The sequence below is a fragment of the Ranitomeya imitator genome, chromosome 1, assembly GCF_032444005.1.
Source record: "Ranitomeya imitator isolate aRanImi1 chromosome 1, aRanImi1.pri, whole genome shotgun sequence".
NCBI classification, from domain to species: domain Eukaryota; kingdom Metazoa; phylum Chordata; class Amphibia; order Anura; family Dendrobatidae; genus Ranitomeya; species Ranitomeya imitator.
In genome coordinates this window covers 435,938,333-436,226,690 of record NC_091282.1, presented here as the reverse complement: position 1 = coordinate 436,226,690, position 288,358 = coordinate 435,938,333, and the positions used below count along the sequence as shown (strand labels likewise).

The 288,358-nt window shown below is 42.9% G+C and overlaps 1 protein-coding gene and 1 pseudogene across 2 annotated transcripts; both read left to right on the top strand.

The window, feature by feature from the left end:
* Positions 1-69,832: 69,832 nt before the first annotated feature.
* PIP5K1B (phosphatidylinositol-4-phosphate 5-kinase type 1 beta) lies at positions 69,833-270,214 on the top strand. Of its 2 annotated transcripts, none has more exons than XM_069763733.1 (15): positions 69,833-70,248; positions 126,331-126,405; positions 126,950-127,018; positions 189,405-189,535; positions 193,948-194,065; positions 197,075-197,227; positions 198,148-198,447; positions 215,054-215,259; positions 217,865-217,948; positions 218,064-218,112; positions 219,698-219,782; positions 222,408-222,572; positions 225,238-225,382; positions 238,286-238,397; positions 269,514-270,214. In XM_069763733.1, exons 3-15 carry the CDS (start codon positions 126,950-126,952, stop codon positions 269,514-269,516), a joined length of 1,620 nt encoding a protein of 539 aa, XP_069619834.1. In that variant the 5' UTR covers positions 69,833-70,248; positions 126,331-126,405; the 3' UTR covers positions 269,517-270,214. The 2 variants fall into 2 exon arrangements, with proteins under 2 accessions (XP_069619834.1, XP_069619843.1); XM_069763742.1 differs by lacking the exon at positions 69,833-70,248 and adding an exon at positions 120,729-120,795.
* A 795-nt stretch (positions 270,215-271,009) lies between these two features.
* Positions 271,010-272,456, top strand: LOC138671061 (polymerase delta-interacting protein 3 pseudogene; annotated as a pseudogene).
* The last annotated feature ends 15,902 nt before the right edge of the window (positions 272,457-288,358 follow it).

Below are 288,358 nucleotides of genomic sequence, written 5' to 3'. Positions count from 1 at the left end.
ACAAATAGTGGGTAAAAATGGCACCAAAATTTGTCCCACAATTTCTACTGAACGTGGCAATACCCCATATGTGGCTATACAGTGTTACTTAGCCATACGGAGAGACTCGGGAGGAAGGAAGCGCTATTTGCCTATTCAAGTGAATGTGTCAGTGCACATATCAGTGTTTTTCCACGGATCGTGTGTCTGTGGGCAAAACAAGCTGACATCTCCATTTTTTTAATGTCAGCACAGGCCACAAAACATCCTGCACACATGGATATACATAACACACATGGATGTCATCTGTGTGACATGCATCGGCACCGGGGAAGAGACTATTACTCCCATCAGCCAACCCCTGCTGCTGCTAATAACAGTGACAGCAGGAGCAGCTGATGGGGGTAATCAGTCGCCGCTTGTGCTATAAATAAATAAATAAATGACAAAAATGTCATGGGTTCCTCTGTATTTTCTATAACCAGCCAGGCAAAACTCACAGCTGGGGGCTGAAACCCCCGGTGCTAGCAGGGATCTAACAGTGCTAGTGGGGATCTCACCGCAGCTCAGCCCGGCTGGGAACGTAACACAGTGACCGGAGGTAACCTCTATGACATCACCCCAGTCACTGCCACTACATTCCCAGCAGTTCATTCACCAGTGATATTCAGCCTGGACGGTCACATTTTGGCACTGTCCAGGTTGAAAACTAATTATACCCCAGACATGGATTACGGCGTCAGATACAATAACGGACAGTATGGTATATTGCGTTTTTATTTTATTTTTATTACAGGAGATCGAAGGCTTTGGTGGAATTAGGTGAGTTCGTAAGTATGGTTTAGTTGAGAATCTTAAAGGAGTCTGTGTCATTTTTTCAATTAAAGGACTTTATTTTGGCTGTGTCTTTAGTTACCATATAACTATTGGATTAGTAATGAATAGGTGTCTTATAGACGCCTCTCTATTACTAAACTGTTGGCATGATGTCACTTGACAATACAAAGGGGACATCAACCCCACAAATATGAACCCCACTTGCCACCGATACACGGTAGGGCAACTGGAAAGAGCCGGCAAAAGCACCAGAATTGGCACATCTAATAGATGTGCCTTTTCTGGGCAGTTGCGGGCTACTATTTTTAGGCTGGACCCTTACCAGCCTGAGAATATCAGCCCCCAGCTGTGAGCTTTAGCAAGGCTGGTTGTCAAAAATGGGGGGAACCCAACGCTGTTTTTTATTTATTTTTTATTTAAAGTTGATAACCAACTTTGCTGAAGCTGAGAGCTGAAGATTGCCACCCCCAGCTGTGAGTTTTGCCTTGCTGGTTATAGAAAATACAGGGGAATCGACACTGTTTTTTTCATTTACTTATTTATTTATAGCACAGGCAGTGGCTGATGAATACCCCCCTCAGTTGCTCCTGCTGTCATTGTTATTAGCAGCAGCAGGGAGTAATAGTCCCATCAGACGCTGCCTGCTGTCTTTTATCACATAAATGTAACAGTCATCATACTCCCCTGCACATGATGATCGCTGGCAGAGCAGAAGAGAACGATGAGAGCTGTGTTCAGCACCCAGTGCCGTGGAACAGCGTTTACTGTAACGCTTCTTCCCTGGCACCCGTCCTTATGGCACCAATGCTGCACACAGATGCCACACGTGTACCGCAAGTATTACACACACGAACACTGACATCTCCTATACCGGAGATATCAGGACTAGTGATGAGCGAGCACTAAAATGCTCGGGTGCTCATTGCTCGGGTCGAGCAGATTGGAATACTCGGGTACTCGGCCAGAATAATGAGCCAATTGCAAAGTCTATGGGAGGCTCGAGTAATGTTATCGCGATCCCCTCCAGGGGTCCTTTTAAGGTCTAAAAATGTCTGAAAATGATGGAAACACTGCTCAAAAGACACAGGGACATCACGGGGATCGCCCCTGGAAGCGTTCCTGACTCTTAGTTCACAGCTGTAAACATTTTTTTCCGAGATTCATGCCATTTTTCCCGGTGCAACAAAAAACACACTAAAACGAAACCAAAACGGATTTTGTGGGGAAATGTCTCAAGGTACATTCTTTGCAGGTTAATGACTTGCCTATGAGGCCAAATATTTAACCCCAGACTGAAAATTTCCTCCCCCACTTAGGCTTAGTTCAGACGCAGCGTTTTTGAAGCATTTTTCAACTTTAACATTGCTTTCAACCACTACAAATGCATTCACTGGGAAATGTCATTGTAACATTTAACAACCATAGCTGGCCATGTGGTGTGTGACACATAAGCAGACCCATCTTGTTTCATTTATGAAGGAGGGACTCTTAAAGTCACAGAGCCTATTTTTATTGGTGCATCAGGTGGCATTAATCTTCTTAAAGGGCCATTATTAAACAGTGGGTCTCCTAAGCTGTTGTAGCCTATGCTGTGAGTGGATGGGCTGCCAAGAATTACGACGCACCACAATACCCCTTTCATACGATGTCCAGGGGGAACTCCTGAAAAAGTGTTGCATTGAATTCAAGGCCTGCCCTGCTACCAATTCATATGCACCCCAATAAGCCTTTGAACTCACATACTGGATGGGCCCTTGAAAATCCACTTCACAATATGCATTTTGTACTCCATACTCCTTTGTTTTACACATTGGCAGCAAAGCCAGCCCTGCTGCATAGTCATATGCACCCATTACACCTTGGAACCCACATATTGAATGGGCCCATGAAAATCCATTTCACAATATTCATTTTGTACTTACGTACTCCTTTGTTTTACACATTGGCAGCAAGGCCAGCCCTGCTGCATAGTCATATGCACCCATTACACCTTGGAACCCACATATTGAATGGGCCCATGAAAATCCATTTCACAATATTCATTTTGTACTTACGTACTCCTTTGTTTTACACATTGGCAGCAAGGCCAGCCCTGCTGCATAGTCATATGCACCCATTACACCTTGGAACCCACATACTGGATGGGCCCATGAAAATCCACTCCTATTTTTTTATAGTATGATGGTTCCCTCTTTGCAGAATTACTTACAGGAGAATTTGGTAATTTTATTTGCCATGTTTTTAACACTAAGGTTCAGATACGGCTTTAAATAAGGCTAATACTTGCAATACGACACAATTTTATTTCAAACTACAAAATTCAAAGAATAGTGTGAGTGCGTACACTTTTGTATATGTTAACATACAAAGGTTAGTAAGTACATATAAGGATTAAATACATATAGTGATTACATATGTATGAAGATTAACTACATACAGTATACTTACAGTACATCATCCACAAGAGGCTTTTAAACATCATCCTTCTGGAATATCAGAGAAGCAAGACCAAGACAGAGAACCCCAGGGAGATTACCTACACTGCATGGGCATCCCCAATTATGCAGATATCAGCACACTGTACATGTACAGGTACCCAAGTTTTGGCATCTGTCTTTGTCATGTTTCTCTGGTCTTATATAGTGCTTTACACCATATAGTAACTCTAGTTTCACCCAGACCTTCAAGTGGCCAGATTTCAAGGTTGTATGAAACCGAGATATCATGGAGTCATCAGACGAGGGGCCATAAACCCCTAGAATATAAAAGCCACAAGGACTTAGATCAAACCACCACAGGCAGAGTTTCAGTAAACCTTAATGTTTTACAATGACAAACAGCGAACATATAGAGGCTTAGAACTGTTTGTGAAGTGAATAAACAAACATTTCTCAATATTGTGTCACTATGAGCATTGTCTGTCACATCTGTAAATGTTTTACAAGAAATGCAGCTATGTGATTGTCTGAATGCATTCAGTATACAGTATTTTAATCTGGATTCCAAATCGCCATTTGTATATTCGCCATTTGTACATTTTAGGCAGCCAAAGTTATCGCTCTCAAGGAGAGAAAATAATATAGTCAACAAAGAAATATTTGTAATGAACTACTGAGCCAAACTAACAGCACTGCTTTATCAAATTTATATGAAGTGTATTGTGTCCAATGTGAGCAACCAGGCAACACAAAAAGGAGCTTTTCAAGTGAGCTATTTAAGGTACACAAATGTTATAGACCTGAAACAGGGACAAGGGGGCATCCTCTGCGTTTGGAGGAAAAAAGGTTTAAGCATAATAACAGATGCGGATTCTTTACTGTAAGAGCAGTGAGACTATGGAACTCTCTGCCGTATGATGTTGCAATGAGTGATTCATTACTTTAATTTAAGAGGGGACTGGATACCTTTCTGGAAAAGTATAATGTTACAGGGTATATACACTAGATTCCTTCATAGGGCGTTGATCCAGGGAACTAGTCTGATTGCCGTTTGTGGAGTCAAGAAGGAATTTTTTTCCCCAATGTGGAGCTTACTCTTTGCCACATGGGTTTTTTTTGCCTTCCTCTGGATCAACATGTTAGGGCATGTTAGGTTAGGCTATGGGTTGAACTAGATGGACTTATAGTCTTCCTTCAACCTTAATAACTATGTAACTATGTAACAAAGATGTGGTTTCACTAATGGGGGTACCTTTTTTAAAAATATACTATTGCCATCACAGACCCCTTGCTCAAAAATCTGTGGCTTATAAAAGAACAGAACATGTTCACCCAGGTCATGTCGTCGGAGATAAGGAAGAGACATTGCAGGAAACAGAGTTAAGAAGTAGGCCCAATGTAGGGATGTGGGTTTCTGAGACTTGTAATGGAGGGCATGAGCTGACAAACAATTCCACAATGTGAGGTCCTGATTTTACTAAATAAAATAGTGCCATCACAGCCCACTTGCCCAAAATTCACCGTATAGAGCACATTCACCCTGGTGATCTAGTGGCAGGTAAAGGACACATTGCAGGAGACAGACTTAAGAAGTAGGCCCAATATAATGTAATGCCCAATTCCCCAATGTGGGGTCCTTTTTTTACTAAATAAAATAGTGCCATCACAGCCCCCTTGCCCTAAGTTCACCATACAGAGCACGTTCACCCTGGTGATCTAGTGGCAGGTAAAGGACACATTGCAGGAGACAGAGTTAAGAAGTAGGCCTAATGTAATGTAATGCTCAATTTCCCAATGTAGGGTCTTGTTTTTACTAAATAAAATAGTGCCATCACAGCCCCCTTCCCCAAAAGGCATCGGCCTATAACAGTACAGAACACGTTCACTCTGGTCATCTGGTGGTTCAGGATGATGAGGATGAGAATAAGGAGGAGGATAACAAAAAACAGACCAAATCTGGAAGCGTATACCGATGTGTGGTTTTGAATAGGAGCGTCAGAATACACCTCCCCAAAAGAGAGAATGTATTTGAGGTTATGTTTAGCTGTTTTCACTTGGTGGTGTACAGAAGTCTTTTCCAATCCAGCCCTTGTTCATTGTTATAAGAGTCAGCCTGTCAGCATTTTCAGTTGACAGGCGGATGTGCTTATCTGTTATAATTCCACCAGCGGCAGTAAAAACCCACTATGACAAAGCGCTAGCAGCAAGGCAGGCTAGGACCTCCAAGGAGTAGAGAGCCAGTTCATGCCACAGTCCTTGGTTGTACAACAAAGTCTGACGTCTGCTGCCAGCGTTCTTACATGGAAATTTTCTAAGTAATTCTGCTACAAGGGCCCTCTGCTACTGCAACATTTTAGTACAACTCTCTGCCTCTGGTGGAAGAGATTGAAAGTTCTCCTTGTAGCGTGGGTCTAGAAGAGTCACCAACCAGTAATGAGTGTCACCCAAAATTTTTATAATGCGAGGATCATGTGAAACGTAGCTCAACATAAAGACAGCCATGCGTGCCAGACTGCTAACAGGCAAGACTTCCATGTCCTTACCAACAGGACTACTGACCATGCTGTCCTCCTCCTCCTCATCTTCATCATCCTCCTCCCTGCCCTCAGGCCATCGCCGCTGAACAGACTGTATGACAGCTGTGTTTGTAGTACCGTCTATAGGGCATGAAAGTAGCTCCTGTTCTTCTTCTTCCTCCTCCTCCTCATTGACTACCAATCCCTCTGTATGGTTCCTTGCTCCATGTCCTCGTGCTCTGCCTGCAATGCATCCTCTTTAATTGTGAGTAGAGAGGTTTTCAGAATGCTGAGAAGCGGGATGGTGATGCTAATTATGGCATCATCGCCGCTCACCATCAAAGTTTTGGAGGATGGTACATATGTTGGACATCCATGTCCACTTCTGAGGTCTTATGTATGGAGTCTGAACTGAATATTGATGGCCTTGTTGATGTTGGTAGTCAACAACTGCCCTATTCTGCTCACAATTCCTTTCCAACATATGCAGCGTAGAGTTCCAGCGCGTGGGGACATCACACACCAGCCGATGAGCTGGAAGCTGCAAATCCTGATGAAGCTGTAGCTGACTTTCTAGAATGGGCAGACAGATGTGTACTTTCACTAGCAGATCCGGTAGCTGTGGGTAGCTTTTCAGAAAATGTTGAACCACAAGGTTAAGCACATGGGCCAAGCAAGGTGCATGTGTGAGCTCACCTTGCCTTAGAGCTGCCACCAGGTTACGGCCATTGTCACACATGACCATGCCTGGCTGTAGGTTCAGCGGTGTCATCCAAACATGACTGCTCTTTCAGCGCTGTCCACAACTCTTCTGCATTGTGCGGTTTGTCACCTATGCAGATTAGCTTCAGCACAGCCTGTTGCCACTGGGCTGAGGCAGTGCTGCAGAGCTTCCAGCTTCTGACTGATGTGTTGATTTCAGAGATGGAGGATGAAGAGGAGGAGGTGCAGGAGCTATAGACTGTGGAGGCAACCCTGATTGACGTAGGGCCAGCAATCTTTGGCGTGGGGAGGATATATTCCATCCCAAGGTCTGACTGGGTCTCGGCTTCCACTATGTTAACCCAGTGTGCCATCAGTGAGATGTACCATCCCTTCCCACAAGCACTTGTCCAGGTGTCCGTGGTTAGGTGGACTTTCCCTCTAACAGCATTGTTGAGGGCAAGGGTAATGTTGTGGGATACATGCTGGTGTAATGCCGATATGGCACACTGGGAGAAATAGTGGTGACTGGGGACCGAGTACCTTGGGACGGCCGCTGCCATCAGGTTGCGGAAAGCTTCTGTCTCAACAAGCCTAAAAAGCAGCATTTCTAGCGCAAGCAGAAGAGAAATATTAGAATTTAGAACTCTGACCTGTGGAGCATTGGCTGGGTATTTCCGATTGCGTTCCAAAGACAGGGTGATAGACAACTGAAGGCTGTGCTGGGACAAGGACATGGATGGGCTTGATGATGGTGCTGCTTGACTGTGGGCCACAACAGGTGCAGGACTAGAGGCATCTTCACATACACAGTGTACTGGGACAAAAGGAAAAAAAAAAAAAATGGAGAGAAACCAGCTCACCTACTAGGCATTTGTTGTGGGGGAAGCCCGGATGCCGTGCAGTTTTCACGTGAAACAATAGAACAAAATAGAAGAGAAAATCCAGCTTCCAAAAATATCCAATTTATTAAAGTTAAAATCCAAGGTCCAAAAACATGGTTCACAGGAGAGGAGATAGCAGAATGCTACGCGTTTCGAACACTAGGTTCTTTTTCAAAGCTGCCTACTATGCACCAGAATGAGGTTTAAATAGCAACTGTGACCAATCACAGTGAATTAATCCACACCTGATACATCAGTAATTATATACAATAAAAACGCAATAATATTGCAAAAGAGAAAAACAAAGAAAATATATAATACAGACATATAAAAAACATATAATATAACTAAACAGCATTGATCTCTCAGTAATGAAACATGATTTCCTTGCGAGCATTTAAACCCATGGGATAGCAAGTGTTAAGGCAAAACATCCAGTAGGCTTCACGCGTCATTAAGCGTCTTTTCAGATCTCCTCCTCTGGCTGTTATCAGAAGCTTTTCAATGCCGACAACCCGAAGGAATGCAGTATCTCTTTGATGACTGATAATAAAATGCTTAGAGGCGTGAGACATAGAGCGATTATTATTAGTAGAAACAACAATGTCAGTGATATGTTCAGAAATACGCGTCTTTAACATGCGAGTAGTGCAACCTATATAACTTAAATTACATTTAATGCATGTTATCATATAAACTACATTCTTACTATTGCAGTTAATAAATTGCTGAATTTTGTGTTCATGTCTGTTACTACTATCAGTAAAGGAATGCATAACAATGGAATGCGCACATGTGCGACATTTAGAAGCACCACAATGATAAAAGCCTTTATGATGTAACCATGTGTGGGAGACCTTGCTAGATTTAAATAGGCTGGGTGAAAGAATATCAGACAAAGTGGTAGCCTTTTTTGCAATCACCTGACAGCCTGAAGACAGAATTTTGGAGAGAATCTCATCCTCATAAAGAATAGGAATGTTTTTCAAAATAAGAGATTTGATGTTATTGTATTGAGGACTGTATTTAATGGAGCAGAAATTTTTTTGGTTTTGATGCAATTTACTCTTATTTTTAGATAACAGCATGTCACTGCGTTTTTTATGTTGTACTATATTTTTGGCTCTATCCAGAGACCAATTAGAGTAGCCTCTTTTTTCTAATTTTTTACAACACAAATCAGTCTCTTGCTTTAAAATGCTAGCATCACTACAATTTCTGGTTATTCTAGTCAGCTCACCCACTGGTATAGACTTTATTGTATGTCCAGGATGACTGCTGGACGCATGTAAAATACTATTACCAGATAAAGGTTTATGAAATGTGGAAGTGGCAATACCAGAGCCAACAGTACTATGCAGCATCAAGTCCAAAAAGGAAATCATGTGTGAATTATGGCTGCATGTAAAACAAAGATTAAATTCATTAGAATTGAGATAACTGAGAAACTCCGGTATGGTAGATTCATCGCCACTCCATATGAGGAGCAAATCATCGATATATCTACCATACCAGAATATGTCCATCAAAAATGGATTACGATCCGAATAAAGAAATAATTCCTCCCAATATGACATTACCAAATTAGCAACGGATGGTGAATGTTTGCCTCCCATAGAAACTCCTTTACATTGGAGAAAAAACTGCTGATCAAAGAAAAAATAATTGTGAGTCATTAAAAAAACAATAACCTGCAAGATATAATTGCACAAATCAATGGTGTAATTACTGTACTTATGCAAATGAAATTCAAGTGCTTGAATAACAATATTTTGTGGAATGCAGGTGTACAGAGAGATGACATCACAACTTATCCATTGAAATCCATCACACCATACAATATTAGAGAGCTGATGTAAAACATCTCTCGAATCTCTCAAGAATCCTGGAACTCTCGTAACCAATGGCTGTAAGAGAGAATCTACCCATTGACTAAGATGTTCTGTTAGAGAGCCCATCCCTGATAATATAGGGCGCATTGGTGGAGGTGTAACACCTTTATGTACCTTGGGTAAGCCATATATTGTAGGTATAATGGGGCAATCAACCTTTAGGTATTCAGCATGTGTTCTAGTAAGAACACCCAGAGCTGCACCATCATCAATCAAACTGAACAATTCCTTTTTGTAAGAAGATGTAGGATCTGAGAGTAATTTTCTATACGTGGTGCTGTCATTTAGGAGATCATTCATTTGTTCTTTGTAGACCAATGTGTCCATCACCACAATTAGGCCACCTTTGTCTGCCTTTTTTATAGTGATCTCGTCCATTTTTTTAATTTCATGGAGAGCTCTGCGCTGCTTCCAATTTAAATTACCTTTGTGAGTTTCTTGCTGGACATATGTATCCAAAGATCTTAAATCTCGTTCCATGACAGCCTGGAATCTGTCCATGCAGTCTACCCTCGAATGAATGGGGTAGAATGATGGATTTTTTGTTATGAATTGATCAGCTTGATTTACATCGCGATTCAAAGATACATTAGAACCATTCAATTCGTTCAAGTTCATCAAAAGACATTGTTCATTAAATGTGAGATCACAGAATTCATTTATAACAACAGAAGTGTCCGCAGTGACAGTTGATTCCTGTTTAAAAAAAATGTCTTTTAACTGTCAAATTGCGAATAAATCTATTAATGTCCATCAATGTATGAAATAAATCAAATCGTTGATCCGGTGCATATTTAAGTCCCAAAGACAACACTTGCAATTGTTCAACTGAAAGATCACAGCTGGAAATATTTAAAATATTAGAAAAATCACCTGAAAAAGATGTTACTTTCTGTTGCGGGTAGCCATGCGGAAGTTTCCTGCGGTGTTTACGGCCCCCGCGCCTCTTGCGTTTTTTGAATTAATTCTTCTTGGTCTACGGTAGTAAGTGTTGATGTTGTCCATACTTTGATTGATGTTTGCGTCACCACCAGTTTCAATAGACCCATTATCCATAGAATCCATGTCTGAGGAACTGAAAGAGACTCGGCGCTCAGATGTATCAGAGGAATTAGTACGTTTCAGGATAGGGCGAGGGCTTTTATATGCTTTCTGCCACCTGCCCCATTCATATACCTGATTATTTTGATAGTCACTTAAGTCACGTTGAAATTTATTTTTCTTGCGGCTCATAATTAAATCCTCTGATTTCAATAGAGACGTTTTAATATTTTTTAATTCCTCATTATATTTATTGATATCTTTCTTTTCAAGACTAGTTTTAATGTCATTAATTTCTGACTGAATGTTTTTCAGCTTAATGTCCTCATATTTCATAATTAATTGCATTAATTTAGTCGAGCAATTACTTAGGATTAGGGTTGAGCGAAACGGGTCGAACATTTTCAAAAGTCGCCGACTTTTGGCTAAGTCGGGGTTTCATGAAACCCGATCCGACCCCTGTGCGGGGTCGGCCATGCGGTACGCGACTTTCGCGCCAAAGTCGCGTTTCAATGACGCGAAAAGCGCCATTTCTCAGCCAATGAAGGTAAACGCAGAGTGTGGGCAGCGTGATGACATAGGTCCTGGTCCCCACCATCTTAGAGAAGGGCATTGCAGTGATTGGCTTGCTGTCTGCGACGTCACAGGGGCTATAAAGAGGCGTTCCCGCCGACCGCCATCTTACTGCTGCTGATCTGAGCTTAGGGAGAGGTTGCTGCCGCTTTGTCAGAAGCAGGGATAGCGTTAGGCAGGGTCCATTAACCACAAAACCGCTTGTGCTGCAGCGATTTGCACTGTCCAACACCACCCTCGGTGTGCAGGGACAGTGGAATTTTTTTTTTTTTTTTTTTTCCCCTCAGCGCTGTAGCTCATTGGGCTGCCCTAGAAGGCTCCCTGATAGCTGCATTGCTGTGTGTACGCCGCTGTGCAAACCAACTGCTTTTTTCAAAGCACAAATCCTCTTGTTCCTTCCTTTCTGCACAGCTATCTTTTTTGTTTGTCCACACTTTTTATTTCATTTGTGCATCAGTCCACTCCTTATTGCTGCCTGCCATACCTGGCTGAGATTACTGCAGGCAGGGAGATAGTAGCTGCCTGCCATACCTGGCTGAGATTACTGCAGGCAGGGAGATAGTAATTGTAGGACATTCCCTGTTTTTTTTTTTTTTTTTTTTTTGGTGGGAGATTAAGATTGGCAATTTGGCATTTCTGCTAGAGTGCCATCCCTGTGTGTGCCATCTCTCTCACATAGTGGGCCATAGAAAGCCTTTTCATTTTTCTGTATTTTTTTTGTGGGGTGTATAAATTCTCCCTGATAAAAATACAGTGGGAGATTAATATTGGCCTTTGGGCTTGTGTGCCAGTCCTGAGTGTGCCATCTCTCTCACAAATAGTGGGCCATAGAAAGCCTATTTTATTTTTTTTTGGGTTTTATAAATTCTCCCTGAAAAAAAGGGAGATTAATATTGGCCTCTGGGCTTCTGTGCCAGTCCTGAGCGTGCCATCTGTGCCAGTCCTGAGCGTCCCATCTCTCTCACAAATAGTGGGCCATAGAAAGCCTATTTAATTTTTTTTTTGGTTTTATAAATTTTCCCTGAAAAAAGGGAGATTAATATTGGCCTCTGGGCTTGTGTGCCAGTTGTGAGCGTGCCATCTGTGCCAGTCCTGAGCGTGCCATCTCTCTCACAAATAGTGGGCCATAGAAAGCCTATTTAATTTTTTTTTTGGTTTTATAAATTTTCCCTGAAAAAAGGGAGATTAATATTGGCCTCTGGGCTTGTGTGCCAGTTGTGAGCGTGCCATCTGTGCCAGTCCTGAGCGTGCCATCTCTCTCACAAATAGTGGGCCATAGAAAGCCTATTTAAATATTTTTTTGGTTTTATAAATTCTCCCAGAAAAAAAGGGAGATTAATATTGGCCTCTGGGCTTCTGTGCCAGTTGTGAGCGTGCCATCTGTGCCAGTCCTGAGCGTGCCATCTCTCTCACAAATAGTGGGCCATAGAAAGCCTATTTAAATATTTTTTTGGTTTTATAAATTCTCCCAGAAAAAAAGGGAGATTAATATTGGCCTCTGGGCTTCTGTGCCAGTCCTGAGCGTGCCATCTGTGCCAGTCCTGAGCGTCCCATCTCTCTCACAAATAGTGGGCCATAGAAAGCCTATTTTATTTTTTTTTTGGGTTTCAGAAATTCTCCCTGGAAAAAAAAAGGGAGATTAATATTGCCCTTTGGGCTTGTGTGCCAGTACTAAGCGTTCCATCTCTCTCTCTCTCTCAGTCAGTGGGCCATAGAACGCATATTTTTGGTTTTATTTGTTTTCTAAATTCTCCCTGAAAAAATCATTTTATTTTATTTGGTTTCTAAATTCTTCCTGATAAAATCATATTTTTTTTATTATTTTTATTTCTAAAGTCTCCCTGAAAAAAAAAAAAAAAAAAAACAACCAAAAAAACAGTGGGAGATTAATATTGGCCTTTCTGCTTGTGTGCCAGTCTTGACTCCTGGGTGTGCCATCTCTCTCTCTCTCTCTCTCTCTCTCTCTCTCTCTCTCTCTCTCTCCAATTGTGGTCCATAGAAAGCCTATATTTTTTTTCCTTGATTTGGGTTCTAAAATCTACCAGAGAAAATAACTACATCAATCATTGGTAGAAAAATATTGGCCTCTGGGTTTGTGTGCCACTCCTGACTCCTGTGTGCGTCATCTCTCAGTCAGTGGGCCATAGAACGCCTATTTTTGGTTTTATTTGTTTTCTAAATTCTCCCTGAAAAAATTATTTTATTTTATTTGGTTTCTAAATTCTTCCTGATAAAATCATATTTTTTTTATTATTTTTTTTTCTAAAGTCTCCCTGAAAAAAAAAAAAAAAAACAGTGGGAGATTAATATTGGCCTTTCTGCTTGTGTGCCAGTCTTGACTCCTGGGTGCGTCATCTCTCAGTCAGTGGGCCATAGAACGCCTATTTTTGGTTTTATTTGTTTTCTAAATTCTCCCTGAAAAAATCATTTTATTTTATTTGGTTTCTAAATTCTTCCTGATAAAATCATATTTTTTTTATTATTTTTTTTTCTAAAGTCTCCCTGAAAAAAAAAAAAAAAAAAACAACCAAAAAAAACAGTGGGAGATTAATATTGGCCTTTCTGCTTGTGTGCCAGTCTTGACTCCTGGGTGTGCCATCTCTCTCTCTCTCTCTCTCCAATTGTGGTCCATAGAAAGCCTACATTTTTTTTCCTTGATTTGGGTTCCAAAATCTACCAGAGAAAATAACTCCATCAATCATTGGTAGAAAAATATTGGCCTCTGGGCTTGTGTGCCACTCCTGATTCCTGTGTGCGTCATCTCTCACTCAGTGGCCCATAGAAAGCATATAGTTTGTTACATTTGTTTTCTAAATTCTCCCTGCAAAAATCTATTTTTTTTTTTTTGGGGGGTTTCTAAAGTGTTCCTGAAAAAAATAAAAATAAAAAAAAAATAATAGTGTGACATTAATATTAACATTTGTGCTTCAGTGACAGTCCTGCGTGTGGGGCATCTCTCTAATTTGCAGCCACCAAAAAAAGAGTGTGTAACATTGGGCCTGATTTTCGCTGTGGTCTCACCAACCTGTAAAGGGGTAGCTAAATCATACAGAAGTTATAGCTCACCGTGTAAGTTGTGTGACTGCAACAAATAACGTTAGTTTGGTTACGTTTTTAAAACAATGAGGAAGTCTAGTGGAAGAGGTCGTGGCCGGGGGCGTTCATTGTCAGCTGGTAATGAGGGTAGTGGTAGTGGTGGAGCATCAGGTGGTCGTGGGGGAAAAAATATTGCACCTAAGTCTGGAGCTGTGGAGCCAGGTTCGTCGTCCGGCTACACAAGGCCTCGAACGCTCCCTTTTCTGGGATTAGGAAAACCGCTTTTAAAGCCGGAGCAGCAAGAGCAAGTTTTGGCTTATCTTGCTGACTCAGCCTCTAGCTCTTTTGCCTCATCTCGTGAAACTGGTAAAAGTAAAAGCAGCGCGTCGTTAGTGGATGTTCACGGTCAGGGACAAGTCACTTCCTTGTCCTCTTCAGCAAAAACAACAACAGAGAAGAATGCAGCAGGCGACACAACGGGTTACTCCATGGAGCTCTTTACACATACCGTCCCTGGCTTAGAAAGTGAAGCAGTTAACAGTCCATGCCCATTACAAATTGAATCTGACATGGAGTGCACTGACGCACAGCCACAGCCAGACTACTATGCTGGTCCTTTGACTCAGACCACAACATTGCCCTCGCAGGGTGCTGATCAAGAATCAGACCCTGATGAGACTATGTTGCCCCATCACGAACGCTATACCACCGAACGACACGGTGACACAGACGAAGTTGCGCAGGAGGTACAAGAAGAGTTATTAGATGACCCAGTTCTTGACCCCGATTGGCAGCCATTGGGGGAACAGGGTGCAGGCGGCAGCAGTTCTGAAGCAGAGGAGGAGGAGGGGCCGCAGCAGGCATCAACATCGCCACAGGTTCCATCTGCCGGGCCCGTATCTTGCCCAAAACGCGTGGCAAAGCCAAAACCTGGTGGAGGACAGCGTGGCCATCCGGTTAAAGCTCAGTCTGCAATGCCTGAAAAGGTATCCGATGCTAGAAAGAGTGCAGTCTGGCATTTTTTTAAACAACATCCAATTGATCAGCGCAAAGTCATCTGTCAAAAATGTTCTACTTCCTTAAGCAGAGGTCAGAATCTGAAAAGTCTCAATACTAGTTGCATGCATAGACATTTAACCACCATGCATTTGAAAGCTTGGACTAACTACCAAACGTCCCTTAAGGTTGTTGCACCCTCGGCCAATGAAGCTAGTCATCAACGCAACATCCCTTCCGGCAGTGTAGGACCACCATTTAGCGCACCACCTGCTGTATCTGTGCAGGTATCTTTGCCAGGCCAAAGCAGTCAGGGTCAGGGAATCACCAGTTTCGTAGTAGGAAACACTGCATCTAGGGCACCGGCGGCAACAATACCATCTCCCACCGTCTCTCAGTCTGCCATGTCCACCGGCACCCCCGCTAGTTCCACGATCTCCAGCTCTCCAGTCCAGCTCACCCTACATGAGACTATGGTTAGAAAAAGGAAATACTTAGCCTCGCATCCGCGTACACAGGGTTTGAACGCCCACATAGCTAGACTAATCTCGTTAGAGATGATGCCCTACCGGTTAGTTGAAAGCGAAGCTTTCAAAGACCTGATGGACTACGCTGTACCACGCTACGAGCTACCCAGTCGACACTTTTTTTCCAGAAAAGCCATCCCAGCCCTCCACCAGCATGTTAAAGAGCGCATCGTCCATGCACTCAGGCAATCTGTGAGCACAAAGGTGCACCTGACAACAGATGCATGGACCAGTAGGCATGGCCAGGGACGTTACGTGTCCATCACGGCACACTGGGTAAATGTGGTGGATTCAGGGTCCACAGGGGACAGCAAGTTTGGGACAGTTCTGCCTAGCCCACGGTCTAGTAAACAGTTGTCTGTAGCCGTTCGCACCCCCTCCTCCTCCTCCTCCTCGTCCTCCTGCAGAAGCAAGAGCTCGTCCACAGACCGCAGTCGCACAAACACTCCATCCGCACCTGCCACTGTTGCACACCAGGTCTCCCATTATGGGGCAGCTACTGGCATACGTCAGCAGGCTGTATTGGCTATGAAGTGTTTGGGCGACAATAGACACACCGCGGAAGTTCTGTCCGAGTTCTTGCAGCAAGAAACGCAGTCGTGGCTGGGCACTGTAGATCTTGAGGCAGGCAAGGTAGTGAGTGATAACGGAAGGAATTTCATGGCTGCCATCTCCCTTTCCCAACTGAAACACATTCCTTGCCTGGCTCACACCTTAAACCTGGTGGTGCAGTGCTTCCTGAAAAGTTATCCGGGGTTATCCGACCTGCTCCTCAAAGTGCGTGGACTTTGCGCACATATCCGCCGTTCGCCTGTACACTCCAGCCGTATGCAGACCTATCAGCGTTCTTTGAACCTTCCCCAGCATCGCCTAATCATAGACGTTGCAACAAGGTGGAACTCAACACTGCACATGCTTCAGAGACTGTGCGAACAGAGGCGGGCTGTTATGTTTTTGTGGGAGGATACACATACACGGGCAGGCAGTAGGATGGCAGACATGGAGTTGTCAGGTGTGCAGTGGTCGAAGATTCAAGACATGTGTCAAGTCCTTCAGTGTTTTGAGGAATGCACACGGCTGGTTAGTGCAGACAACGCCATAATAAGCATGAGCATCCCCCTAATGCGTCTGCTGATGCAAAGTTTGACGCACATAAAGGATCAGGCGTCTGCACCAGAGGAAGAGGAAAGCCTTGATGACAGTCAGCGATTGTCTGGTCAGGGCAGTGTACATGACGAGGTACCGGGCGAAGAGGAGGTGGAGGATGAGGAGGATGATGGGGATGAGTATATTTTTAATGAGGAAGCTTTCCCGGGGGCACGGGAAATTGGTGGCGTGGCAAGGCCGGGTTCTGGTTTTTTGAGGGACACAAGTGACGTAGATTTGCCTGCAACTGCCCCTCAACCAAGCACAACCGCAGATTTGACAACGGGAACTTTGGCCCACATGGCGGATTATGCCTTGCGTATCCTCAAAAGGGACACACGCATTACAAAAATGATGAACGATGACGATTACTGGTTGGCCTGCCTCCTTGATCCTCGCTATAAAGGCAAATTGCAAAATATTATGCCACATGAGAACTTGGAACTAATATTAGCAACAAAACAATCAACTCTTGTTGACCGTTTGCTTCTGGCATTCCCTGCACACAGCGCCCGTGATCGTTCTCACACGAGCTCCAGGGGCCAGCAGACCAGAGGTGTTAGAGGGGCAGAAATCAGAAGTGGCGTTGGACAGAGGGGTTTTCTGACCAGGTTGTGGAGTGATTTTTCTATGACCGCAGACAGGACAGGTACTGCAGCATCAATTCAAAGTGACAGGAGACAACATTTGTCCAGTATGGTTACAAACTATTTTTCATCCCTTATCGACGTTCTCCCTCAACCGTCATTCCCATTTGATTACTGGGCATCCAAATTAGACACCTGGCCAGAATTGGCAGAATATGCATTGCAGGAGCTTGCTTGCCCGGCAGCTAGTGTCCTATCAGAAAGAGTATTCAGTGCTGCAGGTTCAATACTAACAGAAAAAAGGACTCGTCTGGCTACCCAAAATGTAGATGATCTAACCTTCATTAAAATGAACCACAACTGGATTTCAAAATCTTTTGCCCCACCCTGCCCGGCTGACACCTAGCTTTCCTATGAAAAGGTCTTGCCTGTGGACTATTCTGAATGACTTTTCCAATCTCGTAATTTTCTTCACCTGATTGTCCAGCATACGACATGTTTCCACCTCACGAAATGGCCAAACTCCCCACACGGGGCCGTGCTATCGCCACTTTGCGCTTGGACCCTTGAGAGTGCTGTTTGTCTGAAGAGGTGGGTGTGGCCGCTTTTGGTCGACGGCACTGCCACTGGGTCCCTCATAGTACAATAAAGTGTCTCTGGCGGTGGTGGTGCGCACCCAACGTCAGACACACCGTTGTAATATGAGGGGCCCTGTGCCTGTACCGCCGGCCACAAGACAGTTCCCCCCCCCAGCTCAAACAGTGCTCTACCACTAGCAAAATTATCTCTCACAGCTTCACCAATGTGTAGTCTAGCCGCTGACATCCTTCAATGCCTGGCACTGACAATACCATTGTTTTGACATTTTTGTTATGTTAGGCCTTCGAAGCCTGTCTGCGGTCCCTTCTTTCTACAACTACTACACTGACCAGGCCACTGCTGGCCGTGTTACCCTGGAACCAATTTAAAAGTGCCTACAGTCAGCCCAATTTTGTTATGTTAGGCCTTCGAAGACTGTCTGCCGTCACTCCTTCCACTAGACTTCCACTGACCATACACTGCTGCCCATGTACCCCTGGAACCAATTTAAAGTGCCTACAGCCAGCCCAATTTTGTTATGTTAGGCCTTCGAAGCCTGTCTGCGGTCACTCCTTCCACTAGACTTCCACTGACCAGACCACTGCTGCCCGTGTACCCCTGGAACCAATTTAAAAGTGCCTACAGCCATGTGTTATTATTTTAGGCCTTCGATGCCTGTCTGCGGTCACTCCTTCCACTAGGCCTCCACTGACCACACCACTGCTGCCCGTGTACCCCTGGAACCAATTTAAAATTGCCTACAGCCAGCCCAATTTTTTTATTTTAGGCCTTCGATGCCTGTCTGCGGTCCATTCTTTCAACTACTACTACACTGACCAGGTCACTGCTGCCCGTGTACCCCTGGAACCAATTTAAAATTGCCTACAGCCAGCCCAATTTTTTTATTTTAGGCCTTCGATGCCTGTCTGCGGTCCATTCTTTCAACTACTACTACACTGACCAGGTCACTGCTGCCCGTGTACCCCTGGAACCAATTTAAAATTGCCTACAGCCATGTGTTATTATTTTAGGCCTTCGATGCCTGTCTGCGGTCACTCCTTCCACTAGGCCTCCACTGACCACACCACTGCTGTCCGTGTACCCCTGGAACCAATTTAAAATTGCCTACAGCCATGTGTTATTATTTTAGGCCTTCGATGCCTGTCTGCGGTCACTCCTTCCACTAGGCCTCCACTGACCACACCACTGCTGTCCGTGTACCCCTGGAACCAATTTAAAATTGCCTACAGCCATGTGTTATTATTTTAGGCCTTCGATGCCTGTCTGCGGTCCATTCTTTCAACTACTACTACACTGACCAGGGCACTGCTGGCCGTGTACCCCTGGAACCAACATCAGAAAATATAAAAATAAGTATTTTGCTTATAAAAAAGAAAATACTGGTGAGATATCAAATGCAGACATTTTAACATTAAAAACAAACACACAACTCTAATCTGGTACAGTACTAAAAATGGCCACCAGCTACAATTACTTTCTCCTGCAAGTAGTTAACTGAAAGTTTTTTTAAATTGAAAACACACATATGGCATCCACCGAGTGTTGTCCTGTCGCGTCTTCTTTATATTATTGCCGAGAAGATGCAAAATAATGAAAATAATAAAATCATTAATTACCAAAATAATAGAGAAAGTCAACACCACATTGCAAATAAACATTCATTCCAAATAAAGAAGCAGGGCGCGTCCGAGGGTGAGTATATACCTAATAAGAATATAATCACCCTCGGACGCGCAATGCTTATTTCCAACAGCCTTCCTTCCTAAGAATCAGCCCTTCCGTCGTGTAGAGAGACGTTGTGTTACACTCCAAGGTGTTCCCCAGGTTGCCTTTCCTGAGCTTCGATCTTCCGGCTCTCGTTTAGTAGTTCTTGGAAACTACTCTGCATTAGGCCTTCAAATTGGGTATGGGGTGTAGAGAGATGGTGTGTTCCACTCCAAGGTGTTCCCCAGGTTGCCTTTCCTGAGCTTCGATCTTCCGGCTCTCGTTTAGTAGTTGTTGGAAACTACGCTGCATTAGGCCTTCAAATTGGGTATGGGGTGTAGCGAGAGGGTGTGTTACACTCCAAGGTGTTCCCCAGGTTGCCTTTCCTGAGCTTCGATCTTCCGGCTCTCGTTTAGTAGTTCTTGGAAACTACACTGCATTAGGCCTTCAAATTGGGTATGGGGTGTAGAGAGAGGGTGTGTTACACTCCAAGGTGTTCCCCAGGTTGCCTTTCCTGAGCTTCGATCTTCCGGCTCTCGTTTAGTAGTTGTTGGAAACTACGCTGCATTAGGCCTTCAAATTGGGTATGGGGTGTAGCGAGAGGGTGTGTTACACTCCAAGGTGTTCCCCAGGTTGCCTTTCCTGAGCTTCGATCTTCCGGCTCTCGTTTAGTAGTTCTTGGAAACTACACTGCATTAGGCCTTCAAATTGGGTATGGGGTGTAGAGAGAGGGTGTGTTACACTCTAAGGTGTTCCCCAGGTTTCCTTGCCATTGCTTCGGTCTTCCGACTCTCGTTTAGTAGTTGTAGAAAAGTACACTGCATTAGGCCATACAAAATGGGTATGGGGTGGAGAGAGATGGTGTGTTACACTCCAAGGTGTTCCCCAGGTTGCCTTTCCTGAGCTTCTATCTTCAGGCTCTCATTAAATTGTGGTTAAATGGAACAACTGCATTTGGCGTACTAGTTGGTTTGGGGCCTACTATCGGTGTCTGCCACTCCTTGCTGTTCTCCTCCACTGAACAAAGCTGTGCCGCCTGTTTACTACGGTTGCCAATTTTGAACTGCATTTCGACTACTTACTGATTTGGCCCTACTCTCTGTGTCAGCCTCTCATTCCAGTTGTCCTCCACTGCAATGCCCCCTGGTTATTCCTGTGTTACCAATTTTGAACTGCATTTAGCCCACTTTCTTCTTTGGGCCTATATCTGTGTTTCCACTTCATCGTGCCCATTGCCCAGCCAGTGATAGATGAGTCTGCTGGTACATTGACCCATAACGCAACATTCCCCGTGCACGCTACACAACAACATTGTGACCCTGCTGAAAGTCAGGTTGCTCTTCCCGCATACCATACCACCTTACACGGGGACAAAGAGGAAGGTGCAGATGAAAGTGCAGGTTCCTTCATCAGGTGGGGGGAGGAATACTAGTTGGCGACGTCACTGGCACAGGGCCTCTCATAGTACGCAAAAGTGTTGCTGCCGGTGGGAGGCGCCCCCGCCGTGCAAACACACCGCTGTACTTTGAGGGGCCCTGTGCCAGTGCCAATGCCAACGAGTGGGCCCCCCCTGCTTGCTCAGGTTCACAGCACTTGCAAAGTTGAAATACTTACCTCTCCCTGCTCCACTGCCGTGACGTGGTCCAGATTTCCTGGGCCCACTAATTACTTGAACCAGCCCTACCCCCCACAACTTTAGCCAAATGACCCCCAATTTCAAATGCCTTCCAATTATTATAAGGTAAATTACGCTTGACAAGCTTCATTAAGAAGAATGGATGGTTTTGACATTAAAATGGCCACTCTAGGTGTTTTCCTGGCCCCCACTCACTGCCGACTATGCTGCCCCATTGACTTGCATTGGGTTTCGTGTTTCGGTCGATCCCGACTTTACGTCATAATCGGCCGATTTCACTCGACCCGACTTTGGACATAGTCGGGTTTCGCAAAACCCGGCTCGACTCTAAAAAGGTCAAGGTCGCTCAACTCTACTTAGGATCATATTCCATTCATCCACAAACTGCTGTGAATATATGGTGGTGGGAATTTTTTTAATGCGCAATCCTCTTGGGATCATGTCTTTTTGCACATAATTGTCCAATGTAGTAAAATCCCACCACACTTTCATTTCATTTATCATGAGTTTTTCCAGTTTGTTAACGTCTGTGCTGAAGAGGTCTGACTCAGACCTATCAGTTGTGGAAGAAAGATCCATTGAAAACAGCTGAGCAGCCTTACGAGCTCTTTCTGGACTTTCATTCATTTTAAAATTATATATCAAAAAACCCACAAACAAAAAGAAAGAAAAAATTGAATGCCTTTAGAGCACAAACGTATTTAGACAAAGCTAGCACTTGTATATACAGGCTCTAGGTGTGCACGGTTTCAAAACTGGACTAACACAAAAGGAAAAAAAAAAAAAAAATGGAGAGAAACCAGCTCACCTACTAGGCATTTGTTGTGGGGGAAGCCCGGATGCCGTGCAGTTTTCACGTGAAACAATAGAACAAAATAGAAGAGAAAATCCAGCTTCCAAAAATATCCAATTTATTAAAGTTAAAATCCAAGGTCCAAAAACATGGTTCACAGGAGAGGAGATAGCAGAATGCTACGCGTTTCGAACACTAGGTTCTTTTTCAAAGCTGCCTACTATGCACCAGAATGAGGTTTAAATAGCAACTGTGACCAATCACAGTGAATTAATCCACACCTGATACATCAGTAATTATATACAATAAAAACGCAATAATATTGCAAAAGAGAAAAACAAAGAAAATATATAATACAGACATATAAAAAACATATAATATAACTAAACAGCATTGATCTCTCAGTAATGAAACATGATTTCCTTGCGAGCATTTAAACCCATGGGATAGCAAGTGTTAAGGCAAAACATCCAGTAGGCTTCACGCGTCATTAAGCGTCTTTTCAGATCTCCTCCTCTGGCTGTTATCAGAAGCTTTTCAATGCCGACAACCCGAAGGAATGCAGTATCTCTTTGATGACTGATAATAAAATGCTTAGAGGCGTGAGACATAGAGCGATTATTATTAGTAGAAACAACAATGTCAGTGATATGTTCAGAAATACGCGTCTTTAACATGCGAGTAGTGCAACCTATATAACTTAAATTACATTTAATGCATGTTATCATATAAACTACATTCTTACTATTGCAGTTAATAAATTGCTGAATTTTGTGTTCATGTCTGTTACTACTATCAGTAAAGGAATGCATAACAATGGAATGCGCACATGTGCGACATTTAGAAGCACCACAATGATAAAAGCCTTTATGATGTAACCATGTGTGGGAGACCTTGCTAGATTTAAATAGGCTGGGTGAAAGAATATCAGACAAAGTGGTAGCCTTTTTTGCAATCACCTGACAGCCTGAAGACAGAATTTTGGAGAGAATCTCATCCTCATAAAGAATAGGAATGTTTTTCAAAATAAGAGATTTGATGTTATTGTATTGAGGACTGTATTTAATGGAGCAGAAATTTTTTTGGTTTTGATGCAATTTACTCTTATTTTTAGATAACAGCATGTCACTGCGTTTTTTATGTTGTACTATATTTTTGGCTCTATCCAGAGACCAATTAGAGTAGCCTCTTTTTTCTAATTTTTTACAACACAAATCAGTCTCTTGCTTTAAAATGCTAGCATCACTACAATTTCTGGTTATTCTAGTCAGCTCACCCACTGGTATAGACTTTATTGTATGTCCAGGATGACTGCTGGACGCATGTAAAATACTATTACCAGATAAAGGTTTATGAAATGTGGAAGTGGCAATACCAGAGCCAACAGTACTATGCAGCATCAAGTCCAAAAAGGAAATCATGTGTGAATTATGGCTGCATGTAAAACAAAGATTAAATTCATTAGAATTGAGATAACTGAGAAACTCCGGTATGGTAGATTCATCGCCACTCCATATGAGGAGCAAATCATCGATATATCTACCATACCAGAATATGTCCATCAAAAATGGATTACGATCCGAATAAAGAAATAATTCCTCCCAATATGACATTACCAAATTAGCAACGGATGGTGAATGTTTGCCTCCCATAGAAACTCCTTTACATTGGAGAAAAAACTGCTGATCAAAGAAAAAATAATTGTGAGTCATTAAAAAAACAATAACCTGCAAGATATAATTGCACAAATCAATGGTGTAATTACTGTACTTATGCAAATGAAATTCAAGTGCTTGAATAACAATATTTTGTGGAATGCAGGTGTACAGAGAGATGACATCACAACTTATCCATTGAAATCCATCACACCATACAATATTAGAGAGCTGATGTAAAACATCTCTCGAATCTCTCAAGAATCCTGGAACTCTCGTAACCAATGGCTGTAAGAGAGAATCTACCCATTGACTAAGATGTTCTGTTAGAGAGCCCATCCCTGATAATATAGGGCGCATTGGTGGAGGTGTAACACCTTTATGTACCTTGGGTAAGCCATATATTGTAGGTATAATGGGGCAATCAACCTTTAGGTATTCAGCATGTGTTCTAGTAAGAACACCCAGAGCTGCACCATCATCAATCAAACTGAACAATTCCTTTTTGTAAGAAGATGTAGGATCTGAGAGTAATTTTCTATACGTGGTGCTGTCATTTAGGAGATCATTCATTTGTTCTTTGTAGACCAATGTGTCCATCACCACAATTAGGCCACCTTTGTCTGCCTTTTTTATAGTGATCTCGTCCATTTTTTTAATTTCATGGAGAGCTCTGCGCTGCTTCCAATTTAAATTACCTTTGTGAGTTTCTTGCTGGACATATGTATCCAAAGATCTTAAATCTCGTTCCATGACAGCCTGGAATCTGTCCATGCAGTCTACCCTCGAATGAATGGGGTAGAATGATGGATTTTTTGTTATGAATTGATCAGCTTGATTTACATCGCGATTCAAAGATACATTAGAACCATTCAATTCGTTCAAGTTCATCAAAAGACATTGTTCATTAAATGTGAGATCACAGAATTCATTTATAACAACAGAAGTGTCCGCAGTGACAGTTGATTCCTGTTTAAAAAAATGTCTTTTAACTGTCAAATTGCGAATAAATCTATTAATGTCCATCAATGTATGAAATAAATCAAATCGTTGATCCGGTGCATATTTAAGTCCCAAAGACAACACTTGCAATTGTTCAACTGAAAGATCACAGCTGGAAATATTTAAAATATTAGAAAAATCACCTGAAAAAGATGTTACTTTCTGTTGCGGGTAGCCATGCGGAAGTTTCCTGCGGTGTTTACGGCCCCCGCGCCTCTTGCGTTTTTTGAATTAATTCTTCTTGGTCTACGGTAGTAAGTGTTGATGTTGTCCATACTTTGATTGATGTTTGCGTCACCACCAGTTTCAATAGACCCATTATCCATAGAATCCATGTCTGAGGAACTGAAAGAGACTCGGCGCTCAGATGTATCAGAGGAATTAGTACGTTTCAGGATAGGGCGAGGGCTTTTATATGCTTTCTGCCACCTGCCCCATTCATATACCTGATTATTTTGATAGTCACTTAAGTCACGTTGAAATTTATTTTTCTTGCGGCTCATAATTAAATCCTCTGATTTCAATAGAGACGTTTTAATATTTTTTAATTCCTCATTATATTTATTGATATCTTTCTTTTCAAGACTAGTTTTAATGTCATTAATTTCTGACTGAATGTTTTTCAGCTTAATGTCCTCATATTTCATAATTAATTGCATTAATTTAGTCGAGCAATTACTTAGGATCATATTCCATTCATCCACAAACTGCTGTGAATATATGGTGGTGGGAATTTTTTTAATGCGCAATCCTCTTGGGATCATGTCTTTTTGCACATAATTGTCCAATGTAGTAAAATCCCACCACACTTTCATTTCATTTATCATGAGTTTTTCCAGTTTGTTAACGTCTGTGCTGAAGAGGTCTGACTCAGACCTATCAGTTGTGGAAGAAAGATCCATTGAAAACAGCTGAGCAGCCTTACGAGCTCTTTCTGGACTTTCATTCATTTTAAAATTATATATCAAAAAACCCACAAACAAAAAGAAAGAAAAAATTGAATGCCTTTAGAGCACAAACGTATTTAGACAAAGCTAGCACTTGTATATACAGGCTCTAGGTGTGCACGGTTTCAAAACTGGACTAACACAAAAGGAAAAAAAAAAAAAAAATGGAGAGAAACCAGCTCACCTACTAGGCATTTGTTGTGGGGGAAGCCCGGATGCCGTGCAGTTTTCACGTGAAACAATAGAACAAAATAGAAGAGAAAATCCAGCTTCCAAAAATATCCAATTTATTAAAGTTAAAATCCAAGGTCCAAAAACATGGTTCACAGGAGAGGAGATAGCAGAATGCTACGCGTTTCGAACACTTGTTTTTGGACCTTGGATTTTAACTTTAATAAATTGGATATTTTTGGAAGCTGGATTTTCTCTTCTATTTTGTTCTACAGTGTACTGGGGATTGGCTTCTCCGCAAAACAGTCAAAGAAGCAGTGGTGTGACCTGCAGGCAGTGGCCCTGGAGCCTGGGGTTCAGCCCACAAAGTCGGGTGCTTTGCTGCCATGTGCCTGATCATGCTGGTGGTGGTCAGGCTGGTTGCTTTGCTACCCCTGCTGATGCGCGCATGGCAGGTGCTGCAAATGGCCTGTTTGGGGTTATAGGCAGAGTCTTTAAATAATAACCAGACTCGAGAAGATCTAACAGTTGGAATGGCTGCTTCCCTCATGTTGGTGTTACGGGGAACGGATGCATGCTTTCTGTCTGTGGCCACCACACTGCTTCTTCCTGGCTGTTGTGGTGATATGCCTCCTTCCCCATGTGTGCTGCTGCCCTCGCTCTGCATGTCCTCCTGCCAGGTTGGGTCAGTCACTATGTCATCCACCACCTCGTCTTTCACATCCGCACCCTGCTCCTCCTCCTGACTTTCTGGCAAATGTGTCTCATCACCGACCACCTTTTCTGACACCTTCCCACTATCTGTACATGTGATCTCATCCATGCCCACTTTAAGTTGACCGGCCGAGAGTTCAGAATCTTGAAATGGAAAACTGAACAGCTCTTCAGAGTGTCCAAGTGTGGGATCAGTTGTCTCAGGGCTCTCGGCATGGTGGGAGGAAGGAGGATCAAGGTGAGGAATATCCGGGCCACACTCATGGCTACTCAGACTAGACCGTGCGGAAGACATGGTGGTGGTGGTGGCTAAGTGACTGGAAGCATTATCCTCTATCCAACCAACAACCGTTTCACACTGCTCTGGCTTCAATAGTGGTGTGCTGCGGTCCCCTACAAACTGGGACAGGAAGGTCGAGCGAGAAGATGTGGGTCTTTGTTGTTGCCCACTTTCACCTTGGCCACGGCCTCGTCCTCTGCATGCACCATCATCATCACGTCCACTTCCCCGTCCATTGCCCCTTGCCTAGCCCATTTTAAATGGACTACTGCACTATTTCAAATGCTCAACATAAATATATTTATTAGTAGCGAAATAATATCGGATCAGTATGCCTGCAAATCTACAATTTTTCAGACCCAAACACCAGGCAGGCCTCAGCTTGATATTACAGACTGTATTCAATTTTGGGTTTTTTTTTTTGTGAAGTAAATTTATGCAAAATAGTGCTGTATAGAATTAGAGTACCAGACAGCAAAAAAAGGGTTCACCGGCCTACAATGACCAAACTTGGAGCAAGCAGATATATGAGGGCTGTCATGGAAATACCACTCTGGCAAATATGTGGCCTTTTTTATATGCAAAATAGTGCTGTATAGAATTAGAGTCTCAGACAGCAAAAAAGTGGTCCACCGGCCTGCAATGACACAACGTGGAGCACGCAGATATATGAGGGCATCACGGAAATACCACACTGGCAAAAATGTACCCATCCGTTCTGAGATTACCTTGACGTTTGGTGGATGGGCTCACAACTTTTGGCCAAATCTTGTGCTAAGAATCTCGTGTGTTTTTTCATAAATTTCACAAGCCATTATGCTATTCACATTTCATGTATCGCACATTTCCTTGCTTTAGCACAGTAAATTTTGAGTGCAGCCATTGATCTATTTGCATTATAGGTAGTTGCAATGGTCTATAGCTGGTCATTATAGGTAGTTGCCACAGTCTATGGCTGGTCACTATAAGCAGTTGCCATGGTCTATTACTGGTCACTATAGGTAGTTGTCACGGCCAATGGCTGGTCATTGTATGTAGTTGCCACGGTCTATGGCTGGTTACTATAGGTAGTTGCTATGGTCAATGGCTAGTCACTATAAGTAGTCGCCACAGTCTACTGCTGGTCACTATAGCTAGTCACGATTGTCTGTGGCTGGTCATTATGGGTAGTTGCCAAAGTCTATGGCTGATCACTATAAATAGTGTCAGGTATGACAGACAGTCATACTGGATCTGGCTGTAGAAGGTCTTTGCAATAAGCTCAAGCACCTTCTTGATTTCTGCATCTCTGATAAGGAGCGATATCCTTCTCCCTCTAGAACCCACACACCTGTGCAGTAGGTTTAAATACATTCAATTGCTGCAACATGGTGCTGGTGTTAGCTCCTACTTATCTCTGTCTAGTTGGAAGTACTAACAGTCCGTTAGTTTCTTCTCAGAGGACTCTTGGATGATTAATGGCATGACATCTCGGTTGTCTTCTCAACCTCTCCAAAACTGAACTTCTGCTCCCGCCATCTACTAACCTCCCTAAATCCCTCCATAATAACACCCCGGCAGCAGGCGCGCTGTCTGGGTGTTATGTTTGACTCCAATCTCTCCTTCACATCCCATATGCAATCTCTTGCCCGCTCGTGCCGCTTACACCTAAAGAACATCTCTAGAATCCGTCCTTTTTTCACCATGGAAACAACAAAAACCCTCACTGTCGCCTTGATCCACTCCCGCCTGGACTACTGCAATGCTCTACTAATTAGCCTTCCCCTTACCCCCTTACTTGACTTTCCCCTCTCCAGTCTAGGCTTAATGCAGCAGCCAGGGTCGTCCATCTAGCTAATCGTTACTCGGATGCGTCCGCTCTTTGCCAGTCGTTACACTGGCTGCCTATTCATTACAGGATACAATTCAAAGTACTTGTTCTCACCCACAAAGCTCTCAACAGTGCGGCACCCCCATACATCTCCTCCCTCATTTCGGTCTATCGGCCTAACCAACCTCTGCGCTCTGCAAATAACTTTCGATTAACCTCTGCACTAATCCGTACCTCCCACTCCTGACTCCAAGACTTCTCCCCCTCTGCGCCAATCCTCTGGAATGCTCTACCCCAAGATATTAGGACCATCCACAATTTACATAGTTTTAAGCGCTCCCTAAAAACACATTTGGTAAGAGCGGCCTATCACGTTCCCTAATCAAAGTCATTTTATGTTTGTGTGTGTGTAGCCCATTCACTATCCCCATCTATCCCCCACCCCCTGAAGATGGCTGGACCATCATTGCAAATGCATCATTGTAAATACACACCTGTACTTTGTATCTCCCCCACCTCATTGTAGATTGTAAGCTCTCAGGAGCAGGTTCATCTTATTTTGCTTTAATTATTGTATTGCTAACGTTATTACTTATGACTGTTGTGTTTGAAACTGCTGTAAAGCGCTGCGGAATATGTTCACGCTATATAAATAAAGATTATTATTACTATTATTATTATTAAGTGTTCCCCTCGTTCATCTACCCTCTCTGTCTTTAGTTGAAGTGGTGACTGACTAATACACCCAATCCCCTCCGTCCCCAGGGTCTATTGCAAGGGTCAAGCAGGGATTAGGTTCCTGCTCGGCGATAGGTGAAGAACCTATATAGGGACGGTTGGGAAAGACAGGGTGATTTTAGATCTGCCTAGGGGTCTCCACTCCCAACTTTCCTAGTGTTTTGGATCCCCGCTCCATTTCCCCTCTGTTGTGCACGTACTTATCCTTCACCCAGCGTGACATTAACATTGACCCCTGACGAATACTGACGCCGAAACGCACTTCGGGGTGGGCGCATCCATGGGACACTCTGCACTACTTCAGGTAATCATGGAGCATTTACTTGTATGGCAATGTGTTTATACACTTAATTATGATTCAAATACTCAGTGATTATCAGGACTATTAACCTAATGCACTAGCACTTTATACATATATACTCTGATTTTTCCCTTTATTCTTATATTGCCATTTTTTGTATAGATCCATTTCAGCAGCATCATTAACTTTTAATTCCCTGCACTTTATCTATTGTTGCACATAGTCACATTTTTATTCCACAGCACATAATTTTATTTTTTTTGCATGGGCCAATTTTTATTATTATTTTTATTTTTGCTGTTACCTGTTACTAAATTGATATTTTCACATCTTATCATTATTTTCTACTCATTGCATGTTTAATTTGTCTCTTGTGATGTGTCCCACATTCTTCTGGTATTTCCTACTTCTGTTATATTGGTTCATTCCATAATAAAATTATTATTTATCTTAATTGCTGGACTTTTGTTTTCGTTTTTTTCTCCATTTTTAATATTAACACAAGTCGTAGACTTTTATAGAAGAAAAAAAAGCAGCTACAGAGGTCATCACTTGAGGTGACAACCTTCATTCTGAGGTTCAGCAGCAATGGCAGCGGCTGCGGACTCCTACTGTGGGGGATTCTGCGGGTAGGTCGGTCCAGCTTGAACCTAAAATTGCCCTCCCAGATAGGTTTTCAGGAGGTAGAGACAGTTTTTTTGTGTTTAAGAAGCTTGTAGACTGTATTTTAAGCTTCGTCCTTATTCCTCTGGGGATGAGGAGCAACGAGTGGGAATTGTGATTTCACTGTTGCAAGGGGATCCTCAATCCTGGGCTTTTTTTACCACAGGGTTCTATTTGTCTCCAGTCTGTAGAAGGGTTTTCAGGGCTTTAGCCCTTACCAATGATGATCCTGACCATTTTTCCTTGGCTGAATCCAGGTTACGGTGCCTTGAGTAAGGGAATCGTTCAGTGGAGACTTATAGCTCTGAATTCCACAGATGGGCAACCAATACCAAATGGAATGACCCGGCTCTTAGAAGCCAATTTTGTCAAGGTCTTACTGAAAGGTTAAAAGATGCTTTGGCAGCATATGAAACTCCTGAGTCATTGGAGGCTGCCATATCATTGGCTATACAGGTGTATAGACACCTGTGGGATCGATGGGTAAGGCTTCTTTCACATTTCCGTCTTTTGGAGACCGTCACAATGCGTCGTTCTGTGGAAAAAACGCATCCAGCAAAGTTGCCCATAGAATGCGTTTTTTTCACATAGACTTGTATTACCGACGCATTGTGATGTATGGACACACGCTCCATACGTCGTGCACTGGATGCGTCGGTATTTGGCGGGCCGTCGAACGTTTTTTCATACGTTGTGTCCTGCATTTTTTACTGCGCATTCCCGGCCGGAACTCCACCCCCTCCTCCCTGGGACATTACAACACGTCATTCACAAATTCACAAACTTCCGTCTGTACGTCGCGCCGACCAACCAGCGCCTGTTTGTTGTAGTTCTTCCCTGCTGGGCATTCGGGATAGTCCTCACAACTTCTGTTCTCGTTCTTTCTAGCTCTTTCTCTCTCCGTCCCCCAGGTTTGTTATGGCTAGGACGCACCTTTATGACAGGTAGGCCTGGAGTTATTCTGGGACCCTAGAGACGCCCCTCTCCCACGATTGCCTCTTATGTCCTTCTTAGGTGATGTATGGTAGACAGCCAACCTGTAATTAACTGTCCTGCCGCTGTTTGAAGTAATGCGTGGAGACTGTTACTTCCTCGGTGCTCCGGCCACTGGCTACGCGCCTCAGTAGGATGTTGCCGTTCTCGCGGCATGACTCCTACTGGCTCTCCTTTGTACTTGATCTCTTTTCTCACTGTCCACAATATCCTTCGCTTCGTGTCCTTTCTTTAGATACCGCCGCAAGGTAGTGCAGGCGCGGTTCCGTAACAATCTGTCCTTTCGGCTAGGGACCTGCCAGATTCCCAGTTCTGACAGGTCCTCCCTGGAGCTCTCCCAGGCTGCGTTCTGACTAACTTCCTATCCAACCCCTAGTTTTACCAGTGTGAGGAGTGACCTAATAAATAGAACCTTTGCTCCCCCTAGTGGCCGGAGTGTGAAGTGTAATGTGTGCTGTGATACCTGGTTAGATGAACTCCTTTAGTACAATCAGACATAACATCACCCTCCTTAGTGGCAGAGCAACATTACTGCAACGACCAGGTCTCTGGGGCGCTGCACTGTCCCCCGGTTAAATCCAGTACTCCCAGACTGGGAAAAGAAGAATAACAATACATGTTAATAGAAAACACACAAAATTCTTATATACTATGAACAAATGAATATAACAGTGCTTTCCGTGATGGAAGGTAAGGACGCTTGAATGTTGCAAAAGATTGGTCATGCACAGTCCATGACTCCCAGTTCAGTAGGTGCAACCATAGAACAGCGGGAACCCCGGGTAAACAAAGGGGCCCCTGTGAAAGTTTTGGAGTGATTCACTGTCCATCACACCATTGTCCATTTTTAAACCTATAACACAGATATTTACACAAGCATTTTCAACCAAATAGCAACTATCGTTAATATCTCAAAGGTCTATAGCGAAGTGGAGTCTGATTCTTGGTGCTACGTGTAGACCTCCGCAGCGCAGGGGTTGCTACTGGCCTGACAGGACCCGCTACGCTTGCTATCGCTAGTGTAGTGCACTGTCTTCTAGCTACACTTCTAGTGAGTCTGGGCAGCACTGGCATACTGGAGTCCTCAGTGCTGCCACTATTAGTGGTGGGCATGGCATATTCACCGATGACAGAGGGAGGGCCCGCTGGTTCGACCGTTGGCATCGCATCTTCTGTCGGTCTCGGTTGATGAAACGTTAAGACAGGTACCACAATGGCCTGATTTATTTGAGTCCAGGACTGGGGAAAATTGCCAAGAACAGTGTGTATCATCTTCTCCTCTTCCACGGGTGGAGAAGTCCTGGGATCTGTTTCCCCATCTTTCAGCTTATCAGGGCATATTTTCAGGTGGTGTCTGGATATGGCCGTTGAGGTCTCCCCTCCGTCTTTACTGATGGGACAGACCTTCGTATTGTCGAAATCGGAGGAGAGAATGGTATACTGTTCCGCCTCCCATTGATCATCAAGCTTGTGTAGTCTCCTCTTTCGTTTGAGTACCTGCTCACCAGGTGCCAATGGAGCCGCGGGAGCATACTGGTTGTAGTCCCTCTTTTGCTTCTGTCTGGCTTGAGCGAGACTACTTTCTACACATTCCTGTACTTTGCGGTACCTCTGCTGCCTCTCGGTATCCCAATCCGCATCTGGCGATATATCTTCGGGGGTCAGGACCCCCATGTCCAGATCGACGGGTAACTTGCTAGACCTTCCTCGCATCAGGTACGCTGGGGTGCAGTTGGTGGAATTCACCGGGATGTGGTTGTACATATCTACCAAGTCTGGTAACTTTGTAGGCCACAAGTTCCGCTCCTCTACAGGTAAGGTCTTCAGTAAGTCGATCACCACTTGGTTCATCTTCTCACACATCCCGTTGGTCTGTGGATGGTACGGCATGGTTCTGATATTCTTACACCCGTACAAATTGCAGAACTCCTGGAACACCTCCGCTTCAAATGCTGGCCCCTGATCAGTCAACACCTTCTCTGGGTACCCATGGGGTCGACAGAAGTACTGCTGGAAGGTTTTGGCAGCCGTCCTAGCCGTTAGATCTTTGACTGGTACGACTACCAGGAATCTGGAATAGTGGTCCACAATGGTGAGAGCGTAGATATACCCTGACCGGCTAGGTGTTAGCTTTACGTGATCCAGCGCGACCAACTCAAGCGGCCGTTTGGTGATGATGGGCTGCAAGAGAGCCCGTTGGCTGTCACGATCCTTCCAGCATAGGCTACAGGGGCCACACTCTCGACACCACTTCTTGATGGCTTTCTTCATGCCGATCCAGTAGAACCTCCCACGGAATAGCCTCTCCAGCTTCTTCCATCCGAAGTGTCCTGCCCCATCGTGGTACACTCCCAGGACCACTGGCACATCTTGTCTGGGGACCACAATCTGCCACACCAATTCGTGAGCGCGGGGGTCGATGCTCCTTCGGCATAGCTTGCCCTCGTGAATAAACAGTTTGCCCCTCTCCTTCCACAACTGCAATGCCTCCGGTGGATCATCCGGGCCGGGATGCAAACCTGCCTACGTCAGGAGCTCTTTCACCCGACAGACCGCAGGGTCACCATCCTGGTTCTCTGTCCACCCGTGGTGGGGCAGGGGATTCAACAGGGCGCCCTGTTTGTTTCTGCGCCTGTTCTCCACCTGATGGGAACACTGAGTTGCCTTGGGACGATGGAAAGCGGGCAGCTCCACTTCTTCAAATGCTTCTGGATCTTCCTCCGTTTCGGGTAGGTGAGGCATTCGGGACAATGCATCGGCATTCGCATTCTTGTGCCCCGCCCGGTACTTGATGGTGAAGTCGTAATTGGACAACCGGGCCATCCACCGCTGCTCCAAGGCGCCGAGTTTCGCTGTGTCCAAGTGCGTAAGTGGATTATTATCCAAGAAGATGGTGAATTTTGCTGAGGCCAGATAGTGCTTGAACCTCACTGTCACGGCCCAAACGACGGCGAGGAACTCCAGCTTAAAGGAACTGTAGTTGTCCGGGTTCCTTTCAGTGGGGCGAAGCTTCCTGCTGGCGTAAGCGATTGCTCGTTCCTTGCCCTTCTGGACCTGGGACAGCACAGCTCCCAGCCCCATGTTGCTGGCATCCGTATACAATATGTTATGAAGGCAATCCAGTAACACAGTGTGCCAGTAATCAGAACACATACAGTGATCTGACAATAACCCAAAAACAATAGAACGAGCTCTGAGACGTGGAATCTCTGTAGACCGCAATACCTGAACCTATCCTAAACACAACTAAAGGCAGCTGTGGATTGCGCCTGACACTACCTATGCAACTTGGCACAGCCTGAGGAACTGACTAGCCTGAAGATAGAAATACAAGCCTGACTTGCCTCAGAGAAATACCCCAAAGGAAAAGGCAGCCCCCCACATATAATGACTGTTAGCAAGATGAAAAGACAAAACGTAGGGATGAAATAGATTCAGCAAAGTGAGGCCCGATATACTAGATAGAGCGAGGATAGCAAAGAGAACTTTGCAGTCTACAAAAAACCCTAAAGCAAAAAACCACGCAAAGGGGGCAAAAAGACCCACCGTGCCGAACTAACGGCACGGCGGTACACCCTCTGCGTCTCAGAGCTTCCAGCAAAAACGAATAGACAAGCTGGACAGAAAAAACAGCAACAAAAGCAAAGAAGCACTTATCTAAGCAGAGCAGCAGGCCACAGGAAAGATCCAGAAGCTCAGATCCAACACTGGAACATTGACAAGGAGCAAGGAAGACAGAATCAGGTGGAGTTAAATAACAAGGCAGCCAACGAGCTCACCAGAACACCTGAGGGAGGAAGCCCAGAAGCTGCAGTACCACTTGTGACCACAGGAGTGAATTCAGCCACAGAATTCACAACAGTACCTCCCCCTTGAGGAGGGGTCACCGAACCCTCACCAGAGCCCCCAGGCCGACCAGGATGAGCCACATGAAAGGCACGAACAAGATCTGGAGCATGGACATCAGAGGCAAAAACCCAGGAATTATCTTCCTGAGCATAACCCTTCCATTTAACCAGATACTGGAGTTTCCGTCTAGAGACACGAGAATCCAAAATTTTCTCCACAATATACTCCAATTCCCCCTCCACCAAAACAGGGGCAGGGGCTCAACAGATGGAACCATAGGTGCCACGTATCTCCGCAACAACGACCTATGGAATACATTATGTATGGAAAAGGAGTCCGGGAGGGTCAGACGAAAGGACACAGGATTGAGAATCTCAGAAATCCTATACGGACCAATAAAACGAGGTTTAAATTTAGGAGAGGAAACCTTCATAGGAATATGACGAGAAGATAACCAAACCAGATCCCCAACACGAAGTCGGGGACCCACACGGCGTCTGCGATTAGCGAAAAGTTGAGCCTTCTCCTGGGACAAGGTCAAATTGTCCACTACCTGAGTCCAGATCTGCTGCAACCTGTCCACCACAGAATCCACACCAGGACAGTCAGAAGACTCAACCTGTCCTGAAGAGAAACGAGGATGGAACCCAGAATTGCAGAAAAATGGAGAGACCAAGGTAGCCGAGCTGGCCCGATTATAAAGGGCGAACTCAGCCAACGGCAAAAAGGACACCCAATCATCCTGGTCTGCAGAAACAAAACATCTCAGATATGTTTCCAAGGTCTGATTGGTTCGTTCGGTCTGACCATTAGTCTGAGGATGGAAAGCCGAGGAAAAAGATAGGTCAATGCCCATCCTACCACAAAAGGCTCGCCAGAACCTTGAAACAAACTGGGAACCTCTGTCAGAAACAATATTCTCAGGAATGCCATGCAAACGAACCACATGCTGGAAGAACAAAGGCACCAAATCAGAGGAGGAAGGCAATTTAACCAAGGGCACCAGATGGACCATTTTAGAAAAGCGATCACAGACCACCCAAATGACTGACATCTTTTGAGAAACGGGAAGGTCAGAAATGAAATCCATCGAAATATGTGTCCAAGGCCTCTTCGGGACCGGCAAGGGCAAAAGCAACCTACTGGCACGTGAACAGCAGGGCTTAGCCCTAGCACAAATCCCACAGGACTGCACAAAAGTACGTACATCCCGTGACAGAGATGGCCACCAGAAGGATCTAGCCACTAACTCTCTGGTACCAAAGATTCCTGGATGACCAGCCAACACCGAACAATGAAGTTCAGAGATAACTTTACTAGTCCACCTATCAGGGACGAACAGTTTCTCGGCCGGACAACGATCAGGTTTATTAGCCTGAAATTTTTGCAACACTCGCCGCAAATGAGGGGAGATGGCAGACACAATGACTCCTTCCTTGAGGATACTCGCCGGCTCAGATAAACCCGGAGAGTCGGGCACAAAACTCCTAGACAGAGCATCCGCCTTCACATTTTTAGAGCCCGGAAGGTACGAAATCACAAAATCGAAGCGAGCAAAAAATAACGACCAACGGGCCTGTCTAGGATTCAAGCGCTTGGCAGACTCGAGATAAGTAAGGTTCTTATGATCAGTCAATACCACCACGCGATGCTTAGCTCCTTCAAGCCAATGATGCCACTCCTCGAATGCCCACTTCATGGCCAGCAACTCTCGGTTGCCCACATCATAATTACGCTCAGCAGCAGAAAACTTCCTGGAAAAGAAAGCACATGGTTTCAACACTGAGCAACCAGAACCTCTCTGTGACAAAACCGCCCCTGCTCCAATCTCAGAAGCATCAACCTCGACCTGGAACGGAAGAGAAACATCTGGTTGACACAACACAGGGGCAGAACAAAAACGACGCTTCAACTCCTGAAAAGCTTCCACGGCAGCAGAAGACCAATTAACCAAATCAGCACCCTTCTTGGTCAAATCGGTCAATGGTTTGGTAATGCTAGAAAAATTACAGATGAAGCGACGATAAAAATTAGCAAAGCCCAGGAACTTTTGCAGACTTTTCAGAGATGTCGGCTGAGTCCAATCCTGGATGGCTTGGACCTTAACCGGATCCATCTCAATAGTAGAAGGGGAAAAGATGAACCCCAAAAATGAAACTTTCTGCACACCGAAGAGACACTTTGATCCCTTCACGAACAAAGAATTAGCACGCAGGACCTGGAAAACCATTCTGACCTGCTTCACATGAGACTCCCAATCATCTGAGAAGATCAAAATGTCATCCAAGTAAACAATCAGGAATTTATCCAGATACTCACGGAAGATGTCATGCATAAAAGACTGAAAAACAGATGGAGCATTGGCAAGTCCGAACGGCATCACTAGATACTCAAAATGACCCTCGGGCGTATTAAATGCCGTTTTCCATTCATCTCCTTGCCTGATTCTCACCAGATTATACGCACCACGAAGATCTATCTTAGTGAACCAACTAGCCCCCTTAATCCGAGCAAACAAGTCAGACAACAATGGCAAGGGATACTGAAACCTAACAGTGATCTTATTAAGAAGGCGGTAATCAATACACGGTCTCAGCGAACCATCCTTCTTGGCTACAAAAAAGAACCCTGCTCCCAGTGGTGATGACGATGGGCGAATATGTCCCTTCTCCAGGGATTCCTTCACATAACTGCGCATAGCGGTGTGTTCAGGCACGGATAAATTAAATAAACGACCTTTAGGGAATTTACTACCAGGAATCAAATTGATAGCACAATCACAATCCCTATGCGGAGGTAGGGCATCGGACTTGGGCTCTTCAAATACATCCTGATAATCAGACAAGAACTCTGGGACCTCAGAAGGAGTGGATGACGAAATAGACAAAAATGGAACATCACCATGTTAACCCTGACAACCCCAGCTGGATACCGACATAGAGTTCCAATCCAATACTGGATTATGGGTTTGTAGCCATGGCAACCCCAACACGACCACATCATGCAGATTATGTAGCACCAGAAAGCGAATAACTTCCTGATGTGCAGGAGCCATGCACATGGTCAGCTGGGCCCAGTACTGAGGTTTATTCTTGGCCAAAGGTGTAGCATCAATTCCTCTCAACGGAATAGGACACCGCAAAGGCTCCAAGAAAAACCCACAACGTTTAGCATAATCCAAATCCATCAGATTCAGGGCAGCGCCTGAATCCACAAACGCCATGACAGAATACGATGACAAAGAGCATATCAAGGTAATGGACAGAAGGAATTTGGACTGTACAGTACCAATGACGGCAGACCTATTGAACCGCTTAGTGCGCTTAGGACAATCAGAAATAGCATGAGTGGAATCACCACAGTAGAAACACAGCCCATTCATACGTCTGTGTTCTTGCTGTTCAACTCTGGTCATAGTCCTATCGCACTGCATAGGCTCAGGTTTAATCTCAGACAATACCGCCAGATGGTGCACAGATTTACGCTCGCGCAAGCGACGACCGATCTGAATGGCCAAAGACATAGACTCATTCAAACCAGCAGTCATAGGAAAACCCACCATGACATCCTTAAGAGCCTCAGAGAGACCCTTTCTGAACAAAGCTGCCAGCGCAGATTCATTCCACAGAGTGAGTACTGACCACTTCCTAAATTTCTGACAATATACTTCTATATCATCCTGACCCTGGCACAAAGCCAGCAAATTTCTCTCAGCCTGATCCACTGAACTAGGCTCATCGTACAGCAATCCGAGCGCCAGGAAAAACGCATCGACACCACTCAATGCAGGGTCTCCTGGCGCAAGAGAACATGCCCAGTCCTGAGGGTCGCCGCGCAAAAAAGAAATAATAATCAAAACCTGTTGAACTGAATTACCAGAAGAATGAGGTTTCAAGGCCAGAAATAGCTTACAATTATTTTTGAAGCTCAGAAACTTAGTTCTATCGCCAAAAAACAAATCAGGAATAGGAATTCTTGGTTCTAGCATAGATTTCTGATCAATTGTATCTTGAATCTTTTGTACATTTATAACGAGATTATCCATTGAAGAGCACAGAGCCTGAATATCCATGTCCACAGCTGTGTCCTGAAGCACCCTAATGTCTAGGGGAAAAAAAAAAAGACTGAACACAGAGCTGAGAAAAAAAAATGATGTCAGAACTTCTTTTTTCCCTCTATTGAGAATCATTAGTTTGGCTCCTTGTACTGTTATGAAGGCAATCCAGTAACACAGTGTGCCAGTAATCAGAACACATACAGTGATCTGACAATAACCCAAATACAATAGAACGAGCTCTGAGACGTGGAATCTCTGTAGACCGCAATACCTGAACCTATCCTAAACACAACTAAAGGCAGCTGTGGATTGCGCCTGACACTACCTATGCAACTCGGCACAGCCTGAGGAACTGACTAGCCTGAAGATAGAAATACAAGCCTGACTTGCCTCAGAGAAATACCCCAAAGGAAAAGGCAGCCCCCCACATATAATGACTGTTAGCAAGATGAAAAGACAAAACGTAGGGATGAAATAGATTCAGCAAAGTGAGGCCCGATATACTAGATAGAGCGAGGATAGCAAAGAGAACTTTGCAGTCTACAAAAAACCCTAAAGCAAAAAACCACGCAAAGGGGGCAAAAAGACCCACCGTGCCGAACTAACGGCACGGCGGTACACCCTCTGCGTCTCAGAGCTTCCAGCAAAAACGAATAGACAAGCTGGACAGAAAAAACAGCAACAAAAGCAAAGAAGCACTTATCTAAGCAGAGCAGCAGGCCACAGGAAAGATCCAGAAGCTCAGATCCAACACTGGAACATTGACAAGGAGCAAGGAAGACAGAATCAGGTGGAGTTAAATAACAAGGCAGCCAACGAGCTCACCAGAACACCTGAGGGAGGAAGCCCAGAAGCTGCAGTACCACTTGTGACCACAGGAGTGAATTCAGCCACAGAATTCACAACAACAATACAAACGATTGGTCGTATTCAGGGTAGGCTAGTACTTCTTCTCCCGTCAGTGCCGATTTCAAGCAAGTGAACGATCCTTCCAGTCCGTCGTTCCAATCCAACGGGGTATTCTTACCCTTGGGTTTCTTGGGCTGGCCCACCAACAGGTCTTGCAATGGCGCGGCCTTCTTGGTGAAGTCCTTGATAAACCTCTGGTAGTAGCCCACCAACCCGAGGAACTGCCGGACTTCATGAAGGTTACTGGGCTGCAGCCAGTCCTTGATCACCGTGACCTTGTCGGGGTCTGGGGCCACTCCTTCGGCACTCACCACATGGCCCAGGTACTGTACTTTGGGTTTGAGCAGATGGCATTTGGACGGTTTCACCTTTAAGCCAAAGTTGGACAGCACTTCAAATACCTCGGCCAGGTGCTTCAAATGGTCTTCATAGGTCTTAGAGAAGACAATGACATCGTCCAGATACAGCAGCACGGTCTCAAAGTTCTTGTGTCCCAAACAGCACTCCATCATCCTCTGGAACGCCCCTGGGGCGTTACACAATCCGAAGGGCATGTAGTTGAACTCGCAGAGACCCATCGTCGTTGTGAAGGCTGTCTTTTCCTTGTCCGCCTCTGCCACGGTAACCTGCCAGTACCCACTGGTGAGATCTAAGGTAGAGAAGTAATTAGCAGACTTTAACGCAGCCAAGGACTCCTCTATCCTAGGCAGGGGGTATGCGTCCTTATGTGTAATGCGGTTTAATTGCCTATAATCCACACACATCCTCATGGTGCCATCTTTCTTCCTAACGAGGACTAACGGAGCTGCCCAGGGGCTACAGCTGTCTCTCACTACCCCAGCCTCCTTCATCTCTCGCAACATGTCCTTGGCACACTGATAATGAGCTGGGGGTACAGGATGGTATCTTTTTTTTACGGGTGGGTGATCTCCTGTGGGGATGTGATGTTGAATCCCTTTTACCCGCCCGAAATCAAGGGGGTGTTTGATGAATACCCGCTCATACTCGTGAACCACCCTGTAGGCCCCCTGTATCTGGTGAGATGGAGTAGCATCAGTGCCCACATGTGTTGTGAATTCTGTGGTCAAGCTCCCTCCTGTGGTCATGAGTGGTACTTCGGCTGGTTCTGTCTATGAGCTTCCTCTGGTGGATGTGAGTGGGGCTGCGGCTTCTGAGTTTCCTTCCTCAGGTGACGAGGTTAAGTCGTTAGGTGCTGCTCTATTTAACTCCACCTAGTTCTTTGTTCCTGGCCTCCAGTCAATGTTCCAGTATTGGTCTTGCTTTCTCCTGGATCGTTTTTGTGGCCTGTCTGCCCTGCATAAGCTAAGTTTTGCTTGTGTTACTTTTGTTTGCTATATTTTCTGTCCAGCTTGCTATATTGGTTTTTCTTGCTTGCTGGAAGCTCTGAGACGCAGAGGGAGCACCTCCGTACCGTTAGTCGGTGCGGAGGGTCTTTTTGCCCCCTCTGCGTGGTTGTTTGTAGGTTTTTGTGCTGACCGCAAAGCTATCTTTCCTATCCTCGGTCTATTCAGTAAGTCGGGCCTCACTTTGCTAAAATCTATTTCATCTCTGTGTATGTATTTTCATCTTAACTCACAGTCATTATATGTGGGGGGCTGCCTTTTCCTTTGGGGAATTTCTCTGAGGCAAGGTAGGCTTATTTTTCTATCTTCAGGGCTATCTTCATGGGCAGCACGGTGGCGCAGTGGTTAGCACAGCAGCCTTTGCAGCGCTGGAGTCCTGGGTTCAAACCCCACCAAGGACAACATCTGCAAAGAGTTTGTATGTTCTCTCCGTGTTTGTGTGGGTTTCCTCCGGGTACTCCGGTTTCCTCCCACATTCCAAAGACATACTGATAGGGAATTTAGATTGTGAGCCCCATCGGGGACAGTGATGTTAATGTGTGCAAACTGTAAAGCGCTGCGGAATATGTTAGCGCTATATAAAAATAAAGATTATTATTATATAAAAATAAAGATTATTATTATATTATTAGCTAGTTTCTCAGGCTGTGCCGAGTTGCATAGGGAGCGTTAGGCGCAATCCACGGCTACCTCTAGTGTGGTATGATAGGATTAGGGATTGCGGTCAGCAGAGTTCCCACGTCTCAGAGCTCGTCCTATGTTAGTAACTATCAGGTCACTTTGTGTGCTCTTAACCACTAGGTCCATTGTGGTTCTGAATCACCTGTTCATAACAGTACTGGAGGCCCAAAGTACTAATGCTTCTCAATAGAGGGAAAAGAGAAGTTCTGAGACCATTTTTTTTTCTCTGTACTGTGTTTTGTCTTTCTTTTCCCCTAGACATTTGGGTGGTTCAGGACACAGGTGTAGTGATGGACATTAAAGATCTGTCTTCTTGTGTGGATCATCTCACTGCAAGAGTACAAAATATTCAAGACTTTGTGGTTCAGAATTCTATGTTAGAGCCAAGAATTCCTATTCCTGATTTGTTTTCTGGAGATAGAGCTAAGTTTCTGAGTTTTAAGAATAATTGTAAAACTGTGCACCATTTGGCGGTATTATCTGAGCATGGACCTGAGCCTATGCAGTGCGATAGGACTTTGACCAGAGCTGAACGGCAAGAACACAGACGTCAGAATGGGCTGTGTTTTTACTGTGGTGATTCCACTCATGCTATCTCCGATTGTCCTAAGCGCACTAAGCAGTTCGCTAGGTCTGCCACCATTGGTACGGTACAGTTGAAATTTCTTTTGTCCGTTACTTTGATCTGCTCTTTGTCATCCTATTCTGTCATGGCATTTGTGGATTCAGGCGCTGCCCTGAATTTGATGGACTTGGAGTATGCTAGGCGCTGTGGGTTTTTCTTGGAGCCCTTGCAGTATCCTATTCCATTGAGAGGAATTGATGCTACGCCTTTGGCCAAGAATAAGCCTCAGTACTGGACCCAGCTGACCATGTGCATGGCTCCTGCGCATCAGGAGGATATTCACTTTTTGGTGTTGCATAATCTGCATGATGTGGTCGTGTTGGGGTTGCCATGGCTACAAGTCCATAACCCAGTATTGGATTGGAAATCAATGTCTGTGTTCAGCTGGGGTTGTCAGGGGGTACATGGTGATGTTCCTTTTCTGTCTATTTCATCATCCACCCCTTCTGAGGTCCCAGAGTTCTTGTCGGATTACCGGGATGTATTTGATGAGCCCAAGTCCAGTGCCCTACCTCCGCATAGGGATTGTGATTGTGCTATCGATTTGATTCCTGGTAGTAAGTTTCCTAAGGGTCGACTGTTTAATTTGTCTGTGCCTGAGCACGCCGCTATGCGGAGTTATGTAAAGTAATCCTTGGAGAAGGGTCATATCGTCGCCATTGGGAGCAGGGTTCTTTTTTGTGGCCAAGAAGGATGGTTTGCTGAGACCTTGTATAGATTACCGCCTTCTAAATAAAATCACGGTCAAATTTCAGTACCCCTTGCCGCTGCTGTCTAATTTGTTTGCTCGGATTAAGGGGGCTAGTTGGTTCACCAAGATAGATCTTCGTGGTGCGTATAATCTTGTGCGTATTAAACAGGGCGATGAATGGAAAACAGCATTTAATACGCCCGAGGGCCAATTTGAGTATCTGGTTATGCCATTCGGGCTTTCTAATGCTCCATCAGTGTTTCAGTCCTTTATGCATGACATCTTCCGAGAGTACCTGGATAAATTCCTGATTGTATACTTGGATGATATTTTGGTCTTCTCGGATGATTGGGAGTCTCACGTGAAGCAGGTCAGAATGGTGTTGCAGGTTCTGCGTGCGAATTCTTTGTTTGTGAAGGGGTCAAAGTGTCTCTTTGGTGTTCAGAAGGTTTCATTTTTGGGGTTCATTTTTTCCCCTTCTACTATCGAGATGGACCCTGTTAAGGTTCAGGCCATTTATGATTGGACTCAGCCGACATCTCTGAAGAGTCTGCAAAAGTTCCTGGGCTTTGCTAATTTTTATCGTCGCTTCATCAATAATTTTTCTAGTATTGCTAAACCGTTGACTGAGTTAACCAAGAAGGGTGCTGATGTGGTCAATTGGTCTTCTGCTGCTGTGGAAGCTTTTCAAGAGTTGAAGCATCGTTTTTCTTCTGCCCCTGTGTTGTGCCAACCAGATGTTTCGCTCCCGTTCCAGGTCGAGGTTGATGCTTCTGAGATTGGAGCAGGGGCTGTTTTGTCGCAAAGAAGTTCTGATGGCTCGGTGATGAAACCATGCGCCTTCTTTTCCAGGAAGTTTTCGCCTGCTGAGCGTAATTATGATGTTGGCAATCGAGAGTTGCTGGCCATGAAGTGGGCATTCGAGGAGTGGCGTCATTGGCTTGAAGGAGCTAAGCATCGCGTGGTGGTCTTGACTGATCACAGGAACTTGACTTATCTCGAGTCTGCCAAACGGTTGAATCCTAGACAGGCTCGTTGGTCGCTGTTTTTCTCCCGTTTTGACTTTGTGGTTTCGTACCTTCCGGGCTCTAAAAATGTGAAGGTGGATGCCCTGTCTAGGAGTTTTGTGCCCGACTCTCCGGGTTTGTCTGAGCCGGCGGGTATTCTCAAAGAGGGGGTAATTTTGTCTGCCATCTCCCCTGATTTGCGGCGGGTGCTGCAAAAATTTCAGGCTAATAGACCTGACCGTTGCCCAGCGGAGAAACTGTTTGTCCCTGATAAATGGACGAGTAGAGTTATCTCTGAGGTTCATTGTTCGGTGTTGACTGGTCATCCTGGAATCTTTGGTACCAGAGATTTGGTGGCTAGATCCTTTTGGTGGCCGTCTCTGTCGCGGGATGTGCGTTCGTTTGTGCAGTCCTGTGGGATTTGTGCTCGGGCTAAGCCCTGCTGTTCTCGTGCCAGTAGGTTGCTTTTGCCCTTGCCAGTCCCGAAGAGGCCCTGGACACATATCTCTATGGATTTTATTTCGGATCTCCCCGTCTCTCAAAAAATGTCGGTCATTTGGGTTGTTTGTGATCGCTTCTCTAAGATGGTCCATTTGGTACCCTTGTCTAAATTGCCTTCCTCCTCTGATTTGGTGCCATTGTTCTTCCAGCATGTGGTTCGTTTACATGGCATTCCGGAGAACATCGTTTCTGACAGAGGTTCCCAGTTTGTTTCGAGGTTTTGGCGAGCCTTTTGTGCTAGGATGGGCATTGATTTGTCTTTTTCCTCGGCTTTCCATCCTCAGACAAATGGCCAGACTGAACGAACCAATCAGACCTTGGAAACATATCTGAGATGTTTTGTTTCTGCCGATCAGGATGATTGGGTGTCCTTTTTGCCTTTGGCTGAGTTCGCCCTTAATAATCGGGCCAGCTCGGCTACTTTGGTTTCGCCGTTTTTCTGCAATTCTGGTTCCCATCCTCGTTTCTCTTCAGGGCAGGTTGAGTCTTCTGACTGTCCTGGTGTGGATACTGTGGTGGATAGGTTGCAGCAGATTTGGACTCATGTGGTGGACAATTTGACATTGTCTCAGGAGAAGGCTCAACGTTTTGCTAACCGCAGGCGCTGTGTGGGTCCCCGACTTCGTGTTGGGGATTTGGTTTGGTTGTCATCTCGTTATATTCCTATGAAAGTTTCCTCTCCTAAGTTTAAGCCTCGTTTCATTAGTCCGTATAGGATTTCTGAGGTTCTTAATCCTGTGTCTTTTTGTTTGACCCTTCCAGCTTCTTTTTCCATCCATAACGTATTCCATAGGTCATTGTTGCGGAGATACGTGGCACCTGTGGTTCCATCCGTTGATCCTCCTGCCCCGGTTTTGGTTGAGGGGGAGTTGGAGTATATAGTGGAGAAGATTTTGGATTCTCGTATTTCGAGACGGAAACTCCAGTATCTGGTTAAGTGGAAGGGTTATGGTCAGGAAGATAATTCCTGGGTCTTTGCCTCTGATGTTCATGCTGCCGATCTGGTTCGTGCCTTTCATTTGGCTCATCCTGGTCGGCCTGGGGGCTCTGGTGAGGGTTCGGTGACCCCTCCTCAAGGGGGGGGTACTGTTGTGAATTCTGTGGTCAAGCTCCCTCCTGTGGTCATGAGTGGTACTTCGGCTGGTTCTGTCTATGAGCTTCCTCTGGTGGATGTGAGTGGGGCTGCGGCTTCTGAGTTTCCTTCCTCAGGTGACGAGGTTAAGTCGTTAGATGCTGCTCTATTTAACTCCACCTAGTTCTTTGTTCCTGGCCTCCAGTCAATGTTCCAGTACTGGTCATGCTTTCTCCTGGATCGTTCTTGTGGCCTGTTTGCCCTGCATAAGCTAAGTTTTGCTTGTGTTACTTTTGTTTGCTATATTTTCTGTCCAGCTTGCTATATTGGTTTTAATTGCTTGCTGGAAGCTCTGAGACGCAGAGGGAGCACCTCCGTACCGTTAGTCGGTGCGGAGGGTCTTTTTGCCCCCTCTGCGTGGTTGTTTGTAGGTTTTTGTGCTGACCGCAAAGCTATCTTTCCTATCCTCGGTCTATTCAGTAAGTCGGGCCTCACTTTGCTAAAATCTATTTCATCTCTGTGTATGTATTTTCATCTTAACTCACAGTCATTATATGTGGGGGGCTGCCTTTTCCTTTGGGGAATTTCTCTGAGGCAAGGTAGGCTTATCTTTCTATCTTCAGGGCTAGCTAGTTTCTCAGGCTGTGCCGAGTTGCATAGGGAGCGTTAAGCGCAATCCACGGCTACCTCTAGTGTGGTATGATAGGATTAGGGATTGCGGTCAGCAGAGTTCCCACGTCTCAGAGCTCGTCCTATGTTAGTAACTATCAGGTCACTTTGTGTGCTCTTAACCACTAGGTCCATTGTGGTTCTGAATCACCTGTTCATAACACACATGTAATTCTTGACACCAATCTTTTGATTGCTCTGCAGAGCCGTTGTCCTCCGCTAACTTGGATGGAGCCAAGGGCCCGGGTGCCTGTATCACAATATTATTAACAGTAAACAGCTTGGCAAGTGTGACATATTTGGTTAGGTGGACTTCCTCCTCCCCGCAGTTAAGAACACGTACCGGCACCCTCCCCTTGCGGACGTCAACCACCCCTCTGGCTGTCAGGAGGGTAGGCCTATTCTCCGAATACACAGGTTTTTCCAGGGCCTGATAGTCTTTACCCCCGAGGCCTATGGCTGCCCGACACAATATTAACATTTCACTCCTTTGGGGTATTGCAATGGGGTTCGAATCACTCACTGTGACCCGGCCAATTTCACCACCAGTCAGCTGATTTCTTTCTGCAAGGCACGTTGTTTACTGTAACCAGCTGTCTCTGCTACTTGCTGCAACAAGACAATAACTTCTGCAAGACAATTTTCTATGACATTAGTACCGATGGTCATCATGGGGTTACATTCGCATTGGTCAATATCAACAATGACAATTCCTTGGGCCTCAAATTCTACCCGCCCCACCTTAATAGTGACCTCTTTATACCGCACTTGCGGAAGCGGCTGGCCATTACTAGCTATTATGGTGAAATCATCATCGGGGGCACGGGTAATGTCGGTGTCCTCCCAATAACGTCTATAAAGAATGTAGGGCTTAGTTGTCACCTGGGAACTGGTGTCCAGCAAAGCGTTCATGGGGATACCGTCGATCACGATGGGGAGAACTGGACGCCCCCGATGTATTTGGCTCTCCAATTTTGCGGGCCTGGGCGTTCTACTCCTGGGGGTCGGCCCTTGGCCCCAAGGGTTGCTCGTTTAACTGACAGTACCTTGCAAGATGGCCCACCTGGTGGCAGCGGTGGCAGATAGGTCATCCATCCCGATGAAAACGATCGTCGTCTCTGCCTCTGGTCGATGGAACTCTCCTTGGTCGCTGCCAGGGGACATCTTCCGGTCTGGAAGCCAGCTGGATCTTCTCCTTGGGGGGCCTCCTGTAGGGACTGGATGGTCCGGGCTAGGGCAGCAACGCTCCTCGTCAGTTCCTGTACCTGTGGGGGTGATGGTCTTGATACCACCATCTTTAGAAAACCCACCTCGACTAATTCTGTATTGAGGTGGGATAGCCATCATCCGTATTCTCTTAAAAAAGGTATCCCCAAGGGCCAATACCTCCGCCTGAGGAGAAATTGCTCTGATGATGCAGATTTCAAGATTAAGGCAAGAGACCTAAGATCCAGGTTCCTGGATAGAGGTTACCCGGATCGGGTGCTGAGGGAGGCATATCACATAGAACCAAACGAGAAGAAGTGTATGCATAAAAAATTGGGATCACCACCACAATTCAAAATCAGTAAGATACAACTTTATTAAGGGAACATCATACAAAACACATAAAAACATGTAAAAACCCCATAATGTGACCTGGGGTAACGGGTCCATACAGATCACAGATAAATGCTATAGCACAACAAACAACATTGCACAGCTCATATGCATAAGTGCATAGATCACAGAGTCAATATACCCGACATATGGGCGTGATTTAATATATTGCACTACCGCACACCAAATCCAAGATCCTGGAATAAATCCAGGCACACGTAATTATGCCCCCTAAGAGAGGATCCAGAGGAGAGATAATAAATTCCCATTAAGCCATGATAAATAACATCTGAATCCCTAGACCATAATCTCCAGGTCCTATATATCTTACCCTCCCTAAGCAAGTTAGGCAGTAGTAGGGCTCCTAGCAGGATAGGATGAGTGGCATTATACCAGGCTGTGCAGTTGTCAAAGACCCACGCGTATCGACGCCACCAGCGTCTTCCTCAAGGTCAATATACAAAACATGGCGTGTTCCCTACCTTAAATAGCTATAACATTATTCAATACACCTACCAGGTGTGAGCAGCACTGTCAGTCATGGCGCGCTGATCTCGGCGTCTAGCAGTGTCCATTGCGCAGGTGCAACTGCGCAGTTGTAGCCAGCGCGTGCGCATAACAAGATTTTGAGTACCGCTGACTAGTTGTGAATACCACTAGAGTTTACAGTGGTACAGCGCACGCGCAGGGCGTGCAGGTGCGCCAATGCAGGCACAGCCCAGGAAATCATAGCCGCACACCTTTGCACTCACCTGCGCAACTGTGTTCGTCAATAACAAGCTCGGCGCCCATACATACTTTGCCATCAGAGACAATATATAATCTACAACCCCCTAGTGGACTCGTGCCCCATTAGCCCCCAAAACCAATAACAATAAATGACGCGCCGAAATATAGCACCAATGGGGTAAATGTAAGTACACTCTAATCAATGGAGATCTGAATATCACGAAGAATACGAGGGATCGACTGGATATACGCGACAAATATCATCATAGTCCAAAGTCTACGCAGACTAATTCTCGTTGATAATAGTATTTTACCTTTCTAAAGGCTGCAGCAAGCGCAAACTCCCCCTAAGTTCTTAATGGCTTGAATAGTACCGCAGATAATGAATGGCTGCGCCTAAATCTAAATAGCAGTTATTCTTACGAACTAAGACGATTACAAACTCACCCCTACTTATAATAGATAGAATAATTGCGCAAAAGATGAAAGCGCCTGGATATCAATGGCAGTTTGCCCTCCGGGCGGAAGCGGGCACAGGTTCAATACAACACAGCAATCACAGTGAAGACATATAAGACAATAGATAGCTATAACGAAGGTTGGTGGAATACCCTATGTGGACTAAAATCCATGAGAAATGACCATATTGATAAAATAAATCAATATGGACAGATAATATGTATGCGCATACATTTACTAAAAAACGGCTAACGGCTCAACATCAGACCTTCAAGCAGTATAGCCCTAATATGATGTCCACACCCCTGATCGGGCACTGTCACAACTTTTGGAAGTACGGGTCAGCCGGCAATAGCAATCCCCTATCCCATGGGGGATACTACAGTTAGGGCCAGAAATATTTGGACAGTGACACAATTTTCGCGAGTTGGGCTCTGCATGCCACCACATTGGATTTGAAATGAAACCTCTACAACAGATTTCAAGTGCAGATTGTAACGTTTAATTTGAAGGGCTGAACAAAAATATCTGATAGAAAATGTAGGAATTGTACACATTTCTTTACATACACTCCACATTTTAGGAGGTCAAAAGTAATTGGACAAATAAACATAACCCAAACAAAATATTTTTATTTTCAATATTTTGTTGCAAATCCTTTGGAGGCAATCACTGCCTTAAGTCTGGAACCCATGGACATCACCAAACGCTGGGTTTCCTCCTTCTTAATGCTTTGCCAGGCCTTTACAGCCGCAGCCTTCAGGTCTTGCTTGTTTGTGGGTCTTTCCGTCTTAAGTCTGGATTTGAGCAAGTGAAATGCATGCTCAATTGGGTTTAGATCTGGAGATTGACTTGGCCATTGCAGAATGTTCCACTTTTTGGCACTCATGAACTCCTGGGTAGCTTTGGCTGTATGCTTGGGGTCATTGTCCATCTGTACTATGAAGCGCCGTCCAATCAACTTTGCAGCATTTGGCTGAATCTGGGCTGAAAGTAAATCCCGGTACACTTCAGAATTCATCTGGCTACTCTTGTCTGCTCTTATGTCATCAATAAACACAAGTGACCCAGTGCCATTGAAAGCCATGCATGCCCATGCCATCACGTTGCCTCCACCATGTTTTACAGAGGATGTGGTGTGCCTTGGATCATGTGCCATTCCCTTTCTTCTCCAAACTTTTTTCTTCCCATCATTCTGGTACAGGTTGATCTTTGTCTCATCTGTCCATAGAATACTTTTCCAGAACTGAGCTGGCTTCTTGAGGTGTTTTTCTGCAAATTTAACTCTGGCCTGTCTATTTTTGGTATTGATGAATGGTTTGCATCTAGATGTGAACCCTTTGTATTTACTGTCATGGAGTTTTCTCTTTACTGTTGACTTAGAGACAGATACACCTACTTCACTGAGAGTGTTCTGGACTTCAGTTGATGTTGTGAACGGGTTCTTCTTCACCAAATTAAGTATGCGGCGATCATCCACCACTGTTGTCATCCGTGGACGCCCAGGCCTTTTTGAGTTCCCAAGCTCACCAGTCAATTCCTTTTTTCTCAGAATGTACCCAACTGTTGATTTTGCTACTCCAAGCATGTCTGCTATCTCTCTGATGGATTTTTTCTTTTTTTTCAGCCTCAGGATGTTCTGCTTCACCTCAATTGAGAGTTCCTTTGACCGCATGTTGTCTGCTCACAGCAACAGCTTCCAAATGCAAAACCACACACCTGGAATCCACCCCTGACCTTTTAACTACTTCATTGATTACAGGTTAACGAGGGAGACGCCTTCAGAGTTAATTGCAGCCCTTAGAGTCCATTGTCCAATTACTTTTGGTCCCTTGAAAAAGAGGACGCTATGCATTAGAGCTATTCCTAAACCCTTTCTCCGATTTGGATGTGGAAACTATCATATTGCAGCTGGGAGTGTGCACTTTCAGCACATATTATATATATAATTGTATTTCTGAACATGTTTTTGTAAACAGCTAAAATAACAAAACTTGTGTCACTGTCCAAATATTTCTGGCCCTAACTGTATAGTATTCGTTATATCCATAGTATGGCTCCCATACCCAATGTTAAACCTAAATACACTCCGTGCACAAGCAGTTAGAAAATAAAAAATATATATCAACAAAATAAGGAAATGACAACATACTCAGAGCGGTGGTCCCAATGAAATAACAAAACCAGAAATAACTGGTGAAATTCACATGCCCACTAGGGAATTAGCCCTGTCATATCAGCACAAAGGGCGTTAGGACCAAAAAAAAGACACACAAAGGAGTCCACATTATGTTATGTAGAATTTGAATATCTGTCTTGCGGGTCACCAGCGGATAGCTCATCTGAATTCCCTTCGTTGGAAAGACCAAATGTTCAAAATTCCCTTGAAGAAGATGGCAAAAAATGAGGGGATAAATAATCCTATCTTGTTAGTCTGAAACAGAAAAAAGAAGAAAAATCACATAAAATGTATACCCATATATGGGCTATGCTTATGCTAGACCCAGCCAATTCCAAACCCCTTCCAGGCCACAATGAACACATAGGTAAAGATCCTATAGTCTTTTGTAAAAGCCTGTATAAAGGAGTTCACCATTCAAGCCACCCGGTACTAGGCTCTTAAGCTCATAGATCCAGCGGGATTCTCTTCTCAATAGCTCGTCTGTTAGCCTACCCCCCCCTGATACTCGGGATAACCTTCTCTAGTCCCATGACCCGGAGAGTCCTAATGCTGCCAATATGGTGTTCTAGGAAGTGGGTAGCCACAGTAGTCAACTGTTTGCCTTTGTCTCTATCAGTTCTAGCTGTAGATATCCCCGAGATGTGCTGCTGCACCCTGCGGCGCAGCTCTTGAGTGGTTTGTCCGACATAAATTTTTTGACATCCACAAATTAGGGCATAGACTAAATTGTGTGTACGGCAGTTGAAGTAAGCTCTTGATTTCACCCGAAATGACACAGAGGGAACTGTAATACCCGTGTCTGCCAACATAAGTGGACATATAGAGCAGCCCCTACATGGGTAAGAGCCACGGATAACATTACCTGAGTGGGTTCTAGACGTAGGCCTCTTGAAGTGGCTCCTGGACAAATGATCCTTCAAGTTTCTCGCTCTTCTGGCCACGATTCTTGGTTTACCGGGGATAAGTGCCCTCAGCCTCGTATCACTCAACAGAATCTCCCAGTTCACATCCAGCAAGCGACGTACATCACCCCACTGATTGTTGTATCTTGTTATAAGACTCAGTTGATCCTTATTGGCTCTTGGTTGTACTTTAAGGACTTCTTCCCTTGATCTCTGCCTCGAATGTTCAAATGCTCTGGAGACAACCCTTCGTGGATATCCACGTTCATGGAAGTGATTAGTGAGCTGTCTTGATTCATTCTGGAAATCTGCTGCGGTACTGCAGTTTCTCCTGACCCGGAGGAACTGTCCCTTTGGGATACTGTTACGGAGGTGGTTAGGATGGAAACTGGAGTAATGTAAAACATTGTTTGTGGCGGTCTCCTTCCGGAACAGGGTGGTCTTAATCCGGTTATCCCTAACCATGATTTTCAAATTCAAGAAGTCCACCGAACTCCTGGAGTAGCAGGATGTCAAACGGATGTTACATTGGTTCGTGTTGAGTTCCTCGATGAATATTTCAAGTGCCTCCGCCGTACCTGTCCACAAAACAAAAATATCATCGATGAATCGGTACCACTTCAGTACATTTTGTTGGAAGTACCGATTCTTAGATACTTGGGTTTCCTCCCACCATCCCATAAAAAGATTTGCATATGGGGGCGCACACCTAGCCCCCATAGCAGTTCCGGTCACTTGTTTATAAATTACTCTATCAAAAGTGAAATAGCTCTTTTCCAGGACCATTCTGAGAAGATCCAGTATGAATGAGTCATGCCCTCTACTCCCCGTTGTAAATTTGTCCAAAAAATAGCCTATAGCTGAGATACCTAAATCATGCTTGATGTTGGTATATAGTGCTTCCACGTCCATTGTGGCAAGAATAACATCATCCGGTAGTATCAGGGGGTACAACTGCTGAATCAGAAATGAAGAGTCTCGTATGTATGAGTCCAATTGAAGTACGATGGGCTGTAAATAAAAATCAAGGTAAATGCAAGGCTTTTCAAAGAGCCCTCCGATCCCCGAGACTATAGGCCTTCCCGGTGGCTCCGTCACAGACTTATGCACCTTAGGTAGCATATAAAATGTGGGAACCACCGGGTGCTTGACTGTTAAAAAGTCAAGCTCTCTCTTGTTAATGATGTTATGGGCATGGGCATTGTTTAGAAGTTTATCAAGACTTGACTTAAAGACCAGGGTAGGGTCCGAGGGTAGGGCAACATAGTGCTGCGAATTGCCCAATTGCTTTTTGGCTTCATTACAATACATCTCCTTGGGCCACAGCACAATGTTGTCCCCCTTATCTGCCTCCCTGATCTCAAAGGACTCATTGGATTTCAACTCCTTAAGGGCCTGCCGTTCCTGCCAGGATAGGTTGCCATGGCCAATCCTATCAAGTTTCAGATTTTGAATATCCCTACTCATTTTTTCATAGAAGATCTGTACAGCAGGGAAAAGAGTGAACGATGGAGTAGCTTGCGATGGCAATCTGCCACTAAATCTGCGCTTACCTTGATAGTTCTCACTCTCTTCCAATAATTCCGTCAGGTCCCGCAGTAGTAGCCTATCTGTCTCCGTCACATCATCCAATACTGCAGGATTCTGGTATAGCAATCTAAAAGTCAGTTGTCTACAAAACAAATATAGGTCCTTCGTGAGTTCGAACTTATCAAGGGTACTCATCGGGGAAAAGGAGAGGCCACGGGACAATAAATTCTTTTCAGTGCTGGAAAGATTATGGGTGGACAAATTAATGATATTCAGCTCACCCATAGTAGATTCTGTTGTTACATCTCCTCCTAGCGTTTGCGATTGTTGTACCGGGTGACCCGCTTGAAGCTCGGTGACCAATCCCTGCATCGGCCGTTCCTTTTCCTTCGACCCGCCGTACTTTCTTCTCCCCCGTCTGTGCCACTTTCGCGGTCGCTGGTGTCGGTGGATAAAAAATCGCTTGATACAGCCTCCTGAGGCCCATTACCACCATCAACATCCTGGTTTTGCTGCCTTCTTTTGCCCATCCTTCTATTGCCCTGGTGTGACCATCTAAAGGCCCTGCCCTCCGCATAATCAACCTTATCCCTGTGGAATTTGTCCTTCTTACCCCTAATAATGTCCTTTTCAAATCTGTCTATAACTAGTTTAAGATGTTCTTTGAATGGTTTAACTTTAACCTCTTTATCAAATGAATCCAGTTTCGTCTCCTTGCTCCTAATCTCATCCTTCAAAATGGTCAATAATTGTTGATCATGATTGATCAGAAGATCAATCAATATAAATGAGCATTTGTGCAGTCCCTTTTTTCCAGGTATCTCTAAAATCTGGGTCAACCTCCCATGCCGGGAATATTTGTACCCGCAATCCTCTAGGAATGAGGTTCTGTTTCTTATACTCCTCTAATGTCTTAACGTTCCACCAAGTCTTGGTCAAATTGCGGTGCAAGTTGACTATTTCAGAAGTCAAAGCTTCAAAACCATCATCACCCGAAACACTTGTCCCATGCTGCTTCCCTGGCATTTAGATCCATAATAACCAAATAATGCACACCCAGATGTGCCACCACTCAAGAAAACCAGCAAAAGAAACCGGTTATACAATGCCAACCAAAAAACACACTTAATGAACGGGCACCATCTGCATATATAATACACTTTGTGGGATCACCACCTGCATACTCCATATAACATAGAACCAAACGAGAAGAAGTGTATGCATAAAAAATTGGGATCACCACCACAATTCAAAATCAGTAAGATACAACTTTATTAAGGCAACATTATACAAAACACATAAAAACATTTAAAAACCCCATAATGTGACCTGGGGTAATGGGTCCATACAGATCACAGATAAATGCTATAGCACAACAAACAACATTGCACAGCTCATATGCATAAGTGCATAGATCACAGAGTCAATATACCCGACATATGGGCGTGATTTAATATATTGCACTACCGCACACCAAATCCAAGATCCTGGAATAAATCCAGGCACACGTAATTATGCCCCCTAAGAGAGGATCCAGAGGAGAGATAATAAATTCCCATTAAGCCATGATAAATAACATCTGAATCCCTAGACCATAATCTCCAGGTCCTATATATCTTACCCTCCATAAGCAAGTTAGGCAGTAGTAGGGCTCCTAGCAGGATAGGATGAGTGGCATTATACCAGGCTGTGCAGTTGTCAAAGACCCACGCGTATCAACGCCACCAGCGTCTTCCTCAAGGTCAATATACAAAACATGGCGTGTTCCCTACCTTAAATAGCTATAACATTATTCAATACACCTACCAGGTGTGAGCAGCACTGTCAGTCATGGCGCGCTGATCTCGGCGTCTAGCAGTGTCCACTGCGCAGGTGCAACTGCGCTCAATGTCCTGGCAGTTGTAGCCAGCGCGTGCGCATAACAAGATTTTGAGTACCGCCGACTAGTTGTGAATATCACTAGAGTTTACAGTGGTACAGCGCACGCGCGGGGCGTGCAGGTGCGCCAATGCAGGCACAGCCCAGAAAATCATAGCCGCACAGCTTTGCACTCACCTGCGCAACTGTGTTCGTCAATAACAAGCTCGGCGCCCAAACATACTTTGCCATCAGAGAGAATATATAATCTACAACCCCCTAGTGGACTCGTGCCCCATTAGCCCCCAAAACCAATAACAATAAATGACGCGCCGAAATATAGCACCAATGGGGTGAATGTAAGTACACTCTAATCAATGGAGATCTGAATATCACGAAGAATACGAGGGATCGACTGGATATACGCGACAAATATCATCATAGTCCAAAGTCTACGCAGACTAATTCTCGTGGATAATAGTATTTTACCTTTCTAAAGGCACACAGGACCATGCATCAGTAAATTTAAATGAAAACGTGTGCTGCAGCAAGCGCAAACCCCCCCTAAGTTCTTAATGGCTTGAATAGTACCGCAGATAATGAATGGCTGCGCCTAAATCTAAATAGCAGTTATTCTTACGAACTAAGACGATTACAAACTCACCCCTACTTATAATAGATAGAATAATTGCGCAAAAGATGAAAGCGCCTGGATATCAATGGCAGTTTGCCCTCCGGGCGGAAGCGGGCACAGGTTCAATACAACACAGCAATCACAGTGAAGACATATAAGACAATAGATAGCTATAACGTAGGTTGGTGGAATACCCTATGTGGACTAAAATCCATGAGAAATGACCATATTGATAAAAGAAATCAATATGGACAGATAATATGTATGCGCATACATTTACTAAAAAACGGCTAACGGCTCAACATCAGACCTTCAAGCAGTATAGCCCTAATATGATGTCCACACATCATTGGTTTTTTGGGAGGCATATCACCACGCTAGAGGACAGGCTAGAAGCAATCTGCTTACACCACGGGAGTGGGGGAGAGAAGATCGTAAGACCATCAGAATGATCTGTGCCTTTGACAATGGGGCTCCATCGGTCAGGGCCATTCTTAAGAAGCATTGGGGCATACTTATGATGGATGATGACTTGAGGGATGCCGTGGGTACACAGCCACAAATTACATACAGGAAGTGTAAGACGCTAGGGGACCGGCTAGTTCATAGTCATCTAATTACACCTAAGGCTAGGGTCACATTGCGTTTTAGTGTGAGCACTAATGGACAGCGTTGCACGGCGAAATTAACGCCATTCAACGCGCCCGTTAGCGCTCCCATAGCCCGCAATGTAACCAGCGCATTGCTAGCGCGTGTCCTTTTCGGCACGCGCTAGCGATGTGCCGGTCTTTTGCAGCGCGCCTCGGACGCTGCTTGCAGCGTCCGCGGGGCGCCTGAGGTCCGTTCCCTGCTCTTGCAGATCGGGGATCTGCGAGAGCGGGGACGTTCACGCGACCCCGAAATGCGGCCCCTTAAAAACATTGCGTTAGTGCAATCCGCTAGCGCTAGCGCTAAACGGATTGCCCTAACGCAATGTGACCCTAGCCTTACCAAGGTGACCTGGCTACCAAATAGACCTAGTGGTTGTTATAGATGTGGTACATGTGTAGCGTGCGCATCTATACAGACTGGCAAGGAGTTCCATAACACTCACACGCAAAAGACATATACCATAAAAGAATTTATTCATTGCAAATCTAAAGGAGTCATATACAGAGCTGTCTGCACTTGTGGACTCACATATATTGGTAAAACCACTAGGGAACTCCAAAGAAGGGTGGGCGAGCATTTGGGGGATATCCGGAATCAAAGGGACACCCCCATTGCCAGACATGTTAACACCTGTCATGATGGCGATACTAAGGTCATGAGTTTCATGGGGATTGATAAAGTTGCCCCACCAATGAGGGGTGGCGATTTTGATAAGATCCTGCTACAGAAGGAAACAAGATGGATCTTTTTGCTAGACACCTGTCACCCTCATGGACTCAATGACCAGCTCAACTTCGGCTGTTTTCTCTAGATCTATTCTAGCATCCTATGTTTATTTCTGTATGTATTTTTGTACAACTCTGCCCCGATCTGTCTCTCTCACCGTTACCTGGGTATGAGTCTGCCAGTTTGTGTCCGGTATTTTATGTCTCTAAGCCAGCTATGATAAACAAAACAATTGCAATTTGGTGGTACGGGGTCACTACTCTGTACCATTTCCCCTCTGGATTTTTTTTTTTCCTGGTATCAGATTGGCTTTACGGATGGAACTTCCAGGAATGAGGGGGATTTGTGTTTTTAGTGGACAAATTTTACCGTCTTTTATGATGGTGGCGTTTCTGTGCTATCACTAAACTAGTGATAGCACTCTCCGCTTTTGGTACACCAGCATTTCCCCTTCCCCCCTAGGCTTTTTCTGTCCCTCCTACCAGGCCCTATACCCCTTTCCCTCTGCTGGTACTATTAGGATGCGCATTAGTCTGGACATTTCCAGCTATTATCTGCATCTGTGGGCATTATATCATGTGAGTGGACACATCCAACCACATACACTCATGTATATCATATGACATTTTTGGTAAAAAAGACGGTATACATGTATGGCATTTGACTATAATAGCCTTTTATGTATACAATATGGTATTTTTGGTAGGTGGTATACATGTATGATATCTATCTATGTAAGCCACGGATGCACTTTTGTGTATCTGTATTACTATTTGGGTATGCATAGGTGGGACGAGGTATACATCATGGGGTTCTCCGTTATGGGTCACGGTTTTCTGTATGTGGGGCACTGTGTACTGCATGCGGTAGTGCGGTGGTAGCGCACCGCAGGTGAGCGGTACTTTTTATTATGTGTACCCTTGTCATCAATCTGTGCCCCAGTGATGCGTTCCACATTTGGAACGCATCACGTTATCGGTGCACCGGAAGTGGCGCTTGCAATATGGCGCCGATACTTCCGGCTCCGCGGACCCTTGTCATCAATAGGCGCCTTATGGATGCGTTCCATCTCTGGAGCGCATCATACTATCGGCGCACCGGAAGTGGCACATCCAATATGGCGCCGGTACTTCCGGTTTGCGGATCTGAGCGGCCGATAGCCCGGCGGCATGGGGGGACTCCGGCGTGCGTTCCAGGAGTGGAGCGCAGCATGGATTCGACCGGATTCATGGTGATATTATAGGTTGGTAGGGGTGGACACTTATTATGTCATCTGCCTGGGGGAGTGCCCCCCCTGTTTATCAGGGGGGAGCGGGCGTCACACAGAGCTGACTCACTTCTTGTGGCAGACACCACACAGGACTGCCGATATCTGGAAGCTATATAGCCACTGCATATAGCTCCAATCTATGGACTGCTAACTTCGCTTATGGACTTGTAAGCTACATTTGGGCCTGTTGGCCATTGCAACTCCCCTGATGAATCTCCGGGATTGGAGAAGAAATGCGTAGGGAGGCGTTATACTATATCTTACACGGTGGAGGGGTGTCCATAGTGGGGCTGATTCGGGCCTGTCCTTGTAAGGACAGGAGTCATTGCTGGGGCACGACAGGGGATATAGGGCAGAGGTCCCCCGTTCCTACATTCTTACCCCACAACTACTAGATCCTCCCTGGGACCCTTTTGCATCGGTTTGGGTACCCTTCATCCATAATTGGTGAGACCATACCAGTTTTTTAATAGAGCACGGTTTTCGGCGTGAGCACTTTGTTTATATGTTGTATTGTTTTGTCCATTTTTTAATATCATCAGTAAAAGTTATGTTTTATCTTATTGGGTTATGCTCTTCTAGCTGCTTCCCTATTATCCACCCAAAGAGTTGTGCAACAGCTTGGTACTTCTAGCTGCAGCTGTTTCATAGTTGTCACCTGGGAACTGGTGTCCAGCAAAGCGTTCATGGGGATACCGTCGATCACGATGGGGAGAACTGGACGCCCCCGATGTATTTGGCTCTCCAATTTTGCGGGCCTGGGCGTTCTACTCCTGGGGGCCGGCCCTTGGCCCCAAGGGTTGCTCGTTTAACTGACAGTACCTTGCAAGATGGCCCACCTGGTGGCAGCGGTGGCAGATAGGTCATCCATCCCGATGAAAATAATCGTCGTCTCTGCCTCTGGTCGATGGAACTCTCCTTGGTCGCTGCCAGGGGACATCTTCCGATCTGGAAGCCAGCTGGATCTTCTCCTTGGGGGGCCTCCTGTAGGGACTGGATGGTCCGGGCTAGGGCAGCAACGCTCCTGGTCAGTTCCTGTACCTGCATTATAAGAGGAAGGGGGATCAGATATTGTCAGAGGCATGCTGGACCTTGTAGTCCTGTCCTGTCTGATGTCAAGGGCAGGCTGGACCTTATAGACCTGTCCTGTCTGATGTCAGGGGCATGCTGGACCTTGAAGTTCTGACCTGTCTGCAGTATAAGGGGGAGGACATCAGATGATGTCAGGGGGGCATGCTAGACCTCAGTATAAGTGGGCTGTGCATGTGAAAAAGCTAACATGAGACATGCAGCATCCTGACCAAGGCTTCACTTCTCTCACCCCATGATTTAATACACTTATTTGTGTATTAGATGGACACCTACTTCCCCACGGTCTCCAGGAACAGGTGCTGGCTAGTGGTGGGCTTAAATACATGGGCTGTGTCATTCTGCAACAAGCAGGGGCTGACTGGAGGCAGCAGTCTTCTCCCATCCTCAGCGCTGCCCTCTCTCTTCACGGACTCTTTCAGTTTGCAGTCTGCTTTCTGATTGGTAGGACAGCTGACAGAAGCTACTGCAACCAATCATTGACCCTTTGTCGCTCCCTTTTTCTGTAACTTGTGTAAAACCCCAGGTAACCGGTTGTTACAGAGATGTTGCCTTCCTTTCGGGGAGGGTGATATCATGCTTGGAGGCAGGGAGGATTCTCTTTACCAGATAAGCACACACATGCGACACATTTTGAATCCAGGCCAGGAGGGGTAGCTCATGACCCGGAATCAGGGGAGCTTCCCCAGCTTTAAGTGTCCTGGTCTGGAGGAGGAGTTAGTTAGTTGGTCCAGGGAGACCAAAGAAGTTAGTTGGTCCAAGGAGACCAAGGAGACCAAGGAGAAGGAAGTCTGAGAGAGCAGACAGCAGAGCCAGGCAGCCAGGACTGTGCTGCGGCTCCAGGGAAGAGGAGAACCAGAAAGGTTGTTGCATGCAGGGGAGCATTGAGGGATGGAGCACAAGAGTGGAACAGGGCTCAGAGGGGAACTGTGACAGGGCACCCTCTGAGCCGAAGTGCAGAAACTGGGTACCGGGAGCCAGAGGCTTTTGTGGAACTTTAAGACACATGGCAGAACCGAAGGGCACTAGACTACACGTTTACTTCCCGAACCAAACCTGAGGTACAGCAGTACTCTAAGAGCCTGCAGTGTTGTGAGTTCTGTTTTTGGGCTCCCTCTGGTGGTTACTGATGGTACTGGGTGACTTGTCTTTCCTGGGTCTCTGGGTTCCACCTGTTCCATCAGGATATGGGAGTTTCCTATTTAACCTGGCTTTGCTGGCATTTCCTCGCCGGTTATCAATGTATCCAGTGTGTCTTGTTACCTCTGCTCCCTGCTCCTAGAACCTTCTGGTCAAGCTAAGTTTGGATTTTCCTGTTTTGGTGTTTTGCTTTATTTGGTTTTTAGTCCAGCCTGCAGATATGTGATTCTTGCTGCTGGTTGCTCTAGTGGGCTGAAATTGCTCCTCATGTACCATGAGTTGGCACATGAGTTCAAGTAATTTCAGGATGGTTTTTTGAAGGGTTTTTCGCTGACCGCGCAGTTCACTTTTGTATCCTCTGCTATCTAGCTTTAGCGGGCCTCATTTTGCTGAAACTGTTTTCATACTGCGTATGTGCTTTCCTCTCATTTCACCGTCATTATATGTGGGGGGCTGCTATTTCTGTGGGGGATTTCTCTGGAGGCAAGAGAGGTCTGTGTTTCTTCTAATAGGGGAAGTTAGATCTTCGGCTGGAGCGAGACGTCTAGGATCATCGTAGGCACGTTCCCCGGCTACTTTTATTTGTGTGTTAGGTTCAGGGTCGCGGTCAGCTCAGGTTCCATCGCCCTAGAGCTTGTTTGTATCTGTGCTTGTCCTTTAGTGATCCCCTGCCATTGGGATCATGACAGTATAACCGGCCCACAAAGTGTTAATTGTATTGGCTGAAGTAGGAGGATAAGTAGTCTGAGGAAGTTTTTTTTTTTTTTTTTCTTTCTCTTTCCCTCAGAGTTTGCTGCCTAGCCTTATTGCAGCCTGGCTACTTCCTCCTCCTCTTAATCTTTGAATGGCTCTGATCCCAGCTGTTTATCATGGACGTCCAGAGTTTGGCTTCCAGCCTGAATAATCTTGCCACTAAGGTTCAAAATATACAGGATTTTGTTGTACATGCTCCTATGTCTGAACCTAGAATTCCTGTCCCAGAGTTTTTTTCTGGAGATAGATCTCGTTTTCTGAATTTTAGGAACAATTGCAAGTTGTTTCTTTCTTTGAAATCTCGCTCCTCTGGAGACCCTGCTCAGCAAGTCAAGATAATTATATCTTTCCTGCGGGGTGACCCTCAGGATTGGGCATTTGCATTGGCACCAGGGGACCCTGCGTTGCTTAATGCGGATGCGTTTTTTCTGGCATTGGGTTTGCTCTATGAGGAACCTAACCAAGAGATTCAGGCTGAAAAAGCTTTGTTGGCCCTCTCTCAGGGGCAAGATGAAGCAGAAATTTATTGTCAAAAATTTCGGAAGTGGTCGGTGCTTACTCAGTGGAATGAGTGCGCTCTGGCTGCAAAGTTCAGAGATGGCCTTTCTGAGGCCATTAAAGATGTTATGGTGGGGTTCCCTGCGCCTGCTGGTCTGAATGAGTCTATGACTATGGCTGTTCAGATTGATCGGCGTTTACGGGAGCGCAAACCTGTGCATCATTTGGCGGTGTCGTCTGAACCGTCACCTGAGATAATGCAATGTGATAGAATTCAGTCCAGAAGTGAACGGCAAAAGTATAGGCGGAAAAAAGGGTTGTGCTTTTATTGTGGTGATTCAGCTGATGTTATATCAGCATGCTCTAAACGCACAAAAAAGGTTGATAAGTCTGTTGCCATTAGTACTTTACAGTCTAAGTTCATTCTGTCTGTGACTCTGATTTGTTCATTATCATCCATTTCCGTCGATGCCTATGTGGGTTCAGGCGCTGCCCTGAGTCTTATGGATTGGTCATTTGCCAATCGCTGTGGGTTTAGTCTGGAGCCTCTGGAAGTCCCTATTCCTTTGAAGGAAATTGACTCTACACCTTTGGCTATGAATAAACCTCAGTACTGGACACAAGTGACCATGCGTATGACTCCCGTTCATCAGGAGGTGATTCGCTTCCTGGTACTGTATAATTTGCATGATGTTCTAGTACTTGGTCTGCCATGGTTACAAACTCATAATCCAGTCCTTGACTGGAAATCAATGTCTGTGTTAAGCTGCGGTTGTCAGGGGGTTCATGATGATGCACCTCCGATTTCTATCGCTTCATCTACTCCTTCTGAGATTCCTGTGTTTTTGTCTGACTATCGGGATGTTTTTGAGGAGCCTAAGCTCAGTTCGCTTCCTCCTCACAGGGATTGCGATTGTGCTATAAATTTAATTCCAGGCAGTAAATTTCCTAAAGGTCGTTTGTTCAATCTGTCAGTGCCAGAGCATACTGCTATGCGGGATTATGTTAAGGAGTCCTTGGAAAAGGGACATATCCGTCCATCTTTGTCCCCTTTGGGAGCAGGTTTTTTTTTCGTGGCCAAAAAAGATGGTTCCTTGAGGCCTTGTATAGATTATCGTCTTTTGAATAAGATTACCGTAAAATATCAGTATCCTTTGCCATTGTTGACTGATTTGTTTGCTCGCATTAAGGGGGCTAAATGGTTCACTAAGATTGATCTTCGGGGTGCGTATAATCTTATACGAATAAAGCAAGGTGATGAGTGGAAAACCGCATTTAATATGCCTGAGGGCCATTTTGAGTATTTGGTAATGCCTTTTGGACTTTCTAATGCTCCTTCAGTCTTCCAGTCCTTTATGCACGATATTTTCCGTGAATATCTGGATAAATTTATGATTGTGTATTTGGATGATATTTTGGTTTTTTCTGATGACTGGGAGTCTCATGTTCAGCAGGTCAGGAAGGTGTTTCAGGTCCTGCGGGCCAATTCCTTGTTTGTAAAAGGCTCAAAGTGTCTCTTTGGAGTCCAGAAGATTTCTTTCTTGGGGTATATTTTTTCCCCTTCTACTATTGAGATGGATCCCGTCAAGGTTCAGGCTATTTGTGACTGGACGCAGCCTACATCTCTTAAGAGTCTACAGAAGTTCTTGGGCTTTGCTAATTTCTATCGTCGTTTTATAACTAATTTTTCTAGTGTTGTTAAGCCTTTGACGGATTTGACTAAGAAGGGTGCTGATGTTGCTAATTGGTCTCCTGCGGCTGTGGAGGCCTTTCAGGAACTTAAGCGCCGGTTTTCTTCTGCTCCTGTGTTGCGTCAGCCAGATGTTTCGCTCCCTTTTCAGGTTGAGGTTGATGCTTCCGAGATTGGAGCGGGGGCGGTTTTGTCACAGAGAAGCTCCGATGGCTCAGTGATGAAGCCATGCGCGTTTTTTTCTAGAAAGTTTTCGCCGGCTGAGCGGAATTATGATGTTGGTAATCGGGAACTTTTGGCCATGAAGTGGGCATTTGAGGAGTGGCGTCATTGGCTAGAGGGTGCTAGACATCGTGTGGTGGTCTTGACTGATCACAAAAATTTGATTTACCTTGAGTCTGCCAGGCGTCTGAATCCTAGACAGGCTCGTTGGTCACTGTTTTTCTCTCGTTTCAATTTTGTGGTTTCATACCTGCCAGGTTCAAAGAATGTGAAGGCGGATGCTCTTTCTAGGAGTTTTGTGCCTGACTCCCTTGGAAATTCTGAGCCCTCTGGTATCCTTAGGGATGGGGTGATTTTGTCTGCTGTCTCCCCAGACTTGCGACGTGCTTTGCAGGAGTTTCAGGCGGGTAAACCTGATCGTTGTCCGCCTGAGAGACTGTTTGTTCCGGATAATTGGACCAGTAGAGTCATCTCCGAGGTCCATTCTTCTGCGTTGGCAGGTCATCCTGGAATATTTGGTACTAGAGACTTGGTGGCCAGGTCTTTTTGGTGGCCTTCCTTGTCGAGGGATGTGCGTTCTTTTGTGCAGTCTTGTGAGGTTTGTGCTCGGGCTAAGCCTTGTTGTTCTCGGGCCAGTGGATTGTTGTCACCTTTGGCTATCCCGAAGAGGCCTTGGACGCACATTTCCATGGACTTTATTTCGGATCTCCCTGTCTCTCAAAAAATGTCCGTCATCTGGGTTGTGTGTGATCGCTTTTCTAAAATGGTTCATCTGGTACCCTTGCCTAAGTTGCCTTCCTCCTCTGAGTTGGTCCCTCTGTTTTTTCAGAATGTGGTTCGTTTGCATGGGATTCCTGAGAACATCGTTTCTGACAGGGGATCCCAGTTTGTGTCTAGATTTTGGCGGACGTTCTGTGCTAAGATGGGCATTGATTTGTCCTTTTCGTCTGCATTCCATCCTCAGACGAATGGCCAGACTGAACGAACTAATCAGACCTTGGAAACTTATTTAAAGTGTTTTGTTTCTGCTGATCAGGATGACTGGGTTACCTTTTTGCCGCTGGCCAAGTTTGCCCTTAATAATCGGGCTAGTTCTGCTACCTTGGTTTCTCCTTTCTTTTGTAATTCGGGGTTTCATCCTCGTTTTTCCTCTGGTCAGGTGGAACCTTCTGATTGTCCTGGAGTGGACATGGTGGTGGATAGGTTGCATCGGATTTGGAGTCATGTGGTGGACAATTTGAAGTTGTCCCAGGAGAAGGCTCAGCAGTTTGCTAATCGCCGTCGCCGCGTGGGTCCTCGACTTCTTGTTGGTGACTTGGTGTGGTTGTCTTCTCGTTTTGTTCCTATGAAGGTCTCTTCTCCTAAGTTCAAGCCTCGGTTCATCGGTCCCTATAGGATCTTGGAAATTCTTAACCCTGTGTCGTTTCGTTTGGATCTCCCGGCATCGTTTGCTATTCATAATGTGTTCCATCGGTCGTTGTTGCGGAAGTATGAGGTACCTGTTGTTCCTTCGCTTGAGCCTCCTGCTCCAGTGCTGGTGGAGGGAGAATTGGAGTATGTTGTGGAGAAGATCTTGGATTCTCGTGTTTCCAGACAGAAACTCCAGTATTTGGTCAAGTGGAAGGGTTATGGTCAGGAGGATAATTCTTGGGTGGTTGCCTCGGATGTTCATGCTGATGATTTGGTTTGCGCTTTTCATAGGGCTCATCCTGGTCGCCCTGGTGGTTCTCGTGAGGGTTCGGTGACCCCTCCTCAAGGGGGGGGTACTGTTGTGAGTTCTGTTTTTGGGCTCCCTCTGGTGGTTACTGATGGTACTGGGTGACTTGTCTTTCCTGGGTCTCTGGGTTCCACCTGTTCCATCAGGATATGGGAGTTTCCTATTTAACCTGGCTTTGCTGGCATTTCCTCGCCGGTTATCAATGTATCCAGTGTGTCTTGTTACCTCTGCTCCCTGCTCCTAGAACCTTCTGGTCAAGCTAAGTATGGATTTTCCTGTTTTGGTGTTTTGCTTTATTTGGTTTTTAGTCCAGCCTGCAGATATGTGATTCTTGCTGCTGGTTGCTCTAGTGGGCTGAAATTGCTCCTCATGTGCCATGAGTTGGCACATGAGTTCAAGTAATTTCAGGATGGTTTTTTGAAGGGTTTTTCGCTGACCGCACAGTTCACTTTTGTATCCTCTGCTATCTAGCTTTAGCGGGCCTCATTTTGCTGAAACTGTTTTCATACTGCGTATGTGCTTTCCTCTCATTTCACCGTCATTATATGTGGGGGGCTGCTATTTCTGTGGGGGATTTCTCTGGAGGCAAGAGAGGTCTGTGTTTCTTCTAATAGGGGAAGTTAGATCTTCGGCTGGAGCGAGACATCTAGGATCATCGTAGGCACGTTCCCCGGCTACTTTTATTTGTGTGTTAGGTTCAGGGTCGCGGTCAGCTCAGGTTCCATCGCCCTAGAGCTTGTTTGTATCTGTGCTTGTCCTTTAGTGATCCCCTGCCATTGGGATCATGACACTGCAGGCAACTGTCCCAGGACAGGAGAGAGAGGATTCCTTGCCAGCAAGCTACAAGTAGCAGGGACCTCGTCATCTTAGCACAAGTAGGAAAGGCTTACGGACCTCACCTGGGAGAGGGATCACCCTTGCCTTCACACCGGCCGCACCACATCACCATCCATGCCTAGTACCCTGGATTGCGGAACACTACCACCAGTAAATCTGGTAAAGACTTTACCACTTGTGTCCTCCACTTATTCGTCGGCATACAACACCCTTGCCACACACCTTGGGAGCCCTGGAGACCCTGCTTCACCTGTGGGAAGCGTCACCATCCAGCCACCATACCATCACCCCAGAGGACCCCTTTAAGCGGCATTGGTCCCTACTGACCGAGAACCACAGGTGGTGTCACGAAAAAAGACTTTATTCACAATTCCCCTTAAAAGACCGTTCCCCTTTAATTGGGCGCCCAGGGCCACGAACCGTGTCGCAGCCACCGTGACATCCCCTTTAAGACTGTACCCGGTACCGAGTACCCCACCGCCCTGGTTGGGCGTTCCACTTGCAGCCTATCAAACTTTAGCTCCCTCGAAGTGCCTCACCCTCTGCAAGAAAAATGCCGGATTCATAGAAAGTCATCAGAAGAGTGAATAATAAGTATGAAAAAATTGCATTGCACTCCTAACTGGAGTCTGGAGGCCTGCGCCCTGTGCAATCACACAGGTTGCACATAGCTAAGGTCGGCCAAACATAACCCGGTCATTGACTGGCAGCAGTGTGATATTGTGTGCTGGAGCCCTGAGTGTCAGCAGAAATGTACATTTCTAGAGCACTACCCAATGGTTTACCTCATAAATTCAGAAGTTTTGCTGATGTATTTTCTGTGTCCAAATCTGAAAAGTTACCACCACAAAGAGATAATGATGTCCTATTGATCTGTTCCCAACACACATCTCCCCAAAGTGAAAATATATAATCTTTCTGGTCCAGAACATCAAGTCATTAAAGATTATACATATTGTTTGTTGTTTGCCACCTTTCCTTCATTTACCAAAGCCTAACTGAGTTATATTTATGTTTTTTTTTGGGATTATAAAACTAACAGATGAAAAGCAGCCCTTATAAAAATCCTGTGTCACAAACCACTCGCTGTGCGATCACAAATTTACACTAGAGGGCGCAAGACTCGGGCAAGAAAAAAAAATCCTGTCAGGCAGTGTGCATGAGGGAGAATACAATAAAGCTTAGTTTTACAGCTCACGTTCCAGGCACAGCACAGAGGACACATCAGTCATTGTTAATGTGCCACTCAGCTTTACCAAAACATACAGCGGTGCTGGAAAGTTTGCAAACTCTTCAGAATTTTTCATATTCCTGCAGGAAAGATATATATCTTGGTACTGTGTTAGCCAGTAGATAGAAAAATATTTAAAATTGAGAGTCCTCAGTGGTTGATACCTTTTAATGGCTGACTGAAAAGATGGTAACAAATTGCAAGCTTTCAAGACTACACAGGTCCCTTCAGAGAGACCCAAGTAGCCTGGAAAACTTGCAATTTGTTACCATCTTTTCAGTTAGCCATTAAAAGGTATCAACCACTGAGGACTCTCAATTCTAAATATTTTTCATATTCCTGCAGAAATTTAACCTAAAAAGTCCTAGAAATAGATAAAGAAAGCCAAATCAATCAAATCAGTCAAAAATATTACACTTAATAATAAAATAGTCCAATATCACATGTCTGTGAGTGTCAAAAGTATGTGAACCTCTGCTGTCTGTATCTTGTATGATCCCTCTTGTGCAGCAATAACTGCATCTAAAAGTTTCCAGTAATTATTAAGTAGTCCTGCACGTCGGACTGGAGGAATTTTAGTCAATTCCTCCATACAAAACAGCATCAATTCTTCTCACGTTGATGGGTTTTCTCCCAAGAATTGGTCCGTCCACATTTCTATGAGGTAAAGTGGTAAATTGCAATTACCGCCGTATGTTCCCACCTTATAATAATGTCAGCCCCCCCCCCCTTCCCGCAAATGAAATGGGATAAAGGGGGGTCTCATGGCTATACGGGCCGTTAAGTTTAACTTAATTCTGTTAATGGCTAATGGTCTTTTTATTTTCTCACAGAAGGGGCAGAAATGGTTAATCTTTTTATGGACAATGCTTGGAAAGCTGTGTTAACCAGTCTCAGCTAGTTTGTTTGGCGCCGTTTCTACGGGCTGCGATTGGTGCATTTTGTTTATGGCGGGCTTTTATGCTATATAAAGCTGCACTGTGGTATTTTCTCTTAGAACCAACGTTTTTTCTGTGAAGAGAAGAAAGTTTTCCCCACCCTCCCTCCCTCTGTTAATTCCTTTCTGTCGTAAGTTTTTATTTGAGGGAAAATCGCCCCTTTTCTTGGGTCGGATTGGTCGCTTGGTAAAGTTTAATGATTATTTATTGGATTATTTATTGAATGTTGGAATATTTATTTAATTTATGTTACCCAAAATAAAACTCACGGCCATTTTTCATCCATTGCAATTTGTTTCTGTGTTCTTTACTTATATTCATTTAATCGGTCCTGTAGGGCCATGCCTTTTAGCTCTGAACATGATGCCTTTTATCATTGCAGGAAGAACATCAAGAAATGAGGGTATAGTTAGGTGGATGCCATTTATTAGCTATCAATTATACGCCGAGTTTCAGTAACATCCAGTACTGTGGATGGGGCTCTAGGATTAACCCATGCAAGCACCCAGATTATGCGGCGTTCCCTCCACAGACATGTACAGGTCGTTCTTTTCCCATGCAGCAGTGCTTGCAGCTGTGAGTCACTGCTGGCGGATCGGCCTGTGGCCTTGTGAGCCGCACACAATGTATAATATGGGCTCTGTATGTCTGCAGTACACTGGCTTTCTGTATGAGAATGCAATGCAATAGAAGGAAGCAGTGAAGCAGGGAGGGGGCTTGGGCCAGTCAGGAGGAGCCTGCTGGAGTAGCAGTGCAATTCTGTATGTGTGTATGTGTGTATGTGTGTGAGCCATCAGACAGGCGGGGGCGGCTCAGTGTCACTGCGAATGTAGGCATATTATGTAGTGAACAACACATTGCATGCAGGAACTGCGCGTCTCCGAGACTGGCTCTTATTGCACACAGAAAACTGTCGCATTTTGGTTTTATGTGACAGAAGGGAGGACAGATCATGGATTTGATATGTTGACAGAATCCCAGCACTTAGCGGACCATATCATCAATAAGGTGAGCGCCAAGTTTGGCACATTATTGCCTGGTGATATGCTAATAGTGGGCTTCTTCTTCCCCTCTCCGCTCCTGTCATTTTCACTATGAACATACAATTTCACCTTTTAGAGCATTTGTAGTCGTGCTGGTTATCATTGCAACCTTCATCTCTACCAATCTGACACAATTTGTTTGCTACCTTATGTTGTATGTTGTTATACGTATGTTATGTGGTGTAAACCCTGTTTGCACCTTTTTCATATGTACAGCACCCTGGAATTAATAGCGCTTAGAATTAATATTAATGATAATAGATAGATAGAGAGAGAGAGAGAGATAGACTGTATGTGTGTGTATACATATACAATACTTTAGCTTTGGATAACTAATTCTCTGTGTGCCCTAACTTCATATGTAAGTTTATATTCCAGTGCGTTACTCATTTAGTCCTTAATCTAGAAAACGGCAGTTTACATTTCTTAGTGACATCACATTAGTAACATAGTAACATAGTTAGTAAGGCCGAAAAAAGACATTTGTCCATCCAGTTCAGCCTATATTCCATCATAATAAATACCCAGATCTACGTCCTTCTACAGAACCTAATAATTGTATGATACAATATTGTTCTGCTCCAGGAAGACATCCAGGCCTCTCTTGAACCCCTCGACTGAGTTCGCCATCGAAGATACATGGAAACATGTCACGTTTTACATTTGTGTACCCTTGACATATGAATGCTGAATTTCTCTTTCCTGTTTACCTTCTCATCTCATTCCTCATCCATCTCTTAAAACCCCCCACAGTGGTCTCCTCTTCTCCGTCACCCCCCTTTGCAGGTCCACCTCCTTTGCCTGCCTACCTTGGCACACAGTGTACTGTGCACAAGATGTTTGTCCTTGCGCTAACAATTACTGTATATTGTGCTTGGACTTTGACGTTTTCTGCTGTACGGAAGGTGTGATTTAGTAGATTGTGTGACTGAATCGACTTTTACTCTATGGGTGTGCAGACTTCCAGCAGGATCTAATATATATGCCACAATACTATGTGAGCAGCATCTAAATCTGCAGAAAATGTCTGGATGTCTTGTTTATTTCACACGACAGACACCGACTCTTAGCACATTGTAATGACGGATGTACTGTATAGTGAGACTTGCACTTGAAGCTGAATTGGAAATGTTTTGTCATAAAAATCTGGCCTTATAAGAGTGGAATTATAATGTAGCATCATATTTTCTATCAATGGCCTACAGTATGTGAAGAAATGACATTGATTTCTATAATAAACCTCAATGATGCACCTCAGTGGTTTGTGTGGGCCTCAAGGTTAGGAAGCACCCTTGTACTTCTGCATATCGCACCCATGTGGGTACACAATAGCTCCCTTACCTGCTTCCCAATAAGTTGATTTACCCATGCTTGCTCTGAAATAGTAAAATAAAGGCTAATAATACAGCACATTGTAGATACACAGAGTATTCACGTTATTTCAGATGCATATGTACCAGTTGCAGACTCAGACAGAGGAGGACCCCTGTGCAATATATGGGCTCTTTGCAGTCCAAAACTCATGATAATACATAATTCCAACTGCTCTAGAGGTACAAGCAGGGCCGGACTGGCCATCTGGCAATTCTGGCAAATGCCAGAAGGGCCTGTCTGGTCATGGGCTGCCTTGTCTGCTACGTTGTTAACAGAATTGGTATTCTTAAGATACGCATACTGTTAAGAATTGTGATGGAGCACAAAGTTGCTGACTCCGTCACTTACCCCAACAGGCCATGGAAATCATTAGAAATATTGGTCTTGTAGAAAATCTTCCTTTCCTCCATACAGGGTAATATTAGTAATATATCCCATCTGGTTCATGGGGACGGGGACAACATGGGCCTGTGTAATTTCAAATGCCAGGACGGAATTTCAGCCCCAGTCCATACCTGGGTACAAGTGGGCCCTCTTACTACTTGGGCTCCTGTCCAGCTGCACTTGTTGCACCAATGATATGTCCCCTCGTGATATGTACATTAAGAGTGCACACACTAAGATAATGTCTTTATTTCAAGGTTTGGAATTTTCTTCAATACATTTGCAATAAGTTTTTACAGACTTTGAGATATTTATGCTTGAAGGAGCACACATGTCACTTCACAGCAATACATACTAGCATAGAAGGAACAGCCCTTATTGTTTTTAACTTTCTAGGCCATTTTAGATTACGAAACCCAGAGTTTTACTGTAGAACATAAAGTATGTTGACTGATTTGCTGCCTTCTTCTGGCTGTCCTTCTGGGATAAAGGTTGCTAGCAAGGTTATTATGTCTGTTCACCTGACGCTGAACAGTGTAAGCCTTGAAACTAAAGGTAAGAAGATACATACATGAGTATAAGTGTAAAACCTTCCTTCATTATGCCAAACCTATAAATCCAATATGTTAATCTGTGCACTACGTATTTCAATTACGTAATGTAGAGTATATAGTGTTACCATAGTTCAAAATCCACATATTCATTGCTCACATATAACGTAGCATGCTCAGAGTGCAGTTGTAATTTTATGTGTATTCTAGTAGCAATGCAGTCACGCAACCTACCTGTACATCTATTTCATCTTGCTATCTACTATATAATTCTCTAAGGGTCACTTCCGTCTGTCTGTCTTTCTGTCTGTCTGTTACGGATATTCATTGGTCACGGCCTCTGTCTGTCATGGAAATCCAAGTCGCTGATTGGTCGTGGCAAAACGCCCACAACCATTGCCACGACCAATCAGCGATGGGCAGAGTCCGGCGGCAAAATGGCCGCTCCTTCCTCCCCGCAGTCAGTGCCCGCTCCATACTCCCCTCCAGTCAGCCCTCACACAGGGTTAATGGCAGCATTAATGGACCGTGTTATGCCACGGTGTAGCACAAACCACTAACGCAGCTATTAACCCTGTGTGACCAACTTTTTACTATTGATGATGCGTATGCAGCATCAATAGTAAAAAGATCTAATGTTACAAATATTAATAATAATGAAAAAAAAGGTTATTCTCACCCTCTGACGTGGCGCGCTGTCCTCGGCAGGGCAAGCGGCAGGTTCCGTTGCCAAGGATGCTATGCGAGAAGGACCTTCCATGACGTCACGGTCATGTGACCGCGACATCATCACAGGTCTTGCGCTCATACCAACCCTGGGACCGGAAGCTGCCGCGTGCACCGCACACAGGTGCCAGGACTACAAGGGACCTTCGGAAGGTGAGTATATGTTTATTTTTTATTTTAAGTCTTTTTTAACCACGCATATAATGCCCACATTGCTATATACTACGTGGGCTGTGTTACATACTGCATGGGCTGCGTTATATACTACATGGCTGCTATGTACTACATGGGCAGTGTTATATAGTATGTGGGCAGTGTTATATACTGAGTGAGCTGCGTTATATACTATATAGCTGCTATATACTACGTTGGCAGTGTTATATACTGTGTGGGCAATGTTATATACTGTGTGGGCTGCATTATATACTACATGGCTGCTATATACTACGTGGGCAGTGTTATATACTGTGTGGGCTGTGTTATATACTACATGGCTGCTATATACTACGCGGGCAGTGTTATATACTATGTGGGCAGTGTTATATACTTTTTGGGCTGCGTTATATACTGCATGGCTGCTATATACTACGTGGCGAGTGTTATATACTATGTGGACAATGTTATATACTGCGTTGGCTGTGTTATATACTGTTTGCGCTGTGTTATATACTGCACGGCCACTGTTATATACTGCGCGGCCTGTATTAAGGCATCGGGTATTCAAGAATATGTCGTGGCCCATGCTATATACTATGTGTCTGCTATATACATACATATTCTAGAATACCCGATACGTTAGAGTCGGGCCACCATCTAGTAGTACGGTATATATTTGAGGATAAGTGATTGCCTCCATATTGTCTGAGCACTCATACCATCTGTCTGAGGATGTTTTTGATTAGAGCTGAATCCTACCTGTATGTTAATTTGTAAGTTTAGTCTAAAAGAATAGTTTCACAACTACAAAGATTGCCTTGCTATTGGCCGATGGAGACTCACAATTCAGCCAAACTGTACTAAATATCTTTGTTTTTTTTAAGTAAAGTCTATATAGCAGTAATGTAGTTAACATTTTGTCTATATGATGTCCACATATACGGTTGTATTCGTTTGTTTCCATGCTACACCTCTTATGGTAAGGTCATACACAGGGTTTCCAAGTTGGAAAGTTGTATTTCTACAACAGACTTTTAGTTGAGCTTACTCTGTCTCTGGGTTCTACTTAGTCTCTCACCTTGCCAAATCAGATCTCATATTTTGCACTGATGAGGGGCAATACCCCGAAACACAATGTTTGCAATTGGGATTCTCATTTGGCTTTTATGCTAAGTCATGTTGCAAGGCTTGTTAAAAGGTCGATATTGACTTGTGAGATTTCTACTTCCATTAGATGGCACTTAAGTTCAAGTCCTCTTCCTCTTTGAAGAGACAATTTGCATATTTCTGTCTATGGGTGAAATTCACATGGAAGCTGCTTTTATTAGAGACACTTACTGATTCCGTTTCAATGGATGATTGCCACTATCATGTCAATGTCAACACACCTGTCCCATTGGCAGTAAAAGGAGTCTCTTTGTGGTCTCTTTTTGGTGCTCAATACTCACCCGTATTCGCATGCAAAAACAACTGACCATTCACATAGGATATTTACCTGCAGATCAGTTGCAGATCCAGCTGGAGAAAGCAAATCGACTCTCAGGACCTTGGTGAATCAGCCAGGTTAGTATTCAATGACAGCTAGACTGGAACCGTATACTATCTCCTAACTGTCGACATCTCCAGCTCCTCTTTTGATTGAATGGCTGGCGCAGCATCATTGTTAAGATATGATGCATGCTAGACATTGCGCCATGTTAGCTCTTCAAGAGGGGCCAAGAACACTGACAAGTAAGTGATGGTTAACAGGGTTGCCATCCATTGGCCATGGTATACTAACCAGGCTACTGGTCCAAAGTTCTGAGAGTTAATTCGTTCATCACAAGATCCAGAACATATTAGCGGTATCTACTGCTATTCTTATCTGAATGATCACCACAGAAATCCCAGCAATGCTCTCTAAAGTTAGCTGAATCTGCAACTGACCTGCAGAAAATTATCTATATCCAACTGTAAACGCGTATCATTTATAAAATGGGACAACACACATAAGATAGTTGTCGACCATCTTCCAACTCCCCTATGCACTTGAAACCTTTGCTGAGTGTTCTTCTCTACTAAATGAGGAGAGGAATAGAAGCCTCTGCCAGAAATGATGTGGCAGGTGCTTATCTTCCATGACAAAGGATTTGGAGAGTAAATTTCATTGATCAATCCTTTTCTCCCCTGACATCTGTCTGGAAGACTCAAGAGATCTACATACACACCACAGAATCAACTGGTTCCACAAAACTGAAGGGTTTGTCAAACTTTTATATAATGTGTACGGAGATCTTAATTGAGGTAAATTAAGATTATACCAGCATTCCCCTGAGATGGCTGCTTTCGGAAAAGGCTTCCAGGAGCTGGACATAGATGATCTCCAAGGAATCTGTCTTTAAAAAAAGGGATAGTCTTTTTGAGACAAATTCTTTAATTAGTACTCAACAGATTCATTACCTATCAATTAAACCCGGGAATTCCATTTATTAGGCCTCTACTGATAAATACCATACACCACATTAAATGGTCACTTGACAGGCAGGAAACATGCTAGCTTCAAAGCAGTAGGTAAAGTATAATGAATGAATTATTCTGTTACAAGAGGTATTTTCATCCTTTATTGCTGACAATTTTTTTTTAACAAATCCTGCTGCTTCTGAGTTTTTAGATCCTAATCAGTGTATGGAACTGATCACAATTTTTGCGCTTAAATTTGATGTATTTCTCAATAAAAGTGTAAAAATTTATTAAATTCTTATCATTGTAATTCAGTAATCATAGAAACATTTGACTAGAAGCTCTAAAAACACTGACGTGGTCTCAAAACTTTGAGCCCTAACTGTATATTGTGTTAGGAAGCTCTGCCCAGCAAAACCTGTATAGCAAGATCTGGTGACATTTCTTGGTAGACAAATAGTATGTGTAGATATACAATAAACTGCGATGACCTCCTGTCTGGATAATTTAAGCAGCAGTGGAATAACTGATGTGACATATGTGAAGTGTATAGTTGATATCTGCTGAACAATTTAAGCCTGATCTTAAAAGTCAAGATTGATGTTTTACACTAAAATGTGCAGTTTATGGCTACCTTATATTATTACAGATTAAAGTTTTCATATGTTTACCAAAAGCTTAGAATAAGCTTATAAGTTTTAGGAATAAGACAAAAAAACAATACCTTACTAATCCCCTTGCTATCTTGTGCCATGGTACCCCGCCGGTCCCGTATTCGAGCCTACAGCCTTTATGTTTCAGTTCTGACATGGGCCAATAACTGGCTACATCTGACACCACTGACATAAATAGCAAAGATGGTGATCGCCTGCAGTGGTGACCTGTGTGTGTCAATATGTTATCTCTAGAGAACAGAATACCAAGACCGGTGGGGTGACTCAGGAAGCAACGACACAGGAGCGGCTGAGGATCAGTAACGTGAATATTACTAGTTTTTGCTGAAAAATGTCAAGGGCATGACATTGAGATGTAGACAATCAATGCACAGTTTCATTACTGATAGCGTTTGAAGACAGCATGTCCCATCCCTCAATATAGCATACGTCTATGAATGGATAAATGGCATACTTAATTGTCGTATTTTCATTAATATTATATTGTGGATAATTTTATCACATAAAACATATCCCTATTTGGTATAAAGAACAATCCCTTTTAGGCTGGCAAGGCTGGCAAGGATTAAGGGGACTGTTTCCTTTGGACTAAAGGTACCTTCACACTCAGTGACGCTGCGGCGATACCGACAACGATGTCGATCGCTGCAGCGTCGCTGTTTGGTCGCTGGAGAGCTGTCACACAGACAGCTCTCCAGCGACCAACAATCCCGAGGTCCCCGGGTAACCAGGGTAAACATCGGGTTACTAAGCGCAGGGCCGCGCTTAGTAACCCGATGTTTACCCTGGTTACCAATGTAAAAGTAAAAAAAACAAACACTACATACTTACCTACCGCTGTCTGTCCCCGGCGCTCAGCTTCTCTGCACTCCTCCTGCACTGACTGTGAGCACAGCGGCCGGAAAGCGGTGACGTCACCGCTCTGCTTTCCGGCTGACCGACGCTCACAGCCAGTGCAGGAGGAGTGCAGAGAAGCTGAGCGCCGGGGACAGACAGCGGTAGGTAAGTATGTAGTGTTTGTTTTTTTTACTTTTACGCCGGTAACCAGGGTAAACATCGGGTTACTAAGCGCGGCCCTGCGCTTAGTAACCCGATGTTTACCCTGGTTACCAGTGAAGACATCGCTGGATCGGTGTCACACACGCTGATCCAGCGATGTCTGCAGGGAGTCCAGCGACGAAATAAAGTTCTGGACTTTCCTCAGCGACCAACGATCTCCCAGCAGGGGCCTGATCATTGGTCGCTATCACACAGAACGATTTCCTTAACGATATTGTAGCTACGTCCCAAAAAGCAACAATATCGTTATGTGTGAAGGTACCTTAAGGCTGCTTTCACACTTCCGTCTTCCAAATCAGCACAGGACCCGTCAAGACGTTGAAATGACGGATCTTGTGCAGATTGTGGAAAACGTGTGCACTGGGTACGTCTTTCTGACGGACCGGTCGAGGCTATGTGCATCCATGGTGTATATGTTTTCGCAGCGAAAACGCATACACAACACAAACCAGGTTAAAAAAAATAAAAAATCGCAGAATACTGCAATTTTTTATTTTTTTTATTATTTTTAACATTATATCTTGTTACTATTGCATAGGCAGTATCAATAGTAAAAAGAGAAAGAGAGCGAGGGAGAGAGAATTTCCCTGACGGGAAATTCTTCCACGCATGCTCTCTTTGAAAAGGCGGGAGCTGTCCCGGGATTCCTGCTTTTCACAGGTAGTGACGCATCCTGCGCCCATAGGCTACTATTGTAGCCAGTGACAGGCAGTGCAGGATGCGTCGCTGACCGATTTTCCGACGTGCAGAAAAAACGTTCCTCTGAACGTTTTCTCTGCCCGACGGACTGTTTTTTTATGCAGGATCCAGTGAAAGACGGATGAAACGGATGGCCATCCGTCACAATCTGTCACTAAGGGTACTTTCACACTAGCGTTTTTTGTAAATCCGTCACAATGCGTCGTTTTGCAGAAAAAACGCATCCTGCAAAAGTGCTTGCAGGATGCGTTTTTCCCCCATAGACTTCTATTGGCGACGCATTTGCGACGGATTTGCACACTTCGCATCCGTCTTGCGACAAATGCGTTGTGCTTTGGCGGACCGTCGGGAAAAAAAAACCCTACATGTAACGTTTTTTTCTCCCGACGGACCGCTTTTTCCGACCGCGCATGCGCGGCCGGAACTCCGCCCCCACCTCCCCGCACCTTACAATGGGGCAGCGGATGCGCCGGAAAAATGCATCCGCTGCACCCATTGTGCAAAGCGTTAAACGCTAGCGTCGGAATCTCTCCCCGACGCATTGCGACGGGGAGATTCCGACGCTAGTGTGAAAGAAGCCTAATACAAGTCTATGGGAAAATGCAGGATCCTGCAAATTTTTTTGCAGGATCCTGCATTCTCAAAAAATGATGGATTGTGACGGGAGCTGAAAGACAGAAGTGTGAAAGAGGCCTAAGACTAATTATGTTGATCCAGTAGACCATTACTCAAGCAAGAGATTTTTGGGTTCAGTCTAAATCCATTGTCTCCTTATCACATTCTATTAAATACAAGTCAGATTTTTTTGGCATCAAAGCAAACAATTGTTAGTGTCTCAGCCATTAAGTATAAACAGCTACTATTATTATCCATAGAAAGTGATTTACAGTATCTGATATTGTATTTATATTTGGTTGAATGCTACTCAGGGACGTAATCCTCTGACTTCAACTCCTCAGTTTCCCTGACTCCATGACTCCAACCCAACAGCATGGCCTCACTACTGAGCATGAACATAAAATGCAGCACAGATTAATCTCATCTAAAAGCCAAGATCCTTATAACAGGAACAGAACAGTCATTTATAGGACATTTCATAAGTTTTCCAAATTATTATGAAATACATTACAGCACATCCTGCACTGAACTACTGAACCCAATTTATTACCATATATACTTGTGCATAAGCCAAGTTTTTCAGCACTTTTTTATGCTGAAAATGCCCCCCTCGGCTTATACAGGACTCATTGTCCCTGAAAGACGTCGGGGGAGGGGGAACGGCAGAGCAGCAGGTCACAGAGGCAGGAGCTGGCGGCTGTGGTTGTAACTGTGCCCGCTGCTAAAGAGAAATGAATATTCATTGCGCTGGCTGCGAATATTAATTTCTCTTATAGCGTGCAGTTACAGCCGCAGCTGAATCGCCCCACGGGCTAGGGGTACTCGGTACCAGGTCCTGCGGTTCACAGGGGGATATCACAATGGCTGTGACCCGGTCCGTGGCCCTGGGCACCCATGTAAAAAGGGAAAGGTCTTTAAAGGGATAGAGTTTATGTTCGTGACGCCACCTGTGGTATTCGGTCAGGGTGACCAACGCTGCTTTAACCCCTTAGCGACCGCCGATACGCCTTTTAACGGCGGCCGCTAAGGGTACTTAAACCACAGCGCCGTTAATTAACGGCGCTGTGGAAAAAGTCCATAGCGCCCCCCAGAGGCCGATTTTCTCAGGGGTCTCGGCTGCCGAGGGTAGCCGAGACCCCAGAGAACATGATTCGGGGTTTTTTTAACCCTCCCCGCATTTGCGATCGCCGGTAATTAACCGTTTACCGGCGATCGCAAAAAAAAAAAAAAAAAAAAAAGCGATCTCTTTTTAATTTCTCTGTCCTCCGATGTGATCGCACATCGGAGGACAGAGAAAAGGGGTCCCAGGTGGCCCCCCAATACTCACCTAGCTCCCCCGATGCTCCTCGTGTCTCCCGGTGGGCGCAGCCATCTTCAAAATGGCGGGCCCATGCGCAGTGCGCCCGCCGGCCGGCACCGGGAGAATCTTTGGGGTCTCGGCTGCCGGGGGTAGCCGAGACCCCAAAGAGCATGATCGGGGTCGGTATTACCGACCCCTGTTTTGCGATCGCCGGTAATTAACTTTTTACCGGCGACCGCAAAAAAAAAAAAAAAAGTAAAGTGTAATTCTCTGTCCTCTGATGTGATCGACGCACATCAGAGGACAGAGAAATAGGGGGATTCGGGGACCCTAGCATACTCACCTAGGTCCCTGGATCCTCTTGCTGCTCCTCCTGGCCGCCGGCAGAAGAACATGGCGGACGCATGCCCAGTGCGCCCGCCATCTGTCTCCATCTGCCGGCCGGCAGGAGAACAGCAGTTGGGGCTAAAATTAGGGTTAGGGTTAGGGGTAGGGTTAGGGTTAGGGGTAGGGTTAGGGGTAGGGTTAGGGGTAGGGTTAGGGTTAGGGGTAGGGTTAGGGTTAGGGGTAGGGTTAGGGGTAGGGTTAGGGGTAGGGTTAGGGTTAGGGGTAGGGTTAGGGGTAGGGGTAGGGCTAGGGTTAGGGCTAGGGCTAGGGGTAGGGTTAGGGCTAGGGTTAGGGCTAGGGTTAGGGCTAGGGTTAGGGCTAGGGTTGGGGCTAAATTTAGGGTTGGGGCTAAATTTAGGGTTAGGGTTGGGGCTAAATTTAGGGTTAGGCTTCTTTCACACTTATGTCGGTACGGGGCCGTCGCAATGCGTCGGCCCGACATACCGACGCACGTTGTGAAAATTGTGCACAACGTGGGCAGCAGCTGTAGTTTTTCAACGCATCCGCTGCCCAATCTATGTCCTGGGGAGGAGGGGGCGGAGTTACGGCCACGCATGCGCGGTCAGAAATGGCGGATGCGACGTACAAAAAAACGTTTCATTGAACGTTTTTTTGTGCCGACGCTCCGCCAAAACACAACTGATCCAGTGCACGACGGACGCGACGTGTGGCCATCCGTCACGATCCGTCGGCAATACAAGTCTATGGGCAAAAAACGCATCCTGCGGGCACATTTGCAGGATCCGTTTCTTGTCCAAAACGACGGATTGCGACGGAATGCCAAACGACGCAAGTGTGAAAGTAGCCTTAGGGCTAGGGTTAGGGTTGGGGCTAAAGTTAGGGCTAGGGTTGGGGCTAAAGTTAGGGTTAGAGCTGGGATTAGGGTTAGGGTTTGGATTAGGGTTGGTATTAGGGTTAGGATTGGCATTAGGGTTACGCTTGGGATTAGGGTTAGGTTTGGGATTAGGGTTAAGGTTAGGGTTGTGATTAGGGGTGTATTGGGATTAGGGTTAGGTTTGAGGTTAGGGTTGAGATTAGGATTAGGGGTGTGTTGGATTTAGGGTTTTGATTAGGGTTATGGTTAGGGTTGACATTAGGGTTGTTTTGGGGTAAGGGTTGTGATTATGGTTAGGGTTAGTGATTAGGATTATGGATCAGGTTGGGATTAGGGTTAGGGGTGTGTTGGGGTTAGGGTTGGAGCTAGAATTGGGAGGTTTCCACTGTTTAGGTACATCAGGGGGTCTCCAAACACGACAGCCAATTTTGCGCTCAAAAAGTCAAATGGTGCTCCCTCCCTTCTGAGCTCTGCCGTGCGCCCAAACAGTGGGTTACCCCCACATATGGGGCATCAGCGTACTCGGGATAAATTGGACAACAACTTCTGGGGTCCAATTTCTCTTGTTACCCTTGTGAAAATAAAAACTTGGGGGCTACAAAATCTTTTTTGTGAAAAAAAAAATATTTTTTATTTTCACGACTCTGCATTCTAAACTTCTGTGAAGCAATTGGGCATTTAAAGTTCTCACCACACATCTAGATAAGTTCCTTGGGGGGTCTAGTTTCCAAAATGGGGTCACTTGTGGGGGGTTACTACAGTTTAGGTACATCAGGGGCTCTGCAATCGCAACATAATGCCCACAGACCATTCTATCAAAGTCTGCATTCCAAAAAGGCGCTCCTTCCCTTCCGAGCTCTGCCGTGCGCCCAAACAGTGGTTTACCCCCACATATGGGGCATCAGCGTACTCGGGATAAATTGGACAACAACTTCTGGGGTCCAATTTCTCTTGTTACCCTTGTGAAAATAAAAACTTGGGGGCTACAATATCTTTTTTGTGAAAAAAAAATATTTTTTATTTTCACGACTCTGCATTCGAAACTTCTGTGAAGCACTTGGGCATTCAAAGTTCTCACCACACATCTAGATAAGTTCCTTGGGGGGTCTAGTTTCCAAAATGGGGTCACTTGTGGAGGGTTTCTACTGGTTAGGTACATCAGGGGCTCTGCAAACGCAACATAATACCCGCAGACCATTCTATCAAAGTCTGCATTCCAAAACGGCGCTCCTTCCTTCCGAGCTCTGCCGTGCGCCCAAACAGTGGTTTACCCCCACATATGGGGTACCAGCATACTCAGGACAAATTGGACAACAACTTTTGGGGTCCAATTTCTCTTGTTACCCTAGTGAAAATAAAAACTTGGGGGCTAAAAAATCTTTTTTTTGGAAAAAAAAATATTTTTTATTTTCACGGCTCTGCATTATAAACTTCTGTGAAGCACTTGGGCATTCAAGGTTCTCACCACACATCTAGATAAGTTCCATGGGGGGTCTAGTTTCCAAAATGGGGTCACTTGTGGGGGATTTCTACTGTTTAGGCACATCAGGGGCTCTCCAAACGCGACATGGCGTCCGATCTCAATTCCAGCCAATTCTACATTGAAAAAGTAAAACGGCACTCTTTCTCTTCCAAGCTCTGCGGTGCGCCCAAACAGTGGTTTATCCCCACATATTGGGTATCGATGTACTCAGGAGAAATTGCACAACAACTTTAGTGGTCTAATTTCTCCTGTTACCCTTGTGAAAATAAAAATTTGTGGGCAAAAAGATCATTTTTGTAGAAAAAATGCAATTTTTTTTTTTCACGGCTCTACGTTATAAACTTCTGTGAAGCACATGGGGGTTCAAAGTGCTCGCCACACATCTAGATAAGTTCCTTAAGGGGTCTAGTTTCCAAAATGGTGTCACTTGTGGGGGGTTTCCACTGTTTAGGCACATCAGGGGCTCTCCAAACGCGACATGGCGTCCAATCTCAATTCCAGCCAATTCAACATTGAAAAAGTAAAACGGCACTCCTTCTCTTCTAAGCTCTGCGGTGCGCCCAAACAGTGGTTTACCCCCACATATTGGGTATCAGCGTACTCAGGAGAAATTGCACAACAACTTTTGTAGTCTAATTTCTCCTGTTACCCTTGTGAAAATAAAAATTTGTGGGCAAAAAGATCATTTTTGTAGAAAAAATGCGATTTTTTTTTTTCACGGCTCTACGTTATAAACTTCTGTGAAGCACATGGGGGTTCAAAGTGCTCGCCACACATCTAGATAAGTTCCTTAAGGGGTCTAGTTTCCAAAATGGTGTCACTTGTGGGGGGTTTCCACTGTTTAGGCACATCAGGGGCTCTCCAAACGCGACATGGCGTCCAATCTCAATTCCAGCCAATTCAACATTGAAAAAGTAAAACGGCGCTTCTTCACTTCCAAGCTCTGCGGTGCGCCCAAACAGTGGTTTACCCTCACATATGGGGTATCGACGTATTCAGGAGAAATCGCACAACAACTTTTGTGGTCTAATTTCTCCTGTTACCCTTGTGAAAATAAGAATTTGTGGGCGAAAAGATCATTTTTGTGTAAACAAAAGCGATTTTTTATTTTCACGGCTCTACGTTATAAACTTCTGTGAAGCACTTGGGGGTTCAAAGTGCTCACCACACATCTAGATAAGTTCCTTAAGGGGTCTAGTTTCCAAAATGGTGTCACTTGTGGGGAGTTTCCACTGTTTAGGCACATCAGGGGCTCTCTAAACGTGACATGGCGTCCGATCTCAATTCCAGCCAATTCTGCATTGAAAAAGTCAAACGGCGCTCCTTCACTTCTAAGTTCTGCGGTGCGCCCAAAAAGTTGTTTACCCCCACATATGGGGTATTGGCGTATTCAGGAGAAATTGCATAACAAAATTTATGGTTACATTTCTGTTTTTACACTTGTGGAAATAAAAAAAATGGTTCTGAATTAAGATGTTTGGAAAAAAAAGTTATATGTTCATTTTTTCCTTCCACATTGTTTCAGTTCCTGTGAAGCACGTAAAGGGTTAATAAACTTCTTGAATGTGGTTTTGAGAACCTTGAGGGGTGTAGTTTTTAGAATGGTGTCACACTTCATTATTTTCTATCATATAGACCCCTCAAAATGACTTCAAATGTGATGTGGTCCCTAAAAAAAAATGGTGTTGTAAAAATGAGAAATTGCTGGTCAACTTTTAACCCTTATAACTCCCTAACAAAAAAAAATTTTGTTTCCAAAATTATGCTGATGTAAAGTAGACATGTGGGAAATGTTATTTATTAACTATTTTTCGTGACATATCTCTCTGATTTAAGGGCATAAAAATACAAAGTTTGAAAATTGCAAAATTTTAAAAATTTTCGCAATATTTCTGTTTTTTTCATAAATAATCGCAAGTAATATCAAAGAAATGTTACCACTAACATGAAGTACAATATGTCACGAAAAAACAATCTCAGAATCAGCGGGATCCGTTGAAGCGTTCCAGAGTTACAACCTCGTAAAGTGACAGTGGTCAGAATTGTAAAAATTGGCCTGGTCATTAAGTACCAAATTGGCTCTGTCACTAAGGGGTTAAGGGTTCAGCTGGTGTGATGTTATGGCAGCTAGATGGTATACCTTCCCACAGGTGAAGTATGTCCCCAGGGCTTTCCGATGTGTGGATGATGTGAGGCACAGTGAAGAGCGAGGACACAAGGTTGCAGTCTGTTTACCTTTACTGAAGACTTCAGCATCCACAGTCCAGGGCACCAGATCACAGGGCAGGCAGAGTTCGGTCAGTTTGGAGGCAAGTTCAGAGTCCCCTTGTCCAGGTGGAAATCAGTAGCCTTCCGTTGTGCTGGAGTGGTGTAGTCCCTTACTGCCTATGGCTTCACATAAGGGTCTCACAGATGTGGTGTTTCACTCTCTCTGTCCCCCATATAGGATAGGACAAAACCCGTATGACTGGTGACTTGAGCCTGTTTATAGGGTCTCTTAGATAACCCGGCTCTGTATGTGTCACCGTGCCACCTGGGTGTAGGTGCGGACAGGTAACCTGCAGTTAGCTGTCCTGTCGGTCTCTGAAATAAGGCGTAGAGGTCCTTACTCCCTCTGTTTTCCGGCTACCAGGATGTTGCGCCTAAGAAGGAGACAGCTTGAGCGGGGCTGGTCCCCTTCTGGTATCCTCTCCTTTGCTTCGACTTCCTTCACGCTTGCTGCAATACAATTCTGCCTTTCAATGTCTCTTTCTGGGAGCTGAAGCTCTGAGGACATGCACAGCTCCTTTGACCCTCTGTCCTCCTCAGACTCTGGTCTGGAGCTAACAGAACTCCTGTTTGGAGCTCTGCCAGGAACTGACTATGTCCGGAACTGACTAACTTTCCCTACAGACTACCAGTTATATGCATATATATGGGGAGTGACCTAATAAATAGGAGCAGAAGCTCCCCCTGGTGGTCTGGAGTGTGAAATGTGTTACGTGTTTGCGGTACCTGGATGCAGTTATCCTTTCTTGCCTCCAAATATAGCATCACTCTCCCCGAGAGGAAAGCAATACCACTGCGATGACCCGGACCCTGGGGCGCCGCACAGCCACCGACTTCCAGCACAGCACACATCCTACATACTTTCCCTGTTCGCCCTCGCTGCATCTCATTCCAGCCAGCACCAGAAGCTCTTCTGACTGAGCAATCACGTGTCCCCCGCTTATAGAAGGATGGTTAGCCATGCATACAAGGATGGGAACGGGGAGCCATGCATACAAGGACAGGGATGGGGAGCCATGCAGACAAGGATGGGGATAAGGAGCCATGCATACAAGGATGGGAATAAGAAGCCATGCAGACAAGGATGGGAATAAGGAGCCATGCAGACAAGGATGGGAATAAGAAGCCATGCAGACAAGGATGGGAATAAGGAGCCATGCGGACAAGGATGGGGATAAGGAGCCATGCAGATAAGGATGGGGATAAGGAGCCATGCATACAAGGATGGGAATAAGAAGCCATGCATACAGGGATTGGGAGCCATGCGTACAAGGATGGGGATAAGGAGCCATGCATACAGGGACAGGAAGGCATGCATACAAGGATGGGGATAGGAAGCCATGCATACAGGGATGGGGAGCCATGCATACAATGACAGGGATGGGGAGCCATGCATACAAGGACGGGGATAAAGAGCCATGCATACCAGGATAGGGATGAGGAGACCATACACGCAAAAAGAAGGATGGGGGAACCATGCATACAAGTACAGGGATGGGAAGCCATGCATAACAGGATAGGGATGAGGGGACAATGCGTACCCGGCTTATACTCATCTTATACTCGAGTCAGTAAGTTTTCCCAGTTTTTCATGGCAAATTTTGGTGCCTCGGCTTATACTCAAGTATATATGGTATATATTTTCGGGAGTCGGTCCATTTTATACCAACTCCACCTCCACCAAAATGAACACCGACTCCATGACTCCCGACTCCATAGCCCTAGTTACAGGACCACTTTTGCACAAAAATGTTGTCATTTTTCAAAAAATCTCAATTGATGTATAGGCCACACATATCTGGAAACCCCAAACCCTGCTCATAACGGCAGACGTGTATATATATAATTAATTAAAAAAAGAGGTATAGACTTTAAAAAGGTGTAAATGAAAAGAAGAATTAAGCACAAATCAAAAACAGGTAAACAACATTTTTTGCTGCTGCGGATTTTTCTGCAGAAACCAACAACAGAAATATCCGAAGGGAGCTTTCAATATATTATTATTATTAGATTCATAAGCTAGTGATAGATTTCCTTGTTCCATGCCATTATTTATAATGACAGTTAGTAACACACCCAGAGCATTGTGTGATGTGTAACTTCAGTATCATATGTCTTTGTTGTCGGTCACTGCTTAGCATCCTAACTGCCCATGCCCATTTAATCTCTCCTTGTAGGACAGCGTTAAACACACATTACAAATATCATTTCTCAGCTCCCCTCCTGCCACAGCTGAGTGTCACAGGTCATGGGCACCTGCTTCTTTGCAGTTATTTTACTGCCTGTCATTTTGGAAAACTGCAATATTCTGATTTTGCTGATGTAGAGAAGCGTAATGCCTGCACGGACGTTAATTTCCCACTGCTTTATTTGCAGCTAGCGTTTCCTAGGTACATTACACCGCTGCTAAATATTATTCCATATATTTATTTGGATCTTTTATGCTTTAGGTAAAATGAATTGCTATTTTTTTCAAGGCACAATCTGTTCCAGCTCACGTAATATAGCTGCAGAAATTCCACAGTGAAGGCAACCATAAAAGCACTGTCAACTTGTATTTTGCTCAAGGCATTGAAAGTCTTGATATACTGCTCTGTCAGTGCACACGTGGCTTTAAACATCAGCATTTAACAGAGCTTGTGCTTAGTTTGGCTGCTTCTCCTAAAAGCCTTGCTCAAGAAAATTATACTGAATCAATATTACGTTTCACAGAGTTTTTATATTTTCTTACAAACTCTGAAAGCTATTGCCTCTTAGGGAAATTCTGCTTATGACCGTAGGTCTCTTCGTTTCTGTGCTCCACTGGTTTGGAGACTATGTACTTAACACTTAAAAGTAGAAAATAAAAAAATGACCAATACTAACCCTTTGAATTCCCTCTTCTTCCTGCTCTGATGGTCTATGATCATCCTGTAGTTGTCACTGAATACTGGATGGATCGTCATTACTCCTGTCATTGGCGAGGCCACCAAAATGGTGACACTAAAGTGGTAGGACTTCGGGCATAAGCAATGCTTGCTTATTTATTTAATAACATTCCCTACTCTTTCCCTACTCAAATTGCTTTAATAGATAAAATACAAACACATATACATAGCAGTGTTATCTATGGTTTAATATATTACTGTAATTCAATCTTCTGCAGTATCTTATTGGATAGTTCTTAAAGGGACTCTGTCACCTGAATTTGGAGGGAACAATCTTCAGCCATAGGGGCGGGGTTTTGGGGTGTTTGATTCACCCTTTCCTTACCCGCTGGCTGCATGCTGGCTGCAATATTGGATTGAAGTTCATTCTCTGTCCTCCATAGTACACGCCTGCGCAAGGCAAGATTGCTACTATGGAGGACAGAGAATGGACTTCAATCCAATATTGCAGCCAGCATGCTGCCAGCAGGTAAGGAAAGGGTGAATCAAACACCCGAAAACCCCGCCTCCATGGCTGAAGATTGTTCCCTCCAAATTCAGGTGACAGTGTCCCTTTAAAACTGGTGCAAAGGAAAGGGGATGTCCACAGGAATTTATCAGCTCTTAGGTCTCCTTTTACAGCCCCCTTTTTAAAATAAAAGCTGCAATCTGACTGTTATTGTTAACTACTTCATTTTGAATTAATCTACATTACCAATTTTCCACGTAACAATTTTGAAAGCTCTCCCTCGTTAAAGAAGAAAGACTAAAATGGTGCATGCTGGGAAAGAATGGATATGGCTTGTTGAATATAAAAATTCATGATCCTCTCTTCCCAAAGGTGATTTTCACTACCATACATCCCACTGTAATTCCGAATTTTTCATATTTCTGCATAAATCTGTCCTAAAACTGCATCTAAAGGTATGTTTCCACGTTCAGGAAACGCTGCGTGTTTGACGCTACGTAGAGCCGCAGCGTAAAACACGCAGCGTCCAGATGTTACAGCATAGTGGAGGGGATTTCATGAAATCCCGTCTCCACTATGCATTAAAAGATGCATGCGGCAGACCCGTGGAAACGGACATGTGGGGCGCCTTTTAAGAACGCAGCATGTCCTTACAGGTGACCTGCCAGTGACCTCAGGTGCAGATTTGGTCAGGATTTTACCTGAGTAAAATCCTGACCAAATCCTGATGCAATCCTGAACGTGGACACATACCCTAATTTTCAAAAAAGTGGATAAAAAGAACCAAGTAAGTCAAAAATATTAGACAATATCACATGTCTATGAACCTTTGCTTTCACTTAATCCTTTTTTATTTTTCTCCAAACATATCGCTTTTAATTTAAAGCAAAAAGCTCTATTTTGGTCTCTTCCATTCACAAAACAGTGTTCCAATATCCTTTTGCCTTGTGCAGGTGAACCTTAGCAGACAGGCAGCAATGTTCTTTTGGGAGAGCAGTGACTTCTTCTGGTAAAATGGTATTGAATTTCCTCCATTTGTACACAAAGTGACTGAATTGGTAGAGTTTAAATTCTTTAGAGATTTTTTTTAACCTTTTGTAGTCTAGTCAGCATCAACAATTCTTCTGAAATTGTATATCATGATGAATGTAATTTCATTGACTTAAAAACACCTTACTCTATTTTTCCATGAAAATTACTTGCTAATCTTAAAGGATCACATACTTTTGCTATTCACAGTCTTTTCATGTTGGATTATTTTCCTCATTTAAAAATAACAAATTGTAATATTTTTGACCCATTTGCTTGATTTCTTTTTATCTACGGTACTTTTAAGCGCCTGTGTGAAAGTGTTATGCAATTTTAGGTAAAATGTATGCAGAAATATGGAAAATTCGGAAGCACATTTTAAGCACCACTGTAATTAAAAAGCCTAAAAAAAGTAATGGGGTGTATAATGTAATATAATTTAACATTTTGATGGAAAAAAAGTCTCTTATTAGTCATGTATAATTATAATATTATTTTTGTTAATTTCTACTATAATTTAACAATTATTTTATTGTTTTCCTTCCACAAGAGATTGTGGTAGAGTATTGTTACTTATATAGCTGATGTGATGCAAAACATTGATAACCACATTGTTTTCCTTGCCATAATAACTGCATAACTTGTAATGAGTTGTGGAAGGCAACAGAATAAATTGTAACTATGATTATTATTTGGCATGAATAAACTATGATTATTATTTGACAAGAATATAAGCATGTACTTTCTAGATATAGCAACATTTTTCTCATACAATTATGTAATTTACGTAACTTTTGTGGTGTACATTAGGTAGAATTTGTCCAGTTGGTTGGGTACACCCTGTTCAAACTCTGCCCACTTTTATAAAAGATGTCATCGCTGGCCAAGACTGATGTAAAAACTCCAAAAGTCACACAATCTTTGAGCAACTTTGAGTTGCTCAAAAATGTTAAAACAGTTCAAGAAGTTTCACTCCAGAATTCTGGAGAAAACTCTCAGATGAATCAAGGCTGTAGTCTGTGGGTCAAGGCACCCGGAAACCATAACAGTAAAGTCTGCAATATAATATGGCTCTTATGAACTTTCCATTGTGCCTGAAAAGTATTTCCCATTGTATGTAGAGTATTGGCGCACTCAGGAGAAAATTGCACAACAAACTATGAAGTCCATTTTTTCTTATTAGCCATTATAAAAATTTACAACTTGGTGATCAAACAACATTTTAGTGGTAAAAATGTAATTATTCTTTCTTCATCACCAAATGGTATAAAATTTTGTAGTGTCATCATGATCACTGCACCCCTAGATAAATAAATTGAAAGATGTAGTTTTTAAAGTAGGGTCACTTACAGGGGGTTCTGCTATTCTGGCACCTCAAGAGCTCTGCCAATGTGACATAGCACCTTCAAACCATTCCAGCAAAATCTGCACTCCAATATGGCGCTCCTTCCCCCCTGAGCTTTGCACTGTGCCTCAAAAGTAGCTTTTGATCACATATGGGGAATTGATGAACTCAGTAGAAATTGCATAACAAACTGTTTTGGGCTAAAGCAACATTTTTGTAGAAAAATAGTAGTTTTCCATTTACTTCACATTTAAATCGCCAAGGAATAAATAGTGCTATAATAATAAATAATAATAATAATAATAATAATAATTTACTCAGCCCAATGTTATACAATTTTCTGAATCGCCGTAAGTTTAAAAATGCTCACGTCTCACCTAGATGAATTTCTCGAGAGGTATAGCTTTCAAAATGAGGTAATTTGGGGGGGGGGGTTTCACTGTTTAGGCACATCAAACGCTCTCCAAATGCAACATGGCATCTGCTATATATTTCATCCAATTTTGCACCCCAAAGATCAAATGGTGCTCCTTTCCTTCCGAGCCCTGCCATGCGCCCAAATAGTAGTTTTCCACCACATATAGGGTATCGGTGTAGTGAGTAGAAATTGCAAAACGAATTTTGCGGTCTATTTTTTCCTATTGCTCTTGTGAAAATAAAAAAATTGGGGCTAAAGCAAAATTTTTTGGGGAAATTTTTTTTTTATTTTCATGGCTCAACGTTATAAAATTCTATGAAGCACCTTTCGGTTCAAGGTGCTCACCACATAGCTAGATAAATTCCTTGAGGGAAGTAGTTTCCAAAATGGGGTCACTTGTGGGGAGTTTGCACTGTTTAGGGAAATCAGGGGCTGTGCAAACTTGTCCGCTATGTATTCCAGACAATTTTGCATTCCAAAAGACAAATGGCGCTCCTTCAAATTCCAAGCTGTGCCGTGTAGACTAACAGTAGTTTTCCACCACATATGGGGTATCTGTGTAGGAGAAATTGCCCAACAAAACATTCTCATGTTACACTTGTGAAAATGCAAAATTTGGGGCTAAAGCAACATTTTTGTGAGAAGTAAAATTTTCATTTTTTTCCTTCTTAATTGCTTTACTTCCTGTGAAGCACCTGAAGGGTTATTAAACTTATTGCATGTTGTTTCAAGCACTTTGAGATGTGCAATATTTAATGTGTTGTCAGTTTGGGTTATTTTCTGGTACACAGGCCCTCAAAGCCACTCCAAATGGGAAGTGGTCCCTAAAAAATTGTTTTTTGTAAATGTTGGAAAAACAAGAAATTTCTGATCATCCTTTAACCCTTTTAACTTCCTACCAAAAAAAGTTTAAAAATCATGCTGATGTGTAGACATGTGATAAATGATATGCATTAACTGGTTTGTGTTGTATAACTATTTGATTTATGGGCATAAAAATTAGTTAATTACGTCATTTTCAAAATTTGTGCCAAAATTCTGATATTTTAACAAATAAACGCAAAAAAAAATCAACCTAAATTTACCACTAACACTAAGGGTACCATCACACAGTGCAATTTTGATCGCTACGACGGCACGATTCGTGACGTTCAAGCGATATAGTTACGATATCGCAGTGTCTGACACGCTCCTGCGATCAGGGACCCCGCTGAGAATCGTACATCGTAGCAGATCGTTTGAAACTTTCTTTCGTCGTCTAGTGTCCCGCTGTGGCGGCATGATCGCATGGTGTAACATATATCGTAAACGATGTGCGCATAGTAACCAACGGCTTCTACATCGCACATACGTCATGAAATTATCGCTCCAGCGTCGTACATTGCAAAGTGTGACAGCAGTCTACGACGCTGGAGCGATATTGTTACGATGCTGGAGCGTCACGGATTGTACCGTCGTAGCGATCAAAATGCCACTGTGTGACGGTACCCTAAGTTCAATGGAATCACTGGGATCAGTTGAAACATTCCACAGTTATTGCCACATATAGGGACTGGTCAGAATTGTAAAATTTGGCCTAGTCAGGAATGTGAACGTAGGCTTGGGGGTGGAGAGTACATCAAGACTATTTATGACTTTCTGCCAAATTCATGAATCGCATGCGCCATTTTTTGTATTTTGCGCCAAAAATAGCAACTAATACCACAAGACAAATAAGAAAAGTAACTTTTCTTTTTTCTCCCCTATAACTTTGCTTATCCAGATTTATGAAATGCAACTTGTATCATTTTTTTCATTGCCTTGAGTAAGGTTTCCAGTGGACTTTTCAAGTTGATGCATTTTTAAGACAAACATGCGACTTCTTTAAGGATGTATTACTTTTTGTGCTGAAAAGTCCCCAAATCTAGCTGAAGACAAAAAGAAAGGGTATTATTTATTTTGATTTTTTGAAGTGTGTGTGCCATTTTGAAGAATTTGACGCTAAAAAAGTTAGTGAATAAAACTTAAAAAAAAAGAAGATTGAGTTCAAGAAATTGCAAATGGTGTATCAGACCCTTAGATTTCCTATTGAGGCTGTGTTTAGCACGCGGCTGAGCACTTGTGCCCCTTTTAGTGATCAGTAGGAGTCTCGGCACCAGGATCCCGACTAAACAAAACTTCTGACATGTTTCTAGGGTACTGTTAACCATGCTTTTCTATATCAAAGCATAATAACAAAGTACAAGCATAACATTTCCATTGGTAAATAATATTTCAAATTGATCTACCATATTTTTCGGCCCATAAGACGCACCCAAATTTTTAGAAGGAAAATGGGGAAAAAAATTAATGAGTCAAATGTGGGTCATCTTACAGTCCTGATTTCAGCTTACCCTGGGGGATCAGCAGCTCTGGTGGAGCGGAGTCACAGGGGGTGTTTGATGGTTCGGTGATGATATGACCCAAACTGGTGCGGCAGGTTCGGCGGTGCTCAGTGGTGCAAAGGCTCTGCCGTCATTTTGTGAAAGCCTGGAGCCCCTGCACATCCATTACCGCGATGCGATGGTCTCGTGGAAATCCCATCCCAAGGCTGGTGCTGCAGGCTCGGCGGTGCTCAGTGGTGCGGGAACTACCGAGATTTCAAACTGCACACGCGCCTCCTCCATCCGGTGGACATTTTCACGAAGGCGCAGATTGAGGTCTCGGCAACGAGATCTCGTCTCCCGAGATTTCAATCTGTGCATGCGCAGCCTTCGTCCGGTGGCCATTTTGCCACAGTATCGAGGCAATGAAAGTGCGGGGCTCTGGGCTTTCACAAAAGCCCCGCATCACCGAGGAACGCCGCACCTGCTGAAACTGCCGCACCGGAATGGGAGTGACATCATCACCCTGCAGCATCAGGCCACAGAAGAATCGCCCGACTCCTGCTGCCATCTCGCTAATTGTAAGTACAGTACATTCTGACTATAAGACGCACGCCCGTTTCCCAAAAAAATTTTTGGGGAAAAAAGTGTGTCTTATAGTCCAAAAAATACTTTACTTTCCAGAAATACATCAGGAATATACCATAAAAAAAGATTTAGTATGATAGAAACTAATCATTTTTATTTGTCAATGTGTAACAGGACTTAGGAAATTTGTCAGCATTATTCAGCATTGTTCTGAACTGAATGTCAGATCCTGTGCTTTAATTACAGAAGAGTCAAGACTTTATATTACAGTTCGCAAAGTCCATTGCAATCCATTAGATGCTGCTATGTGACCTTTACATTGTAGGTTAATGTGGCAACTCATCATCTGTAGTGGGAGAAAAAAGAAAGCACTTCTCATGGGAACTATTGTTATTTTATAGACTGCTTATAAAACAACCATCGTGAGCTTGGTAGCACTGGCCTAGTTATTTTTCTGAGGAAACAGCTATCTCTTTTATTTTTTATAGGTTTGTAGCTTTATAAATGTTTCTTTATAACAAAACATAGTGTGAGTTCAAATACCATAAGCAATGTTCGGCACGGTAGAAATATTCCATTACCGAATTTATTAGCAGCTTTCTGATTAGTGCTTCCTCATTTACTGTGGCATACAAGAAAGTGTATTTAGTGCCCTATTACTGCGCAATAGTATAAAAGTAAAATTGTATGTTTTTACTTTTTACAGTTTTTTTCTTTTGTTTTTCCCCAAAAATTTTTTCATAATTATCTCTGCTGGGATATTCTCCTCTTCTCAAAATGTTTTCTAATGGAGGAGTGTGTGGCCATACCTGTCCATCAGCCTCTTACAACTGATAAACAGCGTTCCCGTGAGCAGTATTTTTCAGTTGGAGGAGGCTGATGGACAGGTCTGATCACATGCTCCTCCACCAGTAGCTATTTCGATAAAGAGGTGAGCTATGATGTATATCAGCAGGCAATGCTTCACAAAGAAGGAGAACCTGTAATACCTATATATTATATGGTGTCAAAAACTCATGTCTCCAACACATTTGATCAAATAAAGTTAAAATGAACAGTTATTTAAGGGGGTTTAAAAATTATAAAGATAGGTAGCTACAATATCCGATAAGGCCCAACCTTATTAATCTATTAAAGATTCCAATAATGCCATAAGCAAATATGAGGGAGATCAAATGGGCCAAGTGTCATTTAAAATTGGTAAGGGGCAAACAGCATGTCATGTCCTGAGTGCCAAAACCTGGCTCCATAATTAGAAGAGGCCTAGATTGCCCATAGCTTTGCACCTGCTTTCTTCTACTTGCGTCACTATTGGTACAAAAGTATTGTTAAAGGGATCACTGATTCCTCTGCTGCAGATCTAGCAGTCCTCTGAACGCTGAGTCCCGTATAACTCACAACACTGATTGCCAGCTTTCTGCATACACTGCAAATTGATAGAAAGCTGATATTCAGTGTTGGGGGATAGTTTACAATTGATTAGGATGTCCAAGACACCTAGTGATAACCTCTTGCTGATAAAACACTACATCCTGCTGCTCTCAGATTACATAGCAAAATCCTGCTGACAGATTGCCTTTACAGAAGAAGCCAATGCTAATGTAATTGATGCATTGTAATATTTGAAAAAGAATAGGTCGGTAGTAAAGCCAGTTATTGTGCTTAGGTAAATCGATAGCTGACGTGAGAGGTGATTGTTACCCAAGAATGGAATCTTTCTTAAGTTTCATTATCTACAGTACAATCCACACCTATTCAAGGCATTTTTATATTGAGCAACTGGTAAGTAATTGTTAACCATTTTCCAAGGAAACAGTTCATCAATTCGTGTGTAATACTTAAAGATTCCATTACATTTGGCCAGAAACATTAGAATACGTCTTGGTTGATACTTTGTATACAATAAAGATTAGAGTGGTTGTCCGAAACTAATATATTGATGACTTATGCGTAGGGTAAGTCACTAAAATGAGATTGGAGGGGGTTGAACACCCGGTACACCCACCAACAGCTGAAGTCAGTTCTGGCAGTGGTCTGTTGTTAGTAACGTACATGTGAAATACGACAGCTCAGTACATTGTTAGGGTATGTGCACACGATGCGGAAAACGCTGTGGATCCCATGAGCTTACAGTTCAATGTCAACCTATGAGAAACAAAAAAAGCTGTGCACATGCTGCGGAAAAAAACGTGCAGAAACGCAGCGGTTTACATTCCGCAGCATGTCACTTCTTTCTGCGGATTCCGCAGCGGTTTTACACCTGCTCCTATAGAAAATGACAGCTGTAAAACCGCAGTGAAATCCGCAGAAAAACCGCGAAAAATCCGCGATAAATCTGCAGGAAAAAACGCAGCGTTTTTGCCCTGCAGATTTATCAAATCCGCTGCGGAAAAATCCACAGTGGACCATTATACGTGTGCACATAGCCATAGTGGTCACTGCCGAGCACTGCAGCTTTACTCCCATTCATTTCCATTCACTCCCATTCAAAGGGAGACAGAGTACAGGACTCAGCAGAGGCTGCTGTGGTGTTCTGTTCAGTACAGTGCTAATGTCCAGCCGCTGCCAGAGCAGATATCAGTTGAACAGTGGGACTGATTGGTGTCTAACCTAATCTTTTATTGATGACCTATCACCTTTGGATAAGTGATCAATATGTTAGTCCCATAAAACCCCTCTAAACTTCACTTTTTGGCACTATTATAGTGCTTCAATTGCTGCAAATAATGAAAGTCATAAATTGTCTTTTTAATCACAGTCAATATATAGTCATTGTAAACAGGCAGGTTAAACTTTGTTACTTTACACGTGGGCCCTTGAACTTAATCTTAGAGGGGTGGTCCAAAAATGATATTGATTTTCATACTAATATTCTCTATTTATTATAATAATATAATAGTTTTTCGAATATGGTTTGACTAACCATTCGATACTCGAATCCAACATTTTGGAAAGAGAGTCAACGCATGTCACTACCCTCATGCATCCCACGCAACCATGGCAACTCATCTCTGGCGTGCCTCACATTGCCACGTCACTACCCATGTGACGTTACCACATGGGATCATCACATGATGTGATGCGCTGCCATTCTGGTGGCTGCATCTCAAGGCTTCAGTGCTGTGTAGCTCAGGGACCCGAGCACTTGAGCACCATGCGATACTTGCCACTGCTCAATCAAATACTCGATCGAATATTGAGCAGCGGTGAGCATGCTCACCCATCACTACTGGACAATCCTGCTAATTTTCAATCACTTAATAAATGCCAATGTACCAGTAGAGATTAACCTTTTCCTAAGTGTCCAGTTTGCAATTTCACTGACAAGAGGAGAAGGCGGGAAGAACTACCGTAATAAGAAAATATTCCCTTCTGGTGTTTACCGTCAGCTACACCTCTGATAAAACCACAGCTTACACAAGCCAATAGTGAGAGATATTGCTGGCAATAAATATTTGGCTGGGATCAGCTCTTTGTTTTTAGATTCCTGTTAAACTGCAGGAAATGATTAGATAAAAGTGTTTTTCAAGTAGTTGGCTTGACTACTTAAAGGAACAGGGACAATGAGAAGTAGAATGATAAATGAAAGAATAAACACAAAAGCCTATTGTTTTATGGGTCAGTTACTTTTTACTGTGTGGTCTTCAGGAAAAAAGAAGCCCCAAAAACAAACTGTGTCATTGCTTATCTTATCCAGTTCCTTAAAGAGTTATAAGATACTGGGAAGGAAACATGGCCAGCTGCTTGCAGAACACTTAAATTGGGTTTATATGTCCCAATTTGCAGCATTAAACAACCACTGATCAGTAAATATTTCCCAGTCAGCGATCCTTTAATAGCTTATTTACCCAGGCAGACCTCTCCAAATCATGTAAATTATGGCTGTACTTTATTGTACTTCTGGCTTGAAAAGGGTCCTTTTGGGCCGAAACACTTCACTCGTCTACCTCAATTGTATTTCAGTACTTGATTTTTAAAGGATGGAATAAAGGATATGTTTGGACCTTGTGGAAGGTCTAATAGAATCAGAACGGATCCACCAGTGGTGCATGAGAATCACTCTTGGACTTGATAACTTTGTTCTCAGTAGCATGAGTCTTGTTTACACTAGACATGTGCTACCGAGAATGATAATTGTTTGTGCAGCACAAAAGATCATTTCACCCAACGAACAAGCATTTTGCTCATCCATAGGGTGATCGGCAGCCTGTTTAAATTGCAAGATTATTGTGAAACGAGCATTCCTATGAAGAGGGGCATCTAGGTCAGAGCAGGGATAGATAATAACTAATGGTCCACTATGAGGCCATCTCTGGGATCCCCATATATTGGCTAATTGTGGGCTTACTGGTTCCTGTGTGGCATTTCAGTAATGAGGAGGAGGACGGGACCTACTCTTCCCCAATATATTGGTGTCCAAAAAAGGGATCTGGCACCCATCAGACATTTACACTGCAAAACATTGACGATTGGCAGTCATATCGTGCTGCTGGTTGGTCCAGGAAAAGGGAACTTAAGTTATTTTGTGGCTCTTTAGACTGGTTCTACCATTGACCTCAAAGAAGAAAAAGTTGTGCATCTCTGCATTAGGCAAACATTAGCCACCTTAATCTTCAGCCTATAGCCACCTTAATCTTCAGTCTATCTTACCTTTGTTTACCTTGTAGTTGAATGTTATCTATTGGTGCCTGGTAATGGCCATTTCAGATTAGGGAACAGCTGAGCTTTTTTGATAAGATCTTTTGGTTTAGTGACAAGAAGTCCAGAAAATATTTGTCCTTATGATCACTACCATACCTTAAGCCTGATATCCTATGAAAATTTTGTCCTGTATTTAATACCTTTAGACAACAGTAGCAGCTCTTTATAGAAGTTTCACTTAACATTATCTGCAAGTGTTTACATATATACGGTTCCTTAGAATACACAACTCTATGGTGACCTCCCAAAATATTTGCTACTTTACAAGCTTCTTGGCAAAACATTTACTAATTAGTGATGATTTACACTTTGTTACCTTTTTCACATAACGTGGTATCCTTTATATATTTTTGTTTCTTGATATAGTCGGCATTACAGATAAAAAAACCCATGTGATTGACCTTCACCTCCCACTAAAAAAAGTGGCATCATCATTTAGAGTGAATGGAAGGATAACTGATGTCCAACCATTTTTTGTTGCCAGTTAACTTATTAAAAGGGTTGTCTGAAACCTTACTGAATGTTATATTAATATCTAACTGTTAAAAGTAGAAAAAAAACTAAGCACTTTTCTAATATACTTTGATTAAAAAATTCCTACCCTTTCCTTTCTATTTGAATGCCGATTCTCTTTACACCGGGCAAGTGAGCACACTGTCAGTGCGCAATGAAAAAAACAGCAATGAGAAGGGACAAAATTGGTATTGACAATTGGCGTACGCTCAGTATAGCAGGGAACAGACCAGCTCCTGATCATGATCTATTTCAGGGTGGGGACAGCAGCTTTGGCAGTGACCACAGCCCCAGCCCCCAATGATGACCCATTTGAGAATACCCAGTGCATGCTGGAAGATGAAGTAAGAAGTAGAGTATAGAGGTTAGAGTAAGGATTTTTTAATTGACATATATATTAGAAAAGTACTTAATTTTTAATAATAAATAGAGATTAATAATTAATTCAGTTAGGTATTGAGTATTGAGCATTGAGCAGCCCCTTTAACTCTTGTGTACAGCCGGAAGTTCCCCTTCTAGCCTCTATGCAAAATAACATGAACATTCAGCAGAAATAAAGTAGGGTAATGAGATGATCAGGGCTGATAATTGAGAACTGGACCACTTTTATGCACGGGTGGTAAAGAGAATGATTGTTTAGCACGGGTATAATTATTTACCACAATTCCCACTGAGGTCATTTTGAATAGTGATTAATGGAAGACTGAGCAGATCAAAATTTATGTTACTAATGCTTCACCATATGAGGCTTGGAAGCTAATTAAAATATTTGGCAGCATCATATAGTGCCAGCAGCAAGGTTGGCAGTGAGTATTTGATTTCTCCCGAGTATGGTACAGATACAGATTGTGTAAACACGGGACTGGGTTATTCTGTGATAGCCGTTCAGCTGTAATCGTTTGAAGTAGAAAAGTACAGTACGTACTGGCACTGGCTTCATTACCCTGAAGGTATAACGCTCAACGCAAACAAGAGGTTGAAGGTGATTAACGTTTTGTTTGTGTGGATTCATTTACAGCATTTAAAGCATATCTGATTGACTAGTGATGAATATACACACATGCGGTACATTAATATACTGAATTATATTTAGAATTGAGAGTCCTCAGTGGTTGATACCTTTTAATGGCTAACTGAAAAGATGGTAACAAATTGCAAGCTTTCGAGACTACACAGATCTCTTCATCAGGCAGAGACTAAAAGAAATTCTGAAGAATCACATATTTATGCACAACATAGCACAGAAAAAAACAAATAAAAAACAACCATGGATAAGACAGGTGACATGAAGCAGAATTACCATGAGTGATAAACAGTTATGTCCTTAAATATTGGACCAGTTCTTAGATAAGGAATGTTTTATTGTCCTCTGACTGGGGTCTGGTTCTGTTGTGATGACCCCTCATAGTCTGAGGGGCAAGTTCCTTAGTTGATGTAAAAAGACATAAATCCATGTGACACATTCATTCCTGCGCTAAGACTGTCAAAGGTCATCATCACTTTATATTCCCATACTCTTCTGTCTCTCTTAGATTTGAAGCTACCTTTTAACACAAGTAATTTCATGTCCATAATGTTATGATTTGGGAGGCAAAAATGTATTGCGACAGGTAGATCCATTCTTTTTTCTCTTATTGTGTGGCGGTGAGAATTCATTCTTGTTCTAAGCTTTTACCCTGTCTCCCCCACATACAGACCCCCAGTTAGACATTTAGTACAAATAATTAAGTACACCGCATTAGAAGTGTCGCAGCTGAAAGTACCTGGTATCTTGTAGTCCTGATGTGAATTGGGGATCTTTATCTTGTCCGTGGTCATTATAAATTGACAGGTTTTACATTTTTTCTGATTGCAAGGAAAGGTACCTGCAGCTGTTGGAGAGGACAGGGAACTCTTGACAATGATGCTTCTTAGATTTGGGGGCTGCCTAAAACACAGTAGTGGGGGGTCTGGAAAAATGGATTGTAATTGGGCATCTTTTTGTAGTAAAGGTTGTAATTTCCGTGCAGCTCCCCTTAGCACCTCCAGATTTGGATTGTAGGTAACTACTAGAGGTACCCGGTTATTTTCTTCTTTAGCTTTGTAATGTAGCAGGTGATTCCTTGATATTCTGGTGGCTCTTGTAATCTGGTTTTCAATTGTTCTTGGATGGTAGCCCTGATTCAAAAAGGTCTTTCTGAGGCGACCAAGGTGTTCATCCCTATCCATTGGGTTGGAACATATACAATTGTATCTGATGGCTTGGCTGTAGACAATAGAGTTTTTTATGTGTTTTGGATGGAAACTGTCCCGTTTAAGACATGGACATGAAATTACTTGTGATAATAGGTAGCTTCAAATCTCAGAGAGACAGAAGAGTATGGGAATATAAACTGATGACGACCTTTGACAGTCTTAGTGCAGGAATCAATGTGTCGCATGGATTTATGTCTTTTTACATCAACTAAGGAACTTGCCCCTCAGACTATGAGGGGTCATCACAACAGAACCAGACCCAAGTCAGAGGACAATAAAACATTCCTTATCTAAGAACTGGTCCAATACTTATGGACATAACTGTTTATTACTCATGGTAATTCTCCTTCATGTCATCTGTCTTATCCATGGTTGTTGTTTTTTCTGTGCTATATTGTGCATAAATATGTGATTCCTCAGAATTTCTTTTAGTCTCTGCCTGATGAAGAGATCTGTGTAGTCTCAAAAGCTTGCAATTTGTTACCATCTTTTCAGTTAGCCATTAAAAGGTATCAACCACTGAGGACTCTCAGTTCTAAATATTTTTCTATCTACTGGCTAGCACGGTACCAAGATATATATCTTTCCTGTACACTGAATTAAACATTGTGAGATTTACTGTGATTCACTGTGGAATGAATCACAACCCAAATTTTTTTATTCTTCACAAAGAAGTGCGAGTGATAGCATAAGCCAGATATTCAATAAGTGTTCCTGCTATAGAATAAAACACTTGATTTTAAGTTGGACCCGTACACTTCAATGATCACCCAAACAAAATAGAGATTTTTTATAAATATCTATTTCTCCATATGTGCAGAAATGTTATGTTCACATTATAGCATTCAGAGTATGATCCTGATTTGGATAGATATGTGTGTAGATTTTAGGGTTACGACTAGATTTGAGCAAAAAAGCCTTGACAGTAGTATGTGGCCACCGGATCAGAGCCCTGTGAACCTACTACTACCTGCCAGCATCTCTGATGCTTCTTCTGATTAGCAGACCTGGAGCGGCGTCATGTAAGCATCATGCCACATGTACTGATAAAACCCAAGATAAAAACATAATAAGCCAATACCCTGCACAAAATAAATACACAGCAATAGTGCATGAAAATAACATAGGGTACTTAGTTAACATAACTTTGATCCAAAAAATGTAAAAGTCATCCATCACTTCATGGTTTCCCTATTCAGGACGGCCCTAACCTCTAACATTAAAAATGTACCATTTGTCAAGTGACGTACACGTCACGTGGATAAGGGCTGAGAAGGACTGAGACCAGTTAGTGGACACGCAGCCATGGGGAAACTTTGAGCTAGACATTATACTTGTTATATTTTATCTTGGGTTTTGTCTGTTTATTGGTCAGTGTGAACATGGGCTTACACGCTGAATGCACACCAACTTATATATATATATAGGAGGTTCATAGGGCTCTTGTTCATCAGCTATGGACTACTGATATGGCCTCTGGACCAGGATCCTTAAAATCTTTTTTGCCCAGCTCTTGTCTTGACCATATCACATGGACCTCCTGTTCTGAATTTAAACCAAGCTAAGTTCACTCCAAAAAAAAGAAAGGTGAAAAATTGAGGGGATCAGGTATATTAACACAATTCTTTATGGCTTTATAGTGACATTTTTAATACGAGGTGAAGGATTGCTATAAGAGATCAAGAAGAGCTCCTAGGCTACACAATGTTGTAAAAATGTTTCCTCTTTTTCCTAGAATCTATAATAGATTTAATAAGATATTTGGTTAAATAAATTAATTCTAGATTGATCTTGACTTCGTTAATGAGTTTGGGGACTTTCTTTTTTATAAATTTTAAAATAATGGAAGGTGTGGTCAGAATTAGTGATGAGTGAATATACTCGTTACTCGAGATTTCCTGAGCACGCTTGGGTGTCCTCCGAGTACTTTTTAGTGCTCAGAGATTTAGTTTTCATCGCCGCAGCTGAATGATTTACATCTGTTAGCCAGCATAAGTACATGTGGGGGTTGCCTGGTTGCTAGGGAATCCCCACATGTACTTATGCTGGCTAAGAGATGTAAATCATTCAGCTGAGGTGATGAAAACTAAATCACCGAGCACTAAAAAATACTCAGAGGACACCCAAGCGTGCTAGTATATTCGCTCATCATCACTAGTCAGAATCCAGAACCTTGCACTATCAGGGTCTTTATTTTAATTCAACATTTTACCCGAAACAGCAAAGTAATACTTTTTTGGTTTGTTTGCAGCAAGAAGTATACTAAAAGCGTTTATTACTTTCCTTGTATGTGAAAGTTGTAGCTGTCAAGTTCATTTTTAATGATATATAATCTGCAGTGAACACCAACCATGACATATGTTGGCAGGACTGCTTTATATAGGTATTGTACAATACAACAGCAAGAAAATGTAAAGTGTTATTCCAATATTATTATTATTATTAGTATTATTGTACTTTTTTATAGCGCCATTTATTCCATGGCGCTTTACATGTGAAAAGGGGGAAAATATAGACAAATACAACTAAACATGAGCAAAAAACAAGGCACACAGGTACATAAGGAGGGAGGACCCTACCCACAAGGGCTCACAGTCTGCAGGGGATGGGTGAGGATACACTAGGAGAGGGTAGAGCTGGTTGTGCGGCAGTTCAGTAGGTTGAGGATCACTGCAGGCTGTAGGCTTGTCGGAAGAGGTGAGTCTTTAGGTTCTTTTTGAAGGTTTCTATGGTAGGTGAGAGTCTGATGTGTTGTGGTAGAGAGAGTTCCAGAGTATGAAGGAAGCACGGGAGAAGTCTTGGACATTTATGGCATATCAATGGGATAAATATCCGATAGATTCATATTCCCCAGCTGGAACTGCATATATCTCATGAATAGGGCCCCTGCACTATCAGTAATGGAGAGGTACCGTATATGTGTGCCTCTCTCCGTGTTTATTTCTATGGAAGATTCAAGAGTTACCTATAATAAAAATGGTGACATTTGTCCTTTTCTACATAGTACAGATCTGGAATTGGACAGTTTTCACTTTCCTTGTTTACTCAGCTTTGTCAAAGTGCTTCTAATATGTATATCCTTTTTATGTGGATTCTCTTTCATGATATGAGTGTCTTCTATTCTTTGTAGATTGTGAAGGTCATTGTGAATTTTGACAACAGTCATATAAACATGGAAATTAATTGGCCCATATGAAGGGCAGTTCATGGTCAAGGTGGTTTCTTTCTTCTTCATTGCTAAATTAGAAACAAACCTTAAAGGGTTTATCCACCTTTGGGGACATTTTTTGTTCTTACTTAAATGCATGTAATTGGGACTAAAAGTCATTTTTGCTATTGGGTTTCATTAAAAATTTTCATAATCTAAGGAGCTGTTCTTTTTTTTTTGTGAATTGTGTGTCCACAATAATCATGGAGAAAAATCCATTTTTGATCTGAGTCATATATCAAAATTACCCATATAAGTCTATGACAGCACAAATTGTCATCTGTGTGCAATCTGTGTGTTTTCCTTTTTTAACATTGCAAAGATTAGTAGAAGCTATGCAACTTATTTATTTTTTTTATGTGAGAAAACCACTGATGAAACAATGATGACAAAACTAAAACCCTGACGAATCACTGATAAAATACGACCCAAAACACTGATGTAAGTTGGACTGTTTTATTTACGTATGAGAAAAATCGCGAAAGTCTGAATGAGGCCTAAGGCTGCAATTTTATATTTGCACGTTTTATGTCTTCTCTAGGAGTGCATGACTTTTTTCCAACTCTGCAGTTTGTTCTTTATCTTCCACCTCTCCCTTGAAAATCAATATGAAGTGCAGAAATCTATGAGCTACAGCAGATATAGAGATAACTGCAGCTGTATGGCTTCCTCTCAAAAGAAATCAATAAGAGCTATGGACGCTTAGGCCACATGCACGCGTTCAGTATTTGGTGAGTTTTTTTACCTCAGTATTTGTAAGCCAAAACCAGGACAGGAACAATTAGAGGAAAAGTATAATAGAAAGGCATCGCCACTTCTGTATTTATCATCCACTCCTGGTTTTGGCTTACAGATACTGAGGTAAAATACCGACCAAATACTGAACCTTTGCATGTGGCCTAAGCGTCCATAGCTCTTATTGATTTCTATTGAGAATACTGATGAAATACTGAACATGTGCACATGGTTTGCAAGTAAGAAAGTACACACCAACTACTACTAATTTCAATACCAACCATATTGATATCAATGAATTCGGACTGTTTCTCAGTTATGACTGGTTGTGGTACGAGCTCCAATACCCCATTTTGGCCTACTAACACATTTCGAAATAACATGAGAACATTTAGAATATTTTTTCGGAAATCCCTTATGCAGTGTCAATTGGCAGATCCTAAGCAAATGCAACAGTATTTGGTTAGTTGTCATAAGATAGACATCCACATCCATCATTTTGGCTAGTTGGGCTGTATCAAACAATAGTTCTGAATGAATTCAACCGAAGCATTGCCCTGGATTGTTTTTAGGAGCTAGCCCTTTATACAGAGCAGTAGTCTCTTTTTCCATCTAAGAGGAAAACAACATAGATGCCTGAAGCACATACACTAATGTAGGATAACTAAATACATTATGTCGCTTGAGATAAGTAAACAGCAGTTTGGCAAAAACTCATTTCTAAAGATGGTTTGAAACAGCGGCCTGTCTTCAGAATTACTGCATAGATCTCTATTATGGCATGATCACATGAATGTATTTTTGTCCATGCGAGCAATGAACGGCACATGGACCAGCTGTAGCCCACGTGCAAGAGCAACTTTCCACATGGACTTCAGATCCACTTAGAAAAAATTGCAGCATGCACTAGTCAGGTCCTATTCACAAACCACACATATGTGTATATATAGTAGGCAGCTCCTGCATCTGTCTGAGCACATGGAGCTGCACACGGAGCTGGCCACCTCCAGTGGTCCTCAGAACTCAGCGCTTGCCGAACTTAACCTTATGCTGAGATCTCATGTTGCAAACGCAACGCGATTTTGCCACAATTTTTGTAAAAATTATAGTACAAACTCTTCAGTTTTGCTACAATTTAAAAAAAATTAAATAAATTGTAAACTCGGGGTTATCCTACCATTAGAGATAAACACATGAAACTGTGTCTCGTTTTTTATAGGTAAAATTACAAACTGCTTTTAAAACAAGCAACTTTACAGCTTACTTGTTATTAAAAATGTTCTCTATTCCCAAGAACGGAGTGATTCTTAATTTTATTGTTTACTGCCAAGTGGTGGTCAAACATGTGTTCAAAAAGTCTTTCGAAAAGTCTTTCGAATATATCTTCTAATCACTGCTCTGACACTGGTTCACATCGCTGGAGTGAACTGGTAGCTCCCAATCCCAACAGTTTTAGAGCTCCTCCAGTGATGCAGAGGCACAGCTGGCTCTTCTTGCAGCATCGGAGTACACAGATCGGGCCATCGGTGCGACCATGCCATTGTTTCAAAATTAAGTGGTTAAAAATGTAAGTAAATCAAGAAAAGGATAACCAATGGCGCTGCTGACTTTTAAAGTTAGAATAAAAATAGCAGGTTTATCCAGGGAAAAACAGGTCGCGCATTTCGGCATTAGGCCAGTGCCTTCCTCAGGCCATATTGAAGGAACAAACAGCCAGGATTTGTATACATGATAGGAAAGGAAACAACATCATGAGGTTGGGTCCAAGGTCATGACAACACTGAAAATTAAATCAATATATACATATTTAAATTAGTTTAAATTTTTATAACTGATTTTGGGATGAGCTGCAACTGACTTATTGCACTTTGGCCTTGAAACAGCATAGCTTGGTAGTAGCACATTCTCATAAGAAAGAGATACTACCTTACCTAAAGATATCTGCACTATGGAGCGCCAGGTATTTCTATTTCTCCTTCATTAGCTGGTTTGTTTTGGCAAACAAGTAGGAGAACACCATTCACAGCAAACAGGAAGCTGGGAGACAGAGAAGCCGTGCATCCTGCAGAAGAAAATGAAGCAATCCCTTTAAGTATGCTTTTCCAGGTTCAGAATCTCAGCATGGGCGATGGATCCACCGAAAAATGGAGCCATGACTAAGGGCTTTCAGCACCAACATTACTTTGACATTGACATCTGCTGAAATGGTAGGAGGGGAAAATGTCAAAGGATATCAAATGATGTTCTTGGTGGTTTTAAGCCCAAAGCTGAACGAGCAGAAAGAAGAAGACCTTACTTTATATTTCCCTTTCCTTCTTCCAATCTGGGTTAGGTTAAAAAAAAACTGCACCAAATATGAGCAAATAGACAAAATGAAGGTGTTGTGCCTTAAATGGTGGGTACAGCAATACTAGACTGAACTCGTGGACCACAGTGGTGACATTTCTAAGAGAGACGAAAAAATAACTTATTCTAATAGAAAACCCCTGTAAGGATCAGTGAATCTAACAGGACTATCATACATGGCAGTAAACTGCTCAAGGAACAATATTGTCCATATCATTATCCCACTAGGCGGGAGGTAATATGCACAAAATAGCATACACAACGTGGGGAGGCATGTGTTTTCACAAAGACTGGTTTTCTATCAGTTGTCTTCTTGTGCCAAAGATGCAGAATTTAGGGAAAGCTTCTCAAAGTTTATTAAATAGATTTTTTTCCTTGAGATACTGCTAACTATAGGCAGTATTATATTGCCTATATTATTAGATTATATATCAGGCATTAATGCACATATTTACTGTGAACGGTTCTTGAGACCTCTGTTCTTGCCACAAATGTCCCCTCAGAAATATACAGCATATGTATTTTTGAATATTTAGTTTTATATATGCTATTTTTTTTTATATTATTTTTTATATAGCACTAACATATTCCGCAGCGCTTTACAGTTTGCACACATTATCATCTCTGTACCCGATGGGGCTCACAATCTAAATTCCCTATCAGTATGTCTGTGGAGTGTGGGAGGAAACCAGAGCACCCGGAGGAAACCCACACAAATGCAGGGAGAACATACAAACTCCTTGCAGATGTTGTCCAAGGTGGGATTTGAACCCATGACTTAAGCGCTGCATGTCTGCAGTGCTACCCACTGAGCCACCATGCCGCCATCCACTGAGCCACCATGCCACCAATAATGCTGTAATGAAATCTACAGAAATAGTTCATTTTATTTGCAATTAGGAGTATATAAGCAGGTTCATTTTGAAGATGTGTATTTCAATGCTAGTCGGAATAGTTTAACACCTTTTATCTATAAGACCATTACTTTGTATTGCAGACACGCCTGTCTGACTTGTCTAAGGGAATGTTCATATTGTGTTTCTACCTGCGTTCATAAGCCACATCTGGGCTTACATCTGACCTCCTAACCCCCCACAAAATGGGATTCGGGTGTATGAGCCTATGGGGCCATTGCTCTGTCGTGCATCATTTTCGACCATAAACTTCTATTGGAGGCGAGACAGCATGACTCACGTTTTGCAGGGAATTTGAACATAAGCCCAGTTCAGGGCCACTGAATGTAGTAAAAAAAGCTATTTGTCCTTGGGAGCAGTATATGTGACAATCAGTTGTTGCCAGAGGTCTCTTATTACAACTTCTTTAAAAATATGGGATTTTTTAAAGGTTTTTGCTATATAATGTGAGTGCACCATGCTATATGGGCTGAGATCCTGATTCCAGCGAAATGTCACTTGCAGGTCTACATGCTGTCATATTGATACAACAACTGTTTTAGCTGCTGCAGATTTAAGATTTCTGAATGCTGAGCTCTGTATAACCCCGCCCACATCACTGATTGGCAGTACATTGACAGGAAACTGCTAATCAGTGATGGAGGGGCTGGGTTATACAGAGCAGTTGACTAAGAGATATGAGACACCTAGTCCTGTAGTGATAATCTCCTGCTGATAAAACACTGATTGTATTGAAATAGCAAAACACAGACTACTAAGTGACACACCATTGGAATCAGGCTTTCAGACCCTACATCATGCTGCTATCAGTTAACATACCAAAATCTGCTGACATATTCTCTTTAATTTCTTTTAAATGTTTTTAGGAAATTATGTAATTCCCATTTTCTCTAGAAATTATTTTGTAATAACAGCATCAGCTCATTTGTAATGTTCTTTCTCCATAGCAGGATGTGACAGATACTCTAGTTCTGAACTATAATGTGACATGTTTAGAAGAAAAATGCAGGGTTCCAGAAAGTTTGACCACTCATTTGCGATATAGTGGACCTCACTATGAATAATGAAGAACTGACAGCATTGCATTGTAGAGTGCAGTATTAGTTCAGTTACATATTAATATGCAATTATATTTAACCTACAGGCTACATAAGTGACTTAATAAATGAATAATGGAATTATAAGAATCTATATATATAATCATCTAAGGGGCTCTTCCGTCTGTTTGTCTGTCTGTCTGTCTGTCAAGTTAATCCCGCGTCGCTGATTGGTCGCGGCCGGCAGGCCATGACCAATCAGCGACGGGCACAGTCCGGCCGCGAATTCTCCCCTTCCTACTCTCTGTCAGTGCCCCCTCCATACTCCCCTCCAGTCAGCTCTCACACAGGGTTAATGGCTGCGTTACACCGCGTTATGCCGCGGTGTAACGCAGTCCGTTAGCGCTGCTATTAACCCTGTGTGACCAACTTTTTACTATTGATGCTGTATATGCAGCATCAATAGTAAAAAGATCTAATGTTAAAAATAATTTAAAAAATAAAAAATCATTATATACTCACCTTCCGGCGCGACGCTCCGGGCCATGCATTGCGGTCTCACGAGATGATGACGTAGCGGTCTCGCGAGACCGCTACGTCATCATCTCACGAGACCGCAATGCATTCTTGGGACCGGAGCGTCGCGAGGAGCATCGCTAAATGCCTCGCCTGGATCCGGGGGCGACGGAAGGTGAGTATATAACTATTTTTTATTTTAATTCTTTTTTTTTAACAGGGATATCGTGCCCACATTGCTATATACTACGTGGGCTGTGCTATATACTACGTGGGCTATGCTATATATTACATCTCTGTGCTATATACTACGTGGGCTGTGCTATATACTACGTGAGCTGTGCTATATACTACGTAGCTGTGCTATATACTACGTAGCTGTGCAATATATTATGTGGCAGAGCAATATACTACGTGGCTGTGTTATATACTACGTGGGCTGTGCAATATACTATGTAGCTGTGCAATATACATGGCTGGGCAATATGCTACGTGGCTGTGCTATATACTATGTGGCTGTGTTATATACTGCGTGGCCTGTGTTATATACTACGTGGACTGTGCTATATACTGTGTGGGCTGTGTTATACACTGCGTGGCCTGTGCTATATACTGCGTGGGCTGTTATACACTGCGTGGGCTGTGTTATATACTATGTGGGCTGTGCTATATACTATGTGGGCTGTGTTGTACACTGCGTGGGCTGTGCTATATACTACATGGGCTGTGCTATATACTATGTGGGCTGTGTTATATACTGCGTGGGCTGTGCTATATACTACATGGGCTGTGCTATATACTATGTGGCTGTGCTATATACTACGTGGCTTGTCTATATGCTACGTGGGCTGTGCTATATGCTACGTGGGCTGTGTTGTATACTACGTGGCCTGTGCTATATACTACATGGCCTGTGCTATATGCTACGTGGTTGTGCTATATGCTACATGGCCTGTGTTATATGCTACGTGGCCTGTGTTATATGCTACTTGGCTGTGGTATATTTCTCTGCTGTATCTGTGCATCATGAATCGTGGTATATGTTAAAGAGGGGGGCCCACTGAGAGTCTTTCGCCCGGAGCCCTCAAAAACCTGGAGCCGACCCTGGCTTCACTGATTGGTCACGCCCGGCTGGCCGCGAACAATCAGAGACAGGCGCAGTCTGGCCGCGAATTGGTGCGGAATTTGGACCACGCTTCGCTAATTAGCCGCGCCCGGCCGGCCGAATCCAGTGTGAAAATTGCATTATTCTGAAAACTTCATAAATAAACTACATACATATTCTAGAATACCCGATGCGTTAGAATCGGTCCACCATCTAGTAAATAAATATGTGTGATTACATTTTATTATGTGTTAGACTGTTACTATGGAGAACAAAAGTAATGGGAATTGCTGGGAATTTTCTAGTTATATCATAGGTTTGCAATCGCTTCATAAATATCAGATTGTACCAATATTGCTTGTCTGAATGGTTATAGTAATTGGAACTGATTATTATCTGAACTGTATAAAATTTCCACCATCATCGCTATCTCAACATTGCATAAATAGTAATCGGGGGATGGGAGGGGGGAAATTTCCTGATAGTTGCGAATAACAAGTTTTGTTTTCTACAGTTGAAATAGATTTTCCTATTTCCATTCTTTCCTGTTTCCATCCTAGAAAATATTTCTGTATGTCTATGAAGAATGCAGACTGACATCCAACTAATTTAAGGACTTGCCTCATAGCTGCACATTTACCGTTCTGTATAAAATTAATCTTTTGGAAGTTACTCATTGTCTAAAGTTGACCAGATAGACCACTGTTTCCCAACTCCAGTCCTCAAGACCCACCAACAGGATATGTTTTCAGGATTTCCTTAGTATTTCATAGGTGATGGAATTAATGCTTGAGCAGGTGATTAAATTATCACCTGTGCAATACTAAGGATATCCTGATAACTTGGTGGGTCTGGAGGACTGGAGTTGAGAAACACTGAGATAGACCTAATTTTTATATTCACATGAGGTGAGGTTGTTGGGATAAACAGGGATCCTACAGATTGAGTTTTCACCTTCTAATCCTTAGTTTCCCCATGATACAGTAGGTTAAGGAAATAACACATACAAAGCCAGCCATACACATTAGATAGCTGTCAGACGATCCTTGGGCCGTCAACTATTTCTTCCAGCTCTCCTATACAAAGAATTATTAATTTGGACTGTGTTATAGTTGAGAAATCCTTCACTACATATTTAAGAACAAAGGGAGAACAAAGCGATTGGCAGGCTGAAATCAGGCATGCCATGTCCACTGGCAATAAATTGGGGCTATCATGGATGTAAAAGACTAAAGTAGGTCCTACCCTCTGAGGTTGGTGGGAGTGGTTTGTCAGCTAATATGTATTGGGACTTGCAACTTTCCTTGATAATGGATGTCGGTAAGATGAATTTTAATCCTGACCCTTTTGTTTTTCTAAATATAAGCTGCAACCAAAGCCACTTGGTGATGAATTTCTCAAACTTTCCTTTTGAAAGTACACGAGTGCCCAGGCAAGCTGAACAGTCATGTGTATTGGGGAGCTGGGATGGATAGTTGATGGCCAAATTAGTGTTCGGCAGTCAGGTATCTTATGTGTATGGCCAGCTTTACACCAGAGATATTGAACCATTTATCTCCTTTACTCCAATGAAGTAGCAGGCCTAGATGGGTCAGACACACAATCTTTAACCTCTTCATGACCCAGGGTATTTTTGTTTTCATTTTTCACTCCCCTCCTTCCTAGAGCCATAACTTTTTATTTTTCCTTCAATATGGCCATGTGAGGGCTTATTTATTGCGGGACGAGCTGTACTTTTGAACGACATCATTGGTTTTAGCATGTCATGTAGTAGAAAACAGGAAAAAAATCCAAGTGCGGTGAAATTGCAAAAAAAAGTGCAATCCCACACTTGTTTTTTGTTTGGCTTTTTTGCTAGGTTCACTAAATGCTAAAACTGACCTGCCATTTTGATTCTCCAGGTCATTAGAAGTTCGTAGACACCAAACATGTTTAGGTTATTTTTTATCTAAGTGGTGAAAAAAATTCCAAACTTTGCTAAAAAAAAAATTGCGCTATTTTCCGATACCCGTAGCGTCTCCATTTTTCATGATCTGGGGTCGGGTGAAGGCTTATTTTTTGCATGCTGAGTTGATGTTTTTAATTATATAATTTTGGTGCAGATACATTCTTTTGATCGCCAGTTATTGCAGTGTCGCGGCGACCAAAAGAACGTAATTCTGGCTTTTCAAATTTTTAATTCTTTTTTTATTGATAGATTGGGAGCTTCTGAATGCAACGATTCTGAACATTTTTTTTTTCTTTTGCCATGCTTCAATAGCCTAAAGCTGGCACAACTCGATCACCTCTGCTACATAGGAGCAAAGCTCAGATCGTTCCTATGTAGCTGAATTCCTCCATTGCTATGAGCGCTGACCACAGGGTGGGGCTCATAGCAATCCGGCTTCAACAACTAAAGAGGTCTCAAGGTTACTATGCCGACACATCGCTGTCCCCCCGATCACGTGCGCTCATTTCCAGCCCGATGACCGGAAGGGGTAGTTAAATGCCGCTGTCAGTATTTGACAGCGGCATTTAACTAGTTAATAGCGGCGGGTGGATCGTGATTCCACCCGCCGCTATTGCGGGCACATGTCAGCTGACATGTCCCGGCTTTGATGTGGGCTCACCACCGGAGCCCGCATCAAAGCAGGGGATCTGACCTCGGCCAGCTATTGCTTGTTTTTTTGTTTTTTGTTTTTTAAATCTTGCTGCTTCCCTAATGTATTCAATTTAAAAAAAAAATCAGCCATAAAGTTCCACAGATACTGACTTTTTTATGTGTCCAATAATCTAATTTGTATTATCTTTACCACAGGGACACTATTCATAGGATTCTTTTTGGGGCGCATCTTTAGGCTGCTCTGCATAATTACCCTGTAAGCAATGTTCCCTTGAGAAATCACAAATTAAAGTGAGTGTGGTAGGTGTGTGGCATTTTGCACAAACTTTACTAAAAAAAAAAAATTGCGCAATTTTCTGTTACCCGTAGCGTCTCCATTTTTTCGTGATCTGGGGTCGGGTGAGGGATTATTTTTTGCGTGCCGAGCTGACATTTTTAATGATACCATTTTGTGCAGATACATTCTTTTGATTTCCCGTTACTACATTTTAATGCAATGTCGCGGCGACCAAGAAACCGCAATTCTGGCATTTTGATTTTTTTCTCGCTACGCCGTTTAGCGAACAGGTTAATCCTTTTTTTATATAGATCAGGTGATTCTGAATGTGGCAATACCAAATATGTTTAGATTTTAATTTTGAATGGGGCAAAAGGGGGGTGATTTAAACTTTTAGATTTTTTTTTCTTATCCTATTTTTTAACTTTTTTTTTTTTTTGCCATGCTTCAATAACCTGTCATAACTCAATCGGCTCTGCTACATAGAGGCGATGCTCAGATCACCTCTATGTAGCGGAATTACAGCATTGCTATGAGCGCCGACCACAGGGTGGCGCTCATAGCAATCTGGAATCAATAACCATAGAGGTCTTCAGGAGACCTCTGGTTGTCATCCAACGCACCGATGACCCCTGATCACATGACATACTATTCCATCCAATGGCAGAAAGGGGTTAAAGGTGTGGTGTATCTAATTTTCTTTTTGGGTAGTAAATAAATTAGCCACTAATGCTTGAATATTCTTTTTTTTTTTTTTAATCACTTTGATGCATAAATGCATGAAAATGACTGCCTTTATGAAGTAACATTTTGACAATATGCCATTCAATACATAGATATTATTTAGTAATTTATGTGTACACTTCAAAAGTATGAGCTTTGTGCCAAAGGTGAAAAAATGTCACGAGTCCCCGAAAAGCAAAAGGGTTACATTTTTCAGTGACATGCTTCACTGAAAATGGATTTCTCAGTTCCTTCATAAGTTATTTCACTATGGCACAATATGGTTACAGCTTTGAATGTAACTTTAATATTGTAGTTTTTAGACTATTTATGGTAAAAGTACACGATAGTGAAATATAGTTTATGACATTATATGTAGTCTACTGGCAACTTTAAGAAAAAATGTCATGACAGTGTATGAGTTAGGAATCTCCTATAAAATAAAAGGCTTGATTTGTATCTGACAGAGGAAGTTTGTCTGCTTAACTTCACTTTCTGAACAAAAGCATTTTCTGGAACTTGATTTTTCTATTTATATTTGTATAAAAACTATTCAAAGTGAGATGCATAAAATTGCAGGGCTATAACTTTTTACAATCCTTTCTATGTTGTGGCTATATGGTTTTATTTCTGCTTTATTGAGATTAACTCATATAAATAAATTGGCATATGTTAAAGAATGATGTCATATATCATAAGACTTAAATTTCTCACAAAAATCTCACAAGTAAATATTTTTAATACATTCTCCTTACACCGAAAGCAGCTGATTTTTGGGGATCAGGCAGCCACACCTTAAGGCCCCCATATGAATTAGATGGCTGTTGACCCAACAATGTTTTGGATGGTTTTTCGACCCAGAGCCATCTTGGCCGTCTCTCCCATACACAGGAGTGCGTATTTGTCAGAGCGCTCCTATATTTTCTATGAGAAAGCTGCCGACAGACTAGCGGCTTATCTCTGGGAGAACAAATTGATGGGCAATCCAAAATGAGAGCTGCCAGATTAACATCTTCCCCAACAATCAGTTGACCAGCACCTCCATATAGTTACAGTGTTGGCCGAACCTTTCAATATTGGTGGATGCACCTGACATTAGTCTAATGTGTATGGGGGCTAAGGCTGCTTTCACACTGGCGTCGGGCTACCGACGCTAGCAGTGAATGCGCCGCACAACGGGGGCAGCGGATGCATTTTTCCAGCGCATCCGCTGCCCCATTGTGAGGTGCGGGGAGGTGGGGGAGGAGTTCTGGCCGCGCATGCGGTCGGAAATGGTGGACCGTCGGAAGCAAAAAACGTTACATGTAACGTTTTTTGCTCCCGGCGGTCCGCCACAACACGGCGCAACCGTCGCACGACAGTAGCGACGTGTGTCAATGTGTCGCAATGCGTCGCTAATGTTAGTCTATGGGGCAAAAACACATCCTGCAGACAACTTTGCAGGATGCGTTTTTTCCCCTAAACGACACGTATTGAAAAAAACGCTAGTGTGAAAGTAGCCTTAAGGCGATCAATAGACTGCCACAGCTGCTTACTCTTCCAAAGGGTTTGTCCAGCTGAGATCTCTCTGTAAAAGCTTTGCAGTAGCTTGATCAGTGTCAGTGCAGATGACCTATAGAGAGATTGTGTAGATATCACTGATCTCGTTTTCTGCATTTTTATCATTAGCCATTAAATGTATCAGCAATGACTCAATACAATTAACAGCAGAAAAGATTGAATACTTTGTAATGAGAATGCATTTAATTGATCACCAATTAGAAGTCCTCCATTGCAATGACTGCAGAAGAACTGATCACCCAGCCAGATAAGAAAAAGATAAGACAAGCTGAACTGCTATACTTGTAAGCTTGAAAAAACTCCCAGAACTTCACACACCCTGACATTTCCATGCAGGTGTGGCATCTATGTACACAGCAGGTGGTATCTAAATGTCAGAACACTTTTCTCAACCTTTACCCTGGAAAGCTGAAAACAGTAATAGTGGAACTTGGATCTGAGACTCATAACTTTGTTATTTTCATCATGTATATGTGTGTGTCACGTTTTGGAAAGTTCTGCTAAAAGAGAATACACTACAGATGGTCCACAAATTTAATTCTATCACTTGCTATTTAGGTAGTTCCTTCCAAAACTGGAACATTTCCAAGCAGAATAGCCCATTCATTGCGAAGGTTTTACTTTGAAGGTAACAACATACAAAATACATAGTTGTCTTTTCTAGCCTTGATTTCCATGAACAATTTTCATTCCCAACAGTTGGGTCACTGTAATTTATCATAAAGGCATATCCGTTTATATTGGAGGTAGTCCAGGCTTTGAGACCCACTTGACCCTTACAACACAAGGGCACCAACTATTGAATCAGCAGTTGGGCAGTTTATTGCATTTTCAATCTCTCATCTAAGAGGCACAGTTAGTTAAAGCCATCCATTTGGCAATTCTGCTCACCCTAACAATTAAGCAGGCCATACACATGAGATAACTGTCGATTATATGTTCATTCATAGCAATTGTTACCATCCACCTCTTGTGTCTCCCCTTTTCCTCATAGTTTGTAAGCTTGCGAGCAGGGCCCTCATTCCTCCTGGTATCTGTTTTGAACTGTATTTCTGTTATGCTGTAATGTCTATTGTCTGTACAAGTCCCCTCTATAATTTGTAAAGCGCTGCGGAATATGTTGGCGCTATATAAATAAAAATTATTATTATTATTATTATTCATTCGGCAGACTGCTTTCTGCCTCGATTCCTCCTATACACACACAAGCATTCGACTGAGCCAAATGTTCATGCGTTTTTGGAGAGGCTTATCTCCCCCAAAGACAAGAGTATTAAACATTAAAATTCCAACTTCCCCATCCTTATTGCCCCTGACATGTGTTGGGGAGAGTCGGGAAGTTCAATACATATCAGATGTTTAGCCGGTACCACTGAACTTAGGTTCCGCAGACTTTCATCTAAAGTGTATGATGGCTTTAAGACTTTTGGACAACCTATATTCTGAACTTCAATGTCAAGATTATCAAGTTACTTTTTCTAAGAATAGGAGCGTGTACTTGTGCTTTTTGAACCATTAAACCATTTATCCTGCAAAATGTAAAGTAAATATTTGCTGAAATTATCATGTAGATGGGGCTAGTATGCAGCACCCAAATGTTATCAGTTTAAAGGTATTCATAGCTCATAAAGTGGTGGAATACTGCTAGGATATGTCATCCCTTTTATGATAGCTGTGGGTTTGAAGTTCGAGAACCTGGCCATTCCTATGACTGAAGGGGCCACAATGATGATTGGCAGGCACGGTACCACATAGGGAATGTGCCTCTGACTGCGGAGCCCCTATGGGAAAGCTAGTAGGAAACCGGGCAGTGCCAATTCCCCCCTCCCAATACTCCCCCAGGTGATGCACTAATTGGGACGCTCAGCTGACTAAAGGGGAGAAAGAGAAAGAGGTGTCCGGCCACACCCAGAAGGATTAAATTCAGGTGCCCGGGGTCAGTACCTTCCTCTTTCTCCCTGGCTGACCCCCTGGAAGCTGTTGTCCCACCCTCCCTCCCTTACATATTCACGGTTGTTTGTGCTGTTCGGAGAAATGTAAAACTTATAATACTAGAAATTTAAAATTGATGATATTAATACTGTCATTATTAATTCACATCGGAAGTGTATAGAGGGGCAAAGGTTCGTAGCCGCTCATTGGCTGCCCGCCGGTAGGTCGCAGACTGGGCCTTTGGCTGTGAGCCCATTGCGAAATGTAATTACCCCTCTCTGCTTATCAAATTAATAAACTGTGACCGACCTGTTCAATCCATCTAGGCCTGTTTGCGTTGTCTTTTCAGGATTGGAGGGAGGGGGGAAGGCACTGTTTACGACACACGGGTCTCCGCAGTCTTAGCTTTGTGGCTCCTCAAAATATTTCTCTGTAAGGAACCAAAGTACAATTTTATTCAAGACAATGTGTCAGGTTTCTGTCCCCAGAACAGTCATAGTGACCTGGAATGTAAAACAGTGATGGAAAAAAATGCTGAATTGGTGCTCTTCATTCTCAGGATTAGTGGGATTTAAAGAGGTTGGACCCAAACTAAACATAAAGTGATAGATAGATAGATATATAGGATGGATAGATAGATAGATAGATAGATAGATAGATAGATAGATAGATAGATAGATAGATAGATAGATAGGATAGATAGAAGTGGATCTTTTAAAATTGTGAACGAATTTACCGATTTTGCCAAATTTTGACCCAAAATTAGCTTTTTACACAAGTCTCAATACTGTAAAGCTTGTAATTGTTTGGAAAATACACATGGGGGAATGGTGAAAGAGAACACCATGGATTATAAGAGCTTATGCTTTTAGGAGAGAGAGGACCCCGCTGACCATAAGAGCTTATAGGAGAGAGAACCCTGCTCCACTGGGAACCGCCGATCTGTGATGGCCCAAGTACTGACCACATCTGTACATGAGATCTGTAAGATGTCATAGCTGAAAGGCACTATGGGGGATCATGCAACAATGCAAAATGACATTGTCCACTCTCTGATGCTTCCACCATGTGGGAAATTGTGTCAAACAATTTTTTTTTTTGTGAACCACAAATTTTAATCTCAAAATGTTAACATTTTTGTGAATCAGGAAATTTCAGGAAATTCAACTCAAATTCAATCCTACGTGAATTGATTTGCTCATTTCTACTGATAGCATATCCTATCAATATAATATAAGATGGAAAAAACATTTAGAAAGGAGAATAACCTTTGTGTTGACTTGTGGCCTATAAACGAGAGTGATTCTTGTGACCTCTGTTATTACACATACAACACATATCTTCCTCATGAATGACTTATATATACAATAAGAAATACTGGAGGCTGTGTGTATGGTGACATGAGTGTGACTCTATTTTTTTCCAAATGGAAACTTCTAAATCCCTTAAGTGATCTCTGTGAGATGTTTCTGAAATTTACTTCATCTATTTTTTTTTTATTTCTTGAATTAGGTTAGTTCTTCATGGTTGGTCACAGAATTAATTCAAATGACCTGAAAACAGACTCAATCATTTTCTAGAAAACACAAAAAGACTGTAGTTAAGACAGAAAAATGCAAAAACAATAAAAGTTGCAAAGCTGCTTATTTCACCAACTTGTGATCTTGTATGAACACATATATGTTTACATGCTGCCACAATATTTACCAGCTGCTTTATATTGACACTACCTCATATGACTGACATGTCAACTAAGTTTATTATTCACTTTCTTCACATGCTTTTATCTTGGATCCTTCAAATGTAGATTTTTTATTATTATTATACATTTTTATAGCGCCATTGGCGCTTTACATGTGAAAAGGGGGCAAACATAGACAAATACATTAAACATGAGCAAAAAACAAGGTGCACAGGTACATAAGGAGGGAGGACCCTGCCCGCGGGGGCTCACAGTCTGCAGGGGATGGGTGAGGATACACTAGGAGAGGGTAGAGCTGGTTGTGCGGCAGTTCAGTAGGTTGAGGATCACTGCAGGCTGTAGGCTTGTCAGAAAAGGTGAGTCTTCAGGTTCTTTTTGAAGGTTTCTATGGTAGGCGAGAGTCTGATGTGTTGTGGTAGAGAGTTCCAGAGTATGGGGGAAGCAAGGGAGAAGTCTTGGATGCAGTTGTGGGAAGAAGAGATGAGAGGGGAGTAGAGAAGGAGATCTTGAGAGGATCGGAGGTTGCGTGTAGATAAGTACCGGGAGACCATGTCACAAATGTGTGGAGGAGACGGGTTGTGGATGGCTTTGTATGTCATTGTACAGGTTTTGAACTGGAGTCTATGGGCGATAGGAAGCCAGTGAAGGGCTTGGCATAGGGGAGAGGCTGGGGAATAGCAGGAAGACAGGTAGATTAGTCGGGCAGCAAAGTGTAGGATGGATTGGAGTGGTGCCAGAGTGCTAGAGGGGATTGTGCAGTAGTCAAGGCGGTAGATAAGTTTTTGTGGTGTCACGGTCAAGGAATTCCTGGATTCTGGAAATATTTTTGAGTTTGAGATGGCAGGAGGAGGCAAGGGCTTGGATATGTGGCTTGAAAGAGAGGGCAGAGTCGTGGATCACCGCGTGGAGCCGGGCGTGTGGGACCGGGGAAAGTGAGCAGCCATTGACATTGATGGATAGGTCTGGTGGAGGGGTGGAGTGAGATGGGGGAAAGATGATGAATTCTTTTTTGTCCATGTTCAATTTTCAAAAGCAAGCAGAAAAGAAGGCCAAGATAGCAGACAGACAGTGTGGGATTTTGGTAAGTATGGAGGTGAAGTCAGTCATGGTTGGGATAACATGCAGAGGATCGTGGCAGGGGGCTAGAAATGAGTGTGGCGATGTGTTGAGGAGGGCCAGGATTTGGGGATACGTCACCAGAGATGAGGAGTAGCAGACAGAGCGTTAGAAGGTGGGAGCAGGATAGGATATGATGTGGCCGTGTGTGTCTGGAGTGTATGTGCAGGACCAGTTCCGAGGAGAAGGTGAGATGGCTGGCGAGTATTGAGGGAGAAATGAGTAGTTTCCCAAACTTCCTCAAGTAAAACTGAGATAGTGTATTTTCTTTTTGTGAAGATATGCTTGGGTGGTATATTTTATCATTTCAATTAGCTGATAGCCTATAGCTAATAAAACAAAACTATCGAGAGTCAATATACCAGATAATAGCTTCATCAATTACCTTACATAATACGATACCTTCTCTACTTCTAATCGCCCCTTAATATTAAGCCATATACAGGTGCTTCTCACAAAATTAGAATATCATCAAAAAGATAATTTAAGTCAGTTTTTCAATGCAAAAAGTAACATAGTAACATAGTAACATAGTTAGTAAGGCCGAAAAAAGACATTTGTCCATCCAGTTCAGCCTATATTCCATCATAATAAATACCCAGATCTACGTCCTTCTACAGAACCTAATAATTGTATGATACAATATTGTTCTGCTCCAGGAAGACATCCAGGCCTCTCTTGAACCCCTCGACTGAGTTCGCCATCACCACCTCCTCAGGCAAGCAATTCCAGATTCTCACTGCCCTAACAGTAAAGAATCCTCTTCTATGTTGGTGGAAAAACCTTCTCTCCTCCAGACGCAAAGAATGCCCCCTTGTACCCGTCACCTTCCTTGGTATAAACAGATCCTCAGCGAGATATTTGTATTGTCCCCTTATATACTTATACATGGTTATTAGATCGCCCCTCAGTCGTCTTTTTTCTAGACTAAATAATCCTAATTTCGCTAATCTATCTGGGTATTGTAGTTCTCCCATCCCCTTTATTAATTTTGTTGCCCTCCTTTGTACTCTCTCTAGTTCCATTATATCCTTCCTGAGCACCGGTGCCCAAAACTGGACACAGTACTCCATGTGAAACTCATATACTATATAAAGTCATTACAAACAGAGTGATCTATATCAAGTGTTTATTTCTGTTAATGTTCATGATTATGGCTTACAGCCAATGAAAACCCAAAAGTCATTATCTCAGTAAATGAGAATACTTTATAACACCAGCTTAAAACATGATTTTAAAATCCGAAATGTTGGCCTACTGAAATGTATGATCAGTAAATGCACTCAATAATTTTGCATCGATTATTGCATGAATGCGGCGTAGCATGAAGTTGATCAGCCTGTGGCACTGCTGAGATGTTATGGAAGCCCAGGTTGCTTTGATAGCAGCCTACAGCTCGTATGCATTGTTGGGTCTGATGTCTCTAGTGCCCTCATCTTTTTGATGATATTCCAATTTTGTGAGAAGCACCTGTAATAAAAAATAACTGACACATTGCTTGGTGGATAAATATTGGCTACAGCCTTTATTAAAATTAAGTTTGTATTCATCACAACAATATCAATTAACCATAAATAGAACCATAACTATAATTATACAACTTTCCTGCTTAGCCCGTTTACCATCAGAACCTCAGTCCGTCCATTACCAGGATGACTAACCCTTGGCCATGACTAAAAGTAATCTTAAGGGTGGGGGGACAGCTCAAAGTATGAAGCACTGGTGGTCAGATACAGACCTTCAATGATGCACCCTTTTATCCATGTACAGCCAGATAGTTAATAAATATCTAACTCCAGTCAGCAGCAATCACCAGGGGAGAAGAATTATTCTCCACCAGAGATGGATCCCAACAGGATCATCCTCTTAGCCAATCACCATGCTTTGGACAACTTTACCTAAAGCTTGGAGATGGAGCAATTTATTTGGGAAAGAGTTTCCCACCAATTAACCCTTTCTGACAAGAACGACATGACCAATAGTAATGTCATGCGTTCCCCTCCTAAAGGGTCCGGGGAGCACGTTTTTTTGGTCGCCGCGAGATTGCATTAAAATGCAATAATGGGTGATCAACAGAGCATATCTGCATAAACTTAATATAATTAAAAACATCTGCTCGGCATGCAAAAAATAAGCTCTCACCCGACCCCAGATTACAAAAAATGGAGGTGCTACGGGTATCGGAAAATTGCACAATTTTTTTTTTTTAGCAAACTTTGGAATTTTTTTTACCACTTAGATAAAAGAGAACCTAGACACGTTTGGTGTCTATAAACTCATAATGACCTGGAGAATCATAATGGCAGGTCAGTTTTAGCATTGAATGAACCTAGCAAAAAAGCCAAACAAAAAACAAGTGTGGGATTGCACTTTCTTTTGCAATTTCATCGCACTTGGAGTTTTTTCCCGTTTTCTGTTACACAACATGGTAAAATGGTATAGTTCAAAACTACAACTCATCCCACAAAAAATAAGCCCTCACATGGCCATATTGATGGAAAAATAAAAAAGTTATGGCTCTGGAAAGAAGGGGAGCGAAAAAAGAAAACAAAGCTCTGGGGTGAAGAGGTTAATGGGGTTCTGGTTCAAGTTCGGGTACAGTTCTGGTACGGTACCCGAAATGAACTTTGGACTAAAGTTTTAGTCAGGTACCAGAACCCCAACAACCACAGGTATGCTCACCCTACTCATAGTGCCTTACTCCAAAAGGAATTGCTTTTCAGACTCCGGCACCTACAGCATTATCTGCAGCTTGCGCTCAGTATCCAAATGGTTGTGCTAACACATTTTAAGGCAAGCAAGCTCCTCCATCTTAGGGCTTATTTAGACTTCATTTTTTTATGTATGCGTTCTTATAACCGAACCTTAGCTTTCATAGTGTATGAATAGCATTATAGTCTACTAGCTGTTCACAAGTCCACATATTTTTGAGGACCTATTAATTTCCACAATATTATGGAGACATGTCCAATCTAGATTTGATTCTCTGATCAAAATCGCCAATGCAAGTCTATGTTTCTGTGAAACAATCAGACAGCACTCGGACACGACCTGTGTGCTGTTTTTCGCAGTCTGTTTGATAAGAGAAGCTTGAGAAACCTCCAGTGGTTTTTTTTCATGCAAGAAAAACTGATAACATTGATTGTAGAAACTGACCCAACTCTGATGAAAATCTGAAAAAAAAACACAGATGAAACATGGACCGTTTTAGGCATACAAGAACAATCTGAATGAGCCCTTAGTGGTAGGTGACATTCTACACTTCAGGTAGGAAATATAACATTTAGGGCATGCTGTACCACTTTCTAAACTCAAACTTGTTTGGTTAGATTTATACTAAAGGAGTGTTTTTAGTGGAGAATATACCCCTAACATGATGGCACACGGTGTGACATGGAGTTTTCGGGCTGTAGGATCTCCTTATCCCACTGTGCATGCTGCCTGCACAAAGCAAAGACCCAGGGCCGATTTCATGGGTTTGTGCTATATTTATTTTCCAAGACATTTTCACTTTAGAAATGGTGGCCAAATCTTATCTGTGAGTGAAAAGGAGCATATGGTTTTTTCAGACTTGCCATGCTTACAAGTTGCACCGCTTTATCACTTTTATTCCAACTTATAATTTGTTATGCTTTTTTACAGAATGTGCTTTTTTGTATTTGTATTTCGTGACATTTTTCCCCATGAGGTTATTGTGGGAAACAGTAGGATGTAATGCAAGATGACAGATGCTTTTACACAATAGAAATATTGCATAATAGCTCTACTTTAAAAATAAAACATTTATGTTTGCCGCAATTTTTATGTGAGTTTGTGATGAAATTGATGCAAGAGTTTCAACTATGTATAAATGAGCCCAAAGGCATGTCCTGTACTAATAAATGTCATATGTGTCATAGGGTGAACTAGATAAACTATAGGTTTTACTAGATGAACTCTTTGTTAAACTGGAGAAACTGTGAACTAGATGGACATAAATTGAACTAATAGATGGGATGCACAGTAAGTCCAGGTCTGCATAGTGACTCCTTTCATGCAAAGGCAAATCTCAATCGAACTGCATGACCAAACATAAGCGGAACAAGTCTATGACTTACTGTCATGCTATTAGTTCACAGATGTTATTTGAATGCAAAAAAAAACCAAAACAGCCAAATTGCAAACTGGTTAGTTATGGGTCACAGCGTGAACCTATTGACAATCATATTGTCAGCAGGATTTCACCCCCAAAACTATTTATATGTTTCAAAGACACAATACCTTTACATGGCCTGTTTGTTCCTTCATTACTATATTAAGGCTTAAGAGCTATTTATAGATGCCTCTGTCACTCCAGCTCTATTCCCCACCAAACAAACTGGTTGGATAGTTATGGGTCACAGTGTGAACCGCCTCCTCTTTGACTGACTTTCTATATGCTTCAGGCAAAGAAATCGTCAGTCAAGCTGGATGGGAAATAGAGCTGGAGTGACAGAGGCTTCAGATCTTCAGCTTCACTTGCACATAAATTCAAACGCTAATTTCTCAGTTAAGGAGGAATGTGCTAGCGATGTAAAGAGGTATTGCTGAACTTGACTTTGTCAGAGCTACATATACATATAAATAGTTTGAGGTGTGAAATCCTGCTGACAGATTCCCTTCAATGTGATTTCACAACGCAATACTTTGATTTAACATTGGAAATACCACTTTTTTTTACACAAAATCTGCCCAATCTTGATTTGTATTATGTATGCTACATTTTATATTTGATGACTTGTTTTGTTCCTTCCTAGGGTCATGGAACAAGCTGCATAAATGAACAGTGGACTCATTCACCCCTGCTCCAGATGATTTACAACTGAGGAAAGGTAGTTCTTTTTGTTCCTTGTACACAAAGTAGCTGGACATACTACATGTGGGCATTAGAATTGGATTTTGAGTTGTTTTTTTGGCGAGCTGTCGCTTTCTGTGCAAATTGAGCACATCCAGTCTCAATATAAGCCGAGGTTTTCTAATGTCTGTCTGGTGTTACAGCATGACTCGCAGCCAAGAGGAGCATTAGCGTAGCATTACAGTAGGCACTGGCCTCATTGTAACATTATAAAATGAATAAATCCCCATTGGTTTCCTTCTTTATCAAATTGAGCCAGACACTGGGGAACAGAGGAGATTTTAGGTTACATTCTAAGCTGTTTAATTGTTATGAATTCTCAAAGCAGCAGAAAGTAGATCTTGTACATTGTAAGAAAAGATTTTCTGTAATAATCTAACCCCCTCCCAGCACTGAGGAGCTGATGGAGATGGTATGGAGCTGGAAAGGTAACAACGCGGGTGCCGTGAGCATCTAGATAGGTGAGAAATCTATCCTGCTCATTGTTCCATTAGGTAACTGGAAGTTTTTCTTCTGTCTAGATGTCTACCGTCACAGAGAATGGAAGTACAGCAAGTGAAAGAACAAAGGGGGAAAAGACTTACAAAAAGGTAAGTGCAAATAATCGGAAAAAATCTCTGCTAACCTTTTAATGCAAAAAAACAATTGCAGTACCCTTTTCGAAATGTTTGGAGGTAATGGTCATCATATTTTTATAATATCTATCTAGTGATCCCCGTGAATTTGTAACATATAGAACTTGTTATGGGGCATCTCATTAATAAATGTTTATGTTGTATTCAAACTGTCATATACGTATGATGTTATTATGACTAAAGTCGAGCGAATATGTTCGGAATCGGTCACCGAATCAGAATGTGCCATATTCATGCCATATTGGTACCCTATTCGTGCGAATTTATGTTTGACGATCGTTTACGAACATATTTGGTCATTTCTACTCCCATTGACTTCAATGACATTTGGCTGTGTTCAACAAATATTGCTAAAACAATATTCACCGCCGATCATAATTGTAACCGAATTTTGAAAAATGTGCTCAATTCTAATGAAAGCAGTGGTAGATACTTACAGTATGTCCACATATGGTGGTTACTAGTTGATTGATAAAGATAGAGCAAGATCTGACTGACAGCTTTCACTGTTATTTTTCATGTAAGCCAACTCATACAGTACATCTGCTTGTGTTGGTTAATTCTTTGAATATTTATTTTACTCTTTTAGATATGTTTTATTTACTTTTTTATTTATAAATATACACGTTAGTGCATTGGATTACTTCTCGTTGTAAGATAAGAGTACAGCGCCATTGTTATTGGAGGTTTTTGTTTTAGGTGAATTTATACTTTTAACGCTAAATAAAAGAATTAGTCTAATTGGGGTATAATTTCCAACATTTTAAAAATTGACTTCAGTTGATGATTGGAAAAAAGTCATTGCTGTACACATCCATAAAAAGGACAGTAGAAAAGAATCTGGTATGGGGGTGGTGTATAGGGTCCAGAAAAACATGTTTCAGCCAAAAAGGCATTTGTCTGACAGCTATCTGGTGTATGTATGGCCAGCCTAAAGGGTAATTCCCATTTTAACAAGTTATCACCAAGGATAGATGGTCATTTGCTAATCACTGGCCCCCACTGCTCCAGAGAACTGAGCTCTGTCTGGTGACAGCACTGTTATCTCCAGAAATCTATGATTTATCAAGCCTCTTAGTAGCTTTTTCTTTTCAATTCTTTATTAGGTCTCTGGCTAAATACATTGGTATTGGAGATGTTAGAAAAGTAGGGACATAAAAGCTTTGATAATTCATAAAATGAATGTTTTATTCTAAAGTCATATTTCCCTATATGAAACAACGAAGGTTAAAATATGGCTGCATATTTTTGCCACAATTGTGCAATATGGCCCTATAATAGGATTTTTATAGGTGAAATGTAGAAGAGGCAGATGTGTGCCTCTCCACTCTTCCTCCAGACTCTGGGTCCTTGATTTCCAAATGAAATGCAAAATTTACTTTCATCTGAAAACAACACCTTGGACCACTGAGCAACAGTACAGTTATTTTTCTCCTTGGCCCAGGCAAGACACTTCTGGCGTTGTCTATTGGTCATGAGTGGCTTGACACAAGGAATGCGACACTTGTAGCCCATGTCCTGGACATGTCTGTGTGTGGTGGCTCTTGAAGCAACTTTCCATTAATATACTTGGATACAGCACTCTGAACAGCCAGCTTCTTTAGCGATGACCTTTTGTGGCTTACCCACCTTGTGGAGTGTGTCAATGACTACCTTATGGACATCTGTCAAGTCAGCAGTCTTCCCCATGATTATGGAGCCTACTGAAAGAAACTAAGGGACCTTTTTAAATGCTTAGGAAGCCTTTGCAGGTGTTTTTGTTAATTATTCTAATTTACTGAGATAATGACGTTTGGGTTTTCATTGGCTATAAGCTATAAGCCATAATCATTAACATAAATAAATACATGAAATAGATCACTCTGTTTGCAATGACTCTATATAATACATGAGTTTTACTTTTTGCATTGAAGAACTGAACTTAACTTTTTGAAGCTATTCTAATTTTGTGAGAAGCACCTGTATGTCTCATGTCACACAGCATTATATAATGCAGCATCTGACATGTCCTCAGATAGAGATTAAACTAAAGGGAGTGTAAGTCAGGGGCGGGGACGCGGTTACAGCCGCTGCTCTGTATACTCAGAGCAGTGACTGAACCAGCGCCAACGCTGCTCCCGTGACTGAAACCGCGCCCAAGGGGCCCTAACTGACAACTGGTTCCCAAATTAGGGCCAGCATCATTTAGGGATGCAGTTTCAGTCACGAGGCGGGGCTGGCGCTGCTTCAGTCACCTCTCTAAGAATAAAGAGAGGTGGCTGTTACTGCGCCCCCAGCATTGGTGTCGGCTGTCAGTCAGGCCATGGGCACAGTTACAGCTGTAAGCGTTGACTAAACCAGCACCGCTCCTGTGACTGAAATGGGAATGCTGCTGTGGGGAATACAATTCATTTTTTCCTCACTTCATTATGCTACGTGTAGGCGCCGGCCAGAATTATAACGCTATTGACCTGCAAATATGGGGTTCCCTTAAAATTAAATGCATGTGATAACATCACTGAGGCATGCGCTTTCTGCATGGGACAAGTAATTTTGTCATGTAAAAGTCAACCAATTATTCCCGTTTGTGATTTTTTTTTTTGCTCCTTTATCATTTACCAGCAAGAATGCAGAATCTACACAGTCCTCTGTACATGATACAGAAGGGCATTATAATCTGCATCAGGTCCCGGGTAGCACATTATGCATATATTTTATAATGGATACCTTATTTTTGGCATGAAGGCTCCATGTGCTGAACATTGTAGGGGATGTCTTTGGAAAATGAATTAAATTTACATGTACTGCACACCGCTGACCTTTCCATTTGTGAAGCCAGCAACCATAGCTATGAAAAGTTAGCCTAATGAGACCTTTAATATTTGATCTGATAATCATATTTTCCACCAGAGCGTAATAGTTTGTGTCTGGCCATTTATAGTCAGACATGTGAGTTATGAAATCCACTGCTTTGCTTTTTTTCATCTCAAGGTGGTTTAACGTTTGATTGAAATGTTATTTTCAGTTTTACTTCTTAAGTTCTATGTCACTCATGAAAGCTTTGCAGCAACATTGTTTGCAGAGGAAGGCAAATTATTGCAACTGGTGTATAAAGGCTTGCTGCTATATCCCGCAGTGGTTTAGTGGTAATCGTACCCACAAATAGTATAGGGTCTAGCACCCATACAAGACCAGATAAAGCCGATTGTTTAAATGGAGCCTACCTTCACTAACCTTCAGCATCCCTCAGGGTCACCAGGTTTCTTCTAGCACATTCAGGGAAGTCCAGATCAAGGAACACTTCTTTGTAACACAAGTACTTTAGCTATCCCCTTTAAAAACAGTATCCTGAGACTTAGCTAGCACCCTATTCATGCTCGCCATTATGATAATGATCTAAGACTAACATCCTCTATAATCTGAACTTGTTTCCATATTTCTCTCGTGCTGCTTTAGGTTTCTGGAATACACTACCCTGGACAATCCAGTTAATTTCAAGTATCCACAGTTTTACCCTAAAAATTCCATATCTGCAGGTTAATAGCATGTTCCGTTTAAGTAATGTTTGAGAACATCTGTACCCTCTGAATTGTAATGTGCTGCAGTATATGCCATATAAATAAAATGATCAGAATTATTATTATTTGAACATACACTGCAGCTATATTATTTTTTTAGTAAAAAATGGAGCTACAGTTTATGAATAAAATAGATATTGATGATATAATGTCCCCACTAAATTTAGATGGCATATTAGAAAGGTCAGAACTATATTTTTTAATGTATCCACTTTGTATTTATTAGCCTGCTGCACTGTGAATGATCCTGTACATTGTTTTCTTGTTTTTTATGTCTTTATTATCTATAACTGTTTTACAAAGTGCAGTGATATGGAAGCTGATGGCTAAATTATGTTAATATTTCGATAATTGAGTTGTCTTCTTAGCTTCATGACAGACTGTCATTAAAAGTGTAACATCTGTAGTCAGAGGGGATGGGCAGCCACAGGAATTTTTGTTAAATCCTACACCTATCAAGTCAGATCTGATCTTTCTTTTAGTGGTTTTCTTTTCAGTCTTGAGAATGCAGTGTTGAGTTTGGGAAGATGCAGTGTGTATTGTAAGCTTCGTCATATGTTTATTCTTCCATTTAAGTAGCTGTACACTCTGTATTCAATTTTGCTGTGGGCATGAACATGAAATGTCATGAGTAGTGTTGTCACCGGATCCAATAATATTTTTCACCGCTGTCATATGCTTTTGCTTTGCATTGGAAAAATAAATGTTTATTTAAGTTCCACCTTAACCAACAGAATTAGAAATGCTGTGAGGATATGAAGAAGGAACCTATTGAACACTGGGTTACTTTGCACTCTTCCTTTTCTCACTCATTGGTAAAACACATTATTGACCAAAATATGCAACAATTCCTGCACATGTGAATATGGCTGAATACTTGGAGATATTTGTCTTTATGATAATATGTGTATTTCTAAGAAACCCTAAAATTACAGCCATAAACTATCACTAGTAAATGTGTTGAAGGCATTCTTATTTTCAGGGAGCTACTGGTTTCATCGATGCTGTCAATAATTTAATAACTGGCTGGCATTCTCATCCATACATATCTAATGAATAATACAGGTCCTTCTCAAAAAATTAGCATATAGTGTTAAATTTCATTATTTCCCATAATGTAATGATTACAATTAAACTTTCATATATTATAGATTCATTATCCACCAACTGAAATTTGTCAGGTCTTTTATTGTTTTAATACTGATGATTTTGGCATACAACTCCTGATAACCCAAAAAACCTGTCTCAATAAATTAGCATATCAAGAAAAGGTTCTCTAAACGACCTATTATCCTAATCTTCTGAGTCAACTAATTAACTCTAAACACATGCAAAAGATACCTGAGGCTTTTATAAGCTCCCTGCCTGGTTCATTACTCAAAACCCCCATCATGGGTAAGACTAGCGACCTGACAGATGTCAAGAAGGCCATCATTGACACCCTCAAGCAAGAGGGTAAGACCCAGAAAGAAATTTCTCAACAAATAGGCTGTTCCCAGAGTGCTGTATCAAGGCACCTCAATGGTAAGTCTGTTGGAAGGAAACAATGTGGCAGAAAACGCTGTACAACGAGAAGAGGAGACCGGACCCTGAGGAAGATTGTGGAGAAGGACCGATTCCAGACCTTGGGGAACCTGAGGAAGCAGTGGACTGAGTCTGGTGTGGAAACATCCAGAGCCACCGTGCACAGGCGTGTGCAGGAAATGGGCTACAGGTGCCGCATTCCCCAGGTAAAGCCACTTTTGAGCTACAGAGAAGCAGCACTGGACTGTTGCTAAGTGGTCCCAAGTACTTTTTTCTGATGAAAGCAAATTTTGCATGTCATTCGGAAATCAAGGTGCCAGAGTCTGGAGGAAGACTGGGGAGAAGGAAATGCCAAAATGCCTGAAGTCCAGTGTCAAGTACCCACAGTCAGTGATGGTGTGGGTTGCCATGTCAGCTGCTGGTGTTGGTCCACTGTGTTTCATCAAGGGCAGGGTCAATGCAGCTAGCTATCAGGAGATTTTGGAGCACTTCATGCTTCCATCGGCTGAAATGCTTTATGGAGATGAAGATTTCATTTTTTAGCACGACCTGGCACCTGCTCACAGTGCCAAAACCACTGGTAAATGGTTTACTGACCATGGTATTACTGTGCTCAATTGGCCTGCCAACTCTCCTGACCTGAACCCCATAGAGAATCTGTGGGATATTGTGAAGAGAAAGTTGAGAGACGCAAGACCCAACACTCTGGATGAGCTTAAGGCCGCTATTGAAGCATCCTGGGCCTCCATAACATCTCAGCAGTGTCACAGGCTGATTGCCTCCATGCCACGCCGCATTGAAGCAGTCATTTCTGCCAAAGGATTCCCGACCAAGTATTGAGTGCATAACTGAACATTATTATTTGTTGTTTTTTTTGTTTGTTATTAAAAAAACACTTTTATTTGATTGGATGGGTGAAATATGCTAATTTATTGAGACAGGTTTTTTGGGTTATCAAGAGTTGTATGCCAAAATCATCAGTATTAAAACAATAAAAGACCTGACAGATTTCAGTTGGTGGATAATGAATCTATAATATATGAAAGTTTAATTGTAATCATTACATTATGGTAAATAATGAAATTTAACACTATATGCTAATTTTTTGAGAAGGACCTGTATATATCCAAGGCATGGGAATACCCTTATGTTAATTATCAAAAAGAGATCTCTAAGCATAAATTATTCCAAAATAAGTAGGATCCCCAGAGAGTCGTGATATAGATGAGTGCTTATTTTCCACTAGTTATGTACAGAATGATTTACTTTGGTTTACTACACTTTAATTCCCAGTTTCAATTGCAGTAGTATATAATGGACGCAAGATTCTCAGACAGTAGCTGAAATCTTTTTATTAATGCATGCATTATCAAAGAGATCGATATATAATACATGAGTCCTGAGATTACGTTAGGGAACACAGATACACTAATCAAAAATAGGATAATATAATAATAAATATGAATCTAAAATAAACAATATCAGTGTTCTGTGGAAAGGTAGTGACTAAACACCAAAATAAGGATCAACCACAACAACCATACCATGGAACGCCAAAGGAGTGAACCCACACAGAGGATAAATGAAAGATAGCCTTTATTAAAGCGAAGTGGCAACTAGGGTTGAGCGACCTTGACCTTTTTAGAGTCGAGCCGTGTTTCGCGAAACCCGACTATCTTAGAAGTCGAGTCGAGTGGAATCGGCCGATTATCGCGAAAAGTCGGGTATCGCCCGAAACACGAAACCCAATGCAAGTCAATGGGGGAGCATAGTCGGCAGTGAGTGGAGGCCAGGAAAACACCTACTTCCCATTTTAATGGCAAAAACATCCATTCTTGTTAAAGAAGCTTGTCAATCGTAATTTACCTTATAATAATTGGAAGACATTTGAAATTGGGGGTCATTTGGCTAAAGTTGTGGGGGGTAGGGCTGGTTCAAGTAATTAGTGGGCCCAGTAAATCTGGACCACGTCACGGCAGTGGAGCAGGGAGAGGTAAGTATTTAAACTTTGCAAGTGCTGTGATCCTGAGCAAGCAGGGGGGGCCCACTCGTTGGCATTGGCACTGGCACAGGGCCCCTCAAAGTACAGCGGTGTGTTTGCACGGCGGGGGCGCCTCCCACCGGCAGCAACACTTTTGCGTACTATGAGAGGCCCTGTGCCAGTGACGTCGCCAACTAGTATTCCTCCCCCCACCTGATGAAAGAACCTGCACTTTCATCTGCACCTTCCTCTTTGTCCCCGTGTAAGGTGGTATGGTATGCGGGAAGAGGAACCTGACTTTCAGCAGGGTCACAATCTTGCTGTGTAGCGTGCACGGGGAATTTTGCGTTATGGGTCAATGTACCAGCAGACTCATCTATCACTGGCTGGGCAATGGGCAGGATGAGGAGGAAACACAGATATAGGCCCAAAGAATAAAGTGGGCTAAATGCAGTTCAAAATTGGTAACACAGGACTAACCAGGGGGCATTGCAGTGGAGGACAACTGGAATGAGAGGCTGACACAGAGAGTAGGCCCAAATCAGTAAGTAGTCGACATGCAGTTCAAAATTGGCAACCGTAGTAAACAGGCGGCCCAGCTTTGTTCAGTTGAGGAGAACAGCAAGGAGTGGCAGACACCGATAGTAGGCCCCAACCCAACTAGTAGGCCAAATGCAGTCTAACATTAACAACTACTTAACAAGAGCCTGAAAATGGAATTTCAGGACAGGAAACCAGGAGAACAGCAAGGAGTGGCAGACACCGATAGTAGGTCCCAAACCAACTAGTACGCCAAATGCAGTTGTTCCATTTAACTACAATTTAATGAGAGCCTGAAGATAGAAGTTCAGGAAAGGCAACCTGGAGAACACCTTGGAGTGGAACACACCATCTCTCTACACCCCATACCCAATTTGTAGGCCTAATGCAGTGTAGTTTTCAACAACTACTAAACGAGAGTCGGAAGATCGAAGCAATGTGGACGAAACCTGGGGAACACCTTGGAGTGGAACACACCATCTCTCTACACCCCATACCCAATTTGTAGGCCTAATGCAGCGTAGTTTCCAACAACTACTAAACGAGAGCATGAAGATTGAAGCAATGGCGATGAAACCTGGGGAACACCTTGGAGTGGAACACACCATCTCTCTACACCCCATACCCAATTTGTAAGCCTAATGCAGCATAGTTTCCAACAACTACTAAACGAGAGCATGAAGATTGAAGCTCAGGAAAGGCAACCTGGAGAACACCTTGGAGTGGAACACACCATCTCTCTACACCCCATACCCAATTTGTAGGCCTAATGCAGCGTAGTTTCCAACAACTACTAAACGAGAGCATGAAGATTGAAGCAATGGAGAGGAAGCCTGGGGAACACCTTGGGGAGGCAGACACCGTTAGTAGGCCCTACCAAAGTTGTACACCCAATGCAGTTTTAAAATTCCTAGAGGCTGAAAACAAGACTATTGACGCTCAGCTTTTTTCAAAGGAACACAGCTGAATTGAGTGGCGCAGACAGACACAGGTAGTAGGACTCAAACCAAAAATGTGGCTCACTGCAGCAGAAAAAAGTTACAGGGGTACACAAGCTGCAGTGCTCTGGGCAGTGGAGGACAATTTCAATAGTGAACCGCAGACAGACTTTGTACGCCTACTATTAAAAAAAGGATGCTCTATGCAATTATAAATAGGTTCTAGGGGTACACGGGCAGCAGTGGTGTGGTCAGTGGAGGCCTAGTGGAAGGAGTGACCGCAGACAGGCATCGAAGGCCTAAAATAAAAAAATTGGGCTGGCTGTAGGCAATTTTAAATTGGTTCCAGGGGTACACGGGCAGCAGTGGTGTGGTCAGTGGAGGCCTAGTGGAAGGAGTGACCGCAGACAGGCATCGAAGGCCTAAAATAATAACACATGGCTGTAGGCAATTTTAAATTGGTTCCAGGGGTACACGGGCAGCAGTGGCCTGGTCAGTGTAGTAGTAGTAGAAAGATCGGACCGCAGACAGGCATCGAAGGCCTAAAATAAAAAAATTGGGCTGGCTGTAGGCAATTTTAAATTGGTTCCAGGGGTACACGGGCAGCAGTGGTGTGGTCAGTGGAGGCATATTGTAAGGAGTGACCGCAGACAGGCATCGAAGGCCTAAAATAATAACACATGGCTGTAGGCAATTTTAAATTGGTTCCAGGGGTACACGGGCAGCAGTGGTGTGGTCAGTGGAGGCCTAGTGGAAGGAGTGACCGCAGACAGGCATCGAAGGCCTAAAATAAAAAAATTGGGCTGGCTGTAGGCAATTTTAAATTGGTTCCAGGGGTACACGGGCAGCAGTGGTGTGGTCAGTGGAGGCATATTGTAAGGAGTGACCGCAGACAGGCATCGAAGGCCTAAAATAATAACACATGGCTGTAGGCAATTTTAAATTGGTTCCAGGGGTACACGGGCAGCAGTGGGCTGGTCAGTGTAGTAGTAGTAGAAAGAACGGACTGCAGACAGGCATCGAAGGCCTAAAATAAAAAAATTGGGCTGGCTGTAGGCAATTTTAAATTGGTTCCAGGGGTACACGGGCAGCAGTGGTGTGGTCAGTGGAGGCATATTGTAAGGAGTGACCGCAGACAGGCATCGAAGGCCTAAAATAATAACACATGGCTGTAGGCAATTTTAAATTGGTTCCAGGGGTACACGGGCAGCAGTGGTGTGGTCAGTGGAGGCATATTGTAAGGAGTGACCGCAGACAGGCATCGAAGGCCTAAAATAATAACACATGGCTGTAGGCAATTTTAAATTGGTTCCAGGGGTACACGGGCAGCAGTGGCCTGGTCAGTGTAGTAGTAGTAGAAAGAACGGACCGCAGACAGGCATCGAAGGCCTAAAATAAAAAAAATTGGGCTGGCTGTAGGCAATTTTAAATTGGTTCCAGGGGTACACGGGCAGCAGTGGTGTGGTCAGTGGAGGCATATTGTAAGGAGTGACCGCAGACAGGCATCGAAGGCCTAAAATAATAACACATGGCTGTAGGCAATTTTAAATTGGTTCCAGGGGTACACGGGCAGCAGTGGTGTGGTCAGTGGAGGCATAGTGGAAGGAGTGACCGCAGACAGGCTTCGAAGGCCTAACATAACAAAAATGTCAATACAATGGTATTGTCAGTGGCAGGCATTGAAGGATGTCAGCGCATAGACTAAACATTGGTGGAGCTGTGAGATAATTTTGCAAGTGGTAGAGCACTGTTTGAGCTGGGGGGGGGAACTGTCTTGTGGCTGGCGGTACAGGCCCAGGGCCCCTCATATTACAACGGTGTGTCTGACGTTGGGTGCGCACCACCACCGCCAGAGACACTTTATTGTACTAGGAGGGACCCAGTGGCAGTGCCATCGACCAAAAGCGGGCACACCCACCTCTTCAGACAAACAGCACTCTCACGGGTGCTGTCGCCAAGTGTCGATACCACGGCCCCGTGTGGGGAGTTTGGCCATTTAGTGAGGTGTAAACATGTCGTATGCTGGACAATCAGGTGCAGAAAATTACGAGATTGGAAAAGGCATTCAGAATAGTCCACAGGCAAGACCTTTTCATAGGAAAACTAGGTGTCAGCCGGGCAAGGTGGGGCAAAAGATTTCGAAATCCAGTTGTGGTTCATTTTAATGAAGGTTAGATCATCTACATTTTCGGTAGCCAGACGAGTCCTTTTTTCTGTTAGTATTGAACCTGCAGCACTGAATACTCTTTCTGATAGGAAACTAGCTGCCGGGCAAGCAAGCTCCTGCAATGCATATTCTGCCAATTCTGGCCAGGTGTCTAATTTGGATGCCCAGTAATCAAATGGGAATGACGGTTGAGGGAGAACATCGATAAGGGATGAAAAATAGTTTGTAACCATACTGGACAAATGTTGTCTCCTGTCACTTTGAATTGATGCTGCAGTACCTGTCCTGTCTGCGGTCATAGCAAAATCACTCCACAACCTGGTCAGAAAACCCCTCTGGCCAACGCCACTTCTGATTTCTACCCCTCTAACTCCTCTGGTCTGCTGGCCCCTGCAGCTCGTGTGAGAACGATCACGGGCGCTGTGTGCAGGGAATGCCAGAAGCAAACGGTCAACAAGAGTTGATTGTTTGGTTGCTAATATTAGTTCCAAGTTCTCATGTGGCATTATATTTTGCAATTTGCCTTTATAGCGAGGATCAAGGAGGCAGGCCAACCAGTAATCGTCATCGTTCATCATTTTAGTTGTGCGTGTGTCCCTTTTGAGGATACGTAAGGCATAATCCGCCATGTGGGCCAAAGTTCCAGTTCTCAAATCTGCGGTTGTGCTTGGTTGAGGGGCAGTTTCAGGCAAATCCACGTCAATTGTGTCCCTCCAAAAACCAGAACCCGGCCTTGCCGCGCCACCAATTTCCAGTGGCCCCGGAAAAGCTTACTCATTAAAAATATAATCATCCCCATCATCCTCCTCGTCCTCCTCCTCCTCTTCGCCCGCTAACTCGTCCTGTACACTGCCCTGGCCAGACAATGGCTGACTGTCATCAAGGCTTTCCTCTTCCTCAGCTGCAGACGCCTGATCCTTTATGTGCGTCAAACTTTGCATCAGCAGACGCATTAGGGGGATGCTCATGCTTATTATGGCGTTGTCTGCACTAACCAGCCGTGTGCATTCCTCAAAACACTGAAGGACTTGACACATGTCTTGAATCTTCGACCACTACACACCTGACAACTCCATGTCTGCCATCCTACTGCCTGCCCGTGTATGTGTATCCTCCCACAAAAACATAACAGCCCGCCTCTGTTCGCACAGTCTCTGAAGCATGTGCAGTGTTGAGTTCCACCTTGTTGCAACGTCTATGATTAGGCGATGCTGGGGAAGGTTCAAAGAACGCTGATAGGTCTGCATACGGCTGGAGTGTACGGGCGAACGGCGGATATGTGAGCAAAGTCCACGCACTTTGAGGAGCAGGTCGGATAACCCCGGATAACTTTTCAGGAAGCACTGCACCACCAGGTTTAAGGTGTGAGCCAGGCAAGGAATGTGTTTCAGTTGGTAAAGGGAGATGGCAGCCATGAAATTCCTTCCGTTATCACTCACTACCTTGCCTGCCTCAAGATCTACAGTGCCCAGCCACGACTGCGTTTCTTTCTGCAAGAACTCGGACAGAACTTCCGCGGTGTGTCTGTTGTCGCCCAAACACTTCATAGCCAATACAGCCTGCTGACGTTTGCCAGTAGCTGCCCCATAATGGGAGACCTGGTGTGCAACAGTGGCAGCTGCGGATGGAGTGGTTGTGCGACTGCGGTCTGTGGACGAGCTCTCGCTTCTGCAGGAGGACGAAGAGGAGGAGGAGGGAGTGCGAACGGCTACAGCCAACTGTTTCCTAGACCGTGGGCTAGGCAGAACTGTCCCAAACTTGCTGTCCCCTGTGGACCCTGCATCCACAACATTCACGTCCCTGGCCATGCCTACTGGTCCATGCATCTGTTGTCAGGTGCACCTTTGTGGTCACAGATTGCCTGAGTGCATGGACGATGCGCTCTTTAACATGCTGGTGGAGGGCTGGGATGGCTTTTCTGGAAAAAAAGTGTCGACTGGGTAGCTCGTAGCGTGGTACAGCGTAGTCCATCAGGGCTTTGAAAGCTTCGCTTTCAACTAACCGGTAGGGCATCATCTCTAACGAGATTAGTCTAGGTATGTGGGCGTTCAAACCCTGTGTACGCGGATGCGAGGCTAAGTACTTCCTTTTTCTAACCATAGTCTCATGTAGGGTGAGCTGGACTGGAGAGCTGGAGAGCTGGAGATCGTGGAACTACAAACAGGAAGAAAAGGAGTGTCAAAGTCCAGAATATCATATTAAAAAGCCGTAGCAAACTTTATTACACAAACTACACAATAAGAAATATCAAAAGTAGATCAAAGCAGGTCAGAAACCATCAAATGTATACATGCGGTAAACCATATACACTTAGAATACAAAGGTGTCAGGGGAAAACATCACGGTATGCCGGACAAAAAGCAGGTCACATAATACATCCCATAATATGGGTATCAGGTGCAAATATACAAAAGCGAGGCAGTCTGCAGGGTCCCATAATCACTCATAGCGTCATACGCCGTATCCAAATTGATTATATGCATACATACAGGGATCCGCACATGCCATTAAATCACCACCATCATGCACTTACCCATATTTCGTATAGGGGGAGTAGCCTGCGTTTTACCCGGCGGCCCCGGACGCGCGTTTCGCGGATTAGCTTTATCAACAGGGTTACCTGTTACCTTTGTATATTTGCACCTGATACCCATATTATGGGATGTATTATGTGACCTGCTTTTTGTCCGGCATACCGTGATGTTTTCCCCTGACACCTTTGTATTCTAAGTGTATATGGTTTACCGCATGTATACATTTGATGGTTTCTGACCTGCTTTGATCTACTTTTGATATTTCTTATTGTGTAGTTTGTGTAATAAAGTTTGCTACGGCTTTTTAATATGATATTCTGGACTTTGACACTCCTTTTCTTCCTGTTTGTATCTACCTGGAGTTGTCCATTTAACCAGACACCTATTTGGTGTCTTGGGAAGGGTAGATGCCCTAAAATATATGAGTTATTGGTGCCTTCTGATTATATATATACATGTAACTAGATCGTGGAACTAGCGGGGGTGCCGGTGGACATGGCAGACTGAGAGACGGTGGGAGATGGTATTGTTGCCGCCGGTGCCCTAGATGCAGTGTTTCCTACTACGAAACTGGTGATTCCCTGACCCTGACTGCTTTGGCCTGGCAAAGAAACCTGCACAGATACTGCAGGTGGTGCGGAAAATGGTGGCCCTACACTGCCGGAAGGGATGTTGCGTTGCTGACTAGCTTCATTGGCCGAGGGTGCTACAACCTTAAGGGACGTTTGGTAGTTAGTCCAGGCTTGCAAATGCATGGTGGTTAAATGTCTATGCATGCAACTTGTATTGAGACTTTTCAGATTCTGTCCTCTGCTTAAGGTAGTTGAACATTTTTGACAGATGACTTTGCGCTGATCAATTGGATGTTGTTTAAAAAAATGCCAGACTGCACTCTTTCTAGCATCGGATACCTTTTCAGGCATTGCAGACTGAGCTTTAACCGGATGGCCACGCTGTCCTCCAACAGGTTTTGGCTTTGCCACGCGTTTTGGGCAAGATACGGGCCCGGCAGATGGAACCTGTTGCGATGTTGATGCCTGCTGCGGCCCCTCCTCCTCCGCTTCAGAACTGCTGCCGCCTGCACCCTGTTCCCCCAATGGCTGCCAATCGGGGTCAAGAACTGGGTCATCTATTACCTCTTCTTGTAGCTCGTGTGCAACTTCGTCTGTGTCACCGTGTCGGTCGGTGGTATAGCGTTCGTGATGGGGCAACATAGTCTCATCAGGGTCTGATTCTTGATCATTACCCTGCGAGGGCAATGTTGTGGTCTGAGTCAAAGGACCAGCATAGTAGTCTGGCTGTGGCTGTGCATCAGTGCACTCCATGTCAGATTCAACTTGTAATGGGCATGGACTGTTAACTGCTTCACTTTCTAAGCCAGGGACGGTATGTGTAAAGAGCTCCATGGAGTAACCCGTTGTGTCGCCTGCTGCATTCTTCTCTGTTGTTGTTTTTGCTGAAGAGGACAAGGAAGCGACTTGTCCCTGACCGTGAACATCCACTAACGACGCGCTGCTTTGACATTTACCAGTTTCACGAGAGGAGGCAAAAGAGCTAGAGGCTGAGTCAGCAAGATAAGCCAAAACTTGCTCTTGCTGCTCCGGCTTTAAAAGCGGTTTTCCTACTCCCAGAAAAGGGAGCGTTCGAGGCCTTGTGTAGCCAGACGACGAACCTGGCTCCACAGCTCCAGACTTAGGTGCAATATTTTTTTTCCCACGACCAGCTGATGCTCCACCACTACCACTACCCTCATTACCAGCTGACAATGAACGCCCCCGGCCACGACCTCTTCCACCAGACTTCCTCATTGTTTTAAAAACGTAACCAAACTAACGGTATTTGTTGCTGTCACACAACTTACACGGTGAGCTATAACTTCAGTATGATTTAGCTACCCCTTTACAGGTGAGTGAGACCACAACGAAAATCAGGCACAATGTTACACACTCTGTTGTTGGTGGCAACAAATCAGAGAGATGCTACACATGCAGGACTGTCACTGAAGCACAAATGTAAATATTAATCTCCCACTGATTTGATTTTTTTTTTTTTTCAGGGAGACTTTAGGAAAAACAAAATAGAATAAAATGATTTTTTCAGGAAGAATTTAGAAACCAAATAAAATAAAATGATTTTTTCAGGGAGAATTTAGAAAACAAATAAAACAAAAAAAGGCTTTCTATGGCCCACTGAGTGAGAGATGACGCACACAGGAGTCAGGAGTGGCACACAAGCCCAGAGGCCAATATTGTTCTCCCAATGATTGATGTAGTGATTTTTTCAGGTAGATTTTGGAACCCAAATCAAGCTAAAAAAATAATAGGCTTTCTATGGCCCACAATTGGAGAGAGAGAGAGAGAGATGGCACACCCAGGAGTCAAGACTGGCACACAAGCAGAAAGGGCAATATTAATCTCCCACTGATTTGATTTTTTTTTTTTTTTCAGGGAGACTTTAGGAAAAAAAAATAATAGAATAAAATGATTTTTTCAGGAAGAATTTAGAAACCAAATAAAAGAAAATGATTTTTTCAGGGAGAATTTAGAAAACAAATAAAAGAAAAAATAGGCTTTCTATGGCCCACGGAGTGAGAGATGACGCACACAGGAGTCAGGAGTGGCACACAAGCCCAGAGGCCAATATTGTTCTCCCAATGATTGATGTAGTGATTTTTTCAGGTAGATTTTGGAACCCAAATCAGGCTAAAAAAATAATAGGCTTTCTATGGCCCACAATTGGAGAGAGAGAGAGAGAGATGGCACACCCAGGAGTCAAGACTGGCACACAAGCAGAAAGGGCAATATTAATCTCCCACTGATTTGATTTTTTTTTTTTTTCCAGGGAGACTTTAGAAAAAAAAAATAATAAAAAAAAAAAAGATTTTTTCAGGAAGAATTTAGAAGCCAAATAAAATAAAAATGATTTTTTCAGGGAGAATTTATAAAACAAATAAAACAAAAAATAGGCTTTCTATGGCCCACTGAGTGAGAGATGACGCACACAGGAGTCAGGAGTGGCACACAAGCCCAGAGGCCAATATTTATCTCCCACTGATTGATTTATTGATTTTTTCAGGTAGAATTTAGAACCCAAATCAACCAAAAAAATAAATAGGTTTTCTATGGCCCACTATTTATGAGAGAGATGGCACGCTCAGGACTGGCACACAAGCCCAGAGGCCAATATTAATCTCCCACTTTTTTTTTTTTGTTCCAGGGAAAATTTATAAACCCAATAAAAAAAATAATAAATAGGCTTTCTATGGCCCACTATCTGAGAGAGAGAGATGGCACGCTTAGTACTGGCACACAAGCCCAAAGGCCAATATTAATCTCCCTATTTTTTTTCAGGGAGAATTTATAAAACCAAAAAAAATAAATAAATAGGCTTTCTATGGCCCACTATTTGTGAGAGAGATGGCACGCTCAGGACTGGCACACAAGCCCAGAGGCCAATATTAATCTCCCACTTTTTTTTTTTTGTTCCAGGGAAAATTTATAAACCCAATAAAAAAAATAATAAATAGGCTTTCTATGGCCCACTATCTGAGAGAGAGAGATGGCACGCTTAGGACTGGCACACAAGCCCAAAGGCCAATATTAATCTCCCACTGATTGATTTATTGATTTTTTCAGGTAGAATTTAGAACCCAAATAAAGCAAAAAAAAAAAAATAGGCTTTCTATGGCCCACTGAGTGAGTGATGATGCACACAGGAGTCAGGAGTGGCACACAAGCCCTGAGGCCAATATTTTTCTCCCACTGATTGATGTAGTGATTTTTTTCAGGTAGATTTTAGAACCCAAATCAAGCAAAAAAATAAATAGGCTTTCTATGGCCCACTGAGTGAGAGATGGCACACACAGGGATGGCACTCTAGCAGAAATGTCAATCTTAATCTCCCACAAAAAAAAACAAAAAAAAAAAACAGGGAGTGTCCAACAATTACTATCTCCCTGCAGTAATCTCAGCCAGGTATGGCAGGCAGCAATAAGGAGTGGACTGATGCACAAATTAAATAAAAAGTGTGTACAAACAAAAAAGATAGCTGTGCAGAAAGGAAGGAACAAGAGGATTTGTGCTTTGAAAAAAGCAGTTGGTTTGCACAGCGGCGTACACACAGCAATGCAGCTATCAGGGAGCCTTCTAGGGCAGCCCAATGAGCTACAGCGCTGAGGAAAAAAAAAATGTAGCTTCCACTGTCCCTGCACACCGAAGGTGGTGTTGGGCAGTGGAAATCGCTACAGCACAAGCGGTTTGGTGGTTAATGGACCCTGCCTAACGCTATCCCTGCTTCTGACGAAGCGGCAGCAACCTCTCCCTAAGCTCAGATCAGCAGCAGTAACATGGCGGTCGGCGGGAACGCCCCTTTATAGCCCCTGTGACGCCGCAGACAGCAAGCCAATCACTGCAATGCCCTTCTCTAAGATGGTGGGGACCAGGACCTATGTCATCACGCTGCCCACACTCTGCGTTTACCTTCATTGGCTGAGAAATGGCGCTTTTCGCGTCATTGAAACGCGACTTTGGCGCGAAAGTCGCGTACTGCATGGCCGACCCCACACAGGGGTCGGATCGGGTTTCATGAAACCCGACTTTGCCAATAGTCGGCGACTTTTGAAAATGAACGACCCGTTTCGCTCAACCCTAGTGGCAACAATGTTTTTTAAAAAAATCCAAGTTAAAAAAATATACTACTAGTCCGAAAATAAAAATTCTATCTGTAAAATACCTGTGTGGAGGGTCACCAAGTCCCGACACCGCGCGCCCCTGGGTACAAGTGGCACAGGGTACATTCCCTGTGTGTTGTTTTCGGACTAGTATCCTTTGCACTTTATCGGTGTGTCTCTTTGAGTCTGCAGCAATGTGCTGCATCAATCTGTGGCTCTGCACTTATTGAGTGTTCACTTCATTGAGCTAACTATATTTTTTGCAAACTGCACTTTATTGTTCTTCAGCCGACAGCTGTGTGTTGTTTTATCTTGTGGCTCTGCACACTGATACAAGTGGCACAGGGTACATTCCCTGTGTGTTGTTTGATTACGAAGTTTTGCACATATATATATTACTGTTCTAATCTGTGGCTCTGCATTTCTGTATTGCCCATTTTCTTGCACAGTTATTTTCTGCACAATGCACTTTATTTGGTTTTTTTGAGCCTGCAGCTTTGTGCTTTTTTTATGCTGTGGCTCTGCACATTTATATTTTGGCACAAGGTATATCTTTTTGTACTGTGCACTTTATTAGTGCTTTTTTGAGCCCGCAACTGTGTGCTGTTTTATTTTGCAGCTTTGCACATATGTATTTTTGCACAAGTAATTATTGGTAAAATTTCATTATACTTTATTTATTTTATTTTTTAATTTTTATATTTTTTTGTTTACACTTTTTCATATATTCACTGGTTTTTATTATATTTTTTATCTGTATTAATTAATACTGAAGGTCACCTACGTATATCTATTATGATAACTGTATAATTTTTTCTAATTGTCCTGTCATAAAATTCGCGTACTTGTTTATATTTTTTTAACTTGGATTTTTTTAAAAAACATTGTTGCCACTTCGCTTTAATAAAGGCTATCTTTCATTTATCCTCTGTGTGGGTTCACTCCTTTGGCGTTCCATGGTATGGTTGTTGTGGTTGATGAATCCTGAGATGTAGTGTGTAGTAAGCCATGGATCACACCTGGATCATACCTGGAAGACCTGGAGTTAGAAGGCCACGTCGGGTAATGAATCACAGGTCTTCTATAGATATGGTGCGATTTGTGTCCCATATTAAATGGATTTAATTTCTACTGATGCTGAAGAGGTTAAGAACCCTTTCTATGCTGGTCAGAAACATGCAGCTCCATTTCAGCCTAATTTCCATTTCCATTACTAATCTGGTCATTACTAGTGATGAGCGAATATACTCATTACTCGAGATTTCCTGAGCACGCTCGGGTGACCTCCGAGTATTTTTTAGTGATCGGAGATTTAGTTTTCCTCACCTCAGCTGAATGATTTACATCTCTTAGCCAGCTTGATTATATGTGGGGATTCCCTAGCAACCAGGCAACCCCCACATGTATTTATGCTGGCTAACAGATGTAAATTATTCTCTGAGCACTAAAAAATACTCGGAGGACACTAGAGCGTGCTCGAGAAATCTCGAGTAACGAGCATATCCGCTCATCACTAGTCATTACTGCTTCCTATATAAACTGGTCAGACCTCCTTGTCCCTGCTGGTAAAAGATTTGTCTTCCTGTGCTGCGTGCTAAAGCTAGGTGGTTGGAGTAGAGTTGATGTAGAAGGGTTCTGTGGTTTGCTGTAGTACGTGTGTGTTTATCTCCTGGTCCCTGTTACCGTTTATTCATCCCTGTCCCTATTCTTCTCCCTAATTTTGGATAGTGCTTTTGTTTAATATAGGTTTTCTGTTATCTCTGTTTTGTTTTTGTGTCTTGTTTACATTACATTTCTGTCCAATGTCTCATGGGGAGGGGGAGGGGACAGATCAGGTTTTAACAGGAGCATAGTAAGTTCAGTGACTTGGGCCTCTCTACCTTCAAGAATACCCCTGGCACAGGGATAGTTAGGGTCCCAGTTCCCGGGACAGTTTGAGGCCCCCCTTCCTCACTAAAGAACGTCAGCGCTACTTAGTCTGTATTTTCACTGAAAGATTATCGTGAACTAAAGTTCTTTAAAAAGTTTGTTTCACAATAGTCTTTCCGTTTTAACAGGCTGCTGATCACCCAATTAAAGAGCAATTCATTCATTTGATGAATTGATATTTTTCGCAGCACAAAAGATCATTGTCAGCAGCACATCTCACTTCCAAGAACAATGGCAGCCTATTTGCATGGAGCGATCTATTAGATCTCTGAATGTGCATCATTTACTGTGGTTTGCCTGTGTAAACAGGTTATCACATGGCCGCCAATTGATAAAGGTTTACCAGTCCACAATAGTTTAGTGCCACCAGTTCATCCTTGTAAATAGACCCTTTGACTCTGTTGAAATTGTGTTTTTTTCCCAAACTCCAATAAATGGCACTGTATAGACATACAATGAGGGTATGTGCACACGTCGGGATTTTTAGCGTTTTTTTTTGCGGAATTTCGCTATAAAAACGCTATAAATCCGGTCAAAAAACGCTTACATTATGCATCCTATGTTTTAGAATGCATTCCGCATTTTTTGTGCAGATGTTAGCGTTTTTTTCCGCAAAAAAAACGCATACCGCAAAAAATCCGGACATGCTCTATCTTTTTCCAGATTTTTTGCGGATTTCCTATCAAAAAGGTCATTCTGGGAAAAAAAAAAAAACGCTAAAAATCCGCAAAAAATCCGCGCAAAAAACGCGCAAATTCCGCGAGAAATCCGCGCGAAAAAAGCACGCGGATTTTTGGCAGAATTCTCAGGATTTTGTCAGGAAAAAATCCTGACGTGTGCACATACCACACATTGCCCATACACTGCAATGTAAAAAAAAGAAAACTGAATGGCATGTTTTTTTAACCACTGCATGGAAAGTCATTATATGTAGTAAACAAAAAAAAAGCAGTACTACATATACTATCCTAATGGAGGCCACAGGGAATAGGGGTGTATGGAAACAGTTGGTCTATGTGTGGGGAAATTTCCTAAAACATGCAAAAACATTCTCACAACATGATGTGAACAGAGCTTTAGTTGCATTTTAACAACTGGCACCTTAAAGGGTTTTCCACCTTTGATGACACTTTATTTTCTTTCATTTTTTACTTATATATATGTATTTGGGGCTTAAAAAATATTTTTGCCATTTGTTTTCCTGCACATTCAACTTTAATGTGGTTATAAACCATTTGACAACAGCTGAGAAAAAAAGAGTTATAAACTCCCCATCAGACCGTCATAGTCAGCTGACTGACGGATTCTCAGTTACTTCATTCTGCAACCAGCAATTGAGGGTGCAGTATGGAGTCTATAGAAGGTGGTGGGCAAATATTTTTTATGAAACCCAATTGAAAAAATGATTTTTAGTCCCTATTGCATGCATATAGGTAAATGAAAAAAATTATCCACAAAAGTGGACAACCCCTTACCTTTTCTCATCTGTCCTATTAGGGAATTTACCAGTAAGGCTGTGTGCACAGGGTGCGTTTTTGCTGCGTTTTTTTTGCACAAAATTGGACCAAAAACACTAGGAAATATTATAGCTGGGAAATGTCTAATACTGATTAGAGAGAAGAAACACAACAATGTATAATAGAGCGACCTGTTGACTGCCCTGAGCTCCACGATTGTGGCCAAAGTGGTATTATTTATGCAATAGAAACATAATCAATGTCATTGTTCTCCGTGTCCATCAATTCCTCTGATGTCATTCTAAATCAGCATATGCATCGTCTTCTCTTCTCAGGGTCTGCATTCCTAGCCTTTGTTTCACTAAATATTACAAGGTGGTTCACAGGTTCAGTCCATAGCCACATATAGGTCCAGAAAAAGTTTGTCTCTGGCGTAATGCTCCTTCTCTGTTCCAAGTTTACAATCATTAATCACTGTCATTACACTGCCTATTAAGATTTTCTCCCGGATTTATACCGAGACAGAATGGTATATAAAACTCAATTGTCGTGAAAAGTACATACCCTACTTTCCTGCACGTCATTAACTATGAAGAACTGATTAACAATGCTTTTGTCACCATGAAGGAAGGCTGCCTTTAACAGCTGTTTGTCACTATTGTTCGTCCAAGTAAATACATTACTAAGTAGAATATTGAAGAACCGTAGAAGAGACACAAAGGGAGAACAGTATGTTTTATACACAATATACCATTACATTATCATGGCATTCCAGCGGGGAATGCGGGTCACCTTCTGACTTTACTGAAGTTTCTGTACGCATGTATCAACATGTTCTGCCAGCACTGTATGGGTCTTTATGTGCGAAACCCCCTTCTGCATAAAAACAGGAATGTGTCATCGGCATGCCAATAGGCTGTTTAGTGCTAGAAAAGCCATGTTTGCTTGCTTCCCACTCCCTGAAGCACTAGACCTGTGTATCGGTTGTGTCTTGTATTTCAGCTCTATTGAAGTGAATGGAGCTGACTTGCAATACCACACACATCCTGCAGAGAGGAGTGGCGTTGTTTTGAGTACAAAGCAGGCGTGTTTTTTCTAGTCCTGGATGACCCACTTACACATTCGGCTAAGGCTTAGCAAGCAGCAGGGTCGTATAGTAACTGTTAACACCTTTCAATCATTAACCTCTAACTAACGAATGATGTATTGATACATCATATACCAGCTGACTTTGATGCTGGCTCAGAAACTGAGCAGGCTTCTTTGCTTGCAGATAATGGCCGTATTATTCAGCCATTTTCTGCCTTTAACATCCATATTTGGAGCTGAGCTCCCAGTGGCGTGCTTTTCCAACCGCCCATCAGCGCACCTCCGAAGCGATCGTGGGGTGCCAATATGTTGCCATGACAGCCATGTCTTTACTCCAGTCCCCTGTGGCTGTCATGACGGTACTCCTGTGAAAGCCAGCCCATAGATTTTGTTCATAGGAGACCGTGATTTTTGTTATATACACTAATACTATCGGATTGCTGTTTATAGCACAAACGATTGGATAACCGCAGGTTCAGATCCCCAAAGGGGACTAATAAAGGGAAAAGTTTGAAGCACCCCCCTTTGCTCCTATTAAAAATTAAGACATAATAAAACACAAATGTGGTATATCCACTTTCATAAAAGTCCGACTCACCAAATTTTAATTCATTAGCCAGATTGTTAAACTGCAAAAAAAGAAAAAGGATCATAACTTTCAAATTGCATTTTTCGACTGCTGATACATCTAAAAAAATATGCTATAACAATTGATCAAAACATCGAATCTACCCCATATTGTACCAATAAAAACAATTACTCAGGGTACAAAAAAAGATGCCTTCACATTCACAGATGCCCCATTGACTGAAAATTACAAATATTACTTGTTGGCAACACAAGATAATTTTTTTTTTTTTAACAAATTTCCACCCAAAATTTTTTCACCACATAAAAAACCCCTGCATTTTTGGTATTGCTGTGTACTGTCCCGGAGAATCATATTGGCAGGTACTTTTTACCATACAATGAACACTATAAATAAAAACAAACAAAACAAGTTCAGATTTCCAGTTTTTTCACTATTTTGCCACATTGGAAACTTCTTTCCTATACATCACATGATGAAATGGATGTCACTCATTCCGCAAAAAAACAAGCCCTTACACAGGTATTTCAACTGAAAAATATAAAAGTTATGGCTCTTGGTAGGGGAGGAAAATAACTAAAGTGCATAAACAGAAAATCGCCTGATACGGAGTACTTCCCAGAGATTAAATGTAGCCAGGGGGCATTGCTTCCGTGCTGGGATAGAGACTTTATCAGGGGGCCGGCTTGCAGGAGGAGCCAGAAGCTCTCAGGAGCCAGAAGCACTCAGGAGCAACATCAGTTAACGGTGAGTAGTTCGAAGTAGCAAATAAAGTGACAATTAAAAAGAGTAATATGGATATGAGCTTTTAATATTTTTGGATGCTATGTTGATGTATATACACTTTAATCCCTCCAGAGTGCCCCTTTTAGGGTATGTGCACACAATCTGGAGTTGCTGCAGATTTGACGCTGCGTATGTCTGCAGTGTCCAAACCACAGCATCCACAAGTTATATCATAATGTGATGATGTGTGCAAAACTGTAAAGCGCTGCGGAATATGTTAGCGCTATATAAAAATAAAGATTATTATTATTATATCATAGTGGATGTGATCCCATGCCCTTTATGCATCCATAGATGCCAGAGACTCACCCACGGAGACTGACATGCGGCGCGTCTCTCCAGATCGCAGCATGTCAATTTCTCCCATGCAATGTATTGGATGGTTCAGTGATTCACCTGCATTCAGTAGACAGCAGTAGTTTAGACGCAGCGGACATGCGCTGCATCCAAAGCGCTGCATCCAAAGGGCTGCCGATTCCTGATCGTCTGCACATACCTTAGGTGCAATGAAAAACCACTATTTTCAGACGTGCCGTAAACAGATAAAGAGCCGGGCGTTACATATATGGTAGATAGTGCGCTAGTAGCAAATCACCTTCACTGTGTACAGTATGAAGAGCCAACAACTGCGTTGTAATTATTTCGAGTCTTAAAAATGTGCTGCGTGAAAAAAAAAAGTTTGGTTTTCCACAACATATGTCTCAGAGCACCTCAAATTTAGCTGGTTGGTACACAAGTATTACCTCCAACCTGTTTGCTGTGTGATGCATTACCAGGAGGGGCTTATGCAGCATTACATAGAGGCATTCTCGCCCTGTAATTACGCCATCAAGAAATATTTGTCAGGGGAAAAACTGGCTGTTCCAGCTTTTCACATTTAGTTAATGGGATTTTTAAACAGCTATTAAGCTTTTTGTTAAAGTACGGTAATAAAGACAGTCAGCAGGAAATTACACAAGTAGATGGAAATTGTCACATTGCGTTTTTATGCAGGCTGACAAAAATAACAGAATGGCACCTTTTAGATTCCCTTGAGCAGCTAATCATATGCACAGTATGTTGCAACGTGTTTATTATGTACGGTATCTGCGCTTGCTTGAAGAAAAGCTCAAATACAGCCTTGAAGGACATGATTGAAGTTACAGGCCCAAAGCCTGAGGCAGAGTACTAATGTACTAATATGTCAGCTGTACTGTTGTCATGGGGAATTTGTGTGGATCCATGTACAGCAATATGCACTGTACACAGAAAAAGAGGCCATTCTTACCAATACCAGGTCACAAAACTAATGTATTACAGCATGCAGCAGCCTCATGATAAATGCGGAGGCAGCACAAGTGCGATATACTGATGAACAGTCACTCAGACAGCCACCATCCATGTTGGTGAGTGGCTGCTAATATTATAGATTTACATGGTTAAGGCTTGTGTAGGGCGCCAGTCACACAGATATGTGTAGTGCACCATGCCAACCTACAGCCTACACGTCATGCTGTTATTATAAGATAAGACAGGCTGCCCAGCACATATAAGTGCACTCCACAAGGATAGACACCCAACTTCACCCTACCAACATTACAGGGACAGACAGACTGATCTAATAGTATTGTGTGACCAATGAGCCGGTGTGGTGCCCTACACATATCTGACGCCCTATACAATATAAAAATAAACTGCTCCCTAAACATAACTATCATAACAACTGTAACCAAAATTGTTGCATAGCAGATTAGTCTTTCATGTATTCTTTGAGTAATTTTGGCTTTTCTTTTGCAGAATTGCTTTCATTTAGCCACATTCGTAAGCTTTGACCATGATCTCATTTAAGGTTTTGCCTCCACCTGTCAATGAAATTCCTGCCTTTACTTAGATGGAACCAGTCAGGTCCCCCGTGCCCCCAGAACAACCAGCAGTTGTGTCTGCATATGTAAATTCCCTGTATACCAGTCCCTGTTTTACATTACACACATAAACAGATCTTTAGTACTAAGTATTTCTAAAGTCCCTTTGATATCTAAATTGTCGATGGGGCGTTAGTGTCCCCAAACTAGTCAGCTCACTTAGATGTTATCATGCCCCATGGGAGTGATAACATGGCATACTAGTGCCAGCATCATCACCAGCGTTATACAGTACATACCTTACGTATGCGTGCGGCTTCTTTCCCTCACTGAATTGATCCTCTGAAGCCAGATATATGCGTGTCGACTTCAAAGAGGCGGACTACGTGTGATCGGAAGTCATCTGCACTGAGCAATGATGCTGGCGCTTGTAAGCCATGTTATCACGCCCACAGGGGTGTGATAACATGCTAAGTGGCCCCACTAGTACTGGAACGCTACCGCCCCATTGACCAGTGAAAGGCCTTATTTAGATATCATAAACGGACTTTAGAATTACTTTTTCTAAAAGTTTATGTGATGTAATAATGGGACTGTTAGGCATGGTATTTACATATGAAGACACAACTGCTGGTTAGAGTTGAGCGACCTTGACCTTTTTAGAGTCGAGCCGGGTTTTGCGAAACCCGACTATGTCCAAAGTCGGGTCGAGTGAAATCGGCCGATTATGACGTAAAGTCGGGATCGACCGAAACACGAAACCCAATGCAAGTCAATGGGGCAGCATAGTCGGCAGTGAGTGGGGGCCAGGAAAACACCTAGAGTGGCCATTTTAATGTCAAAACCATCCATTCTTCTTAATGAAGCTTGTCAAGCGTAATTTACCTTATAATAATTGGAAGGCATTTGAAATTGGGGGTCATTTGGCTAAAGTTGTGGGGGGTAGGGCTGGTTCAAGTAATTAGTGGGCCCAGGAAATCTGGACCACGTCACGGCAGTGGAGCAGGGAGAGGTAAGTATTTCAACTTTGCAAGTGCTGTGAACCTGAGCAAGCAGGGGGGGCCCACTCGTTGGCATTGGCACTGGCACAGGGCCCCTCAAAGTACAGCGGTGTGTTTGCACGGCGGGGGCGCCTCCCACCGGCAGCAACACTTTTGCGTACTATGAGAGGCCCTGTGCCAGTGACGTCGCCAACTAGTATTCCTCCCCCCACCTGATGAAGGAACCTGCACTTTCATCTGCACCTTCCTCTTTGTCCCCGTGTAAGGTGGTATGGTATGCGGGAAGAGCAACCTGACTTTCAGCAGGGTCACAATGTTGTTGTGTAGCGTGCACGGGGAATGTTGCGTTATGGGTCAATGTACCAGCAGACTCATCTATCACTGGCTGGGCAATGGGCACGATGAAGTGGAAACACAGATATAGGCCCAAAGAAGAAAGTGGGCTAAATGCAGTTCAAAATTGGTAACACAGGAATAACCAGGGGGCATTGCAGTGGAGGACAACTGGAATGAGAGGCTGACACAGAGAGTAGGGCCAAATCAGTAAGTAGTCGAAATGCAGTTCAAAATTGGCAACCGTAGTAAACAGGCGGCACAGCTTTGTTCAGTGGAGGAGAACAGCAAGGAGTGGCAGACACCGATAGTAGGCCCCAAACCAACTAGTACGCCAAATGCAGTTGTTCCATTTAACCACAATTTAATGAGAGCCTGAAGATAGAAGCTCAGGAAAGGCAACCTGGGGAACACCTTGGAGTGTAACACACCATCTCTCTCCACCCCATACCCATTTTGTATGGCCTAATGCAGTGTACTTTTCTACAACTACTAAACGAGAGTCGGAAGACCGAAGCAATGGCAAGGAAACCTGGGGAACACCTTAGAGTGTAACACACCCTCTCTCTACACCCCATACCCAATTTGAAGGCCTAATGCAGTGTAGTTTCCAAGAACTACTAAACGAGAGCCGGAAGATCGAAGCTCAGGAAAGGCAACCTGGGGAACACCTTGGAGTGTAACACACCCTCTCGCTACACCCCATACCCAATTTGAAGGCCTAATGCAGCGTAGTTTCCAACAACTACTAAACGAGAGCCGGAAGATCGAAGCTCAGGAAAGGCAACCTGGGGAACACCTTGGAGTGTAACAAACCCTCTCTCTACACCCCATACCCAATTTGTAGGCCTAATGCAGCGTAGTTTCCGACAACTACTAAACGAGAGCATGAAGATCGAAGCTCAGGAAAGGCAACCTGGGGAACACCTTGGAGTGTAACACACCCTCTCTCTACACCCCATACCCAATTTGTAGGCCTAATGCAGCGTAGTTTCCGACAACTACTAAACGAGAGCCGGAATATCGAAGCTCAGGAAAGGCAACCTGGGGAACACCTTGGAGTGTAACACACCCTCTCTCTACGCCCCATACCCAATTTGTAGGCCTAATGCAGCGTAGTTTCCGACAACTACTAAACGAGAGCCGGAATATCGAAGCTCAGGAAAGGCAACCTGGGGAACACCTTGGAGTGTAACACACCCTCTCTCTACACCCCATACCCAATTTGAAGGCCTAATGCAGTGTAGTTTCCAAGAACTACTAAACGAGAGCCGGAAGATCGAAGCTCAGGAAAGGCAACCTGGGGAACACCTTGGAGTGTAACACACCCTCTCGCTACACCCCATACCCAATTTGAAGGCCTAATGCAGCGTAGTTTCCAACAACTACTAAACGAGAGCCGGAAGATCGAAGCTCAGGAAAGGCAACCTGGGGAACACCTTGGAGTGGAACACACCATCTCTCTACACCCCATACCCAATTTGAAGGCCTAATGCAGAGTAGTTTCCAAGAACTACTAAACGAGAGCCGGAAGATCGAAGCTCAGGAAAGGCAACCTGGGGAACACCTTGGAGTGTAACACAACGTCTCTCTACACGACGGAAGGGCTGATTCTTAGGAAGGAAGGCTGTTGGAAATAAGCATTGCGCGTCCGAGGGTGATTATATTCTTATTAGGTATATACTCACCCTCGGACGCGCCCTGCTTCTTTATTTGGAATGAATGTTTATTTGCAATGTGGTGTTGACTTTCTCTATTATTTTGGTAATTAATGATTTTATTATTTTCATTATTTTGCATCTTCTCGGCAATAATATAAAGAAGACGCGACAGGACAACACTCGGTGGATGCCATATGTGTGTTTTCAATTTAAAAAAACTTTCAGTTAACTACTTGCAGGAGAAAGTAATTGTAGCTGGTGGCCATTTTTAGTACTGTACCAGATTAGAGTTGTGTGTTTGTTTTTAATGTTAAAATGTCTGCATTTGATATCTCACCAGTATTTTCTTTTTTATAAGCAAAATACTTATTTTTATATTTTCTGATGTTGGTTCCAGGGGTACACGGCCAGCAGTGCCCTGGTCAGTGTAGTAGTAGTTGAAAGAATGGACCGCAGACAGGCATCGAAGGCCTAAAATAATAACACATGGCTGTAGGCAATTTTAAATTGGTTCCAGGGGTACACGGACAGCAGTGGTGTGGTCAGTGGAGGCCTAGTGGAAGGAGTGACCGCAGACAGGCATCGAAGGCCTAAAATAATAACACATGGCTGTAGGCAATTTTAAATTGGTTCCAGGGGTACACGGGCAGCAGTGACCTGGTCAGTGTAGTAGTAGTTGAAAGAATGGACCGCAGACAGGCATCGAAGGCCTAAAATAAAAAAATTGGGCTGGCTGTAGGCAATTTTAAATTGGTTCCAGGGGTACACGGGCAGCAGTGGTGTGGTCAGTGGAGGCCTAGTGGAAGGAGTGACCGCAGACAGGCATCGAAGGCCTAAAATAATAACACATGGCTGTAGGCAATTTTAAATTGGTTCCAGGGGTACACGGGCAGCAGTGACCTGGTCAGTGTAGTAGTAGTTGAAAAAATGGACCGCAGACAGGCATCGAATGCCTAAAATAATAACACATGGCTGTAGGCAATTTTAAATTGGTTACAGGGGTACACGGACAGCAGTGACCTGGTCAGTGTAGTAGTAGTTGAAAGAATGGACCGCAGACAGGCATCGAAGGCCTAAAATAAAAAAATTGGGCTGGCTGTAGGCAATTTTAAATTGGTTCCAGGGGTACACGGACAGCAGTGGTGTGGTCAGTGGAGGCCTAGTGGAAGGAGTGACCGCAGACAGGCATCGAAGGCCTAAAATAATAACACATGGCTGTAGGCAATTTTAAATTGGTTCCAGGGGTACACGGACAGCAGTGGTGTGGTCAGTGGAGGCCTAGTGGAAGGAGTGACCGCAGACAGGCATCGAAGGCCTAAAATAATAACACATGGCTGTAGGCAATTTTAAATTGGTTCCAGGGGTACACGGACAGCAGTGACCTGGTCAGTGTAGTAGTAGTTGAAAGAATGGACCGCAGACAGGCATCGAAGGCCTAAAATAAAAAAATTGGGCTGGCTGTAGGCAATTTTAAATTGGTTCCAGGGGTACACGGGCAGCAGTGGTGTGGTCAGTGGAGGCCTAGTGGAAGGAGTGACCGCAGACAGGCATCGAAGGCCTAAAATAATAACACATGGCTGTAGGCAATTTTAAATTGGTTCCAGGGGTACACGGACAGCAGTGGTGTGGTCAGTGGAGGCCTAGTGGAAGGAGTGACCGCAGACAGGCATCGAAGGCCTAAAATAATAACACATGGCTGTAGGCAATTTTAAATTGGTTCCAGGGGTACACGGACAGCAGTGACCTGGTCAGTGTAGTAGTAGTTGAAAGAATGGACCGCAGACAGGCATCGAAGGCCTAAAATAAAAAAATTGGGCTGGCTGTAGGCAATTTTAAATTGGTTCCAGGGGTACACGGACAGCAGTGGTGTGGTCAGTGGAGGCCTAGTGGAAGGAGTGACCGCAGACAGGCATCGAAGGCCTAAAATAATAACACATGGCTGTAGGCAATTTTAAATTGGTTCCAGGGGTACACGGACAGCAGTGGTGTGGTCAGTGGAGGCCTAGTGGAAGGAGTGACCGCAGACAGGCATCGAAGGCCTAAAATAATAACACATGGCTGTAGGCAATTTTAAATTGGTTCCAGGGGTACACGGACAGCAGTGACCTGGTCAGTGTAGTAGTAGTTGAAAGAATGGACCGCAGACAGGCATCGAAGGCCTAAAATAAAAAAATTGGGCTGGCTGTAGGCAATTTTAAATTGGTTCCAGGGGTACACGGGCAGCAGTGGTGTGGTCAGTGGAGGCCTAGTGGAAGGAGTGACCGCAGACAGGCATCGAAGGCCTAAAATAATAACACATGGCTGTAGGCAATTTTAAATTGGTTCCAGGGGTACACGGACAGCAGTGGTGTGGTCAGTGGAGGCCTAGTGGAAGGAGTGACCGCAGACAGGCATCGAAGGCCTAAAATAATAACACATGGCTGTAGGCAATTTTAAATTGGTTCCAGGGGTACACGGGCAGCAGTGACCTGGTCAGTGTAGTAGTAGTTGAAAAAATGGACCGCAGACAGGCATCGAATGCCTAAAATAATAACACATGGCTGTAGGCAATTTTAAATTGGTTCCAGGGGTACACGGGCAGCAGTGACCTGGTCAGTGTAGTAGTAGTTGAAAGAATGGACCGCAGACAGGCATCGAAGGCCTAAAATAAAAAAATTGGGCTGGCTGTAGGCAATTTTAAATTGGTTCCAGGGGTACACGGACAGCAGTGGTGTGGTCAGTGGAGGCCTAGTGGAAGGAGTGACCGCAGACAGGCATCGAAGGCCTAAAATAATAACACATGGCTGTAGGCAATTTTAAATTGGTTCCAGGGGTACACGGGCAGCAGTGACCTGGTCAGTGTAGTAGTAGTTGAAAAAATGGACCGCAGACAGGCATCGAATGCCTAAAATAATAACACATGGCTGTAGGCAATTTTAAATTGGTTACAGGGGTACACGGACAGCAGTGACCTGGTCAGTGTAGTAGTAGTTGAAAGAATGGACCGCAGACAGGCATCGAAGGCCTAAAATAAAAAAATTGGGCTGGCTGTAGGCAATTTTAAATTGGTTCCAGGGGTACACGGACAGCAGTGGTGTGGTCAGTGGAGGCCTAGTGGAAGGAGTGACCGCAGACAGGCATCGAAGGCCTAAAATAATAACACATGGCTGTAGGCAATTTTAAATTGGTTCCAGGGGTACACGGACAGCAGTGACCTGGTCAGTGTAGTAGTAGTTGAAAGAATGGACCGCAGACAGGCATCGAAGGCCTAAAATAAAAAAATTGGGCTGGCTGTAGGCAATTTTAAATTGGTTCCAGGGGTACACGGGCAGCAGTGACCTGGTCAGTGTAGTAGTAGTTGAAAGAATGGACCGCAGACAGGCTTAGAAGGCCTAACATAACAAACTTGGGCTGGCTGTAGGCACTTTTAAATTGGTTCCAGGGGTACACGGGCAGCAGTGGTCTGGTCAGTGGAAGTCTAGTGGAAGGAGTGACCGCAGACAGGCTTCCAAGGCCTAACATAACAAACTTGGGCTGGCTGTAGGCACTTTTAAATTGGTTCCAGGGGTACACGGGCAGCAGTGGTCTGGTCAGTGGAAGTCTAGTGGAAGGAGTGACCGCAGACAGGCTTCCAAGGCCTAACATAACAAACTTGGGCTGGCTGTAGGCACTTTTAAATTGGTTCCAGGGGTACACGGGCAGCAGTGGTCTGGTCAGTGGAAGTCTAGTGGAAGGAGTGACCGCAGACAGGCTTCCAAGGCCTAACATAACAAACTTGGGCTGGCTGTAGGCACTTTTAAATTGGTTCCAGGGGTACACGGGCAGCAGTGGTCTGGTCAGTGGAAGTCTAGTGGAAGGAGTGACCGCAGACAGGCTTCCAAGGCCTAACATAACAAACTTGGGCTGGCTGTAGGCACTTTTAAATTGGTTCCAGGGGTACACGGGCAGCAGTGGTCTGGTCAGTGGAAGTCTAGTGGAAGGAGTGACCACAGACAGGCTTCCAAGGCCTAACATAACAAACTTGGGCTGGCTGTAGGCACTTTTAAATTGGTTCCAGGGGTACACGGGCAGCAGTGGTCTGGTCAGTGGAAGTCTAGTGGAAGGAGTGACCGCAGACAGGCTTCGAAGGCCTAACATAACAAAATTGGGCTGGCTGTAGGCACTTTAAATTGGTTCCAGGGGTACATGGGCAGCAGTGTATGGTCAGTGGAAGTCTAGTGGAAGGAGTGACGGCAGACAGTCTTCGAAGGCCTAACATAACAAAATTGGGCTGACTGTAGGCACTTTTAAATTGGTTCCAGGGTAACACGGCCAGCAGTGGCCTGGTCAGTGTAGTAGTTGTAGAAAGAAGGGACCGCAGACAGGCTTCGAAGGCCTAACATAACAAAAATGTCAAAACAATGGTATTGTCAGTGCCAGGCATTGAAGGATGTCAGCGGCTAGACTACACATTGGTGAAGCTGTGAGAGATAATTTTGCTAGTGGTAGAGCACTGTTTGAGCTGGGGGGGGAACTGTCTTGTGGCCGGCGGTACAGGCACAGGGCCCCTCATATTACAACGGTGTGTCTGACGTTGGGTGCGCACCACCACCGCCAGAGACACTTTATTGTACTATGAGGGACCCAGTGGCAGTGCCGTCGACCAAAAGCGGCCACACCCACCTCTTCAGACAAACAGCACTCTCAAGGGTCCAAGCGCAAAGTGGCGATAGCACGGCCCCGTGTGGGGAGTTTGGCCATTTCGTGAGGTGGAAACATGTCGTATGCTGGACAATCAGGTGAAGAAAATTACGAGATTGGAAAAGTCATTCAGAATAGTCCACAGGCAAGACCTTTTCATAGGAAAGCTAGGTGTCAGCCGGGCAGGGTGGGGCAAAAGATTTTGAAATCCAGTTGTGGTTCATTTTAATGAAGGTTAGATCATCTACATTTTGGGTAGCCAGACGAGTCCTTTTTTCTGTTAGTATTGAACCTGCAGCACTGAATACTCTTTCTGATAGGACACTAGCTGCCGGGCAAGCAAGCTCCTGCAATGCATATTCTGCCAATTCTGGCCAGGTGTCTAATTTGGATGCCCAGTAATCAAATGGGAATGACGGTTGAGGGAGAACGTCGATAAGGGATGAAAAATAGTTTGTAACCATACTGGACAAATGTTGTCTCCTGTCACTTTGAATTGATGCTGCAGTACCTGTCCTGTCTGCGGTCATAGAAAAATCACTCCACAACCTGGTCAGAAAACCCCTCTGTCCAACGCCACTTCTGATTTCTGCCCCTCTAACACCTCTGGTCTGCTGGCCCCTGGAGCTCGTGTGAGAACGATCACGGGCGCTGTGTGCAGGGAATGCCAGAAGCAAACGGTCAACAAGAGTTGATTGTTTTGTTGCTAATATTAGTTCCAAGTTCTCATGTGGCATAATATTTTGCAATTTGCCTTTATAGCGAGGATCAAGGAGGCAGGCCAACCAGTAATCGTCATCGTTCATCATTTTTGTAATGCGTGTGTCCCTTTTGAGGATACGCAAGGCATAATCCGCCATGTGGGCCAAAGTTCCCGTTGTCAAATCTGCGGTTGTGCTTGGTTGAGGGGCAGTTGCAGGCAAATCTACGTCACTTGTGTCCCTCAAAAAACCAGAACCCGGCCTTGCCACGCCACCAATTTCCCGTGCCCCCGGGAAAGCTTCCTCATTAAAAATATACTCATCCCCATCATCCTCCTCATCCTCCACCTCCTCTTCGCCCGGTACCTCGTCATGTACACTGCCCTGACCAGACAATCGCTGACTGTCATCAAGGCTTTCCTCTTCCTCTGGTGCAGACGCCTGATCCTTTATGTGCGTCAAACTTTGCATCAGCAGACGCATTAGGGGGATGCTCATGCTTATTATGGCGTTGTCTGCACTAACCAGCCGTGTGCATTCCTCAAAACACTGAAGGACTTGACACATGTCTTGAATCTTCGACCACTGCACACCTGACAACTCCATGTCTGCCATCCTACTGCCTGCCCGTGTATGTGTATCCTCCCACAAAAACATAACAGCCCGCCTCTGTTCGCACAGTCTCTGAAGCATGTGCAGTGTTGAGTTCCACCTTGTTGCAACGTCTATGATTAGGCGATGCTGGGGAAGGTTCAAAGAACGCTGATAGGTCTGCATACGGCTGGAGTGTACAGGCGAACGGCGGATATGTGCGCAAAGTCCACGCACTTTGAGGAGCAGGTCGGATAACCCCGGATAACTTTTCAGGAAGCACTGCACCACCAGGTTTAAGGTGTGAGCCAGGCAAGGAATGTGTTTCAGTTGGGAAAGGGAGATGGCAGCCATGAAATTCCTTCCGTTATCACTCACTACCTTGCCTGCCTCAAGATCTACAGTGCCCAGCCACGACTGCGTTTCTTGCTGCAAGAACTCGGACAGAACTTCCGCGGTGTGTCTATTGTCGCCCAAACACTTCATAGCCAATACAGCCTGCTGACGTATGCCAGTAGCTGCCCCATAATGGGAGACCTGGTGTGCAACAGTGGCAGGTGCGGATGGAGTGTTTGTGCGACTGCGGTCTGTGCACGAGCTCTTGCTTCTGCAGGAGGACGAGGAGGAGGAGGAGGAGGGGGTGCGAACGGCTACAGACAACTGTTTACTAGACCGTGGGCTAGGCAGAACTGTCCCAAACTTGCTGTCCCCTGTGGACCCTGAATCCACCACATTTACCCAGTGTGCCGTGATGGACACGTAACGTCCCTGGCCATGCCTACTGGTCCATGCATCTGTTGTCAGGTGCACCTTTGTGCTCACAGATTGCCTGAGTGCATGGACGATGCGCTCTTTAACATGCTGGTGGAGGGCTGGGATGGCTTTTCTGGAAAAAAAGTGTCGACTGGGTAGCTCGTAGCGTGGTACAGCGTAGTCCATCAGGTCTTTGAAAGCTTCGCTTTCAACTAACCGGTAGGGCATCATCTCTAACGAGATTAGTCTAGCTATGTGGGCGTTCAAACCCTGTGTACGCGGATGCGAGGCTAAGTATTTCCTTTTTCTAACCATAGTCTCATGTAGGGTGAGCTGGACTGGAGAGCTGGAGATCGTGGAACTAGCGGGGGTGCCGGTGGACATGGCAGACTGAGAGACGGTGGGAGATGGTATTGTTGCCGCCGGTGCCCTAGATGCAGTGTTTCCTACTACGAAACTGGTGATTCCCTGACCCTGACTGCTTTGGCCTGGCAAAGATACCTGCACAGATACAGCAGGTGGTGCGCTAAATGGTGGTCCTACACTGCCGGAAGGGATGTTGCGTTGATGACTAGCTTCATTGGCCGAGGGTGCAACAACCTTAAGGGACGTTTGGTAGTTAGTCCAAGCTTTCAAATGCATGGTGGTTAAATGTCTATGCATGCAACTAGTATTGAGACTTTTCAGATTCTGACCTCTGCTTAAGGAAGTAGAACATTTTTGACAGATGACTTTGCGCTGATCAATTGGATGTTGTTTAAAAAAATGCCAGACTGCACTCTTTCTAGCATCGGATACCTTTTCAGGCATTGCAGACTGAGCTTTAACCGGATGGCCACGCTGTCCTCCACCAGGTTTTGGCTTTGCCACGCGTTTTGGGCAAGATACGGGCCCGGCAGATGGAACCTGTGGCGATGTTGATGCCTGCTGCGGCCCCTCCTCCTCCTCTGCTTCAGAACTGCTGCCGCCTGCACCCTGTTCCCCCAATGGCTGCCAATCGGGGTCAAGAACTGGGTCATCTAATAACTCTTCTTGTACCTCCTGCGCAACTTCGTCTGTGTCACCGTGTCGTTCGGTGGTATAGCGTTCGTGATGGGGCAACATAGTCTCATCAGGGTCTGATTCTTGATCAGCACCCTGCGAGGGCAATGTTGTGGTCTGAGTCAAAGGACCAGCATAGTAGTCTGGCTGTGGCTGTGCGTCAGTGCACTCCATGTCAGATTCAATTTGTAATGGGCATGGACTGTTAACTGCTTCACTTTCTAAGCCAGGGACGGTATGTGTAAAGAGCTCCATGGAGTAACCCGTTGTGTCGCCTGCTGCATTCTTCTCTGTTGTTGTTTTTGCTGAAGAGGACAAGGAAGTGACTTGTCCCTGACCGTGAACATCCACTAACGACGCGCTGCTTTTACTTTTACCAGTTTCACGAGATGAGGCAAAAGAGCTAGAGGCTGAGTCAGCAAGATAAGCCAAAACTTGCTCTTGCTGCTCCGGCTTTAAAAGCGGTTTTCCTAATCCCAGAAAAGGGAGCGTTCGAGGCCTTGTGTAGCCGGACGACGAACCTGGCTCCACAGCTCCAGACTTAGGTGCAATATTTTTTCCCCCACGACCACCTGATGCTCCACCACTACCACTACCCTCATTACCAGCTGACAATGAACGCCCCCGGCCACGACCTCTTCCACTAGACTTCCTCATTGTTTTAAAAACGTAACCAAACTAACGTTATTTGTTGCAGTCACACAACTTACACGGTGAGCTATAACTTCAGTATGATTTAGCTACCCCTTTACAGGTTGGTGAGACCACAGCGAAAATCAGGCCCAATGTTACACACTCTTTTTTTGGTGGCTGCAAATTAGAGAGATGCCCCACACGCAGGACTGTCACTGAAGCACAAATGTTAATATTAATGTCACACTATTATTTTTTTTTTATTTTTATTTTTTTCAGGAACACTTTAGAAACCCCCCCAAAAAAAAAAAATAGATTTTTGCAGGGAGAATTTAGAAAACAAATGTAACAAACTATATGCTTTCTATGGGCCACTGAGTGAGAGATGACGCACACAGGAATCAGGAGTGGCACACAAGCCCAGAGGCCAATATTTTTCTACCAATGATTGATGGAGTTATTTTCTCTGGTAGATTTTGGAACCCAAATCAAGGAAAAAAAATGTAGGCTTTCTATGGACCACAATTGGAGAGAGAGAGATAGAGAGATGGCACACCCAGGAGTCAAGACTGGCACACAAGCAGAAAGGCCAATATTAATCTCCCACTGTTTTTTTTTTTTTTTTTTTTTTTCAGGGAGACTTTAGAAAAAAAAATAATAAAAAAAATATGATTTTATCAGGAAGAATTTAGAAACCAAATAAAATAAAATGATTTTTTCAGGGAGAATTTATAAAACAAATAAAAACAAAAATAGGCGTTCTATGGCCCACTGACTGAGAGATGACGCACACAGGAGTCAGGAGTGGCACACAAACCCAGAGGCCAATATTTTTCTACCAATGATTGATGTAGTTATTTTCTCTGGTAGATTTTAGAACCCAAATCAAGGAAAAAAAATATAGGCTTTCTATGGACCACAATTGGAGAGAGAGAGAGAGAGAGAGAGAGAGAGAGAGAGAGAGAGATGGCACACCCAGGAGTCAAGACTGGCACACAAGCAGAAAGGCCAATATTAATCTCCCACTGTTTTTTTGGTTGTTTTTTTTTTTTTTTTTTCAGGGAGACTTTAGAAATAAAAATAATAAAAAAAATATGATTTTATCAGGAAGAATTTAGAAACCAAATAAAATAAAATGATTTTTTCAGGGAGAATTTAGAAAACAAATAAAACCAAAAATATGCGTTCTATGGCCCACTGACTGAGAGAGAGAGAGAGATGGAACGCTTAGTACTGGCACACAAGCCCAAAGGGCAATATTAATCTCCCTTTTTTTTTCCAGGGAGAATTTCTGAAACCCAAAAAAAAAATAAAATAGGCTTTCTATGGCCCACTATTTGTGAGAGAGATGGGACGCTCAGGACTGGCACAGATGGCACGCTCAGGACTGGCACAGAAGCCCAGAGGCCAATATTAATCTCCCTTTTTTTCTGGGAGAATTTATAAAACCAAAAAAATATTTAAATAGGCTTTCTATGGCCCACTATTTGTGAGAGAGATGGCACGCTCAGGACTGGCACAGATGGCACGCTCACAACTGGCACACAAGCCCAGAGGCCAATATTAATCTCCCTTTTTTCAGGGAGAATTTCTAAAACCCAAAAAAAAAATAAAATAGGCTTTCTATGGCCCACTATTTGTGAGAGAGATGGGACGCTCAGGACTGGCACAGATGGCACGCTCAGGACTGGCACAGAAGCCCAGAGGCCAATATTAATCTCCCTTTTTTTCTGGGAGAATTTATAAAACCAAAAAAATATTTAAATAGGCTTTCTATGGCCCACTATTTGTGAGAGAGATGGCACGCTCAGGACTGGCACAGATGGCACGCTCACAACTGGCACACAAGCCCAGAGGCCAATATTAATCTCCCTTTTTTCAGGGAAAATTGATAAAACAAAAAAAAAAATTAAATAGGCTTTCTATGGCCCACTATTTGTGAGAGAGATGGCACGCTCAGGGCTGGCTGGCACAGATGGCACGCTCAGGACTGGCACACAAGCCCAGAGGCCAATATTAATCTCCCTTTTTTTCTGGGAGAATTTATAAAACCAAAAAAATATTTAAATAGGCTTTCTATGGCCCACTATTTGTGAGAGAGATGGCACGCTCAGGACTGGCACAGATGGCACGCTCACAACTGGCACACAAGCCCAGAGGCCAATATTAATCTCCCTTTTTTCAGGGAAAATTGATAAAACAAAAAAAAAAATTAAATAGGCTTTCTATGGCCCACTATTTGTGAGAGAGATGGCACGCTCAGGGCTGGCTGGCACAGATGGCACGCTCAGGACTGGCACACAAGCCCAGAGGCCAATATTAATCTCCCTTTTTTTCTGGGAGAATTTATAAAACCAAAAAAATATTTAAATAGGCTTTCTATGGCCCACTATTTGTGAGAGAGATGGCACGCTCAGGACTGGCACAGATGGCACGCTCACAACTGGCACACAAGCCCAGAGGCCAATATTAATCTCCCTTTTTTCAGGGAAAATTTATAAAACAAAAAAAAAAATTAAATAGGCTTTCTATGGCCCACTATTTGTGAGAGAGATGGCACGCTCAGGGCTGGCACAGATGGCACGCTCAGGACTGGCACACAAGCCCAGAGGCCAATATAAATCTCCCTTTTTTTCAGGGAGAATTTATAAAACCAAAAAAAAAAATAAATAGGCTTTCTATGGCCCACTATTTGTGAGAGAGATGGCACACTCAGGACTGGCACACAAGCCCAAAGGCCAATATTAATCTCCCACTGTATTTTTATCAGGGAGAATTTATACACCCCACAAAAAAAAATACAGAAAAATGAAAAGGCTTTCTATGGCCCACTATGTGAGAGAGATGGCACACACAGGGATGGCACTCTAGCAGAAATGCCAAATTGCCAATCTTAATCTCCCACCAAAAAAAAAAAAAAAAAAAAAACAGGGAATGTCCTACAATTACTATCTCCCTGCCTGCAGTAATCTCAGCCAGGTATGGCAGGCAGCTACTATCTCCCTGCCTGCAGTAATCTCAGCCAGGTATGGCAGGCAGCAATAAGGAGTGGACTGATGCACAAATGAAATAAAAAGTGTGGACAAACAAAAAAGATAGCTGTGCAGAAAGGAAGGAACAAGAGGATTTGTGCTTTGAAAAAAGCAGTTGGTTTGCACAGCGGCGTACACACAGCAATGCAGCTATCAGGGAGCCTTCTAGGGCAGCCCAATGAGCTACAGCGCTGAGGGGAAAAAAAAAAAAAAAAAAACTTCCACTGTCCCTGCACACCGAGGGTGGTGTTGGACAGTGCAAATCGCTGCAGCACAAGCGGTTTTGTGGTTAATGGACCCTGCCTAACGCTATCCCTGCTTCTGACAAAGCGGCAGCAACCTCTCCCTAAGCTCAGATCAGCAGCAGTAAGATGGCGGTCGGCGGGAACGCCTCTTTATAGCCCCTGTGACGTCGCAGACAGCAAGCCAATCACTGCAATGCCCTTCTCTAAGATGGTGGGGACCAGGACCTATGTCATCACGCTGCCCACACTCTGCGTTTACCTTCATTGGCTGAGAAATGGCGCTTTTCGCGTCATTGAAACGCGACTTTGGCGCGAAAGTCGCGTACCGCATGGCCGACCCCGCACAGGGGTCGGATCGGGTTTCATGAAACCCCGACTTAGCCAAAAGTCGGCGACTTTTGAAACTGTTCGACCCGTTTCGCTCAACCCTACTGCTGGTGGCTCATGTGGCCTGACCATAATTTAGGGTTTTTAGGCCATTCAAGTTAGATTTCCTAGCTAACCAATAAGCCAATTACACATGAGCTTCAGGTCACGGAATGCTAGAAAGATTTATAGCTACAGGAATTGTCAATTATCCAAGTTGTGAAGCTACGGAAGCATCTACACACCATCATGCTGTCATCTCCATGTTTGATTGATAGTATGTTGTCTTGTTCAATGCTGTGTTAGCGGATTAACCAGTGTCACTTTATGTGGTAATAACTCTAGAATGCTTCAACAGATCTAATTGATTTTGAGATTGTTTTTCATGACACATTGTATTTTATATTAATGGTAAATTTATGTCGAAATTTTTGCGTTCATTTATAAAAATATCAGAAATTTGTCAAAAAATTCTAAAAATTAGCAATTTTCAAACTTTGAATGGTTATCCCCTTAATTCAGACAGTCATACCACATAAAATAGTCATTAATCCCTTAACCCCAAGGGTGGTTTGCATGTTAATGACGGGCCAATTTTTACAATTCTGACTACTGTCCCTTTATGAGGTTATAACTCTGGAATGCTTGCATGGATCCCGGTGATTCTGACAATGTTTTATCATGACATATTGTACTTCATGTTAGTGGTAAAACATCCTCGACATTACTGGTGTTTATTTATGAAAAAGATGGAAATTTGACGAAAATGTTGAAAATTTCGCAATTTTCCAACTTTGAATTTTCATGCCCTTAAGTCACAGAGATAGATCACATAAAATATTAATAAGTAACATTTTCCACATGTCTTATTTACATCTGAACAATTTTGGAACCAAATTTTTTTTTTATTAGGAAGTTATAAGGGTTAAAAGTTGACTAGCATTTTCTCATTTTTACAACACCATTATTTTTTAGGGACCACATCACATTTGAAGTCACTTTGAGGAGTCTATATGATAGAAAATACCCAAGTGTGACACCATTCTAAAAACTGCACCCCTCAAGGTGCTCAAAACCACATTCAAGAAGTTTATTAACCCTTCAGTTGCTTCACAGGAATTTTTGGAATGTTTAAAAAAATGAACATTTAACTTTTTTTCACAAAATATTTACTTCAGATCCAATTTGTTTTATTTTACCAAGGGTAACAGAAGAAATTGGACCCCAAAAGTTGTTGTACAATTTGTCCTGAGTACGCATGTATCCCTTATGTGGGGGGAACCACTGTTTGGGTGCATGGCAGAGCTCGGAAGGGAAGGATCGCAGTTTGACTTTTCAATGCAAAATTGGCTGAAATTGAGATAGGACGCTATGTCGCGTTTGGAAAACCCCTAATGTGCCTAAACAGTGGATATTCCCCTCAAGTGACACCATTTTGGAAAGTAGACCCCCTAAGAAACTTATCTAGATGTGTGGTGAGCACTTTGACCCACCAAGTGCTTCACAAAAGTTTATAATATAGAGCCATAAAAATAATGATCTTTTAGCCCCCAGTTTTGTACTTTCCCAAGGCAAACAGCATAAATTGGACCACAAAATTTGTTGTCCAATTTGTCCTGAGTACGCTGATACCCCATATGTGTGGGTAAACCCCTGTTTGGGTGCACAGAAGAGCTCGGAAGGGAAGGAGCAGTGTTTTACTTTTTCAACGCAGAATAGGCTGGAATTGAGATCAGATGCCATGTCGCGTTTGGAGAGCCCCTGATGTGCCTAAACAGTGGAAACCCCCCAATTCTAACTCCAACCCTAACCCAAACACACCCTTAACCCTAATCCCAACCCTAACCACACCCCTAACCTAAACACACCCCTAACCCTAATCCCAACCCTAATCCCAGCCATAAATGTAATCCTAACCCTAACTTTAGCCCCAACCCTAACCCTTACTTTAGCCCCAACCTAACCGTAAATTTAGCCCCAACCCTAACTGTAGCCCCAACCCTAACTTTAGCCTTATCCCTATCTGGAAAATAGAAATAAATGCTTTTTTAATTTTATTATTTTTCCTTAACTAAGGGGGTGATGAAGGAGGGTTTGATTTACTATTTATAGCCAGTTTTTATAGCGGGTTTTTGTGTGGCAGCTGTCATTATTGCAAAAAAAAATAGTTTTTGTATTGCCACATTTTGAGAGCTATATTTTTTCCATATTTTGGCCTACGGAGTCATGTGAGGTCTTGTTTTTTGTGAGATGAGTTGACATTTTTATTGATACCATTTTCAGGCACATGACATTTTTTGATCACTTTTTATTCCGATTTTAGAGAGATAGAATGAACAAAAACCAGCAATTCATAAATTTCTCTTGGGGGGTGTTTATACCGTTCTGAGTGAGGTAAAATTGATAAAGCTGTTTTGTTCTTCAGGTTAGTACGATTACAGCGATACCTCATTTATATCTTTTTTATGTTTTGGTGATTTTACACAATAAAAACTATTTTATATAAAAAATAATTATTTTTGCATCGCTTTATTCTGAGGGCTATAACTTTTTTTATTTTTTTGCTGATGACACTGTGTGCAAAGCAGTCATCAAAGCAAAAGGTGGCTACTTTGAAGAACCTAGAATATAAGACATAATTTCAGTTGTTTCACACTTTTTTGTTAAGTATATAGTTCCACATATGTTAATTCATAGTTTTGATGCCTTCAGTGTGAATGTACAATTTTCATCATCATGAAAATACAGAAAAATCTTTAAACGAGAAGATGTGTCCAAATTTTTGGTCTATACTGTATATCTCATGCAAAGCCATCACTCCTGTGTTTCTTTTTTTCTTTTCTTTTTTTTTCTTTTTTCTTTCTCTGTTTTTGGTTTCTGATTTAAAGTGCTCAAAGCTATCTTTTTTTTTTCTTCCTTTTTCCCACTGTTTTATGGCCTTGTTCAGCATTGGTTGTTTACCCTGCCTAGTAATGCCTGCTCTGGCCTTATGCTAATTGGTTAATTGCTGATTGTGGCCATTTGGTTTCTGATGCTAGCAGTCATTTCATTTCATATGTATTTAGTCTGGCTGGGATAGCACGCCCGAGGGGTTGCGTGTGCAACAGATATTAAGTGCAACAGGTTCAAGTGCTTGGCAGCTAGACAATGGCAGTTGGACAGGGCAGGAGACAGGTAAGGTGCATAAGTTTTTCAAACAATCATGCTTCTTGGTCAGTCATAATATATTATGCATTGATCATATCAACTTGCTTCTTATTTGTTTTTACTTCTGTTTTCTCACAACTCGCCCGCCCTTTAACACATTCTGGGCACTCTCTCTATATCCACCCCTCCCTTCTCCCCTCACCCATGTAAAACTCTGAGGCTCTACTGACATTTCTTACCCACTCCAAACCAGCCACTACCTCCATGCAGCACTCAAAACGTTCATACAAATTATCCCACCACCTGCTCTTTCTGTTTTTTCTCCTTGTACTAGTTGCAGGAGACATCTCTCCCAACCCTGGGCCTCCCTCCACCAGCATACAATACTCTCCTCCAGCTGCATATAGAAACCCTGCTAATCTTTTTAAAATTCAGTGCATGCCTTCTATCGCTTTCCACTGTGCTCTCTGGAATGCACGGTCTGTGTGTAACAAACTAACATGTGAAATCCAAGCTCTGGCGCCGGCACTCCAGAGCGGAGCATGCGGCCGTATAGCAACACATGGAGCCGCACACTCCGCTCTGGAGTGCCGGCGCCAGAGCTTGGATTTCACATGCGAGACACGGACGTGTTTCTCGCATGTGTGATCCCGGCCTTAGCAGAAGACTTCATGCACTATAAGTTCATGCTCAAAAGCTATAACTCTGCCCTTTCTCTGGCCAAACAATCCTACTTCACCACCCTCATCACCTCGCTATCCAACAACCCAAAATGACTTTTTGAAACCTTAAACTCCCTCCTGAAACCTAAAGTACAGGCCCCCATCACCAATCTCAGTGGTGAGGATCTGGCCACTAATTTCCTAGAAAAAATCAACCGCATCCATCAGGATATCTCAGCCCAATCTCCTCAGTGCCTGGATCCCCTTCCCTGCCACACCTCAAGCTCACTAGACATCTTTGAGCCTGTTTCAGAAGAAGAAGTTTCCAAGCTCCTCACTTCTGCTCGGCCTACAACCTGCAACAGTGACCCCATTCCTTCACCTGTCCTGCAGTCTTTCTCACCAGTGGTCACCACTCACCTGACTATAATATTTAACCTCTCTCTTTCTTCAGGTATCTTTCCCTCCTCATTTAAACATGCCATCATTACCCCTTTACTTAAAAAGCCATCCCTGGACCAGAACTGCACTGCTAACTACAGACCTATCTCTAACCTTTCCTTCATCTCTAAACTCCTGGAACACTTGGTCCACTCCCGTCTAATCCGCTATCTCTCGGATAACTCTCTTCTCAACCCCTTACAATCTGGTTTCCATTCTTTACACTCCACTGAAACTGCCCTCACTAAAGTCTCTAATGATCTAAAAACAGCTAAATCCAAAGGTCATTGCTCTCTGCTGATTCTCCTTGATCTATCTGCCGCATTTGACACTGTGGATGACCAGCTCCTTCCCACTATGCTCTGCTCCATAGGCCTCAAGGACACAGCCCTCTCCTGGTTCTCCTCCTACCTTTCTGACCACTCCTTCACTGTATCTTTTGCCGGCTCCTCTTCCTCTCCTCGTCCCCTTACTATCGGGGTTTAGCTGGGCTCAGTCCTAGGCCCCCTCCTTTTCTCTCTATACACTGCCCCTATTGGAATCCAGTATCATCTCTATGCTGATGACACTCAATTATACACTTCTTCCCCTGACATCACCCCTACCCTAATTCAAAATACCAAGGATTGTCTGTCTGCTGTCTCTAACATCATGTCCTCCCTTTATCTCAAACTAAATCTCTCCAAAACTGAACTACTTGTGTTTCTCCCTTCTACTAACCTCACTCTACCCAACATTGAAATTACCCTGGAGAGTTCAACCATAACTCCCAAACAGCATGCCTGCTGTCTTGGGGTCATATTTGACACTGAACTTTCCTTTACTCCCTATATCCGATCACTTACTCGCTCCTAACACCTGCATCTTAAAAACATCTCCAGAATCCGACCTTTTCTCACCTTTGAAACTGCTAAGACTCTTACTGTCGCTCTTATTCATTCTTGTCTGGACTACTGCAACTCTCTTCTGATCGGTCTCCCTCTTTCCAAACTTTCTCCTCTCCAATCCATCTTGAATGCAGCAGCCAGGGTCATATTTCTGTCTAGCCGCTTCACCGATGCCTCCATCTTATGCCAATCATTACACTGGCTACCCATTCGCTACAGGGTCCAGTATAAACTCATCTCTCTCACCCACAAAGCTCTCCACAGTTCTGCACCGCCTTATATCTCCTCTCTCATCTCTATCGCCCTACACGTGCCCTCCGTTCTACAAATGACCTAAGACTAACATCCCCCGTAATCCGAACCTCGCATCTCCGTCTCCAAGACTTCTCTCGTGCTGCGCCAGCTCTCTGGAATGAACTTCCCCAGACGACCAGACTGATACCTAGCCCTGACCTATTCAAGCACGCTTTAAAAACCCATCTCTTCAAACAAGCCTACCACATCAACTACTCAGTAAACTAACTTTGCCCTGTTCCCTCCTTCCAAATATTATTCTGAATCTGCACCCTACTATTCTTCTGTCTCCACACCCTCCATGCACATGATAACTGCACTTGATACTTGACAATTGCACTTAAACACATGGGCTGATGACTGGATCATGCAGCTTTATATGAAAATCCCTATTTATTATAATTGCCAGACCTGAAATAACAAGCACTTTTCCCCTATTGTGTCCCCCCATTTCCGTGTAGCTTGTAAGCTTGCGAGCAGGGACCTCACCCCTAATGTCACTGTTTAAATTGTCTTAACTTGTACTGAATTTCTTGTCTGTACATGTCCCCGCTTAATTGTAAAGTGCTGCTGAATATGTTGGCGCTATATAAATAACAATTATTATTATAAGCCACATTGAAGAATACAATCTTATAATGACCTACTTGACTAAATCAGTCATATTTTGCACGTACGCGTATAGCAAGATGTTTATCAAAGTAAAACTAAAATTACCAAGAGTGTGGGAAAGTCTATATTTATATTTGTAAGACATTTTGCTTTTAACCACATACCAAAAGCAACACTATTTGGCTTAAAAGCAGGAAACTGAATGTAAACCACTCAGTGTTTTCAGGTGAGAAAGATTGTAGTCTGCTCTTCTCTGAAAAGTGTGTGCCTGTATATTTGTTTGTGTGGGATTCACTCATCTTTATTGTAATTAACCTGTGTAATAAGAATAGTACTTTTTATCACTGGATAATAAGCATAAATCCACTGTAAAATATGCCTTTTGAAGCTAATATGTAATATTGGGTATTTGGAAAATCTAGTTGTTCAAATATATGTTCCCCTCTCATGGATCATCCCAGCACTGCGTTTCCTCACTCTAATATATCCTTCTCTGCTGGGTAACTAACGACGATTTATCTATCTCCATCACACACCCTTCTCTATAGGGCTCTGCCTCTTTGACTCAGAACAAGCTCTCAAGGTCTTTGCTTCTCTGAACCAATCCTTGTGTTTCAAGGACTCTATCAACTGAAGCTAAAGATATCGTCCTGTAATATCTCACTAGCTACGATTCAGGCTCATTCTACAATTGCTCCCATTGACAATGAGGCAACCTTTCAGCCTTTGTTTTGATTCTCCAGGCTTCCCATTATACTACCCCTCCCATTATGTACTACGTCCATACAAGTCTAGTTCAGAACATTGCTATCAAGTCATCCCTATGGTCTCAACAGCAGCCAGACCTCAGTTTAGCTACCTAGCAGGATGCGTAGTAATCTCCATTAATGCTCCATCTGGACCAAATAACAGCCTAAATCCCCATGGTTTCCCTCACTAGGCTGCCTATCTCTACAGCACCTGCAGACTACAGATCTAATCACTCAGGCGAACAATTCATTCAGCCCATAATGCTTTAGCAGTGGCCGGCACAGGACATTTGTAGGCCCACCTTCTTCACGGCCAGATGGAGCTGCTACTCTGCTATCTCATCGTCTGCTTTGTGAAACACAATCAAGGCCTTGTATGGCCTTGTCAAAGAATCATTCTCTAGTAGGTGACCCATATTCACGATTCCACAGAAACCCCTTATTACTTCTGACCCCAAGTTCAAAACCTCCACAGTCATGTCCCCTAAGGCCCCTTCACATTAAGCGACGCTGCAGCGATACCGACAACGATCCGGATCGCTGCAGCGTCGCTGTTTGGTCGCTGGAGAGCTGTCACACAGACCGCTCTCCAGCGACCAACGATGCCGGTAACCAGGGTAAATATCGGGTAACTAAGCGCAGGGCCGCGCTTAGTAACCCGATGTTTACCCTGGATACCATGCTAAAAGTAAAAAAAAACAAACACTAGATACTTACCTACCGCTGTCTGTCCTCCAGCGCTGCGCTCTGCTTCTCTGCTCTCCTCCTGTACTGGCTGTGAGCCGGAAAGCAGAGCGGTGACGTCACCGCTCTGCTTTCCGGCTCACAGCCAGTACAGGAGGAGTGCAGAGCACAGCGCTGGAGGACAGACAGCGTTAGGTAAGTATCTAGTGTTTGTTTTTTTTTACTTTTAGCATGGTATCCAGGGTAAACATCGGGTTACTAAGCGCGGCCCTGCGCTTAGTTACCCGATGTTTACCCTGGTTACCAGTGAAGACATCGCTGGATCGGTGTCACACACGCCGATCCAGCGATGTCAGCAGGAGTCCAGCGACGAAATAAAGTTCTGGACTTTGTTCAGCGACCAACGATCTCCCAGCAGGGGCCTGATCGTTGGTCGCTGTCACACATAACGATTTCATTAACGATATCGTTGCTACGTCACAAATAGCAACGATATCGTCAACAATATCGTTATGTGTGAAGGTACCTTTAGTCCTTCCTGCCTGTTTGCACAGGGACAAGCTTGCTCCTTTCTGGTGACCAGGTTCCTGTTTATTTATTGCATAGACCCACATCAGTCATTTGCATACTCCCAAGATTGGCATTGAACCTCCTGTGTATATGGACTCGAGTGTAACGACTTGAAAGTTTAGGCACATTATTTCAGCATCCTTGTGTTCTGTCCCCTCAAAGTTCAAAAAACCTCATTACATCACTTACAACTAAGTGGGAAAAATTGATGCAGTTATACCTAGTGCAATGCCCGATGGGGTGGTGTATGATATGGAAATTCTTAATTGATGTTCTTTGGATCCCTGTGTCAGCCATCACTTGGTCAAACCCTGTTTGTTTTATTAACCCTTCACATCCCAAACCAACCGAATTACATTGGTAAGAGGAGTCACCATTATAAGAAAAAAGTGTATAATATGCATAATGACTTATATTTAGATTCTGGACAACAATATTGATATACTGTATATCTCCTATTGTTTTAGACAGGTAACCTATGACTTTGTACTGGATTGATCAACCTTGTAAAGACCCTTATTTGCAATAGATAGCTGTCAAATGAACAATTGTTCATCTCATCTGCAAGAATGCTTAAAAGGTACCGTCACACATAACGATATCGTTAACGATATCGTTGCTTTTTGTGACGTAGCAACGATATCGTTAACAAAATTGTTATGTGTGACAGCGACCAACGATCAGGCCCCTGCTGGGAGATCGTTGGTCGCTGGGGAAAGTCCAGCACTTTATTTTGTCGCTGGATCACCCGCTGACATCGCTGAATCGGCGTGTGTGACGCCGATTCAGCGATGTCTTCACTGGTAACAAGGGTAAATATCGGGTTACTAAGCGCAGGGCCGCGCTTAGTAACCCAATGTTTACCCTGGTTACCATTGTAAATGTAAAAAAACAAACACTACATACTCAGTCAGCTCTCTTGTGTTCACTATGAAACAGCTGCTGCCATTCTTCTGGCAATGGCTTATCTCCCAGAGAATAAAAGGATCACCTGTATGAAATCAAACTTTGCTGATATTTGTGGGGAGAAGAGTCGGGAGACCCCCACAGATATTAGACTCATCTAATCCTGCTGATATTGGCCGGCTTAGCTGACATTAGTGTGTTGGGGTGTATTGGGACTTTTAAAAGGTTTTCTGAGCACACAGATTATTAAACCACTGGAAAGCCTGTGGGAAATGAAAAATGAAGAAAGTTTAGTATTTACTTGTTAAAATTCTGCTTTGTTCCTGATCTCTCACTTTTGGTGATGTGACCTCCAGCTCCTCACTTCCATCTACAGTCGGTACAAAGCACAGAGTACAGAAATTTCCTGTCTGTATTCTGAACGCAATGTAGACGGTCAAGCACAGCCCTGCATGTAGGAGGCAGTGCTCTGAATAATGATGTGATGGGTGGCATTGCAAGTGATCCTTGGCAAGTTGGGAGTGACTGGGGATGTGTACAGATAGGGAAAGCACAGAAACCATAGAGGCAAGGCAGGCTCCACAGAAAAAAAATTGTAAGCTTATTATCTAGTGACTTTGGCTAAAAGGGATGGTGCTGGGTGTCTCAGAGTAATAGATTACATTACAATAAATGAACACATGATATGCTTTATTGCTCCTTCACAGTACACTGAGCCTTTTTGGTGCCTACAGGGTCAGATTTACCATTGGGACAGCATTTTCAGCCTTACGGCGTGCCTAGAAATGAGGGGGCCCATTTGTACTTCCAAAGCAGGTGAGATTTTGCATAATCATGAGCTATTGGACTGCAGAGGGCCACTATATTGTTCTGGAACTGGGATCCTCTACTATCTCTGTCTGCTCTTGGGTGCCAGGGTCTGTACCTGGAACATTATAGACCTCAGGAAAGGCTTAGTGCATGCTAGGTGAAATGGAAGGAATGCTAGTTGGGAGACACTGATTTATCTATCATTGGACTGTATAAGAGTCTCTAGATGGTGCTTTGTATTTGGAGTAGATGGGTACTGAGAGTGGGAGTGTGTGAGCTGTGGAATGGATTGAGTTCTGGCAGAGAAGCCACAGCATACTGCCTCCTAGGAAATGTAGTCTAGAAGCAGGACAGCTGACAAGGATAACAATTGCAAACAATGCCAGACTATAAGGATAGCTGTAGAAGAGATAAAAACTAGGGGGGGGGGGGGAAGTAGCAAGAGGTTTGGGGACTCATTGTAGAGAAAGCCAGATTATTGTTTTTTTTTTCCTTTTTTTTTGTGCCACGAAAACCCCTTTAAGCCCTGTACCAGAGAATGATTTTGGAATAAAGTCACATATCTAAAACTCATCAAATTACTAATATACCAGTGTTTTTGGAGCTACAAAATTAAAAGATTTTTTATGAGAATTGATTCATGAAGTGAATTATGTCGATTGATTTATAATTTTGTTCTGCAAAAAATTTAGAAGATTTCACTGATATATCTGACTATGGTATTACAGTATGTGCAGGTCCCAAGATTTGCTTTATCCTATAGTAATGACAATGTACGGTGTGTGATATTTACCTTGTTTGTTCTTCATTAACTTGTTCATTTATTGAAATTACGCTTCCCCAGGAAGGAAGCAATAGAGTGGATTGTGGATGTCTTAATTTTAAAATGAGACTTGAAGGATTAGTGTAATAATCCTCTCATGTTTAATTCACTTTTACTGGAGCCACAATCGACTTTACATTAAGGTACCTTCACACATAACGATATTGTTAACGATATCGTTGCTATTTGTGACGTAGCAACGATATCGTTAATGAAATCGTTATGTGTGACAGCGACCAACGATCAGGCCCCTGCTGGGAGATCGTTGGTCGCTGAATAAAGTCCAGAACTTTATTTCGTCGCTGGACTCCCTGGAGACATCGCTGGATCGGCGTGTGTGACACCGATCCAGCGATGTCTTCACTGGTAACCAGGGTAAACATCGGGTAACTAAGCGCAGGGCCGCGCTTAGTAACCCGATGTTTACCCTGGTTACCATGCTAAAAGTTAAAAAAAACAAACACTACATACTTACCTACAGCCGTCTGTCCTCCAGCGCTGTGCTTCTCTGCACTCCTCCTGTACTGGCTGTGAGCCGGAAAGCAGAGCGGTGACGTCACCGCTCTGCTTTCCGGCTCACAGCCAGTACAGGAGGAGAGCAGAGAAGCAGAGCGCAGCGGTGGAGGACAGACAGCGGTAGGTAAGTATGTAGTGTTTGTTTTTTTTAACTTTTAGCATGGTAACCAGGGTAAACATCGGGTTACTAAGCGCGGCCCTGCGCTTAGTTACCCGATGTTTACCCTGGTTACCGGCATCGTTGGTCGCTGGAGAGCGGTCTGTGTGACAGCTCTCCAGCGACCAAACAGCGACGCTGCAGCGATCCGGATCGTTGTCGGTATCGCTGCAGCGTCGCTTAATGTGAAGGGGCCTTTAGGCCTTGTCCACCTGTCCTTCCCATCTCCTTCCAGAAAGCCGATGAAGTCAATCCTTGAGACATAAGACAGTCACAGAAGCATTTATAAGCAACCTATATAGGTTTGTGGACCTGCATAAAAAGCGTCATCGTTAGCACTATCCTAACATTTACAAAGATGATCTTGTGTTGGAGATGCATATATCTGTTATTGAAGCTGTAACTGGGCATCTAGTCAAAGAATTTATTAAAATTATTCTCAAGAGCATAAGATTAATTACCAGACTTAAAACCATGATAGGTAATGGAAAATATATAAAGAAATCGTCTTTATAGGCCCAATTCATTATTTGCGATTTGTTTCATCTAGTGTTTTTCTTTTTCCCTGTATTTCTTTTGTTCCTAATTCTTTTAAAATGTACTCCAGTCTCCCCACCATAAGTGATTTTATCTACATGAGATATTTTGGTACAAATTGTGCATCATTTAGGGATGTGTGCAACATTTTGGGCAAAAAAAAAAGAAACAAAACAGGTAAAAATAAAGAGTATTTTAACATTTTTGAGCAAAACTCATGAACCGCATACACCATTTTAAAGAATTTGATGCAAAAAATGTCACCGAATAGCACAAGTTCAAAAAAAAAGAGACGTTACTTGAAAAAACCCTACAAATGGTAAATGTCTCAAATGATGATCCATGTGTCCCTCTTCTAGTCCTACTCACTATCCTGAGTAAAGCTGTAAAAGCTGTAAGACATCCACTCATTGATGGCACTTTCTCCCTCTGCTAAACCCCGCTTCTTGACTACGTCACATCCCCTTAGCCTTTTGCCAGACAAAAATTGAAGAATACAGCAGGACATTAACCACTGCGTTCTCTGGAGGATTTCTATATCGTAGTCTGATTTCATGCCAAAATTCACACAGATTAACAAATAGTGGGGGCAAAATGATCTCCTATTTACTTTTTTCATTAATTTCTAGGTTTAATCCAAAGATACAGGTGAACAAAGTACATTTTAATTAATAGATCTTGGAATAATAATATTTTCCACAATTGGATACGTTAAAAATTTTTTCTTGTGCTGAGATAATCTTATAAATGTGCCCCTGCTGTGAACTGTGTAATGGCTGTGTCTGACTGTGCAGGAACATGGTCTGATCATACCACAGCTCCTGGGCAGGGGAGACGCAAAAGAAAGTATACAGACAGGACAGCTTGGGATCACAACTGATTCTTTCTGTGAAGCAAAACATTTCACTGCCTGTTTTTAAGCAATGTTTACCTCACAGAAAGCGTAAGCTGTGATTCTGTGCTGTAACCACAGCCACTAATTGGCTTGATTACCCCCCACCACCCTCCATTGCCGAATGCTGATGCTCAGCAACATTGCAGTAGGTGAGTATTTCCCTTTTTTTTAATTTAGCCCCACCATGGGAACATTAAAGGGGTTTTTCCATTAACAAAGTTAATTTTAATCATCATTTTAATCAATAGATCTATGAATAATAATAAGTGCCACAATTAGATATGTTTAACCCCTTAAGCCCCGAGGGTGGTTTGCACGTTAATGACCGGGCCAATTTTTACAATTCTGACCACTGTCCCTTTATGAGGTTATAACTCTGGAACGCTTCAACGGATCTTGGCGATTCTGACATTGTTTTCTCGTGACATATTGTACTTCATTTTAGTGGTAACATTTATTCGATATAACTTGCATTTATTTGTGAAAAAAACGGAAATTTGGCGAAAATTTAGAAAATTTCGCAATTTTCCAACTTTAAATTTTTATGCCCTTAAATCACAGAGATATGTCACGCAAAATACTTAATAAGTAACCTTTCCCACATGTCTACTTTACATCAGCACAATTTTGGAACCAAAATTTTTTTTTGTTAGGGAGTTATAAGGGTTAAAAGTTGACCAGCAATTTCTCATTTTTACAACACCATTTTTTTTTAGGGACCACATCTCATTTGATGTCATTTTGAGGGGTCGATATGATAGAAAATACCCAAGTGTGACACCATTCTAAAAACTGCACCCCTCAAGGTGCTCAAAACCACATTCAAGAAGTTTATTAACCCTTCAGGGGTTTCACAGGAATTTTTGGAATGTTTAAATAAAAATGAATATTTAACTTTTTTTCACACAAAATTTATTTCAGCTCCAATTTGTTTTATTTTACCAAGGGTAACAGGATAAAATGGATGCCAAACATTGTTGTACAATCGGTACTGAGTACGCTGATACCCCATATGTGGGGGTAAACCACTGTTTGGGCGCATGGCAGAGCTCGGAAGGAAAGGAGCGCCATTTGACTTTTCAATGCAAAATTGACAGGAATTGAGATGGGACGCCATGTTGCGTTTGGAGAGCCCCTCATGTGCCTAAACATTGAAACCCCCCACAAGTGACACCATTTTGGAAAGTAGACACCCTAAGGAACTTATCTAGATGTGTGGTGACCACTTTGGCCCACCAATTGCTTCACAGAAGTTTATAATGCAGAGCCGTAAAAATAAAAAATCATATTTTTTCACAAAAATGATCTTTTCGCCCCCAATTTTTTATTTTCCCAAGAGTAAGAGAAGAAATTGGACCTCAAAAATTGTTGGCCAATTTGTCCTGAGTACGCTGATACCCCATATATGGGTGTAAACCATTGTTTGGGCGTATGGCAGAGCTCGGAAGGGAAGGAGCGCCATTTTACTTTTCAATGCAAAATTGACTGGAATTGAGATATGATGCCATGTTGCGTTTGGAGAGCCCCTGATGTGCCTAAACATTGAAATCCCCACAAGTGACACCATTTTGGAAAGTAAACCCCTTAAGGAACTTATCTAGAGGTGTGGTGAGCACTTTGACCCAACACGTGCTTCACAGAAGTTTATAATGCTGAGCCGTAAAAATAAAAAATCATATTTTTTCACAAAAATAATCTTTTTGCCACCAATTTTTTATTTTCCCAAGGGTAAGAGAAGAAATTAGACCACAAAAGTTGTTGTGCAATTTGTCCTGAGTGCGACGATACCCCATATGTGGGGGTAAACCACTGTTTGGGCGCATGGCAGAGCTCGGAAGGAAAGGAGCGCCATTTGACTTTTCAATGCAAAATTGACTGGAATTGAGATGGGACGCCATGTTGCGTTTGGAGAGCCCCTGATGTGCCTAAACATTGGAACCCCTCACAAGTGACACCATTTTGAAAAGTAGACCCCTTAAGGAACTTATCTAGATGTGTGGTGAGCACTTTGACCCAACAAGTGCTTCACAGAAGTTTATAATGCAGAGCCGTAAAAATAAAAAATCTTATTTTTTCACAAAAATGATCTTTTCGCCCCCAATTTTTTATTTTCCCAAGGGTAAGAGAAGAAATTAGACCACAAAAGTTGTTGTGCAATTTGTCCTGAGTGCGACGATACCCCATATGTGGGGGTAAACCACTTTTTGGGTGCATAGCAGAGCTCGGAAGGGAAGGAGCGCCATTTGACTTTTCAATGCAAAATTGACTGGAATTAAGATGGGACGCCATGTTGGTTTGGAGAGCCCCTGATGTGCCTAAACTTTAAAAACCCCCACAAGTGACACCATTTTGGAAACTAGACCCCCTAAGGAACTTATCTAGATGCGTTTTGAGAGCTTTGAACCCCCAAGTGTTTCACTACAGTTTATAACGCAGAGCCGTTAAAATAATTTTTTTTTTTTTCGCAAAAATTATTTTTTAGCCCCCAGTTTTGTATTTTCACAAGGGTAACAGAATAAATTGGACCCCAAAAGTTGTTGTCCAATTTGTCCTGAGTACGCTGATACCCCATATGTGGGGGGGAACCACTGTTTGGGCGCATGGCAGAGCTCGGAAGGGAAGGAGCGCCATTTGGAATGCAGACTTAGATGGATTGGTCTGCAGGAGTCACGTTGCATTTGCAGAGCCCCTGATGTACCCAAACAGTACAAACCCCCACAAGTGACCCCATATTAGAAACTAGACCTCCCAAGGAACTTATCTAGATGTGTTGTGAGAACTTTGAACCCCTAAGTGTTTCACTACAGTTTATAATGCAGAGCCGTGAAAATAAAAATTCTTTTTTTTTTTCACAAAAATGATTTTTTAGCCCCCAGCTTTGTATTTTTTACAAGGGTAACAGAATAAATTGGACCCCAAAAGTTGTTGTCCAATTTGTCCTGAGTACGCTGATACCCCATATGTGGGGGGAACCACTGTTTGGGCGCATGGCAGAGCTCGGAAGGGAAGGAGCACCATTTGGAATGAGACTTAGATGGATTGGTCTGCAGGAGTCACGTTGCATTTGCAGAGCCCCTGATGTACCCAAACAGTACAAACCCCCCACAAGTGACCCCATATTAGAAACTAGACCTCCCAAGGAACTTATCTAGATGTGTTGTGAGAACTTTGAACCCCTAAGTGTTTCACTACAGTTTATAACGCAGAGCCGTGAAAATAAAAATTCTTTTTTTTTTTCACAAAAATGATTTTTTTAGCCCCCAGCTTTGTATTTTTACAAGGGTAACAGAATAAATTGGACCCCAAAAGTTGTTGTTCAATTTGTCCTGAGTACGCTGATACCCCATATGTGGGGGGGAACCACTGTTTGGGCGCATGGCAGAGCTCGGAAGGGAAGGAGCGCCATTTGGAATGCAGACTTAGATGGATTGGTCTGCAGGCGTCATGTTGCATTTGCAGAGCCCCTGATGTACCCAAACAGTAGAAACCACCCACAAGTGACCTCATATTGGAAACTAGACCTCCCACGGAACTTATCTAGATGTGTTGTGAAAACTTTGAACCCCCAAGTGTTTCACTACATTTTACAACGCAGAGCCGTGAAAATAAAAACCTTTTTTTTCCCACAAAAATGATTTTTAGCCCCCCAAATTTTTATTTTCCCAAGGATAACAAGAGAACTTGGACCCAAAAAGTTGTTGTCCAATTTGTCTCGAGTACGATGATACCCCATATGTTGGGGTAAACCCCTGTTTGGGCGCACGGGAGAGCTCGGAAGTGAAGGAGCACTGCTTTACTTTTTCAATGCAGAATTGGCTGGAATTGAGATCGAACGCCATGTTGCGTTTGGAGAGCCCCTGATGTGCTTAAACAGTGGAAACCCCCCAATTATAAATGAAACCCTAATCCAAACGCACCCCTAACCCTAATCCCAACTGTAACCCTAACCACACACCTAACCCTGACACACCCCTAATTCTAATCCCAACCCTAATCCCAACCGTAAATGTAATCCAAACCCTAACCCTAGCCCTAACCCTAGCCCTAACCCTAATGGGAAAATGGAAATAAATACATTTTTTTTAATTTTATTATTTTTCCCTAAGGCTAGGTTCACATTGCGTTAGGGAAATCCGTTTAGCGCTAGCGGATTGCGCTAACGCAATGTCTTTTTAGGTGTCGTGTTTAGTGGTCGCGTTAACGTCCCCGCTCTGGAAGATCGGGGATCGGACCTCGGGCGCGCCGCGGACGCTGCAAGCAGCGTCTGAGGCGCGCCACAAAAGAATGGCACCTTGCTAGCGCGAGCCGAAAATGGCACGCTCTAGCGATGCGCTACACCCGAAAATCACATTGCTGTCAATGGTTGTGCTAACGGACCCGTTGCACGGCGTTAATTGTGACATTTTCGCCGTGCAACGCTGTCCGTTAGCGTTAACCCATTAACGCAATGTGAACCTAGCCTAACTAAGGGGGTGATGAAGGGGGGTTTGATTTACTTTTATAGCGTTTTTTATATCGGATTTTTATGATTGGCAGCCGTCACACACTAAAAGACGCTTTTTATAGCAAAAAAGTTTTTGCGTCTCCACATTTTGAGACCTATAATTTTTCCATATTTGGGTCCACAGAGTCATGTGAGGTCTTGTTTTTTGCGGGACGAGTTGACGTTTTTATCGGTTACAGTTTTTGATCGCTTTTTATTCCGATTTTTTGTGAGGCAGAATGACCAAAAACCAGCTATTCATGAATTTCTTTTGGGGGAGGCGTTTATACCGTTCCACGTTTGGTAAAATTGATGAAGCAGTTTTATTCTTCGGGTCAGTACGATTACAGCGATACCTCATTTATATCATTTTTTTTATGTTTTGGCGCTTTTATACGATAAAAGCTATTTTATAGAAAAAATAATTATTTTGGCATCGCTTTATTCTGAGGACTATAACTTTTTTATTTTTTTGGTTATGATGCTATATGGTGGCTCGTTTTTTGCGGGACAAGATGATGCTTTCAGAGTTACCATGATTATTTATATCCGTTTTTTTGATCGCGTGTTATTCCACTTTTTGTTCAGCGTTATGATAATAAAGCGTTGTTTTTTGGCTCGTTTTTTTTTTTTTTTTTCTTACGGTGTTCACTGAAGGGGTTAACTAGTGGGCCAGTTTTATAGGTCGGGTCGTTACGGACGCAGCGATACTAAATATGTGTACTTTTATTGTTTTTTTGTTTTTTTTTTAGGTAAAGAAATGTATTTATGGGAATAATTTTTTTTTTTTCTGCTTTATTTAGGAATTTTTTTTTTTTTTTTTTTTACACATGTGGAAATTTTTTTTTTTACTTTTTCACTTTGTCCCAGGGGGGGACATCACAGATCACCGATCTGACAGTGTGCACAGCACTCTGTTAGATCGGTGATCTGACATACAGCCGGGCAGGATTAGAGCTGCAGCTGCAGCCTGATCCTGACCCGGAAGTGCTCCCTGCAGGACCCGGATGCAGCCCCGCGGCCATTTTGGATCCGGGGACTGCAGGGAGAAGACGCTCGGTACACGGTGAGTACATCACCGTGTACCGATCGTCTCAGGGAAGCCCGCAGGGAGCCCCCTCCCTGCGCGATGCTTCCCTGCACCGCCGGCACACCGCGATCATCTTTGATCGCGGTGTGCCGGGGGTTAATGTGCCGGGAGCGGTCCGTGACCGCTCCTGGCACATAGTGCCGGATGTCAGCTGCGATAGGCTGCGATTCATCAATCTGGCTCCAACTTTCTCTGACTGCTGTTGCCAGATCAGCTTTGCAGGTTAGAGACTTGTTATGGACCATTTTCTTCAACTTCCACCAAAGATTTTCAATTGGATTGAGATCCGGACTATTTGCAGGCCATGACATTGATCTTATGTGTTTTTTTTCAAGGAATCTTTTCACAGTTTTTGCCCTATGGCAGGATGCATTATCATCTTGAAAAATGATTTCATCACCACCAAACATCCTTTCAATTGATGGGATAAGAAAAATGTCCAAAATATCAACATAAACTTGTGCATTTATTGAAGATGTAATGACAGCCATCTCCCCAGTGCCTTTACCTGACATGCAGCCCCATATCATCAATGACTGTGGAAATTTGCATGTTCTATTCAGGCAGTCATCTTTATAAATCTCATTGGAACGTCACTAAACAAAAGTTCCAGTATCATCACCTTGCCCAATGGAGATTCATGATTCATCACTGAATATGACTTTCATCCAGTCATCCACAGTCCACGATTGCTTTTCCTTAGCCCATTATAACCTTGTTTTTTTCTGTTTAGGTGTTAATGATGGCTTTCGTTTAGCGTTTCTGTATGTAAATCCCATTTCCTTTAGGCGGTTTCTTACAGTTTAGTCACAGACATTGACTCCAGTTTCCACCCATTCATTCCTCATTTGATTTGTTGTGCATTTCCTTTTTTGGAGACATATTGCTTTAAGTTTCCGGTCTTGACGCTTTGATGTCTTCCTTGGTCTACCAGTATGTTTGCCTTTAACAACCTTCCCATGTTGTTTGTATTTGGTCCAGATTTTAGACACAGCTGACTGTGAACAGCCAACATCTTTTGCAACATTGCGTGATGATTTACCCTCTTTTAAGAGTTTGATAATCCTCTCCTTTGTTTCAATTGACTTCTCTCATGTTGGAGCCATGATTCATGTAAGTACACTTGGTGCAATAGCTCTCCAAGGTGTGATCGCTCTTTTTTAGATGCAGACTAACGAACAGATCTAATTTGATGCAGGTATTATTTTTGGGTATGAAAATTTACAGGATGATTCCATAATTTTTTCCTCAGATTTGAGCTATTCCATTATTTTTTAAAATGGTTAAAAAAAGTAACCATTACTAACTACCACATTTTTTGTTCTTGATTTCTTTTAGTGTTTCTTAAACCAGAAAGTTGCCATTTGAAATGACTTTAGTTTTGTGCCATGTCTGTGATCTGCTTTTTTCTCTACAAAATTAAACAACTGAATGATTATCCTCCAAGGCCGGTGATTCTATAATTTTTGCCAGGGTTTGACTTTGGTATTGAAACCGTTGCTTGCATTTACAGTGGCCAGACATTTTCTGTACTTCTATTCTTGACCAAGTTGCACAAACTTCAGCAGGGATTTTGTCCCACTTCTCGATACAGACTTTATCCATCCAGATCCTTCAGGTTTTGGGGTTGTCACTGGGCAACATTGAGTTTCAACTCCCTCCAAAGATTTTCTATTGGGTTCAGGTCTGGAGACTGGCTAGGCCACTCCAGGACCTTGAAAAGCTTCTTATGTAGCCACTCCTTAGTTTCTCTGGCTGTATGTTTCAGGTCATTGTCATCCACGACCCATCTTCAATACTCTTACTGAGGGAAGGAGGTTGTTGGCCAAAATCTCACGATACATGAACCCATCCATCCACCCTTCAATACGGTGCAGTCGTCTTGTCCCTTTTGCAGAAAAACATCCCCAAAGTATGACGTTTCCCCCACCATGCTTCATCCTTCTTCTTTCTTCAGACACAGCGAGTAAAGTTGATACAAAAAGTTCTATTTTGGTCTCATCTGACCAAATGACCCTCTCTCATGCCTTCTCTGAATCATCGAGATGGTCATGGGAAAACTTCAAATGACTCTGGACATGTGCTGACCTTTCGTGCCTTGCAGGATTTTAATCCATGACGGCGTAGTGTGTTACTAATGGTATTGTTTGAGACTGTGGTGCCAGCTGTCTTCAGGTCATTGACCAGGTCCTACTGTGTAGTTCGGCACTGATTCCTGACCTTTCCCAGAAGCATCCTTACCCCACAAGGTGACATCTTGCATGGAGCTCCAGACCGAGGAACATTGACAGTCATATTTTTGTTTCTTCCATTTTCTAATAATTGTGCCAACAGTTGTTGCCTTCTCACCAAGCCACTTGTCTATTGTCCTATAGCCCAATCCAGTCTTGTGAAGATCCACAATTTTGCCCCTGGTGTCTTTAGACAGCTCTTTGGTCTTGGCCATGGTGGAGAGGTTGTAGTGTGATTGATTGAGTGTGTGGATAGGTGTTTTCTACAGGTAACAAGTTCAATCAAGTGCAATTAATACATGTAGGGTGTGCAGAGTAGGAGGGCATCTTTAAGAAAAACTAACTATGGTATATGAGAGCCAGAATTCTTGCTGGTTGGTAGGTGATCAAATACTTATTTCATGCAATTAAATGCAATTTAATTATTTATAAATCATACAATGTGATTTTCTGTTTTTTATTTTTAATTTCTGTCTCTCACAGTTGAAATGTACCTACAATAAAAATTACAGACCTCTATATTCTTTGTAGGTGGGAAAACTTGCACAATCGGCAGTATATCAATCAAATACTTATTTTCCGCACTGTACGTGCTATTGACACTGCTGTTTTGGGTCTTTAGGGTGACATCCCACATTGCAGATTTGATTATAGAAAGGCAATTGAAAATAAGTTTCTTTTCATTGGAATGGAGTGGTTTCAGATGAATGGGACGGTTGCAGAAATTTAAAATAAAATCCACTGCAAATATGCAACATGTGAACATACTAAGGGAGGCTACCTAGTCATGTTTGATCCATTCCCTTTGCTTTTTGGGCTTAAAAGACTCCCCTCTCTAGAGGAATTGCAGGGTGAGCTAACAAGTAGGCTCAGAACTGATTGTGGGACCCTTACGTGAGCTTGAAATGGCAGTTCTCTTTATATCACAGGAATGTCCATGTATCTGCCCCAAGATATAGAAATGTCCCTGAGGGACAGACAGAGTAGTACATGAAGCGGTAAGCAGATGGCATACATGGTTTATGAAATTTACACCCCAGAAAAGGAAATTCTTATGGGGGCATACAACACTCCTAATGGTATAGTTGTTCTATTTTATTTCTGTGATTCAATAACTGCTGATGGCAGTATATACCGACTTACTATTAAACTGTTATAATTCAGAAGCCTTGTGATAAAAACACATTGTTGGAGAAAATTAATTAGTCTCTATGTGTATTCTCTTTACAGACAGCATCGTCAGCGATAAAAGGGACTATTCAGTTGGGAATAGGCTACACTGTAGGTAACCTTACATCCAAACCTGACAGAGATGTGCTTATGCAAGACTTCTATGTAGTGGAGAGTGTCTTCCTACCAAGGTAAGAACAGAAAGCACTGCTATGAACAAAAGCGATTTTCTAATTTAGGTCTTTGTCTGTCTATCTATCTATCTATCTATCTATCTATCTATCCATCTATCCATCTGTCTGTCCTCTATCTATCTTTCTATCAATTTTTTGATCTAGTGATTCTCTCATTTAGGTCATTGTTACCCACTGCAAACTCTTTGCAAGCTGATAACGCTATTTTACAAAAGTCCAAGGAAACAGTAATTGCGGTGAAATTGTTTTAGTCATTGAGTGTAACAGAGCAGTGGAGATGGAACATTAGAAATAAAAGCAGTTACTGTGAAATGTATCTTACAATGAGAACAGATCTATATTTAAAACATTTTCCTACCATGGACATAATTCTGTGGCATGAACATGCTCCAAGACCAAATCCTTAAAGCTTAGTCTAAATATTAATACAATTTTTAGATAATATTTATACATATGTAAGAAGTTTTAACAATATGTAAAATTTTATGTACTGCACTGCAAAAGGTGGAAAGAAATCGAGCATGGCAGGATAGTTGCTGTTTTATAGCATAAGTAGCTTTTTTTTATAAGGCAAGGAGATTAGTGATTCAAAAGCTCAATGTCTAAATTACTTGAAATTCTGTTCAAATGGAATGTTGCTCCAAAATATAAACATATAATTTTGGTCATCAATACGGAACCAAAATAACAAGGTAATTTAGAGTTATTAATATAGTCATTAAAGTGCCTCTAAAAAGACTAAAAAAGTAAGGTGCATTCTGCCAAATCGGAATAGAACAATTATAGTCCAATTGGGACATGGAAAAAAATAGATTCCACCAAAGGTCATGGGTAACTTGTTTCCTAACTAAACTAAACAGTAACTTAACACAGATCAGGATTCAATTAAACTTTACATGTGTGACTGGGTCAATACTCATTTTAGCACTAATTTGGTTCCATAAGGGAAGAGGCCCTTATACGGTAAGCAGTGGTGTATCTTGAGTTGCCAATGTCCTTGGAAAGGCAAGTTTTTTGTGTCCCCTAACCTGTGAACAGATATAAAATTTTAATAATAAAGTAATCCATTGTTATTTTTTAACCTTTTTATATTTTTTTAATTCCATCCTAAGACCCTAGACCTAACCCAAGTCCAAACCCAAGCTGAGGTTAGAAAAAGTACATCAAAACTTAGGTTCTGATTCATCAAAGCTTTTACGCCAAAATTGAGGCTTACAAAACTCTATAAAGTTGCAAGTTATTTCAACTTTTGCTGTTTTCATACCATTTTTGTCCTGCTTCACCAAAGTTGGTGCAGCTGGGGCAGGGAGGAGGTTTCGCGACCCCTGCTTGTCGAACTTATCATGCTCATCATACTGAGAGCTTTATTATCTTAGTCCTTGCCCTTACAGAGGGCAGCAGCTGATGACAAACTAATCTTGACTGCGGCATTCTGCTTCTGAACTTGACCCACCGACCTAGATGTCAAAGCAGCTTCTGGCTTCTTTATTCATCTAGTTGACTAGCCGCCAAGCAGGTACTGACTGTGCTCATGTGCTGCTCTAAGAAGACGCAACAGTGGGGGAGTCAGGTGAAATTTTACATCCCTATAGATTGTGATGTGTGGGGTAACCACACTTGTGACCCACTCCCTCCCCCCACATGTTACTCCACTGATGGTATGTTGTTCTGAAAACCAAAATACACCTGTTTCTTTAGGGGGTTAAAAAATTTATAAAAATAGCACTGTAGATCGTCTTTGAACACAACAGTGTGATGTTTATGTGCTCATATTCTTTGACATAAATTCTAGTTTTATTGCTTTACTTTGTTATTACAGTAAAGCCTAGCAGTCATGCTGTAAAAGGAACCTTCAAAGTTCACTGCTTTTTGAGGTCACATACTAATTTATGTTTCCCAACAACAAAGACAAATGAACAGCAGCTAATAGCGCAAACCACAGAGGCATGACTGGGATGTGACACGATGCAAGTGCATTGTATTACATTTTTTAAATGTCATCATCTAAATCTCAAGGTAGCCAAACACAATAGATAAAAGTTGTCTGAAAATTATGAAATTATGATTTTGTCAGGATTGGTCAACTATTTAATGTATATGCAGCATCCAGACATGAACTTGTGAAGCAATACAGAAGAACTGTATTTTGAATGTAAGGAACAAGGGGTGGCTAAGTTAGAGGAATTGTTTAGAATGAGAAAAACATAACTTTTCCAGTTGCAAATCCAGCCCATGGACAAGTCCTCCCTCCTTATGTACTCGTGTGCCTTGTTATCTGCTCATGTTTAATGTATTTGTCTATATTTGCCCCGTATTCACATGTAAAGCGCCATGGAATAAATGGCGCTATAAAAATGTATAATAATAATAATAATAATAAAGTGTGGCAATGTTAGCCTGTAAAACCTCTTATATGTGCTATTAATGATAACATAATTCTGATTAGGTTATGTATACAGTTGGTCAAGATGACATTTTGCAAGGTTTGGCTTTAAAATGTTTTTTCTAATTTCTTGGAAATTGACACTATTGTAAGTACACTAGGGTACAATCATTACCAAGACCTATCGGTGTAACATCTGTGCCAGTTCCCGACCCTCTTGTTCCTGGTTTGGCCACTATGCAACGCCATGCCTTTGTTGTGGGTGATGCGTAACAGCATCAGTCTTGTTTAATTCCTGGGACTTTTGGTGCTGCTAGACCAGCGAGCTATGGGTTAATTGTATGGGGTTTTTTTATTTCTCCTTTATAAGAGCCTCGGGTGAGGCTGCCTGCTATTGAAACCCCTGGGTCTTTGACTTCCACTGCCAGTCAGTTAGCTTTATGAAAAAGTCAGTTTTCGCTGAACTGTGTAAGACCAGATCCCTGTACAGGAGTTAAAGGATGAAGGCCAGTGTGCCTCTGTAATCTGCCAGATTGTAGTGGCTTGTGCCAAATCTGTCCAAGATAGCCTTTTTTGAGCTTGTGGCCTGTGACAGTCCTGACAATGTATGTATGTGTTAGTGAATGACAATCCAATCTGGTGTTTTCTGATTTTAAATTCATGCGTGATCCCTTCCGCTCTGTCCCTGGTTATGCTGTTTGTAGTCAGTTCCAGGTAGGGTCTGACTGCTAAAAGTATGTTTGTACTCTGTAACCATGGAAATAACTAGTTCTGAAAATGAGTTTTTTATACAAATGGTGGGACTTTTTCGTCAAAACTCAGGGGAAAGGGGCTTTTCATGCTTAATTAAAAAAAAAAATTAAATGAAATAATTAGGAATGGTGGTAATTATTGTTGTTTTGCCAAAGATGGATAGGTTATTGGAACAGAAGTTTTTATATTTTTTATTATGTTGTGTATATAGCTACCTTTAGGCAACTTTTTTGTAGCTTGTCTGCCTGGAACTTATTCTTATTGCTGTCTGTAACGTTTCATAGTTTTTACAATGTTCTATGCTAGATATTGACACCTATGGCCAGGATTATACACCAAATGACCATAGACAGACAGGTTGATTGGAAAAGTCACAGCGATCTCTGTACTGTCTACGTGTTGTTGACACATAGTTCAAAGAAGCAGTTATGCTGGCAAAATGTACCTTTTAGTACCACATACTGTTAAATGGAAAATTGTAATGAGGCTTGCCAGACGCAAGGTGACTCACATAACAAAAATAAATATTAGTAATAACAGAACATGCTATTAAACCTCGGGCGTTTATTTCCATCATTTTAGCATAGACCATGACAGAGGCAGCAACAATCAATCTTATTCCACGTGTTATAGAACATATGAATCTGAATTTAGAATGGACAAACTATGGTCTGTCTATTCTAAATTCAGACTGCCCTGTGCCAAGTCTACTTTCTAACATTTTCTGTTTGTCCTGCATTGCCAAATACAGTATTTAAAGGGTAATAACTATTCCAAATCATCACAAGAACAAATTAGGGTATGAAAATACTCAGAATAATGAACTAAATAGGACCTACTTAAAGACCCTTAAAAGACAACTAAATAGGGAAAAGAAGTGAACAAATAATTATAATAACAATCTTAAGTTTTATATAGCGCTAACATATTCCGCAGTGCTTTATAGTTTGCACACATTATCATCACTGTTTCCCTAACCCTTAAAAAACAGTAGGTGCGATTCATCGGTTTATGTTAGAATTAGTCCATTAATCAGTTTGAAATGTAGAAAAAATTTTGCAAAAATTCAGCAACTTTTGCAGCTTTTGTGTCAACTTTAACAACTGGTATTGTTATCCAGTGCCATTTTCACCCTTTGCCTCTATGTGTACCCCTGTAAATTTTCTATATATTTTATGCTTTTGAAATGTAAATGAATGATATGTAATTTCATATACATTATGTCATGTAGAGCTGTTTATTAAAATTACTCATATTTATCTCCCCATCTTAGTGAAGGGAGCAACTTAACCCCAGCGCATCATTTCCCAGACTTCAGATTCAAGACCTATGCTCCACTAGCCTTCCGCTACTTCCGAGAGCTTTTTGGCATCAAACCAGATGATTACTTGGTAAGAATTCAACATATTCTCATTTTTAGATTCAATTTGTTAAATTATGGCACCTTATGTACTTAATATGTGAAACAAGGTTACTTAATCTGAATCCTGTTATATAAATGTGTATACTATACCCTAATCAAAAAATATTCCTATATGGCAAAAGAATACAAATTAACCTAAAATGTCATATAGTACAGGACAACTACCCTAACGTCTTGATATTTGTCCATCAATTGCCTCACATGCTACTTTATCTCCTACTGCTCAGGAAGGATATAATGGAACTAGAGAGAGTACAAAGGAGGGCAACAAAATTAATAAAGGGGATGGGAGAACTACAATACCCAGATAGATTAGCGAAATTAGGATTATTTAGTCTAGAAAAAAGACGACTGAGGGGCGATCTAATAACCATGTATAAGTATATAAGGGGACAATACAAATATCTCGCTGAGGATCTGTTTATACCAAGGAAGGTGACGGGCACAAGGGGGCATTCTTTGCGTCTGGAGGAGAGAAGGTTTTTCCACCTACATAGAAGAGGATTCTTTACTGTTAGGGCAGTGAGAATCTGGAATTGCTTGTCTGAGGAGGTGGTGATGGCGAACTCAGTCGAGGGGTTCAAGAGAGGCCTGGATGTCTTCCTGGAGCAGAACAATATTGTATCATACAATTATTAGGTTCTGTAGAAGGACGTAGATCTGGGTATTTATTATGATGGAATATAGGCTGAACTGGATGGACAAATGTCTTTTTTCGGCCTTACTAACTATGTTACTATGTTACTATGTTACTCAACATACAAGCTTTTTTACATTGATTTTTTGCACTAGTATAAAATATCATAATGACTCGTGATTTAATGGCAAGTCATGCTGCCTTATAGCAGTGGCCTTTAAGCTGTAGCTCTTATAGTCCTTGTAGTTGTTGCTTTACAGCACAACTGGAGAGTTACTATTTGGACACTTGTGCCCTACAACAATGGAGTCCTGGGGGAAACATCAGAATGAGCAGCTGATGGAGGAACACAGGGATGGGAAAACATCTCTCCAGCAGAAGACAAATTTTAGCTTTTGGGGCATATTTCTCCTGCAATAGGCATAGATACAAACCATGGGGCGACAAGGACCCACCAGTAGCATTGACTTTGGGGGGCCCACTTTTCACCTGCATGCAAATATTATACTACCTTTGTTCACAAATTTACCTATCTCTATATAATAATAAACTGGGTTTGGGGTGAGGTTGGGGGGCAGATCTACTGTACACAGGGGCCCACTGGGGGATTCCCCTGTTACCTTGTGGGCCAGTCTGTGCCTGGATACAAGTATATGTGATACTATGGTTATTCGAGAGCCTAAAAGTACTGAAAAACAACAAAAGATAACGAGAGGATTTTTTTATGTTATTTCTTTTCTATGTGTATTGCTTTGCTGTTCAACCATTCAAAATCTATTATTTTCAATCCCCAATAGAAAATGAATTTATAGGTTTGATTATTGCCTATTGACTTGGAGCAATGATGCAAACAAGTATCTTTTCCATACCATACAAATAAATGATCATATATGTAGTTTCAATAGGGAGAAGAAACTGCTAACAGAAATGTCTGATTTACAGTGGGGGATCAAACAACTCTCTTGCTGATGGAAGGTGAAAGCAGAAGCCTCTGGTTAAAAGTTGGGGATCAATCACCTCTCTAGCTATAGGAAGATGAAGGCAGACACCTCTAGTTGAAAGTTTGGATTAAGCACCTCTCTGGCTATGGAAAGGTGAAGGCAGACAGCTCGTGTTAAAAGTTGAGGATCAAGCACCTCTTTATTTATAGGAAGGTGACGGCAGACACCTCTGGTTATAAGTTGGGGAGTAAGCATTTCTCTGGCTATGGAAAGTTGAAGGTAGACACCTCTGGTTAAAGGTTGGGCATCAAACACCTCTCTTCCATGGAAGGTTGAGGACAGACATTGGTGGAAGTGGCTTACCTCAAGGGAGAACAAAAGAAATGGTCATTTAAATTCAAACTGTCCTCTCATTTCCTCCCTCTATGTCATCTATTAAAAAGTCATCCAAACTTAATTGAGCTTAAAATTTGAGCTGTAGAGAACAGGAGATGTCAGTCTGTGGCTAGGATATGTTTACATAGATAGTCAAATAACTTATTTTAGGAAACACGGACGTATTACATGCTCATTATCTGTGACTCTAAATGTCGCATCAACTTTAGTGAAGTTTGAAAATATAGTGATAATAATTTTATTTATAATTAACAATACATTTATATTTTATATTGTAAAATTGAAGCTATAGAATTTAAAAAATTTTCTCGGTTAGCAACATGATGGACTTTGCCAGGCCTGGTAGTTTAACAAAAATAGGTTAAGAGCTAATTAAGCATTTGATGAACCTGTCATCTTATTATAATTGTTATTTTTGTAGCCATTGATTAGAGTAATTTTTTCACACAATGATCTAATTAGTTTTATATACACATAAGAATATTGCTGCTTGCATTCTAATTGGGATCGCTTATGAGTTAATTGCCATGTTTATACAGTTCATTAATAGCAATATCTCATATGTGAGTGAGTTCCATAACCTTGACCTGGAAACACTTTTCATACTTAAAGTTTGAGACAAATTATACCAATAAGGTGTTGATCTCATTAAAAAGATGACGTTATAAAAAGGCATGTGATATTTCTTGCCAGCACTGTCTTACCAGGCAAATATTCATTTTAGAATTCTAAGCTAGCCATATCTGTGGAATGATTGATATCAATAAATACAATCTATCCAAAACACTTTATGCATGTATGACATGGCTAAAATGTGTACAATAACTAATTAGCAAGCAGAGCAAATGGTGGGTCCTGCCAAGACCTCAATGGTCTGTGTTAGGTTAGTTAATAAGTCAATGATTATTATTGATATGTGATTAAAGATGGAAATCCAAAAATACCTTATTGAGTATCCACTGGCTATCCAAACTAATGAATATATGGTCTCCTTTTGGTTTAGTACTCACTTTGCGGTGAACCTTTGATAGAATTGTCTAATCCTGGTGCAAGTGGCTCCATCTTCTTTGTAACCAGTGACGATGAATTTATCATCAAAACAGTTCAGCACAAAGAAGCGGAGTTTCTTCAAAAGCTACTTCCCGGCTATTATATGGTGAGTAAGAAGAGATTATAATCCGTTAGTAGAATGTCCCATTAATATGTCGTGTATCAGATTCTCTGTACAGTTGCTCAGCTATACTTCTCTTTTTGGTACTAGAAATAAAAGGACCAATCAATCATTTCTATGGAGGGGTGACTATGCATGTATAGCTACCTCTAAAAAAAAATCCTAAAATCCCTGGCTAATGCAGTGCTTCTTTTATTGCCCCAATGAGGAGATGCATTTGAATCGTATACCATATGTCAGCACTTCGGTGAAGTAATGAAGCCACTGATGCACCAAGTGATATGGAAATGCTTCTTTATAGCTAGTGACATTAGATACATATGCAGTTACAAAGGTAGCAATTGATTACTAACTCCTGATCTACGATGTGACAAGAGAACAGCTGTACTATATCCAGTGCCCCAAAGCAAAGATCACAATGAGTCCCCTATTATGTTATTGGGTTTTGACCCTCAAGACAGAAATGATGGTGTTAGTTTTCTCCTCCAGGCAACTACTAGGACGCTTCTGACTATTTCCGGCCCTTTACTTAGTAGCAATCAAAAGGGGAGTCCTGCACAGGTTCTGGCCACCCAGTAGCAAAAAGGATAGAACCCATTGTGTACTAGGGATTTTATAGAACGTTTATTTGTAGTTGGGTTATGGATGCGTAGACCAACTTAGTACAAACTTGATAGCTCATATTTGTATGTGCAGTCAGTATCAGTTTGTATAATCAAAGATGCCATTGCTAAAGTCTTTATGCTCTTTAGAAACAACACATTTTAGAGATTAAGCTCTTTCATTACTCTTTACTCATTACTCTTGCATTACTTGACATACATCATCTTTTCTACAGTGATGTTGTATCTGTTGTTCTTCATCATTGCCACCATTTACATTAATATGACTTTTTTTATATGTAGAATTTGAATCAGAATCCCCGGACACTACTGCCCAAGTTTTATGGACTTTATTGTCTTCAGTCTGGAGGTATAAACATTCGACTTGTGGTCATGAACAATGTCTTGCCACGTTCGCTGAGGATGCATTTCAAGTATGATCTCAAAGGATCAACATATAAACGGAGAGCATCTCGAAAAGAGAGGGAAAAATCCAGTCCCACATATAAAGATCTGGATTTCTTGCAAGATATGCATGAAGGATTGTATTTTGATCCTGACACCTACAGTGCTTTAATGAAAACACTACAGAGGGATTGTCGTGTAAGTAAAATACAGAAAGATATTTGCATTCAAACGTTCAGTCTTGACGATTAGTTGTATCAATAAAGTTGGTGGGCTGAGAATACCACGAATGTGCCAGTACAGACATGTCACCTTGGAAAACACTATTTATCTCGGAATATTGGGTGAATCTGTGGGTAAATAGCATTCCAATGTTGCTTAGCCATTTTACTGAATAAGCCATGACAGGGAGAAAATTAATGTATTTATTTCCTCCCAGGAGCCATTGACTTTCAGTGATGGGGACGTGAATGGAATGGCTACAGTCACTGCTCTCTATACGGTGAGGCTATAAGCACGCCCCGACACTGTGATTGACAGCTGGCTTTGCAGCACATTTGTGCAGAGAGATGTTCCATTCAAAGTGCAAGGAAGTTCTTATAGCTGCCACTCACAGTATGGAGAGCAATGCTGTGAGCGGTGACTGTAGCCGCTCCATCCACTTTCCCATGTCTGGAGATAAGTTCATTTTCTCCAGGTAGCCACACTTTCAGTAAGATGGCTGGATACCATTGAAACGCTATTTACATGCAAATTTTCCTAGGTGACAGGTTCCCTTTAACAAAGTGGTCCCTCAGCATGGTAGACAATTAGAACCTTCACTCTTAATTACCACTGGCTTGCACTGCCATTTTTTCCATGTAACAGTTTGTAGCTGTCTTTAAGTATCTGAATAAAATATCCATCACTTGATATATACAAATACGTTATATTATGCGCAGGTTTCTCAAAAAATTACAAACCTAGAAATTGATGAGCAAATGCATATGAAAAGCTGAGGGTTTATGGAAAGCCGAGAGCTTAGTAGTTACAAGGGAAGACCAGAGTGTCATGACCTTTTTAGGGGAGAGAAAGACTCTGTTCTAGTGAGCCAGTCTAAAGGTGTACACATTAGATAAAGGCCATCCAAACAATTTCGGCAGGAGTAGAGAACCATCTAATGTGTATGTAGACCTCCCGACTTTCCACCAAGAGATGATATGAGAGAGAAGGCTCTGTCCATTTCAATTTCAACAAGCGATCCTTTGGCTCAGCTAAGAGATAAGTTACTGCCAGATGAATCAGACAGTGGGTTCTCTCAAAGAGAATGCATGGACATTTAGCCAAGACAAGCATTCCTGTATATGGGGGAGTTGTGAGAGGTATAGTAGCTGTTAGCTGATTGCTCATTTGGTCAACAGCTATCTAATGTGTATGACGGCCTTAATATTGGGAAAGGTTAAATAGTTGAGGCTTTCTTTGTTTATTTTAATATTTTAAATTATTTTCTGTCTTCAAATAAATTGTATGCTGGGCATCACCTTTAATCATTCAAGAAAATATATATATATCTACATATTAAATACACAGCAGTATAAGAGATCCCAGTATAACATAAAACAATTAGGAATCGCACTAATTTACGATCTATGCCACCCACTCAAAATAATCAGACTTTTTTTTTTCGAATAACATATCCAAGGTTATTTTTCCCAGACTATTTTTCAAAGTTACAGAAACCTTGTGCTCCAAGGACAGCAATGTTTTTACTTCTGTCCCTTACTGAAATAATTGCTTATCTTGTTGCCTAGAATAGTTGGTTGCTATTAACTTTTAGGTTAGTAGCTTTTCATGATTATATTTGTACAGGAGAATGGCATAGACTAAGAAGCTACTCTTAGCGTTTGTCCATACAGAAGTCAAGTGAGTAAATGCAAGTAGTTAAGTAAATTAATCTGTCTGCAAATACCGGACTAAATATCCCCACAGTGTAAATAGTAACTGTAAAGACAAAGTCTTCTTGACACGCACATATGGGGAAAGGTGTAACATACAGTATGTGTTTTAGATATGTTATAGATTGAAGTAGGATGTTCTCCAGAAGGGAATGTTTAACATTAACAAAATCCCCATTGAGCGATATAGTCACTGTACCTTCTTATAGCTATGTAAATACTGACTCAAAAATCATAACAGGGATTAAATGGGGAAAATGTCTGGGAATATCTCAATTGAGAAATAATGCATACCTTCGCACTGATTTTTTAAAATTTTTAATTTATTTCTGTATGCAAAGTTAAGCCACTATCTAAATATGTGTTTGCAGAGTAGTCCTTCATGTAGCTCAGTGATCTACAAAAAAAGATATAAATCCTTAAGAGCGCCTGCTCCTGACTGCTCTGTTCCCTTTCCCTTCTCTCAATGTTTGAGATAGCAGAATGGAGGCTGGAGACATTGTACAGAGATTTGCCGTAATGAGAGCTAACAGTAATGTTTTACGTATAGCAGAGTAAACAGCTTATCAACAAGGAGGAAAGTACTTGGGCCCTGACTTATTAAGACTGTCATTTTACACACCAGTTTTGATGAACAAGGGGCAGAATTTGGTGTATCTTCCTGCTGTCATGCGCCACTGCAAGAAATTTAATAACTGTAGTAATTTATGTCACTTTTATGGTGTAAATTAGGATGACTTTGTGTGCCCTGCTTGGCCATCCGTCCGCCTGGCAAATCTCTGTCCACTTTTCAAAAAGTTGATGTAGCTGGCAAGAACTAACATAAAAATGCCAAAAGTTGTGAAAAATGTTGTGACATTACACAGTTTTATGCCAGAATTCTGTTGAAAACTGTTTTATGAATTGGCCACATGGATATGGAAGTGTAATTCTGGAGCTGTGATGATATGTAAGATATCAAGCAGGAACGCGGGATGCAGTGACGGACGGGAGGCAGAGCAAGGGTTAACAGGTTTATTTACAGGGGATATACTCCACGTAGGGAGGTAAAAAGTTAAACAGTGTTAAAGGAACAGTACAATACAATGGTTCAAATAGGAAGTCCATACTGCAGCTCTTGCTGCGAACTCAATGGTGCCGGCAACGGCCGACGCAGTGTCCTCATTAATGGGGTCAAGCAGACAACAATACCCCTGTCTTCTGGTGACAGTGGTCAGTCTCCAGAACCCTCCACTGCCCCTAGTCCATATACTGTAGATGCCTACAAGGTTACGGGCCACGGTACTATCTAAGCCCGACGTGTCTCCTGGCTGCTGCACAGTTGGCTCATCTTCGCTTGGTCTGCGTGGCTCGGCTGTGTGTATATGGCTCGGTTCTGCACGGTTCTGCTCTGCTCTGTATGACTGTGCTCTGCATGCGATAGGGGCTCCTTCTATATGGCCCGTCGCCACACCGGTACCCTCGGATGGGGGAAGCAGAGCATGCTGCTCACTGCTCTGCGTGCTGCTCTGCACCCTGCCCTCTGCTCTGCTCCCCACACTCCTCTCTGCCGGCGCCAGACTCACGTCCTTCGCGCGCTTTTCCTTTTTATAGCCTCGCTGCTGCCCGCCTCTCCGGGTCTGCAGGAAGGTCTCTCCCACTCAGGCTTCCCTCAGGTTGCATGGGAAGGTCCGCCATCTCAATGCTGTCCCCCCAGAGGATGCAGCCTTTCTAGTTCTGGACGCAGCATGCAGGTACCTGAGGTCTGGTCTATCTCCTTACAGATACATGATAGCACCTGAAGACAGCAGCACCCTGGACACGCATAGGTCCCACATCCAGCATGTATTACAGGTAGGGGCACACTTCCACAATAGAGAATTCTGAAACTTGGATCAGGCTGAAAATGAATGAATGAAGATGATAGATTAAACTAATTCTGATTTCCATATTTCCATGTCAAAGGTGTCCATAGCTGGCTTTTTACACTGATTTCTGTTATGTTTGCTAATGACAGGTGTTATGAAGGCAATCCAGAAACACAGTGTGCTTAGCGATCAGAGCGCACACAGTGATCTGACAAATACCCAAAAATACAAGAACGAGCTCTGAGACGTGGAAACTCTGTAGACTGCACACCTGATCCTATCCTAAACACAACTAAAAGCGGCTGTGGATTGCGCCTAACAACTACCTAGGCAACTCGGCACAGCCTAAGAAACTAGCTAGCCTGAAGATAGAAAAATAGGCCTGACTTGCCCCAGAGAAATTCCCCAAAGGAAAAGGCAGCCCCCCACATATAATGACTGTGAGTAAGATGAAAAGACAAAACGTAGGGATGAAATAGATTCAGCAAAGTGGGGCCCGATATTCTAGGACAGAGCGAGGACAGTAAAGCGAACTTTGCAGTCTACAAAAAACCCTAAAGCAAAACCACGCAAAGGGGGCAAAAAAAACCACCGTGCCGAACTAACGGCACGGCGGTACACCCTTTGCGTCTCAGAGCTTCCAGCAAAACAAAACACAAGCTGGACAGAAAAAAAGCAACAAAAAAGCAAAAAGCACTTAGCTATACAGAGCAGCAGGTCACAGGAACGATCAGGAGAAGCTCAGATCCAACACTGAAACATTGACAAGGAGCAAGGATAGCAGCATCAGGCGGAGTTAAGTAATGAAGCAGTTAACGAGCTCACCAGAACACCTGAGGGAGGAAGCTCAGAAGCTGCAGTACCACTTGTGACCACAGGAGTGAATTCAGCCACAGAATTCACAACAGTACCCCCTCCTTGAGGAGGGGTCACCGAACCCTCACCAGAGCCCCCAGGCCGACCAGGATGAGCCGCATGAAAGGCACGAACAAGATCGGAAGCATGAACATCAGAGGCAAAAACCCAGGAATTATCTTCCTGAGCATAACCCTTCCATTTAACCAGATACTGGAGTTTCCGTCTAGAAACACGAGAATCCAAAATCTTCTCCACAATATACTCCAATTCCCCCTCCACCAAAACCGGGGCAGGAGGCTCAACAGATGGAACCATAGGTGCCACGTATCTCCGCAACAACGACCTATGGAATACATTATGTATGGAAAAGGAGTCTGGGAGGGTCAAACGAAAAGACACAGGATTGAGAACCTCAGAAATCCTATACGGACCAATAAAACGAGGTTTAAATTTAGGAGAGGAAACCTTCATAGGAATATGACGAGAAGATAACCAAACCAGATCCCCAACACGAAGTCGGGGACCCACACGGCGTCTGCGATTAGCGAAAAGTTGAGCTTTCTCCTGGGACAAGATCAAATTGTCCACTACCTGAGTCCAGATCTGCTGCAACCTATCCACCACAGAATCCACACCAGGACAGTCCGAAGACTCAACCTGTCCTGAAGAGAAACGAGGATGGAACCCAGAATTGCAAAAAAATGGAGAAACCAAGGTAGCCGAGCTGGCCCGATTATTAAGGGCGAACTCAGCCAACGGCAAAAAGGACACCCAATCATCCTGGTCTGCAGAAACAAAACATCTCAGATATGTTTCCAAGGTCTGATTGGTTCGTTCGGTCTGGCCATTAGTCTGAGGATGGAAAGCCGAGGAAAATGATAGGTCAATGCCCATCCTACCACAAAAGGCTCGCCAAAACCTTGAAACAAACTGGGAACCTCTGTCAGAAACAATATTCTCAGGAATGCCATGCAACCGAACCACATGCTGAAAGAACAAAGGTACCAAATCAGAGGAGGAAGGCAATTTAGCCAAGGGCACCAGATGGACCATTTTAGAAAAGCGATCACAGACCACCCAAATGACTGACATCTTTTGAGAAACGGGAAGGTCAGAAATGAAATCCATCGAAATATGTGTCCAAGGCCTCTTTGGGACCGGCAAGGGCAAAAGCAACCCACTGGCACGAGAACAGCAGGGCTTAGCCCTAGCACAAATCCCACAGGACCGCACAAAAGTACGTACATCCCGTGACAGAGATGGCCACCAGAAGGATCTAGCCACTAACTCTCTGGTACCAAAGATTCCAGGATGACCAGCCAACACCGAACAATGAAGTTCAGAGATAAGTTTATTAGTCCACCTATCAGGGACGAACAGTTTCTCTGCTGGACAACGATCAGGTTTATTCGCCTGAAATTTTTGCAGCACCCGCCGCAAATCAGGGGAGATGGCAGACACAATGACTCCTTCCTTGAGGATACCCGCTGGCTCAGATAAACCCGGAGAGTCGGGCACAAAACTCCTAGACAGAGCATCCGCCTTCACATTTTTAGAGCCCGGAAGGTACGAAATCACAAAGTCGAAGCGGGCAAAAAATAACGACCAACGGGCCTGTCTAGGATTCAAGCGCTTGGCAGACTCGAGATAAGTCAAGTTCTTATGATCAGTCAATACCACCACGCGATGCTTAGCTCCTTCAAGCCAATGACGCCACTCCTCGAATGCCCACTTCATGGCCAGCAACTCTCGATTGCCCACATCATAATTACGCTCAGCGGGCGAAAACTTCCTGGAAAAGAAAGCACATGGTTTCATCACTGAGCAATCAGAACCTCTCTGTGACAAAACCGCCCCTGCTCCAATCTCAGAAGCATCAACCTCGACCTGGAACGGAAGAGAAACATCTGGCTGACACAACACAGGGGCAGAACAAAAACGACGCTTCAACTCCTGAAAAGCTTCCACAGCAGCAGAAGACCAATTAACCAAATCAGCACCCTTCTTGGTCAAATCGGTCAATGGTTTGGCAATGCTAGAAAAATTACAGATGAAGCGACGATAAAAATTAGCAAAGCCCAGGAACTTTTGCAGACTTTTCAGAGATGTCGGCTGAATCCAATCCTGGATGGCTTGGACCTTAACTGGATCCATCTCGATAGTAGAAGGGGTAAAGATGAACCCCAAAAATGAAACTTTCTGCACACCGAAGAGACACTTTGATCCCTTCACAAACAAAGAGTTAGCACGCAGGACCTGAAAAACCATTCTGACCTGCTTCACATGAGACTCCCAATCATCTGAGAAGATCAAAATGTCATCCAAGTAAACAATCAGGAATTTATCCAGGTACTCTCGGAAGATGTCATGCATAAAAGACTGAAACACAGATGGAGCATTGGCAAGTCCGAACGGCATCACTAGATACTCAAAATGACCCTCGGGCGTATTGAATGCAGTTTTCCATTCATCTCCTTGCCTGATTCTCACCAGATTATACGCACCACGAAGATCTATCTTAGTGAACCAACTAGCCCCCTTAATCCGAGCAAACAAGTCAGATAACAATGGCAAGGGATACTGAAATTTAACAGTGATCTTATTAAGAAGGCGGTAATCAATACACGGTCTCAGCGAACCATCCTTCTTGGCTACAAAGAAGAACCCTGCTCCCAGTGGTGATGACGATGGGCGAATATGTCCCTTCTCCAGGGATTCCTTCACATAACTGCGCATAGCGGCGTGTTCGGGCACGGATAAATTAAAAAATCGACCTTTAGGGAATTTACTACCAGGAATCAAATTGATAGCACAATCACAATCCCTATGCGGAGGTAGAGCATCGGACTTGGGCTCTTCAAATACATCCTGATAATCAGACAAGAACTCTGGGACCTCAGAAGGGGTGGATGACGAAATCGACAAAAATGGAACATCACCATGTACCCCCTGACAACCCCAGCTGGATACCGACATGGAATTCCAATCCAATACTGGATTATGGGTTTGTAGCCATGGCAACCCCAACACGACCACATCATGCAGATTATGCAACACCAGAAAGCGAATAACTTCCTGATGTGCAGGAGCCATGCACATGGTCAGCTGGGCCCAGTATTGAGGTTTATTCTTGGCCAAAGGTGTAGCATCAATTCCTCTCAATGGAATAGGACACCGCAAAGGCTCCAAGAAAAACCCACAACGTTTAGCATAATCCAAATCCATCAGATTCAGGGCAGCGCCCGAATCCACAAACGCCATGACAGAAAACGACGACAAAGAGCATATCAAGGTAATGGACAGAAGGAATTTGGACTGTACAGTACCAATGACGGCAGACCTAGCGGACCGCTTAGTGCGCTTAGGACAATCAGAAATAGCATGAGTGGAATCACCACAGTAGAAACACAGACCATTCAGACGTCTGTATTCCTGCCGTTCAACTCTAGTCATAGTCCTATCGCACTGCATAGGCTCAGGTTTAACCTCAGGCAGTACCGCCAAATGGTGCACAGATTTACGCTCGCGCAAGCGTCGACCGATCTGAATGGCCAAAGACAAAGACTCATTCAAACCAGCAGGCATAGGAAATCCCACCATGACATCCTTAAGAGCCTCAGAGAGACCCTTTCTGAACAAAGCTGCCAGCGCAGATTCATTCCACTGAGTGAGTACTGACCATTTCCTAAATTTCTGACAATATACTTCTATATCATCCTGACCCTGGCACAAAGCCAGCAAATTTTTCTCAGCCTGATCCACTGAATTAGGCTCATCGTACAGCAATCCGAGCGCCAGGAAAAACGCATCGACACTACTCAATGCAGGGTCTCCTGGCGCAAGAGAAAATGCCCAGTCTTGAGGGTCGCCGCGCAAAAAAGAAATAATAATCAAAACCTGTTGAACAGGATTACCAGAAGAACGAGGTTTCAAGGCCAGAAATAGCTTACAATTATTTTTGAAACTTAGAAACTTAGTTCTATCTCCAAAAAACAAATCAGGAATTCTTGGTTCTAACATAGATTTCTGATCAATAGTATCTTGAATCTTTTGTACATTTATAACGAGATTATCCATTGAAGAGCACAGACCCTGAATATCCATGTCCACACCTGTGTCCAGAATCACCCAAATGTCTAGGGGAAAAAAAAAAAGTGAACACAGAGCAGAAAAAAAAAAAAAAAATGATGTCAGAACTTTTTCTTTCCCTCTATTGAGAATCATTAGTTGGGCTCCTTGTACTGTTATGTTTGCTAATGACAGGTGTTATGAAGGCAATCCAGAAACACAGTGTGCTTAGCGATCAGAGCGCACACAGTGATCTGACAAATACCCAAAAATACAAGAACGAGCTCTGAGACGTGGAAACTCTGTAGACTGCACACCTGATCCTATCCTAAACACAACTAAAAGCGGCTGTGGATTGCGCCTAACAACTACCTAGGCAACTCGGCACAGCCTAAGAAACTAGCTAGCCTGAAGATAGAAAAATAGGCCTGACTTGCCCCAGAGAAATTCCCCAAAGGAAAAGGCAGCCCCCCACATATAATGACTGTGAGTAAGATGAAAAGACAAAACGTAGGGATGAAATAGATTCAGCAAAGTGGGGCCCGATATTCTAGGACAGAGCGAGGACAGTAAAGCGAACTTTGCAGTCTACAAAAAACCCTAAAGCAAAACCACGCAAAGGGGGCAAAAAAACCCACCGTGCCGAACTAACGGCACGGCGGTACACCCTTTGCGTCTCAGAGCTTCCAGCAAAACAAAACACAAGCTGGACAGAAAAAAAGCAACAAAAAAGCAAAAAGCACTTAGCTATACAGAGCAGCAGGTCACAGGAACGATCAGGAGAAGCTCAGATCCAACACTGAAACATTGACAAGGAGCAAGGATAGCAGCATCAGGCGGAGTTAAGTAATGAAGCAATTAACGAGCTCACCAGAACACCTGAGGGAGGAAGCTCAGAAGCTGCAGTACCACTTGTGACCACAGGAGTGAATTCAGCCACAGAATTCACAACAGATTTCCCTGTACTTTTTATACACCTTGGTTCATATCATGACCTAGCCTTCCAGTGTGGAGGTGTACAATCAGATATTGGGGCTATATGCCACCAATGTCTATCCCGAGACAACCCTTTCCTACAAATACTGTAGCTGTTATAAAGCGGATAATAGTTGCACACCTTCCCATCACACATATGATTTAGTTCACTGTGTTGTAGTTTACTGTAGTTTAACATACAGAAAATAACACAGCCGATCATAACCGTGTTACTATGTGACCAGAGCGACAGATACATACATTAAAAGCATAATAGGTCATTGAGGCAATTTACTTGTGTGCAGAGCTTTATTGTCCATCAATAAAAATGCTTCCCATTGTTTGAGAAGTCGCCCTTGGCAGAGAGCGGGTATCTGATGCGTCTCATGTGAATATGTGCTAGCAGTGATGTCATGTCCTGCTGCGTACACCATGGTGATAACATCTAGACCCTCTGTCATTAATCTGCTAATATACAAATAAAGCCACTTCCCATTACTTCCCCCGGGACATCTATAGAGTTTAAATCAAAATCATAAATTGAACTGCAGACATCGGGAATTATTGTATGCATGATATCCAGGATATTCTGAACAGGAAATAATATATTAAATGTGCATACATGAAAAAAAAAATGTTTATAGTTGAATTTGTGTAGAATATAGTCAAACATTAAGTATTCTGTAGAAGAGCAAATATTGCAGTGGTGTCGGACTTAAGAAACACAGACTGCTGACCAGGTATCCTGTTCTTACAGAATGACAATGTGAAGCATTGTGCTGTGCACCCAGCTCCCACTTTCTTGTATATTCTACCTGCTATTTCATAAAATATGGATTAAAGGTATTGATTTCAAAAAGAAACCTTCAGGATCAGACTATGAAAGTTTTCTCCTTAGTCTGTGACTGGGAGATATTTAATTTTTACAGTATCTTATTTTTTTGTACTTTGCTGTACAATATATTTCAAAGGCAGACATAGTCTATAAAGCCAATGGCTTATATATTTTTTTTAAGCTTTTTTGTTTAGAAGATTAGCAATGTGTATGTTCAAGAGGGGCATACTGAGCCATATCCTTGTATACAGTATTGAGACCCTGCTTTTTTAAGATCGCTGTCAGAATAATAAAATAAGTGCGATCAGAAAATGTCCTATTGTTTATATAAGGCTTTCATGCTAAATGTATTTAAGAAGAATGTTCATTTTGCATTTATTATTTTTCATACCATCTATATGAAAAAAAAAGTCTTGCAATTTTCCCACTGACTGCTAGGCTTAATATAAGACTCATACCCCCTGTTCTTTTAAGCAGCTACATGGATGTAATCACCAATAGACTGGCTCTGACTCATTCTATAGGAGTATTTTCTAGAAAAGGGAACTCTGTGTAATTTAGAAGTGTTTTTTTCGGACGTGTCATTCATAAAACATGATAGTCAAAGTATGAGTCTAATATTAAGCTTAGTGGGCAGATTTCTGATTTTATATATACACAATGATATAAAAGTATGAAATAAACAAAACATCAAAATTGTGTAAAAATACATTTACCATAAAAACCTGATTTCAACACGAGGTTGGCTTCTAATGACACATTTCTTTTAAATCCTCTGCTCTCAAATAATCTTATGCTCATGCTCATTCTGCCCCAGTCTGCACAGCAAAGCTGATAATAGAGCTACATATAGCAGGGTTTATTTTCAAATGGATGATGACAAAAATAAATAAAAATAAAATACAACAGCAGTTTAAAAAAATATATATAGGGTATGTTTATGCTACAGAAGCCTAATTTGGGGGCTATGACATTTTGACAGAATATGTGTGCTATACATACTGGGTCATATGTGGTAGATAATCTGCTCAGACAGATCAAAATAGATTATAAATTAGGTGCTTCTGTTCCTTGGCAGTAGTATGGCATTAGTGCATGTGTATTATTGATTTATCAGCAAACCTAACTGTTTGGAAACAAATATCAGCAGTCGGGAGCTTGTTCTGCTAGACTGGTCTTCATTTTAGCTAGAAACATTGCCTATAACGTAGAAGCGATGCTTGTTCTTCAGAGCCCTTAATCTGCAATGATTGGTAACTATTGACTCTGTACAGTAAAGTGAATCAATGAAGACATAGCTGATTGTATTGTATCTAAATAGATCAGTTTGGACAGGGAGTAGAGATAGATCTTCTCCTCACAAGGAGACATTTCATTCCCAGATCTGATTGTTCTTATTCCCTCAGCCAATATTCACCTGTGTCCTGCTGCATCCTATGTTCCATCTGTCTGAGAAGTCTATGTACCATAGTTTCTTGTATTGTTTATAGCTAGAAGACTTGTAATATTGAGTTGTAATAGTGTAATCTTCTATAGTAATTGCATAGAGTGAGAGTTTATAATGAATTTTTGTATGTATGTGTATGAGATCTTGGCTGTTAACATGAGCCAAGCATAGAAATAATACTTTCATCTTCATCTGATGTACGCAAACCTTTTTAGTTCAAAGTCAACCAAAGTCAGACATGATCAAGAAGATGCTTGTAAGGAAGCCTCGTCACATGGTGTCATGTTTATCTCTTGTCCTTCAATATTAAACCACATCTAATTTCATTATTAGTAGATCCTTAATTAATCCGGCAAAAACTTGTCTTAACTTCAATCCAATTTATCACTATAGATGAATATTGACAGAATATTTGAATACACCACCAATGTTCGGTCCTCCTGGACCATGATCACAGCGTTTGTCTGTCTGCAGGAAAGACAACCTGGCATACCAAACATTGAGGAATATTTGCAACCCCACACAATATGCCATCCCTAGCCATAATTAAGAGTAGGACTGGTGTGACATTTCCTTGTGAAGTCCTCTGCTTGGCACGGAGGTAGTTTTCCGTGAAGTATTGCTCTGTGCACTGCCAAGCAGGCTCTTTGTCAGTGGTCTTGAGCCCTTATGGTTCTTATTTCAATTACTTATTTTGCTAATATTATATTCTCTTTGATGTCAATACACTTTTCACATACATTGTAGGCAGAAAAGACAAACTACAAATATTAAGTGTAACCATGGGTTTAAGCAGTATAGAATAAACTAACGAGAAATTGTCTTGTGCCCTTCCCATTCTGTACATAATCGGCTTGTGCATCTCGGAGGAAAACATTATTTTTCTCGGTTTTTCCATTTTCTGATCAACATAATAATGCAGTTATTATGACTCACTCATACTGATCAGCCTGTTATGATGTAAAGACGTGTCCCATGTTGCTTTATGAAAATGTCATGCAAATGCGGTCTGTCTATATTTGAATGGTTGCTAATTTGAATAACAAACATTTAGCACAGGACTGTATTACACATACTCTTCTACAGACGGCACTCTGGTTACATGTGCACTGCACAGAACAGCCCAATATATGCAGGCAGTGCCCGCTCCAGGCTTCTGCTGGCCATTAGGTAACAGAGTCGCCTTTGATTTTTCCTCCCTTCCAAGAGCTATAACTTTTTTTTTCAACAGAGTTTATGAGGGCTTGTTTTTGCACTATGAACTTTAGTTTTAATCATCACCGTCTCTTTTTATTTCATTTTTTGGGGAGCCAAAGTGACCAAAAAACAGTGATTCCTGACATTTCACTTTTTTTTTTCATTTCAATATTCACTACGTGGCATAAATATTATGATATTTTATTAGTCTGGTCAGTTACGCATGCTCAAATACTGGGCTTCACTGTATACAACCATGACAAACATTATTGACAACTTTGGTGGGACCCCCAGCACCCATGGAAATGTTATTGACCCCATCATTATCATATTTTCATGGTGAGTGATGGAGGTCAGAAAGGAAAAATTCCCTGATTTCCAATCTTTTAAAAGCAGCTGTTGTGATTAACAGTGGCATATAGAAAATTAAACTTCTGCGATTGGAGATAGCTTTAATCACAGCAGTTTGGCTTGGATGCCGGCTGTATAGCACAGCCGGTATCCACACTTCATAGAGCTGATAGACAGCCACAAACATGCTGGGATTGCCTGACATACACGACTTCATGGAGCCACGAAACATGCGGGCAAGCACTTGCGCTCATCACTAATCAACAGTAATGGGGCTCCAGTACTGCAGCTAATAAACAGTAATTTGTATAAAAAGTACTGCTAGAAAAAAATGTAAGTGATCCAGATGTGGAATCGGAATCTCTGTCACTACTTTATGCTGCCCTTATACTGTATAGGGCAGTGCTCCCCAAGTTCGGTCCTCAAGAGCCACCAACAGGTCATGTTTTCAGGATTTCATTAGTATGGCCCTGGTGAGAATTCCATCATCTAGACAGGCAATAATTCCATCACCTGGGCCATACTAAGGAAATCCTGAAAACACGACCTGTTGGTGGCTCTTGAGGACCGAACTTGGGGAACACTGATATAGGGCAACATCAACCTAGTGACAGATTACCTTTAAAGGTATTTTATGCCTAGGTTGATTGTTGGGACAGTGTTATACAGTATGGCTTTAGCAGGTTCTTTACCCCATAAACATGCCATAATAGGTTATATGCAAGACCATGTTATCAGTTCTTTCCAAAATGGAGCCGTACATACAAGCAGAAGGATGTTATATGCGGTCACCACCCCAATATTTGCTATCATGATATTGGAAAGCACCGCCAGTATGTAACCAGCTTAAGTAACTGGAACAAATACAAAGTTTGAGTGGTATAAATTGTAAAGTAGAAATGAGAGCGTTACAGACTGGCATGCTTTTATTTAACCACTTAATTGCTCGGTTTATCTGTGTTCCATGTAGTCCTTTTCCTTGAAAGAAATGATAACAGGAAAACCCTGTCATGTGTGTTCGTCTGGTGTATGATAAGACATAAGCGTTCCTAGAATAAAGACGTGCACACCCATTATATCGCACAACTACAGACGTCACCTGTAACTGTCACTGTGATTACTTGGTTACTACTGTGTTGTTTTACCCTTGGGGGTGGTGTGTGAGTTTGGGCGCACACAGACGGCCATATAACTCGTGGCAGGATCATATCGCAATCCTCGTACTGGCTGTCGGCTCTCCTGACCTGAGCTTGACGGCTGCATAGAAATCCATCACGCTGTCATTCTCGGGTCAGTAGAGGTGTCGGGCCAGACCGTGCAGTACAATGCCATCATCTCACGAATTATACATGATTTATACTTCTGTCTGTCTGCATCCTTTGAGTGACAGTCACATTGAGCCTGCTACCTAACCCACCCTGCTAGGCCCAATGGCTAAGCCACGAATTCCTAACCTTAATATTTGACTGAGACCGTTAATCTTTTTTCAATTGCTAGGAACCTCTCCGCCCATTTCTATCTTAAAGAAGGAAGACATTTTTCCCCTAATATGTTCAGTCTGTTGGGGTCTTTGCCATCCTCTAGAATAGATCAACATATTAGGCTATAGGATGAAGTTGATGGACTTATTTCTACCTTCAACCTTAAAGAAGCGCTCTTATCAACATTTATATTCTCTCAATATATTGCAATCATCATATTATAATTCAATATGCAAAAGATGGTGGATTGAAAAAGCAGGATGGAGGAGGAAGAATCGATATCCCATATTCCAACACAAAGTTGAGGCAGGATTGGCAATAGTGCTGCAAGCCAAGCTACAAAGATACTTGGGTATAGGGTGGGTTACCTTGTACCAATATGAGACTGTCAGTGCCTTCATAAGAATCCTTGTATTATTTTAGGTGCTGGTTCCTTAAATGGAGTAGTAGCTCAGTGAAATAGCAGGCAGCAGTGCTACAGCGTACTGAGCACCTGTGCTTGGTTTGAACAGTCATTTTGTGCTGACAGACTCCCCTTAAGATGTGTGCAATATTGAATTTTCTTTTGTGATGCCTTCTACCCCTCCTTTTCTCACCACTCCTGATAACATTTTCCTTAGTTAGTAAATTATCATGAACTGTCTGGCATATTTCTGCAGTGCTTTTACTTTGTTTTTGTATGCCCTTTTTTTCGACTTAGACTTACGGAATGTCAAAGAGAATAAAATATTGAAGGTCATTTTTAATGATCCAGTCTACTGGCCCAGATCGGACAGATCTCCATTTCTTTACATGTTTTTTTGCCATAAAACAAATGTGAAATAATCTTCTGTAAATTGAACATTAAAGGGGTTGTCCACTACTCATAAAACCCATTCTCAATCCTCATGTTTCTCCCTTTAAGAAAGCAATAAATCTTCACCTCCGATGCTGGCACCATTCCATCAGTGTTTTCATTGGCTCTCCCACTGGTTGAGTGTCATTTTTATGTCACGCAATCCCTGTGACCAGTCAGCGCTGGCTTCACTGTCCCTTCCCTCAGACAAATCACATACATCCAGAGAAAAGGAAGTAAGAGCTGCTGCTAACTCATTCCCTCCAGATGTATGTAATATGTCCAAAGACAGGGAGAGTGAAGACTGGCCGTCGGGATCGCGTGACATAATAATGTTAATGGAACAGCACCGACACCGGAAGTGAATATAGGTTTTATTATTTTACAAGGGGGAAACATGAGATTGAGAAGGGGTTGTCCGACAACTCCTTTAAAGGGCCACTGTCACCCCCCTCCAGCCGTTATAAACTAATAGAGCCACCTTGTGCAGCAGTAATGCTGCATTCTAACAAGGTGGCTCTTTTAGTTTTAGGTTCAAGCATACCCCAAATAAAGCGTTTTTATACTTAGCCACAATTCCTGTCTCTAGCCAGGGAGGCGGGTCCTCACTCCCCAGCTCTAACCGCTCCTCTTCCGTCACTCAACTCTTCCTGCGCTTTTGGCGCTGCCCCCTCAGCACTGTGTACGTTTCAAAACCGGCGCCTGCGCAGTGTACTGCTGTGCTGCGCAGACGCAGTAAGCTCTGGCCGTCTGACGTCCTAGCCAGGCTTGCAGACTGCGCCTGCGCGGGCATTGCGGCCAGCCACCTTTGGAATCCCCGCCCCGCACTGTGTTATGCATTATGCATAAAGCGCAGGAAGAGTTGAGTGACGGCAGAGGAGCGGCTGGAGGGGGGTGACAGTGGCCCTTTAACAGATTCCTGAGCCATTTACTTGCAGTTTGCACCCATTCATGAAAATAATGTCTATTTCAACAGGTGTTAGAAAGCTTTAAGATTATGGATTACAGCCTGCTGCTTGGAGTTCATGTACTTGACCGTCCATCCAAAGAAAAAGAAGGAGAAACGTCTCAATACTCAATAGACAATAAACGTCCTTCTGTACAGAAAGTTCTCTACTCCACTGCCTTGGAGTCTATACAGGGCCCTGGGAAAGCCGTTGATGCTATCACAAGGGAGAACACGTAAGGCTTTTTTACTTTTCGCAATCTTTCTGTAGTCAGCACTTTATATGAGCAGATATACAGTAAAGGACAAGATTAATCCAGGCTATGTTTTGAGGAAACCACAAATAAACTTATAAGAAGGAGGAAAATAGGACTCAATAGCTGACACTGATGGGCAGTCAAAATTAGGGATAAATTGTAAACCCAAAAATGAATAATGATGAAACAAAGTAATAAATGTCTATATTTTAGACATAAATATGGGCACATTAACAACATTCACTATGACCTAAGATTTACAATAACATTAACTGGCACATGCTCTTCCTGTGGTAATAAATATATAAATAAAAATAAACATTTCTTCTACTTTATTTTATCATAGAAACCATTGAAATGTCAAAAAATAGAAAAAGTGTCAATTTTTGTCAACACATCACTTATGTGTTAGAAATAAGTATGCCAGGAAACTTCATAGCTATGATTACAAATTTTTCTACCCGAAACGAGTAAGCATTATAGATTTTCTTTTTCAATATTTGCAAATTCTCCTAATTTTTTATCCTATATGATTAAAGGTTAAGTTTTAATTACTTTCCTTTGGTGCTGGAGAACCTCCCCTTTTGGACTATTGAGAACTATTCACATGTCCCCTAGTTTTAGCTATATGAATTTACTGATGATTGACAGTTGAGCCTTACGGTAATAAAAAGTATTAGTGGTGGAGCCAAAGACATCAAATACACTGTGGTAGAGCGTCTCACTCGGCTGCAGACAGAGGTAGGCATGGGTACACTGCGACTTTAAAATCTTCCTTTGGTTTATTGCAGGCAGCATAAACAAAGGTGCAGTAAAGAAAATACAGCCCTCTGGGCAAAACAGGAAAACAAAACAAAATGGTGGCAGAATCAACACAGTCTTTCTGTGAGTGGGGTTCCTCCCGCTAACAGCTGGCAGACCACACACTGTTTAGGATTAGCACACACTTTCCTGGAGTGCTCCCTATCCAGGCACACACTGAACACTGAAAGCTCTGGCCGTCAACCATTTAAGGCCAGGCCTTCTGACTCCTCCATCATGTGACTGATCACATGATGTTGATATCACACAGGTCTTTTCAGGACTCTGCATGTGGAGATACTGTGGACCCCCTCCCACCCGCTCTATGGAGGTCCACAAAAGCCAGCCCATAACATAACTCTCATTTCATCCTCTCAACATGTAGTGTGCTGGAGGAAACTACTGTGGTTTTTCATCACTGACGCCATCATGCGCAGTGACACGTATCTCCCCTCTATCACTCTGTCACAACACGTATATATAAAACTACCGCCACATGGCTATTCCTAGAAATGGGATCCCATTTCAGTTTGACTATACAGAAGATCTGCTGGTATCTGTTTTGGTATGGGTATCTAGCGGCCAAGTTTATATCTGCTTATAGAGTTAATGATGGAATATTTCCCACCATACCATAAGAACATGTCTTAAACTTAACTACAAGTGTACTTATGATTTACAATGTTTTTCTTTATATGTGATACCCCATCAATGTGCTATAAGGTGTCAGTTTCTACATTAGGATGTGCACAGAGCGGTATAGATAGACCCATACACCAATCTGGTGTCTCAGTAATGCAGGAGCTAAGCCCACCTGCTGGATATGCACATAGTGGGTTTCCCAGGACCCGGACCCATATAGAACTGTAGCACGCATAAACAGCATGACAATGATAGGTTCATGTGCACTTTTAAAGTGTACCCTTCCTTGTTGTGTGCTTCCAATTAACTCTTTATAAGCTTTTGTTTGTTTGGATGTATGACAGTCACAAGTACTTTCATTTTTCTCGTTTTTTACAATGTCCTAGTTATTAGCTAGATGACAAAAGCACAACGACAATTTAATTTAAATCCTAAATCGCAATTGCATTAACGTTCTTGCCTTTAGGGTTTCGTAGGATTTGGTGTACGATGAACACATAAAAAATATCCCCTCTGTCACTGACATTGGCCTAATCGGTGATGTCTCGTTCTACACTGATGTCACTGCTGTGACCGCAGATTAGCCGCCTAGTCCAACAAGTCCCTGTAAGGGAGGACTGCATTGTCGGTCTGGAAACAGCAGTGACTTCAAGGGTTTGGCCACTGTCATTATTTGAACAATTGTGCCGGGGACATGATTTTGTGGTTCTCCTCCTGTATTTGTTAGTGCAGACCTCATCGCTAACTGCTCATACTTCTGATGGAGGAGCATGTGACCAGACCTGTCCATCAGCTCCCTCTAATTGAAAACACTTCACATGGGAAAGATGGTTATCATTTGAAGGAGGTTGACAGACAGGTCTGATCACATGCTCCTCCATCAGTAGACATAGTCTGTGAGGAAGGAGGAAGGAGGAGAACCTGTAACCCTTATATATTAATAAGTGCTATAGAATCATATCTACATTACATTTGATAAACTAAAGAAAAAGAGAAAAAGTAGTCAACCCCTTTAAACTATGAGCACCCAACTATTTTATGGCACAATCATGCACAGTTTTTGTACCACTTGAATCACCCCTTTAAGGCTGTAATTCTATTATGACCGTACAGGAGCCTAATGTTCTCATTTCTTAAATAGGATGGGCGGTATTCCTGCAAAGAACCATAAGGGAGAGAGAATGCTGCTTTTTACGGGTATTATCGATATCCTCCAGTCCTACAGGTAAATCATGCACTTACCTGTCAAATATCTCATTAAAACTTAGTGTTTATACAGTCGCTGTGTGCGGGGTCTGCAATATTTAGTCATACTGAATCATTTACTGTTTTTTCTTTAGGTTAATAAAGAAATTGGAACATTCATGGAAAGCATTAGTTTACGATGGGGTGAGTCATCACAAAGTTAAACAAAAAAACCATTTACCTAAGCTGTAGATTGTTGATTGACAAAAGAGAAAATGTTGAATTACTTTTTTATTTCCTGTATCAATAATAAATATGAAAATAAGATACTTTGCAATAGATCTTATCACAGAAATCAGCTTTTTTTTCTCCTCCTTTCATTCTCAAAATTCTCAATTCATAGTTCAAATCTGTATATAGTGACATCCTTTCCTGTTACTGAGATAGGAGATGACATTTGGTGCTCTCAAAGTTCTGTGAACAGCTGTTACTGTCATTTTAAGAGAACGTTAAGCAGAATGTCTGCGTCTCCTCCCACTCCATAGAACTTTATAAACACTAGCTGTCATCTCCTCATTAATGGGAAAATCAGTCTTCACCAAATACACATTTTACCCATGGATTGAGAGTGAAAGATCACTCCAGGAGGAGAAAAAAGCAGGTTTTTCTGATAACATATATTACAAAATTGCTTATTTCCAAGTGTACTATTGATTTATGAAATAGAAATTAAAATGACAGTTAATCTTTCATTTAGTTTCTGTGACGCACTTATCAGAATTGGATTTGAATATACTTTATTAAAGGGGTATTTTTTAGAAAACCCCTGTCCACATGCATTCTCACCACATATGGACGTCATAGACATGGATACCTCTGCCACTGTAAGAAAGGCCACTGCACTGGGGAACCCATCCCTTTCATGTACAATGATATATGGCTTGCAGGTGTTATTATATTTCCACCTTAGCAGCCGGTGCATTGGAATTGTAGTGCTTTCTATCATCAGTTATATTGCATGTGTACAAAGAGAGAAACTTTTATTATAGCCTTGGACAGGGTCGGACAAATCTTTGGTGCAACCTGGGCCCGGGAGATAAGGGAGCCCATTTCCACTTCTAAAGAAGGTGGAATTGTACATTATGATGAGCTATTGCTTTGCGAAGAGCCCATAAACTGTTTTTGCACAGGGGCCTTCTTCTATCTGTAGGCTTGGAGGTTTAGACCCAAGCACTAAGTATTGAAATGTTGACACTTGAGGGCATAAATAGCCTTGAACATTCAGTTATATGGGTGACATGGACAAACATTTGTCCTCCATGCACACCTTGTATGACAACATTCCCTTGAGTTGCCAGGAGAGGTTCTTCATGGAAGGGTTTCCATCTCAATAGAAAGCTCACAACGTAGTTTCCATTAAGCTTTGAAAATTCTACACACTACTCTATGGAACACACTTAACATTAAGACATATTTAAATAATAATAATAATAATAATAATTGAAATGTTTCTTCATGGGTCAAAAGAGGGCACATTTGTGTAAGCCAATATACGGTAACACGTTCTACATCTTGCCAGGCGGATGGGCTTTATTCCCCCTGTTAAATCAGTACACTGGATTTACTTTATAAAAATCCTTCAGGGAGTTGAGTGAAAATCTTGTATAACAGGATTTGCTCTCAGAAGAATTTCATTGGGGGAAACTGTTCCCATGGGCTTATCAGAGGAATTTGCATTAGCAGGATTTACTGTTTTATAACATGAAGGCTCCTTGTTTTTTTTTTCTAGGACACGGTGTCTGTCCATAGGCCAAGTTTTTATGCAGATAGGTTTTTAAAGTTTATGAATTCCAGAGTTTTCAAGAAAGTCCAAGGTAAGAGACTACGACGATTGCTTTGTAAATTCTGATATGTATCAGATAAAAGCTAAGGGATATTTAAATGCCCAAATTGTCCGATGAAATAATGTATGCATTTCATATTGTTCACTTGTAACAGAAATTAATTGTGACAATAGGGGGTGCAGAGAAAGCAGTCACGCATCAGCCCTGCTCCTGGAGATGCTCCAAGGCCTCTGTGCCATCTAAGAAGAAACCAGAATGAGGCCACATTCACACACTCAGTATTCGATCAGTATGTGTCAGCCAAAAAAAGCAGTGGGTGATAAATACAGAAGTGGCAACGTATTTCTATTATACTTTTCCTTTGAGTATTCTGTGAGCAGGTTGCGGGATGCAGTGACAGACAGGAGACAGAGCAAGGGTTAAAGTATTTACTTTAACAAATATGTACTCCACGCAGGGAGATAAACAGTTCAACAGGGGTAATGCGGGTAGTATGGGGTGAAGGGTATGCGGGCTGTGGGTAATGCAGGTTACTATAGCAGTAAAAGTTATTAAGGTGCAACTTATCCAATCAGACGAATTCCAGACTGTAGAGTCCACAAAACAAGCGATGGCGCCAACAACGGTCAGCGCGGAGTTGATCCAGTGTAGTCTTACAGACAACGTCGAGCTGGGTCCTGGCGGCAGCGGATATTCTATGATGCCTTCTGCGGGATCCAAAGTCCAGGGGTAGCTGTGGGGGAGTAAGGCACAGACCACAGCGCTGTTGGGGCCCAACATGGCCTGACAAATATGCACTGGGAGGTCAGGGTACAGTTCACGGTCACATACCCAGTGCTTCTTAGGCGGTGCGCGCACAGCAGTTTTGGGCTCGGGGCTTGTTGGCACCTTGCTCTGCGGGGGCCAGCAGATGCATGGCACGTCTCTGCTCACAGTCTCTGCGGGTGACAGTGGGGGAATTCGGGCATTGGCCTGCGCTGCTACAGTGCTCAAAGGACTGAGCAATCTATTACCTGTCTATTCCCGCCAAGTCTGCCTGCCTCCATGCGTGCTTTTTCCTTTTATTCTCCGACATGCCCCCTGCTGCCAAGTGCAAAGGTTGGTCCGGTTCTTTAAGCTTTCCCCTGTACAACAGGGAGACAGCACCGACAGTTCTGGACCCAGCACAAGGAAGGTATCCTCAGCCCAGTCCTTCTGCTTACAGTCCCACTCCTGATTTTGGCTTATAAATACTGATATAAAATACTGACCAAATACTGAACGTGTGAATGTGGCCTTATACACATATCATTGGTGGGTGGCTCTCTTCAAGATTTTGCATAGGAGTCAAGAGGTTTCAATTTACACCTATATCCAAAAATTAGTTTAGGAGATAAAAACAGACTTAACTTATTTTTCGTCCTTATTTTCTCATCAAAGCTATTGCATTCGGATTATAAAAATACACTGGCAACTGTATATAAAATACATGAGGACATAAGAGGAATATTTGAAATATTTCTGTCCATCTTCCAATATTAGAATATTCCCATCTCATATATTTGTACCAGATTCGCAGGATATGCCATAAATGTATAGTAAATGCAGATCCTACTGATGGGACACGTTCCTATCTTGAGAACGAAGCCCTGACGCGCGCTGCTGTCAACGGAGTGGTGGTTGAAATTCCTATACAAATGAGAGGGAATGCTGACCACCTCTCAACTGACAGCAGTACTTGTTCAGCGCCCCATTTTTGAGACAGATGCAGATCTCATCGGTAGGACACCAGCTTCTATACAATTATTGCATATCCTATGGATATGCCATAAATGTACAAGAAGGAAATATCCCTTTAGTTGGCTGTAAACAAAAATGTTTGGTCCAATTTTGTGAAGTTCCAACAAATATGTACATTAATTGGGAAATAGTTAAGGCTTATTTTTTAAGACAAAAGTATTTGTTTGCAATAATTTAACTAGGGGCACAGCCGGGGAGGAAAGTTAGAATTTACACCTAGGCCCTATTGGCAGGTGTTGGAGGGGGTTAAAAGACTCTCCACCACATAAGATGACAGCACTATAAGAGAGGGCCAATGAAAGGTACAGACGTCCAGTTACAGGATTTGCAACAACATTTTAGATACATTTTGAGCCATCGGATCATTTTATAGGAGGCAATTTTTTTCTAATCTTACCGAACATTCGCCTTGTACCTTATTTTAGTCTATTAATATATCATTCCAGCAGGTTCGGGTACATTTTCACATTTCTAATACTAGGCTTTTTTTTACATAATTTCTTCACTTGTCACATGTTAGAAGTCTCGCTCGCACTAGTTCAGCGTAGATGATATTTGTTAAGTGTACTACCTGCTGGTGTCATAGGAAAATATGTTCATTATAGCTCATTAGTCAAATGAATTGTAAGCAAAATAAATAAGCATATGTTCCTCATTACCGCCTATGCCAACTTTACGGTTAGCACGTGACCCGTTAGTTTTACAGCTGAGTTTCACTACATTACATATTTTCAAGTAGCTACATAGCACAATGTTATATAAAATCATTTTAACATAATTAAATGAAAAGACATAAAATAACAGTAAATGATCTATGACACATAACACCACGAAACTGGGAAAAAAAAATTGTAATATTGAAATCTCATTTTTCAGCTATAAAGTCGTCACCCTCGAAGCGGCGGTGCAACTCTATCCCAGCTTTGAAGTCCTCGTCACAACAGGATATACTGTCTGCCAACACACAGGAGTCAATGGATGAGAAAGAGAAAAACAAAAAAATGACTGAAGGTCAGAGTTTTGCCAGTTTGGATGAAGAGGGTAAGATACTAATTCCAATAATGTCAATAATCATGATATTAACAAGGACAGAGCTTATTACTTTCTTCGACTCCCAAGTTGCTCTTACTGATATTTCTATCTCCGGATGAGATTTGGTGATAGCGTTGCTTGCCCTCATGTTTGGCATGATGAAGTTAGTTTAACCCCTTCATGACCAGGGGATTTTTCGTTTTTCCGTGTTCGTTTTTCGCTCCCCTCCTTCCCAGAGCCATAACTTTTTTATTTTTCTGTCAATTTGGCCATGTGAGGGCTTATTTTTTGCGGGACGAGTTGTACTTTTGAACGACATCATTGGTTTTAGCATGTCGTGTACTAGAAAACGGGAAAAAAATTCCAAGTGCGGTGAAATTGCAAAAAAAGTGCAATCCCACATTGGTTTTTTGTTTGGCTTTTTTGCTAGGTTCACTAAATGCTAAAAATGACCTGCCATTATGATTCTCCAGGTCATTACGAGTTCATAGACACCAAACATGACTAGGTTATTTTTTATCTAAGTGGTGAAAAAAAATTCCAAACTTTGCTAAAAAAAAAAAAAAAAAAATTGCGCCATTTTCCGATACTCGTAGCGTCTCCATTTTTCGTGATCTGGGGTCGGTTGAGGGCTTATTTTTTGCGTGCCGAGATGACGTTTTTAATGATAGCATTTCGGTGCAGATACGTTCTTTTGATCGCCCGTTATTGCATTTTAATGCAATGTCGTGGCGACCAAAAAAACGTAATTCTGGCGTTTCGAGTTTTTTTCCCGCTACGCTGTTTAGCGATCAGGTTAATACTTTTTTTTATTTGATAGATCGGGCAATTCTGAGCGCGGCGATACCAAATATGCGTAGATTTGATATTTTTTTTATTGATTTATTTTGATTGGGGCGAAAGGGGGGTGATTTAAACTTTTATGTTTTTTTTATTTTTTTCACATTTTTTTAAACTTTTTTTTTTAACTTTTGCCATGCTTCAATAGCCTCCATGGGAGGCTAGAAGCAGGGACAGCACGATCGGCTCTGCTACATAGCAGCGATCTGCTGATCGCTGCTATGTAGCAGAATTGCACGTGTGCTGTGAGCGCCGACCACAGGGTGGCGCTCACAGCGACGGGCAATCAGTAACCATAGAGGTCTCAAGGACCTCTATGGCTACAATGGAGACGCATCGCCGACCCCCGGACATGTGACGGGGGTCGGCGATGACGTCATTTCCGGCCGCCCGGCCGAAAGCGGTAGTTAAATGCCGCTGTCTGCGTTTGACAGCGGCATTTAACTAGTTAATAGGTGCGGGCAGATCGCGATTCTGCCCGCGCCTATTACGGGCACATGTCAGCTGTTCAAAACAGCTGACATGTCCCGGCTTTGGTGCGGGCTCACCGCGGAGCCCTGCATCAAAGCAGGGGAGCCGGCATCGGACGGTATAGTACGTCCGATGCCGGTAAGGGGTTAATATCTTAACTGTCAAAATGGCAGCCCTGTTACTTTGCTAATGAGACCCTGACCAGGTTCTAGAAAACAGCATGTATCTAGAGAACTTTAACATCACTTAAAGAGGTTTTCCAGTTTTGGAAAACCCTTGTCCTTAGCTGCAATTTGATAAAAAAAACAACTTTCCTTTACTCACCTTCCTCAACTCTCTGTCACTTATCCTGGTGTCTGTTATTTTCTGTAGTACTGAAATCAGAAAAACAGCGCTGCAGCCAATCATTGAGCACAGCGGCTCTGAGCAGTTCTTGCAGTCCACTTGGGCAGGGTCACTGAGATCATTGTTTGGCATGACGCTAGGGCTGCAGATAATAACTGACAACAGGCGCAATGGCGGAGGCTTAGCGCTGGACTTTTGGGTGGTGAGTACAGAAAGGTTTGTTGTTGTTTTTTTTAATGAACTGCGGCCAAGGTCGAGGGTTTTCCAAAGTCTGAAATCCCCTTCAATTATTTCATCATTAATATGTACATTGTACTTATACTCGAGTAGCTACCTCCGTATTAGTTGTCGGTAGATTCCAATGAGTTTTCATTTTCTTTAAAGTGGACATTCCACACAAAGCTGCTGCTCCATGATATGCCTAAAGCAGAGCGGTGCCCGACATGTGGATTTAAATAACGCCAAGACGAGTTCATGCTCCCCCTCAGGCTATGAATTCAGCATAACACAATGTAGTAGTTTTATTATAAAGTATTTTGGGCCAGAAAGTAAGGTTGCTGCAAATTCTACAGTAAAATACTGAGATTTTCAGGAGAAAAGTGATAAGTATTTCTATAAGAAATTCTATATAAACAAAGAAACACTACTTGTCCCTTCTACCCTCCACCAATCCAGCATATATGCTCCCACGGTCTTGCCAGTCTTTTTTACAAGCACGCTACAGCCAATCAATGGCTCCAACAGTCCCATCTTCTACTTCTAGGCATCATGGCTCAGTCCTAAATGGTGATACCTGAAGTACAGCACGTCACCAGTAAGATCACTGAGTGGCTGCGGTGGTCAACTGCTGGCCGCTTGTTAATGAAGAAGAGGGGGACATCTGGTGGATCAGAGGAGGATGGGGGATGTGAGCAGCGCTTATTTTATAGTGTTTGATTTTTTTATGTTTTTTCAGATGTGGGATAACCCCTTTTAAGACCCATATTATATAAGAAACTGTCTTTCTTTCTCTCTACAGCGTTAAATTCAAGGCAACGGCCTGACCTTGTGCCAAGCACTCCAACCTTATTTGAAGCTGCTTCCTTAGCAACAACAATATCATCTTCCTCGTTGTATGTTGATGATCAGTATCACCACGAAGACACGATTCGCTATTCTAGCAGGTAACGGGCCGTACGTTAATACCCGGACTGTAAACATATGGCAGTCTGAAATGACAGAATGTCACCCAGATAGACCTTTCTAATCATCAGAATAACTTGCACAGGATGAGTCAGCACCTCATTCTGAAAATGATTTTTTTTCCATCAGACTCCACCTTGAGAACCGTATTCACATGGACCCATGGAAACTCTAAAGCAGAAATGTACTCACATGAGATATATATTTTGTTAAGTTTTATGCCCTGTTTATAAATAATGATCACTTTGTTAGAACTATTACATTTGTGTTTAGTGTGATCCTCTCGACCCCAACACAATATATAGCTGGGCTCTTCTGAAAGTAGAATTATCTGATTCATCTGCATCTTAAGTTACATCTAGTTCTTCTACGTGAATAAGGAACCCATCCAAATCAGGGGCGGACATATCATTGGTCCAACAGGTAAGGGGGACAATTCCGCCTCCAAAGCAGCAAGAAGCTTCTGTCCCAGACACAGTATTGGATTGCAAAGGGCCCATTTACTGTTCTAGCACAAGGGCCCTCTTCTGTCTGTGTCCAAACTATGCAGAAACTAACATTTATGAATCTCTACTGGCCGTCGACCATCTGGCTTCTTTTCCTAGGGACTATACACAGGATAGGTGATAACTTGTTGATCGGTGGGGATCCAAACTGAGGGGTAGGTGGAACATTAGGGTCATTTCTACCCATTTTAGAATGGAGTGGCTTTGCACATGCTTGACAACAGTTCCATTCATTCCCTGGGCTTTTTCCCGCAGCCCCGTAGAGAATCAATAGAGCGGCGGTCAGACATCCAACGTGCAACCCCGTTCTGTAACAGGGATAAAGTGCCCCCTTCTGCTGATCACTCTGCCACTTATCATACATGTCCACTTAAAGTCATTTTTAGACGTTCCACACATTTTGACTCCTATGAAGTCAGAATTCAAAAACCACTAGAACTTTCAAAAAAAAAAAAAAATCTTTGCTGTAACCTTACTGTAACATGTAATAATGTAGCATATCGCTTTCTCTCAGATTTAGGAAAGATTTGTCAGTTTTTGTGATCATTTCTAGGGTATTTTCTAAACCACTCAACATTTTCTTTTTGAATTCTTATTGGCAATCTTGCTAATCGGTACTATGTATGATGCAGTTTCAGAAGCATTTCTAACTAATAATATAAAGAGTAGACAAAGGATAATGATAACATGCATTTCATACATTTTACTGTCATGCCAACACACAAGGGGCCTAACAACTATATTAATCAGGCCACAGAATGTTTCAGTTCAAAAAGTAAAAATGTATTATTGATAAATAGAATAAAATGTTACTTTCACTACAAAGTACAAAGAATGCCTCCAATCGAATGAACCGGCTTTATGTGCAGTGCAGGTATACAGCAATAGCAGGTTTAATGATATATAGAAAATTAACCTGTATCTATGGCTGAAGATTATATATTTATGTGCTGGAGGGTTACTGGTGAACACAGGAGGATCTATTGCACCACGATGTATCATATGTCCATATACCTGACTATGAAATAGCCTGTAAAGCTTATATCAAAAATACAAATTAACCTATATCGGGGTGCAAAGGATCGACCATAAATATTACCACATTACCTATATTGTACGGTACCTAGCTCATACGGTATGTCTAATAGCCTATAAGGCTCATATCAAAGTATAAGGAGGTCTATCCTAATCATGACCACATACCCCTATACTATACGGCACCTAAGTGGTAGATGTATCAATTGCGCAAGATAAACCACCAGTGCTTAGCTCATGAGGTATGTCCAATGGCCTGTAAGGCCTAAATCAGAACATAGAAAGGTCTATCTTAAACATGACCACATACCTCAATATTATACGGCACCCAAGTGGTGAGATGTAGGGTTGAGCGAAACGGGTCAGCCAGATTCAGAAGTCGCCGACTTTTGGGAAAGTCGGGTTTCATGAAACCCGACCCGACCCCTGTGTGGGGTCAGCCATGAGGTCGGCGATCTTCTGAATCTGGAATCGGAATTCCGATACCGAGTTCCGATATGCACGCACTCACGAGGCCGGTGTAATACCCCTACGCGCGTTTCGATATGACTCTTCTTGATTTAGGATTAGGGGTTGCTGGTGGCCTTTCTTGCGCTATCGATACATCTCACTAGGGTTGAGCTCAGCATTCAGAGAACTGCTAGATCTACTGCAGATAAAACATTGATTTTATCAAAACTGCAGCAAGCAGCCCAGTAAGTGATACATTGCTGGAATCAGGGTCTATACCCCTACATTATTCTGCTCTCGGACGGGATAGCAAAAATCTGATGATGTATTCCCTTTAAATATTTAAAATCCCACTCCAGATGGCTCATACCAAGAGATCAATGACGTGCGAGGGATTAATCATGATACATTTCCAAAAAAGGACTGACTGTCTTTGAAACACTCCTGAGATGGAGACTACCTGACAGCAGATCTCCAAGGGATGCTGCGTATTATCCAAATTAAATTAACTTCGCAGACCTAATCCTCCAGGAAAGAAGAGACTTCTGAAACAAAATGTTCTCCTGTTTGCAGAAACCTCAGTAGTTGGCATGGAAACCATATAGCGAGAATCTGCCAGGAAAGCTATGCCACAAAATTATTTAGGATAGGAATAAGGATCACTGTCATACTTGTCTGTCAGTGTATGACCGCAGAGACTTCTGTATTTGCCGGCAGAACAACACTCCTAGTGATGAGAGTCACTTACTCAGGAATGTGCACAGACCTGGAAATAAGAAGGCACTTAAAGGGAACTCATCCTTTTTAATGAAGTTAGTTAAATTCAATTTACCTGTCCCAGGATTATAAAATTCAAAAATATAGTTCAATCAAGACTGCCATTTATAGAGGGATCTGCTGATAATTACTGGATGCTGTACTAGTCAAGGAAATCAAAGAAACCGGTTTTCAATTGAATCTGTCAGCGGGATTTTGCTATGTAATCTGAGGACAGCATGAGGTAGGGGCTAAGACACCGATTTCAGGAATGTGTCACTTATCAGGCTGTGTGCTGTTCTTTTTATACAGTGAATGTTTTATCACCAGGAGATTATTAGTGCCTAGACTACAGCACACATGATCCCTGGTCTGACCACGCCCCTCCTTCTACAAGCAGCTTATTGTCAATAGACAATGTACATAGAGGGCCTGGTGTGGGCAAGGTTAGGTTTCTGAGCTCTGCTGCATGTTCCATCTAAAATCTTTGATTGCGTCACAACTGCTGCACCCAGTAAGCTAAGTGATACATTGTTGTAATCAGAGTCTCTTTTCCTACATTATGCTGCTCTCAGATCAGATGAGGTAGCAAAAACCTGCTGACAGATTCCCGTTAACCCTTTAAGCCACATTTTTTCCCATGAAACAATACCTTTTTTGTTCAGGTCACATCCATGTGTTGAGTAAGGTGCAAACAGATATATAATCACAGGTGTTTTTCCAGGTCTAGAAAAATATAATTGAAGCAAATTTCCTCAAATTTATTAAAAGATGATTAATAAATGCATTTATGGACTGCCCTAAAATCAGAAAATGAAATCTATGCCTCCCTATGAGCAGACATAGATTTGCACCAAAATTTGCACCATTAATTTTGGCTTTAGGCTTACTAAAACTGTCTAAAAGTTGTTGGCCAAGTTGTTTACAACTCTCCGGGAGATTTTGTACCAACTGCAAATTTTTGGGAGCTCAGTTTATGCCAAGAAATGTCACATACTGCATAAAGGATCTACTATATAAGGTCACTTCTGTCTTCCTGTCTGTCCTTCTGTCTGTCTTTGTTTCTGTCACGGAAATCCCAAGTCGCTGATTGGTCGCGGCAAAACGGCCACGACCAGTCAGCGACGGGCACTCCCTACTCTCCTGCCATCAGTGTCCCCTCCATACTCCCCCCCAGTCAGTGCTCACACAGGGTTAATCGCATCATTAACGGACCGCGTTATGCTGCGGGTAACGCACTCCGTTAACACTGCCATTAACCCTGTGTGACCAACTTTTTTACTATTGATGCTGCCTATGTGGCATCAATAGTAAAAAGATCTAATGTTAAAAATAATTAAAAAAATTAAAAATCATTATATACTTACCCTCCGTCGGCCCCCTGGATCCAGCCAAGGCCTTTCCCACTCCTCGTGCCGCTCCATTGACCGGTCCATGCATTGCAGTCTCGCGAGATGATGACGTAGTGCTCTCGCGAGACCGCTACGTCATCATCTCGCGAGACCGCAATGCACTCTTGGGACCGGAGCGTTGCGAGGAGCATCGGTAAACGCCTCGGCTAGATCCGGGGGGCCGACAGTGGGTGAGTATATCACTATTTTTTATTTTAATTCTTTTTTTTAACAGGGATATGGTTCCCACATTGCTATATACTACGTGGGCTGTGTTAGATACTGCGTGGGCTGTGTTATATGCTACATCTCTATGCTATATACTATATGGGCTGTGCTATATACTATGTGGCTGTGGTATATATTACGTGGCTGGGCAATATACTACATCGCTGTGCTCTATACTATGTGGCCTGGGTTATATCATGCATGGGCAGTGTTATATACTACGACACTGTGCTATATACTACGTGGCTGTGCTATATACTACGTGGCTGTGCAATATATTACGTGGCTGGGCAATATACTATATCGCTGTGCTCTATACTACGTGGCTGTGCTATATACTACATGACTGTGTTATATACTACGTCTCTGTGCTATATACTACGTGACTGGGCAATATACTACGTGGCTGGGCAATATACTACGTGGCTGTGCTATATACTACGCGGCTGTGCTATATACTACGTGGCTGTAAACTACATACATATTCTAGAATACCCGATGCGTTAGAATCGGGCCACCATCTAGTGAGTAATAATTGTCTTATTCTGATCCATTTTGAATAGTAAATATGTATAAAACATGCCAATAGAAAGGGAATCAAGATAGATATACAGTTAGGGCCAGAAATATTTGGACAGTGACACAAGTTTTGTTATTTTAGCTGTTTACAAAAACATGTTCAGAAATACAATTATATATGTAATATGGGCTGAAAGTGCACACTCCCAGCTGCAATATGATAGTTTCCACATCCAAATCGGAGAAAGGGTTTAGGAATCATAGCTCTGTAATGCATAGCGTCCTCATTTTCAAGGGACCAAAAGTAATTGGACAATGGACTCTAAGGGCTGCAATTAACTCTGAAGGCGTCTCCCTCGTTAACCTGTAATCAATGAAGTAGTTAAAAGGTCAGGGGTGGATTCCAGGTGTGTGGTTTTGCATTTGGAAGCTGTTGCTGTGAGCAGACAACATGCGGTCAAAGGAACTCTCAATTGAGGTGAAGCAGAACATCCTGAGGCCGAAAAAAAAGAAAAAATCCATCAGAGAGATAGCAGACATGCTTGGAGTAGCAAAATCAACAGTTGGGTACATTCTGAGAAAAAAGGAATTGACTGGTGAGCTTGGGAACTCAAAAAGGCCTGGGCGTCCACGGATGACAACAGTGGTGGATGATCGCCGCATACTTAATTTGGTGAAGAAGAACCCGTTCACAACATCAACTGAAGTCCAGAACACTCTCAGTGAAGTAGGTGTATCTGTCTCTAAGTCAACAGTAAAGAGAAGACTCCATGACAGTAAATACAAAGGGTTTACATCTAGATGCAAACCATTCATCAATACCAAAAATAGACAGGCCAGAGTTAAATTTGCAGAAAAACACCTCAAGAAGCCAGCTCAGTTCTGGAAAAGTATTCTATGGACAGATGAGACAAAGATCAACCTGTACCAGAATGATGGGAAGAAAAAAGTTTGGAGAAGAAAGGGAACGGCACATGATCCAAGGCACACCACATCCTCTGTAAAACATGGTGGAGGCAACGTGATGGCATGGGCATGCATGACTTTCAATGGCACTGGGTCACTTGTGTTTATTGATGACATAAGAGCAGACAAGAGTAGCCGGATGAATTCTGAAGTGTACCGGGATATACTTTCAGCCCAGATTCAGCCAAATGCTGCAAAGTTGATTGGACGGCGCTTCATAGTACAGATGGACAATGACCCCAAGCATACATCCAAAGCTACCTAGGAGTTCATGAGTGCCAAAAAGTGGAACATTCTGCAATGGCCAAGTCAATCTCCAGATCTAAACCCAATTGAGCATGCATTTCACTTGCTCAAATCCAGACTTAAGACGGAAAGACCCACAAACAAGCAAGACCTGAAGGCTGCGGCTGTAAAGGCCTGGCAAAGCATTAAGAAGGAGGAAACCCAGCGTTTGGTGATGTCCATGGGTTCCAGACTTAAGGCAGTGATTGCCTCCAAAGGATTTGCAACAAAATATTGAAAATAAAAATATTTTGTTTGGGTTATGTTTATTTGTCCAATTACTTTTGACCTCCTAAAATGTGGAGTGTTTGTAAAGAAATGTGTACAATTCCTACATTTTCTATCAGATATTTTTGTTCAACCCTTCAAATTAAACGTTACAATCTGCACTTGAATTCTGTTGTAGAGGTTTCATTTCAAATCCAATGTGGTGGCATGCAGAGCCCAACTCGCGAAAATTGTGTCACTGTCCAAATATTTCTGGCCCTAACTGTAAATTGGTAAATAAAGCACATACTTTTTGATAGACAGATATATACATTAATTTATACAGAAGTCCTCGAAAACATGAATTTAATCTAAATGTGTAGTTTGAAAACACTAATAATACCAATATGAATTAATATAAATATAGTTACATATTTTACACTGTTGAAAATGGACAAATGTCTATAATGTTCAACCGAGGGATGGCAAAGGACATAAAGAAGGGTCACAGTGCGTGATCTAGTCCACCATCAGTTCCTTCCTGATCCCAATTGTCCATATACTGGACAAAAAATTGACATTTGTATAATTATTTATGTTATTTTCTTCTAAGCCTTGTTGTTAAACCATCAACGGTTCCCACTGTGCAAAGCTCTGGAGGTAGACTATTCCACAGATTAATAGTTCTTATGGTAAAGAAGGTCTGTCTCCTCTGAAGATTGAACCTTATTTCTCCAGGCAGAGGAAAAGCCCACTTGTCTTTTGAGTGGATTGTTCATTAAACAGCATTATTACCATACTTTATGTATGGGCCATTTAGGTTGTATTATATTAGATACAGTATGTATATGTTTCCATACATAACATGTCTGAGAAATCGCCTATAACAGAAAACATTCCCAGTATTGAGTGGCGCGATATGACAATCTCCTATGAATACAGCAGTTTCAGTTCATGTTGAACTATTACGGTATGTTCTGTTTACTAAGGGAAGGTCAGAAATGGCCCATAAATACAGACTTTGCCTTGCGGAAACATTGTACCAGCTGGGAATAGATTCTGAGCTAATACAGTAGTTACGTCACTAGACGACTCAATAGCCTCCAAAGTGAATGAACAGAATCCATTTTTTACTGCACTTAGAGGTCCACACGTAATTACAATGTTGATTCTTGCTGTATTGCACAAGTTGCTGAAACAAACTCATGTGCATGTGTCCTATTAAAGATGCGCCTATCATGAGACAGGAACACTTTGAACAGAGACCTGTATAAGGGTTAAACTTAGGACCACTTTATAAAACCCTAAGCTGAAGACCCGAGAAGCAGCTCTCTGCTTATTTGTACCTACTGCAGAAAAATAGGATTATGGTGCCCTCTGTTTTACAAAATTAATTGGCTCATGAAAGTAGGATGCCACTCAAGGACCTTCCTACAGTGACTATTTTACCATAATGGCTAGTTAATCTTTACCATTTCATTTTTCACAATATGACCAGATTCATAAACAAGTCCAGGTTAAACTAGCATGGAATACGTGCGTAAACTTAGTAAGATTAAATGTCATAATCCATAGTGATGAGCGAATATACTTGTTACTCGAGATTTCCCGAGCACGCTCAGGTGTCCTCCGAGTACTTTTAAGTGCTCGGAGGTTTAGTTTTTACGCCGCAGCTGAATGATTTACATCTGTTAGCCAGCATAAGTACATGTGGGGATTCCCTAGCAACCAGGCAACCCCCACATGTACTTATGCTGACTAGAAAATGTAAATCATTTAGCTGGGGCGAAGAAAACTAAATCTCCGAGCACTAAAAAATACTCGGAGGACACCCAAGCATGCTTGAGAAATCTCAAGTAACGAGTATATTCGCTCATAACTAATAATCCAGACTCTAAATGTCCTCTTACACATAAGATGGCTGTCGGACGAACAATTGATCGTACACATTGCACCTCATATATACTATATATGTACAGTATATATATATATATATATATATATATATATATATATACTGTATATATATACAGTGGGGGGAAAAAGTATTTTGTCAGCCACCAATTGTGCAAGTTCTCCCATTTAAAAAGATGAGAGAGGCCTGTAATTGACATCAAAGGTAGACCACAACTATGAGAGTCAAAATGAGAAAACAAATCCAGAAAATCACCTTGTCTGATTTGGCAAGATTTATTTTGCAAATTATGGTGGAAAATAAGTATTTGGTCATTAACAAAAGTTAATCTTAACAATTTTGTTATATATCCTTTATTGGCATTGACAGTGGTCAAACATTTTCTGTAAATCTTCACAAGGTTGGCACACACTGTTGGTGGTATATTGGCTCATTTCTCCATACATATCTCCTCTAGAGCAGTGATGTTTTGGGCCTGTCGTTGGGCAACATGGACTTTCAACTCCCTCCAAAGGTTTTCTATGGGGTTGAGATCTGGAGACTAGCTAGGCCACTCCAGGACGTTCATGTGCTTCTTACGAAGCTACTCCTTCATTGCCCCGGTGGTGTGCTTGGGATCATTATCATGCTGAAAGACCCATCCACATTTCATCTTCAATGCCCTTGCTGATGCAAGGAGGTTTGCACTCAAAATCTCATGACACATGCCCCATGTACACGGATCAGTCGTCCTGGTAGCTTTGCAGAGAAACAGCCCCAAAGCATGATGTTGCCATCCCCATGCTTCACAGTAGGTATGGTGTTCTTTGGATGCAACTCAGCATTCTGTCGCCTCCAAACACGACGAGTTTTGTTTCTATCAAACAGTTCTACTTTGGTTTCATCAGACCCTATGACATTCTCCCAATACTCTTCTGGATAATCCAAATGCTCTCTAGCAAACTTTAGATGGGCCCGGACATCTACTGGCTTAAGCAGGGGGACACATCTAGCACTGCAGAATCTGAGTTCCTGGTGGCATAGTGTGTTACTGATGGTAGCCTTTGTTACGGTGCTCCGAGCTCTATGCAGTTCATTCACTATGTCCACCCATGTGGTTCTGGGATTTTTGCTCACCATTCTTGTGATCATTTTGACCCCTCGGGGTGAGATCTTGCGTGGAGCCCCAGATCGAGGGAGATTATCAGTGGTCTTGTATGTCTTCCATTTTCTTATTATTGCTCCCACAGTTGATTTCATCACACCAAGCTGCTTAGCTATTGCAGATTCAGTCTTCCCAGCCTGGTGCAGGGTTATAATTTTGTTTCTGGTGTCCTTCGACAGCTCTTTGGTCTTCACTTCACCATAGTGGAGTTTGGAGTGTGACTGAGGTTGTGGACAGGTGTCTTTTATACTGATAACAAATTCAAACAGGTGCCATTACTACAGGTAATAAGAGGAGGACAGAGGAGCCTCTTAAATAAGAAGTTACAGGTCTGTGAGAGCCAGAAATCTTGCATGTTTTTAGGTGACCAAATACTTATTTTCCACCAAAATTTGAAAAATATATCTTGCCAGGTGATTTTCTGGATTTGAGTTCTCATTTAGACTCTGATAGCTGTGGTCTGCCTATGATGTCAATTACAGGTCTTTCTCATCTTTTCAGGTGGGAAAACTTGCACAATTGGTGGCTGATTAAATACTTTTTTCCCCACTGTATATTGAACTTGAGCTGTTTTTTTTCACCCATTGCTTTGGAACTATACAAGTAAACTGACTCAGTGACATTTAAGCACACAATTAGAATGGTCTATGGACTTTCATCATGGATTGTTTCATCGTTAATAAAAATTACTCACTCGGTAGAATTAGATAGTTACTTCTGCGTGCAAATCATCATGTTTATCTAGAAATATAGCTGTAAACTTCTGGCAGTAAAAGTGACCAGTGGGATACAAGCAGTGGCATGGCGGCATACCGGCACACCATGAATTTCATTGGGTTGATATGCAATATCTCTAAGGCCCCCAACTATCAGGTTACCTCCTTACATAAGCTAAAGTGACCTTTTGGGCCCCCTTAGGCTCCAGAGTCTGGGTGCGTCTGCAACCCCAGTAGTTATCCCCTTGGATCCAAGGTCCGAAGAAGGCCTCTTAGACATTTTTATGGGTATTCATTATTCAAAGTCATTTCCCTCTTCCCCCTTACCAAAATAAAACGTTAGTATACCAGAAAAATCATGACATCCATTATCATAGTCTTTTAGAGAGATTGTCTGGCCTTAAGCAAGTAAATGTTACTCATTATAAAATAAAGTGTTCTCTTGTTTCCTACATACATTGGGACACAGACAGCCTTTTAGATTCACAATGGGAAATGGGCCATATGTATACATACAAGTGGAGGGAATGCTGGTTGATTACTCTTTCTTACCAGTTTGGTGAAGGCCATTATTTGTGTCACTTATCACTGTATGCCATTTTTGATCATTTGGAATACAATTCATACCTACTGTATAATTTCTACCCTAAAAGACTCAAAATGACATCTTTAACTCGTACAGACCTGGTCACGTCTTTTGTAGATAAGAGAAAATCAGTCTGGAATTCATGAACTTTTATCATCTTTTTAGCTCAAAAGAAATTCTATTCACTGATCCTTTGTAAGAAACCTTCAGCTGGCTGAACAGGTTTACAACCTCGAAATGGAAACAAGAGGGTTTTTTCTTAGTCACTGACAACAAGCTGACATCTTGAAAATAGAATGGAGCAGAAACAAAAGGAATTTTAGAACGTTGCAGAATTTAATTCGACAATGGTAGAAGATTTTTGTTTTATTACATAAGACTAGAAAACCATTTGTAGTAATCACTATGCTTAGTCAGCAATACTTTATTCATCTCCATTCATTTATACATATAAGAATGCATTCAGAAATGCCGATTTGTTGCAGAAATGGCTGTGACTGTCCTGCTCATCTGAATGGGGTTTGCAGAAATCCATGTACTTTCTGTAAAAAGCAATCCCAGTCACATACTTGTATATGGAATGGATTTTTGTTCTCAGAATGTTTTGCAATAAATCTGCTGCATATAAACATAGAGCTTTTCTTGCAGACAGAGACACTTAATGGGGAAGAAAACATTTTCATAGCTGGTATATAACAATCGTTGCCCACTTACAGCACTGATATTGTGAATATGATGATAATAAATAGGCCATAACGCACAAGGTCTGATTCTGATCACATCCCAACCACCGCACCTGCGAAACAATACAAAACCAGGTCGCTTTTGGAACAATTTGTCAGTGAGAGGAAATGGAGAAGATTATCGATTCATTCCTGCCGGGGAATCAGTTATCTGTCTCAGTAGCATTTGCTGGTGCTAAAGCTGTTGTGAGATATTTTCTCTGGGTGTTCATTCAATACATTGCGGCTCCTGTGCTGCCTCCTGGCAGTGAATGAAGCAGTAAGTAACTGGGCAGTGTTATTGCGTAGACTGATTTTCTTGTTCATGTTTTTTAGAAGCCATTATGGATAGCAGACTTCAGAAGTATGCAATGTCAGTGGTCGGTGGGAATTGTATACATTCTTGAGAAACAAAGAGCCAAAAAGAACAAAAATCTATTGTGTTGAGGCAGGGGGCGACACAGGCAGAAAGAGGACCGAATAAGGGCCCTTTGCAATTCAATAGTGTGTCTGTGACTTTGCTTGCTGATTTGGAGGTAGAAGTTGGCCGCCTCGCTTTTTGGGCTCCTTTGCAGATGCACAGATTACACCAATGTTATGTTCGCACAGGTTTGGACTGGCCCACAGGAGAACAGGAGAATCCTCCGGTGGGCCCCTGTAGAAGAGTGGGCCCACACCCTCTTATATAAGCAGTGCTTGGCACAATATGCATGAATCACTATGTACAAATGTACAGATAAAGGCAGGATCTTATTTATTTTCCTAGTTCATTGTTATATACATTTGTGATTGAGGATAATGTCACATTTGCCTGTAGCTGAAGAATGGGGTCCTGGAGTTGGTTACTGGTGGGTCCTTGGCACCCCAGTCTGACACTGTACAGTCCGCGCCAAGCTTGCCAACTCAACTTTTTTTTCTGGATAATGGATCAAAAATTCAGACAATATTTTTTACAGACACATTGGAAAACCAGCAAAAATTATTGTGATACAAGTCTACAGCCCATAATTTTGATGAGAAGACATCAGCTGCATTCACTGTAAACTGAACAATGATGATAATTACAGTTTTTTTATGGACTGTCCACCACTTTGTTGAGATATAGCACTAGAGATGGTATGGGTCTGCATTTACATTAATGACTATGAAAGCTTCCTAGCAGCATTGTAATCGCTATACCTTTCTGGTCTATTAGTCTATAATAGATATTATGTTCTTATGGTGACATATGGTTCATACATTACAGTCTATATTATTCCTTTTGATCCACCCAGCCTTATCCCTGATCCACCCACTCACACATCTAACCACCCACCGGCTGCACCCATCATTTATAAAGCATATAAACATTGGTAGAAACGGAGGCTGCTTGGGGAGGAACCGACACACATTAATCACTTGTTAGTGCACCATTACATAGATCAGATGATGAATTTATGGCTTATTTTCTGTTTATAGGAGGGGACTACCATCAAGTTCTACATTCACTCTAGAAGACAGCGCATACCAAACATCGGAGCAGAGCACAATAGAAATGGACAATGACAATGATGCCTTTGATGTCTACTTAGTAAGTCATGTTTCACAGCCCATATCTACTGTATTTATACAATTTGGAACACACAGCAATATCCAATCCTTCATGAAGTTGTTCTAATATTGCCTTATGCTGGTAATAGAAAATAGCTATGTAATAGCGTTCAGCCATTATTGTTTGTGTTTAGCCATCTTTGGAACTATTTAAATCCTTCCATTATCTTCATTCTTTATTATCTCATACCATAAGGTTTGTGAATAAAGGATTACACACTTTGTTCACATTGGTGCCATGATTTCCATTTTTAAAGTAATCATAATGAAGAACAATCGACATTTACAATGAGAAGCTCCAGTGTTAATTCTAACACATATTGATGATGATGATGGCACACATACGAGGGGTGTTCATTAAAGATTTTCCCTGACCCACTTCCTGTGGACTGAGAGCAGTGAAACTTGATACAGTTTTTAGTCCTTCTCTACATAGGTGCCACCTGGGGACACACACTTCTTCCATCTCTTTAAGCAACTATAAACACCTTGCTTATAGAAGTCAACAGGTTGCTCCAAAAGCCATATTGTGAGTTCGGAAATCAAAGTCTCATCATCTGAAAAATTCTTGCCCTTCAAAAATAACTTAATTGTTGGAAAGAGGTGGAAGTCCGATGGTGCGAGGTTGGGTGAATAAAGAGGATGTGGTAGAATTTCAAAGCCACAGGAGCATGCTTCCATTTGGGCAACATGTGAGTTGTGAACTGGTGCATTGTTTTGCAGAAGGCGGATACCTTTGTGATCATGCCACATCTCTTGGTTTTGAAGACCTCCGCAAATTTCCGCAGCAGTGAAGCATAGTATGTCCCAGTGATCATGGTACCCTTTGCTAGGAAATCAATCAATACTACTCCATGCTGGTCCCAAAATACTGTGAGCATGATGAGGGTTGAGCACGTGCCTTCTTTGGAGGCGGTTAGTCATGATGCTTCCATTGCATAAACTGGACTTTAGTCTCAGGATCATAGTGATGGACTCAGCTTTCATCCTGTGTGATAAATCTGTTGAAAATGCCCTCCTGGTTTCCTTGGCACATTGTCAATGGAGCCTGAGAGCATTCGACTCATTCCTGCTTCTCGAAAGGTGTGAGAGCCGGGTAATCCAGAGAGCAGATACCTTATGCATGTGAAGATGGTTTTGGACGACTTTTTACACGGACCCCACACTAATCTTGACATTTTGGGCTAGGAGGTGAATGGTAACGCGTCAATTTTCCAAAATGGTAACCTCCACTTCCTGGATGGTGTGTTCATCAATAGAGTGGGGGCCCCCTGGAATTGGAGCTGTTTGCACTGAACTCCGACTATATTTGAATTGGCGATGCCAGTTCTTGACTACATCATATGATGGGGAATCATTACCATAAACCTTTCATCTCATCTAATGTCTCCTTTGGTGTGCAGTTTTTCAAGTAAAGGAGTTTGATGACTGCTCTGTACTCCACTGGGTCCATTATCGAACCTGACACCACTTTAGCACCTGTTAAATCAAGACCATTATCAGTTCTGATTTGCAAATTGGCAAGTAACCTATAGAGACATACAGTGTGGGAAATAACTATTTGATCCCTTGATTTTGTAAGTTTGCCCAATGGCAAAGACATGAACAGTCTGTAATTTTAAGGGTAGCTTAATTTTAACATTGAGTATCAAAAATAAAATCCAGAAAAATAAATTGTATAAATTACAAAAATGTATTTGCATTTGGCAGTGAGAAATAAGTATTCGATCCTCTACCAAACATTAAGAGTTCTTACTTCTACAGACCAAATAGATGCTGCTAATCAACTCGTTACCTGCATTAAAGACAGCTGTCTTACATAGTCACCTTTACAAAAGACTCCTGTCCACAGACTCAATTAATCAGTCAGACTCTAACCTCTACAACATGGGCAACACCAAAGAGCTTTCTAAACATGTCAGGGACAAGTTCACAGACCTGCCCAAAGCTGGAATGGGCTACAAAACCATAAGTAAGATTCTGGGTGAGAAGGAAATAACTGTTTGTGCAATAGTAAGAAAATGGAAGAAATGAGTGTCAATCGACGTCCATCAGGGGCACCATGCAAAATCTCACCTTGTGGGGTATCCTTGATCATGAGGAAGGTGAGAGATCAGCCTAAAATTACACGAGGGGAAATTGTTAATGAGCTCAAGGCAGCTGGGATCACAGTCACCAAGAAAACCATTGGTAACACATTACGCCATAAAGGTTTAAAATTCTGCAGTGCTCGCAAGGTCTCCCTGCTCAAGAAAGCACATGTGCAGGCCCGTTTGAAGTTTGCCAGTGAACACCTGGATGATTCTGTGAGTGATTGGGAGAAGGTGCTGTGGTCAAATGAGACAAAAATTGAGCTCTTTGGCATTAACTCAACTTGCCGTGTTTGGAGGAAGAGAAATGTTGCCTATGACCTGAAGAACACCTTCCCCACTGTCAAGCATGGAGGTGGAAACATTATGTTTTGGGGGTGTTTTTCTGCTAAGGGCACAGGACTACTTCACCGCTTCATTGGCAGAATGGATGGAGCCATGTATCGTAAAATCCTGTGTGACAACCTCCTTCCATCCACCAGGACATTAAAAATTGGTCGTATAAGATGTGCCAACTTGGAACCTTCCTCTATAAACTTTCACATTACCTTTTGCTGAAACTCAACACTTTGTCGAAGACTTATGACTGAATAATAAAAAAGGATAGCTAGACATATCCTGATGTAGACATTTCTTGAATAAGGGAAATAGGGTCTAAAATATGAAACTTTGGACTTATCAGGATTGTCCGTCTTTATAACTCACACCATAGCATGGTGGTCACTACTGGAATGGGGGTCAAATAGTCAACAATTTTATATTTTAGACTTTGCCTAATTCAAGAGAATGGCTAAGACCAGAAAACATCTAAATACTGTTTTTCAGCTATTCAAACGAAAACCCATACAGAGTGCTCCTCATGGATGGAACATGATGTGAATGCTGCCTAAGACCGAGTTCAGATGGCTGTATTTCATGGTCCATATACGGACCACAATGACTGGATGTACCATGAGTCAACTGACCTGAACATACAGTTTATAAGTATCCATGTAGGTTTGGTATAAGACCCATGGTCAATATGGGCATGCTGGTCATATACAGACCATGAAATACAAGCCATCTGAACCTTTGACCAACGATGGTCAAACTATTGATAATGCAGGTTTGTTCTACGGTCTAATTTGTAAGGGGACCCCAGACAGATGATTGTTCAGAGGAGATAAGAATCCATCATGTCTGATTTCAGACTGGCAATCCTTTGGTTCTCCCTGAAGTAAGCTACCACTAGAAATGTCTGGTAGCGGCTCTCTCATAGGAAACAAAGAACTGTCGACAGAACCTGTCAATCTGTGAGTTCAGCTGACGTTAGTTAGTGTATGTGGGCTTAAGACATTTCATGGGAAATGTAGATATCAAGTGACAACAGCAGATTACTCAGCTTTTCAGAAGCCAGATCCCCAATCTCCAAAATGTACTACAAATCAATTCTTGCAACAAACACGGACAAACCCCATCTTTAGTCATATGTGAGAATTGCTTTCACAATTCCCCTAATATATAGCAATCACCCATAAGTGTTGTTTTCTCATATGAGCGAAATAAGGCTGAGAGGGAAGTACAGTAGCCATAGAATTAAATTCACTTTCCCAGACATTGGGGAAGAGGCTACATTTAGTGCATCTATATTTGTGAGAGGAGCGGTATCGCTGTGATGTTTGTTATAAAGGTGACATCAAAATGAAATGTCTAACTTCTTCTGTTTTCAGTCCAGCACTGCTTTGTCATGGATCCTGAATGATGGAACAACAGTTTGTTGAGGCAGTTAATCCAAAAAGCTAAAAGGACTCTGATCAGTGACCTATATAACAAAATAGAGCCTTCATAAAGTGCTGTGCGCACCACCCGCTTTTCATCCTGACCTAGCTTTTTCACATCTAAAATGCTGTGTTAGGTAGACTATTGATGCAACATTGCACTAGCCGGCACTTATCTTCTCGATTGTGTGCCCTTCCTGTATGTTCGCTTTGTCTGTCATGCCCATGCTGTGCTACAGTTGGAGCTGAGAGATAATACGGTGAGATGCCACAGAGTGTGTTAACCACAGCCCTGCTGTTAATCTGCTGGGGCGCTCTGTCTACGTGTGTTCCAGGATATACTGGGTGTTGGCAGTCAAGTTCCTTCCTTATTTTCACTAGCATAAAGTCAAGTTTGAATAACAAATAAAGAGAGGCCAAAAAAAAAGCATTAGTCAAATACTGTACAATCCCCGTCACATCCAAATTACTTCATTTGTTAACATACAGCAGTACTCTGCTCCAAAATAACCATGTACCTCTTGGAAGAGATATCTTAAACTTCAGATTTTATTGCTTTTTATTTGTGATAATATTTTTGTACAATGAGCAAATATATATATATATATATATATATATATATATATATATATATATATATATATATATATATGTGTCAGTGGGTGGGATATCAGAAGAACAAGATTAAAACAGTGCAGGTTCCACAATGTTGTACTTAGTTTTAGAGAGAGATCATGAAACAAAGGGCCCTATTCATTATTGCATATGCAGCATCTTGGGCACTTTTAGTGTTTTACCCCCTTTTTTTGTTTGCGCCATATTCTTTATTAGGCTAGGGTCACATTGCGTTAGTGCAATCCGTTTAGCGCTAGCGCTAGCGGATTGCGCTAACGCAATGTTTTCTATGGGGCTGAGGTCGGGGTTGCGGTAACGTCCCCGCTCTCGCAGATTCCCGATCTGCGAGAGCGGGGAACGGACCGCGGGCCAGGAATCACCGGCACGTCGCTAGCGCGTGCCGAACATGGCACGCGCTAGTGAAGCGCGTTCCCATTAGCGTGAATGGGCGCGTTAACGGCCGCGTTGCACGGCGTTAATTTCGCCGTGCAACGCTGTCCGTTTAACGCGGTCCCATAACGCAATGGGAACCCAGCCACTTGCGTCTTTTCTGAAGTCTATTTTATGTGTCCACCTGTTTTTTTTTTTACTTTGTGGGAAGAGTTTCAGGTTTCCAGATGTTTTCACGCGATTCACCATTTGCAGCTTTTTCGAAGAGTCACAGTGTTTGTCATAGACGTTACTCCAGTCCTCCCTGGAGTGAGCTTATGTATGCCAGAATTTTTATTTTTTTTTATTTTTGGCACATCTTTTGCGGGGTTTTTTTTTTGCGAAACGTGCAACTTTTTGTGTTAAGTCATAAAAAAGGTTATGGACAAACATAAAGACCATTTTTTGACTTAGCTCATAATTCATGAAGCATGTGTGCCATTTTCAAGAATTCAAGGCAATAAAAGGACAACAAATACCACAAGACAGAAAAGTCAAGTGAAAAAAATAAATTATGCAAATGATGAATCGGGGCCTATATATTTATCTTACCTCATTTTGCTTGGTTAACATCAGACATTTCAGAAAGAGGAGAACTTGACTGCGTGCCTTATATTTGTTGCTTGATCTCCCCATACCTCCAGTTATGAGAATATGTAGAACTAGATGGTGGCCTGATTCTAACGCATCGGGTATTCTAGAATATGCATGTCCACGTAGTATATTGCACAGCCCATGTAGTATATTGCCCAACCACGTAGTATATTGCCCAGTCACGTAGTATATTGCCCAGCAACGTAGTATATTGCCCAGCAACGTAGTATATTGCCCAGCCACGTAGTATATTGCCCAGCCATGTAGTATATTGCCCAGCCACGCAGTATTTTGCCCAACCATGTAGTATATTGCCCAGCCACATAGTATATTACGTAGTATACTGCCCAGTCACATAGTATTTTGCCCAACCACGTAGTATATTGCCCAGCCACGTAGTATATTGCCCAGCCACATAGTATATTGCCCAGCCACATAGTATATTGCCCAGCCACATAGTATATTGCCCAGCCACATAGTATATTGCCCAGTCACGTAGTATACAGCACAGAGACGCGTAGTATATAGCACAGACACGTAGTATATTGCCTAGCGACATAGTATTTTGCCCAGCCACATAGTATATTGCCCAGTGACATAGTATATTGCCCAGCTACATAGTATATTGCCCAGCCACATAGTATATTGCCCAGCCACATAGTATATTGCCCAGTCACGTAGTATACAGCACAGAGCCACGTAGTATACTCACCAGTCACGTAGTATATTGGCCAGTCACGTAGTATACAGCACAGAGACGCGTAATATATAGCACAGACACGTAGTATATTGCCCAGCGACGTAGTATATTGCCCAGCCACATAGTATATTGCCCAGTGACATAGTATATTGCCCAGCTACATAGTATATTGCCCAGCCACATAGTATATTGCCCAGTCACGTAGTATATAGCACAGAGCCACGTAGTATACTCACCAGTCACGTAGTATATTTGCCAGTCACGTAGTATATTGGCCAGTCATGTAGTATATTGGCCAGTCACATAGTATGCACCATATCCCTGTTAAAAAAAAGAATTAAAATAAAAAATAGTTACATACTCACCTTCCGGAGCCCCCGGATCGAAGCGGCCAGTTACCGATGCTCCTCGTGCGCTCCGGTCTGAAGAGTGCATTGCGGTCTCGCGAGATGATGACATAGCGGTCTCGCGAGACCGCACGTCATCATCTCGCGAGACCGCAATGCATGGTGCGGTCACCGGGGCGTCGCGAGGAGCATCGGTAACCTGGGGGCCAACGGAGGGTGAGTATATAACTATTTTTTATTTTTTTTTATTATTTTTAACATTAGATCTTTTTACTATTCATGCTGCATAGGCAGCATGAATAGTAAAAAGTTGGTCACACAGGGTTAATAGCAGCGTTAACCGAGTGCGTTACACCGCGGTCAACGCTGCCATTAACCCTGTGTGAGCGCTGACCAGAAGGGAGTATGCGGGCGCCGGGCACTGACTGCGGGGAGGAAGGAGCGGCCATTTTCTTCCAGACTGTGCCCGTCGCTGATTGGTCGTGGCTGTTTTGCCACGACCAATCAGCGACTTGGATTTCCATGACAGACAGAGGTCGCGACCAATGAATATTTGTGACAGACAGAAAGACAGACAGAAAGACAGATGGAAGTGACCCTTAGACAATTATATAGTAGATTATGTAAATACATTTTGAATGATATTAGCTGATCTTTTGTGAAAAGTGCACTTGTATAAAGGTGGCCAAGCTTGGTACCTATCAAGAAATGTTGAATTCAGGGTCAGGATAGCTATACATCTTAGATGACTGTTGGCCAAACACTAATTTGGTTGACAACTACCTTTGACCCACCTATACACATGAACGCTTGGCCTAGCTAGGCATGCATGTGTTCTCAATGAGGGGAAAGAAATGCACTGATGCACTACTGAGCTGGCTGTCAGTCAGCACTGGAGCTTGCTTTCAACCGCCGCCCTCAGCGCTGAGTGGTGGTTATAATTGCTGCGGGAAACACCTGCATGACTGAAAGCCGGCAGCCCCTGGAAGAAATAACATGCATTTTCTCCCAAGTGCCACAGTTTCAGTACGGTGGCCAAGCACCTTCGTTACACTATCAACCTGCGAATTAACCCTATATCTGTGGGATAATGGCCTTATGACAGGTTCCCTATAACAATAAGTAGTGGTAATATGTAGGCCCATAAAACACCAACATTTCATATTGCAGATCAATATGTTTTAGGATTCACAATATGCTCCGTATATTCTTCTACTACTATACATTAGTATGTCAGTCATTTTATATATAGGCATGCTGAGGTTTTTTCTCATGAATTTTATGAGAAAAATATGTAAGCATACTTTTTTAAATGACCCATTATGGAGGAATTATCTCTAAGTAGTACTAATTCTATGGGATAATATGTCGTACCACAGGGCGGTTCATAAAATGATATAAGCAGCTATAAATAGTGGAAGGGAAGTTGCCAATTATAACCATACAGTAGCTTTACTATCTGAAATATCTGAGCTTTAGTACATTACTTTCCATTATATTTTACTATAACAAATACTATAATATATTACTATAATAAATAATAACAACATTGAAATTACAACACCAAGAAGAAAAAGACATGTTATGGAAATCACAGGATGGGTAGACATCATAATGATATGAAAATGATGAAAAAAATGGAAGCAACATTTTCAAAACATCTCGATTTATTAAATATCAAGTATGAGTGCCATGTGCTCAAATACACACACTGACTTGACTTGGCGGCCATCAATGAGATTATTAATGATTGTCTCAGGAATGTTCTGCTACACTGAATGCTCTTGGACATGCAAATCATCAAGATCCACTGCTCGCAGCTCCTATTGAAATTCCCAATGACATCCTAGATGTGGTCAATGCGAGAAAAGTCTGGTAATGCTGCAGGCTATGGTAGCACGTTCATACGACACATTCTAAGGCTGCTCACAGTAGTATGATATTGTCATGTAGGAAAACACATTCAACTGCCCGTACCACTGATTCCATCAATAAATTTATGCAACATGGAGATGTTACGGTAGTATATCTGGAACGAAGACTAAAGGGCTCTGGCTCCAGTACTTTATGTCATAATCCCAGGAGTAGGACCAGTGTGGCGTTCCATCAGAATAGCCTACACATGCAGTTGCTTACATGGTATCCAGATTGAAACTGTGGGCTACAATGAAGCATTGGAGGCTGAAATAGAGGTCTATCCTCTCCAGCGATGAATCCCACTTTTGCCTTGGGTGCTTCACTGATAAAGATATATGGGGTGATTCACTGACTAAAGATATACAGTGGGGAAAAAAGTATTTAGTCAGCCACCAATTGTACAAGTTCTCCCACTTAAAAAGTTGAGAGAGGCTTGCAATTGACATCATACGTAGACAACAACTATGACAGTCAAAATTGAGAAAATAAATCCAGAAAATCACTTTGTCTGATTTGGCAAGATGTATTTTTTATGGTGAAAAATAAGTATTTGGTCATTAACAAAAGTTCATCTCAATATTTTGTTATATACCCTATGTTGGCAATGACAGAGGTCAAACATTTTTTGTAAGTCTTCACAAGGTTGGCACACACTGTTGGTGGTATGTTGGCCCATTTCTCCATGCAGATCTCCTCTAGAACAGTGATGTTTTGGGCTTGTCACTGGGCAACACAGAATTTCAACTCCCTCCAAAGGTTTTCTATGGGGTTGAGATCTGGAGACTGGCTAGGCCACTCCAGGACCTACACATGCTTCTTATGAAGCCACTCCTTTCATGCTCTGGCAGTGTGCTTGCATTATCATGCTGAAAGAGCCATCCACATTTCATCTTCAACTCCCTTGCTGATGGAAGGAGGTTTTCACTCAAAATCACACGATACATGGCCCCATTTATTCTTTCATGTACACGGATCAGTCGTCCTGGTACCTTTGCAGAGAAAAAGCCCCAAAGCATGATGTTGCCACCTCCATGCTTCACAGTAGGTATGGTGTTCTTTGGATACAACTCAGCATTCTGTCTCCTCCAAACAAGACGAGTTTTGTGTCTACCAAACAGTTCTACTGTGGTTTCATCAGAGCATATGACCTTTTCCCAATACTCTTCTGGAAAATCTAAATGCTCTCCAGCAAACTTCAGACGGTCCCGGGCATGTACTGGCTTAAGCAGAGGGACACGTCTGGCACTGCAGGATCTGAGTCCCTGGCGGCGTAGTGTGTAACTGATAGTAGCCTTTGTTATGGTGGTCCAAGCTCTATGCAGGTCATTCACTAGGTCTCCCCGTGTGGTTCTGGGATTTTTGCTCACCGTTCTTGTGATCATTTTGACTCCACAGAGTGAGATCTTGCGTGGAGCCCCAGATCGAGCGAGATTATCAGTGGTCTTGTATTTCTTCCATTTTCATATTATTGCCCCAACAGTTGATGTCATCAGACCAAGCTGCTTGCCTATTGCAGATTTAGTCTTCCCATCATGGTGCAGGGCTACAATTTTGTTTCTGGTGTCCTTTGACAGCTCTTTTGGTTTTAACCATAGTGGAGTTTGGAGTGTGACTGTTTGAGGTTGTGGACAGGTGTCTTTTATACTGAAAACAAGTTCAAACAGGTACCATTACTACAGGTAATGTGTGGAGGACAGAGGAGCCTCTTAAAGAAGAAGTTACAGGTCTATGAGAGCCAGAAATCTTGCATGTTTTTAGGCGACCAAATACTTATTTTCCACCATAGTTTGAAAAATAAATCTTGACAAATCAGACAAGGTGATTTTCTGGATTTGTTTTCTCAATTTTGACTCTCATAGTTGTGGTCTACCTATGATGTCAATTACAGGCCTCTCTCATCTTTTTAAGTGGGAGAACTTGCACAATTGGTGGCTGACTACTTTTTTCCCCACTGTATGCTAGATACATCTACATCTGTGCAGCCACATGTCCATGGGAAGCTATATAGATGAAATGCTTAGCATCAAAAGGGGTCACACCCCTGTTTTGTCCGAAGCATAAGAAAATACAGCAAAACTCGGGAAATAAGCTGGAGCATAAGTTGGTATGCTTAAAATGTGTAAGAACACTTTCACACTGTGGCCATTTCACAACCAAAACCCAAGAAAAAAACAAAAAGAGCATATACCCTATAATAAGTAAATAAGTAAACCGTAATCGTACATGGAAATATCATAGGGTACTTGGTTAACACTATTTTGATCAAAAAGCGTTAAAACCATCACACTCACAGCCAAGCATTACATTGATTTGGTGGTGGAACCAGTGGAATAGCCATTTCTCCTAAGTATCCTAGAAGCCATTTTTCAACCTGACAATATCAGGCTGCATGTTGCTGGTGTTACTGCGAGCAGCCCGTGCAGGCTAGATGGATTTGCCTCCTACTTACCACATATGGAACGTCATTGGTCGGCAACTGCTAAATGAGATGCCAACATAGGCTCTTGATGATTTGCGTGCCGATGTAATTGCATTCAACATGGCAGAATATTTCTTAGATGAACATTAATAAATGTATTTCTGCCTTTTGTGCTCAGTCTCGATACTGATTATTAGAGATGTTTTGAAAATGTTATTTTCATGTGTTCATCATTGCATATCAATAACATGTCTATCCATTCTGTGATTTTCATAATTCTACAACTTTTCCTTCTTGGTGCTGCAATTTCATTGTTGAGGAGTATAGGGGCTTTTATACTGCATGATTATTGTGGAACATGCATTCCTAGAAACGTTTGTTTTTTGATAGTCAAACAGGCTGCCAATGACCCAACAAACAAGCAAAACACTGTGGCTCAGTGGTTAGCACTGCAGCCTTGCAGCGCTGGGGTCCTGGGTTCAAATCCCACCAAGGACAACATCTGCAAGGAGTTTGTATGTTCTCTCCGTGTTTGTGTGGGTTTCCCCTGGGCCCTCCGGCTTCCCTCCACATTCCAAAGACATACTGATAGGGAATTTAGATTGTGAGCCCCATCAGGGACAGTGATAATGTGTGCAAAAACTGTAAAGCGCTGTGGAATATGGTGGCGCTATATAAATATAGAGATTATTATCATCATTTTCAGCAGCACATCATTCTGTGTAAACAGGGTATGAGCTGCTGAAAACAATGTCAGCTTATGTGCACTGAGCAATGTTTTATGGATCATTCATTGCACATCTGAAGCTGGGTCAGCCTTTTCAGGCTATTAATGGACTGCTGTCCAACAAGCATGTGCCGATCCACTGTTATTTAACACTGCAGTGTGATTGAATCCTATGGCTGCGGCATAGCTTTATTTCATATGTCCACTCTTCTATGGTTCAGTTTTATCACTATTGTATGTCTCGTCTAGTTAAGCAATGATGCCACCTATTGGTGGAATTGTTGTAAGCAACAGACCAGGTCTGCTATGATGCTTGAAACACTTGGTTCATGGTCTCCTTCCCAAAATTCCCACTTCCCCTGCACACACATACTGTGCACATACACACATAAAGACTTTTATATTTGCTAATTCAGGTAGTAAAAGTTAACAGGACTTTCCGACTCATCTTTGATGAATGTGCCCTAACAATATCATAGTAGAGTGATCGTCACAGAATACACCAAAAATGAAAAAATGAAATTTTTCGGGAACAAACAAATAAGTAATAGAAGCCAACGCACAAAACATCTGGCTTCCAGAGAGACCATGAAAAACAATACTCATTTTCTCATAGCAATATTTAGTCTGCTGATAATCATTTAATATAAACTACTTGTGACATAAAATTCAGATAATTATTGGATGGCATATACTAGCCAGTGCAGACAACAGGATTTCGTTATCACTTATCCTACAAAACTAGGTTGATACATGGCTTTAAAAAGTAACTGTACTTTCAACAAACTTTTCAGAATAAGATGCCACAAGTGTGTACATGAAGAATAACACTGCATCTGACCATTATATCACTTGTGTTCTGTGTTTCATCACTTTTCCTCTCTGCTGCCCTTATCTCTTAATTTTTAATGGACTTTAAAGTTAAACTAGTGGCAGGAGACAAGCTGCAATAGTGTCTCCCATACACAGCAGTGCACTCAGAGAGGGATTCCTGCTGTACTTCATTAGTTAGCACACAGAAGCAACAGCAGCAGTACCATTGAGAAATATTTACAGCAGTACTGAGAAGTGTAGGTGTCAACCCAACACTGGAGTGAGGTAAAAGACTTGTTAGAAAGCTCAGCACAATCTTTGTGTGAATGTCACAGCCATTATCCTGGCAGTCTGCCATTTTGTGATAAAGATGAAATCGAGAGTTTTTTTTCAGAGTAGATAGTAAGTTCAGGAGATGGGTGGATAAGAGGGTAAATAGAAAGAAGTGACTCTTAAGTGGAGAAGACAGCAGATTTGTCTGATAAGATATGTCACAAACTTACTAATACTCACCTGTATTAATGATTTAACCTAAAGTACAGTGACTGTTGAACAATCCCAATATTATTATTGACAATGTACTGCAGCATGATATCATCTCAGTGAGATGCCAATCAAAGTAGATAAAAGTCAGTGGTTCTGGGAAACAGTCTAAGGACTTATGCAAATGTCCATGGATCTCGGTTCGATCACATAATGTAATGCACGGACTGGCAAAGCCTGAGAGTTACACCATCATAGCCATTTATGAAGTTGTGACGTTCGGGTTGGAAAAGTACGGTTTACACGGATATCTGCATGAGTCCAAAGGAGAAACTTTACGCCTTAGACTCTCTGTCCAAGGCATCATGCCCAGCCAACTAGTCTCCTCCTTTCTACTAATAAGGGGCAAGAACCCCGAAACAGCTGTATGTAAGTAGAGATTCTGGTTTGGTTGTGTGCGTGGTAAAGGTTTTCAAAGGGTCAATACTGACTTAAAAGATGCTACTTCCTATAGGGCACAAGCCACCTTCTTCTCTTCCTCTGTGAAGAGGTTATTTGCATGTTTCATTTCCTAGGAAGTTTTACATGCCCTATAAGTCTCCCTACGCTGTCTTCCTTGGAATATGTTCATACGTGACATTTTTGCTAAATTTTCTTCGGAGGCAAACACAGTGTCATTTACAGTACCATCAAAGTGAAAAGTTTTCAGCTCCCAGTCATTTCTTTTTAAATTCCCGGCACATCAATTCTTTCTGCGTTTTTCACACGTTATAATCAATGGCAAAAAAAGTGTAGCCAAAACCCTGGATTTTGGTGCAGACAAAAACTCTGAAAAAACGCAATGAACGTAGGAAGAATCCTTAAATGCGTTCTATTGCATAACAGGACAGGTAAATAATTACATAAGCTCTACTGCGTATGTTATTGGCAGAGCATACAATGCATTGTGATTTGTGTAAGTACACAGGCATTGTATAGACATAACTTCATTGTAAGAAATGAATTAATTGTTAATAAGTAGCTGTTGCCTTGCGTTTGCAATAAAACAGAGAAAAGAACAATTTCCATTTTGAAACGTTTTGTGTGTTTGCTCTGGGGCATTTAAGGAAGAAATCACAATTGTTCTCCCTTTCCTGGTATGTGTTTTGCATGTGCTCAGCACAATGTCACATGAGCTTTTTCCCTTGGCAGTCACTGATTAAACACCCACTGAAGCTGAAACCCAGCGTGTAGTTGTATTGGTGGGAGTCTCTAAAATTGAACAAACATGTGTTTTTGTGTGTGCCTTTTTAAATTACAGAAGAAGATTAAAGGCCTAAAGGCAAACCGTTTCTTGCTTGCTATTAACCAAGTCTGGTGACCCACAATAATACCTGCTGTGCGGATGTGGTGGGAATGGTTGTGCTAGATTGTTTTGAGAGATTCAAGATTCTTTTTCGAATCTTTTAGTAACTAAAACATAGTTAGAATACAGAGAAACATAGGGAAAACAAGAGCTGATGTTGACCATGTGACGGGGTGTACGGCAGAGCAAGAAGGCACAACAGGCCGAGGGATGATTCCACAGATTTATTATCAAGAACGCTGGAACAACACATGCAGGTAAATCTACAGAGTCCACAATTAGTCCAACGGAACAGGTTCGGGGGCACCTCCCGATAATCCTTGTGCCAGCTAACAAAGCAATAGTCCACACGAGTCCAAGGGATCCCAAAACAATCTCACGAACGACGAGATATGTCCTCAGCTCAAGTCTCGCCCCATTCGCTTCCGCAGTCCCAGATGGGCGTGGGGTCTTGCCTCAGCTAAGAATCCCCACTCCTTCTCCTTCAAGGATCAACTCACATCTGATCTCAAAATAAGAATGGATTGTCTGAGCTCCTGGGATCCGCCCATGAAGGGGGGTAGGGGTCACACCTTCTATTCAATGGTTGGGTCCACCAGAAGATTCTAGACTGGTCGGCTCCAAGTAGTCTATGTAGAATGTACATTTGACTAGCCACCTGCTGTGAGGAAGAATGGCTATTCTTTCACTAGTGATGTTGACAAAGCTTAATTACATTAGAGCTTAGGGCTGCAAGTATTGGGGGAAGGAGACATATTGTTACAGGTGAACTCCCAGCACAAGAAAATACATAAATTACAGCTAATAGAAACCAGAGAACAGTTACATACATCAAATGGCATATTATTCAAATACAGGACAGGGCAAAAGTACATATCATGACAGACCAGCATAACAATCCATTAAAGACGGTATTCCAATCTGATGCAGTAATATTGTATTATTCAAGAAATACTATCAATTTAAAATTGGTGGATACTCTGACCTCTAGAACGCCCACCTATCCTGAAAGTGACGGTGGTGTTCATGGTTCTCCTCCTGTGCAGTTTCTCTGCAAAGCGGGCGGCTTTTTAGAGAACCGTTAAAAGGGCCCAAGCCCTAAATTAGCTCTTTGTCCCCCCCAAAAGTGCAACATATACAACAGTATGGCCTACAGTTGATTACGATGGAACGCTACTTTAGGTTTATATACCAGTAGTCTAACAGGACCTTAATTTGAGTCAATGTCTACAAGAAACTAATAGACTCAGTACTATAATTTGAAGTCTAACAGTGGCAAACTTCTTAGCTGTCCTTCTAGGCAGGGTGTACTTATTGTTTCTTTCTTGTACGAATTGTTATCACTGGTTGTGTAATGTTTTTCTGTTGTTCTGATGTATTAATTTAGACAGAGATTAATACTATGCCAGCCCCGTCACCAGATGTAACCTGAGCCCCTGACGTAATGTACCGGTTATTCTCTGATGTGTTTAATGCATGTTCACCTTCTTTCCTTTATATCACTGTTTTAATGAACAGCGTTTCTGTATACGCAACACCAATAAATCAGATGGAAATATTTTAGATGGAACATAGAAGATGGATAGATAAATAAATAGCTAGATAAATTAAAAAAAAAAAAAATTGGCAGCACGCAAGAGCAAATTCCTTGCAAAAAAATCTGGTGTCTTTGTTGGCCTATGTGAACAGGTAGCAATGTTTCTGCTCAAGCGAAAGCGAGCCTTTGTCAAGCTTTACTCTTGAGCCGAAATGTCCCCACCTGTTCACATGGGCAAACAAGAGATCGGGGTTCTGGTGCAGGGACACCTCTGTGGCTCTCCTCGACAAGCATCCAATACAACAGAACTAGTTGTACAGACCACTATAAACGCGATAATTGTGACAAAGATCCAGGAAGTGTTGAAAAATCAAAAGTCTATGTTGCTCACATCCCATCACCATTATGATATTTGCATGTTTGCACTTGAAGTACAAGCCTGCATATCTTGAATAAGAGTATGTGGTGAATTTCGTACTGCTGATACCATAGGGTTCATACCCTGTTCCACCGGCACCTTGTAACTTGGATCCAGTACACACCAATCTTCCCTTCACATGGCACTACTCCCGTCTCAAAAAAAGTGAAAAAATGTGACTGCTTCAATTGAGTAGTACTGCTTTATCTTTTTTTTTTTTTTAAAGATAGATAGACAAGTAGATTGACAGATATGAAATGGATAGATATTAGATAGATATATATGAGATAGATAGATAGATAGATAGATAGATAGATAGATAGATAGATAGATAGATAGATAGATAGATATGAGATAGATATAGAGATAGATATAGAGATAGACAGACAGATAGATAGATAGATAGATAGATAGATAGATAGATAGATAGATAGATAGATAGATAGATAGATAGATATGGGATAGATAGATATGAGATACATAGATATTACATAGACTAGATGGTGGCCCGATTCTAACGCATCGGGTATTCTAGAATATGTATGTATGCATGTATATATAGCAGCCATATAGTATATAGCAGAGGCCACATAGTATATAGCAAATACTACGTGGCCTGTGCTATATACTATGTGGCTGCTATATACATACATACATATTGTAGAATACCCGATGCGTTAATACAGGCCACGCAGTATATAACACAGCCCACATACTATAACACAACCCACGCAGTATATAGCAGCCCCGCAGTATATAACACAGGCGACGTAGTATATAGCACAGGCCACGCAGTAAATAACACAGGGCACGTAGTATATAGCACAGCCCACGCAGTATATCACACAGCCCACGGAGTATATAACACAGCCCACGTGCTATATAACACAGCCCACATACTATATAACACAGCCCACACAGTATATAGCAGCCACGCAGTACATAACACAGGCGACACAGTATATAACACAGCCCACGTAACATATAACACAGGGCACGTAGTATACAGCACAGCCCACGGAGTATATCACACAGCCCACGGAGTATATAACACTGCCCACGCAGTATTTAGCAGTGAGGGCACCATATCCCTGTTAAAGAAAATAATTAAAATAAAAAGTTGTTATTTACTCACCCCCTGGGATCCAGCGAAACTCTGGCGATGCGCGCGCGGCTGCCGCCATCTTCCGTTCCCAGGATGCATTGCGAAATTTCCCAGATGACTTAGCGGTCTCGCGAGACCGCTAAGTCTTCTGGGTAATTTTGCAATGCATCTCTGGGAACGGAAGATGGCGGACGGCGCGAGCGCATCATCGGACGACGGAAGGTGAGAATAGCAGGTTTTTTGTTTTTTTATTATTTTTAACATTGCATCTTTTTACTATTGAGGCTGCATAGGCAGCCTCAATAGTAAAAAAGTTGGGAACACACAGGGTTAATAGCAGCGGTAACGGAGTGCGGTACCCGCGGCCCGTTACCGCTGGCATTAACCCTGTGTGAGCGGTGACTGAAGGGGATTACGGAGCGGGTGCCGGGCACTGACTGCAGGGGAGTAGGGGAGGGACTAATCGGACTGTGCCCATCGCTGATTGATCGCGGCAGCCATGACAGGCAGCTGGCTAGACCTATCAGCGATGCGGGATTTCCGTTACGGAAGTTGCAGACAGAAAGACAGAAGTACCCCTTAGACAATTAGATAGATAGATAGATAGATAGATATTGCATAGATAGATAGATAGATAGATAGATAGATAGATAGATAGATAGATAAATAGATAGATATAGATTCGCTCCCATTTGCTTCCAAACTCCTGGAGCAGCACGTCCATGCTGAACTCTCCTCCCACCTCTCATCTAACTTGTTGTTCGACAATCTACAATCTGGTTTCCGCCCCCATCACTCAACTGAGACTGCCCTGACCAAAATCACTAACGACCTATTTACCGCCAAAGCTACTGGACAATACTCTGTACTCCTCCTTCTAGACCTGTCCTCTGCTTTCGACACAGTTCACCACTGCCTCCTACTACAGATCCTCTCCTCCTTTAGCATCAAAGACCTCGCCCTATCCTGGATCGCCTCGTACCTTTCCAACCGCACATTCAGCGTCTCCCACTCCCATACTATCTCCTCATCCCACCCTCTCTCTGTTGGAGTCCCCCAAGGCTCTGTTCTAGGACCCCTACTCTTCTCAATCTATACACTTGGCTTGGGACAACTCATAAAGTCCCATGGATTCCAGTACCACCTCTATGCTGATGACACTCAGATCTACCTCTCTGGCCCAGACGTCACCGCTCTGCTGTCCAGAATCCCAGAGTGTCTATCAGCCATATCTTCTTTCTTCTCCTCTCACTTCCTCAGACTCAATGTGGACAAATCTGAACTCATCATCTTTCCTCCATCCCATAGATCTTCCTTACCTGACCTATCTATCGCAGTCAGTGACATCATGCTTTCCCCCGTACCCGAAGTCCGCTGCCTTGGAGTAACCTTCGACTCTGCCCTGTCCTTCAAACCACACATCCAAGCTCTTTCCACCTCCTGTCACCTCCAGCTCAAAAATATCTCCAGGATCCGTCCTTTCCTCAACCCCCAATCTACTAAAATGCTTGTGCACGCCCTCATCATCTCCCACCTTGACTACTGCAACATCCTTTTCTGTGGCCTCCCTGCTAACACCCTTGCACCTCTCCAGTCCATCCTTAACTCTGCTGCCCGACTAATCCATCTCTCTCCTCGCTACTTCTCCGCTTCCCCCCTCTGCAAATCTCTTCACTGGCTCCCATTCCCTCAGCGTATCCAGTTCAAATTACTAATACTGACCTACAAAGCCATCCATAATCTCCTCCATATATCTCTGAACTAATCTCCCGATATCTTCCCTCACGCAATCTCCGGTCCTCCCAAGACCTCCTTCTCTCCTCCACACTTATTCGCTCCTCATCCAATCGCCTCCAAGACTTCTCCCGAATATCCCCCATCCTCTGGAACTCTCTGCTCCAACACGTCCGACTATCAACCACAGTTGGATCTTTCAGACGGAACCTGAAAACCCATCTCTTCAGGAAAGCCTACAGCCTGCACCGACACCACTGCCTCCTCATCACTATCGAAGCTGCCGCCTCACCAACACCGGAGCTCCTGCAACCCCCAACCTACTGTCTCCTTCCACATAATCCTGTAGAATGTAAGCCCGCAAGGGCAGGGTCCTCGCCCCTCTGTATCAGTCTGTCATTGTTAGTTTGTTTACTGTATGTGATATCTGTAACTTATATGTAACCCCTTCTCATGTACAGCACCATGGAATCAATGGTGCTATATAAATAAATAATAATAATAATAATATAGATAGATAGATAAATGTGCATGATTCTAGCAGTCTGATGACTTATGTAATTTGAGGCTCCTCTATATTACACAGACCTTTTGTTTGGACACGAGGCATGATACTCACGTCACGAGGTTATTTGAAATGTGATAAAGGAGTTCTACCTGTTTCAGTGAGTTAGCAATCAACATGGTAGAGACTATTCAGTACTCTAGTTACACAGTGGCCCTGGAAAAAGTTTAACCACGTAGATGTAATAAGTGATTGCATTCTGTGTGTGTCAATCACAAATCTCCAAAATATTAGAGTGCCGTTCCCATTTACTGTGGTGTTCAGATTCCTTTTAGAAAAATGATCAGATTAATTATTCATGATTAATTAGAAATATTGGTATATGTTGGTTGGTTGGTTGGCTGATGAAGTAAGATTTGTGACATAGCGAACACCTTAAAACTTATGAGGAGCAGGGGTCGCCATATCCCCATCCCGTCCCATCCACTTTGTAAGTAACGCAATTGCCAAAAGTAGTAGCATTTTTGCCCAACCTTGCACAAAAAAAGTGACAAAAATTTGACTTTTCAAAGCTCTCTATTAGCAGAAATGTGGCGGAAAAGCTTTGATGAATTGCCTCCAATATTCTTTGACGATCCATCTGGGGATCTTAGTCAGATATTAAACTGGTTCAACTCTGCCCCATGGCTTGCTATTTCCAGGGCTGCTAGAGGTGATTGGCAAGTCTCTCCCTATGTATATGCGAGGAAGAGACCTGTCAATCACCTGCAGCGGCCCTGGGATCAGTAAACCATGGTGGTAGCGCTAGGCTAGTCTGCTCTCCAGCTATGGTCCAGATCTTCAAAGTGTATTCTCTCTGAAGCACCAGAGCCTTTCAGAAAAACATACCTTGCTGCAATTGAGTAACCAAGCTGCTATTCATGCTGCCCGCAGTTTGGGCACATTGAATCACTTGAAAGATTCCCCTTAAATTATCTAGTGTGCAAAAGTGCATGTAAATAATGAACATTTGTGAGCACTGCAAATATGATTATATTTGTGCTAGCTATTGAACCCGTTCTACGCCCGGGTGGCGAGCATTTATATTGGTATATGGTCTCCATCCTGGTATGTGCTGCTCCATCCTGCATCCCCATCCTGTCATGTGCTGCTCCATCCTGCGCCCCCATTCTGTCATGTGCTGCTTCATCCTGCATCCCCATCCTGTCATGTGCTGCTCCCATCCTGCGCCCCCATTCTGTCATGTGCTGCTCTCATCCTGCGCCTCCATTCTGTCATTTGCTGCTCCCATCCTGTCATGTGCTGCTCCCATCCTGCGCCCCTGTTCTGTCATGTGCTGCTCCCATCCTGCACCCCCGTTCTGTCATGTGCTGCTCCCATCCTGCTCCCCTGTTCTGTCATGTGCTGCTCCCATCCTGCGCCCGTTCTGTCATGTGCTGCTCCCATCCTGCGCCCGTTCTGTCATGTGCTGCTGCCATCCTGCGCCCGTTCTGTCATGTGCTGCTCCCATCCTGCTCCCCTGTTCTGTCATGTGATGCTCCCATCCTGCGCCCGTTCTGTCATGTGCTGCTGCCATCCTGCGCCCGTTCTGTCATGTGCTGCTCCCATCCTGCGCCCGTTCTGTCATGTGCTGCTCCCATCCTGCGCCCGTTCTGTCATGTGCTGCTGCCATCCTGCGCCCGTTCTGTCATGTGCTGCTGCCATCCTGCGCCCCCGTTCTGTCATGTGCTGCTCCCATCCTGCGCCCGTTCTGTCATGTGCTGCTGCCATCCTGCGCCCGTTCTGTCATGTGCTGCTGCCATCCTGCGCCCGTTCTGTCATGTGCTGCTGCCATCCTGCACCCGTTCTGTCATGTGCTGCTCCCATCCTGCGCCCGTTCTGTCATGTGCTGCTGCCATCCTGCGCCCGTTCTGTCATGTGCTGCTGCCATCCTGCGCCCGTTCTGTCATGTGCTGCTCCCATCCTGCGCCCGTTCTGTCATGTGCTGCTGCCATCCTGCGCCCGTTCTGTCATGTGCTGCTGCCATCCTGCGCCCGTTCTGTCATGTGCTGCTCCCATCCTGCGCCCGTTCTGTCATGTGCTGCTCCCATCCTGCGCCCGTTCTGTCATGTGCTGCTGCCATCCTGTGCCCGTTCTGTCATGTGCTGCTGCCATCCTTCGCCCGTTCTGTCATGTGCTGCTCCCATCCTGCGCCCGTTCTGTCATGTGCTGCTGCCATCCTGCGCCCGTTCTGTCATTTGCTGCTGCCATCCTGCGCCCGTTCTGTCATGTGCTGCTGCCATCCTGCGCCCGTTCTGTCATGTGCTGCTGCCATCCTGCGCCCGTTCTGTCATGTGCTGCTCCCATCCTGCGCCACCATTGTATTATATGCCCCCATAAGACGCTCCAGTGTGTATGCCCCCGTATGCTGCTGCCATATAAAAAAAAAAAAATACCATACTCACCTATCGTCCGGCTCCACTGCAGGTGTGTCTTCAAGAAAATGGCGCCGGAAAGCGCGGACTGCGCAGGCGCTGATTGCGGCAGCAGGAATCGGTGCCTGCGCAGTCCGCGCTTTCCGGCGCCATTTTCTTGAAGAAATGGCGCCGGAAAGCGCAGACTGCGCAGGCGCCGATTCCGACAGCAGGAATCGGTGCCTGCGCAGTCCGCGCTTTCTGGCGCCATTTTCTTGAAGACACACTCCGGATCCTCTTCCTGTGACTGGTAAGTCAGAGGGCGGCGCCGGCGCGCATTAAGCGCGTCATCGCGCCCTCTGAACTGTCACAGCAGAGGAGTCGGGAGACGGAGCCGCACGCAGCGCTGGAACGGGGAAAGGTGAATATACTTACCCTCCTGGCGGTCCCTGACTCTCCGGTGGAGATCGCGGTATGCGTTCAGTGCTTACGCATACCGCGATCTCCTGGGAGCGTCACTCTGTGGGGGCCAGACTGCGCTGGCGCTTGCGCCTGCGCAGTCTATAAAGGCTTCGGACAGAGTTACGCTCCCAGCGTTATATTATAGATGTACCAAAATTGTCACTCAAAACTTACTGCTATAATTGGAATTCTGTTTATAATTGGGCATCACTTACCATGGGGTTAATAGTTCCTTAAATGATTATTCTAAGCACTAAGCCCCAATCTTAGGATTGATAGGGGTCTGTGCTTCCATAACCCCATCACTACCACCACTTATCTCCCCAGTGATCCACAAGTTATAGCCTATGCTTTGGAGGATTAGTGTCATCTCATCTACTCATGGCTGTGATGGAAATATCAGCATCTAATAGATGACCATAGAATTGGGGCTCCTGAGGTCAGTTCTTGGCATTAATATTCCTGTCTCAGCAATAAACTGAATCATAATCCTGAAAGAAATGAAAACATCTGAAGGTCATCTATTTATCAAGCTTATTTTAACAGAAAGTATAAATATATGTATATACAGGATATATATATATATATATATATATATATATATGTATATATATATATATATATATATATATATATATATATATATATATATATACTGTATATATATATACAGTACAGACCAAAAGTTTGGACACACCTTCTCATTTAAAGATTTTTCTGTATTTGCATTACTATGATAATTGTAAATTCACACTGAAGGCATCAAAACTATGAATTAACACATGTGGAATTATATACTTAACAAGAAAGTGTGAAACAACTGAAATTATGGCTTATATTCTGGGTTCTTCAAAGTAGCCACCTTTTGCTTTGATGACTGCTTTGCACACTCTTGGCATTCTCTTGATGAGCTTCAAGAGGTAGTCACTGGAAATGGTTTTCACTTCACAGGTGTGCTCTGTCAGGTTTAATAAGTGGGAGTTCTTGCCTTATAAATGGGGTTGGGACCATCAGTTGTGTTGTGCAGAAGTCCGGTGGATACACAGCTGATAGTCCTACTGAATAGACTGTTAGAATTTGTATTATGGCAAGAAAAAAGCAGCTAAGTAAAGAAAAACGAGTGGCCATCATTACTTTAAGAAATGAAGGTAAGTCTGACCGAAAAATTGGGAAAACTTTGAAAGAGTCCCCAAGTGCAGTTGCAAAAACCATCAAGCGCTACAAAGAAACTGGCTCACCTGAGGACCGCCCCAAGAAAGGAAGACCGAGAGTCACCTCTGCTTCTGAGGATACGTTTATCCGAGTCACCAGCCTCAGAAATCGCATGCTAACAGCAGCTCAGATTAGAGACCAGGTCAACGCCACACAGAATTCTAGCAGCAGACACATCTCTACAACAACTGTTAAGAGGAGACTTTGTGCAGCAGGCTTCATGGTAAAATAGCTGTTTGGAAACCACTGCTAAGGACAGGCAACAGGCAGAAGAGACTTGTTTGGGCTAAAGAACACAAGGAATGGACATTAGACCAGTGGAAATCTGTGCTGGTCTGATGAGCCCAAATTTGAGATCTTTGGTTCCAACCACCGTCTCTTTGTGCGACGCAGAAAAGGTGAACAGATGGACTCTACATGCCTGGTTCCCACCGTGAAGCATGGAGGAGGTGGTGTGATGGTGTGGGGGTGCTTTGCTGGTGACACTGTTGGGGATTTATTCAAAATTGAAGGCATACTGAACCAGCGTGGATACCACAGCATCTTGCAGCGGCATGCTATTCCATCTGGTTTACGTTTAGTTGGACCATCATTTATTTTTCAACAGGACAATGACCCCAAACACACCTCCAGGCTGTGTAAGGGCTATTTGACCAAGAAGGAGAGTCATGGGGTGCAGTCAACAGACCTGAACCCAATCGAGATGATTTGGGGTGAGCTGGACCGCAGAGTGAAGGCAAAAGGGCCAATAAGTGCTAAGCATCTCTGGGAACTCCTTCAAGATTGTTGGAAGACCATTCCCGGTAACCACCTCTTGAAGCTCATCAAGAGAATGCCAAGAGTGTGCAAAGCAGTCATAAAAGCAAAAGGTGGCTACTTTGAAGAAGCTAGAATATAAGACATAATTTCAGTTGTTTCACACTTTCTTGTTAAGTATATAATTCCACATGTGTTAATTCATAATTTTGATGCCTTCAGTGTGAATTTACAATTTTCATAGTAATGCAAATACAGAAAAATCTTTAAATGAGAAGGTGTGTCCAAACTTTTGGTCTGTACTGTATATATATATATATATATATATATATATATATACAGTTGTGCTCAAAAGTTTACATACCCCGGCACAATTTTTGCTTTCTTGGCCTTTTTTCAGAGAATATGAATGATAACACCAAAACTTTTTCTCCACTTATGGGTAGTGGTTGGGTGAAGTCATTTATAGTGTTGAGCATTCCGATACCGCAAGTATCGGGTATCGGCCGATACTTGCGGTATCGGAATTCCGATACCGAGATCCGATACTTTTGTGGTATCGGGTATCGGTATCGGATACATAGAGATGTGTAAAATAAAGAATTAAAATAAAAAATATTGATATATTTACCTCTCCGGCGGCCCCTGGACTCAGCGCGGGTAACCGGCAGGCTTCGTTGTTCAAAATCAGCGCTTTTAGGACCTGAGAATCACGTCCTGGCTTCTGATTGGTCGCGGGCCGCCCATGTGACCGCCACGCGACCAATCACAAGCCGCGACGTCACCGCAAGCTATTAGCGCGCTCATTTTTGAAAAATGAGCGCGTTAATGACTTTCAAAGACGTAGCGGCTTGTGATTGGTCGCGGCCACGCCACCAATCACAAGCCGCGACGTCACCGCAAGCTATTAACGCGCTCATTTTTAAAAATGAGCGCGTTAATGGCTTTCAAAGACGTAGCGGCTTGTGATTGGTCGCGTGGCCGCGACCAATCACAAGCCGCGACGTCACCGCAAGCTATTAACGCGCTCATTTTTAAAAATGAGCGCGTTAATGACTTTCAAAGACGTAGCGGCTTGTGATTGGTCGCGTGCCATGCGCAAAACTTGCTGCACACAACTTGCTACACTAACCTGTTACATGCAACTCGACACACAAAAAGTTGCTACACGCATGTTGCCACACAAAACTCATCTCACAAAAGTCGCTACATGCATGTCGCCACACACAACTCAACACACACAACTTGACAAACGAAACTCGCCCTAAAACACACACAAGTCTGGTATTAGCCTTCAAAAATAAAAATCTGATTAATAAGCAGACAAACTACAAGAGCAACAAATTTACCATATAGGAAATACAGCAGCTGTCAGTCACATGACCTGTCTATTATGTGTATGTGTGAGCTAATATATACTGCCAGGGGGAGGGCTTCCTGTTGGCTGGGGATTTATCAGGCTGCCAATTTATCTTACAAATACTGAGGTAAAAATACTGAGCAAATAACGTGTTAACGAGGTCTAATACAGGAGATCACACAGGTATATACTATATACAGGGGAGATGACACACAGATATATACTATATACAGGAGAGATAACACACAGGTATATACTATATAGAGGAGGAGATGACATACAGGTACATACTATATACAGGAGGAGATGACATACAGGTATATACTAAATACAGGAGGAGATGACACACAGGTATATACTATATACAGGAGCAGATTACCTACAGGTATATACTATATACAGGAGGAGATGACATACAGGTATATGCTATATATAGAAGATGACATACAGGTATATACTATATACAGGAGGAGATGACATACAGGTATATACTATATACAGGAGGAGATGACACACAGATATATACTATATACAGGGGAGATGACACACAGGTATATACTATATACAGGAGGAGATGACATACAGGTATATACTATATATAGGAGGAGATGACATACAGGTATATACTATATATAGGAGGAGATGACATACAGGTATATACTATATATAGGAGGAGATGACATACAGGTATATACTATACACAGGGGAGATGACACACAGCAGGTATATACTATATACAGGGGAGATGACATACAGGTATATACTATATACAGGAGATGACATACAGGTGTATACTATATATAAGGGAGATGACAAACATGTATATACTGAGGTAAAAATGAGAGGTGTGAGGTGAAAATGAAAAGGTGTGAGTGCAAAATGAGAGGAGTGAGGGAAAATAGTGTAGTGATCGGAAAATGACAGATGTGAGGTCGAAATGACAAGTGTTAGGGGGGAATGAGAGGAGTGAGGGAGAAAATGAGAGGTGTGAGTGAGAAAATGAGAGATGTGAGGGGAAAATGAGAGGCGTGATGGGAAAATAAGAGAAGTGACGTGCTATAACTAACCACAGATATTTACTATGCCCAGGCAACGCCGGGCTCTTCAGCTAGTCTACTATATAAAGCTGAATGTGTGTGTGTGTGTGTGTGTGTGTGTGTGTGTGTATGTGTGTGTGTATGTCCGGGATTGGCATCTGCACCGTCGCAGCTACAGCCACAAAATTTTGCACAGTCACACGTCTGGACCCCGAGAGCGTCATAGGCTACGTTGTGAGGTGAAATTTTAACCCCGCGCGTTCCAATTCACCAAACAATTTTGCCCCTATCTACATAATGGGGAAAAAAGTGAAAGGAAAAGTGTTGGAAGCGTCCAAGCTACAGCAACAAAATTTTGCACAGTCACACATCTGGACCCTGAGAGCGTCATAGGCTATGTTGTGAGGTGAAATTTTAACCCCGCGCTTTCCAATTCACCAAACAATTTTGCCCTTATCTACATAATGGGGAAAAAAGTGAAAGGAAAAGTGTTGGAGGCGTCGCAGCTACAGAAACAAAATTTTGCACAGCCACACGTCTGGACCCTGAGAGCGTCATAGGCTATGTTGTGAGGTGAAATTTTAACCCCACGCTTTCCAATTCACCAAACAATTTTGCCCCTATCTACATAATGGGGAAAAAAGTGAAAGGAAAAGTGTTGGAGGCGTCACAGCTACAGAAACAAAATTTTGCACAGTCACACGTCTGGACCCTGAGAGCGTCATAGGCTACGTTGTGAGGTGAAATTTTAACCCCGCGCTTTCCAATTCACCAAACAATTTTGCCCCTATCTACATAATGGGGAAAAAGTGAAATGAAAAGTGTTGGAGGCATCGCAGCTACAGTCACAAAATTTTGCACAGTCACACGTCTGGACCCTGAGAGCGTCATTGGCTATGTTGTGAGGTGAAATTTTAACTCCGCGCTTTCCAATTCACCAAACTATTTTTCCCCTATCTACATAATGGGGAAAAGTGAAAGGAAAAGTGTTGGAGGCAAATTGACAGCTGCCAGATGTGAACAAGGGGGACTTAAAGAATGAGAGCGATGGCGCCAAAGAGTATATACCGATCAGTTGCTAAGGTGGGGCCCCGACATGGGATACTCCCCACACATGGGGATATGAACACACACACACAAAATGCGCCACACACTACCACGTGCTTGAACACATATACCACCCTCAGCACACATTTCACCACACATACACCAGCCACATAAAAGTCGAAACACAAAAATCGCCGCTCAAAACTCGCCATGCGCAAAACTCGCCACATGCAAAAACTAGGCTCACGCAAAACTCGCCACAAGTGCAAAACTCACCTCATGGAAAACTCGCCACACGCAAAACTTGCACACGCGGAAAAATTGCCACATGCACAAAATTTGCAACACATGCAAAAGTTGCCTCACACAAAACTTGCACATACTCAAAAGGCACCAGACATAAAACTCACCACGTGCAAAACTCGCCATGCGCAAAACTTGCTGCACACAACTTGCTACACTAACCTGTTACATGCAACTCAACACACAAAAAGTTGCTACACGCATGTTGCCACACAAAACTCATCTCACAAAAGTCGCTACATGCATGTCGCCACACACAACTCAACACACACAACTTGACAAACGAAACTTGCCCTAAAACACACACAAGTCTGGTATTAGCCTTCAAAAATAAAATTCTGATTAATAAGCAGACAAACTACAAGAGCAACAAATGTACCATATAGGAAATACGGCAGCTGTCAGTCACATGACCTGTCTATTATGTGTATGTGTGAGCTAATATATACTGCCAGGGGGAGGGCTTCCTGTTGGCTAGGGATTTATCAGGCTGCCAATTTATCTTACAAATACTGAGGTAAAAATACTGAGCAAATAACATGTTAATGAGGTCTAATACAGGAGATCACACAGGTATATACTATATACAGGGGAGATGACACACAGATATATACTATATACAGGAGAGATGACACACAGGTATATACTATATAAAGGAGGAGATGACATACAGGTACATACTATATACAGGAGGAGATGACATACAGGTATATACTATATACAGGAGGAGATGACACACAGGTATATACTATATACAGGAGCAGATTACCTACAGCTATATACTATATACAGGAGGAGATGACATACAGGTATATGCTATATATAGAAGATGACATACAGGTATATACTATATACAGGAGGAGATGACACACAGATATATACTATATACAGGGGAGATGACACACAGGTATATACTATATACAGGAGGAGATGACATACAGGTATATACTATATATAGAAGGAGATGACATACAGGTATATACTATATATAGGAGGAGATGACATACAGGTATATACTATATATAGGAGGAGATGACATACAGGTATATACTATATATAGGAGGAGATGACATACAGGTGTATACTATATATAAGGGAGATGACAAACATGTATATACTGAGGTGAAAATGAGAGGTGTGAGGTGAAAATGAAAAGGTGTGAGTGCCAAATGAGAGGAGTGAGGGAAAATAGTGTAGTGATCGGAAAATGACAGATGTGAGGTCGAAATGACAAGTGTTAGGCGGGAATGAGAGGAGTGAGGGAGAAAATGAGAGGTGTGAGGGAGAAAATGAGAGATGTGAGGGGGAAAATTAAAGATGTGATTGGGAAAATGAGAGGCGTAATGGGAAAATAAGAGAAGTGACGTGTTATAACTAACCACAGATATTTACTATGCCCAGGCAACGCCGGGCTCTTCAGCTAGTATGTATATATAAAGTAAGGAGGGAGGCTAATGGCTGCATAATCAATGGCAGGTATAAGTCGCAGGGATGGCTGCTCCCTGCGATACAAGCCGGAGTATTTTCCTTTAGTGCACGTAAGCACTAGGATGTTGTTTAGTGTACATGGATCCGTGTTGCAGGTAGCTATGAGAGATGGGCGGGTCTGGCTCCCCACACACCTCACCTGTGAGTGTGGTTGCAGCCTACATAATGGCTGTTTTTTGGCATATGAAATAGAAAAAATACTGGAAAGAAACATTTCTGCAATGGAAACATAATCAAAAAATAGTTACCGATTTAAAACCAGGATCCAAAATTAGTTAACATTGTACAATAATACAAATATATGGATTGTGGCCAAAATAGCACCAACTTTAAGTTCTATATTATCTCCCAGTCTTTTTTAAAGGATACTACATTTTCTACAGATACTTGGCTAAACTTGAAGGGTTTTTACAAGTGTGGAAGCACAAGATGTGTTTCTTGTGAAAATGCACATAAAAGTACCAGGATCCATTAATACACTACAGGTCAAAATTTTAACGTCAAGAGCTTTATAAACTGTAGCACTGCGGGTATAATTTATAGGATAGAATGCACATCATGTTAGATTCAATATGTGGGATGTACAACTGGACCCTTGAACAAACATCTTAGTAGATGCAGTGAGTACTACATCCATTAACATTTCTGCAATATCTCGGCATGTATCCACTTTAAAGTTCGCCGGCCTAGAAAGGGTGTTCAAACCATTAAGAGGTGGAAACTTAAAAAGAAAAATTTTTAACAGAGAAATATTCTGGATCTTTAAATTAAATACAAGAACCCCTCTTGGTCTAAATGTAAGACAGGATATTTTTCTCCAGTATATATAATCCTTTGCTTCTTTATACTAGTATATATATATATTTTTGTATGATTATCACGTTCTTAATATGTGTGTTTGTATCACTTGCACCTTGTGTTCATTGGCTGTTGATCCAACATGTGATCCATGGCAGGTGCTATTTAAGAAAGGCCTCTTAGAACATATTCACACCATAAGTAAAGCTGTGTAGAAGCCGAAACGCGTAGGTCTGTAATGTGTATTGGAGGAACCGCCATATGGTTTAATGCAAGAATAAATGTGAAATATTATGTTCACCCAGTTGTTCATCGCTGGAGGATTTCTTTTGATTTGCTTTTACAGACTCCTAATTTTCCCTACGCTTTGATGTGGTCATAACTCAGCTGAGAGGAGATAAAAAAAGACACAAAATTTGCTACAAACCCACCAATTGGATCATTAGCATGAGTTCTCCAACAAACTCTTGGTGATCCCATGCTGCAGCCAGTAATAGACAGTACAACAGAGAGGTTCTAGAAGGCAAACAGTGCAAAAGTTTTAATACTCAACTCAATTATAAAAATGTTTTTTTGCTAAAAATACCTGCATTTAAATTATGGGAAAAAAATGTCCACAAAGGTGGACAGCTTCTTTAATTATATGTACATTCTATCTCACTTATTAAATGTTTAAATGTTCAAAATCTACTTTTTTATTTACAGTAAAAAGAAGCATGGGATCCTTCTTGTGAGAGACAGCTTGCTGTAATGCGCCGTTTGCTGAGCGTGTTATATATGAAGAGGACATTACCAACAGACGTGAGGACACAATTCGGCCTCCTGCCTTGAGCTGACATGCCTTGCTGGTGGAAGGAGGAAAATGGGAAAGGACAATTAGTTGCACTTTGCTCCTAGAACTGTGAAGAACTCTTACAAAGCATTGAAGTTTTTGCTTCCATTGCTGCAAATCACCTTGGACGTTGGCGTGATCATTACCCAAAATTCACATGGTGTTTTCTTTGCATGTTTTCTGCTGTGGATGGCATGACACATGACCTGTTGACCTTCTAAAACTCCATGCAAAAGATCATAAATGCAAAGCAAATGAAGTAGTTTTTTTCTTCTTCCTTCTAAAATCTAGGCTGAGATCCGTCTTGTTGGGTTGCAGTAAAATTTCATGCAGCTTCTGCGCACTCATACTTCCTGACGATCAGCTTCAGTACAGATGTTTTCAATATGTTTACTAGAGACATTGAAGAATATGTGATGTTTATAACTAAGCCTTATGTTGTGTACATACTGTCTTTGAAATATTGTGATCTAGTTTATTGCCTGTAAATGACAAATTCTATAATTTATTTAGACAAAATTAACTGTATACTATAGTTTTATGGATGAAAGAAATAAATATTTTGTTCTCAGTATTTTTTATTGCTGTCATATTGTAAAAATCAATTTTATTGAGTTTTATCTTTTCTTTTTGTAAGGTAGGTGACAACCACTATTGTAATCTTTTACACACCTGTCCTGGTATTGCGGGCTTTGCTCCCTTCTCCTGAATTCGCTGCCCTCTGTTGTGCTCCAATGAGGGTTTTGCAGGTTACCAGGTGTGGATCAGTGACAACATCTCCCCATACTGTGTTTTAGTTGCTCACTCCCCTGCTGGGTTACACTTAATCCGTCCTGCTGCTCCTAGTTTCCTGAGTGTGCCAAGTGCTTGTTGCCCACATGCCTTCCAGCTTGCTGTTTTAACACCCAAGGTCTGTGTACTAACCCGGACCAGGGGCTCCACTTCACCTGGTGGGCCTTGACATCACCACAGCAAATGTTATCACATACTGTACCTTGGAGCTGACAAAAAAGAAAGCCAATTGAAACAATTTTGACACCAGCATAAGTATTATGTTTATTGCGTTGTCAGACTCAGGAACAGCCTTAGAATGAATGGTGCGCTGTGAAAATTTTCTCTTCTGAGTAAAACACTGTGATGGGGATAACAAACACATAATCGGACATGTTTGTACATAAGAAAAGCTACTGTCACGACTTTGTTGTTTGGTGTCAAAAAAGCTAAGGCAAAAACGCAGCGTCCAGATGTTACAGCATAGTGGAGGGGATTTCATGAAATCCCGTCTCCACTATGCATTAAAAGACGCATGCGGCAGACCCGCGAAAACGCACATGCGGCGCGTCTTTTAAGAACACAGCATGTCCTTACAATGCAGAAAAAATGCAAGGACAATGCATTTCAGAAGATCAGTGTAACAGATGCGCATGTGAAGCTCTACATAAAAGATGCCCGTAAGAAATATGCTGCCAAAGATGCACGTTTCCATATAAAGGGCAAAGTGCAACATACTCGAGAGATGCTGAATTATACAAAGCAGATCAGTATTGGAGGAAAACCAAGCAAACTGATGGATGCTCGTGAAAAACTAAGTTTAAAGAGGTGTGCACCGTCCGTAGCTATCAACACACCCGTGGCACAAGGTTCTTCATCTTCACCCATACATATTACCAAGAATATCCAAATGTCACAGCCGATAAATATTTTTTCCAGTGTAACAAACACTGTTAAAGGAATGCCAATAAACGTAGTTAACCACGAAACTGGGAAACAACTGATTTCCTCTTTACAAGATATGGACGAATATGGTATTGATGATGACTTGGAACTTTACCACAACCCCAACCCCAAGATGAAGGTCACAGCTGCAAACAATGTGCAAAAAAGGCCGTGATTGTCTTGAATTTCATTTTCTCTTGGGCAAACTTTACCTCTTACTAAAGTGTTACAGAGTGATGCATACACAGCTCCCATGCCTACTCAGAACGACACTTTGCCAGTCGGCACCTTTATTGCACACAAAGCCTCTAACCAACGTGTCACGGACACTTGTCACAAAGGAGGCCAGTTCATCAGTAGGGTCCACTCATAAAGAGTTTGTCTTAGGGTATGTGCACATGCTGGCGGATTTTGCTGCGGATTCACAGCAGTTTTCCATGATTTTACAGTACCATGTAAACCTATGAAAAACAAAATCCGCAGTGCACATGCTGCGGAAAAAAAATGCGCGGAAACGCTGCGTTGTTTATTCCGCAGCATGTCAATTCTTTGTGCAGATTCCACAGCGGTTTACACCTGTTCCATAATAGGAATCTGCAGGTGTAAAACCGCAGGTGAAATCTGCACAAAAACCGCGGAAAAACCGCAGTAAATCCGTGGTAATCCGCAGTGCGGATTTCCTGCGGATTTACCAAAATCTGTGGAAAAATCCACACATCTTTCTGAAATGTGTGCATATACCCTCTAGCTCTTTAGAAGGCACAAAAATGACCATTAATAATTTGCATCCAAGAGTCATAGAGAAAGCTATCATGGAGCTTTTCTGTGTATGCTTTGCCTTGAAGCACACCTGCTTGTTGAGTTCCGGAGTTGCAGAGTTTGTGTTTGTAAGAAAGGAAGATGCAGTTGGTGCCTACAAAAAATACAACAGATACCTAGATGGACAACCAATGAAATGCAATCTTCCTTTGAATGGTAGTGTGATAACATCAGACCAGCCCATACTTCTAAGATTAGGTGACACCCCATCAAAGAATGAAGGTTAATGTCGAAAAAACACAAACTCCTCCTCCTCCAGTGTTGCTTAAAATCCACCAGCTGAAGTTGCTCCTGATACTATCTTAAATCACTCTTTACATCCTCAGAGTCATCAGCAATCATCCAACCACCTGCATTTAAGATTAAGCTCTGATGACACCAACACAACTTGGACACTGTAATAACAGAGATTCACAATTCACATATGGGCCCAGAGACTCCTTTAAAAAATATATATATTTTTTGCTTTTTGTTTAACGCTGGTGAACTACCAGCAGGTAGTTGATGTTTGAAGGAGTCTGGCATTAGACATTGGGCAATTTATCCTGTTCACAGCATTGTAGTACAGTTCAACTTTGTTGTGGGGCACTTGCATTATTGCATCAAGAATTTCTGTTTTCGCCTTGGTCTAGTATTGTGATACACCCAGGGGCATAACAACTGCAGTCGCAGGGGTTGCAGCTGCGACTGGGGCCGGAGTGTTTTCGGGGCCCGCCCAGTCCAGCAAACAAGTAGCAGTGGAGACAAAGGAGACAAGTCACGCACGCACCCTGCTGGTCACGCACACAACGGCCAGCTTCCCCAGACTTCCAGCAGTGTGCGGCGAGTGGGCATGTCCGTGAAGGACATGTGACCTAGCAGAAGGGCTGGGCGTGTCACTGAAGCTTGACAGAGATGGAAAGCAGCAGCTGATGAGTGAAGTGCAGTCACAGCTGTAAAGTGCTGATGTGCTGCTTACACACACACACACACACAACCTGTGATGAAGCCACAGGAGGGGAGAAGTCAGGGGTCACATGATCAGTGGCCTCAGTGTATGCAGGACTCTGCTGTGCTTGATTGTCATGGTGCTGAATGAGGGGATGTTTATGTGTGGGGTCAGGAGGGGTTTACAGTGTGGATGTAACAGCCGTGTGTGTGCAAGGTGTACAGAGCGGAGCCATGTATGTGTGTAGGGGAGCAATGTGTACGAGATGTACGGAGCGGAGTCAGGTGTGTACGAGGTGTACAAAGCTGAGCCGAGGGTAAAAGAGGTGAGCGGAGTCGTGTATGTATGGGGTGTATGGAGTGGTGCCGCGTGTTTAAGAGGTGTATGGAGCGGAGCCGTGTGTGTACCGGGTGGACGGAGCGGAGAAGCGTGTGTATGAAGTGTACGAAGCGGAGCTGTGTGTGAGGTGTACGGAGCAGATCCGTGGGTGTAAGGAGCGGAGCTGCATGTGTACAAGGTGTAAGGAGCAGAGCCGCATGTGTACAAGGTGTAAGGAGCAGAGCCGCGTGTGTACAAGGTGTAAGGAGCAGAATCACGTATGTACAAGGTGTAAGGAGCAGAGCCGCGTGTGCACAAGGTGTAAGGAGCAGTGCCGCGTGTGTACAAGGTGTAAGGAGCAGAGCCGCGTGTGTACAAGGTGTAAGGCGCAGAGCCGCGTGTGTACAAGGTGTAAGGAGCCGGGCCGCGTGTGTAGAAGGTGTAAGGAGCCGCGTGTCTACAAGGTGTAAGGAGCCGCGTGTGTACAAGGTGTAAGGAGCAGAAACGCGTGTGTACAAGGTGTACGGAGCAGAGCCGCGTGTGTACAAGGTGTACGGAGCAGAGCCGCGTGTGTACGGGGTTCTCGGAGCGAAGCTGTGTGTGCAAGGTGTATGGAGCAGAGCCGCGTATGTACAAGGTATACGGAGCAGAGCCGTGTGTGTGTACGGGGTTCTCTGAGCGAAGCCATGTGTGCAACCTGTACGGAGCAGAGTCGCGTGTGTACAAGGTGTACGGAGCAGAGCCGCATGTGTACGGGGTTCTCGGAGCGAAGCTGTGTGTGCAAGGTGTACGGAGCAGAGCCGCGTATGTACAAGGTGTACGGAGAAGAGCCGTGTTATGATCTGGTAGCCTTGGAGCAGCATGAAATGACCTTCGCTGGAGCAGTGGTAACTTTACTGACCGCAAACCCTGATCCTATCACCGCAACTAGAAGTAGCCGTGGGGTGTGCCTAACCAGACCTAGACACCTCAACACAGCCTAAGGACTAAATATTCCTAAAGATGGAAATAGGAAAACTCTCTTGCCTCAGAGTAGATCCCCAAAGGATAGGTAGCCCCCCACAAATAATGACTGTGAGTAGGAAAGGAAAAGACACACGCAGACAGAAAACAGGGATAAGCAAAGGAGGCCACTTCTACCTAGATAGGAAAGGATAGTACAGGATACTATGCGGTCAGCATAAAACACTACAAAATATCCACAGCAGAAAAATACAAAAACTCCACCACCTAACTGCCGGGGGTAGCCGAGACCCCAAAGAACATGATCGGGGTCGGTTTTACCGACCCCTGTTTTGCGATCGCCGGAAATTAACTGTTTAACGGCGACCGCAAAAAAAAATAAAAATAAAAAGTGTAATTCTCTGTCCTCTGATGTGATCGCACATCAGAGGACAGAGAAATAGGGGGATTCGGCGACCCTATCATACTCACCGGTGTCCCTGGATCCTCCTGCTGCTCCTCCTGGCTGCTGGGGAAAAGAAAATGGCGGGCGCATGCGTAGTGCGCCCGCCATCTATCGCCATCTGCCGGCCGACAGGAGAGGAGCAGATGGGGCTAAAATTAGGGTTAGGGTTAGGGTTAGGGCTAGGGTTAGGGCTAGGGTTAGGGTTAGGGCTAGGGTTAGGGCTAGGGTTAGGGTTAGGGTTAGGGCTAGGGTTAGGGTTAGGGTTAGGGCTAGGGTTAGGGCTAGGGTTAGGGATAGGGCTAGGGTTAGGACTAGGGTTAGGGTTGGGGCTAAATTTAGGGTTAGGGTTCTTTCACACTTACGTCGGTACGGGGCCGTCGCAATGCGTCGGCCCGACATACCGAAGCACGTTGTGAAAATTGTGCACAACGTGGGCAGCGGATGTAGTTTTTCTGGGGAGGAGGGGGCGGAGTTACGGCCACGCATGCGCGGTCAGAAATGGCGGACGCGACGTACAAAAAAACGTTACATTGAACGTTTTTTGTGCCGACGGTCCGCCAAAACACAACTGATCCAGTGCACGACGGACGCGACGTGTGGCCATCCATCACAATCCGTCGGCAATACAAGTCTATGGGCAAAAAAACGCATCCTGCGGGCACATTTGGAGGATCCATTTTTTGTCCAAAACGACGGATTGCGACGGATGCCAAACGATGCAAGTGTGAAAGTAGCCTTAGGGCTAGGGTTAGGGTTGGGGCTAAAATTAGGGCTAGGGTTGGGGCTAAAGTTAGGGTTAGAGTTGGTATTAGGGTTAGGGTTTGGATTAGGGTTGGTATTAGGGTTAGGGTTGGTATTAGGGTTAGGGTTGGCAATAGGGTTATGCTTGGGATTAGGGTTAAGGTTAGGGTTGTGATTAGGGGTGTATTGGGATTAGGGTTAGGTTTGAGGTTAGGGTTGAGATTAGGATTAGGGGTGTGTTGGATTTAGGGTTTTGATTAGGGTTATGGTTAGGGTTGACATTAGGGTTGTTTTGGGGTAAGGGTTGTGATTATCGTTAGGGTTAGTGATTAGCATTATGGATCGGGTTGGGATTAGGGTTAGGGGTGTGTTGGGGTTAGGGTTGGAGCTAGAATTGGGTGGTTTCCACTGTTTAGTTACATCAGGGGGTCTCCAAACACGACAGACAATTTTGCGCTCAAAAAGTTAAATGGTGCTCCCTCCCTTCTGAGCTCTGCCGTGCGCCCAAACAGTGGGTTACCCCCACATATGGGGCATCAGCGTACTCGGGATAAATTGGACAACAACTTCTGGGGTCCAATTTCTCCTGTTACCCTTGTGAAAATAAAAACTTGGGGGCTGCAAAATCTTTTTTGTGGAAAAAAATATATTTTTTTATTTTCACGACTCTGCATTCTAAACTTCTGTGAAGCACTTGGGCATTCAAAGTTCTCACCCCACATCTAGATAAGTTCCTTAGGGGGTCTAGTTTCCAAAATGGGGTCACTTGTGGGAGGTTACTACTGTTTAGGTACATCAGGGGCTCTGCAATCGCAACATAACGCCCACAGACCATTCTATCAAAGTCTGCATTCCAAAACAGCGCTCCTTCCCTTCCGAGCTCTGCCGTACGCGCAAACAGTGGTTTACCCCCACATATGGGGTACCAGCATACTCAGGACAAATTGGACAACAACTTTTTGGGTCTGATTTCTCTTGTTACCATTGTGAAAATAAAAACTTGGGGGCTAAAAAATCTTTTTTGTGGAAAAAAAAATATTTTTTATTTTCACGACTGCATTCTAAACTTCTGTGAAGCACTTGGGCATTCAAAGTTCTCACCACAAATCTAGATAAGTTCCATGGGGGGTCTAGTTTCCAAAATGGGGTCACTTGTGGGGGGTTTCCACTGTTTAGGCACATCAGGGGCTCTCCAAACGCGACATGGCGTCCAATCTCAATTCCAGACAATTCTACATTGAAAAAGTAAAATGGCACTCCTTCTCTTCCAAGCTCTGTGGTGCGCCCAAACAGTGGTTTACCCCCACATATTGGGTATCGATGTACTCAAGAGAAATTGCACTACAACTTTGGTGGTCTAATTTCTCCTGTTACCCTTGTGAAAATAAAAACTTGGGGGCTAAAAAATCTTTTTTGTGGAAAAAAATATATTTTTTATTTGCACGACTCTGCATTCTAAACTTCTGTGAAGCTCTTTGGCATTCAAAGTTCTCACCACACATCTAGATAAGTTCCATGGGGGGTCTAGTTTCCAAAATGGTGTCACTTGTGGGGGGTTTCCACTGTTTAGGCACATCAGGGGCTCTCCAAACGCGACATGGCGTCTGATCTCAATTCCAGACAATTCTACATTGAAAAAGTAAAACGGCACTCCTTCTCTTCCAAGCTCTGCGGTGCACCCAACAGTGGTTTACCCCCACATATTGGGTATCGATGTACTCAGAAGAAATTGCACTACAACTTTTGTGGTCTAATTTCTCCTGTTACCCTTGTGAAAATAAAAATTTGTGGGCAAAAAAATCATTTTTGTAGAAAAAATGCGATTTTTTATTTTCACGGCTCAACGTTATAAACTTCTGTGAAGCACATGGGGGTTCAAAGCGCTCACCACACATCTAGATAAGTTCTTTAAGGGGTCTAGTTTCCAAAATGGTGTCACGTGTGGGGGGTTTCCACTGTTTAGGCACATCATGGGCTCTCCAAACGCGACATGGCGTCCAATCTCAATTCCTGCCAATTCTACATTGAAAAAGTAAAACGGCGCTCCATCACTTCCAAGTTCTGCGGTGCGCCCAAACAGTGGTTTACCCCCACATATGGGGTATTGGCGTATTCAGGAGAAATTGCATAACAAAATTTATGGTTACATTTCTGTTTTTACACTTGTGAAAATAAAAAAAATGGTTCTGAATGAAAATGTTTGCAAAAAAAGTTAAATGTTCATTTTTTCCTTCCACATTGTTTCAGTTCCTGTGAAGCACGTAAAGGGTTAATAAACTTCTTGAATGTGGTTTTGAGAACCTTGAGGGGTGTAGTTTTTAGAATGGTGTCACACTTCATTATTTTCTATCATATAGACCCCTCAAAATGACTTCAAATGTGATGTGGTCCCTAAAAAAAAAAAGGTGTTGTAAAAATGAGAAATTGCTGGTCAACTTTTAACCCTTATAACTCCCTAACAAAAAAAAATTTGTTTCCAAAATTGTGCTGATGTAAAGTAGACATGTGGGAAATGTTATTTATTAACTATTTTTTTGTGACATATCTCTCTGATTTAAGGGCATAAAAATACAAAGTTTGAAGCATGCTGTGATATCTGTGAGCTGAAGACAGAGAAATGTTAAAGGCAAATAGATCACGCTAATAGTGATCTAAATACTCAGATGTGTACAGAAGAATGCTGGGAGGACATAGATTTTGGTTTTCTATCAACTTCATATGCATTTTAAAATTTTTATGTAATGCTGATAATTTAATTTTAAAAAAAATGGTACTCTAGTGTTGACAGGGCACATTGCCATACCACCATCTATTTGCTCTTCTTGTGCAACCTTATAATTTTTTACTAATTGATATTTATTTGTACTCCTCATTGGGAGGGGGGAGACGCAAGAAACGATATGTGAACTCTGCTGAGACCACAAAAATCCCTTTGCAAACAATAACGTGGCTGTTGCATCATGGAACACGTTCACCCTGGTGTTCTAGTGGTGGTGTCTGAAGAGATGTGGAGGATGTGTGGTATCTCACTAAGAAGCCATTTCTATGGGATACCGTATATATTGTGCGTTTTCATACAAATGCTCGCCATTTTTATGTGGACTGGGCATTTTTAATACACTGTGAGACCTGCTGACAAACAGCACAAAAAGGGATAATCTTCTCCTAAGCTTGATCAGGTGACCCAGCTCAGCTTTAATATGCATAAGGTATCAGACCTCCATCGTTTTTTTTTGGGTTGTGTCCTAGCCTACTTCTTCACACAATTATTCTGCGCCCCTCCCCACCCCCCCCCAAAAAAAAAAAAAAAGCAGGCAAGATACTTGAGAGTGGCCTGCCTCCGTCAGATGCCTACAGGCCAGATATTTTAAACTGTGGGTTTCCCCACACACGGATAACATTTGGAGTGAACGTGGAAAATAATGTAGTACATTTAAAATGGGCATGGCGTGTGGCAAGGGACGGGGAAGTGGATGTGATGGTTATGGTGCATGCAGAGGTTGAGGCTGTTGGCAACCTGAAATTGGGCCACAACACACACCCACATTTTCTCCCTCGACCTTCCAATGCCAATTACTAGGGGAACATATCAGCACACCATGTATTGAACCCAAAGCAGTGTCAAAAGGTTGTTGGTTGGATAATGGATAATGCTTCCAGTCCCTTTGCCACCATCAGTCACTTTGTCACCACCACCAGCACCGTGTCTTTCACACGGTCAAGTCTGAGTAGCCGTAAGTCTGGACCGCATATTCCTTACCCTACTCCTTCCTCCCACCATGCCGATTGCCTGTAGACAACAGATCCCACACTTGGTCACTCTCAAGAGCTGATCACTTTCCCATTTATAGATTCGGGCCTCTTGCCTGATACTCTTGAAGCGGGGCAAGATGATATCACATGTAGTGCTGCCCAAATATTTGATCAGCCACGAACACACGAAGGTGATGGTGGAAACATGTCACAAAAGGTGGACGATGATGAGACACAATTGCCAGAAACTCACGAGGAGGACAAGGGTGCGTAAGTGGAAGATGAGGTGGTGGATGATATTATTATTAGTAATTTTTATAGCGCCATTTATTCCATGACTCTTTACTTTTGAAAAAGAGGCATACATAGACAAAAACACTAAACATGTGCAATGCAAGTCACACGCAAGTACAGAAGGAGAAAGGAGGACCCTTCCCATGAGGTCCCACAATCTACAGAGGATGGGTGAGGATAGACTAGTGGAGGGTAGAGCTGGTTCAGCGGTTCAGTAGACTCAGGATCACTGTAGGTTATAGGCTTATCGGAAGAGGTTGTTCTTCAGGTTTGTTTTGAATGTTTCCATGGTAGCCGGCAGTCTGATGTGTTGTGGTAGAGAGTTACAGAGTATGTGTGAAGCAGGGTAGAAGTCTTGTATGCGGGTGGGGGAAGAAGAGATAAGATGGGAGTATGTCATAGTTTTAGGGTTTAGAGAGGAGAGGCTGGGGAATAATGGGCAGACAGGTCGATTAATGGGCAGATTGGAGTGGTGCAAGAGTGCTAGAGGGGAGGCCAGAGAGTAGAAGGTTGCAATAGTCGAGGTGGGAGATGATGACGGCGTGCAAAATCGTTTTTGCAGTTTCTTGGTCAAGGAATGTAAGGATCCGAGAAATGTTTTTTGAGTTGGAGTTGGCAGGAGGAGGCAAGGGCTTGGATATGTGGCTTGAAAGAGAGAGTAGAGTCAAAGATCACCCTGAGGAACCGAGCATGCGGGACTGGGGTAAGTGAGCAGCCATTAACATTGATAGATAGGTGAAAGACGATGAATTCTGTTTTGTCCATGTTCACTTTTAGAAAGCGATCAGAAAAGAAGCTGGCAAGCATTGTGTGATTTTGGTCATTAAGGAGGTGATGTTAGGTCCAGATAGGTAGATCTATGTGTCATCGGCGTACAGATGATATTGCTGTCCCAGGCAGAAGGTGTAGATGGGGAAGAGTAGGGGGTCCTACAACTGAGCCTTGGTGAACACCAAAAGACATGGGGCAAGGTGAGGAGGTGGTGTGGGAGAGGGGGAAACTGAATATCCCCATAAAACGAACACAATGTAAGTTGCCAGTACAACTGTTAGGTGTTCCCGAGTCTGTTTGTTTTTTCAAGACTCTGCCGATAACCACAAACAGGCCATTTGCACCACCGGTCATGCCCGCATCAGCAGGGGTAGCAAAACTATCAGCCTGACCACCACCAGCATGATCAGGCACATGGCAGCAAAGCACCCAACTTTGTGGGCTGAACACCAGGCTCCAGGAACAGTGTCTGCGGGTGATACCACTGCTTCTTCTGCTGTTGTTCGTGCAAGGTGCCAGCCAATCCCCTGTCCATGCTGCATGCAAAGATGCATCCTGCCCTGCATCTGTAATTGCACACAAACTCAAATAGCACCATCAACAAGCACATCCTCGTCCTTGTCCCAGCGCAGCATTCTGTTGTCCGTACCCCAGTCCTTGGAACGCAAGAGTAAACACGCAGTCAAAGCACCTCAGTACTAAATTCACACATTTCTCGTCTGCTTGCGCTCAAAATGCTGCATTTTAGGCTCATGGAGACGGAAGCTTTCCACAACATGATGGTGGTGACCGTCCCAAGGTACTTGGCCCCCAGCTGTCACTATTTCTCCCAGTCTGCCGGCATGGCATTACACAAGCACGTGTCGCACAACATTACTCGGGCCCTCAACAGTGCTGTTACTGGGAAAGTGCACTTAACCACGGACACGTGGACAAGTGCTTGTGGGCAGGGACGGTACATCTCACTGACCGCACACTGGGTTAACATAGTGGAAGACATGGCCCAGTCGGACCTTGGGAGACCATGTCACACAGATGTATGGAGGAGACAGGTTGTGGATGGCTTTGTATGTCATAGGGTTTTGAACTGTAGCCTCTGGGCAATAGGAAGGCAGTGAATGGCATGGCAGAGAGGAGAGGCTGGAGAATAATGGAGGCACAGTTGGATTAGTCATGCAGCAGAGTTTAGGATAGATTGGAGTGGTGCAAGAGTGTTATAGGGGAGTCCAGAGAGTAGAAGGTTGCAATAGTCGAGGTGGGAGATGATGAGGGTACACAAACGTTTTTACAGTTTCTTCGTCAAGGAATGTATGGATATGGGAATTGCTTTTGAGTTGTAGTGGGCAGGAGGAGGCAAGGGCTTGGATATGTACGGTAGCTTGAAAGAGAGGGCAGAGTTGAGGATCACCCCGAGGCATCAAACATGCGGGACTATTTTTCCCGGTGTGCCATCCCGGCATTACACAGGCATTGTGATGGAAATATATACAGTATATATTTCATAGCGCAGCGCCCCAGAGACCTGGTCGTTGCAGTAATGTCGCTCTGCCACTACGGGGAGTGATGGTACATTTGATGGCACTAAAGGGGTTCACCTGACCAGGTATCACAAGCACACATTATACTTCACACTCCGGCCACTAGGGGGAGCAAAAGGTTTTATTTATTAGGCCACTCCTCACACTGGTAAAACTAGGGGTTGGATAGGAAGTTAGAGAGAAGCTGACTGGGTTTTGCCCAGGCAACATCCCGTGGCAGGGGGTGTTGCGGGGGAGTGTTGCGGGGGAGACTTCAGGGGAGTCCCTGTCAGGTGTGGGAACCTGGCAGAGACTTAACGACAAGGACAGATCGTAACAGAGCCGCGCCTGCACTACCTTGCGGCGGTATCTAAAGAAAGGACACGAAGCGAAGGATATTGTGGACAGTGAGAAACGAGATCAAGCACAAAGGAGAGCCAGTAGGAGTCGTGCCCCGAGAACGGCAACATCCTACTGAGGCGCGTAGCCGGTGACCGGAACACCGAGGAAGTAACTGATTTTATGCCTTACTTCAAATACCGCAGGACAGTTAATTATAGGTTGGCTGTCTACCTTACATCACCTAAGCAGACATAGGGGGCAACCGTGGAGAGGGGCGTCTCTAGGGTCCCAGAATAGCTCCAAGCCTTCCCGTCAAACGGGTGCATCCTAGCCATAACAAACTTGGGGGACGGAGACTAGAAAGAACGAGAACAGAAGTTGTGAGGACTATCCCGAATGCTCAGCAGGGAAGAACTACAACACACAGGCGCTAGTGGTAGGCACTGATTTCCACCTGCAAAGGAAACTCTGGATGTGCCTTGGGACCGGCCGGTCTCAGACAGCCCTGTTAACAGTGCTCTGGATTGCGGATCCCGAAGCCTTCAGTAAAAGGTAAAGAGACTGCAACCCTGTGTCCTCGTTATTGACTGCACCTCACACCATCACCACATACACCACTGGGAAGCCCTGGGGACATACTTCACCTGTGGTAAGGTATACCATCTAGCTGCCAGTACATCACCCCAGTGGACCCCAAGCAGCGCCGGTCACCCTGACCGAATACCACAGGTGGCGTCACAAAGCCTTAGCTGACTTTTATCATCTCTTTTATTGGACGCCCCTTAGCAGGGTCACGGACCGGGTCCAGCCACCGTGACATCCCCAGAACTGAGCCAGAGAGGACCGATACCGAGTAACCCGCGGCCCTGCGTCTGGGGACGCTCCAATATAGATATCACTTGCATATATACACTGTGTTCCAAATTATTATGCAAATTGGATTTAAGTGTCATAAAGATTTAATTGTTTTGTTTTTCAAATAAACTCATGGATGGTATTGTGTCTCAGGGCTCAATAGATAACTAAAATCAATCTTAAACACATGTGATAATTAGTTTTCCAGGTGATTCTAATTAAAGGAAAACTACTTAATAATGATGTTCCACGTTATTAAGCAGGCCAAAGGTTTCAAACAATATGAGAAATAAAAAGGATCTCTCTGCTGCTGAAAAGCATTAAATAGTGCAATGCCTTGGACAAGGTATGAAAAAATTAGATATTTCACAAAAACTTTGTGATCATCACACTGTGAAGAGATTTGTGACGGAAACAGAGCACAGACAGAGTTCATGCAGATAAAGGCATAATGAGGAAGGTTTCTGCCAGACAAATTAATTGGATTAAGAGAGCAGCTGCCAAAATACCATTACAAAGCAGCAAACAGTTATTTGAAGCTGCTGGTGCCTCTGGAGTCCCTCGAACCTCAAGGTGTAGGATCCTTCAAAGGCTTGCTGTGGTGCATAAACCTACTATTTGGCCACGCCTAAACAGTGTTCATGAGCAGAAACGGTTGCAGTGGGCCCAGACATACATGAAGACTAATTTTCAAACAGTCTTGTTTACTGATGAGTGTCGAGGAACCCTGGATGGTCCAGATGGATGGAGTAGTGGATGGTTGGTGGATGGCCACCATGCCACAACAAGGCTGCGACGTAAGCAAGGAGGTGGAGAAATCATGTTTTGGGCAGGAATCATGGGAAAACAGCTGGTGGGGCCCTTTAAGGTTCCTGAAGATGTGAAAATGACCTCTGTAAAGTAAATAGCGTTTCTGACTGACAACTTTCTTCCATGGTCTAAAAAGCAGAAAGGTGCCTTCAGGAGCAAAATCATCTTCATGCATGACAATGACCCATCTCATGCTGCAAATAATACCTCTGAGTCATTGGCTGCTATGGGCATAAAAGGAGATAAACTCATGGTGTGGCCACGATCTTCCCCTGACCTCAATCCTATAGAGAACCTTTGGAGTATCATCCAGCAAAAGATCTATGAGGGTGGGAGGCAGTTCACATCAAAACTGCAGCTCTGGGAAGCTATTCTGACTTCATGCAAAGAAACACAAGCAGAAGCTCTTCAAAAACTCACAAGTTCAATGGATGCAAGAATTGTGAAGGTGATATCAAGGAAGGGGTCCTATGTTAACATGTAACTTGGCCTGTTTGGATGTTTTGGAGTTAAATAGCTTTTTTGTTCAATGAATGTGACCTCATAATGCTGCAAATTCAACAAACGAGCATTTTCAGTTCTTTAAAACATATCAAATGTATAGAAATTCTACTGTGCCTAATAATTTGGAACAGTGCATTTTGAGTTTTTATTTATTTTGGAGATTATACTGTTATCATTGGGAGGTTCTTCAATAAAATTCGATGTATACTCTAACGGGTGATGACTTTCATTTGCACCGACCATTTAGGAAAATCCGAGAAAAATGTCAACTGCATAATAATTTGGAACATAGTGTACTCATATATACTCACAGCTAATATATACACTATAATCAATTGCTTAAAATGGCTGACATAAACTGATATAAGGCAGATAGATTGTTCGGGGCCTTCCAGTTGAAAAGCGGAACAACACGAGATGTGCTAAGTGATGAATAGACGTCTCAACTTTGTCCTAGTTGCAGAAAAGGCAATAGTGACACTTTAGTTGCTTAATCAGCATTCATATGTGCATTAATCACAATATTCCATATATATTTAGATAACCAATAACCAATAACATTGAAGCCCAACAATATGGTAATTAACTAACCACCCCTAACCATCCCCTTTCTATATGCAATTATAAAACCATGTACAATAAACCATCAGTATTGGTGGAATGTTATTGTCACTTAGGTGTACAGTGTCATTCTTGAGCGCTCAAAATACTCTGTCTAATTGGAAACAGCTGCAGCACACACAGGGATAACATCTGGCGCCTGCACACTGGGCAGTGGATGAAATGCAAGGGGACCCTGCTGACCGGAGAGACGGGGGTGTCACCCGGGGCCCTGGCTCATGGGATGGAGACTGCAGCTCCATAGAAAGGGAAAAAATCTTGTTCCTTGTGCCCAGTCCAGGTCTATACCTCTTGCCGGTCAGGTGTGGTAACCACGACATTCCCAGGTAGTGTAAAAAGTCCACGCCCTTATCAAAACCCTGGGATATAAGTCAAGGTGTCTGCTGTGTGCCGTGTATCTATGTTTGTGTAGATCCAGGAGGTAGTTGGAACATTGACTGATTTTGCTTGTGCTTGCTGGAAAACCGATAACAGGAAGTCAAATCGCTCGTTACGTTATCACAGATTTCCGTGCATAGGCGGGACAGGTGCTCTTAAAATTCCAGGCTTAGATGGTGATAACTTAGAGGGATACCACAGATTCCCGTATCTGGTGAGACAGGCAGGACCTGGAGTGGAGAGTGGTAGGCGGTCCGAGCATTTGAGTGCTCTGTGCGATTGGCAGTTGTCGGTTACCAGAACAGCTCATATGTCTCACATAATAATAATAAAGATGCAGTCGATTTCTCCTGGACGTCTATTGATGTTGTAATGTAATGTGCTGTCGCTTTCAGTGGAGTTGTAACAGAAAGCATCTTTGCATACTTCCGGCCCCGGAAGAAGAACTGGCGAAACGCGCGTCGGGGTGGGTCGCGTACTAGGACGTGTGCCCATCACAGGTAATATACCGATACATGCTTGCTATATGGACACTTAAGGCATTATGCAGGTAGTGAATCAGACACATGGATAGGTTCCCTTGGCCTTTCGCGTCACTTAGGCGTATGCCAGTGGCTTCAATTAAGTGCGGTATAGAGAGTTTCTATGTGTTTTTGATGTACCACGCTGTATATATGTTTGTGCCTGTTACTTACAAGTATAGCATCTGCGGTGATTTGTGCCTTACTCCTAGTAGCCTCTAGTTGTGGTTTGAGGTACCTAGGTATATATGATATTTGTCAATTGTTGATTTATTATAATAAAATTTGTTAGATTTTACATTCCTTGTGCCATTAATTTATTTAGTTTGGTGGTACTGTGGTTTGAGGTATCGTTACGGAATGTGACCAAGCTTTTTGCTTAGGTCATTTGGATCAATATATATGCAACTGTTTTGAGATATGTGACTTTAGTGACTTTAGATACACTAGCAGACAAAAGGCGAAGTGAGTCTCTGAGTGCATCCGAGCACAGACAAAGTGTTAGAAGCTGTTTCAACTTTTTGAAGTTTTTTGGAATGGGAGTAAGATGGGCCTACAGGAGTGTTTTTTTATTTCCTGATGAGAAAACTGCCCCTCCCCAGATAGTAGAAGAATTTAAAAGAGTGAAAGTATGTGAAGAATTTTAGGAGGCTCATGAAAGTACATGGGATTAATAAGGAAGGCAGACTTCAGGCTGTAGAATGGCATGATGTATTGAAAAGGAAAAAGGGAAAGTTAGTTGATGTTAAATTTCTGAATTATGCTAATACATGGTATAAAGTAGCAGCAAACTTACATCGTTTAGGAGGTACAGAAAGATATGTGAACAAACCAGGAAATGATTTTTATGTGTATAAGATGGGGAAAGGTGTTAAGCCAACAGGGCCTCCCCATATGGGGACAGGAGATATTGGACATGTGCAGTCTGTTCCCAACAGAATCCAAGGTATAGGGAAAATTGCACAGGGTGTGGCGCTCACGCCCCTCCCTACAGGGAGAATGCATCATTGTTCCAACCATGCCCTCTCAGGCTGCACAAAAGGGGAGGAATTTTCTCCTCTCCCCCTCCTCTGTCACTTCCCTCTCCTCCCTCTTCATTTCTATTGCCTCCTTCTCCTCCACACATCCCTCCTCCTCCTTCACTTCCACACCTATCTCCTTCTCCACACCTCTCTCATCCTCCTTCTCTGCCACTCCTCTCCTCCTCCTCTTCTGCTACACCTCTCTCCTTCTCCTCCACACCTCTCTCCTACTCCTCCTCCTTCTCTGCCACACCTCTCTCCTTCTCGTCCACACCTCTCACCTCCTCCTACTTCTCTGCCACACCTCTCTCCTTCTCCTCCACACCTCTCTCCTCCTCCTCCTTCTCTGCCACACCTCTCTCCTTCTCCTCCACACCTCTCTCCTCCTCCTCCTTCTCTGCCACACCTCTCTCCTTCTCCTCCACACCTCTCTCCTCCTCCTCCTTCTCTGCCACACCTCTCTCCTTCTCCTCCACACCTCTCTCCTACTCCTCCTCCTTCTCTGCCACTCCTCTCCTCCTCCTCTTCCTTTTCTGCTACACCTCTCTCCTTCTCCACACCTCTCTCCTCCTTCTCCTCCACACCTCTCTCCTCCTCCTCCTTCTCTGCCACACCTCTCTCCTTCTCCTCCACACCTCTCTCCTCCTCCTCCTTCTCTGCCACACCTCTCTCCTTCTCCACACCTCTCTCCTCCTTCTCTGCCACTCCTCTCCTCCTCCTCTTCCTTTTCTGCTACACCTCTCTCCTTCTCCTCCACACCTCTCTCCTACTCCTCCTCCTTCTCTACCACACCTCTCTCCTTCTCCTCCACACCTCTCACCTCCTCCTACTTCTCTGCCACACCTCTCTCCTTCTCCTCCACACCTCTCACCTCCTCCTCCTTCTCTGCCACACCTCTCTCCTTCTCCTCCACACCTCTCACCTCCTCCTCCTCCTTCTCTGCCACACCTCTCTCCTTCTCCTCCACACCTCTCTCCTACTCCTCTTTCTCTACCACACCTCTCTCCTTCTCCTCCACACCTCTCACCTCCTCCTACTTCTCTGCCACACCTCTCTCCTTCTCCTCCACACCTCTCTCCTCCTCCTCCTTCTCTGCCACACCTCTCTCCTTCTGCTCCACACCTCTCTCCTCCTCCTCCTTCTCTGCCACACCTCTCTCCTTCTCCTCCACACCTCTCTCCTACTCCTCCTCCTTCTCTGCCACTCCTCTCCTCCTCCTCTTCCTTTTCTGCTACACCTCTCTCCTTCTCCACACCTCTCTCCTCCTTCTCCTCCACACCTCTCTCCTCCTCCTCCTTCTCTGCCACACCTCTCTCCTTCTCCTCCACACCTCTCTCCTCCTCCTCCTTCTCTGCCACACCTCTCTCCTTCTCCACACCTCTCTCCTCCTTCTCTGCCAC

Excerpts from the sequence above, each read along its gene's own strand:
- PIP5K1B (XM_069763733.1), top strand. The coding sequence starts at position 126,950 with ATGTCTACCGTCACAGAGAATGGAAGTACAGCAAGTGAAAGAACAAAG. Across the intron at positions 194,066-197,074 it reads TCAAACCAGATGATTACTTG|TACTCACTTTGCGGTGAACC; the intron begins GTAAGAATTCAA and ends CTTTTGGTTTAG. Across the intron at positions 217,949-218,063 it reads GATATCCTCCAGTCCTACAG|GTTAATAAAGAAATTGGAAC; the intron begins GTAAATCATGCA and ends TTTTTTCTTTAG.